This window comes from Budorcas taxicolor, chromosome 6 (genome assembly GCF_023091745.1).
Source record: "Budorcas taxicolor isolate Tak-1 chromosome 6, Takin1.1, whole genome shotgun sequence".
NCBI classification, from domain to species: Eukaryota; Metazoa; Chordata; class Mammalia; order Artiodactyla; family Bovidae; genus Budorcas; species Budorcas taxicolor.
This window is the reverse complement of record NC_068915.1, coordinates 67,505,616-67,793,973: the sequence shown is the minus strand read 5'-3', so window position 1 is coordinate 67,793,973 and position 288,358 is coordinate 67,505,616. Positions and strand designations below refer to the sequence as shown.

General features: G+C 38.0%; 3 protein-coding genes and 2 non-coding genes across 5 annotated transcripts; 2 read left to right on the top strand and 3 right to left on the bottom strand.

Moving 5' to 3' along the window:
• The first annotated feature begins 187 nt into the window (after positions 1-187).
• LOC128050111 (small nucleolar RNA SNORA15) lies at positions 188-327 on the top strand. The gene has a single exon (XR_008199623.1). It is a non-coding gene; the product is annotated as a small nucleolar RNA SNORA15 (small nucleolar RNA).
• A 3,728-nt stretch (positions 328-4,055) lies between these two features.
• LOC128050139 (U6 spliceosomal RNA) lies at positions 4,056-4,159 on the bottom strand. The gene has a single exon (XR_008199648.1). It is a non-coding gene; the product is annotated as a U6 spliceosomal RNA (small nuclear RNA).
• Positions 4,160-63,740: 59,581 nt separating this feature from the next.
• Positions 63,741-249,257, top strand: FRYL (FRY like transcription coactivator). The gene is made up of 63 exons (XM_052641734.1): positions 63,741-63,942; positions 110,671-110,870; positions 121,224-121,277; positions 124,312-124,451; positions 125,732-125,828; positions 139,147-139,226; positions 139,610-139,690; positions 143,497-143,665; positions 143,958-144,050; positions 147,468-147,566; positions 148,999-149,100; positions 152,183-152,227; positions 154,962-155,065; positions 155,258-155,366; positions 158,357-158,443; positions 160,224-160,395; positions 160,912-161,044; positions 166,485-166,592; positions 169,519-169,756; positions 170,608-170,793; positions 171,061-171,147; positions 173,138-173,406; positions 175,622-175,817; positions 176,567-176,691; positions 178,615-178,672; positions 180,954-181,045; positions 183,127-183,299; positions 184,427-184,587; positions 185,136-185,246; positions 186,342-186,496; positions 186,795-186,894; positions 188,042-188,210; positions 192,157-192,416; positions 192,788-192,928; positions 196,306-196,474; positions 198,415-198,499; positions 199,005-199,117; positions 200,098-200,248; positions 200,913-201,016; positions 202,558-202,743; positions 204,006-204,210; positions 205,702-205,823; positions 206,843-207,033; positions 208,388-208,482; positions 209,628-210,235; positions 210,544-210,641; positions 214,465-214,635; positions 216,750-216,890; positions 218,264-218,461; positions 220,919-221,080; positions 221,196-221,270; positions 221,591-221,767; positions 225,363-225,566; positions 228,165-228,332; positions 234,391-234,641; positions 237,302-237,509; positions 239,223-239,372; positions 240,103-240,201; positions 243,271-243,339; positions 245,995-246,012; positions 246,805-246,915; positions 247,921-248,111; positions 248,430-249,257. Exons 1-63 carry the CDS (start codon positions 63,741-63,743, stop codon positions 248,686-248,688), a joined length of 9,375 nt encoding a protein of 3,124 aa, XP_052497694.1. The 3' UTR covers positions 248,689-249,257.
• A 4,423-nt stretch (positions 249,258-253,680) lies between these two features.
• On the bottom strand, positions 253,681-257,503 carry ZAR1 (zygote arrest 1). The gene is made up of 4 exons (XM_052642311.1): positions 256,664-257,503; positions 255,101-255,193; positions 254,943-255,017; positions 253,681-253,824 (listed from the first exon to the last, which is right to left on the bottom strand). The coding sequence occupies exons 1-4, from the start codon at positions 257,501-257,503 to the stop codon at positions 253,681-253,683; spliced, it is 1,152 nt and encodes a 383-aa protein (XP_052498271.1).
• Positions 257,504-258,921: 1,418 nt separating this feature from the next.
• SLC10A4 (solute carrier family 10 member 4) lies at positions 258,922-264,203 on the bottom strand. Its single transcript, XM_052642285.1, has 3 exons — positions 263,581-264,203; positions 262,638-262,848; positions 258,922-259,431 (listed from the first exon to the last, which is right to left on the bottom strand). Exons 1-3 carry the CDS (start codon positions 264,201-264,203, stop codon positions 258,922-258,924), a joined length of 1,344 nt encoding a protein of 447 aa, XP_052498245.1.
• Between the last annotated feature and the right edge of the window lie 24,155 nt (positions 264,204-288,358).

Below are 288,358 nucleotides of genomic sequence, written 5' to 3'. Positions count from 1 at the left end.
TTTTAATTAATGTGTATTCTTATATAAATCTGTCCCTGCAATGTTCATAAATCCTAGGAGTAGAGAGGGTGCTCTCATGATGCTCCAAGTTTAGAAATATTTTCCTTAAGAGGAAATTTATCTAAATCCTTATTCTACCTAAACCTGGAGAGCATTTTGTCTCCCCCTATAAAAATCACAAGATTAGGCATGGCTGAATACTGTGTTCTTTTTGTCAGTAGTTTACACAGCCAGACACCATGCAAAAGTAAAGTTTTCCCTTTAAAATGGTATGATGGTATGCTAAGTTTTTTCATAGCATGCTGTTGTTAAAAAGGGGATACAAATGAACTAAAAGCTTGCAGGATTTGCCATGCGCTCCTTAAATCACTCTTGTTTGAGATGTTGCTTGTATCGCTTTCAAATGCAGTATTAAACTTGTTGTGGATACATGGGAAAAAAAAATCACAAGATTCATTTTGAAAGGAAAAAAAACACTCATTTTGGTGACGCTTTTAAAAAATATTCATTTAATCATTTGGTGACTCTACAAGTCAATAATTTATTTCTTGAGTTCTGCATACTGGACTTAAATAAAGGACAGTGCTTTGAAAGAAGTTGAAAGTACTTGGTTAAGTTCTAGTCATTGCAGAATGTAGTATGATGTTTACCTTACTGGCTTAGAAGGTATTGTGCAACTTGTCATTTGTTTGATCAGAGATAAATAAACTTGCTGTGTAATTTCCTTATGATGAACTTGTATTGCCCTGCTAGAGACCTTGTAGGCACTTAGTAAGTGTTTATTGGTTGCTTGATCACTATAATCATAGATGTTTTCATCAGCTTCCAGTCCTTATTTTCCAGCTTGTTAATAGTAATAGTAGCCACATTTATTGAGCACTTAATAAGTAATGTGATAAGTACTTTATATGTACTATCTTTTAAAGTAAAAGGATGTAATTTATTTTTGAAAATTTTCCGTCATTCTCCTTTGATTGTACTTTTACAGACTTCTGGTCATTTTTTTTAAAAGAGTATTTTGAATGACCATTTTTGATCAAACCTAAGCCTGGTAGGCTTGCAGTCCATGGGGTCACAAAGAGACACGACTGAGCGACTTGACTTTCACTTTTCACTTTCATGCATTAGAGAAGGAAATGGCAACCCACTCCAGTGTTCTTGCCTGGAGAATCCCAGGGACGGGGGAGCCTGGTGGGCTGCCGTCTGTGGGGTCGCACAGAGTCGGACACGACTGAAGCGACTTAGCAACAGCAGCAGCAGCAAGACACTTTGATGCCACTGCGTTCTTGATCTTTCTAGGAAATGTCAACGTGAAGTTTTACCAAGTAAATCTTGCTGTTGGGTGACAGCAGTTGTGAGATACATTGTTTTTTAAAGAACATCTGGGAATCGAAGACAGGATACTAGTTTGTTCATTTACTGCAGTGCAGCTTTGTTTTTCAGGTTGTAAAACATTCACAGGTATGCCTTGTTGCCTGCATGAATTTCAACATAATATTTCAACTTCTCAGGATTCCTTGTTGTGTTTTGTCCTTGTTTTGGTATGTCTTTATTTCATGGTAACATTAGATGTGATGTAATTTTAATTTAGTTCAGTAATAAAGAATGCTGGAAAGATAATATAAATGTGATTTTCAATTTTCTTCTCCATTAGAAAAAGTTAAGATGGATAATGCTGTCTGTAATACTGCTTAAAAAAAAATACTGCTTTGGTGGTTCCATTCATGTGTCTTGGGTGTCATTGAACTCTTAATGATGTATTTGTAGAATCTCCAGTCATTAATCTCCTCAGTCAGCAATATACAGACCACCATATTTTGTTCGTTGGTGGAGCCATTCCTTCCTAAATCATGTCTGGCTTGGGTAGATTTGCTTATTATTTTACTGTTAACTGTATCTTTTTGTTTGCTCTCATTACACCCACCTGCAGTAGTTAACACATCTTTCTAATTTGGTATTTTCCATGCAATAGGAAAATAGAAACCATAGCTACTTGTTGAATGGTAGATAAAAATGATAGACGGTTCTGGGTAAGAAACCAAAGAATGTCCTGTACATGGAGCTTTAGTGGTAGGACCTTGTTGTGTTTTTACTGCTTAGAAGACCGTTGGCTTCTTTCCTGGTTTTGGCCTCTGTTTCAGGTAGGTGGTATTTCTCCATAGCAGAAGGTGGTGTAACAGGGTGGTATAATCACCTTGTAGATGTTTAACTTCCCCTGAATAGTGAATGTCTTAAAATTACATCTTATTAAGTCTAATTCAAGTAGACGGAGAATAATTATGTGGATGGAAAGTAATTCTCTTCTGGATGTCTTGATAGTCTACTTCTTGTGAGATACCAACCTGCAAACTTGTGTACAAGGACACCTTTATGCATTGGTGTATTATTTGCTGCAATTCAGAACCTAATATAATTCCATGGGCAGGAATTAGAGGCTTTAAAGAACTGTGAGATTGCATGTAAAATAGTCACATGTACCTGTTATCTATATATATTTCAACAGGATGCTTTGGTAATCTGTTTTCTTTGAGCTAAAATTATCTTTGTACATACACTTTTCTGTGTTTGTGTCGATGATGACTTAGACTATGTCTTTATTTAATATTCCTGGCGATACTGAATCCATAGTAATAGTTTCAAGAAAAACTGGTTAGAGTTTTAGTCATACATTTCTTTATGGTTGTTTCACTTCTTCCTGTTGTAGAACTCATGGAGTCGTAGTGGTTTTAGAGCTGGACTGTCCTTGGGAATGATCTAATACAACTTCTATATTTCACAAATGAGGATGAGATTGTTACTTGTTTATATGGTTACAAATTGAGTTCTTTTTGATTCTCAAACCCATGTTTTTCCTGTTCTTACATATGCTTGCCCAAGTAAAAAAAATGTAATAGACAGTCATAGATTATTATAACTTCTGTAACAGAAGTCTGTGAAACTTTTATGTCTTATTCCAGCAGTGTAAAAAATGGTATGTGCATTCCCAGTATGTGTAAGTCTGTTATAAACTATATACTGTAATATTATGTACATAGTAAGACATTACCAAAAACAATGATAAAAATGAAAAAAATTTAGAACAATTTAAAATATATTATTTCCATATTTTTTGATTCTACCTAAAATATTAGTAATTTTAAAAATAAGGATGCTTGAATGTCATCACTTTAAAAATTTTATTTTGAAGTAATTATAAATTCACATCAAGTTGCAAAAATAATACAAAGACTCCTGTGTAACCTTCATTCAGTGTCCCTCAGTTGTAATATCTTATATTACACAACATATTTATAACAACATTAAACCAGGAAACTGACCCTAGTACAATACTGTTAAGTAGTCGTATTCAGATTTCATGGTTTTCAGTGCGCTCACTCATGAGTATGTGTGTACAGTTCTGTGCACTTTGATAACATTTCAAGTCTAGATTTAACCACCACCTCAATCAAGGTACAGTACTGTTCCATCACTGCCCAGAAACTCCATCATGTAGCTCAAGGTCTCCTCTTTCCCAACCCTCTGCATCCCTATTTATTGGCAGCGGGTAATTTGTTCTCCATCTCTGTAATTGTGTCATTTTGAGAGTGTTAAAATAGAATTGTACTATACGTATCTTTTTGAGATGAACTTTTTTTTCACCCAGCCCAGTGCCCTAGAGAACCATCCAAGCTGTCCTGTGTATCAGTATGTCATTTCTTTTTAGCACTGAGTAGGCCAGTGAATGGGTGTGTCACAGTACACAGTTTAACTCTTCACCTGTTGAAGAGCATGAGTTACTTCTAGCTTCTGGCTGTGATGAATAAAGCTACTGTGCACATTTGTATACAGGTTTTCTGTGTGAAACTAAGTTTTCATTTCTCTGGTGTACGTGCCCAAGAGTATAATTGCTTGGTTGCGTTTAAGTGTGTATTTAGTTTTACAAGAAACAGCAGGACTGTTTTCCAGAGTGGCTGTATATTCCCAATAGTAGTGTACAAAGATCCAGTTTCTCTATATGTTTGCCAGAATTTGATTATTTTCAGTTTTTATTTTATTTTTTTCATTATTATTATTTTTTAAATATGGAACGCTTCAGGAATTTGCGTGTCATCCTTGCACAGGGGCCATGCTGATCTCTGTATCGTTCCAATTTTAGTATATGTGCTGCCAAAGTGAGCACTTCATTGTTAAATGTTTGCTCATTCTAATAGTTGGGCAGTGATACCTCATTGTAGTTTTGGTTTGCCTTTCCCTCATGGGCAAATTGTTTCCCGAATGAGCAGATTGGGTGGTTTGTTTTTCACTGTTGAGTTTTGAGAGTTCTTTATATATTCGAGATGTAAGTCTTTTGCTAGATATGTGATTGGCACAGATTTTCTTCCCATCCACAGATGTCTCATCATCCTCTTAACAAGGATTTTATTTTTAAAGAGGCAAGAAACATTTAAATTTTCAGGTAGTGCATTTATTTGTTGTTTTCTCTTCTATGATTGTACTTTTGGTGTCGTATGTGAACTCGTCACTTAGTCCTAAGTCTCAAAGACTTTTTTCCCCTGTGTTTTCTTCTTAAAGTTTTATAGTTTACATTTTACAAGATTATCACATTTTAACCTTATAGTTTTTTTAATAAAGTACTGGTATTGGTAACAGACAATTGTCAGCTCTATTTTCTTATTGCTTATTTGTATTTTGCTATATTAATACTATGTTTAATCTGCCTTTCTTTACAAAACATTTAAAAATTCATCTGTGAATGATAGCATAATTCTACTGAGATCTGCAGGTATTCTTGCTTGGGGCCATGCACTCTGCAGCACATTGTGATCTGATGAGAGTAAACAGGTGAGAACATCCCAGACAACCCCTCCAGGATGTGAAACTGCCATCTCTCCCTGAGGGGATGTCTACCTACTGCAGGAATTCTAGAAAAACATCTACTTCTGCTTCCTTGACTGTGATAAAGCCTTTGACTATGTCAATCATAGCAAACTGTGGAGAATTCTTAAAGAGATGGGAATACCAGGCCACCTTACCAGTGTCCTGAGAAACTTGTATGCAGGTCAAGAAGCAACAGTTAGAACTGGACATGGGACGATGAACTGGTTCCAGATTGGGAAAGGAATACTCCAAGGCTGTAATTGTCACCCTGCTTATTATTTAACTTATATGCCGAGTACATCATGTGAAATGCCAGGCTGGATGAAGCACAAGCTGGAATCAAGATTGCTGGGAGAAATATCAATAACCTCAGATATACAGATGACACCACCCTTATGGCAGAAAGTGAAGAAGAACTAAAGAGCCTCTTGATGAAGGTGAAAGAGGAGAGTGAAAGAGCTGACTTAAAACTCAGCATTCAAAAAATGAAGATCGTGGCATCTGGTCCCATCACTTCATGGCAAATAGATGGGGAAACAATGGAAACAGTGACAGACTATTTTCTTGGGTTCCAAAATCATTGCGGACGGTGACTGCAGCCATGAAATTAAAAGATGCTTACTCCTTGGAAGACAAGCTATGATAAATCTAGACAGCATATTAAAAAGCAGAGACGTTACTTTGCTGACAAAGGTCCATATAGGCAAAGCTGTGGTTTTACCATTTGTCATATATGGATGTGAGAGTTGGACCATAAAGAAGGCTGAGCACTGAAGAAGTGATGCTTTCCAACTGTGGTGTTGGAGGAGACTCTTGAGAGTCCCTTGGATATCAAGGAGATCAAACCAGTCAAACCTAAAAGAAATCAACCCTGAATATTCTTTGGAAGGACTGATGCTGAAGCTGAAGCTCCAATACTTTGACCACCTGATGCGAAGAACTGACTTAGTGGAACAGACCCTGATGCTGGGAAAGGTAGAAGGCCAGAGGAGAAGTGGACGACAGAAGATGAGATGGTTGTATGGTATCACTGACTTGATGGACATGAGTTTAAGCAACGTCTCGGAGATGGTGAAGGACAGGGAAGCCTGGCGTGCTGCAGTCCGGGGGGCTGCAAAGAGTCAGACATGACTGAGCAACTGAACAACAAATGTTTGTCTCAACGTCACAAACAGAAGCCTTTCTGGATATTTTAAGCTGAAGAGATTTCATACAATGTATTAGGTGCTTGCAGAATTGTTGAAGTACCTAACAGCAGGTTTTAGGGGATCAGTCCAGAGGTAACCCACCAGGGCAGCTCAGAGGCCATGCTGGGAGCTGTGCTGGAATCCATACCTGGAGCCACCTCTTCCACAGCTGTATTAATATGTGCCTCTGGACACTCTGGAAACTGCCGGACAGACCCCGAGCTGCAACCCAGGGTTAGGAGGTCAGACCCAAATACCTCTGCTGCTGGTGCTCCTGCTGTCCTGCTTCTCATTACCCAGGAAACTGGGGGACGGATGCTGGAATGATGCTGTGAAGCAGTCTCATATTTCTACAATTGTGCTTGCTTCCCAAACAACTAAGAAGCTCCCTTTCTAATTGCCCATAGGCAGGTGGGAGGTCGAGTGAGGCAGATCTGTCAAATCCAGCATAGTAAAGGCCCTAAGCAGCGTGACGCAAGACCAGGAGAGGGTAGTGTTGTCAGTCTCACACACTGAATATTATTAAATTTCAAATTTAAGATCACACATGTAATGTATCTTCTGCATGCATGCTAAATCGCTTCAGTCATGTGTGACTCTTCGCGACCCCATGGACCGTAGCCTGCCAGGCTCCTCTGTCCATGGGATTCTCCAGGCAAGAATACTGGAGTGGGTTGCCATGCCCTTCTCCAGGGGATCTTCCTGACCTGGGGATCGAACTTGTGTGTCCTGTATCTCCTGCACTGCAGGCGGATTCTTTGCTCACTGAGCCATTTGGGAAGGTGGCTCATTATATCTTCTAGTATTTTCTTTTCATCTAATCGGCTTGAGAATCTATCTCAGGGTTGTACTTACTCCACTTTGCATGACTAAGTAGCAGGAAAATAGTAGGTCTGGTGTGATATTTTTTCCCCAAATACTTACATTGATCTTATTTCCCAAGTTTTGAAACCATGCCTTCCCTTATTTATAAATATGTACAAGTATAAAGTGTTACTGTTTCGGGAAACACTCATTAAATTCAGTTAGTATTCTCTTTACTGTCTGGACCTAAACTTTCTCTCTTACACCCAGCTCTTCCTGAAGAATTCTGCAAAAGAGGTGGGTTTTCTCCTAGAACTGTACTTTGGTGTCAGAGGCAGTACCTCCTGCAGCCATCACTATTTTGGTATCTGTTGAAATAATTATGAAGTTTGGTTTGTTTTACTGCATACTTTGAATTTTGTTTCTGGGTGTAACAAATTTTGGCATAAAACCAAAAATTGAGACCTGCAGATCTCTTTCCAAAGACTGATTTTATATGGTCTGTAATGGCAGTACGTTTAAAATGCAAAAAAAAAAGTTATATGAAAAGTTTTGAATATGTGCTCATGTGCATTTTTCTAGTGAGAAATCTGTAGGTTCTTCAGATTCTCAAAACAGAGGGCATGACCCAGGAAAGATTAAAAACAGCTGCTCTAGAGGTATAAGTTCAATCAAGATATTTGCCAATCATTTAACGCCAAGGTTTCTGCTGTCAATCACGTATCGCTTCCCTAATCCCCATCATGTATCTGTAGCCTTTTTTCAGTACATGAAAAGAAAATTATTTTTACCCAGGTGTTCAGGGAAGGCCTAAGGAGCATCCTTAAGAGTTCATTATTAGATGAACAGGGACACCTGGAAGTCAGTTATATCACCCCAGTAACCTTTTTTTTTTTAAACTGTTGATAATATGTAGTTCAATATATTACACCTTGGGGGAATTTATCTGAATGGTTGAAACAGTCATACATGTTCAACCCTAGAGCCTAAAATTGTACTAATTGGGAAAGACTCTATGACCTTAAACTCTGTAATCCATTTAAAATAGGTACGAGATGATTCAGTGACACATAACTTGTTCGATTTTCACATCCAATGTGTCACCTTTTCACATAGTTTTAGCCTTGTTTCTTATGACCTTTTCTCATATGCTGAAACCTAAATGGAATGTAGCATGGTTTGTAGAGGTTTAAAAACTGTCTCTTTAAACAAAATCGTGCACAGAGATCTCTAGTATAGAGTAAGGAATGGAGAGATAATTTTGCAATTTTAGTTGATGTGGTGGTGGTCAGTCGCTCAGTCGTGTCCTACTCTTTGCAACCCCATGGGCCGGGCTCCTCTGTCCTCCTGTGTCTCCCAGAGTTTGCTCAGATTCATATCCATTGAGTCAGTGATGCTATCTGGTTGATGTAGGGGTCAAGAAAAGCCTTACTTTTTGTACATTTCCTTTTATATCCCTCTCCTTCTCCAGCATGCACAAATGGAGTTGTGAGGGTTTTAGAAACAGGTGGACCTAATGTAATCACAGGACTTGAAAAGAAGCAGGAGTCAGTGCAGCCAGAACCAGAGAGATGGCATCATGAGAAGGAAGAAACCCAGGCACTGCTGGCTTTGGAGACAGAAGAGGGCTGTGAGCCAAGGGAACTGGGCAGCTTCCGTAAACCAGGAAAGGCAAGAAAGTGGACTTTTCTTAGAGCTTCTGGACAGGACCACAGCTCTGTTGACACTTTCGTTTTAGCCCCGTGAGACCTGTTTTGACTTCTGAAACTGTAAGACATGTATTTGTTACCACTAAATTTTTGGTAATTTGTGACTGCAACAATAGGAAACTGATACAGTGCTTACCTGATACATTTGAGAAGTTAAGTAAAGGCAACCTGCTGAATTTTATCCTTGTCTACCTCAGCATTTCTTTCTCTGTACCTAGTTTGCCCCTTTCAGAAGGGGAAGAACCAGAGGACCCTAAGATGTCTTCAGGTTTATCTGATAATTTTATTTTAATTCTTTATAGGTTTATAATATATGTGATATAAATTAATAAAAGAATCGGAGTGCTTACCTTTTTTATGTTGGTTGTGATGAAGTTAGAAAAGAATGCTGCAGAACCCTATTGTAGATAATAATTATCAAACTGTTAACAGCAATAACTACCAAGCATCAGATGATTGAGTGACAAAGTGAGTGGTGGGAATAGTGGGTATCATGAAAGGGCAAAGTAGCAGCTATTTTAGACTAGAATAATCTCGGAAGGCTTTGTAAAAGAGATTTTCGAGCTAGGAGTATGCTCTTAGAGGAACTGGGGAAATTGGTTTCAATAAGATAATCTGTTATTAGAAAACACAAAACTTATCAAATTGAACTGTTTAATTATTTTATTAATTTTGTGAACATATGGGAGAAATATTTTTTTTCCTGTTGAACTTTTTATGGTTGAGAGGAAACTCTTGTAGAATTTTAAAAACTTATAAAGTACAGTAAATTGACAACATATTTGTCTTGATGATGTGGAGTATAACAGGAAACGTTTTTATTCCCTATGTTGTTTCGAGTGATCCATACTGCCTTAAGTGACACATACTGCTTTTCCATTGTATTTTATTTTTTAAATTTCAAAATATGATTGGAAACCTAGTATGATCTTATCTGAGTTCATTGTGTTATAAGCACTAAAAACACTGACCATGATTACATTTTTGAAGGATGGTGTTACGTGGGCTCACTAAAGACAGTTATGTTAGACTAATCTTACTTTCTAGATAGGCTTATTAGACTGTGGGTCAAGAGACTGAATCCACTATAACTGGATTTTAGCCAAAGTATTTTATAAGATGTCTCTCTGTTGACAAGGCTGTGAGCTGAATGGCCTTACAATTAGGTGGAAGTGTGATTGGCTAAGTAGCAGCTCTAAAAATTAATAATGAATTGATGACAGCTGGAGAAAAATGTCTAGTTGACATGTTGAAAGTCACTGTCCATATTTTTGTAATGATGTGAATGAAAATGTTTCTACCATGTTTATCAAATTTTTGGTTGAAATGAACTTTTTAGGGTAAACTTTTGGGAAAATATTTCTGACTGAAGTGGTAGGTCAAGGTTAAAAAGAAAGCTTAATGGGTATTGATGTGAAGTCCTGTATATGAGTTCAGAAAATAGCTGCATAATTATAGGGGTGAGGGAGGATGTGGCTGAGTACAAACAACTTAGGTATTTTAACTACTGTAATAAACTCAGTACGGATATAAAATGTAATGCAACTATAAGAGCGACTTCATAGGAGCACCATCTGGACTACTGGGGGAGGTGGTTCAAAGAGGAAAGGTGTTAGTCTTACTTTATTCTGTATTGTCGAGACTATACCTGGAGTATTGTGTTGAGTTCTGGATGTGACATTTGAAAATGAGTCAGAAAACAGAAAATAACAAGTTTTGACGAGGACGTGAAGAAATTGAGACACTTGTAGATTGTTGGTAGAAGTTGAGGATGGTACAGCTATTGTGGAAAACAGTTTGACCTCAAACAGTTAAACCAAAAATTGTGATATGACCCAGATGTTCCATTTCTGTGAATATACCCAAAAGAGTTGATGACAAATAAACACTTGTACATAAATGTTCACAGCGGTGCTTACAAAGCAGTTTATCTAAAAGGTAGAAACAACCTGAATGTAATCAACTGATGAACTGATAGCCAAAATGTGGCATATACATACGCTGGAATATTATTCAGCCATAGAAATGAAGTACTGAGAAATGTTTTAAAGTGCAGGAACTCAAACATTATGATTGGAGAATGAGCTAGACACAGATGATGACATTGCATTTAAGTCAGTTAATATGAAATATCTGGGGCAGGTAAATCCTTAGACATAAATCATGTAGTGGTTGCCAGGGGCATGGGGAGTGGGGAATGACTGCTTGGAAAATGTTTTGGAACTAGATAAGAGGAGGTGTTGATTGAAAAACACTGTGAATATAGTAAATGCCATTGACTTATACATTTTAAAGTGATTGTGAAAGTGTTAGTTGCTTAGTCGTGTCTGACTCTTTGCGACCCCATAGACTGAGCCCGCCAGATTCCTCTGTCCATGGGAATTCCCAGGAAGGAATAATGGAGTGGGTTGCCATTTCCTTCTTCAGGGGATCTTCCCAACTCAGGGACTGAACCCAGGTCTCCAGCATTGCAGGCAGATTCTTTACTGTCTGAGCCACCAGGAAAGCCCCTTAAAATGGTTAATTTTATTTTACATGGATTTTAGCTTAATTTTAAAAAGTGTCAGTACATATGGATAGTATTGAGTGTCCAGAAATAAGCCCTATGATCAGTTGATTTTTTTCATTTTTTTATTTGACTGAAGTACCAAGACAATACAATAGGAAAAGAAGAGCTTATTCAGCTGTATTGAGGCATTGGAGATACCCATGCAAAATGGATTTGAATCCCTTCCTCACACTATAGACAGAAATGAACTAAAAACGGATCGTAGATCTAAATGTAACAGCTACACTTAAAACACTCTTAGAATAAAATAGGGATAAATCTTAGTGACCTTGGGTTAGGCAAAGCCTTCTGAGATATGACACCACCACAAGCAACAAAAGATGAAATAGGTAAATTTTACTTCATCAAAATTAAAAACATCTGTGGCTCAAAGGATACCATCAAGAAAGTGAAAAGACAACCCACAAAATGGGAGAAAGTATTTGTATCTAGGATATATAAGAACATTTACAACTTAACAATAAAAAGATAAATGTCCTAATGAAAAATGATGAATAAATTAATGAATTTTATAGTATGTGAATTATCTCACTTAAAAACTTAAAAAAACGAATCAAGTGGAATATGTTTAGCGGTTTCTAGTCTTATGGGAATGGGAATCAAAATTGAAATCCTACGTTTCCACCGCTTTTCCTTTTGCCCTTTCCCATTCCATCTCCCAGCTTCCATCAGCTCTGTCTTTTATCCTGAAAGGTTGTAAACATTCTACATTCCATTCTGTAACCTTAATGAAATCTTTGGTCCTTTGTGTTTATGTTGGTGATTTTTTTTTGTGTGTGTGTGATATATCTTTCAATCATCATGCAAATATTGACTGCAGAATGGAGTAGTGAGTTTATGGTTACATTTCTTTCTCTGCATGTGTATCATGATCCCATGCCAATAAAAGGATGATATTCCTAGTAAAGAAAAAAGACGAATGGATTCTCTCCTCCTGTAATCTATCAGTTGTTCAAAATCATGTCATAAGTGTATATTTTCACACTTGAACCATTACTTCCTTAAATAGCTTTTTTATTTTTCCTGGTGTGTCATCTTGATTGTTTTTGGCAACGTTTTACAGAATATCTACCCACAGGTGACATACCTGTTGGTTCTGACCTTTCTCTTATTCCCAGTGGCTGCTGTAGCTCCCAGGCCTCTTTTTTTTTTTCACTTACTAAAAAGCAGGAGGAAGGGAATAGGATGGGTGCTGCTTCTTTTGAATCTTCCCCCCTTTAAAATATATTTTTGAAAATTTTGGAACATCAAATTGTGAAAATAGTAATACGAATTGTCTTTCACCCAAGTCTATCAGTTATAAACATTTTGCTATACTTGCTTTTCCCCCTCTTTATTTTTGTCTCTGTATATCTAGATCCATCTATTTTGGTGAATCTTTTGAGAGAAAGTTGCAGAGGTCGTGATTCTTTACTCTTAAACACTTCATCACACATCACATAAGAAAAGATGTGACCACGGAACAGTGATTAAATTAAGGAAATGTAGTTGTCACAGGTTGAGATCTCTGGGAAGCAGATGCTGAGCCAGAATTGGGATTGTACCAAAGTAGAAGGAAGCAGGATTGGGCAGGTGGCGCTGTCAGATTGTGATGACACCCTGTCTGCCAGTACAAGAAGCTGATTTGGAGTTAAGACTGTCCATCAAGAGAGTTTTATGCTAGGCAGAAGGTGCTTGGCTTGTACTTAAAACTTGTACAACTATACTTGTACTTGCCTTTCCCACTTATGGGTTAGGAGTCCTCCAGAGAGTAGTGAGACCCTCTCTTAAAGGCTGAAGCAAACTCTGATGAAGCCTACAGCTTAACCACACTCCCCATGCCTGGTAGTGAGTTGTGGATGTGAGTGGTAAATTTCCGTGTCTACCACAAACCAGTACTATTATCTAATATACGGAACATGTTCAAATTTACCAGTTGCCTAATAATGCTTTTTAAGGCAAAATCTTCCCTCCCACCCATCAGATCTCTTTTTACCTTGGAGGAAAGTCTTTCAAGCTTTCCTTGAAGGAAGCTCCCCAGATGACTTTCCTGTAAGTCTCATTGGCTTAAACTGAGTTGCTCTTTCACCTCAGTTGCTCAACCCAATTGCTGACAAAGGAGAATGCGATTTCCAGGGCTAGTTGAGACCTGTAGTGATTTATCCCATAGATCTGGGGGAGGGCCTGCCTGCCTTCTCTAATTCTGTGTTTCTCACCTGATACCTTAAGGAAGGAAAAAAAAAAAGGAAAAAGTTAATTTCATTTAGCAAGGAGAAAGGGAGCAAAAGCTGTAGATAGACAGCATTCTGTTGGAATTTTGGTTGCATATCTTTCTTTTTTTCTGTTGAGAAAAGAAACACATGCATTCCTATCATGAAGCCAGCTTTTTAGCTATTCTGTCTTTTGAGGAGAATCCATCCGCTTCTTCCCTTCATGGAACTCACTAATTTTCTGTCTTAATAGGATGAATTATTGTCTAGTCCTGCTGCATAGCTGCCATTCTGGGGTGTCTTTTTCATTCCACTCTTGGATCATTTCCACTGTTTCTTGTGTTCTCACATCCACTTTATTGGTTTCCATTCTTGTTTGCTGAAGAACACCCTCAAGTAATGTTCTTACATGTCTGAAAATGTTTTTATTCTGCCTTCTTACTTGCCTGATCTTTTGGGTGTAAAAGTCTAGGTCAAAATTACTTACTTCTGGGAGTTTTCAAGACATTGCTCTGTCTTCTACAACTGAGAATTTGATTTTAGGTCAAATTCTTAGTTTTGTTTTTTTCCTCAGATCATTTAGAATAATTTTTTTTGGTTATGAAGTTTCACAGAATTTGTCTAGATGTCCTTTTCATGAAACCAAGAGTAGGTCATTTCTTCTATTCATTCATTGTATACCTGTATTTAATTTCTGATCTTCTTTTATTCTGAGTGTTGTTAACATCAGTGTGGATGGTCCATTTAAAGCCCTTGACAATACCTTTGACAAACACTGCACTCACTAGTTGTTCTCTTTCTTAAGACCAGTTTTGTTCAGGTATTTGTTGTTCACAGGCTTCATGGATTCCTCCCCAACCCAAAGGAGGCAGCTGGTAAATGTTGCTCAGGCAGTATTGTTAGTATCATTCTCCTGGCCAGTGATTGGTTTAAGCACGGTGACAAATAAAAGAAGTGCTTCGGGAGTCTGGTTTCCTTCGGTTTATGAAGGCACGCCCCTTCTTTTGGATGTGGTCATGTGAGCTCATGATACATGTGGCCATTTTGTCATTGGGAAGAAAGCATGATGATGGATGATGACCCCAACTCAAAATTAACTTGTCTAAAATTGAACTCCTGATTTCCAGTTCTCTCCCCTAGTTTTTCACTTTATCTTTCCAGTTGCTCAGGCCAAAAAATCTTGCCCTTACCCATACCTTTATTGTATGCACATAGAATATGCACAGCCTGTATCCTGTTCATTAGTTGATGCTGTAAACTTCCCCTTCGGATTGTATTTGCAATCTCACTACTTTTTCCTATTGACACCACTGCCATCCTGGTCCAAGTCACTGCCATTTCTTGCCTGGGTTATCACAACAGAGTAGTGGCATTTTCTTAGGGTTCAGCTAGATAGATGTATGGGTTGCCACAGGCCACATTGGACTTCAGGTTTGCTTAAGAGGATATGGGACAGGAAGCACAGCTTCCCAGCAGAGAAGAATCAGATAGTCTCTGGTAGGGGTCCCTGTAGCAGTCCACAGAGAGAACAGCCAGCTCCGTTCTTTGCGCCTCTCCTCTCTTCCAAGGGGAGCTTAGGTATGAGTAATGAGACTCACATGGTATGTAACTAACTTTACTTAGGAGCCCCATGTTCCACAAGAGCCATTATCTTATATAACAACCCATGAGCATAGCTTCCAGGATCCCTACAAGGTGCGTGCCTAATTATAGGAGCCACTGAACTAAGAAAAGCCAGCATTACAGCCACTCACCAGGTATTTATTGTTTCTTGTTTGTCTCAATCCCAAACAATTTACTGATGGTCATTTTTACCGTAAGTGATGTTGCCTAGTAACACAGCTGGCATTCTGCCTGTATGGTTTCCGGGGGAACAGAGCTAGAATATGAACTGAATTCAAGAGCAATTTCTCATGCTCAAAGAGAAGGGTTTTGCGAACACTTCGGTCACAGATAGTCCCATACTGAGAGTTCTCCTGCGTCAGTGCTTCTCCCCTGTCGTCTGTTCTCAGCCAGAGTGATCCTTTCAAATGTATGACAGTCATGTTCCTCTTCTGCAAACCCTGCAGTGGCTGCCCAGAGCAAGTTGCCCACAGGCCCTGCCTGAGATGGTCCCCCGTTATCTCGGATCTCCTGCCTGAGTTGGTTCCTCACGACCTCTCTGATCCTGTTTTCCCATGACTCCTTTCCTTAGTCATCTGCTCTAATCATCCTTGTTCTTGGTCTGATGTTCCAGGCATGTTCTCATCTTAGGGCCTTTGTGACCGATCTTCCCATGACTGAACATGCTTACCCCTGATAGCTACCTGGTTGAGTCTTCAATTTTTTTTTTAATGAGATGTATTCTGACTATTTAAAAATTGTAACCCCTGCTACCTCTGGCACTTGTTGTTCTATAATTCTTTACTTTTCCCTTTTTTTTTTCTCCCATAGCTTCTCATCTTTTTATGCCTCATAATTTGCTTATTTCTATTGTTTATTGTCTCCTCTTGTTAGCATGTAAGCCATAAGAAGGGCAGGATTCTTCTCTTTTGTTCATTGATGTGTCTCAGCTGCCTCTCATGGTGCCTGACACATAGTTGATGCTTAGCAGGTTTAAGTAACACACGATCACAAAGGGCTTATTGTACACTGAGCATCTAATATATATTCATTCAGTCTTCATGAAACCCTCTTGAAATAGGTAGTTTTATTATCCTTTTAAAAGTAAGAGTAGAAACAGAGGTTGAGAGACTTGCTTCATGTTGCATAGCTCATAAGTGAATCCTAGCAAGCTCACTCTGGGGCCTGTGTTCTTAGCTATATGCAGTTAAGCATCTTTCTGCAATTTTTTTTTTTTTACTTGATTTTATGTTATTTTTTTTTGGTAAATTCCCCTTTATTGAGTTAGAAGATACGGACATTTTAATGTCTTGACACATGTAGCCCAGTTATTTTCCAGGATTCCATCTACCACATGTGAATATATCTTTTTTAAAAATAATGATTATTGGAGTAATTTAATTGACTTCCTTTTGTGCTCTTTCATCTAATAATGAGCTCTTATGGTGTTCCCTAGTGCTTCCCTCAATACTTGGGTGACAAATTATTTTCTTTTTATATCCTTGGAAAGGGGAACTGATACAGGATGGAGGTCAGAGAGGGTTTCACGGTTAACCGTGTAGAAGCCTCAGTTAAATAGTTAAATAGTAGGTGAATGTCTTGATTTAACTGTTACCTAAAAGCTTGCCATTTTTAATCTTTTTTTTTTCAGATTTTTATTTATTTTTTTAAATATAAATTTATTTATTTTAATTGGAGGCTAATTTACAATATTGTATTGGTTTTGCCATACATCGACATGAATCTGCCATGGGTGTACACGTGTTCCCCATCCTAAACCCCCTTCCCACCTCCCTCCCCATACCATCCCTCTTATTTAAGTGATAGTTCCCTTTGAGAATCTAATGAAAACTATGAACATCTCACTTGAAAAATGCCTATAAGCACATATTTTATAATTTTTATACAACTTATTGCATTGTAAATTGATTTATATCACAGATCATGTAAAACCAGTTTCTGAAAATGTCTCGTTTTTCTTTTTGTGTAAAATTATTTTGTAAGATCCAAATATTTGATAAAACATTGAATTTTCTTTTCAAAAAGTTAATTTTAATAGGGAGACTGGTTTCTTGTAAGTCAGAATTGTGGGGCATTGCCTTTAATATAGCAATGCATGTGTTATTTAAACATTTCTAAACAAATTTTGTTTTAATGGCAACTAAAGCTGAAAACCTGATTTTTAAGATTTGTAGAAATAATTGAAATTAGAGTCAGATCACAAAAGGCAAGGTTTATTTTTTAAACTAAAAACCATTTTAATAGAGTTTATTTTTTATAAAGACTTTCTTTTCAGAGAGCAGTTTTAGGTTCACAAGCAAATTAGGAGGAAAGCACAGAGATTTCCCATATAATCCTTCTTCCATTCATGCTTAGCCTCTGCTGTTAACAACATCCCCCATCAGGGTGGTGTATTTCTTAACATTTGATGAACCTCCATTGAACATCAGTATCACCCAGAGTCCATCGTTTACATTATAGCTAACTTCTGGTGTTGTATAGATAGATGTGTACTAATATATATCCACCATTATAGTATCATACAGAATATTTTTCCTGCCCTAAAATCCTCTGTGCTCTGCCTGTTTGTCCCCTGACTCCCTCCCAGGCAACCACTGATCTTTCTACTGTCACCATACTTTTGCCTTTTCCAGAATGTCAGTATGTAGCTTTTGCAGATTATGCATTTAAGATTCCTCCATGTCCTCCTGTGACTTGATAGCTCATTTCTTTTTAGTGCTGAATAATATTCCATTGTTTGGATGTTGCAGAGTTTATCCATTCACCTACTGGAGGGAATCTTGATTGGCAATTATGAATAAAGCTGTTGTAAACATCCATATGCAGGTTTTGCATGGACATGGTTTCAACTTGGGTGAATACCAAAGAGCACAGTTGCTGAGTTGCAAGAGTATGTTCAGTTTTGTAAGAAACTGTCAAACTTTTCCAAAGTGACTATACCATTTTACATTTTACCAGCAGTATATCAGAATTCCTGTTGTTCCACATCCTCTATAGCATTTGGTATTATCATTATTTTGAAAGTAGCCATTCTAATAGACATGCAGTGGTATCTCATTGTTTAAGTTTTCATTTCCCTGATGAAATATTCTGTGACATATCTTTTTCTATGCTTATTTGCTATCTAAATATCTTTTTTGCTGAGATGTCTGTTAAGGTTCTTAGCCCATTTTTATGTGTCATTTTTGCATTGAATTTTAAGAGTTCTTTGTTTTTGTTTTTTTCCCCAGCAGCCCTTTATTAGGTGTGTATTTGGCAAATATTTTCTCTCAGTCAGTAGTTATTTTCTTATTCTCTTGATAGTGTCTTTTGCAGAGCAGAAGTTTTTAATGTTAATAATGTCCAGCTTATCAATATCCTCACCATTTCTTTCATTGATTGTGCTTCTGGTGTCATATCTAAAACATTATTGCCAAACCCAAGGTCACTAAGGTTTTCTACTAATGTTATCTATGAAGTATTTTATAGTTTTGCATTTTACATTTAGGTCTGTTATACATTTTAAGTTAATTTTTGTAAGGGGCCTGGTACTTTCTATGTTGGAATGTTATTATTGATTCAGTTTCTTTAATAAAAATAGGCCTAGTCAAATTGTCTATTTCTTCTTGTGAGAATTTTTGCAGATTGTGTCTTTCAAAGAATTGTTCCATTTCACTTAGGTTATCAGATTTGTGGACATAGAGTTGTTCATAGTATTTATTCATTCTTTCACATGTTCACAGGATCTGTAGTGATGTCCATTTTCATTTCTGTTATTAGCAATTTGTATCTGTTTTTTTTTTTTTTTTCTTAGTTAGCCTGGCTAGAGATTTGTCAGTTTTACTAATTTTTTTTCAAAGAATCAGCTTGTGGTTTTATTAGTTTTTTTCTGCTAATTTTGTTTTTAATTTCATTGATTTCTGCTCTAATTTATTATTATTTTTCTTCTCTTGGCACTTAGTTGCTCTTTCTACTTTTTAGAAATGGAAACTTCATTTATTGATTTTAGGATTTCTTTTTCTAATATATGCATTCAATGTTATTAGTATAAATTCCTTTCTATGGATTTTTTTGCTCTTTTCCACAAATTTTGGTAATTGTATTTTCATTTTCATTTAGTCAAAATATTAAAAAATTTTTTTGAGATTTCTTCTTTGATTTGTGTTATTTAGCAGTGTGTTGTTTTATCTCCATGTGATTTGAGATTTTTCTTATTATCTTTGTCATTGATTTCTAGCTTAATTTCACTGCATTCTGAGAGTAGATGTTATGTGATTTCTTTTTAAATTTGTTGGTGAATATTATCTGCGAGCCTGAGAAGAATATGCATCGTGCAGTTGTTGAAGTAGTCTGCAGAGGTTGGTTATAACCAGTTGATTGACAGTGTTGTTGAGTTCTATGTCCTTATTGATTTTCTGACTGCTGTGCCTTTTTATTTCTGACAGAGGGGTATTGAAGTCTCCAGCTATAATAGTGGGTTCATCTATTTCTCCTTGTAGTTCTATCAGTTTTTGCTTCGGGTAGATACACATTGAAGATTGTTATGTCTTTGTGGAGAACTAACCCCTTGATCATTCTGTAATCCCATATATGGGCTTCCCAGGTGGCTCAGTGGTAAAGAGTCTGCCTGCCAATGCAGGAGCTGCAGGAGCTGTGGGTTTAATCCCTGGATTGAGAAGATCCCCCTGGAAGAGGAAATAGCAACCCACTCCAGTATTCTTGCTGGAATAATCTCGTGGACAGAGGAGCCTGGCAGACTACAGTCAGGGGGTCGCAAAGAGTCCTGACTGTATGCATGCATGCACAGTCCCTTCTATATTCCGCATAACTTTCTTTGCTTTTAAGTCTGCTCTGTACGGAATTAGAGTAGCTAATCTGTCTTTTATTAGGGCTTCCCTGGTGGCTCAGACAGTAAAGAATCTGTCTCTAGGTTTGATCCATCGGTTGGGAAGATACCCTGGAGAAGAGAATGGCTACCCACTCCAGTATTCCTGCCTAGAGAATTCCATGGACAGAAGAGCCTGGTGAGCTACAATCCTAAAGAGTTAGGTACAAAAGAGTGAAGTTCACAAAGAATTGGATACAACTGAACAACTAACACACAGTCTGTCTTTTACTAGTTTTAGCAGGGTATATCTTGCTCCATCCGTTTACTTTTAATCTGAGTCTTTATATTTAAAGTGGGTTTCTGGTAGATAATATAGTTGGGTCTTGGTTTTCAGCCCACTTTAATAATGTCTTTTAATCAAGTCATTTAGACCACTGATATTCAGAGTGATTGTTGATACAATTGGATTAATTTCTTTCATATTTGTTTTCTATTTATTGCCCTTGTTCTTTTTTCTTTTCTTTTCCTTTCAGTCTTTTTCTGCCTTTTATGGTTTTGAGTATTTCATCTAATTCTCTTTTCTCACCTTTGTTAGCATATCAATTATACTTCTTTTAAAACTGTTTTTAGTCATTTCTCTATAGTTTCCAGTATATATTTATAACTAATCCAAATCTACTTTCAAATAACACTATATGCTTCATGAGTAGAGAATAACTTATAGTAAAATAATTCTAATTCTTCCCTTTCTTCCCTATATCAGTGCTGTCCTTCATGTCACTTCTAGGCATACATAATTGAATCCATTGTTGCTGTTATTATTTTCAGCAAATTGTTGTCTATTAGATGAGTTACGACTAAAAATAGTAAAAGTTTATATTTTACATTCTTATTCTTTCTTTGATGTTCTTCCTTGTTTAGGGTAGCTCTGAGTTTATGACCTATATCATTTTCCTTCCCTCTAAGGAACTTCTTTTAATATTTTTTGGAAGGCAACAGATTTTCTCAACTTTTGTTTGAGAAAGTCTTTATTCTCTTTCTCTTTTGCAGGGTGACTTTGAGAATTCTAGGTCTGTTTGTTTTTCTGTCAACATTTGAAATATATCATTCCACTCTCTTCTTGCTTGCATGATTTCTCAAAAGGAGGTGGTTTTAATTCTTTGTTCCTCTGAAGGTAATGATTACTTTTTCCTCTGGCTTCTTTCAGGATTTTTAAAATTTATCTTTGATTTTGGACATGATATATCCTGGGTGTGGTAGGTTTGGGTTTTTTTTTTCCTTTTGTATTTTTCTGCTTGGTGTTTTCTGACCTTCCTGGACCTGTGGTTTTGGTATCTGATATTAATTTGGGGAAATTCTCAGTCGTTATTGTTTCAAATATTTCTTCTTTTTCTTTCTCTCTTTCTTTTCCTGTTCTTATTACATGTATGTTAGATCCTTTGTAGTTGTCGCACAGTTCTTGAATATTCTGTTTTGTTTTATTCAGTGTTTTTTTTTTTTCTTTGCTTTTCAGTATTCTGTTTCTTTGCAGGTTTCTGTGATATATCCTCAAGCTCACATAAGTTTTTCCTTAGTGCATCAGTGGTTCTCTTTATTTCCATCACAATTTCAGTTACAATGTTTTTGATCACTAATGCTTCTTTTTGATTCTTAGAATCTCCATCTCTCTACTTATATTGTGCACCTTTTCTTGCCTGTTTTCTACTTTATCCACTAGAGCTATTAGCATATTAATTAGTCGTTTTGAATTCCCAGTCTGGAAACTCCAACATCCTGCTGTATATGAATTTGGTTATGATGCTTACTTTGTCTTTTCATTTTATTTTCCTTTTAGTATGCCTTGTAATATTTTCTTGGCACGGGCTTACGGTACTGAGCACACAAACACAGAATCAGGTGGGGCTCTTGGAGATAAACTCACACAAGTATGGGGTTCCCCCCTAGTACTGGTCCCCTTGGAGTTTTTAACGCTCATAGTTGTCCATGCAGAGCCTCTCAATTTGTCAATTACAGTTCAGGTTTTCTTACCCTGGCATTAGCTCCCATGGAAGCATCTGTTCATGAGTTTTGTTCTCAAAGGTACTTAAGAGCTTTTACTTAAAGTAAAAGAGACTGACTTAAATAGGCCTTCTTCAGTAATGTGGTGTTGAGATGTGGAAGGAGGGGAGGTGTGTCAAGACCCCATGATTAGATTGCAGCCTTTTAGTCAACCTATTCCTCCAGACTGTGAACTTCACAAGTGCTTCTCAGTTTTTTCTCCCACCTTAGGTGGTGGTGCAGGATGGCCAGAGGGAGCTGGAGTTGGGTATTTCCCTTCTCCTAGGTCAGTTAGGTTCTAGGAAAAGGCAATGGCACCCCACTCCAGTACTCTAGCCTGGAAAATCCCATGGGTGGAGGAGCCTGGTAGGCTGCAGTCCATGGGGTCGCTAAGAGTCAGACATGACTGAGCGACTTCACTTTTACTTTTCACTTTCATGCATTGGAGAAGGAAATGGCAACCCACTCCAGTGTTCTTGCCTGGAGAATCCCAGGAATGGGGGAGCCTGGTGGGCTGCCGTCTATGGGGTCACACAGAGTTGGACACGACTGAAGTGACTTAGCAGTAGCAGTAATAGTTTCTTAGTTTCTCCTGAGGGCAAACTCTGTCAAGGAGAACATAATACTTTGGAGTATTTCAAAATATTTTCCCCTTCTCCCTGCCAGAAACCTGAGGAGATTTTTCTTTGATATTCACTATTAGAACCAGGGGGCTTTCCAGGTGACTCAGTGGTAAAGAATCCGCCTGCCAAGGCAGGAGGCACAAGAGACTGAGGTTTGATCCCTGGGTTGGGAAGATCCCCTGGAGGAGGAAATGGCAACCTATTCAGTATTCTTGTCTGGGGGAAATCCCATGGACAGAGGAGTCTGGAGGGCTACAGCCCATGGGGTCACAAAGAGTCGGACAGGACTGAGCACACAAACACAGAATCAGGTGGGGCTCTTGGAGATGAACTCACACAAACATGGGGTTCCCCCTAGTACTGGTCCCCTTGGAGTTTTTAACGCTCATAGTTGTCCAAGCTGAGCCTCTCAATATGTCAGTTACAGTTCAGGCTTTCTTACCCTGGCGTTGGCTCCCGTGGAAGCGTCTGCTCATGGGTTTTGTTCTCAAAAGTTGTGATTCTCTGCATCTGCCTACATCCAAGTTTGGGACTAGTGGTTATGAATCTAAGAAGAGTTGTTGCTTTTTCAGTTTGTTAATCTTTTTACTTTTTTAAAAAGATAGAGTGGTATCTTTCATGCCAGAATGAAAACTGGAAGTCTCTCCTTACTTTTTCTATTACTTTAGTTTCCTTTCCTGGATACAACCAGTATTATCAGTTTCTTATGCATCCTTTCAGAGATAGCCTACTATTAAAATTTTTTAAGTTAAGATGAAATTATTTTGGAGAGATATTTTACTAAAATCCTCTGTTTCTGTGGATGGTTATAAACTCTCTCTCATTATGCTGTCATGTGTGTATGTTTTTCTGTCTCTGAAATATTTTCCCTTGTCTGATTTTCTGGATTTGCTGAATTTTAATTAATTTTATTAGAATTTAAAAATAATCAAGTAAAGTTAGCCTATGCTGCAGTGAAAACAATCCTCAAATTATTTGTGCCAAAAATGCAAGAATTTCTCATTCAAGTCCATGCATTTTGGGCAAGTATCTTCTCTCTACAGGTTTAGCATTGTACTTTCATATCAGTTCAGTTCAGTTCAGTCGCGTTCAACTCTTTGTGACCCAGTGGACTGCAGCACGCCAGGCCTCCCTGTCACCAACTCCCGGAGTTCACTCACACTCATGTCCATCAAGTCGGTGATGCCATCCAGCCATCTCATCCTCTGTCGTCCCCTTCTCCTCCTGCCCCCAATCCCTCCCAGCATCAGAGTCTTTTCCAATGAGTCAACCCTTCGCATGAGGTGGCCAAAGTACTGGAGTTTCAGCTTCAACATCATTCCTTCCAAAGAACACCCAGAACTGATCTCCTTTAGAATGGACTGGTTGGATCTCCTTGCAGTCCAAGTGATTCTCAAGAGTCTTCTCCAACACCACAGTAGCTGCCTCTATAATTACAGAGACAATGGGAAAGAGAGGTTTGGAACCTAGCGTCAACAGTTAAATACTTCCATTGGAAGTTTATTTATCAATTCTACTCACATTTCATTGGCCAACATAAATCACATGACTATGCCTGACTTCAAGAGGGAGAAGGAAAGCCTAGAAGGAAAGGGGAAGTGGGTATTGTTAATATCCCTTGTATCTTTGTTGTTCTTATGGAATGTTTTTTTTTTATTTTTTGAGAGGAGTCTCCTCAAGTCCCTAACCCTGATTGTAGATATACCTTTGTGGAATGTCTGCTGGACTGCCACTCCATGCCCCCAAAACAGTGAATATCTTAGAAAATCAAATGGCTTCACTTCTTACCCCTTTGTTTAGAATTCTGCCAAGATCATTATCTTTGTCAGAACATTTTGATCAGTTCTGTATCTGCCAATTCTCTTCTTCAGACTGGTGATTGTTCTGTGTACACCCTATTCTGTGTTGATAAATAGTACAGGCTCACAGCCTGGCATGAGATTCTATTCTGTCTTCTTCTCTTAAAGGATAGTCAGAGTCTGTTGAAGGTTGCAGTTAGTATCTAGCCCCATGAATTTGATGGCGGGACAGACTGAGCATTGGCCTCTGGTGTGTACCTCAGTGGAGCAGACTTGGAAGCTAGCTCTGAGGATACAGCCCATCAATGACACATTGCTTCTCCTTTCCCATTTTTCTTACTTTAAAATATCTTTGTGGAAGCTCAGAATTTCAGGGGTGGGGGCAATACTCCTTTTTAATTTCCAGTCTCTTGCTGAAGTTTTCCTTTTTATGTTGACTAAATTATCTTAGAGATTAGTGGAACAGGGGTCTAGTCAAATATGTATTCCTAGGTTATCCTTTAAGTATTGTTCCTCCTTTTAAACTGACTGTTTGGATGCAGGTTGATTCAGGTATTTAACAAGAAGAAAAGAAATAGTTTAAAACTTGTTATTTTCTGGAGACATTAGGTTCCATCTGAAAATGTCTATAAGGTAGGGTATGCAAATATATTGAATTTATGTGCTGAAGACGAGAAAGTTCATTTCTTTTCTTCTCTCATTCTATGCTTCCCTTATCTCCTCTAAAGGTTGTAAAAGAGAACCTTATAAAGTGGTTAATATTCACTTTGTTCAATAAAATGTTTGAAAGTCTATATATTGGTTCTTGTTTTGTTTTTTTTTTTAGTGCATATCATGTATTTGCCATCATTTATTTAATAAATTTTTATTGTATACCTGTGAGCTAGGAGATGATGAGACTGGGGATTACAAATGATAGCCTCTGCCCTCCTGAAACTTCCTTTTTAGTCGGGTAGGCAAACATTAAACAGATATTAGATGATAGGCTCTATAATGAGAAATTAAGTCTGTTTAGAGTGTGATGAGTGTTGGTTGGGCTTCCCCAGTGGTTCAGCAGGTAAAGAACCCACCTGCAATACAGCAGACACAGGAGACTCAGGTTCAGTCCCTCGGTTGGGAAGATCCCTTGGAGGAGGAAATGACAACCTGCTCCAGTATTCTTACCTGGGAAATCCCATGGACAGAGGAGCCTGACGGGCTACAGTGCAAAGAGTCTCAAAGAGTCAGACACAATCGAGCAACTAAGCACACATGCACAGGTGTGGGTTATTTCAGATAGGGTGATGGGGATGGCCTCTCTACAGGAGGTGGCATTTGCAGTCTTCTGAAGACGGGCAAGAACAAGGCATACTCAAAGGAAGGCACTTTCCCAGCGGAGGGATTAGCAAGTACACAGGCCCTGATGTGGGAGTAAGCTTCTTGAATTTGAGGAATAGCAGCAGAGCTGGTGTAGCTAGCATAGAGGAAAGGAAACTTTAGGGAGACCACCGATATTTTCTACGGTTGATGGAAAACAAGTGGAGAATTTTTGAGCACAAGTGGAGTGAATAAATTTATAGTCTAAAAAGATTACTTTGGGCGCTCCTTGGTGGTTTAGTGTTTAGGATTAGATGCTTTCACTGCTTGGTTCAGGCTCAATCCCTGGTTGGGGAACTGAGATCCTGCAAGCTCTATGGTGTGATGTGGCAAAAAAAAAAAAAAAAAATCACTCTAGTGACTATGTGGAGAATTAAGGGGTGAGCAGATTCATGGGTACCAGTTAAGAGGCTCCTTTAATTGTTTGGGCCAGAAATGATGATGGCTGTGACTAGGTGGTTGCAGTGGGTGGGAAAGAAAGAAGTGGTCAGATTTAAAACATCCAGCATTTTGAAAGTAGGATTGACACAACTTGTTGATGGATTAGATGTGAGGGTATGAGGTAAAGAAAAGAATAAAAGTGACTGCCAGATTTCTGGGCTGAGCAGCTAGAAGAATGATGGCGTTGTTTACTGAGGTGCAGAACAGGGAGTAGGCAGAGGTTTAGGATACTGTGTTAAGAGTTGTCTTTGATACCCCATTAGATGAACAGACAGGTCTTTGAATTTGCAAGGTTAGAGCTCAATAGAGAGAGATCTGGGCTAGAGATACCATCTATATGCTGACAAGTTCCAGGTTTGAATTTAAGGCCTTTAGCCTGGATAAGATCTAGAGGTAAATGTCAGTGGAGAAAAGGGGATAGTAGTGGCCCTGGGCTCTCTAACATTTTGAGTTAGGAAACAGGCAGAGGAGGAGCAACTCCTGAGGAAAAAGAGAGAACCAGGAAGTGTGGCATCTTGCCATCCAAGTGAAGAAGGTTTTCAACAATGAGGGAGAGAAATGCTGCTGGCGAGTCAGTCATGATGAGTCCTGATTGTTGACCTTTGGATTTCATGAGGGGTAGAGGTCATCAGTGACACTGGCAACAGTCCTGTGCATAGAAGAGGGGAGGGAATGGAATTGTGAGATGCTGAAATACTGACTAGAGAGTGTTGTCTGGAAGATGTTAATTATAAATGGGAGCAGATTAACAGGGCCATACTGACAGAGAAAGTTTTGTGGTCCAGGAGGGCTACCCCCTTTTATTCTCTTTAAGGTGAGTGATCCTTATGGTATGTTTGATACTGATGGGCATGATCCCTAAGGAATGGAGAGAAAAGATGTGAGATTTTTGTCACCTTACGTTGATATTCTCCACTTAAAAAAGCAATCCACAGCTGGTTGGGGTTGGATTAGAAGTTTTCTCGACTCACCCTCTTCAGGGAACCTTTGTAATTTTCCTTTGCTTTCCTCTTTTTTGGCTTGCTTAGTCTTATTGTGTATCTTGATAGATTTCTATCTTTTGCATTTCTGGTAAATGGTGATTATTAGGAAGTGGAACCAATTGTGTATTTAAAAATATGTGAAAGACATTTACCAGAGAACATGTTTGCCAAGGCCCATTGTTTACCACAAAAAGGAAACCACTGACTTCTTGTTACATCAGTGAAGATAAAATTATTTTGTGAATACAGTACTTCTTTTGTAAGTAGCATTTTTCAAACTGTGATGAAAAGAAATTTGTTTTTTGAAAACAGAAAACTAATGGGAAATGTAAACTTTTGTTGCAAGTGGGAATTTATTTAGTGAGAGCCCTTAACATTTTTTTATTTCTCTGAAGAACGTTTAAAATTCTTCTTGTTGTGAAGATATTTTCATTTAGATTATGAAAAAATGCAGTTTATGACATTTAGAAATTAGGCATCTAGTTCTTAATTTCTTGAAATGTAATGAAAAATTTTAACCAATTTTAAGGGAGAAAATGTAGCAGTACAGGGTGGTGGGAATATTTTTCACTCTGAAACAGAAAAAGGAAATCTATAATGTAATGTAAATATGGTTAATATTATAGTGACGATATATTCAAGGGTAACTAGACCATCCATCACAACCTAGTGTCTCTCCTATTATAAATTCTTGCTTGGTAAAAAAAAGTCCTCGGGTGAAGTTTGATTTAAAAAAAAAACAAAATTTATAGAAGATGAGGATGTTATAATAGCAGATCTGGGCTTACTGGAGACCAGCCTTCTTGGACCCTTGGATTTTTTACTTGGAATTTTATTCCCTACTTCTGTCTTCCAATAACCCCCACCTCCCATACCTATTCAAAAAAAAAACAAACCCTATATCTTTGGCAATAATAAAGTCTCCCAGCTTCTGAGTATCTAAGAAATGTACCTATGGACAAGCATCTCAGAAAACCTAGAGATTATAAAATGTTCAGATTCTAAGCAGCATTGTATTATAGATATAACTTTGTTGCATAAATGTGATTCTTATTTTTTGCCTACATATAAGTTGTGCATAAGGAAATAAATGTATGTTTGTATGTCAGATAGTGATAAATGCGATGATAAAATGGAAATAGGGCAGTGACATGGGAGGTCCTCTGAATCACCTTTTTGTCATTTACCTACCAACTGAGAGTAGTAATAACCTTTCTGTTTAGAGGTGCGTGGATTTCATTGTGTGTGAGGAAATAAATGTATGTACGTATGTTTGTATGTCAGATAGTGATAAATGCAATGATAAAATAAAATGGAAATAGGGCAGTGACATGGGAGGTCCTCTGAATCACCTTTTTATCATTTACCTACCAACTGAGAATAATAATAACCTTTCTGTTCAGAGTTGCGTGGATTTCATTGTGTGTAACGTGCACCTAGTTTGATACCTGGTATCATACCAGATTGTTAAGTACATGTTATTCTACTTTCCCTTTCTTTCTATAATTTGAGTCAGGCAAATCTGCAGTCTAGTGCCATATAATACAGAGTATGGTAAAACTATGAGTTTAAACTAGAATATTTGTTTAAACCATGTCCTTTATGTGGTTTTGAAGTTCTTGTTGAAAAAGTAAATGATAACACAAATGAACCTCAAAGAGGCCTCATGTTTAGTGAAATAAGTCAGTGACAAAAGGATAAATACTGTATGATTCCACTTAAATAAGATAACCTAGAGTAGTCACTTTCCTGCATTGGAGAAGGAAATGGCAACCCACTCCAGTGTTCTTGCCTGGAGAATCCCAGGGACGGGGGAGCCTGGTGGGCTGCTGTCTATGGGGTCGCACAGAGTCGGACACGACTGAAGCGACTTAGCAGCAGCAGCAGCAGCAGCAGCAGAGTAGTCAAAACAGAGTAGTAGTATTAGAACCAGTAGAATGCTTGTTGCCAGGGCCTGGGAAGAGGGAGCGGAAGAGGAGTTATTGTCTAGTAAATACAGAGTTTCAGTTTTGAAAGATAAAAAGATTTCTGGAGATGGATGGTGGTGGTCTTTGTACAACAGTGTGAACGTACTTGGTACCACAGAGCTGTATGCTTAAAGTGGTTAAGATGGTAAATTATATATTATATGTACCTTACTTTTTAAAAAAGTAAATGATGAAACTATGTTGATAAGGCTTGCCCTCACCACCCATTTTTGGTTAAATGTTAAATTTTATTAGTTAAATTTTTTTCTTTCCATTTTATTTAGATATAATTGACGTGCAACAGTGATTAAGGTGTCCAGCAACATGACATATATATGGTGAAGTGATTATAAATCAAGTTGTTCTTGACTAAATCATGAAATAGTGGGTTGCTGTTCATACATGATAAATCTGTGTGAGATTCCTAGAAACTGGAAAGTTTTGATTATCAGAAATTTTCATCATCTTAACTTCCAGAGGTATCAGATCTTAAACTGTTGCTTTGAGAGCAAAGTTTATAGTATGGTGGGATAAGACTTCTTTGTTTTACATGTCAATTAAAAAATATGTATTGAGCCCTCATTATGTTGAATGGATAACAGCAACAACATTTTGTGCTATATGTTGGCTATTTTTCTAAATTTACACGTAGTAACACTTATAATACTTCTAACGTTTATAATCCTTATAAAAAGTCCTTGAAGCTCTTATGGTTGAGAAACCCAAGCCTGTGATTTAAAAAGTGATTTTCTACTTTAAAAATGACTTTAAAAGAATTTAATGCATAGAAGCAAAGGGAGGGCATTCTAGATGGAAGGAAGATCTGGGCGTAGGAAGGAATGGCGTTTGTTTGCACAGAGCAGAGTGCTAGAGAACATTAGGGAGATGAGCTAGCAGTTTGCTCTCTTCCATTAGGACCTCGACTGTGAGGCTAAGGGATTTCTGGACTTTATTCTGTAAGCATTGGGAGTACCACTGAATTACCGAGTCAGGGAGCTTTGTGATCAGAGTCATACAATTTGAAAGATATACTCGGGAGCAGTATCTGAGGTGCATCAGAAGAGTGAGAGAGGGGAGGTGAGAAGCCTTGTGGAGTCCTTTTGACAGAAGGGTATTTTAGAATTGCAGTGGTTGGGGTCAGAGGGTAAATGGCTGACTTGATGAGCTGAGACTTGAAGAAGTAGAGGCCCAAATTGTAGTAAGAGGAAATAAAGAGAAGCCTGTGGTGCATGAATGTAAGATTTTTTTTTTTTTTTCCCCTTAATGGTCATCTGAATATACAGGTCAGATATAGGTTTGGCTTCAAAAAGGGAGGGTTCAGAGGGCCCAAGAGCCCAGGAAGAGGGATTTTTAGCAGCCTTGAACTGAATTTGATAAGTTTACATTGGGCATCTTCTTTCAGTTTGAGAGATGAAGTTATCTGTAGACAGTACAGGACTGTGGTGGTCCTGAGACTTGAAGGATAGAAAAGTTTCAGCCTTTCTAAGAGACAACTCAGGAGGGTCAAACATCAGTCTTTAGAGTGTGAGATAGAATACTAGTAATAATAGTGTACTTCTGTTAGTCTTTTATACAAATAAATTACATGCAATAGAGTCTCTTTTATACAATATTGATTGTATAATCAACTAGTAGTTGGGATCGTGTTACATAGGGATGAAGAATCATAGGGAAGATATATGCCTTAAATGTTTTATAGTTAAGTGTATAAATGCTCAGATATCATCAGTCTTTTGATTTAGAGCTGAGGCCTTCTCTTTAGGATATTTTAAAAGTGACTTGCCTTTTTCAAATTCTTCAGCTGAAGTTTCAGAGACAAAGCATTTTCTTTTTGCACTCATATTTTTGATATAATATTTAACTAAGATATATAACTATAGTAAATACAATTAGCAAAGGTGAATTTTGGACAAATATAAGATAACTTACTCTTGGTAGGCATGCACTTAAGTCGCTGGGAGAAAAATGAGGTGCTGTACCAAAGAGGACTCCTCATTCCTCACAAAAGGAAATGGAAACTTGGGAGTTATGGTTTATCAGTGGTTTTAGGACTGATGAGAATCTGGTTTTATCTTGAATCTAATGCTTTTCCTGTTCTGTAGTGTTGCAAGTTGATAAGGAATAATATGTGAAATATTGTTGAGTGGTGAAGAAGTGATAGACTGTGTATATTTTTTTAATATAATAGCTTTATTGAGATATAATTCACATACCATGCAAGTCACCAGTTTATAGTGTACAATTTGAGGTTTTTGTGTATTGACAGAATTGTGCAGCCACAACCACAATTGATTTTAGAATATATTCATCATCCCCTAAAAGAAATCCTGTACCCATTACCTCCCCATCTCCTCACTGTCCAGAGTCAACCACAAATCTGTCTTTTCTCTATATATTGATAGATTTGTCTGTTCATATAAGTGGAATAATGTAATGTTTAACCTTTCGTGACTTGCTTCTTTCACTTAGCCTAATTGTTTCAGATTCATCTATGTTGTAGCATGTACCAGTATTTTTTATGGCACACTCCACTGGATGGATACACCACATTTTATTTATCCATTTATCAGTTGATGACATTTGTATTGTTTCTGCCTTTTGACTGTAATACAAATAATGCTATTATGACAGTTTCTGTAGTATAGGGTTATCACAGATAATGCTGTTGTGAACATTTGTACACATATTTTTGCATGGATTTATGTTTTAATTTCTCTTGCTGTACACCTGGGAGTGGAATGGTTAACACATATTTTATTTTTATTTTTGAGGAACTGCCAGACTGTTTTCCAAAGTGGCTGTACTATTTTATATTCCTACCAGCAGTGTGTGAGGAGGGTTCTAGCCATACACTTGCCAACACTTATTATCTTTGTTTTGATTATGGCCTTCTTAGTTGTTATATATATGTTTTAAAATGATTATATTTTTCTAACTATAAATGCCCTTTGAAGATATTTTGGAAAATACAGAAAAGCATAAAAGGTAAAAACATCATTTATTTTAAATCACTATTTAGAAATAATATTAAGTTATTTATCTCTGTTTCAATATAATTTTTTAAAAATGGATAAAATTATATATAATTTTGAGTCCTGCTCTTTTTTTTAATTGTTAACATCATTCTGCCCCCCTTTTTTTGAAATTGTATTTTAATTTTATCCTGTCAAAGAATGTCTATTCTGTTCTCTCTGGCTTCTGTGTTCTTATTTCTTATTACTTTTTAAAATTTTACAATTATTTCAGAGGAGCCAGACATGGAGTAGGGATAAATATTTGCAGTTAATCTAACATGTTTAACTAGAAATTACTTCTAGGTTAACTGTAGCATACTGTTCCATCTGCTGAGTAAACCATAATTTAGCCAACTATTTCTCTATTTCAGGCGTTTATATTCCTTAGAATTTTTCTTTATAAAAAATGTAAAATTTCTTTTAAAATAATGTAAAAATTTTTTCTTTATAAATAGTGTACAAAAATTTGTATATAAAATTTTCTCTGCATTTTGCATTCGTGGGAATGCAGTTACTGGGTCAACAGCTATGAACGTATTAAAGAGTCTTGTTACGTATTGAAAAATTTAGTTTTCAGAATGGTTGTCAAATTTACATTTCCTGGTGGCTCAGACGGTAAAAGCGTCTGCCTACAATGCCTACCATGTGAGAGACCCGGGTTCGATCCCTGGGTCAGGAAGATCTCCTGGAGAAGGAAATGGCACCCCACTGCAGTACTCTTGCCTGGAAAATCCCATGGATGGTGGAACCGTGTAGGCTATAGTCCATGGGGTCACAAAGAGTCGGACACGACTGAGTGACTTCACTTCGCTTCACTTCACTTCTAGCAAATGTATACTTATTCCTTTCTTAGTGTACCTTCACTAGCAACGAGTAAATGGGTGACAGTGAATCTTAAGGTATCTTGGGTTTGTTCACCGATACATGTATTGCTGGTCGATAGTAGGCACTGAATATATGTGGAATTACTCCCAGTAGGAAAGAGAAGAGTTTCTCTGAAAGAAAAGGAAATAATTTGCCATTCACCATTCCAGGGCTTCCCTGGTGGCTCAGTGGTAAAGAAGCTGCCTACAGTGCACAAGCCACAGGAGATAGATGCAGGTTCAATCCCTGGGTTGGTAAGATTCCCTGGAGAAGGAAATGGCAACCCACTCTAGTATTCTTGCATGGAGAATTCCATGGACAGAGGAGGTTGGCAAGCTACAGTCCATGGGGTTGCAAAGAATCAGACACTGCTGAAGCTACTTAGCACGCACTTAGCATACACACACATTCCAGGAGAGTAGCCTTGTTATACTGATCATATAACAGCTTGTGTTTTAATAAAAAAGGAATGAAGGAGTAAAAATTAAGCTTATTTGAGGAACTTGTTTTAAATTTTATTTTGTTTAACATTTACATGTTTTGGAAGCCAGAGTGACACTTTGAAATCTTAGCTTCTATCCCTCTTTCCTTACTGTCCTTTATTGGTAACCAATCCCCTTGACTCTCCCGCCCCCTGCCTCTTTTTTTAGGCAATTTCTTATGGATCTTTACAGTACTTTTTAGTAAAATTTAACCAATAAATATAGATTTTTTTTTTCTCTTTTTCCCTCTCCTTGTTAAGAACACAGACTATAACAACATATATGTACATACTCTGATGATGTTTCCATGGAAATACACAGAGTGCTTCCTTAATCATTTTAATACATCATATTCCTTATAGCGGATGCATCATAGATGATTTTAATCCTCTTAGGTTGTTTTCAGTGTTTCATTTTTATAGATTACCCCACAATAATCTTGCTGTACACTATATTTTGTGAGTGTGTAATTGTATCTGTAGGAAAATGTACCAGAAAGAGGATTGTTGGGTCAAAGAATAAGTGCATTCTTGATACTGTAGATGTTGATACTTCCACTAGCAATAGAGAATGCTTATTTCTTGGAGTGCCTTAGGGTAACCTTTGAAAAGGTCTATAGGGTCATTGCCCCAAAATGTATGTATACTCAAGTACTGTGGAAGGACTGTTATGATGATGACCCTTGTATCAAGAAACAGGTAATTTTTCATAGATGGTGAAGAAATTCATGTTGTACTTGAAAAAAATGTTACCAGTGATGAAAGATTTAACTTAGAACCTATAAATGACAAATACTCCTTTCTTGTTTTTTCTCTCCAGACAGATTCTTTCCCTATATAGTTGAGATTTTTTAGTAAGTAAGTTCTTGGTTAAATTCTCAAGTTTTAAAAACTAAGTTCAGTAATGATATATGTTATATGAAACCTGCCAAGCGTTACAACTATTGTTTTAAACATGGCTGTTATTAGTAACTAATAACTTACCGTGTTTCTTTTCTCTCTTTTTTTTCTTTGTCATTCAGCCTTTAACATTCCACATTCTGCATTGTACATGGTGAATCACTACTGTTTTGCACCAGTGTGCCCACTTGTGTGCCTATAAAGTACAAGCTCCAGATTGAAAAAGCTTCTAGATGGATCCTTTCCATGTTTGGTGTTTTTTCTACAAACTCTATGCCTCAGCAACCCTTTCTAAGTGGTAAGTGGTATGTATGTATTGTGCTTTTAAAAAGGAATAATAGGGATATATAAAACAGCTTTCATTTGAATTACCTTCCCCTTTTTGTGCCATATTCTCTTTTTACACATGGGTAAGCACCTATTCTTTTGTGTATTTGTGGTAATTTTCAAAATCATATCTAAGAACAATAATACCTCATTTTTGGAGACTTCATAATATTTTTCCATATTATAATCTGGGTATAATATAATATGCAATATTTATGAAGAATACAAAAATATGTAAACACCTTTTTGTGTGTGCACTTTTATATGCTCTGTATTATCTATTGCTGTTTTATAATTTCATTTTCATTTTGAATGAGGTACAAGTGGTAGTTACTGATGTCATAAGATCATAGTTTATTTCATAATTAGAGATTTTTACTACAAGTGTTTTTTAAATAATGATCTAAATTTATATTTACTGCTATAGGTGATTACCATTTTTAGTGTTTATTACAATAAGTGAGCTTGCAAAACTGGGTTTACTAAAACTGGTTTTATTTGGGAAGAAAATTATTTTATGGAATGATAAAAATGTTAGAAGTAAAAAAGCTGTGAAAATAAAAGAGTAATTTCACTCCCAAACTAGAACTTGCATGGTAAGTGAATTGTGTTAGTATTTTATGATTTGTTATTGGTTCTGTTTTCATTTTGCTAGAGCCATGGATTCCAACTTTACGTCCATACTCTATATTCTCTTATGATAAGGCTGAGGTAGTTCTTCCTATTGCTATCTTTTCCTACCTACTTAGGTATTTTGAGTCCACTGGGTCAAGAACATCCTCTTCCTAACAACTGTAAATTATGTGCACATTTATGGAATTGATAAGAGAAGTATGTAATGCCAGCTCTTCTTTTTATAGCATGGCACTGGGTGTCCCTTTCTGTATTTTTAACCTTTTTTTTTGCAAGCATAGGTGCTGGTTAGCCAATATGTTTTTTGAACATCTCTGAGATTTATTTAAAACACATGTTTTGGGGTGGGGTGCAGAGGAGTAAAATTGAGCAAAACAAGTTGCTGACATGGGAAACCATTAAAATCATTGATGCAAAATATTGAAGACTCATTTTGAGTGTCAGTCAACAAGAGTTACCAAATTTTTATTTATAAATAAAATATATATGATGACAGTTAGCACTGTAAAGAGGTAAGTCTCCAAATAGAAACCATGTAGTTAGATGAGGAGGTCGAATGAAGAATGAGGTACTCTTTAGCTCTAATTCTAATAATTAATTGCATAGTGTTCTTAAGTGCAAGTAAATTAGTCTTTGTAGCCCTTGGTTTCCTCATCTATGAAAGGAGTGAATTAACTAATTTTATAAGGTTTTTTTTTGGTGCTTTCATACACACAACACTTTATGTCTGTAATGAACAAGTTGATAGATATTTGTTTTTTTAGGATACCTTTTCTTTCCCAACCTATCTGATAGAGATATTTTTAGACTACTTTCTTTGAATTGTGGGGTTAGAAAAAGGTCCCACTCTCAATTAGTCATTGTCTTTGGATTGTGATATCTTTTTTTTATTCTTTTTCTTCACATTCTTATCCTTCTGTCATCCTGACTGTTAGAATTCTTCACTTAACTCATTTGTTCCCTTTCTGTCTCTTGTATCTTATTAGTGACTCTCATCATGTTTCCTTGACCTGTTTAGTATCCATTGTTTCCACCTTCGTATTTTCCAGAATCACTGCATCTTATACCAGTGATTCTAATCCTGGGACCCTTTTAAAAAATACAGATTCCTTCTAAAAATGAGCTTGGGAGAAGGGTGAGCTTGGGAGGTAGCTGAAACCTACTAGAAACCAGTATTACTAGCTCACCAGGACCGGAGTCCCAAGGTCTCATAGCCTATCACTTCTTGCTTTAGATCACATCATCACTTAGTTGTACTTCTGAGGCCTCGGAGTCTCCTCTCATGATCATAACACTCTGTCTGTTCTTTTTCTTTATTATGACTTGTTTCTTGGCATTTTCTTGCTTTTCTAATCAAAACCCAATCCTCGTGATCGTATTCACAGCAGCATCTTATGTTCTGTTGCCTTTTTAACATTCTGGAGACCCTGTCCAAACCACAAACTTAAGTTAATTTGCCAAGTATATATTTCCTAGTTCTAGCTGCCTCGTGCAGTTGGAAAAGGTCACATAACTAAGTTTGGATCTAGCAGGCAGTCATTTACTGTATCTCTAAACTAGTTCCTTCCAAGCTTGGCTTTTTACCCTTCTTTAGAAGACCCCACACCTTGTCACAGTCAAGTTGCCTTTTGGGGGTAACCTAGCATACTTCTTGACCTGTTCTTTTTTACTTCAGAATTTTTCAGTGCCTAAAGAGGAAGTATTATATCTTATTATAATTTTTATTATAGAAAATTTAAGACATATAAAAGTTAACAGACTAGTGTAATGAATCCCCTTGTATTCATTACTCAGGTTCAGTAATTATCATATCATGGCCAAATTGTCTGTCTCTCACCAACTTCCCTCCCATTCCTATACTGTTGTAAAGAAAATCCTAGGCATCATAAAATTTATTGGTATTTTTACCATTGATACCGTTATACCGTGATTAACTTTAAAAAAGCAATTCCAGTATAGCCAAATATCCAGTTAATGTTAATTGTAATTCTCACACATTTTATTTATTTATTTATTGGCTGGACCTCATGAAATGCAGGATCTTAGTTCCCTGTGCAGGGATGGAATTTGTGCCCCCTGCAGTTGAACTGTGGAGTCCTGGCCCCTGGATTGCCAGGGAAGTCCCCTCACACATTTTAAAAACAGTTGACTGGATAGGCTCAGGGTCTAGTTAAGCCCTTTCCCCATTGCAGTTGGTTGATTTTTCTCTTAAGGTTTCATCCTCCCCTCCCTTTTTGTCTTTAAAATTTATTTGTTGAATAAATTGGTCTTTGTCTCGTAGATGTGGATATTCCTGATTACATTCCTGTGCCGTGATTAAGCATACTCATCTGACCTTTATATTTCATGTTAATTGGTAGTTGGATCTAGAGAATGCTTAGATTCCAGTTCAGATTCTTTCAGCAAGGCTTTGTCTTTGGGCACGTCTTTTTCTGCTGTTTAGTTGCCATTTGTACTCCATGCTATAGATCAGATCTTACGTTTTCTGTAAGGAGGCAGATAGTGTGTATTTTAGGCTTTATGGCCCATCTGGTCTCCTCTGCTGCTATTACTAAATTCTGCTGTTGTAATGAGAAAGCTGCAATTGACAAAATGTAAATGAATGGGCATGACTGTATTCCAGTAAAACTATATTTACAAAAATAGGTGATGGGCTTCCTGCTTGAGATCTATTAAATCCTTAAGATTTGCAAAATGGTGATTGTAACTTTACTGTTCATTTATTAGGTGAAATGGTCTATAAAGAGAAGCTATTCCATGTGTACTATTTGTTATGTGGTGGTTATTGTTGTTCAGTTGCTCCGTTGTGTCTGACTCTTAGCAACCCCATGGACTGTAGCCTGGCAGGATTCCCTGTCCTTCACTGAATCCTGGAGTTTGCTCCAACTCATGTCTATTGAGTGATGCCAGTGAATTAATGCTATATAGTAGTACAGTTTGTATGGGAAAGGTTGGACAAAAGCTTGACAGTTTCCCTTAGCTTACCTATTTCAAAATAGTGCCTTGGTTATATTTGCTTTCTCCAGCAGTGACTGATTAGGGTCTCCCCTTCACCTCTAGATTCTTTATAGACTCTTTAAACATATTGGAGTTTTAAAAAATTCACTATGGTAATTACCATTGTTAATGCTTAAATTACTAAATCTTTGGCCGGTGGGACTCTTAAAGTTGCTTACTGAGTTATTTTGACACGGCTAGTCATTTTTGATAGCTTCTTGATTATCTAGTCTAACTCATCATGGCCATTTCATCCCCACACCTGGTGTCAGCAATGTCTCCAAAGAGTCCTGATTCCTTTATTGGGGAATAGAATATCAAGACCGCAGTTTGGGCTCTAGGGGTTCTCATTGCTAGTGGATTGACCATTGTTTCTAGGCCTTTTCAGTACTCAGAACTAGGGAAATTTTTTTTTTTTTAGGACAGAGTACCTCATGATTTCATACTGATATTTCCAATTCAGTTTCAATACTATCAGATTTTATGTTAATCTTTTTTATTTTATACCTGTATTTTTCAGCTGAGAATTCTAGTTCTCAGTAATACTAAGAATAATATCTTATTAAAATATTTCATAGTTACTCATTTACAATACCCTCATTATACATGTAACAGTCTCAGAGTAGCAGTACAGGCATTTTGTCTTGTCAGGTTTCTTTTCTCATCTCTGTGAGATTTCAGTTCAGTTCAGTCACTCACTCATGTCCGACTCTTTGTGACCCCATGAATTGCAGCACGCCAGGCCTCCATGTCCATCACCAATTCCCAGAGTTCACTCAAACTCATGTCCATCAAGTCGGTGATGCCATCCAGCCATCTCATCCTCTGTCGTCCCCTTCTCCTCCTGCCCCCAATCCCTCCCAGCATCAGAGTCTTTTCCAATGAGTCAACTCTTCGCATGAGGTGGCCCAAGTATTGGAGTTTCAGCTTCAGCATCATTCCTTCCAAAGAACACCCAGGACTTATCTTCTTCAGAATGGACTGGTTGGATCTCCTTGCAGTCCAAGGGACTCTTAAGAGTCTTCTCCAACACCACAGTTCAAAAGCATCAGTTCTTCACTGCTCAGCTTTCTTCACAGTCCAACTCTCGCATCCACACATGATCACTGGAAAACCCATAGCCTTGACTAAATGGACCTTTGTTGGCAAAGTAATGTCTCTGCTTTTTAATATGCTGTCTAGGTTGGTCATAACTTTCCTTGCAAGGAGTAAGCGTCTTTTAATTTCATGGCTGCAGTCACCATCTGCAATGATTTTGGAGTCCCCCAAAATAAAGTCTGACACTGTTTCCACTGTTTCCTCATCTGTTTCCCATGAAGTGATGGGACCAGATGCCATGATCTTCATTTTCTGAATGTTGAGCTTTAAGCCAACTTTTTCACTCTCCTCTTTCACTTTCATCAAGAGGCTTTTTAGTTCCTCTTCACTTTCTACCATAAGGGTGGTGTCATCTGCATATCTGAGGTTATTGATATTTCTCCCGGCAATCTTGATTCCAGCTTGTGCTTCTTCCAGCCCAGCGTTTCTCATGATGTACTCTGCGTATAAGTTAAATAAGCAGGGTGACAATATACCACCTTGATGTACTCCTTTGCCTATTAGGAACCAGTCTGTTGTTCCATGTCCAGTTCTAACTGTTGCTTCCTGACCTGCATATGTGAGATTTAGCCATGTTGTTGTATGAAATAGTTTTGTTGTTTGTTTGTTTTTTCCATTTCTGTATAGTAAATATTCTGTTGTGTGAAATGCCATGACTTATGTATGCATTTTCTAGTTGGTAGATATTTGAGTTGCTTCTAGTTAGGAGCTGTTAGGAATCAAGTTGCCATGAGCACTCTTGTATGCAGCTTTTGGTTGGCATATGTACTTTCTTCTCTTGGCTATAGTCCAGCAGTGGAATTTGCAGTTCATTTTTGGACTTAGGGCTCATATCCCCAGGAATGTTTACTCAGTGGCCTGTGTGTGTTAGTTATCTATTGCTGTGTAACAAATCACCCCAAAAGTTAGTGGCATAACACAGCAAATGTTATTATCTCACAGTTGCTATGAGTCAGTTTTTGTGGGGTACTGTTTAACTGGGTACCTCTAGCTTAAGGTCTCTCGTATAGCTATAGTCAGGGTGTTAGCTGCGGTGCATATATCCCTGGGCGCGGTTGGAGGAGCCACAAAGGAGCCTTCTGGAGGTGCTTCAAGCACACTTAGGTCATCATTGGTAGGTCTCAGGTCCTTTCTGGCTGTTGGCTGGAGGCCAGTTCCTGTGCCTCTCCACGGGGCCGCTAACATCATGGCAGTTAGTTGTGAGTTCAGAGCAAGGGAGGAAAGAGTATTCTTTTTAGTGGCCTTTTTAGTAATCTGTTCTTTGAGTGACAACCCAACATGTATGCTGCATTCTTTTGCTTATTTTTTAAATTGTTGTGGTAAAATATACATAACATAAAATGTCAGTTTTAATCATTTTTAAGTGTATAGTTATGCCACCAACAGAGTATACATCTAAGTTATTTTAAATATTTTGATATTTAGTAACTTCTAAAATGTAATTTGGTTTTATAATCATATATAATAGTTTTATGCCTCCAAAGTCATCCCCATAAAACAAGGCTTATTGAAAGGAGTCTAACTTCTGTCTCTGTTTTCTCTACCCTTTTCCCTTTTTTCTCTTTCTAAGTAGTTATATGCTAAAAACCTAAGTTTATTCTTCCATTCTGCTTTTTAAAAAATATTCCTCTTTAGACAAATGATAATATATGCCTTGCTTTTTTCACTTAATATATTCTGGAGATCACTCATTAGTAATAAATTATTCCTTTTTATAGCTACATAATATCTCATTGCATGAATAAAAAAGACATAGCTTATTTAACCAATTTTCAGTTGATGGGCATCTGAGTTGTTTCTAATTTTTTGCAAATAGCACTGCAGTTGGTAACTTTATTATCCATATATATATCATTTTATGTTTTTGCCACTGTATATTTGGGACAGATTCCTGGATGTCGAATTGCAGGGTCAAAGGGAAAATGAGTACACAGTTTTATAGATATTGACAGATTTATCCTCATAAGAAACAAATCTCTTTGTTGTACCCATCAGTAAAGTACGAGAGTGCCTCTTCGTGTATGTATGTGTGTGTGTATATATATATATACACCCTTATGAATAGAATATATTGTCAGAATTTTTTTTGTCCTAATGGAATCTCATAGTGTTAATTTTCATCTCTCATTATGAGTCAGACTGAATATCTTTTTTATAATTTATAGTTTTATATTTACACATTTCAGAACCATTTACATTAACTGTGGATTCTTTTAGAAATAACATAGCATGTGTATCTTGGACACCTTAGGCCGAGTATCTTTTTTATATGGGTGAGAAGCATTTGCATTTCTTTTTTTTGTTAACTGCCCATTTCTTTAGCTCTTTTTCTATAGGTTTGTTGGTGTTTTCTATTTTACAAGCTTTTTACATCTTAGGAATATCCACATTTTATCCATTTGTTTCTTCTTCCTACCAGTTATATAGAGATATTCTCTATTCTGCTTTTCTGTATTCTGCCTTTAGCTTGCTTTGTTTTGCTTCTCATCCTTTTCTATTAATGTTACATTTTTTTCTTCTGGCTAAACAATTATTCAGTATTTAGTGACTCTACTTCTGCAGCTCAAACCTATTCCATGATTTCTTCAAATTCAGCGTACCTCAGATAGAGTTTGATTTTATCCACAAACCTGAAGTTCCCTTTGTCAGGTAATGGCATTACTGTTTTCCTACTTGGGAACTTGAAGTAATCTTCTGTGATTTACTTATTGTTAATTCAGCAAGTATTTGTTGAGTACCCACCAAGTGCCAGGTACTGGACTAGTCATTAAGTAATTACAGTCCTAGCTTTCAGGGAACAGTCTGATATGGGAATAGCTAGTAAACACAAACCCAAGTCTAAACAGGTAGTATGTATTTCAAGAGAGAAGTTAAGGGTGGGACACATGATTAGATTGGAGAGTTTAGGAATAGTCTTTTGGAGACAGTGACTCTTTTTAAAAAAGATTTATTTATTTCATTTTTTGGCTTTGGTGGGTCTTTGTTGCTGTATGCGGGCTTTCTCTAGTTGTGATGAGTAGGGGCTGCTCTCTAGTTTCAGTGTGAGGGCTTCTCATTGTGGTGGCTTCTCTTGTTTCAGACTCTAGGCATATGGGCTTTAGTAGTTGCAGTGTGGGCTCAGTGTTGTGACTTGCAGGCTTTAGACTCTGGCTTTAGTAATTGTGGTACACCAGCTCTGCTGCTCTGCGGCATGTGGGATCTTCCCAGACCAGGGATCGAACCGGTGTCCCCTGCATTGCAAGGCAGAATCTTAACCCCTGGGCCAGCAGGGGAACCTGAGGAAGTGACTTTTAAACTGGGAGTTGAAGGCTTGTTAGGCTTCACCTGGTGAAAAAAATTGGAGTTCCAGGTATAGGGAACAGCATGTGGAATGATCCTGAGGCACAAGAGAAGTTGAACTACATTTTAGGAAATGAAATGGCCCATTTGGCTGGCATATAGGCAGAAGAGATAGAGAGCTATGAGATGTGATCTGATTTACTTTGTAAAATGAGGTTCAGGGGTGCATGCAGAGGTTGGTTAGGAGCCCGGTTAGGAGACTGTGGTGGTAACTGAGAAGTAGTGGTATCCTGTTCATTCTTCTGTGAAATTCTTTCAGTTCTATACCTTTAGTGTTTTACTCATTCTGCCCTAGTTCAAAAAGTCGTCTCTTGGCTGGTCTGATAGGTTTTTATACAAATTGGTTCCGCTCTGTTTTAGTTTCTGTTCACCATCCAGTCTGCTTCAAAAGTGAAGAAATCACAAGTCTGTTCATATCACTTCCTTTCTTGAAAACTCATGGTGGCTTCCTGGGATTGTTAATTTTATGTGTCTACTTGACAGAGCTGAAGGATGCCCAGAGAGCTGGTTAAACATTATTTCTGGGTGTATCTGTGAGCGTGTTTCCAGAGGAGATTAGCGTTTAAATCACCAGTGTGGGTGGGTGTCATCCAATCATTGAGGATCCAGATAGAATGAAAAGGCAGTGGAAGGGTGAATTTGTTCTGTCTCCTTGGGGCTTCCATCTTCTCCTGTCCTCAGACGTTTGAGTTCTTGGGCTTTGGATTCTGGGACTTATACCAGCAGCACATCATCCTCTGGCTTTCCAGGTGGCTCAGTGGTAAAGAATCCACCTGCCAATGTAGGAGACGCAGGAAACGTGGGTTCAATCCTGGGTCGGGAAGATCCTCTGAAGGAGGAAGTGGCAACCCACTCCAGTATTCTTGCCTGGAAAATCCTGCAGACAAAGGAGCCTGGCAGGCTACACAGTCCACGGAGTATCAAAAAATCAGGCATGACTGAGCATGCTGCAGGCACATCACCTTCACCCCCCAACCCCAAACCCTTCTGGCCTCAGACTGAGAATTTTACCATTAGCTCCTCTGTGTCTCAGGCCTTCAGACTCATACTGAATTTTATCACTGGTTTTCCTGGGTCTCCAGCTTGCAAATGGCAGATCATGGGACTTCTCAGCTACCGTAACTGTGTGTGTGTATGTTAGTCGCTCAGTTGTGTCCAACTCTTTGTGACACCATGAACTGTAGCCCACCAGGCTCCTCTGTCCATGGAATTCTCCAGGCAAGAATGCTGGAATGGGTTGCCATTCCTTTCTCCAAGGCATCTTCCTGATCCAGGGATCAAACCCAGGTCTTTTTGCTTTCTAAGCAGATTCTTTGCCATCTGAGCCACCAGGAAATCCAATTATAATAAATATCCTCATATATATATATTTTTTTATCCCATTGGTTTTGTTTCTGTGTAGTCTGTGAAACCTAACACATTCCCTCTTTGCAGACGAATGAAAGCCCACCTGAAATTGAAGCCTTTATCATTTTCTGTAAGCTTTAAGTTCTGCTCCTTTGAGACTACTTCTCTTTAGGAGATCAAGACTGGTATTTTTCTACCTCTTCTTTTTAACTCATCTTCATCCTTGTCATGATATCTCTGCCTCTTGAACCCTACTCCCCCCCCCCACCTTTTTTTTTCTTTCTCCTAAAGTCTCCATTTATATCCCCTAATCCTTCTTAAATCCTCTCAGTCAGGTTGGCTTTTAACTTTTGTTAATATGCTAGTTCTAAGATTTATCATAGCCTGTGTAAATATGAGAATTATTTTTGTATTTATTTGGAGTGCAACAAGTTGTGTATATTTCATTTTTGTAACTGATAAGAACTCAATAGATATTTGTTGAACTGTAGGAGATTAGGGAGCTTTCCATGTGCTAGATCCCTAACTGAAATCTCTTATAAAAGAGGTAAGTCTCAAGTACAAGTTTATAAATATCTTGTATTGAACCTTCAGGGAGTGACCTCATTTAGAAATAGTAAGATCTGACTTTGCTTTTGAAACAATCTTTACAATTCAGTGAATACTGGGTAATCCTTAAACTCTTTATGCTAGTTTGGCAAAAGATGTTTATATGATAATATCAGAGAATTCTTATGATTTACTAGGGTGTTTAGAACACAAATAGACAATTTCCATGACAGTGAGGAGTAGCCAATAAACTTCTGACTGTGTAGCATATCTGAATGTACCTCTGCTTTTACTGAGGAATCTTTCTGACTAATTGTCCATGGGGCCAACTTCTTTTTCTTTAATTAATTAATTTTTTAATGAAGCTTTTTATTTTGTATTGGAGTATAGCTGATTAACAATGTTGTGATAGTTTCAGGTGGATAGCAGTGGGACTCAGCCATACATGTACATGTATCCATTCTCCCCCAGACTCCATGAGGCCAACTTCTGAACAGGTGTCTTGCTAGGTTAAATATAGTGGTCTTGCATGTTGACTGGGTTTCCATGATGGCTCAGCTGGTATAGAATCGGCCTGCAATGTGAGAGACCTGGGTTTGATCCCTGGGTTGGTAAGATCCCTTGGAGAAGGAATTCTGGCCTAGAGAATTCCATGGACTGTGTAGTCCACGGGGTCGCAAAGAGTCGGACACGACTGAGTGACTTTAACTTTCACTTTTGTTTGTTGACTAAGTTTAATACACTTGATTCTCATATGTGATTTTGTTTATACTGGGGCCAGCCAGCATGTTTCTTTTGTGAGGAGAAGGGTACTATCATTATGTATTCCATCTTTTAAAATTATAACAAATTTTCTTTTCTTCCTCTCTTATTCTCTCCCTCTCCTTCCCCCTCTCCCTTTCTTTCTGCAAATGAGGCTAAGTTACTTTGTGTGAGTTAATATAGCTTAGTATTGTGTAACTGTGCTACATACATTGTGTTGCCTTCTCATACGAGGTCATTTCTCTGAACTTACAATGGAAATGTGGTTTATACAGGTTTGTCTTACATGTGACTTTTTGGATATAAATCTACCTTTTAAGTCTCTTTGGATCACCTCTTGAATTAAGTGACTATTTTTGTCTTCTAATATATATTGGTACAATGAAAGGGATAGATTATAATTTTGCTTTCATACTAAATGAAATTTAATTTTGCCATTGGGTATGCAATAGATACTAAACCTTCTAAAGCTATTTTTAAATTAAATTTCCTAAAGTCACATTTCAGATTTTTTGTGTTTCAGTAGTGTTAACTAATGGGAAGTATTTTGGTATTATTTTAAGTATTTAAGTATTATTTTAAGGTAAAAATATCTTAATGGAAATTTTAAATGAGCTTGCTTAAGATGAAACTAGGACATTAAGTCTTAGTTTCTGGAATTTGAGTTTTAAAAAATCACCATGAAATATCAACTATGGTAGGTGATTATAGGTAAGAATCGAATTATCATTTGGTACTGTGATCTTCAAGTTTAGAATGATGAAAGATTTTACTTTTAAAACTAAATACCTATAAAACAAAAAACATTTCGTGTAGCTCATGGTTTGACAGGTTTATGAAAGGCTTGAAAGAGAAAATTGTCATAGATAAAGTACCCCATTATCCATAGGATTTATGTAACTAAGTAAATGAAAGTGAAAAAACCTGGTGAGGTGGGATAAATGACTCAGTTCCTCACTTTGCACTCTCCATATCTTATTTCGTCTCATTTTAAATTTTGCATGAAGATACAGCTTCAAATATAATCGTAACATTAATTCAGAGGCTGATATATTAAAGGATAAGCTTTTATTTTGTAATACTCCATTTTTACCATATTGGAACTTTCTAGAACACTCTCCTTCTAGGACAGTTTAGGAGTGGTCGTGTTGTTGCTCAGTTGTGGCCTACTCTTTGCAACCCCTTGGACTGCAGCACGCCAGGCTTCCCTGTCCTTCACATCTCCCAGATCTTGCTCAAACTCATGTCTGTTGAGTCAGTGATGCCATCCAACCATCTCATCCTCTCTCGTTCCCTTCTCCTCCTGCCTTCAATCTTTCCCAGCATAAGGGTCTTTTCTAACTGTGTGAGAGACCTGGGTTTGATCCCTGGGTTGGTAAGATCCCCTGGAGAAGGAAACAGCTACCTACTCCAGTATTCTGGCCTAGAGAGTCTAGTGAGTCTTTTCATCAGGTGGCGAAAGTATTGGAGCTTCAGCTTCAGCATCAGTCCTTCCAATTAATATTTAGGACTGATTCCCTTTAGGATTGACTGGTTTGATCTCCTTGCAGTCCAAGGGACTCTCAAGAGTCTTCTCCAACACCACAGTTCTAAAGCATCAATTCTTCAGCGTTAAGCTTTCCTTATAGTCCAACTCTCACATCGATACATGAATACTGGAAAAACCAAAGCCTTGACTAGACTGACCTTTGTCGGCAAGGTAATGTCTCTGCTTTTTAAATACGTTGTTTAGGTTTGTCGTGCTTTCCTTCCGAGGAGCAAGTGTCTTTTAATTTCATGGCTGCAGTCACAACCTGCAGTAATTTTGATGCCCAAGAAAATAGGCTGTCAGTGTTTCTGTTGTTTGCTCATCTATTTGCCATGAAGTGATGGGACTGGAGGCCATGATCTAAGGTTTCTGAATGTTGAGTTTTAAGCCAGCTTTTTCACCCTCCTCTTTAGGTCTTTAGTTCTTCTTTGCTTTTGCCATCAGGGTGGTGTTATCTGCATATCTGAGGTTATTGATATTTTTCCCAGCAGTCTTGATTCCAGCTTGTGCTTCATCTAGCCCAGCATTTCTCATGATGTACTCTGCATATAAGTTAAATAAGCAGGGTGACAATATACAGCCTTGATGTACTCCTTTCCCAATTTGGAACCAGTCCGTTGTTCCATGTCAGGTTTATAGAGCTGGGTAAGTCACACCACACAACTAGTTTCTTAAGGTTTATGTCCTATTCATTGTTTGTGTCCTTCACTGTCTAGCTTGATAATATAGTTGGGCTCAGTGAAGGTCATAGAACTATGTCCGTTTTCATTTATTATACTATACCTGGCGTTAGGTTTCTAGAAAGGCTAATGCGTTTTCTTTTTGTCTTTTTACTTTTATTCTGATAGATTTTCCAGTTAGCATTTATATCTAGCTTAGTATGATTGGAACATGTATTATTGTTCTTAACAATAAGAGCATAACCTGAATTGGGAAGTTGGTCCAGAATCAAGATTCAAAAAGTGTAATTCCAGTGACCTCGAATCCACTAAAGTGAGCTAGAAACTAAAAATTCTTGCAAGGTAGAGCAAGAATAAAGGAAAAGGGGCATGCAGGGACTCAGCAGGAAAAGGATGATTTAAGTGGAGTGGAGGGAAGTTAAACCACAGACAGAGCAACTGATACTTGCATGCTTCGTCAGGTTTCCCCTATAATGTAAAAATTGTGGGCAGAGCATTTTACAGCTTATTTGAATTATCACTGTTTGCTGCTGCTGCTAAGTCACTTCAGTCATGTCCAACTCTGTGTGACCCCATAGACGGCAGCCCACCATTCTCCTCTGTCCCTGGGATTCTCCAGGCAAGAACACTGGAGTGGGTTGCCATTTCCTTCTCCATATCACTGTTTAAACTGTGATAATTAAAAGTTATCATTAAAAGTTAACTATCAAAGTTAAACATCTTTGGGAAAACATATTTTAGGTTAAAGATTATTTTGAGAATTCTGGCTGAGACAGAGAAATGTCACTTTCCTTTAGAAGATTATTCTTGGACCTTTCATTTAGTAGGGAGACATTAGCAGTAGAGGATTGAGTTTCATCTTAAATGAGCATCCCTATGACTTGGTAGCCATAATATGATTTCTTCCTTCCTCCCTATTTTTTACTTCTGATAAGGCAAATTTATTCTTTCTTCATGAAATAGTCAAGGTAAATTATGTGTTAATTATGCTTAATTATCCTTTTTTGAGAGACCTCTTGCTTTTGTTCTAATGTTCAGAATCAGTATAAAAATACTGAAATCATAATTGCATTTTAATTTGAGAACTTTATCTTGAATAACTCCATATAAGAACTTATTCTTTTAAAATATAAAAGCATCCAGATGTGCAGTTTTTCTCATTTTACCTACTAGTTGTCAGTTTCCACAGCTGCATAGTTGAACATTTATAGAAAATATGGGTTTGTTTGGGTTAAAACAAAGTAATGTATTATGTTCAGCACCTAATCCATATTTTTCATACATAGGCAGCTCTTAGTGATTAGTGATTGTTATTGATTGCAATTTCTAGGGCCCCATTTCTTAGGGTGCAGTGAATTAATTCTGAATTCTACCCTCCCATGTTTGTAATTTGTTTAGACTGACTTAATCACTGTGGAGAATAAAGCATATTGGTGGGGTGGAGCTTTTTTTGTGTGTGTGAGTCCTTTTTAGAGTTACTGGATGTACTGGAATGTGAAGGATTAAACTCTGTGGCATGTTCTATATGGTCATTCATAGTGACCAAACTGATTTGGAATGTTGTTTTGTTGCTAACTTTGAAATGTGTTATTTTCTGAACAGAGAATGTTGATCTGAATAAATTGCTTATTATCCTTTATAAATATCTAGAATGAGATGAATTGTCAATCAGTGTAAATCTTATCTGACTCAGTACTTTCTTTCATAAACACAGGGAGGAGGCAATCCCAGGGTAACCTTTCGGGAATAAAAGACAGGCATTGCTGTGCAATTCAGAGGGTTATGTGGTAGCACCAGCTTTGGAGCCTGTCACAGTAGGAAGTCATGTTTCAGAGACCTACAGCAAAAAGTCATATTTATTAATCATGTTTATTAAGCTTTAATATGTCACTTAACTGGCTCTTCTGTCAACAGCTAGCCAGTTCCTCAGAGAGAGGCGAAAAGCTGTTCTTGTAGATTGTAGCTCCAGTTACTCCCTGGCAATGGAGGCTGTGAGGACCACCTCCTTGGCAAAGTCTTTCCTGTCCCGTCCTCCACTTAAATTGATGATTGACTCCCTTGTACCCAACTGTTGCTTGAACATATTTAAGTAACTTGTCTCAAAGCATCTAAAAAGGGTTGCCCCATGTATCTCTCCTCCAGCTGGCCTGTAAGCTCCTGGTTGGTTGCTGTTGCATCTGTGTTAGTGTCACTTAGAGCAGATTCTGGGAACTCAGGGTGGATCCTCGGTCTGTGTTAAGTGTCCATCACACTGTGGCTTGTGGAAAGTCCTCAACATTAACTGGTCCAGTTATATTTGTTATAACTTTTATTAGTTATATTTGTTCCAGGTGCTCTCTAGTTCTTCAGTGAAAAACCTCTACAGAGGCTCATTCTACCCTGAATCCTATACTCCAATTCTTATTTCTTTCTCTGCTGCCAATGCAAATTATCTCCATTTCCTTTATTTCTTTCAAGGAGCAATTCAAGTTTTTTTTTTCCATGAAGGTTTTTAAAGGTATGTTTAATTTTAGTAGTAAATTCAGAAATCCAAGAAAAAAGTGAGAAGTGTTAACTAGAACTGCAAACTTAGAATTGGCCTGTTAAAATACATTACACTTTTAAGTAACAAAAACATATTTGTAAATATTTTCCTCTTAAAAATTAGAAGTTATGTTAATTTTGGTAAAATTCTAAATTTTTTTCAAATTTAATTTAGAACCTTGGAGAAATGGGAATTTGGAGAAATGGGAATTTGGACTAAAGCTTATGGAAAGAAATCAAGAGATGTGTTAAATTTTCAGGTTGTCATGAAAAAGGTGTCTTATTGCATCATATGTCATTTGATAACAATTTAAAAGGGATAAAGTTTGATCTTATTGTCCTTATTTGTGAAAGGATTTATTGGGCTTTAAAATTGGAAGTCATACATAGACTCCTTTTTCATCTTTCACCCACTTAAAATAAACCATCATAGTTTATTGAAAGTTAATGTGTATAGGAAAAATCCACAATGTCATTGACTTTTTTTTTTTTTTTGAGAAAACTGTTCCTTCTTAGACTAAAGCAGAGGAAACTGTTTGAGCCTAGAACTGTTAGACTTTAGAATGCCGAAAATCGTGGTTGAGTTATAAAAGCTCTACATTTTCGAGTACTCTGTTGTTATTTTTCTTCTATACTGAGGCCATTGCTTAATTCTTTGTTCATTAATAGTATTGTTAAGGATGAAGGGAAAAAAACATATTATTGAAACTAAAAGTTAGTAATTTGATTTGATTCTGAGTTTTAGAGTAATTTTATGGTGAATTGTTTTTAATACCTTTATGAACGAAATAGCATGAATGTTAATAGTAGTTTTGTGACATGTTATTATCAATTACACACACATACACTGCTACATGATAAGTATATATATTTTAACAATTTTTTGCTTATGAGTTTGTAAATAATATACAATAGCATTGATTTTACATTTAATAGAATGTGGAAAACATACATTTTAAGGACAGAAACTTTTACGCTTATGCTTATGTTGCATATTATTGGTTGAACTTAATCTTTATTTAGTACTTGGTTATTTTTATGAAAGCTGGCTTGCTATGTGCTGTGGGAGATATAAAATGAATTTCTTGCTCTTTAGGGACTCATAATCTTGGTGCTAACTCTCAGAAGCACAGGATTTTAGAACATGAAGAGATTTGAGAGATTCTCCTCTCTTGGGTGGGGGTGCCAGTTGTGTGTGTTTAAGTAGTAATCCTTTGATTCTTGTCCACTTCAGTGTTCCCCATTCTCCCAGACAAGTACTAATGCTATTTTCCATACAGGGTTGAGAGGAATTCTTCTGCTCTGTTTGGTAAGCAGGAGGACCTCGTTACAGGCCATTTTTGGTTTGCTTTGTTTGCAGGCCAGTTTCTTAGTTCAGTATTTAAAACTATGAAGTCAAGATTATCATTTTAGTGGGTAGTAACTGGGTGGGAGGCTATTAAAAGTGTATTGCAAATGTATCACATGTATCATGTGGGTATATTTATATTGACATGTTATATAAAATGTATTAAAAGTTCATTTATGCAAAATTCTTTTTTTTAAACTGCAGTGAAAGAGTTTAGAAAACATGTGTCTAGTCTCTGTTTCTTCCTTGCTTTAAACTTAGGGAACAGCCATTGATCCTTTTATCACTGGTGCTACTGCTGCTAAGTCGCTTCAGTCGTGTCCGACTCTGTGCGACCCCATAGACAGCAGCCCACGAGGGTCCTCTGTCTCTGGGATTCTCCAGGCAAGAATGCTGGAGTGTGTTGCCATTTCTTTCTCCTTTTATCGCTAGATATATTACTTAATTCTTTTTGCTATGCTCTTTTGTTATCATGTTCAGTTCAGTTCAGTTGCTCAGTTGTGTCTGACTCTTTGCGACCACGTGAATCGCAGCACGCCAGGCCTCCCTGACCATCACCATCTCCCGGAGTTCACTCAGACTCACGTCCATCGAGTCCGTGATGCCATCCAGCCATCTCATCCTCGGTCGTCCCCTTCTCCTCCTGCCCCCAATCCCTCCCAGCCTTAGAGTTGTTATCATGACCTGACTCTAAGATAAAGTGTTTTCTATATAGTTAGAAATATACACAGGTGACATTTTCCCACAGTACTAAAGATGTGCAGTGAGGTAGTATTTTCATTATACTTGCATGCCTCTGCGTAGAAATAAACACTTTGGTGGATCTGTTAAGCTGCAAGTATTGTTTATGATGTGCCTAGCTTGGTACCAAGATGTGATTTAAGCACCAAGAGAATTTGGATTATTTAATACTAGTACATAATAAAACTACTTATCAAATATTCATGTGGGCACATACAGAGGCATAATTGTATTCTTGTAATGCACAATATAAATACTAATATTGTCTTGGAGAATCAGCATGGTATGCTGAAGCCATGGTTTGGGAAAAGGCATTGTAGTATGTTTTTATCTGTGGGAATTACTGGCAAGTGTAATTGAGAGATTCTAAATACTGTAGTTGTTTACTTCACTTTTGAATTTGGCTTAAATATTTTTGGTCTTATATTTTTATAATGATTGAATTATGGTAGAAGTTTATAATTGTTTTGTAGATTTTAATTTATTTCTTAAAGATTTATTTTAAAAACAATTTCCCCTTGAAGATATTTAATATTTAAATATTTATATAAATAGAAATTTTATATAAACATTTATAGATATTTATACATTTATATAAATATTGTATTTAATATTTGAATATAATGATAAAATTTTAAACAGAGAGATTAGTGGAATGAATGTTCATATACCCATTCTTCAGCTTCAACATTGATTAGCTCTTTGTTAATTCTATCCATTCCGTTTCCCCAGTTCCCACTTACTTTGATGCAGTTCCTCTGTCATACATATCATCTGTAAATATTTTAGGATGTGTTTCTGAAAGACAAAGACTTCTTTTTCTAGTCATAAAAAGTAGATTCTTAAGAATCTTTTTGAGGAATGTACTGAAGTTATGAACACTCAAATTGTGTTTGGGATGTTAGAGTGATATAAAGGAAAAGTGAACTTCTTTAAATAGAATAAATGGAAAAAGAGAAACACTTGAAAAGCAATTGTACCAAAACACAGCAGAAAAGTTACAATGAAAAAGCCAGTTAATATCTTTGAAGTACCCATGGAGAAAGGAGAGAAATTGGCAGCTTTGAACACTTAGTATGTGTCTACATTCTATAGAGGTCAGTAGGAAGTAAGGCCAAGTGTATTTCATACCATTTGAGATAGAAATTCTGATTTTAGACTCTTTCTTGAGGGAAAAATCAAAGATGTGTACAGAGACTGCCAATCAGGATATTCATTGCAGTTTTATTTATAGAGTGAAGAACTGAACCTTATGTTCAATACCAGTGGAATGATGAAATGCACATACTATATTTATAAAATTTTAACAGTATTTTGTAACCAGTAGAAACAGTAAAACTTAACACCAATTGTATAAAATGTTGAATGCATGTTGAAAGATATGAAAAAAATTTACCCAGATATTTACATGAATTAATACTGGCCATCTCTTGGTATTAGAATTATGAGTAACTGAATTTCTTCATTTCTTTTTTTAGAAGTATTACAGATTTTATCTATCAGCATATGGGATATGAGTTAATAAATAATAATAATAACATCTGAGTACTTATGTCAAGCACCATTTAAGCACTTTTCATCCAAAAGTGAATTCTCATGATAGCCCTGAGAGGTTTTTATTATCTTTATTTTATAAATAAGGACATGGGCATAGAGACATTGACTGCCTTGACAATTTGAGTCTATCATTGTAAGTTTATTCTTCATTTCTAAATGTAGTTTTATCTCTAGTAATTGCAAAGGTACTATAAAGACTTTTGTTTTTCTACTTATTACTTAAAAATATATAGTGAATATTATGGCATGTTAGTAAATGATTTGTAATTGATGGTTAACATTTCATCTAGTGACTATACCATGATTTGGTGTTTATTTTTTCATTGTCTGTTTTTGTCCTGCCCCTCCCCTGCAGTATTCTGCTCATAGGAATAATAGTACAATGATACCTTTGTGAATAAATCTGTCTGCATTTCTGATCATCTTCCTAGAAAAGGCTTTAGAAGTAGAATTATTGGGTCAAAGAGCATAGACATTTTAAAGGCTTTTGATCCAGTTTATGAGGCTGCAGATAACAGATGATCATTCTTCCTTAAATTTAGAGAAATTATTTTGGTGCTATAAATTTCGCAGAAATGGGTCAGCTAAACATCAGTGGGAGTTTGTGCTTTCATAGTTGCTCTTATAAAAGCAAGACCTCTCTTAAGTTTACAGACTATAAACAGAGAAAAAGAGAAAAGACACACTTTGGAGATGAAATTGTGGTCATTTACTTGCTCTGTGATCTTGCCTAGCTACTTCTTCATTTTTCTGAATAACTTAAAATTTGGATTAGCCTTGAGACCTCTTTACTATCAGTTGTTTCATATAACATATAAAATATATACACCGTATTTTCATAGTTTTCTTTAATGTTTGGTATTTTAGGACCTTAGGATCATAATTAGGTAATTTCCAATGTATAATTCTAAAAAATTATAGGTATAAAAAGCATAAGACATTGCTTAGAGACAGTAATAACCTTAGTTTTAGATGTTGTATTTTTAAGTAAAAAGCTTTTTACTAGTGGATCACTCTCTTCTTGTGAAAAGCAAGAATAAAAATTTGGGGGTCATTGATGATTTCTGTTAAGGTTAAAGTTTTATTGTGGTTTCTCTTGAGCATGTATATCTTCTTGCAAGCACTGTGGGTGACTTCTGTGGAGACTTCAGCTGAAGAGTTGAGCAGGGGGAGTGGGAATTTTAACTCAAGAAGGTCCAGAGAATAAATAATGAAATCAGAAAGTTTATCTATGAAGTTATTGAAGAGGGTAGGATCAGTTTTCTCCTGGAAAAACTAAAATTGATAAAGGATACTATCAGTAGTCTAGAAATTTGTCTGAGGTACAAATAGAATAAATAGAACACATTCTATTGAAATTTGAAGGCTTTAAGTATTTTAATGAGTAAGAAAAAGCACAGTTGGTTCTCTATCTGTATATCTTCCACATCTACAGATTCAACCAACCTTGGATTAAAATTATTCAGAAAAAAGTTCCAGAAAGTTCCAAAAGATAGAACTTGAGTTTACTGTTCACCACAGAATTAGCATTTTATTTATAATTATTTACATAACATTTATGTTGTATTAGGTATTGTATAATATAGAGAGGGTTTAAAGCATATAGGAGGATTTGCATGGGTTATTTATACATACTATACACTTTTATATAAAAGACTTGAGCATCTGATGCTTTTGGTTTCCACAAGGAGTCCTGGAACCATTATCTCCTGTATATAGAAGGATGACTGTATTACTTCTTAATACTATGAATAGTAAAATTATGACACTATCCACTATAAATGGCAGACAGAAAGTAAGCATTAGGAGGGTTTTTATCAGGAATTTTTAATCCATAATTAGTAATTGGATTACAGAGGTTCATAACCCTGCAAGATTCGCTGTGTTTACATTTTGGAAGGAGAGGCCTCCAACACTTTTTTCAGATTCTCAAAGGAAGGACTACAAAAAATTCAAGCTCATACTGGAAGGTAAGCCCTGTGAGCCTAGGGATTTTTGTCTCTTCTGTTCACTCTTCTGTCCCTGATTCTTGGCATATAGTTCTGCTCAATATTTGTTAAAGGTATGATTTTTATAAATTCATGTGTGGCATACATAGTTACAGCAATGGATTTTTTAGAAATTAGGGATGGGAGAAAATTCCAGATTTAGTGACATAATGTCTTACTGGGCTGTTTCTACATTTGTCCAAAAATTTTCTTCTTATTTAAGTCTAAATGAGTAGGTAGGGCACTTATACGGAGAAGGCGATGGCACCCCACTCTAATACTCTTGCCTGGAAAACCCCATGGGCGGAGGAGCCTAATAGGCTGCAGTCCGTGGGGTCGCGAAGAGTCGGACACGACTGAGTGACTTCACTTTCACTTTTCACTTTCATGCATTGGAGAAGGAAATGGCAACCCACTCCAGTGTTCTTGCCTGGAAAATCCCAGGGACGGGGGAGCCTGGTGGGCTGCCGTCTTTGGGGTCACACAGAGTCGGACACGACTGAAGTGACTTAGCAGCAGCAGCAGCAGGGCACTTATATGATAGTTTTGTGATCTAGTTCTTTTTTTTTTTTCCTGTGCCAACAGAAATGCTGTTGAATGGGTTAGAAATACTATAGAAATGTAATGCTGTAGAAATGTAAAAGGAAAATTATTCTAAACAATGCATGTTCATTCATCAGTTTACTAGAAAATGTACTTTGGGGCTGTGTCCGTATGATTCAGTGAATGAAACTGTTACAGAAACCTTCCCTTTGAATTTGTGAATGGAAAATTTTCCTAATTGTTTTCATTAAGACAAGTAGTATGATAACTGTTATTTTCGCTAAAAATGTAAAATCAACAAAATATAGAAAAATTTACCTGCAGAGAACATTGCTTTATCAGCAAGAGATTTAGATTTTTGCAGTGAGCCCAATTATTCTAGCTCAGTGCCATTATACAGCATTTTTAGCAGGTGATATTGTATAATCCATGCTTGCATTAGTCAGCATCGTAAGTTTCCGTACTTCTTAAAAGTTGAATGACAGAAGATTAAAATGCAGGTTTGTTTTAGATATTGTAAAAATTAAAACATTTATGAAGTAAGAGAAAAAATGAATTTCTAAAAATTAGTGTAGTGGAGTCAGTGTTGATTTATGAATCATTAATTTTCTTTCTTAATTAAAGGGATGACTATAAATTCTTTATTTTAATAACTTTTGTCAGTCAGACAAAGAGGATAATTTGAGTAATTATTTGCTGCCTACACTTGAGTCTTTGTGCATAGATTTTTCACATCTTCCATAATCTTTGGCAGATTAAAAAAATATTTCATTTTCCATTTTCCATACTTATTTTGCCATTATAGATAGGAGCTATGATTATTCTAATTTATTTGAAAATCATTGCATCATTTTGGTCTTTTGCATCATTTAAAGAGGTCTTTCAATATTCCCAGAATAATTTTAATAGAAAGACTGAAGTTTTCTGTTATAGATTTAATATCTTACATTGTGGTTTCTTTCTTTAGTTGAAATATGATTGAATCTTTAGGTCACCACACTTTCCAGTATTCAAGTGTAAGTACAAAATATATATTAAAGTGAAATTTAGGATTTCAAGTTGGAATCTATGAAGTAATTTAGCTTAGTCTTTTGACTCAGTGGTATAACCCTTTCTATAGCATTTCTAACAATCTTTACCTAAAAACTCAGCAGGAACTCCATTTCTTTATGAAGCAGGTTTTAAATGAATTATATAATAATTAAGTTATTCTTTTTATTATATTGAGCTCAAATCTACCTTGTGCTTGGAACCATAGCTTCTTGTTCTCCTTTTCAGATTATGAAGTATTCCAAGCCTGTAAATATTGAGAGTACTTACATTGAACATCACTGAAACTCATTTTTTCTTAATTTCTGCTCTATTTGTTCAAGATTATAATTTTATGTATCAATGTATATCAGAGATTTTTATGTCAGAAGTTTTACTACAGTTAGGGTACATTAGATTTGTGGCATTTCTTTCCTTCATTATTCTTGTAATCCTTTTCAGAAAGGAAATGAGGTTAATATGTTACCTGAGCACCTATTCAACTTTCTCTTTTACTTTCTAGACTAAAGTGAAACAGAGTTGTCCCTGAAGGACCTCATTTGATCTGAGAATCCTTCCAAGCAGAGCTGGGCCACTGTTCTCTTTATTACACATGGAAGGTTCTAGATCATTAGTCTTATTGCTGATTTAAAGCCTTGAATCTTTAAAGCTTGTGCTATTTGACTAATTTACAGTCTTCTTTTCAGTGTTGTCAAATGCCATCTGACCTCCTTAAGTCACTCTTGAGCTTATTCTTTTAAAATAAGAAAAAACAGGATCGGTCATGTGCGTACCACAACCGCAGTTACCTGACCTCTCTGACCTTGACCATCTCAAAAGTAGTAGTATAGAAGCAGTAATAAAATCTATTCTTTTCAGGGCTTCCCCAGTGGTCCAGAGGTTAAGACTCTGCCTTCCAGTGCAGGGGCTGTGGTTTCATTCCCTGGTCGGGAAACTAAGGACACATGTGCTGTGGAATGTGAACCCCCCCAAAAAAACTACTCTTCTTATAGATAAACTATTCTCCAAATTAATCAAGTGAAATGAAAATAAAAGTTCCATTTTAGGTAGTCTATATGGAGAGAAGATAAAAGTACAATTGACCTGCCCCCCCCCAAAAAAAAAACCCATCACCACGAACAAAAAAACCCCAAACTACCCCTGAACAAAACAAAACTAGTATAAATTTCATTAAATACAGACTAGTACATGACTGCTCTGCTCACTGTAGGCAGGAAATGATATGCTGTTTGTCACATAAGTTTTATTTGCTTTGAGGGAGAAATGATTCCATGAAACTAAGATAAAGTATCAAAAGTTATGGTGGGATTGTAGATAACCATGTTGTTAGTAGATGCAGAAATATTTGGTGGGGCAGTTAAAAATTCGTAAGTCTGAATGATAATTGATTATAAACAAGTACATCTATATTAAATTAGTAGTTTCGTATTTACCAGTTTGGGGCTTCAGAGATTTGGTTTTAGTCATGATTTAGCTGATTATGCTTGTGAATAAATGAAATATTTTTATATTTTTCTAACTTGGCTAAAGGAATTTCAGATTAAGAACTTTTAAGTACACAATTAATATTTTACGAAGTAGTTCTTTCTTTTGGGCTGGGAATTAAATTCATTAAACAAGAAAATAGTAAGAAACAGGATGTGATTTAAAATGAGGTTGATTTGTGGTTCAATGACAAATTAAAAATGTGACCTATTGAAAAATGCACAACCTTTCATGGTACTAAAAACATGAAATGTATTTGATTGCATGTGAGGCCTTATATGCAGTTAAAGGATAACTCCTTTTGGTCATTGGTTTCATTCTTAGTAGTCATCAAATTATTACATATAAGGTATAATAGTTCATAATCCAGGACCTTCTCAGAGTTATTATAGTTGGACTTTGAAAAATGTGCACCATAAACACTGTCTGCAGATGGAATAATATTAGGCCTAGTGGATATATGAACTGTTTTGCAAATCTGATTATTTTGGTGAATAAAATGAAAATGGATTTAATTTATTATTGAACAGTTAGGGTATTGATGTATTAGTTCAATTTTTGTCTAGTAAAAGCTTTGTTTGTCGCTGCAAAGAGAAGAATGGAAGGGGAAAAAAAAACAACTGTAAATTAAAAGGGATTTAGGAGAAACAGTAACAATTGCCTGTATGGATTTTGTTTAGCTTTGAATTAGACACTTATGAGACAGTTGGAGAAATATGAGCACTGATTGGTAGTTGATGTAATAAAGAAATTATTGTGAATTAATTGTAGATATTACAATGATACTGCCTTATGTTTATAAAGCAAATCTTTGTCTTAGAAAGAGACATACAGAATGGTCTACAGATAAAGTGGTATAATGCCTGGAATTTGCTTCAGAATGCCCCAGAGTGGTGGGATAGAGGTTGAGGGGTGGGTGAAGATGTAAATGCAATAGGATTGGCCATGAGTTGATAAGGGTGGGTTCATCATAATAATCTCAACAATTTTGTATTAGTTTGAAAATTGTCATAATAAAAACTTAGAAAAAACATAACACTAATTGAAAGAGGATAACTGTAGCACCTAGTGACCCTGCAATATAATATATTCATAAGTAAGGGTGGATGTGAGTCACACACAGATGTACTTATTATAAACATGTCTAATGTATCAATCTCATATTTTGTTTTTCTTCAGAGCTGAAGCCATTTATTTAATATTGGATGATTAACACCTAACTGCTTAATTCTCAAAACTGCTCAAGAGTCCCACAGCCAGGATTAGATGATCCAGCTTACCACCAAGAAGTTATTGTCTTGAATTCTACGGTAAGATTATAATGAATATTCTAAAGGCGAAATAGTGACTTACAGGTCTCAAAAGATTTTTAAATGCTGTCTTTGAGTGACTACCCCTGTTAGTTATAATTTATAACTGCTATAATTTCTTAATTCTTTAACTGTTAGAGCAAGAGTTCAAAGTTTTGATAATCAACCAAAGATCTTAGAAATAGCTTTATGGCATTTCGCCATCATAGATTCAGCTGGTAATGGATATTGCAGGCCCATGCTTTATACCTCGCTGTTACGTCTCAGGGACGGTCCTCCAAAAGCTGACACTGAAAAGGAGTTTGACTCCTAGATGTTTATTAGGAATCCACACCTGCAAAGAAAGGACGTTATTGGACAGAAGAAATTGAAGCATATTGCAGGCTCAACAAAACCTTGGCCAAGCCAAACAGGGAGTCTTGTAGTTGTGAGAGTTAAGCTCCCTGGGGATGAAGATAAATCCTTAGTGCGTTTGCATCATGCACAGGCTATTAAAGAAGCCTCTCAGCAAACATTTGTTGAAAGAAGGAAATCTGAAAAAAAATCTTGTGGTCTCTCCTATATCACCTAATCCTTGCCCTTTCTTTTTCCAACTGAAAGTGTAGTTTAGAACAGTGAGGTTAACAGTGACGTGTGTGGTTGTCTTGTGTATCATGAACAAACATGAAGATAACTTGCCCTCATAATCAGCATGTTTGTTGCATACTACTGTATTCCTGGGCTCCACAGATAAGGAAGACCTACAAAGGGACCTGAGAAAAACAACACACATAAGTTTCAATGTGCTGGCTTCCATTGTAGCTCAGTTGGTAAAGAATCAGCCTGCAGTGTAGGAGATCCTGGTTCGAGAAGAAGGGATAGACTACCCACTCCACTATTCTTGGGCTTCCCTTGTGGCTCAGCTGGTAAAGAATCCGCCTGCATTGTGGGAGACCTGAGTTCAATCCCTGGGTTGGGAAGATCCCCTGGAGAAGGAAAAGGCTACCCACTTCAGTATTCTGGCCTGGAGAATTCCACGGATGGGGTTGCAAAGAGTTGGACACGAGGGACTTGAACTAGGTTTTAAAGAACAAGAGACCATATCAGTAAAGAGGAAGCAAACAAAAGGCCAGCATGGATCTAGAGGGTATTATGTTAAGTGAAGTAAGTCGGACAGAGGAATACAAATACCATGTGATTTCACTTATATGTGGAATCTCAAAAACAAAAAAAGTAGCGCAAATAAATCAGAAATAGCTCACAGACACAGAGAACAAACAGGGGCTTGCCAAAGGGGAGGGCATGGGGATATGGGTGAGATAGGGTGAGGGAGATCAAGAGGTACAAATTTTTAGTTATAAAATAAGTTATGGAGATGTAATGTATAGCATAGGAATATAGCCAGTAATATTGTAGTAATGCTGTGTGTGTGACAGGTGGTAACTAGATTTACCATGGTGATCATTTCATAATTATCCATATAAAAATCTCGAATCACTATCTTGTACACCTGAAACTAATATAATATTATAAGCCAGTTGTCCTTCGGTTTAAAAAATATGAATGAGGTAAGATGGAAAAACAAAAATAAAAATCTGGGAAGATATAGGGATAACTTCTAGGTTATTATTAAAGGACATGGATTATGGTTCTAACCAGTTTGTTTTTGCATTTTGTTGGCAATAGGATGATCATATATGAATTTTTATCCTTCTGTGCTCCAGGGTTAAGAGAGAATCTACTTCTGAGAAGGATTTTTTTAAAGTCAGTGTTTCTTTCTAGTTGGTATAGTCTTGCTTTAGGGCAAGAAACTTGAGTCCTTTACTTGGCTTCCTTGTTTTTTTTTTTTTCCTCCTTTTTACTGTAGAATTCCATGAGACAGGATTTGCATGAATAAATCCTCTAAATTTCCTCTGAACCTTAATAATATATTAATGCTTTATGTATAGAGGATTTTTACTTAATATCTTTTAAATGAATGAAATAGAGAATAATTGACTTCATTATTAATGTTAAGGATTAAAAATTCATCTATTCAGATAGATGGTGGCTCAGATAGTAAAGAATCTGCCTGCAATGCTGGAGACTTGGGTTTGATCCCTGGATTGGGTAGATCCGCTGGAGGAGGGCATGGCAACCCACTCCAGTATTCTTGCCTGGAGAATCCCCATGGACAGAGGAGCCTGGTGGGTTATACTCCATGGGGTCACAAAGAGTCGGACATAACTGAGCGACTAAGCACATCACAATTCAGACCAGAAATTTACTTGTTTGTATATTATAGCAATTTCCTTGATATCTATGTAGACAACTTTATGCTTCATCTTTTAATATATGTAGATCATTCTCTTCCTACTGAGTGCTGGAAGAAAAAGATTGTTTCACTAAATGAATCAGGTTTTTTTTTTTTCTCTTAAGTGTGTATCCTTCAAAGTTATCAGTTTGACTGCTTAGGGAAGTTTATGTCTTATCTGTTCATTTTGTTTGTTTTCATTTCTTTTTTGGTCACTTAGTAACCCCACCAGAGGGCAGGCAAAGAAAGGGAGAAAAGAAGATATTAAAGTGCACAAAGTCTTATTTAGTACCTTCCACTGGCACATTTTATCATGCTTCTGGATTACAATAAGGCAGTAGGATCAGTTACTTTTGCTATTTTAAAATATTTAATAGGATGCTTAGTTATTTGGAAATAAATTATGTAAGGTTGATTACTGGGTTTATTGAATTAAATATTTATACTTTAAACTGTTCAATTTTATTTTCTTAGATTCATATATTTTAAATTATCAATTTTTTTTAGTAATTCATCCCAAGATTTCCTTTGCTACTTTAGATAACTTATGATTTTAAGATTATAACTTATGATTGATTATAATGAACAAGTTTTTTGGTGTGTGTTTAAAAGTACATTGGTACAGATTGGTAAAGAATCTGTCTGCAGTGCAGGAGACCTTGGTTTCATTACTGGGTCAGGAAGATTCCCTGGAGAAGGAAATGGCAACCCACTTCAGTGTTCTTGCCTGGAGAATTCCCATGGACAGAGGAGCCTGGAAGGCTACAGTCCATGGGGCTATAAGAGTCAGACATGACTTGGTGACTAAACCACCACCACCACAGATATATTAGAAAAGATAAACTTTTAAATGAAACAACCACCAGAAAGTAAAGCAGAACCACAGCAGCAGAAAATAAAATAAAAATAAAAGTACATTGGGATGTTCATAATACAGTATAGTTTTAAATTACTCCTTTTCACCTTCTATAAAACTTGATCCTCCTTGCAGTCTGCTAGTGAATTTCCGGAATGATAAGAATTATCTTTTGAGTTCAAGTTACTGTTTCACATTTCAGCTGTTAAGTGTGTTTAAAAGTAAGACACACCTCAGACCAAAGTAAATTTGTCCTAACATTATCACAGTGTAGGTTTTCAAAGTCTAAACGTTAAACTAGATGGATGCTAAGCATTTTATAGTCTCAGTATTGCTGTTACCACCCATTGTACATGTACTTGTATATGTATATATGAAGTGCAGTTTCACAGTTGGTAGCTGTTTGACTTCTTATCAGTATGAACAGCAAATGTCCTAAAAATCAGCTTCAAAACAGCTGGTAGTTGACCCACCTAAGTTCATATGACGTTTCTTTGCTCTTTGACACAAAGAGTGGACCTAACCTTCTCATCGAGGAAGTTGGTACAAATACTTGTCTGTGTACTTGTGGGTCCAGTAATGTAGAAAAACCTTAATATGGAATTTTTGAAAAGAGTTGTTCCTCCTGTTGTTTCGGGAGATATGGTTTTGGGCCCTGTAGAGAGTTTTCAGGAAAGTTCTCCAAGATTACTGAAATTGAAACGTCTCGGTTTGCTTTCATCAGAGAAGACAGAAGATCAGGAAGGTGGAACCCATTTCTGTCACAGTCATTATGACAAACACCAACATCAACAACTAGGTAAAGTAAAGATGTGTTTTCAATCCTTTAATAAAAAGTATTTTAGAAAAGTAAAATTATTTTTACAAGTATGTATTCTAGTGAGCATAAATCTTTATTTGAAAATTAAGTTTAAATATTAAAAAAATTTTTAATAGAGTAAATGTACAGTTGGCATAAATGTTTTTAGTATCCAAAATTTTGCTTAGGATTTAGATGGAGAAATTGATTGCTTCAAGTTGAGATGGAGAAATATTGATTGCTAAGCCATTAATGAAGTTAACAGTTTAGTGATTGTGGAAAATATTTTGATTATGCTTATTGACAAAAATGTTATTGTTACAACCTATAGGATATTTAAGTGAAAAAGAAGATACTGAGTTTTATCTATCGCCACAGAAATCACTTTTTTTTAAAGTTCCATTCTTTTGTTCTAAGAGATAAAGAGTATTTGAGGTGAACTATAAAAAAAAAACAACCCACAACTTTGAATATAATTGTGATTATTTTGTGTCACAATACCTTTGTTTCATATAATTCTGCAAAGTTGAGTATAATGCATTTTAAAGTTTGAGAGCATGGTACTCGTGTTAGGAGAACAATCAGATTTGCATATAGTAGCTAGAAAATATTTTTTTAAAAAAGAAAATCTTTAGGAAGATGAAGAAAAATGCCTGCTTTAATATTTTGATTAAAACACTTTAAGATATTAAAATGTTCTTTATGATTATTGATTTTTATTATAGGGAATACTTAACTGCTCATATAAATTAACATAATATTTAGTAGAAAGAAAAGATTTTCTCTAAATTCTTTGAAAATTTCATATATATTCTTACAGCTGTTTTCCATGTATATTTAATATGTATTTATGCATTTTATTTATATAATTCAAAAATTATATTTACTATCTAAATTGTTTTGATACTCGCTTTTTCATTTAATGCATCATAAACATTTTTCTGTCTCATTTAAACTGTGCACTCCATTGTGTGATACAGTAGTTTATTCAATCAGTCCCTTATTGATGAACACTTAGAGTGACTTTAATTGTTAATTATTAGAAGTAATTAATAAATATCCATTTATTTTTTATTCATTTATTGTATTACTTTATGCCTTTGTATGATTGCTTCTTAGTATAAATTTCTGTGTGCCTTGAAAATTTTGATAGACAATGCCAAGTTACCTTTCAAAGGTATTTCAGTTTAAGCTCCCCAGGGCAGTATCCCTGTTTCTTTGTATCCTCCTTAACACTATTCCTTGTCAGTTTGAAAAACAGAGTCATATTTAGAAGAAACCATACTTTCTGTTAAAATATTATGTAGAAGAAAAGAGAAGGAACTTTCAAGAAGAAATAAATATTGATATCGAGAATGTACTGGTAGTAGAAGTTAGTTTTTTTAATACTCTTCACTCATTTGAGTGTATAAAATGGAGGTGAGACCACTTCAGTTCAGTTCAGTTCAGTTCAGTGTCAGTCGTGTCTGACTCTTTGCGACGCCATGGACTGCAGCACGCCAGTCTTCCCTGTTCATCATCAACTCCTGGAGCTTATTCAAACTCATGTCCATTGAGTTGGTGATGCCATCCAGCTACCTCATCCTCTGTCGTCCTCTTCTCCTCCCGCCTTCAATCTTTCCCAGCATCGGGGTCTTTTCAAATGAGTCAGTTCCTTGTATCAGGTGTCCAAAGTATTGGAGTTTCAGCTTTAGCATCAGTCCTTCCAATGAATATTCAGGATTGATTTCTTGTAGGATCGACTGGTTGAATCTTCTTGCAGGCCAAGAGACTCTCAAGAGTCTTCTCCAACACCGCAATTTAAAAGCATCAATTCTTTGGTGCTCAGCCTTCTTTATAGTCCATCTCTCACATGCATACATGACTACTGGAAAAACCATAGCTTTGACTAGATGGAACTTTGTTGGCAAAGTAATGTTTCTACTTTTTAATATGCTGCCTAGATTGGTCATAGCTTTCCTTCCAAGGAGTAAGTGTCTTTTAATTTCATGGCTGCAGTCACCATCTGCCATGATTTTGGAGCCCCCCAAATAAAGTGACTCTTAATTTCAATTAAAATCTGTGAATCATTCAGCAGTTAGTTTTGTGTTCAATAATGTAGATATGCATAAATAAGCAATATGAATATGTTAGTATATGCAGTTATTTATGTTATTAGAAATTTAGTCTTTAGCTTTCAATCTTGAATCATTTAATTGCTTTCTTCACTGTCAGTTCAGTTTAGTCGCTCAGTCATGTCCGACTCTTTGCAGTCCCACAGGCTGCAGTACTCCAGGCTTCCCTGTCCATCACTAGCTCTCAGAGCTTGCTCAAACTCATATATAAAGGACCTGTGTTTAAATGTAATATCCTATGCCCATTAGTTTAATACAGCTCCTTTTTTATTTTAAAAGACTATTTTACATATTTTTGGATATAATATATATGTTATAAATTATAATAATGAGATTTTATAATTTATATTAATTTGCAAAAAAGCATTCGATTTGCCAGTTAAAAGACTTTCCTTACTGTATATCTTTTTTACCAATCAGTCAAAATAAAGCAAAATTATGGAACTGAAACAACTGAAGAATCTGTTGTTTCACGTTTCAGAGGCTACAGGTCCTTTGTGGAATTGCTCTTACCTCATTTTTCTCTTCAAAAATAAATCTCAACTTTAGGAAATGATTATTAAAATTAATTTAATGGACTTTTTTGGCAATATCTGCAAAAAGATTTGGTTTCTTAAATTTCTTTTTATCAATAAAGTCCTTTTCTTAATCTCAAAATTTGATACTATGTTTTACACCAGTCTATGCACATGATTAACACCAGTCTACACATTGATTACTTGTAACTCAGCATGAATAAATTTTACCTCCTGTTTGCTGGTGGTTCTGGGATAGAGATAATGCAATAGTTTATTCAGAAGTGATGCAAAGAACTGGGTACAGTTCTTTTAAAGGGTGTTACGGTTTTGCTTATTTAATGAAAGGAGAAACCAAGAGTATGAAAAGATTTCATATCAGTAGGGCAAAGAAGAAAGTACTCTTTTAGAGAAAAACTGGTATGTAATCTCATAGCTTTGTACTTGGGTCAGTTGTTTCCAACTTTTTTCATTGTTCATTCAAAATAAAAAAGGTTATTTCTGAGGAATTTAGACTGGATTTGATCAATCATATGGATTGATAATTGTACTTTTGTGAGAGGACAAATTGAGAATAAGTTTGCAGTATATAGAAATTGACCTTGTGTCTTTTAACTCCAGAAGTATTTATAGATGTTTATGGTTTCTTTAACAAAAATATGCATATTTGCAGGGGTTGATATTTTGAAGAACATTTTCCTTTGCTTTTGATAAATTTTTTCATTTTTTAAACTTTCTCTAAACATTAACTGACCTGATGTTTTAAAAGTTGATAGAAATTCTCAAACAACCCACTGAATTTACCTAAAATCTTCTATTTCTCTGTAGAATATATTAACAATTGCTTGTAGTACACTGCACACCATTTAAATCCCCTGCCACCACTTCTGCTCCTAACAAGTTTAGTTGTGGGCTTACCGAGACTTGGGTTTTCAACCAGACTTGTTTATGCCAATTATACTTGTAACTGTGATCATGTATTTTAATTAGGTATTACATAACTCAGGAAAATCTGAGGCTGAAAAGAAAGTTATTTTGGTATAAACAAAGTTGAATCCTTTGGTCATACTCCACAGAAGTGAATTCCTCAAGAAAATTTGTTTTAAATTACACATAGGTCAAGAGAATGTTCAAGAAGGATTTTGCCCTTAGAGCCCTTTAACTTCCCACTCCACTTTGAAGAAATTGAGACTGGGTTATCATAGATGATGTACATGGACTGGAATCTAGACGAGAAAGACAATAATTGAGTTATCAGCAAATTCACCTTAAGAGACAAGGACTTGGCACTACATCAGAAAGCTAGGGAATAAACATGGATTTTATGTTTAAGTTAAAACCTTTAGTAGACCTTTTGATTTTTCCCTCCTGATTCCTACTGTAATGGAGCTTTTTGATTAAATGATTAGCTAACAGTTATAACTTACAGTAAAGAGACTCTACTTTATATGGCTGTATAATGTTGTAAATTTGTTGTAACAAAGTAAATCATTTATTTGCTAACCTATTTCCTTAATGAGGAAAAGGAATTACAATTTTCCTGTGTTCATGTTATGTAATCTATTCATAAATCCTCAAATATCTGTATACTTTTTGTGTAGAGTCCTAATTATGTAATCAAATGCTGATTTTCTGATAGATATTATTCATGCCAGTTCTACTAATATTAATATTTATCTTCAGGCATAAGAGTTGGTGGAGAGAAAATGCACTTCACTGATTCAGAATATACTACAGTGTTGACTGACCATTGAAGAAGAATGAATGTTAGGCATAGTTATGAGTCAGATCCTAAGAATCAGGCAGTGTGTTTTCACAGGCTTCTGTTGTAACAGCTGCAAAATCCTTCTATCTCCAGGGTTGGGTTATTTTTATTCAGATGGAATCAACCTTAATTTTGTTGTTGTTCATTCTGTTTATAGTCAAGAAGTGAGTGTAAATATATTATGGCTGACTTTTATAATTCACCAAGAACAGAGATAATGAGACATTGAGCAGAATTGAGTATGTATCAACATTATTTGAGCACCTTATTATTCTGGGTCTTGTTTTCTTGCTTTAATTTACCAATTACTTAAATGGTCTCATTTGTCTACCCATTTAATGCATACCTCTCTCTTTTTCCCCTCAAATAAAATATAAGTTGAGCATTGGACTTTGCTCTGTCTACTGATGTGTTTCAGGGTTTGGAATATAATAGTTGCTCAATAAATATTGGTTAAATAACCAGATGTTGGAGAAGGCAATGGCAACCCACTCTAGTTCTTTTGTCTGGAAAATCCCCTAGACGGAGGAGCCTGGTAGGCTGCAGTCCATGGGGTCGCTAAGAGTCAGACACGACTGAGCGACTTCACTTTCACTTTTCACTTTCATGCACTGGAGAAGGAAATGGCATCCCACTCCAGTGTTCTTGCCTGGAGATCCCAGGGATGGGGGAGCCTGGTGGGCTTACGTCTGTGGGGTCGCACAGAGTCGGACATGACTGAAGCGACTTAGCAGCAGCAGCAAGCAGATGTTATCTAAGTCCTCATGAAAATCCTGTAAGATATGTTGTCACACAAAATTTTAGAAGTTCAGGAAGGCTTAACCAAATTATTTGAGGTTTCTTGGCTCCCAAGTGATACAGTAATGCCACTGTCCTTTTACTCTACATCATGGCTGTGTTTGATGTTTTTGAATCTTTATGTATGAAATATTTTTTAGAACACTAGTGTATCTGTCAAGATCTATTGTTCCACTAAGGAACATGTACTTTTTTCTTTTGGTGCTTTCATTTTAATTAAGAGCGATATTTCAGTAGGAAAATACTGTAATTTTGATGTATCTGCATCTCTTTCAGATCCTTTGTTGCACTTTAATGAACAGTTGATAATTATTTTTATAACACTCTGGTTAGGTAAGCTGATTAAGTATATAGCTGTTTCACATGACTTTAATAAAAACAATTGAGGCTCACATTAAGATACCATTTTCATTTCATTACAAAGTGTTAATGACTTCATGGAATATAAACATTTAAATAGAACGCTGGTATATCTCTCTTGAGGTGTTCAGCATAGTTCCCTAGGAGGAAGAAATCAAAATGTAGCACTAGTTGTAAAATTCCAAATGCTTTTTGGTTGAGTTTTAAGGAGTTGAACAGTTTTACGAAGACCTACAAGACCTTCTAGAACCAACACCCCCAAAAGATATCCTTTTCATTATAGGGGACTGGAATGCAAAAGTAGGAAGTCAAGAAATATCTAGAATAATGGGCAAATTGGCCTTGAAGTACAGAATGAAGCAGGTCAAAGGCTAACAGAGTTTTGCCAAGAAAATGCACTGGTCTTTGGGAATACCCTCTTCCAACAACACAAGAGAAGACTCTACACATGGACATCACCAGATGGTCAACACCAAAATCAGATTGATTATATACTTTGCAGCCAAAGATGGAGAAGCCCTATACAGTCAACAAAAACAAGACTGGGAGCTGACTGTGGCTGTGATCATGAACTCCTTATTGCCAAATTCAGACTTAAATTGAAGAAAGTAGGGAAAACCACTAGACCATTCAGGTATGACCTAAATCAAATCCCTAATGAATATACAGTGAAAGTGAAAAATAGAGTCAAGGGATTAGATCTGATAGAATGCCTGAAGAACTATGGACAGAGGTTCGTGACATTGTACAAGAGACATTGATCAGAACCATCCCCAAGAAAAAGAAATGCAAAAAGGGAAAATGGTTGTCTGAGGAGGCCTTACAAATAGCTATGAAAACAGAGAAGTGAAAGGCAAAAGAGAAAAGGAACGATATACCCATTTGAATGCAGAGTTCCAAAGAATAGCAAGGAGAGATAAGAAAGCCCTCCTCAGTGATCAATGCAAAGAAACAGAGGAAAACAATAGAATGGGAAAGACTAGAGATCTCTTCAAGAAAATTAGAGATACCAAGGAAACGTCATGCAAAGATGGGCTCAATAAGGGACAGAAATGGTATGGACCTAACAGAAGCAGAAGATATTAAGAAGAGATGGCAAGAATACACAGAAGAAATGTACAAAAAAGATATTCATGACTCAGATAATCACAATGGTATGATCACTCACCTAGAGCCAGACATCCTGGAATGTGAAGTCAAGTGGGCCTTAGGAAGCATCACTATGAACAAAGCTAGTGGAGGTGATGGAATTCCAGTTGAGCTGTTTCAAATCCTGAAAGATGATGCTGTGAAAGTGCTGCACTCAATATGCTAGCAAATTTGGAAAACTCAGCAGTGGCCACAGGACTGGAAAAAGTCAGTTTTCATTTCAATCCCATAGAAAGGCAATGCTAAAGAATGCTCATACCACCACACAGTTGCACTCATCTCACACACTAACAAATTAAGGATCAAAATTCTCCAAGCCAGGCTTTAACAGTACATTAACTGAACTTCCAGGTGTTCAAGCTCATTTTAGAAAAGGCAGGGGAGCCAGAGATCAAATTGCCAACATCCATTGGATCATCAAAAAGTGAGAGAGTTCCAGGAAAACATGTACTTCTGCTTTATTGACTATGTCAAAGGCTTTGACTGTGGATTACAACAAACTCTGGAAAATTCTTAAAAGATATGTGGATTCCAGACCACCTGACCTTCCTCCTGAGAAATCTGTATGCAGGTAAAGAAGCAACAGTTAGAACTGGACATGGAACGACAGACTGGTTCCAAATAGGAAAAGGAGTACGTCAAGGCTGTGTATTGTCACCCTGCTTATTTAACTTATATGCAGAGTACATCATGAGAAACGCTGGACTGGATGAAGCACAAGCTGGAATCAAGATTGCTGGGAGAAATATCAATAACCTCAGATATACAGATGACATCACCCTTATGGCAGAAAGTGAAGAAGAACTAAGAGCCTCTTGATGGAAGTGAAAGAGGAGAGTTGAAAAAAGTTGGCTTAAAACTCAACATTCAGAAAACTTTTAAGATAATAGTATCTGGTCCCATCATTTCATGGCAAATAAATGGGGAAACAATGCAAACAATAAGAGACTTTATGTTTGGGGGCTCCAAAATCACTGCAGATGGTGACCGTAGCCATGAAATTAAAAGACACTTACTCCTTGGAAGAAAAGTTATGACCAACCTGCTGCTGCTGCTAAGTCGCTTCAGTCGTGTCTGACTCTGTGCGACCCCATAGACGGCAGCCCACCAGGCTCCCCCGTCCCTGGGATTCTCCAGGCAAGAACACTGGAGTGGGTTGCCATTTCCTTCTGCAGTGCATAAAAGTGAAAGTGAAGTCGCTCAGGCATGTCCGACTCTTTGCGACCCCGTGGACTGCAGCCTACCAGGCTCCTCCGTCCATGGGATTTTCCAGGCAAAAGTACTGGAGTGGGGTGCCATCACCTTCTCCGTATGACTAACCTAGACAGCTTATTAAAGAGCAGAGACACTACTTTGCCAACAAAGGTCCGTCTAGTCAAGGCTATGGTTTTTCCAGTGGTCATATATGGATGTGAGAGTTGGACTCTAAAGAAAGCTTAATGCTGAAGAACTGATGCTTTTGAACTGTGGTGTTGGAGAAGACTCTTGAGAGTCCCTTGGACTGCAAGGAGATCCAACTAGTCCATCCTAAAGGAAATCAGTCTGAGTGTTCATCGAAAGGACTGGTGCTGAAGTTGAAACTCCAATACTTTGGCCACCTGATGTGAAGAACTGACTCATTTGAAAAGACCCTGATACTGGGAAAGATTGAAGGTGGGAGGAGAAGGGGATGACAGAGGATGAGCTGGTTGGATGGCATCACCTCCTCAATGGACATGAGTTGGAGTAAACTCTGGGAGTTGGTGATGGACAGGGATAGATAGCCTGGTGTGCTGCAGTCCATGGGTTCACAAAGAGTCAATCATGACTGAGCAACGGAACTGACTAGTGAAGAAGTGACTAGTGAAGAATGGGGGATGCTAACTATTACCAACTGGATTTTCTTAATAAGTGACCTTTTTAGTTTTGTTTTTGTCGAACCATTGCTCTCAGTGGTTAGATTTTATGTCACTTGAATAACTTGCTTTTGTTTGATACAGCCTGTATTGGGCAGAGGAATACCGTGGCAGACCAGCTTCCTTTAAGATGGGAATGAGATGAATAAAGAGTATTCTAAGTGTTCATCAAAGACTAGATTATTAATAGGGAATTTAGAGAAAGTCTTGTGAGAAAATCGAGATGAAGTTTTTCTTTTGCCATTTCAAATGCTAATAGACCAAAAGAGATGGAGAATCCTTTGAAATTCAGATGTCACTAAAAGATTGTTGGGCGCAGTAGAGTCATGGAAGAACCTGAGCTCCAGGTCGTTTTCAGTCTGCTTTAGAATTTCTGATTTGACCCAAATGATAGCTTGTTTTCATGTGTAAGTGTCTGAAGGAGTTCACGAATTCTTTTTTATGCAAGTGGGATTTGGAAGTGCTGAGCTTTTCATTGTTGTTATTTTTCAGTATCTAAGCCATGTACAACTCTTCGCGACCCTGTGGACTGCAGCACGCCAGGCTTCCCTGTCCACCATTTCCCTGAGCTTGCTCAAACTCATGTCCATTGAGTGAGTGATTCATTCCAAACAATTCATCTTCTGTCCCCCACTTCTCCTCCTGACCTCAACCTTCCCCAGCGTCAGGCTCTTGTCCTGAAATCAAGTAGGACTGCTTCCTTAAGTGGGCCTTTGGTTACTTTTCAGGCAGTACTTACGGAAGGTTGTAGGAGAAATCTTGTGGGTGGTTACTTTCAAGCCTTCTCTATGAGAATTCTTATGATAGAGAAGTGATATTGGAAAGACCTCCAAGTGTGAGAGGAGAGAGGCAGTGAAGTCTTGAGAACAGAGTCGAGTGGGGGCTTTGATCTAACCTGAGCTGAGCTCCGCTGGTGACTGGCTATGTGTCCTTGAACAGGCTACTTAATCTCTCTAGGCCAGTTGACTTCACCTGTCAATTTGAATGATATTTTCTATGTAGCATTGTTTTTAAGATTACCAAAAATGGCAATGAAATTGATACACAGTTCCATACATGGTGGCTACTATTGTTTACAAAGAATTTTGGATTTTTGACTTGGAGGTAGATGAATCAGTTTAGCTAGAATTTATCTTTGGAGCATTCCATCATAGAAAGCATTCTAGGAATTTGGACCTATGTCTTTCATTGTGCATAATTCTGAACCATTTTAGCATGTGATTTATAGCTTCATGACAGATCATGGGAGCTTGGGTTGCAACACCTTCTCCTGTGCTTTCCTTCTTTGTCTATAATGTGCACTCTTCCAAATAGCTACGGCCAAATGGTCTTGTGATTCAGATATGAAGGTTTTTAGAAGTTGGTATAACAGTATTACTTCAGTAGTTTCTCTTGGCTGGTTTTAAAGTTCACCTAAGACTTCTTAAGAAGGGTCATTTTGAACTGTCTCCTCAAATTACATGGATGTATATTTTTGAAAATCGGGGCAGTTAAATGTGGCTAGAATTAGGGGCAGTGTCTTTACTTCTTTGGCTTTTAGAAAGACTTTTAGAAGTCCGCCTGTAATGTCCTTTTAGAAAGGACTTGCAAGAAAATTAACTGAAGTGGAGATGTACCTGTTTCCGTTTTTAAGAGGCCTGGAATGATTTCTTCTCTATCCCACTTACTCTGTTGTTTTCCTAATCACAGAACTGATGTTGATGTAGTATAAACACTGGTATGGTGATACTGGTTATTCAAACACTACAATTTCTACTATCAGTTGATATTCAGCTATGGCTACATCCCTTCCCCAAGTGTTCCTGCAGTCTCAGCCCTCTTGCCCTACCCCAGGACCCTCTTAGCCTTTCCCTTCTCCAGGGGATCTTCCAAACCCAGGGATTGAACCCAGGTCTCCTACATTGCAGACAGATTCTTTACCAGCTGAACCACAAGGGAAGCCCAAGAATACTGGAGTGGGTAGCCTATCCCTTCTCCCAAGGATCTTCCCGACTTAGGAATTGAACTGGGATCTCCTGCATTGCAGGTGGATTCTTTACCAACTGAGCTGTAAGGGAAGACCTTGACCACCTTAGGTTTCATAAACTAATCAGTGAGTCCTCGCCACACCAGGGTCCCTGGACCCACCTCCACTCTGAGGCTGGGCTGGTTACATTGTTCAGTTACCATACTTTCCTGGTGGCTATTTTGATCATCACTTCTGCTTATTCTCAGTTAGAGAAACAAAAGGCAGGAAATAGCGTGTCTAAGATAAAATAGTTGAAACAAAAGGGGCTAAGAAAAATATAAACAAATATTAGAAATAATGCATAAAAAGATGAAAAATTGATAAAAAATAATATCCATATTGGAAGATTCTGAAAAAAGAATATAGAGGTTAAAACATGCACAGCAGAGCAGGTTAAGATGACTAAAGCTGAATGTAAATTTAAAATGTAACTAAAAGAATTATACTAGAAAGGTTAGACAAAAATAAAGTGTGCTATAAAGGGAATTCAGGAAGCAACATCCAGTCCAAGGGTTAACTCCACCCACCTGTAAGTTGTGGCCTTTGGGTTGAGGCAACAATCCGTAGTTATAAGCTTCTAATCATGCTTACTTCCTGCAGCTGGAACTCGGTAGGGGGAATAGAAGTCTCTGTGTGGTTGTTTTTGGGGTTAGTTTCTGTCAGCCCTAACCTCAGTTAATTATTTTCTGTCTTTGTCCACTAGCTTCTGTTATTCCATTCAATATAAAAGTGTTGCTTCTTTTTCTAGGTAGTTAATTCTTTGAGAACTAAGTTGTTCTTATCTATGTGGGTAGCCCCAGAGCTTAGCCCCTTGGCAGGCACTTAGTAAGCACTTATTAAATGTTGGTTGAAAGTTAAGAGTCTTCTGTCCTTTGATTCTTGTCCTTTATGTGCCAGAACAAGTTTTCACTTGTTATGGAGAGCTGCTGTCAGTTGCCATATTTAGCTCACTGACTTTTTCCTTCAAAACCATCTAGCACATTGCTCAGTGGGCAGTGGTTCCTGAGGCAAAACCAGCCTTCCATTAGTTTGAAAAGGAAAAAAGGTGGGGAAAAAAACACCTTCAAATCAAAGCAAAAAGTGATCTAGAATAGAGATTGGCAAGCTTTTTCTGGGAAGAGCCAGGTAGTAAATATTTTAGGATCTGGGGGCCATAAGTCTCTGTCATAACTGTTTAGCTTTGACTCTGTAGAGCAAAAGAAGCCTGGATGGTGAAAGAATGTGTGTGGCTGTGTTTCAGAACAAGCGATGCACCAGATTTGGTCTAGGGACCTAAGTGTTCCGGCCCTGGCTAGAATATGGAAAAGCATGTTGCTAACATCAGAGAGCTACATACAGGTGATTTACCTGGGAAGTAGAGAACGGACCGCTTGAAGAAGGGCTCCACTGTTATACTTACTTTCTGTAACTCTTGGAATAGTGTGTTATCCACAGTAGGTATTCATTAAATATTCATTAATTTGATTTGGATCCAATTATATCATTTATCCTCCCTGGGCTTCAGTTGTCTCATCTAAGATTTGAGGGACTATGTTTCATGATCTCTAAAAATTCTTCAGTTAAAAAAAGAAAATCTGTGATTCTCTATTTGTGGAAGGCCAGATGGTTCATTCTTTAAAGATAACAATTGTTGGCTTAACAGATTTCCCGTATGCCCTTAATACCCTGATGTGGAGTTTTAAAATAGTTGCTTTTTATCAATCATCTTGTTTTATGGACCTTTCTATAATGGAACTCATTGTCTACTAGGCTATACCTGTACTTTCCAACCACCTTTAGCACCCCATCCTGCTACACATGTGGATAGAATATGTACCTCGTCTTACTTTAGCCATAAGGTTTTTTAAACCTAGTCATTTTTAAAATAGAATAAATTAACTCTAAAGGTAATCCATTGCATATTTCTTTTTTTAGAATACAAGGATTCTTTAAAGACAGATGGGGATCAAGATGGGGATCAGTCCGCCTTTGAGAATTGTTTTACCAAACGCCATATCAGCAAAGTGAACATTCTATCATTGATTTATTCAAACTGTTAAGTAATAATATAAAATAATTTTAGATATTATAGGTGTAAATTACTGGCACATTAACTGAATTTTAAAGTCTACTTTTATTTAAACTTTTGATGCTTCCCACATGGTGCTAGGGGTAAAGAATCTGCCTGCCAGTGCAGGAGATGCAAGAAACATGGGTTCAGTCCCTAGGTCAGGCAGATCCCTGGGGTAGGAAATGGCAACTCACTCCACTATTTGTGCCGAGAAAATTCCATGGGCAGAGGAGCCTGGCAGGCTACAGTCCATGGGACCGCAAAGGGTTGGACATGACTGAGCACACACACACATACATTTTTGACAGAATTTCTGTTTCTAAAGAGTGATTGTTTAAGGTTAGGTAAGCCATCCAATGATCTCTTATACTGTTCTCAAGAAGTATAAACTGGCATATATTTCTAGAAACTTTAAAAAAACTCTAAAAAGCTCTTTATAAGGAATGCAGAAAATTTATTATATCTTAGGGCTCTGAATTTTCTTAATCTCTATTTTTAAATAAATATGTGCTATTATTTTAAAATAAGAGATGTGCTAAAAATGATATAAGCAAGATAATTTTATATCAGTATATCTTATATTAATATATCTTAAAATTAGCTCTTCTTAAGCTTTACTGTGCTTAAGAATGACCTAGGGAATCTTATAAAGAAGTGGGTTCTGATTTATAAGGTTTAGAATGAGGTTTTAGAGAATATTAATGTTACGAAGGTAGGTTCTTCCAAATTAGTTTTTAATACAGTATAATACATTGTGATTAAGATTGATCATTCATAAACATTTCCTGGGTTTCAGACTTGCCCATTTAATTACTGTGAACAGTCTCTTCATCTTTCTAAAATTGCTGGTACTCTACTTCCTAAGTGTAATTTTTGTCTTTACATTTGGTTGTCTCTGCAGTTTGGTACTTCCTTTCCTTTCGTATTCTTTATTACAGCCTTGCCAACTCACCTTTTGTTTTAAAAGTAAGAATGGTATTAAAAAGTGGCTCTGACAATAAACATTTCTAGTTCATTGAAAACTTATTGTGCTACTGACAATGTAAGAAAAATTCAGAAAGATAATGTTGGCAGGAAGTCATGAGCCTTTGCTTTGTGATGGTGCTTCATGGAGAAAGTGACCATTGGTCTCCATTGACCTTGGCCAGTTAATGGTTTACATCTCTGTTCTGACATGTTGTTATTAGCTAGTGCCCATTTTCACATTCAAAAAAGTTCTTCTTTGGGCAATACATTTTAAGTTCATCTTCAATTATGGTCCATAGAATTTTACCTATTTTTCCCATTCAGTTCAGTTCAGTCGTTCAGTCGTGTCCGACTCTTTGCAACCCCATGAATCGCAGCACGCCAGGCCTCCCTGTCCATCACCAACTGCTGGAGTTCACTCAGACTCATGTCCATCGAGTTGGTGATGCCATCCAGCCATCTCATCCTCTGTCGTCCCCTTCTCCTCCTGCCCCCAATCCCTCCCAGCATCAGAGTCTTTTCCAATGAGTCAACTCGTCGCATGAGGTAGCCAAAGTATTGGAGTTTCAGCTTCAGCATCAGTCCTTCTGATGAACACCCAGGACTGATCTCCTTTAGGATGGACTGGTTGGATCTCCTTGCAGTCCAAGGGACTCTTAAGAGTCTTCTCCAACACCACAGTTCAAAAGCATCAATTCTTTGGTGCTCAGCTTTCTTCACAGTCCAACTCTCACATCCGTACATGACCACTGGAAAAACCATGGCCTTAACTAGACGGACTTTTGTTGGCAAAGTAATGTCTCTGCTCTTTAATAAGCTGTCTAAGTGGGTCATAACATTCCTTCCAAGGAGTCAGCATCTTTTAATTTCATGGCTGCGATCGCCATCTGCAGTGATTTTCCGAGTAGGATTGACCAGTTTTAATGCATATACTCTTTTTTCTTCTCAGTACATCTGTATATCCTGTACTGACAATGAAAGTATCTTAGTAGTAAGAATTCTGGTTTCTTTGGGGGCAATGAATATACATTGTGCATGTTGTAAAAAATATAAATCCAATAACTAACCTTTTGACTAGAAACTTTCTATCTGGATTTTTTCACCTGTATTTTCCAAAAGCAATTTCAGGTGATTACATTTAATTTCTAGTGTCTAGAGTTCTTAAGGAACTCAGGAATCAGTTTTAAATATATTCAGAAATAGATTTTTGTTTTAATTCAAGAAATAATAATGTCTTAGCACTGGGCCAAATGATAGCAAATTGGTATGGTTTTTGAGGGCAGAGAAGAAAGTATGATTACAGGGTCTGGACTACTTCATTTTAGGCAAAGGAAGCAATTTTTTTGTTTTACGTGTGAAATACATAAAAAGAATTCAAAGCTAGGAATAAATTGGGCTATTAATCAATACCCTGTGTCAGGAAGGTAACAGTAATTATACCTTATGGCATTCTTGAATAATGTATTGCTGTATAGGTAACCACTCTCCAAGTTATTGACGTTAGTTAAAAGGCTTCTTTATTGCTTTTATGGTGCTAACTTGTGAATACACTAATGTATTGATCTAATCTGTGACATTGTCTGAAGCTTATTTTTATTAGAGACTCTGTTATATGACCACTAATTCAGAAACTTGATTTATACTTCTAAAATAAGTAGTTTACTTGGTCACGACCTGAATCCTTTCTCTCCAGAAATCTAGATGGAATTCTGGTCGTTGTATTTCAGGGGAAGAGTCCCATCATTACTCTTTTGTTTATTTTATTTTTAAATTATTGTCTCTTGCTTGTTTTTATTTTTCTTGGTTTCAGCTGAATTTGTTACTTTGTGGTTAGTATTGGCTAGCATGTACTTGGAGGTAGTGAACTCTGCTTACCCCCTTCATAAATGGAGAAGCTGGGGAACTTGTGAGAGTGGCTGTGTACTTCTGTCTTTGTTCTTCTCTTGCTTCTAGCCCTGATGCCTCTTTTAGACTTGAGATTTATGTTGCCCAAACTCTCCTTGCTACCCCTTGCAAACTACCCCTTGCCAGCCCATGTTTAGTACCACTGTCCACCCAGTCACCTAAGTGTAAGGGTCACTTTTTTTTTTTTTTTTTTTTTTTACTATTTTAGCTTTGCCTCTTTTTTTTTTTTCTGTATGCTAACAATCACCAGATCCATCAAGAAATACCTATTCAGAAAAAATGAAATCTGTCTTCCTAGTCCCATTTTTATTTCCTTTTTCTGAATTATTCTAAGTATGTATGTGCTCGTTTGGGTCTAATTCTTTGTGGCCCCATGGATTAGCCTGCCAGGCTTCTGTGTCCATGGAATTTTCCAGGCAAGAATACTAGAGTGGGTTGCCATTTCCTTCTCCAGGGGATCTTTCCCACCCAGGGATCAAACTTGCATCTCTTGTGTCTCCTGCATTGGCAGGCAGATTCTTTACCACTAGCACCACGTGGGAAGGCACTAAGTATGTATACTAGTTATCTTTTTATAGTCCTTACCCCTTACCTAAGCGATATAGATAGCCCATCAGCTTTCACTGTGTTCTCCTTAAGTCCATTCTCCCCTTCAGTAATCAGGTTGGTCTGTCTGACCTTGTTCTTGATTAGAGAGCTCTTCTATGGCATCCAGTTATAGACCTCAGTATTTTGTGGGGAGCCTATTCGTATTTCAGGGATTCTTTGAGAATCTCCTCAGGCAAATGGCTAGGGCTCTGATGCTCTAACCCTGGTCAGCCAGAGTTACTTTGATTTCAGTCTGATTTCCTTTTGGGGATTAAGCATAAAATTCATTCTTCAGAAGAAGGTCCACTGCTGAACAGATTTCATATTTGATATTGTTTCCTGTGAGTGGCCATCCCTGGTCACTCTATCTTAGCTAGGCCTTCTCTGATTTTTTTTTCTCTGTCACTACACCTGCTTTATTACCATCACAGCACTTACTCACAACTGGTTATTTTGTATCTGGATGTATGTATGTAGTGACATGGACTTCCCTGGTGGCCCAGATGGTAAAGAATCCAGTCCTGCAATGTGGGAGACCTGGGTTTGATCCCTGGGTTGGGAAGATCCGCTGGAGGAGGGCATGGCAACGCACTCCAGTATTCTTGCCTGGAGAGTCCCATGGACAGAGGAGGCTGGCCGGCTACAATCCACTGAGTCCCAGAGTCCGAGACAACTGAGTGACTAAGCACACAGCAAGTCGGGACAGGCACCCACACATACCACATACTCTTTATCACCACCATTGGATCCCAGCCTTCCCAAGGGCGCAAGCTTTGTTTTATTCACTAAATTATCCTTTTTGTACCTGGCATGATGCTTTCACACAGTGGTTAGACCATTTAGACCATTTATATTTAATTAGGGACATGGTTGGATTTAAATCTATCTTGCGGTTGTTTCCTGTTTGTCCCATCTGTCTTCCCCTCCTCCTTTGCTTTTTAGTACTCTAATTTATTCTACTATTGGCTTATTATTTAAAAATTTTAAAATAAAATTAGGGGTTTTAAATCTGAGGTTTAAAAAATGAATTTTACCTCATTGTAGTCTACTTTCAAATGATAGCACATTTTATGTAGACTGTAGGATCTTGAAACTTTATACTTGTTTCTCCCCTTCATCCTTTGTACTATTGTAGTCAAATGTTTTATTTTTACACACAGTATAAACCTGATTTTGTTGTAGATGGTTAACCACTTTTGCTTGAAGCAGTCCATTAACATAAAGAAAATTTAAAACAAGAAGCAAAAGTTCTTCTCCTTCCTGCTAGTGTACCATTTCTGACACTTTCCATCACTTGTTTTCGATGGTATTGTTTAGGTTATACAGGTTTTCATCCGGTATAATTTCTTCTTCTGCCTAAAGAACTTTCATTAACATTTTTTTGTACGTAGATCTACCGGTGACAAGTTCTTTCAGTTTTTGTCTGTCTCAGAGAAGTTTTTGCTTGATCTTTGCAAGATATTTTCACCAGATAATAGAATTATAGGTCATCAGTTTTAAGCTTTTCAGTGATAGCATGCATTCCAACTTCTGCTTTGTATAGTTTCAGATGAAACGTCCTCATTTTTATCTTTGTTCCACTGTATGTAGTTTATCATTTTCTTCAACAGCTCTTGAGATTTTTCTCTTTTGTCGTTGGTTTCCAGCAGTTAGCTTATGATGTGGTTGGCATAATACAACATGTATTAGATGATCTGATATTGCTCCAAAGGTCGCTGAGGCTTTGTGCATTTCCTCCCCCTTGTTTTATCATTTAGACTTCACTTTGTAGAGTTAATATTTCCATTTCGGCATACTTACTGATCTTTTCTTCCATAGACTCTGATCTTCTCCTGGTACCAGCCATTAAATGTATTTTTTAGATATTGTTTGTTTTATCTGTGTTCTAGTTGAATCTTTTTTTTTCCCCTTTATCTTTCTTTTTCTTCTCCTAGAAAAGATGCTCATTATAGACTCAGATTACAGGATTTTTATTGGGGCTGCTGACATGGCACATACCCCGTTTTGGACTTGCTGAAGGAAAGCAGTTGTTCAGCATAAACTATATTGTTTGTACCAAAAATTTGGGCATAATTGAGCTGCTCTTTTCAGTTCTGGGAATGGTCGCTGCTGCTGCTAAGTCGCTTCAGTTGTGTCCGACTCTGTGCAACCCCATAGACGACAGCCCACCAGGCTCCCCCCGTCCCTGGGATTCTCCAGGCAAGAACACTGGAGTGGGTTGCCATTTCCTTCTCCAATGCATGAAAGTGAAAAGTGAGAGTGAAGTCGCTCAGTCGTGTCGGACTGCTAACGACCGCATGGACTGCAGCCTACCAGGCTCCTCCGTCCATGGGATTTTTCCAGGCAAGAGTACTGGAGTGGGGTGCCATTGCCTTCTCCTGGGAATGATGGGCCCCTCTTAAAATTTAAGTTCGTTGATGCTAGCCAGGGGCCAATCAAAGCAGACCTTTCAAAGAACATCAGTCAAGCCTGGTAAGTTAACACTTCTGTATGTACAATATGAGATTTGTCTCTTCTCCTTTATTTACTTAATCATTTATTTATACAAGTATAGCCTCAATGCATATTTATTTTATACTTTGGGTTATATTCCATACTACATTGTTTATTTTGTTGCTCCAAGTGTTAGCTTTGACTGTTGGCAGCTCTATCACTTGGGTCCCATTTCCCTTTGACATACCCACATTATTTTGTGTTTTGAGCCCCTTTCCCACTTCCTGGCCTTACAAGATGTTCCAGGCTTATCTTGTGTGTTCTATGCTCTAGCCCTCGAATCAGTCATTTCTCCAAGGAAATGAATTTTTTAAATGTTAAATCCAATTCATGGTAGACAATTTGAGAAATATAGAAAGTAGAATCAAGTGTACTAAAAAGTAAATGTTAACTACTGTTATAGATAATTATTGTTAATTTTTTGTTGTATTATAAACCAAAATAGGAAGTGATTTCTACAGCCTTTTCGTTTTTTCTTTTTTACATTTCATGTGTGATGTTAATACCTGGTAGACCCAAGAGCATCTTTCCTTCCATACCAAAAATTTTTCAGTCTCTTTTCTAAACTCCAGAAATGATGAGGACTTTCCAAAGAGGCTAAAATCTGTGGGGACTGTGAAAGGCTCTAGGAGTGATAGGATATTTGACATTTTTTGTAGAAAAACTTGTTAAGTTTCTATTTTTTCCATACTATGATTATTTGGATACCGGTTTAATAATTGCTGAGATATTTTAAAAGGTGTTAATATAAGGCATAATCCATTATATTTGTACTGTTCATAAGAATTGTTAATAATTGAAGACTTTTATTTCCTTTTAGGTTCGTAGAACATTAAATTTTCTTGGATTGTATTGTATGATATAGTCAGTTAAGTCCAAACTTCATTTTTTATTAAAGAACATTTTGTTTGGATACTATATCTAAATGGGAATATTTTTGTAGGATTTACTGAGAATTTTTCCTGGTATACACACTTGGTTTATTAGGATATACTGTTATCTGCCTTCTACTTAGAAATGTAAAGCAAGTAACCAATTCCATGAATCCTTAAAATGCCAGTGAAAAGGACATAGAATCAAATGGAAATTGATTAAAAGAAAGAACATCTACTTTCTGATTCCTTGGGGGCAAAAAGACTGGCACAGCCTGCTTCTGTTCCCTGTGCTTTATAGTATCTGGCCCATGCCAAGAGGACCTCAGCAAAGGCTGATAATATTGAAATTGTGAATTTTTAAAAAATGTTCTAAATCTTAAAAACGTTCTTTAATATTACAGTCTAAAGTGTGGAGAGGTTTGTTGAAGGAAATGATCCAAAATAAATTTTTCTGCTTTTCCAAGAATATGCCATCAAGAAATGATTTGTGCAGCTATCTTTTTATGGTGATTAGACTAAAAAATATGTATGAATGATACAACTTGGAGAATTCTGAATTTATGGAATGAATAAAATGGAAGACTGACATTTTAACTAGTCTTTTGTCAAGCTTGCAATAAACTCTAGGGTATGTGATTAATTGATAGGTTAAGCTCAGCTGTTACAGAATCCGCCTGCAATGCAGGTGACCCCTGTTTGATTCCTGGTTGGGATACGCTGGATAAAAGGATAGGCTACCCACTGCAGTATTCTTAGGCTTCCCTTGTGGCTCAGCTGGTAAAGAATCCGCCTACAACGCGGGAGACCTGGGTTCGATCCCTGGGATGGGAAGATCCCCTGGAGAATTCCAGTATTCTGGCCTGGAGAATTCCATGGACGGTACAGTCCATGGGGTCTCAAAGAGTTGACATGACTGAGTGATTTTCATTTCACTTTTTTAAGCTTGCAATAAGCTCTAGGCTATGTGATTGATTGATAGGTTGAGGATAGAGAAATCACTTGAAGATGATAGGACTATTATTATTTGTGTAATATAAAAGTTTGGTTAGTAATTGAGGGATTGAGAAGCATTTGGAATGTAGTACGACTCTGGCCCAGTCTCCTGGAAGAATTGTTGAATGTATACATAGTTTTCAGGGATATGGGTGATGAACATTTGGCAAGGGTTTAGAAAGGAAATACTTAGTCCATTAATGTTTGTTAAAGTTGTGAGTAATAGCTGGAATAATAATGCTACTTATTTTGTTTTTTGCATTTCAGCATAATGGTAAGAACCCAGGCTCTGCTCACATGAGGTTGTTGAATTACTCTCCATATGAATGGAAAGTGTCCTTTTCATTCACCTTCTGTTACCAGGAAGACCTGGTGTAAATGGAACTTCTGAAATAGGCCCCAAAATTGATTCTTATGTAGTCCTGTCTCAAAGAAGCTGTGGGTTTGCTTCGGCTGTATGCACCTAGTAATTGATTAGATATAAGAGAAACTTTAGGTTCTGATTTATTCTTTTAGATCCGTGTATGTGAAACTTAAGCAGAAGAAAATCCCCTTTTTTTAAGACTGTGAAAAAAATCACCTATTATTTAACCCCTAGCCCCTGAAAAAATTATCTTATTTGGACATTCTATGTGGCAGTTATAGTTTATAAAAGTTTATAGTTTACAAAGGTTTACTAAGAATAAGCTCTGATTACTTTGGTGGAACAAATAATATAAAGTAGGTTTTAAGTTTTGTGTAAGACTAACAGGCTTAGCTCAGTAGTGGTAGAAAAACTGTGATAAAATATCTGTGTGTATGCCTTCTGACTTGTCTGCTTGCTGAAATGCTTCAGTTTTGTGTCTTGACATTTGCTGGTGTAGTTTGTTTGGGTCTAGATCAGCTTATTCCCTGACTCTATTAACAGCCATTTGATGAAAAGAGGATTGTATTGTCAAATCACTTTGAGGAATATTTGATTAAAGGGAAAAATTGAACCAGTTTGTATGTAACCGAGAGCCTTTTGTTGGTTGACATACACTGTTAATGTTCAAGAATGGATGTTGTGGGCAGTGTTTTTGGACTATGGAGTACCCTTTGTTCATGCAGCTCCTTGAGGCACTTGTGTTCCATTAGGCCAGGAGAAACCTTGTTCTTCCCTGATCCTGAGATGTGTTTGATCAAGAAGATGTGCTGAAAAAACAGTATTGTGGTATTGGAGTTCTGTGTGGTTATCCTTTGTAGCCTTGGTTCGAATTTCGATTTTAGATCTGTTTAGGGGTAGGAATGGCTGCAGACTTATTCCAGAGTTCCTGGACTACTCTGAAGAAATAAGCTTTAAATGATGCTCTCAGTAATACTATTACCAGTGAATGTGTCTTAATGAGTATGACTATCTTTTCTCCTTAATGTATTATGCATAGAAGAATATTCTTTTAGCTTTTAATACAGTGCCTAGCCTTTTGGCTATGAATTAATCTATTCAGTTATGACTTTGATCATGGAATTTACTTATTCCTTGTGGTATTTAAAGGATACAGAAGTATATAGATGGATCAGTACAAATGTATTGCCACAGATGGAAAAATACCACCTTCCTCCCCTCCTCCCAATACTGATCTTCAGAGTAATGGTAAATTGTGAGGTCAAGACATTTTTCTTCTGATATTAACATCAAATATTATTTGTCAGATTTGATTTTAGAATATTTCTACTATTTTGAAGAACAGTCAGACTTTAAATAGTGTTAGCTTTCCATTTAAAAATAGCTTCTATAGAATAAAGTTTTTAAAACGTGTGTTTTATTTGGCCAGAGGATTTCTCACTATTTACTGGTATTTGGACTATAAGAGTTTGAGGGGAATTATGTCCTGTGTTAAGAATAGAAGACCCTATGTTTTAAAATAATCCCATTATTCTAATAGAGTTCTCTCTTGAATAAGTTGCCTGTAGCAGAGGAAACTTTGTCCTGAGCTGAGCAGTTTTAGAGGCTGATGGAAGCTCATCCACGGTGTTCATTACATCATCCTTTCATTCCATTAGCCAGCGTTGTCTCTGGCAGGTTAAGTGAGGCAGTGGACTCTGCATCATCATAAGCCCGCTGAGAAAGTCACTGCTTACTGCCTGGGTGTGTAGAGGGGTGGAGAGAACTGACTATGAAAATCACCTAGAGAAACTGATTGGAGTGGAATAAACACCTCCGATGCTTTTTTGGCAGCAGAGAGGGTCAGCTGTTATAGGAAGAGACTTAAAGATCTTAGTGTTGGATCCAAATTCGTTTCTGACTTCTGAGGCTCTGAGCTAGAAAAGTTGGCACCCAAGGGCAGAGCGCTACCCTTGTCTGTTTACTAGCAGTAGTGACTACACTGAAAGCAGCCAGAGACACAGCTCATCAAAACTGATAACGGGGACAATAAACAGAGCTGGTGATTTCGGCCACGTGTGTATCTCCAGCAGGAAAGGTGAGGGTGTCCTTCAGGGCACTTGTGATAAACTTATAAGCCTTTATTCAGCTGAACAGTTCATCTGCATTCAGCAGCATTTCCACTATAGTTGTGCGTCACTGCGAGACTGCATGGTAATGAAGCTGAGGCTCTGTGGGCCAAAACTCTGCTGCCTGTGAAAGCAGAAGGGACAGCGGCTCAGAGAGAGATCAACAAATCCATTGCTGCTGCTACCGCTGCTGCTGCAGCCAGTTGGGACACAATGTTGAGTCTACAGGATTCTGTGTTTTTTGAAATTAGCATAAAGTCCTTGTTAAAGTCCTGGAGCAGCAGCTGTAAGTATATTTGCCTAAACAGAAATGCTTGAGGTATGATCATTGCCATTTCTTGCATGCTAATTCTTTAGCCCCATCCAAATTGAATGAAAGCTGTTGAAGATAACATGAAGAATCAGTAAGACAGCTAGAGCAACCTAGGTACGCACATGCTGGCAGCTATAAAATGAGTAAATATTCTCTGACCAGTCTGGGCTTTTCTTATTAATTTGTGTCCTTCTGGCAAAGTTTCTCTCTATTGGTCAAAAATGGGGAATAAAGATGACAAATAGACTCTGATCTCTGTCTGCAGGGTTATCGGATACCAGTACTATTCCACAGCTATGTTTGCACGAAATGTTGATTAGAAACAGCATCAGCTATCTAAAAGCATCAGACAATGTAATGTAATGACTGCAACTTTCCCGTAGTCCTATAACTGAAGTTACATTGAGTAATTTTCACGTGTAGTCAATTTAAGGATAAAGATTATTCAGGATGATATACTTTTGTATTCAAAGTTTAGAAAAATCATTAAAACCAATATCACTGAGCTCTTATTTTATTCACTCCTTTCCTAATATATGGACTTGGCAAATACTGATTTTGTTCAGTCTCCAGTAAATTCCAGTGGTACTTTTCTCTGAAGATCTCAAAGCACTTATGAAAATTCTTTATTATCATAGTCTGTTTTTCTTTTCTTTCTTTTTTCTGTGAAAAGTATCTTAATAAAATGATACCAGATTAATGAAGTAATAAGCAAGCAGAAATTCTGCTGTAATATCTGTTTTGCCCAAAGAAAACTGAAGGATAGGAAAAACTGTGACTTTTCCAAGGTCATATGGTGGCAAAGAACTGGAATTAGAACCCAGTTGTTCTTACTCCCAACTGTGCTGTCCGTTTCTGAGGAAACTAATGAATAAAATATGAGAGACTAAATTTAATTTTTTTCTGGCTAACTCTCTAACCAAAATATTTGATATAGTTTTGTTTTGTAGTCAAATAATATAAAAGAGCAAATGTTGATATGGGGGACCTCTTAAAATAGAACTTTATAGACTATAATTTGAGCTTTGTATTATGCCAAATATACTACATTTACAATCTCTTATTTCTCTTTTATTTTTGATATGTAAGTAATGCTTCCATATGGAGATATTATTGTGCCAGATGGCAGAAAATTATCTTTATATGAGGAAAGCTTCTAAGTGAATATACATAGTTAAAATATTGGAGAATTATAATTACTAATTTAAATTAAATAATTTACTACTTAAAAGGATACTATAGAATACATTTTTACTAAAATAAACTAGACTCTGGTTGTTAATTTTTTTTCCTCTTTCCCTCTCCTTCTCCCTTCTTCCCCCGTCCTTACCATGTACTTTTTTAAAAATAGTAAGACAGTTTTATAGTGAGAATGAAGCTATAAATGGGTTCTTATAGAGAAACAGTGTATATTAGATTATACACAGCAGCTTGTCCTGTAAAAACTTAGTTTGTTTAGATGCTTGTGAACTATGTGGTTATTTTGTTTTGTGACCATTTAAACATTTCTACATGTCATTACATGAACCATGTAACAATCCGCAGCCAAATCTCATGCAGTCATATTCCTTGAATCCAAGAGTGAAACCAAAACAGATGTTTGTAAAACCTTTGCTGTTCTCTGTTAGTAAAAAAATGATTCGGTTTGTGGGCATCCCGTTGCCCTTGGGCATTCATGGTACAAACCTCTTGAAGATGTTTTTTAATAGTTTTAAAGCAGTAGATAACTACTGAAAAGAAGTGACAACTCACTGTTCAATAAGGCCCTAACCATGTCTACCCTAGTCCTGGAAAGTGGGAGAATATTTTTATTTCACCAGCATCTGTGGATATCTTTTTTTAAAAACTTTTAATCTTCATTTAGCCCTACTGTATTTAAAGAGAGAGAGAGAAGATAGTCTTAAGACCCTAGAAAAGGACAGTGATTATCTATCTCTTCCTAGTATCTGTTCATAATATGACTTCCCTCATGGCTCAGATGGTAAAGAATCGACCTGCAATGTGGGAGACCCAGGTTCAGTCCCTGGGTTGGGAAGATCTCCTGGAGAAGGGGCTACCCATTCCAGTATTCTTGCCTGGAGAATCCCCATGGACAGAGGAGCTGGCGGGCTACAGTCCATGAAGTCTCAGAGTCAGACACAACTGAGCAACTAAACACAAGCACACACAAGCACAACACTTGAATCAGCCAACGTTTGTTGAGTACATACTGCTCTGTAACCTTGTGATACTTGATTATAACGGACTTCTATTGATAGTTTACTCAGAGACAGAAAATATACATGACAAGTTCACAGTAAGGAAGTTAAATGAAAAGTGTTACATATGCATTATGACTTAACCAAATATCTGGTACACACTATAGACACAGGGAACCCTAGGGTGGAAGGAATCATATTGAACCACAGAGGGCAGAGAAGACTTAGCAGCAAAGGCATTTATTGGAATTCAGTTTTGAATAATAAGATGCTCCCCATGGTGGTAGGCAGTACAGCCACCCACAGTCTCCCCAAACCAGAAGCCAGGTTTCTGACTCAGCCCTTTGAGTCACTCACCAAGACTTGTCTTCTGAATTCTACCTTCTGAAGTGTCCTTAGTCTCTCCTGCCTCTGTTGCCACCACCACTTAGAGGTGCTTTAGTTCAGGCCTCTGCCTTATCACCTGGAGTATGGCCATAGCTTCTTTTTCATCCTTTCTGCATCTTCCCCATTGCTGCCCGGGGCCCCTTCTAAATGTCTGCATCGTGAGCCTCTCCCCACCTTACTGCGTAGTCTTCCTGTCCCCTGTGTGGTGGAGCCTGTCGTCATCTAGCCCTGCTCATCTTGCTGGTCTCCTCTCTTGCCATACTCACCCGGTTCCTGGAGCATGCTGTGCCTGTTTGCAGCTGCGTTTGCCTCGAATGCACCTCCTACCCCCTCACCCCTTTGTCTGCGTCACAGTGAATTCTTACTCCTGTTTGAAGACCTACCCTTTCTTGAGTCAGCCAGATACTAAGTGCTTTGTCTGTCCTGTTCTTCACTTTAATATCACTGTTATCACTACACTAACCACACCGTTCATGTCTTCCTCTGCTACTTGAGGATAAGTTCCCGAAGGGCATAGGTTGGTTGTGGTTTTGTTTTTCTTTGTAGACTTAATGCTTAGTTAACTTCTGATAAATGTGTAGGCAATTAAGATAAAGCTTAGAGCTGCACACATTTTTATTGGAATGGATTAATAATAGGAAAAAAGGTAGGAGGAAAAATATATGAGCCCTCTTAGATTATGTGATTATTATTATACTAGTGATGTCTCTCAGGGGAACAGTTTCTGAAGTAGGGATGCATAGAAGGATCCCTCAGTGATTAAAAAAGATAATAATGTTTGACTAATTCTGTTCAGTAAATTCCTTGGGAAGAGCTGAGAAAAACTAGCTTTATTAATAGCTTTTAGGGAGAAGAAAGAAATGGAAAGTAATTTTTCCATTAAATAAGTTATATATATTTCAAATATTGCCCCATCCTCCAAAGAAAAAAGGAAAGAGAAAGATCTGATTTTTGTTATTGAAAATAACTTAATAGCAGTATATATTATAATTCTTTATCATTAAATATAATAATGTTTCCTGTAGGTGCATTTGCCATGATTTGTATTAATGATCGATGCCACATTTTATGTTATTTGCTAGAGGCCCTCTGGTTTCGAGGCCTGCTTAGCTGGCAGAATGTTGATGCAGTGCTGCTGAAGTTTGATTATAGTTGAGCTTATTTCTTTCAGTAACAACAATGAAGTGACATTCATATGGCCTAAATTCAGGATTTTGTCTTTGTGCCAACAGTTTTAGGCATTACTTCTTTTAAAAACTGAATCAGGAACATTCTGTTAAACCAACAGTGTAGTGAGGATGTTATCATTTTAAAGATTAGCTTAGCTCTCTTAAATTGATAAGACAAGGCAAGAATTAGTACTAAGATCTATTTAGTTATATATCTGAAGTGCAAGGTAACAGATACAGTTATTATCAATATACTACCTCTTGTAAATATATTAATTTTATAGAATTTACATTCATAATTTTGTGACAGTGTTTCAAAGAATTCAGTTTTTATCACAGACATAGAAGAAATAAATGGACTTATTTAACCACAGTTTTGTAAATTAAAATGTGCGTAAGATAAAATACGTTAAAAAATGAGATTTGCATAATTTACTTGGATTTTTACACAGTGTAAAAATTCATAAGTAGTGTTTTTAATGTCCAGATGTTTTTCTTGAATTGTAAAAATAGTAAAAATCAAAATCCTAAAAGCACAATTATGCATTCATCTAATTTCAGTTAAAACCTGTGTTATTTTCTCAAAACAATATGCACCATTTACTGAAGTACTTATGGGTCTGGTATGTGTTAAGTGCATAGTATAATTGTGTAAATGCGTGTGTGTATACAATAACATACACATACTTTAAATCTCTTTAATCCTTAAAATCTGAGAAAAACTGTTATTATTGCCTTTTTTTTTAAATAGCAGCTTTATTGTGATATAATTCACATACCATAAAATTCATCCTTTCAAAGTATACAATTCCGTAGTATTTAGTGTATTTATAACAATCACTACTTTCTAACTGTTGAACATTTTTATCACCTCAAAAGGAAACCACATATTCATAACTTCTGGTAAAGTCTTCTGACTTCTGTTTATATAGATTTGCCTCTTCTGGACCTTTCACATACATGGAATCATGCTACAGATGTTCTTTTGTGGCTTCTTTCACTTACCATATTTCTAAGGTTCATCCTTGGAAATATTATGACCATCCAAGGAAAGTTATGACCAACCTAGATAGCATATTCAAAAGCAGAGACATTACTTTGCCAACAAAGGTCCGTCTAGTCAAGGCTGTGGTTTTTCCAGGGGTCATGTATGGATGTGAGGGTTGGACTGTGAAGAAAGCTGAGCGCCAAAGAATTGATGCCTTTGAACTGTGGTGTTGGAGTCCTTGGGCTGCAAGGAGATCCAACCAGTCCATCCTAAAGGAGATCAGTCCTGGGTGTTCATCGGAAGGACTGATGCTGAAGCTGAAACTCCAATACTTTGGCAGCCTCATGCAAAGAGTTGGCTCACTGTAAAAGACCCTGATGCTGGGAGGGATTGAGGGCAGGAGGAAAAGGGGACAACAGAGGATGAGATGGCTGGATGGCATCACCAACTCGATGAACATGAGTTTGGGTGAACTCTGGGAGTTGGTGATGGACAGAGAGGCCTGGCCTGCTGCGATTCATGGGGTCGCAAAGAGTCGGACACGACTGAGACTGAACTGAACTGAACTGAAGGTTCATCCATTTGTAAGATATATTGGTACTTGATTATTTTCATGGCTGAATAATATCCCATTGTATGAATAGACCGTATTTTATTTGTCCATTCATCTGTTAAAAACTGATGCTTTTATAAAAGAGTAGATAGGGGCCCAGACAAGTTAAAGTGCACTAAGAATACTTCCCCTACAAAAAAACAAACACACATGCACACACACCCAGATGTTTTAATCCAACTAACTTCTTCTAATCCTTCATATTTCAATTTTAAAGTTTCCCTGAGACTTTTTCCCAAATGGCACTAGTGGTAAAGAATCTGCTTGCCAATACAGGAGACGCAAGAGATGCAGGCTCAACCCCTGGGTCAAACAGATCTTCTGGAGGAGGACATGGCAACCAACTCCAGTGTTCTTGCCTGGGGAATCCCATGGTCAAAGGAGTCTGGTGGGCTACAATCCATGGTGTTGCAAATTTGGACACGACTGAGCAACTCAGCATACACACACAGTGAGACTTGAGTGAAATGTGAAGGAAGAAATAGTTGACAGTTTCGGGGGGCAGTAGCTGGGTAGAAGGAATATGATGTGCTGGGAGTAGGAGGAAACACACTAGTTTGACTGGAGCTGAGGGATTGGGGAGAATGATGGGAATGAGCTAGAAAGGTTGTCAGACGCCAGACCACATATCCTAAAGACTTTCTCATATATTTTGATCTTAAACCTAAAACAAAGGGGGAGCCATTGATGGACTTTGTGACAGTGATTCAGGTGATTTCATCAGAGATCCATTTTTCATAGGTTGGGGACAAAAAAGGGGGTGAGAGAGGGTTGCAGCATGTATAGGAAGCTACGTTAGGTTACTACTGCAGTAGATCAGACATGAGAGGAAGGTGGAATAAATAAATGTTATTTCCTTAGTAAGCATGTATGTAATGCCTCCCACATGGGTGGGTCTGTGGGTACTGTTATAAATGCTTTACAAAAGATTAGCTCACTGGTGGCTCAGATGGTAAAGCATCTGTCTACAATGTGAGCGACCTGGGTTCGATCCCTGGCTTGGGAAGATTCCCTGGAGAAGGAAGTGGCAACCCACTCCAGTACTCTTGCTTTGAAAATCCCATGCACGGAGGAGCTTGGTGCAGACTACTATCCATGGGGTCGCAAAGAGTCGGGCACGACTGAGCGACTTCACTTTCTTAATCACGGATATGGGAACTATTTAAGACTAAGAACAATAGGTCTTGGGTTAAATATGAAAGGTCAAGGAAGTTTTTAACTATGGTTTTATAAAATGAATTTGGTAGCGTAATTTATGTTCTCATTGCTTCACAGATATATTCACTGGTCAAAGAGAACATAAATCACCTAGTTAGCAAAGGCATTCAAAAATTGAAGAATCTATTAATATCCATTAACATGCAATATAGTAACAGTATAACATAATAACAAATAAGAGATTTACATTAGATGCGTTCAGTGGATCTTTGTTTAAAATAGGCTTCACTGGTGTTTATAGCAGCTTTAGTCATAATGGCTGAAAATTAGAAGCAACCAAGATGTCCTTGAGTAGATAAATGAATAAATAAACTGTGGTACATCCAGACTATGAAACATTATCCAGTGCTAAAATGAAATGAGCTATCAAACCATGAAAAGACATGGAGGAAACATAATTGCATATTACTAAGTGAAAGAAGCCAGTCTGAAAAGGCTACATGCTGTATGACATTCCAGAAGAGGCCAAAATTGTGGGGACAGTAAAAAGATGAGTGATTGCTGGGGATTGGGGAGAGGGAGGAATGAGTAGGTGGTGCACAGACGATTTTTAGGGAAAATAAACTACTCTGTATGATACTGTAATGATGGGTGTTGTTGTGATTCAGTCTCCCAGTCATGTCTGACTTTTTGCGACCATATGTACTACAGCTTGCCAGGCTTCCCTGTCCTTCACCATCTCCTGAAGTTTGCCCAAGTTCATGTCCATTGCATTAGTGATGCCATCCAACCATCTCATCCTCTGACATCCTCTTCTACCCCTCAATCTTTCCCAGCATCAGGGACATTTCTAGTAAGTGGGCTGTTCGCATCATATGACCATAATACTAGAACTTCAGCATCAGTCCTTTCAGCTAGTATTCAGGGTTGCTCTTCCTTAAGATTGACTGTTTTGATCTCCTTGCTGTCCAAGGGACTCTTTGGAGTCTTCTCCAGCACCACAGTTCAAAGGCATCAGTTCTTTGGCGCTCTGCTTTCTTTATGGTCCAACTCTCACAACCGTATGTGACCACTGGGAAGACCATAGCTTTGACTATACAGCCCTTTGTTGGCAGAGTAATGTCTCTGCTTTTCAACACACTGACTAGGTTTGTCATCGCTTTCCTGTCAAGAAGCAATTGTCTTCTGATTTCATGGCTGGAGTCACCATCCGCAGTGATTTCAGAGCCCAAGAAGAGGAAATCTGTTAGTACCTCCACTGTTTCCCGTTCTATTTGCCATGAAGTAATGGGGTCAGCATTGGAGAAAGAAATGGCAACCCACTCCAGTGTTCTTGCCTGGAGAATCCCAGGGACGATGGAGGAGCCTGGTGGGCTGCCATCTATGGGGTCGCACAGAGTCGGACACGACTGAAGCGACTTAGCAGCAGCAGCAACAGTGGGGTCAGATGCCATGATCTTAGTTTTTTTAATATTTAGTTTTAAGCCAGCTCTTTCACCCTCCTCCTAAAGAAGCTCTTAAGTTTCTCTTCGCTTTCTGCCATTAGAGTGGTATCATCCGCACATCTGAGGTTGTTGATGTTTCTCCTGCTTATCTTGATTCCAACTTGTAACTCCTCCAGCCCAGCATTTCTCATGATGTGCTTAGCATTTACAAAACAGGGTGACAGCAGACAGCCCTGTTGTGCTCCTTTCTCAATCTTGAACCAGTCAATTGTTCCATACGGGGTACGTTTGTTCAAACCTATGGAATGTACAACACAAAGAGTGAACCCTAATGTAGACTCCGGGTGATAACGATGTAGTCTCATGAACTGCAGCAAGTGTACTAAAGGATGTAGATTATGGGGGAAGGATGCATGTGTGGGAGCAGGAAGTATATGGGTTGTCTCTGTACCTTCCTCTCAATTTAGCTGTGAGCCTAAAAACTGCTCTTTAAAAAATTGTTCTAAAAAAAAAAGATGAAAATTCACATAAAGTTTTGAACCATTCGTATTGTAGGGAGATTGTGGAAGAAAAGAAAATGATGATTCCAGTAAAATGGCTTTAGTAATAGTCTTGAAAGTAAGGTTAGTGGTGCATTTTTTTGCGGAGTACAGAGGCCCTGCATTGCGGTGTTTGATATATAAGGACTTGTGTGTGTGTGTTCTCAGTCTCTTTCAGTTCAGTTCAGTCGCTCCGTCGTGTCCGACTCTTTGCGACCCCATGAATCGCAGCACGCCAGGCCTCCCTGTCCATCACCAACTCATGGAGTTCACTCAGACTCACGTCCATCGAGTCCGTAATGCCATCCAGCCATCGCATCCTCTGTCGTCCCCTTCTCCTCCTGCCCCCAATCCCTCCCAGCATCAGAGTCTTTTCCAATGAGTCAACTCTTCGCATGGGGTGGCCCAAGTACTGGAGTTTCAGCTTTAGCATCATTCCTTCCAAAGAAATCCCAGGGCTGATCTCCTTGTTGTGTCCAATTCTTTGTGACCCCATGGACTGAAGCCTGCCAGGCTCCTATGTCCATGGGATTTTCCCGGCAAGAATACTGAACCCCAACCCAGGGATCGAACCCATGTCTCTTGCAGTCTCCTGCATTGTAGGCGAATTCTTTACCTCTGAGTTACCAGCAAAGCTCATATAAGGGCCCTTGTGTTGTTTAAAGTGTTACTTGCTCAATTGTGTCCGACTCTTTGCTACCCCATGGACTGTAGCCCACCAGACCCTCTGTCCTGGGATTTTCCAGGCAAGAGTACTGGAGTGGGGTTGCCATTCCTTTCTCCAGGGGATCTTTCCAACCCAGGGATCGAACTCAGGTTTCCTACATTACAGGCAGATTCTTTACTGTCTGAGCTACCACGGTCTCTGTATATAAAGGCCTCTGCTCAGTCGCTCAGTCATGTCTGACTGTTATCCCATGGACTGCAGCCTGCCAGGCTCCTCCATCCATGGTATTTTCCAGGAAAGAATACTGGAGTGGGTTGCCATTTCCTTCTCTAATATAAAGGCCTAGTCTGGTTCAAATATGGGCTTCCTACGAGGTGCTGGTGTTAAAGAACCTACCTCCCAGTGCAAGAGACATAACAGATGTGGGTTCAGTACCTGGATGGGGAGGATCCCCTGGAGGAGGGCATGGCAATCCACTCTGGTATTGTTGCCTGCAGAATCCCATGGACAGAGGAGCCTGGTGGGCTACAGTCCATAGGATCTTAAAGAGTCGGACACAACGGAAGCAACTTAGAAGGCAGGCACACACACATGGTTCAAATATAAAGTAGTCCCTTTGGCTGCTATATGAAGTTGATATTTCATCAGCTAAGAGGCAGGGATGACTGTGAAGGAAGACTTTTAAGGAGTTTACGTAGACTATTATTAGGACCTGAACTTAATTCAGTTATGCAAAAAGTTCAGCTATGCAGAAAAAGGAAGTGGGGATTACTTTTAGTAGTCATGGTATTTGATGGCTAGACTAGATATGAAATATAGGGCACAGGGAGAAATCAGTGATAACTCTTTAGGTTTAGATCACTGAAACTTAATTCTTTGAAATCACAGATAATGAAAGGCAAGGATGGATTGGCCACCGAGATATGTGGTTTAGGTCATGGACAGTGAGTAAAGTGAAGAGACTGAAAGCCTGAGAGAAAAATCAGTTTAAGATTTCTAGTATGAATTGAGAGAACTGTAGATAACTTTTTAAAATTAGATTTTTTATTTGTCCTATGAATGATCCTTTCCTCTGCTCCCTAGAGCTCTGCCCCTGACATGCATTCGTCTAACTCTGATGGATGTTGTTTGTGATATTATATAAGTTTCCTTGTTTATGGTGTTTTTGAAACTTTTTATCATCAAAATTAGTTTTAAATAAAATCATTGTGTAGAACCAATGTTCTGCTTTGGAAGAATAGTGAAAGGCAGTGGTTTTCACCCTGGCTACTTCCTCGATGGTTCAGCTGGTAAAGAATCTGCCTGCAATGTAGGAGACGCAGGTTTGATCCCTGGGTCAGGAAGATTCCCTGGAGGAGCGCATGGCAACCTACTCCAGTATTCTTGCCTGGAGAATCCCCATGGACAGAGGAACTTGGTGGGTTACAGTCCATGGAGTCGCAAAGAGTTGGACATGACTGAGCAACTAAGCGCAGCAAAAGAGTCACGCTGGGGAGTTTTCAGAAACATACAGATGCCTGGATCTCCCTCCAGAGAGTTTGATTCTGATTTAAGGAATTGCCAGAGAAGGCCAGCAAAGACTGCCATCAGGTCAGGAAATCCTGTCTTTGCCAGAATGCTGAGAGTGGATGTGAAATCTTTCTCAAGGGGCAGAATTGTTATAAACAGTCTTCTGACAGAGACAAGCTCTTACATGTGCCAATTTACTAATTTACAATGAGAAATATGCCAAGTGAAAGAACGTTAATGCTGGAGCTGGCAGACCGACCGTTCTTTGCTCTGCTTGTGGGGTAGGTCATACAAAGTTAAACTGTAATCAGGAAGTTGCATGGAGAGCCTAAAGATCAAAGGAATTTATTATCTGCCCAGGCTCTGCTATAGGGGCCAGAACACTCATCCTTTGTCCACCCTACTTGACTGTTGAACAGGACTTTTCCATCAGCAATGTGTTGTGTTAATTTCCTTGTACCTTTTCAGCTATACATCCAATTATTCTTTTTAATATTTGCCCCAAATTTAATGTTTGTGTATAAAGTGAAAGCTCACTGCAAGTTTAATTTTCATTTTCTGGCCAGTACAAAGTCTGAATATTTTTTTCATATGTTTGTTGTCTTTTTAGACTGGTTCTTATGAGAGTTATCTAATTACATCTTTTGCCATTCTTTTCTCTGTTGCCTTGTCTTTCTGTTGTAAATTTGTAAGAAGTCTTTGAATATTTTATACTTTCTGTCATCTACATTCTACTCCCCCCAACTTTTGTCCTTTCTTGTTTATGGTATCATTTCCTTATAAATATTTTAAAATTTTCTTTGGTCAAAGGCATTCTTTTTAAATAATTTGGGCCTTCTATCTTCACTAAATTCTCCTCTTTCCTGGATTATGCATGTTGACTTTGAATTTTTTTTCTAAGACTTTAAAACATTTTTACTTCATATCCATCTGGAATTTGGTCTTTGAATATATTATATTTATTTTTCTGCAGACAAGTAGGAAGATATTCCAAAATTATTACTAAATAAATCACCTCTTTTACTTTTGCTATGTTCAATTCTTTTTCTGAAATTTTGGCGAGGTTCTCCAATCTTTTATATTAATCTGGATTATGTACATTTAATATTCACTGAGTTAATTACTTTTACATAACATTCTGATATAATTATTTATATGTAGACAGATATATTTTACCTATTTTACTAAGTTTTTTAAAATTTAGTTATATTTGATGTACAATATTACACAAGTTACAGGTGTACAATATAGTGATTCACAATTTTTAAAGGTTGACTCTATTTATAGTTATACTATATTGGGTATCAGAGAAGGCAATGGCACCCCACTCCAGTACTCTTGCCTGGAGAATCCCAGGGACGGGGGAGCCTGGTGGGCTGCCATCTATGGGGTCGCACAGAGTCAGACACGACTGCAGTGACTTAGCAGCATATTGGGTATATTCCCTGTGTTGTACAGTGTATCCTTGTAATTTATTTATACAAAACAGTTTTTCCTTCTTAATCCCCTGCCACTGTATTATTCCTCTTCTCTTCCCTGCCCTGTTGAAAATCACTAGTTCTCTATATCTATGAATCTGCTGCTTTTTCATTAGTTAGTTAGTTGTATTTTAGATACCACATATAAGTTATATTATTCAGTATTTGTCTTCCTCTGTCTGGCTTGCTTCACTTAGCACTATGTCCTCCAGATCCATCCATGTCATTACAAATGTAAAATTTCATTCTTTTTTAAGATTAAATAGTATTCCACATACACGGACATACATATATGCCACGTCTTCTTTATCCATGCACCTGTTGATGGACACTTAGAGGGCACCTGCCGTGCCCTCTTCCTGGCCATCTTCCCAACCCAGGGATTGAAACTGCACTGCATCTCATTATGGAGAAGGAAATGGCAGCCCACTCCAGTATTGCCTGGAGAATCCTGTGGACAGAGAAGTTGCACAGAGGTGGACACGACTGAAGTGACTTAGCATGCATGCATGCATTGGAGAAGGAAATGGCAGCCCACTCCAGTATTCTTACCTGGAGAATCCCAGGGACAGAGGAGCCTGGTGGGCTGCCGTCTGTGGGGTTGCACAGAGTCAGACACGACTGAAGCGACTTAGCAGCAGCAGCAGCAGCATGTCTCCTGCATTAGCAGTCAGGTTCTTTACCGCTAGCGCCACCGAGGAAGCCCTCCTCCTAGTATTCAGTTGCTCAGCTGTGTCCAACTCTTTGTGACCCCATGGAATGCAGCATGCCAGGCTTCCCTGTCCTTCACCATCTAGTATACTCTAAGATAATTTTATCTAATACAACTTAAATAAAATTGTACTGAAATCTTAATTCAAATTGTACGAATATATTTTCTGGGAATTGACACTTAAAAGAATAAATGCTTTTATCTGTAAATTTGTCCTTACCTTTGTTCAGGTCTTCTTTTTATGTTCTTTAAGAAGTTCTTGTCGTTTCCTCTGTGTAAGTCCTATGCTTCTTTATTAAATTTATACCTATGTATTTTATATTTGTAAGTTTTTATCCATTTTCATTTCTACATGATAATTGCTAGTTAATAAATTTCATATCTTCTTTCTCAATATTTATAATAATGATTTCATTTTATTATGTTATTGCATTTACTTATTATCCTGTAAACTTTAGAACAGTAGCGAATGGTAAGGCAAGAATCAGCATCTTTGTTTAGTTTCTGTTTTAATTGAAATAGATTTGGTGGTTTGAAATCTACAGTGATATTTGCTGCTGGTGTATGGTAAATATTTTGTTCCTTTTGTCTCTGCTGGATACCAGTAAATTTCTTTGTCAGCTAATAAAGTGTGTGGGCCGTACAGCTATATGACTGTTTTAAAGTGTAATCCCAAGAGTGATGGAAGGAAATGCAGGCTCCGTGAGCCTTTCTTAGTTAGCAACCAATTAAAATACTAAGAGAAAGTCTGTTTTTTCTTGATCTCTTTACATCTTATCAGCCTCAAGGGTATAAAGAACTCAGCCCAACTGTTTAGATTCTGCTCGCTTTTTTGTAAGTCGAAGAAAAACAGGTACAAAACCATATGTAGTTATTTACCTCTCCCAGGCCCTGGGTCTAGGTATGTTTACTGGATGAAACAACTGGGTATGTTTACTGTAGGATTCTGGTATTCATATACATTAGGTTAGCAGAAAGTTTGCTTGGGTTTTTCCATGAGCTGGAAAATATTGGCCAACCCAATATTTTTACTTTACGGCTGTGCTGTGGTAGTGCCCAAGCTTACGTCTGGCCAGAGGAGAGTTTGCCACTGTGGGTTTTTCATTGGCAGTAAAAATTTTTATGGGCAGAAGAACGGAGAACAAAAATGAAAACAACTTTTTTTGTTGCTTCTGATACCATACCCACAGTTGAGCTAAAAACTCATTCATTTTTGGAGGGGGAGCAAAGCTTAGAGAGCTTCAATATTTTGACCAAGGTTATAATGACACTCAGTAGCCAAATCAAGTCTAGGGCTCTCATCTTCTGACTCTTAGATCCATACATATTTTTAAAATACTATGTTATTACTAGATTTATAGAATAGTTTCCTAGCCAAGATTCTGATTGTTCAAAAATAACCACAGGGAGTTTCTGGCTGAGTAATGGATTATTTAGATGATCGGTCATTTTTCTTCATCTTTATAGTAAACAATATTTCTGTGGTAGATTTAAAGTTAAAAAAAAAAAAAAAGTTGGAAATGTGCCAAAGATGTCATAGGAACTTCTATGTTTAGAAATTGTTTTTGATGGGAATAGTTTAGCCTAGGATAAATAAACATTTTATGAACAGCTGTCCAAAGAACAAGCCAAAGTCTTATTTTTCCTCTCCATTGAAATTCATCCAGAAGCAAAATCTTTGGATTGAGTGATGAGGAAAATAATTTCATTTACACAGAATAGACTAAGTATTTAGAAACAGAAGAATTGGAGAGTTTCTCTTATGAAGCAAAATAGACATTTTTCTTTGGATTCATGAAAGAAGACAAATTGGTAAGGGTATGCCAGGTTCTAGATAAGAAGTTAATTAAGGTGTCAGTTGTCTTCTAATTATTTTGTGAAGGTTTGTATAAACTTGGAAGTATAAGTAAATGACAGTAAATGAGCAATTCCTGAAGATAATGAGTAAACCAGGAGTATTTGTTTCCAACAGATAATAAAACCTATTATAAAGCTACAATAATGAAAAGAATGGTACTGATACAAAACTGATTGTTGATGAGCAAAATGGAAAGCATATTTGAGTATGAATTTAGTTTATGATTATGAAAATTAGGGACAAAATTTTAGTAAAGATACTGAGAAGAACCAATTAAATGTTAAGGGAAAACTTTAAAATCTTTATTGTGTAACACCTCAAATAAATTCCAGTTGGACAGATTTAAATGGAGTAAATGAGACTAAAAGAGAGTTAAAAGTAAATAGTGGTAAATATATGTCTGATCAAAATGGGAATACTTTTTCTTTTTTAGCCTATTTTATGTAAATGAATTTGAAGATGCAACAATATTTGACTTGGGATAGTTATTCTAAGCAAATAGTACATTAATAATACAGACTTTTAAGGAGGAAAAATGGATATATCAAAATCTGGCAGTTTTAGAGGACATAAAACCACTGATCTGAAAGTTCTTAAACTGAGGACTGAAGTTCACATTCCATCCACATGGAACAATCGACTTTAATTAGAAGGCAGTTTCCTTGTTGTATGTGAACAATAACTTGATGTGATGTTTTGGGTCTAGTTCCTTCCAGGAATTTTACCAGCTGGTTGATAAATTATTGATGGCTTGAAATCATCCATAAATGGGAGTGATTAAACAATGGAAATTAGCAAATGCTACAAATCAGGACTTTTTTTTTTTTTAAGAGGGCCATTTACCAGCTTATCACTTGAAATAAGATTTGGTTTGTTAGCATAAAATAAGATACTATGCAAAATGTCTTCATAAATATTAAATAATGTCTCCAAAATCATCAGCGAATGGTGTCTGGGTGAGGTTCTTTCATTTATGAAGGAATTTTGAGGTATACGTTCCTTGCCTTTGGCTAAGTTGATTTCCCTTGTGGCCCCGATGGTAAAGAATCTGCCTGCAGTGTAGGAGACTGAGGTTCGATCCCTGGGTTGGGAAGATCCCCTGGAGAAGGAAATGGCAACCCACTCCAGTATTCTTGCCTGGAGAATTCCATGGGCAGAGGAGCCTGACGGCTTACAGTTCATGGGGTCACAAAGAGTTGGACACGACTGAGTGACTAACACTTTCAACTTTCCTTGCCTTATGTAGCAAATTGTGTTTGTGCCCTGAAGCCATCATATGATATTTTCATAATTTATCTCTTAACATGTTCAACATGCACATTATTTATATTTTCTTTTTTCCTCTTCAGAAATAATTGCTTTCAAATGTACAGTTTTGCTTTGGATAATTGGTAGAAAGATACACGAATCCAACTGGTCTCCCCAAAAGTTGAATTTTTCATTTATTCCCTAATACTGATTCTGCTACCTTTGTCTCTATGTTCAGTTTGTCTACCATGTAACCTGATTTGTGTTTTTGATGTTTTAGTTTAATTGACTTAAAAACTGTTTTGCTCCTTTTTTCCTCTTAGCCCAATCCAAATACATTTTTGTTTTAAGCTTTGGCTTGGGCTGTTGTTTATTGTGGCTCTTCCCAGGCACCTTTGGTTCTAGCTGACAGGAATAGAATAGGCCTTTCTTTCTTTTCTGAAAAATTAATAGACTTTTTTATAAAGAGCAGTTTCAAGTTTATAGAAATTTGAGCAGAAAGTACAGAGAGTTCCCATGTACCTCTTTCTCCTGCCCTCCCTGCTCTGCCCATTTTCCCTCCTATTGACACTTTACATTAATGTGATACATTTGTTAAAATTGATGGACCTACAGGGACACATCATAATCACCCAAAGCCCATAGTTAACAGCTTCAGTCTTGGTGTTTTGCTTTATATGGGCCTTGACAATGTATAATGACATGTGTCCAGCATTGCAGTATCATATAGACTAGTACCATGCCCCTAAAAATCCTCTGTGTTCCACCTATTTATCCTGCCCTCCCTCCAACCCCTGGCAGTCACTCATCTAAGCTGTCTCCATAGTCTTGCCTTTTCTAGAATGTCAAATAGTTTAAATCATACAATTGGAATATAGCCTTTTCAGATTGGCCTCTTTCACTTAGTAACATGTATTTAAGTTTCCTCCACATCTTTTCATGGCTATGTAATTCATTTCATTTTAGCACTAAACAATATTCCATTGTCTAGATGTACCACAGTTTGCTTATTCATTCAGCTACTGAAGGACATCTTGGTTGCTTCCAAGTTTTGACAGTTACGAATAAAGCAACTACAACCATCTGCATGCAGGTTTTTGTGTATGTATGTTTTCAACTCCTTTGGATAAATACAAAAGAGCACAGTTGCTGTGTTCTCTGATAAGAATATAATTTTGTGAGAATCCTTCAAACTGTCTTCTCTTTTACATTCTCACCAGTGATGACAAAGAGTTCCTATTGTCCCACAGGCTCACCACCATTTGTTGTTGTCACTGTTGTGGATTTTGATCACTAGGATAGGTGTGTAGTGCTGTTGGCTGAAAAAAGAAAAAAAGTGCAGCCTAAAAACTGAGAATTGTGTTTTATTTGGCAGACTTGCTGAGGACTTAGGCCTGGGAGGCAGATTCTCAGATAGCTTTGAAGGACTGCTTCTAAGAGGTAAAGGAGGAGTCAGGATATATATTAGAGTTTTTACAACAAAAAGCCAGGTAATCAGAACATCAAAAGTTTGCTGTTAGTTAAAGAAGAGCAGACATCTGAAGTTAATGAACTTAGCAGTTTTCTATGTATGGAAAGATGGAAGCGTCTGGGCTTATTGAAATCATTCCTTTGATATGTACCTTAATTACCTAGGGCCAGTATGCTGTTTTTCTCCATCCTGACTCTCCTCAGAGTGCACACGTGAGGGTGTCTGCAGTGGCTGATGGCTTCATAACTACAACTTCCTTTGTTTACTGATGAGCAGGTGACATTTTTCATCCAGAGTGGTACCTCATCGTTGTCTTAATTTGCATTACTCTGAAGATGTATGGTGTGGAGCATCTTTTCATATGCTTACTTGTCATCTGTATGTCTTCTTTGGTGTGCAGTCTGTTCAGATGTTTTGTCTGTTTTAAAACTGGATAGTTTATCTTCTTATTGCATTTTAAGAATTGTATATTTTGGATGCCAAATACATGTTTTGCAAAGGTTTTCTCCCAGTCTGTGTATTTTCGTTCTGTTAACAATATCTTTTGCAGAGGTGAAGTTATCTAATAAAGCTTCAGTTTATCAATTTTTCTTTCATGGGTCTTGCTTTTAGTGTTGGATCTGTAAAGTCATCACCAAACCCAAGAACCGTTAGATTTTCTGCTTATAGTCTGGGAATTTTATTGTTTTGCATTTCACATTTAGATCTGTGATCCATTTTGAGTTAGTTTTTGTGAAAGATGTAGCTTCTGTGTCTAGATCTATTTATTTTTGTAGTATGCAAATGTCTGGTTATTCCAATACCTTTTGTTGAAAATTCTCCGTTTTCCACTGATTGCGTTTGCTCTTTTGTCAGAGATTAGTTTCAGTTGACTCTGTTTATGTGAGTCTATCCTGGGCTCTCTTTCTGTCCCACTGATGTCGTCATGTATTTTTCATTAGTAGCACACTGTCTTGTTCACTGTAGCATGAAAGTAAGTCTTAAAGTTGAGTAGTGTCAGTCCTCCGACTTTGTTCTTCTTCAGTATTGTGTTGGCTATTCTGAGATATTTGCCTCTTCATGTAAATTTCAGTCAGTTTGTTGATAGCCACAAAATATCTTGCTGGGAGAGGCTTGCTTTTTAAACTAAGAGTTTGGCTTTTGTCTTTTAAAATAGATATTTTTGACTTTTGGTCTTGTTCAAAGGCCATTTACCTTATACCTTTTCCTTCTTAGGTCATCATCGACATGTTTATTATTAACAATATAAGTAAATAATTATTATAATAAGAAATTGTGTGGTATTTTGTTACTTTTCTGTATTATATAAATCTCTACATAAATATGTATGTATAAGATTATGACCAAAGAGTAGTAATTTTTATATCTAAAGACCTGGCCTTGGGCGTGAGGGTGCTGCATGCAGTTTTCATGGACTCCACTGGGGTCTTTTAAAACTACATCTACTCACCCCTACTCATCTTTTTTAGGGCAGCTCAATCACTGAGAGTCACTGAATTTAGACAGAGTTATTGTATAGAGTCGGGGAAGGCAATGGCACCCCACTCCAGTACTCTTGCCTGGAGAATCCCAGGGACAGAGGAGCCTGGTAGGCTGCAGTCCATGGGGTCACGAAGAGTCGGACATGCCTGAGCAACTTCACTTTCACTTTTCACTTTCCTGCATTGGAAAAGGAAATGGCAACCCACTCCAGTGTTCTTGCCTGGAGAATCCCAGGGACAGGGAACCCTTGGTGGGCTGCTGTCTGTGGGGTCGCACAGAGTCGGACACAACTGAAGTGACTTAGCAGCAGCAGCATTGTACAGAGTGTTGCATGTAAGAATATAACGGAGGCAGAAAACAACAAGAACCACTGCTATAAAGTAATGAAATCAAACATGATTCAACTTAGGGTTTTTGTGTCTCTTCTCACATGTCTGTTCTCCTTCATTGAATTTAAATTTATCCTATAAGGGAATAGGAGACTCATGAGCATGAAGAAGGTAAATTTTTTTTTTTTTTGTAATGAAACATGCTAAGTACAATGTTATACAGAGCTCACTGTCTAAAAATACCAAACTTCCCTGGTGGTCCGGTAGGTTGAAAATCTTCCTGCCAATTCAGGGGACATGGGTTCGATCCTTGTCCTGTGGAAGATTCCACATTCCTTGGAGCAACTAAGCCCATATACCGCAGCTACTGAAGCCTGAGCTCCTAGAGCCCCTGCTCTGCAATGAAAAGCCACTGCAATGAGAAGCCCTTGCATTGCAACTAGAGAAAGCCTGCACACAGCAACAAAGACCCAGCACAAACATACAAAAAAATAAATACTTTTTGAAGTGCCATATTTACATTTTATTTGCACCTTATCTATGAGAATGGAGAAGGAAAAGGCTACCCTTTCCAGTATTCTGGCCTGGAGAATTCCATGGACTGTATATCCATGGAGTCGCAGAGTCAGACACAACTGAGCGACTTTCACACATGTCTATGAGAAAGAGTACACAGGCTAGCTTTTAATTTTTATATCTTATCTTATTTTATATGTTAATCACTCAGGTCTTGCTTTATTCTTTTTATTATCAGAGTTTAATAGATTTATATTCCAAGAATGTTTAATATGACATTGGGTTTTTACAACTTATAATTCAATGCCTGAATTGTGTTAAGAATTACACTCTTAACAGTTACGTCATTATTCTCTAGTTCAGTTCAGTTCAGTTCTGTCGCTCAATTGTGCCCGACTCTTTGCGACCCCATGAATAGCAGCACGCCAGGCCTCCCTGTCCATCACCAACTCCTGGAGTTCACTCAGACTCACGTCCATCGAGTCCGTGATGCCATCCAGCCATCTCATCCTCTGTCGTCCCCTTCTGCTCCTGCTCCTAATCCCTCCCAGCATCAGAGTCTTTTCCAATGAGTCAACTCTTTGCATGAGGTGGCCAAAGTACTGGAGCTTCAGCTTCAGCATCATTCCTTCTCTAGTAGACATATGTAAAATTTTCAAAAAACTTTAATAGCATGTAGAGAAATAGTACTATTTAGCTTCATAAAATATTTGACTCAAGCAGTCTGGTGACATCAGGTTAATCTAGTTATGTAGTAACTAACCTTCTTAACCCTGCCTAGAGTGACTATCCCTTTTTCTTAACTATTAGCAGAATATGAGAAAAATTCACATATCTTAGCCAAGCTGAACATTGTAGTGAAATACACAATTGGGGGAAACCATTTTGGTACATAAAAAAAGTTATCTAATTTTTATTTATTTTAAAAATATCAGTGAATTTAAATATTGTTTTCATGGTTATTGGCTTGTTTTATCTTTTGTAGCTTGTTTCTTCATCTTTTTTGTCCAGGTTTCAGTTCGGGTGTGGGTCTTTTTCTAACTGATTTCACTTTGAGGTAAAACTGATTAACTCTTAAACACTAAAAATTAGATTTTTCTTTCAAGTTGAAGTATTTTGATGTTAGAATGTAATGCAGATATTTGGAAGATAGACCTTTATTTGGAAGATAAATACAAGTTTCCCTAAAACTTCTGGTTGTATTGGCAAACATCTTGAAAATGCAATTATGATACCTAGGGATATTTATTTATGGTTAACTTATGTTTATGCTTTTTAGGAAGTAGAAGACAGTAATGATGAGTTATTTGAGTGATCATTTTAATTAAAGTTTTTCTTTTTGAGAAGACTTTAAAAGTTAAAATCCATTAAAGTTATACCTCATCAAAGTCTACAGTTCAAGTGCCAAGATCTATTATAGACTTCTTATTTAAAACATTTATTATAAAGTTAAAGCCAAAGAAACTTTGTAACTCGCATATGACCTTATGAATCTTAATTACAGGAAAAGATATATTTTGCATCTACTACCATAAGTCAAAAATTTTTAAATGTTTTATCCTCATTTTTATTCCTAAAATGTAAATTAAAATTCTAGAAACTGAGTAGCCTTTTTGACTATTTTATGATTCTCTACAGCTATCCAACATAATGTGGATATAAAATATAAAATATTCTTAATGATCCAAAATAAAATGTTTAAATTTAAGATCTTCTTTCCCCATGGTGACATTTGTTAATACATTCTCTCCTTTATAATATGCAGTGTTGGATCGTGAAACAGAGTAAACACGTCATTGTTTAAAATAAATAGCATACACTGTGTTCAAAGGACTGTGAATTTTATTTTGAACTCTTTTATATGATTTTAGTTCTAGAATACAATATATATTTTAATTTTATGTGATACAAAGATGTTTATTTTATATGCAATATTAACTGTTTAGAATAGTCTTTATTATTATTTTGAAAATATAAGCATCATGCATGACTAATTTGTAATCTTACCATTGGAGGACAATATTCTGTACTATGCAAAAATAAGTAACTGTAGATAATGGATAGGACATGAAAGTAAGCCATTCTTTGGCATTTATAAGTTCAGTCTTTCAAAAATATTTATTTTTTAAATTTGCAAATGATTTTTTTCTGAAGTGACTGCCCTCACCTGATTTTATATTACTTTCTAGAATTTTCTTTTGGAGTTACCACGGTCACTTCAGATATCTTGACATATGTTATGTTTGGTAGAGTAGGTTTTTTTGTTTTTTTAGTTGACAGAACAATTCCTTATGAGTTGGGAATGTATTTCTTTAGATTAAATTTATTGTCCTATGGTTATGTAACACACACATGAACAGAAAGTGTTTGAAAAATTGTGTTCTGCTTCCTATTTCAAGGAGGGAGTAATTTCTAGGACAGTGTATTGAAAGCGCAGTCTCTGGAGATCAGGTCAAGGTAGAGAAGTACATTTCTTACAGGTTTCTCCATGGATATTCTAGGCCAAAGGGGTTGTCACAAGCTGAAGTTAGAGAATGGGAAGGTCTGTTTGATGCAGCAGGTAGGAAGATCAAGGCAACTGGAGAAACTAGATAAAAGCCAGGTAGGCTGCCCAGGCATCAAGAAAACAGAACAGCTGCTCTTCTTAATGTCACGCTTGGTTCGAGGTACTGTTTGCCAGGCACAATGTCATCTTGATCTCTCTTTTGAATGATTCAAAGAAAAGTCCTATGAGTCATCGTTAATTGCTTGCCCTCCTGTCAGTAGCAAGTCCACTAACATCTGACAGACCCTTCTCTTCTGTGCCATCATCATCCTCTTAGCCCAAGCTGTGATCATCTCACCTGGATTTTTTGTAGTGGCTCCCCCGATTCTACATTTGCCTTCATCTAATTCATTCTCCAGAGGAGCCAGGAATCTTTTAAAGAGAAGCCAGATCCTCTTCCTCTCCAAGTCATCACTTTGCACTGAATTTTAATTGCATTTAGAGTAATATCCATTTTCCTTATAGAGCTCTAAAACTTTGGTCTCTGACTAATGCTTCTAACTTCATCTCACATTGCCTTCCACCCCTGCTCCATCCCTTGAGCTTCAGCCATACTCGTCCTTTTTTTGTTTTTCAAACATTTAACTCAACTTTGTACTTTCTGTTCCTGGTGCTTTGCCTTGCTTCTTCTTTTTCAAAATTTAGATGTGAGTTCAAATATAGTTCACTTTTTCAAGTGTGTTTCCAGAGCATTCTCTCCAAAATAGTGTATTTTAACTTAACACAATTTGCATTTTATTTATTCACACATATTTCCTTCGTTGCATACAACTTTGTTTAGAATTCATTCATTCATCCACTACATATGTGTTGTATCCCCAGTATGTACCAGGCATTGTTCTAAGCACTTGGGATTCATCAGTGAACAAAAAAGACAAAAGAGAGTCTCTGAACATATAGAATTCACAACAGCAAGGTGAGGAGAAAAATAGCACATAATAAATAGTACATAATAAACATGATATATAATGAAGTTACAGTTATGTTGGGCAGTATGTTAGAAGGCAACAAGTGTAATATAAAAAATAGAGTCTGGTAATACAGATTGGGAGATCTGGTTGGGGTTTAGGGGCAGGATGCATATTAAACCAGGTGGTTATGGTTGGCCTAATTGAGTTGATTATTAAAGTAGAGTTCTTTTGTTTCTTTTCTTTTAGCTTCAGCACCAGTCAGCAAAGTGAATAAGTACTGCACTTCTTCCAACTCTCATTCCACTTTGGGGAAAAAGAATATCATCATGTCAAGCATTACAGTTGACCCAGATGTCAAGCCTGGTGAATATGTCATCAAGAGCCTCTTTGCAGAATTTGCTGTTCAAGCTGAAAAGAAAATTGAAGTTGTAATGGCTGAACCCTTGGTGAGTAGAGCTGACCTATAAATCTGAAATATTTTCTTGCCTTAACCATTATATTATAGATTTTCCAAAGAAAATAACATAGTTGAAAAATATTAAAGGAAGCCAATCTGAAAGGGTATATACTGTATAATTCCAGCTATATGACATTCTGGAAAAGACAAAGCTATGGAGACAGTAAAAGATCAGTGGTTGCCAGAGGTTGGGCAGGGGTAGAGGTGGGATGAATAGGCAGACACAGGATTTTTAGGGTAGTGAATATGTCCTGTATGATACTATAATGGTGATACACATCGTCATAGGGTTATCCAGACCCACCTGTTCTGAGCCATAGTGCAGTCTATAGAGTTTGCATCATTAGGGTGTGTCAGTTATGAATACGCCCCTCTAGTGCACAGTTGATAATGGTAGGGGCTATGCATGTGTGGGCACAGGGGAATACAGTACATCTGTTCTTCTGCTCAGTTTCACTGTGAACCTAAAACTACTCTAAAAAATAATGTCTTTAAGAAAAATTAAGGGATAGGTGATAATAAGTGTTCATCTAAAAAGCTGTAATGACTCTAGAATACACTTAGATGAGTTACTGCAGGTAACAAAAGAACAAAAATGATTTCACCAAGGGGAATTATTGAGACAGATAAAACATAAGAGAAAATGAAAGAAAATCTAAAATATTCGGTGAGTTGGTGATATGACAATAGCCAAACTTAGAACAAGTAAACAGCTTTGAATTTACAGTACATGAGGATACTTAAAAGCATGAGGAGCTCTACTTATGGTGAGGAAGAAGGAAGGAAAGAAAACAAGAACAAGGGTTTGGGTTGGATTCTAAAGAATTGTGATGACTGTTTAATGATAGATATACAGTGGTTGGACAACAAGGAGAATAGATGAAAGGCAGAGACTATTTAGCTGTTGTATAAATCCAGGCTGAAATGAAAAGAGTCTTGAATTAGGGCATTAGCAGTGGAAAAAAGTGAGATAAATAACGAAAGCAGAATCAGTAGAATTCGATGCACAATTAAAATGGAATAGGTGTTTTGAGTGAACATGAAGGGTTAAAGATTTTTTGAAGTGTTCGAAAAGATGGTAGTATGTTTACTTTGGTAAAGAAAACAAGAGTTTTATTGGGATAGTAAGGATGATTAAGATGTTTGTATATGTTAAGCTTGAACTACTAGCAATCTAGACCATGTGGAATTATTTGGCAGCTGGAAATTCTTTTGGGGAATTTGCAGGAAACATAGATTTTGTCATCATCCACATGAGGGTGATGATTGAAGCCAATACGGGAAAGAAACTATAGAATGGCATTACTATTGTCAAATAATAGACGCAGAGTACAGTGAACACTGGGGAACAGGTTATTGGACTTGGAAATTAAATAGCCTGAGAACCATTTCTGCAGGGTGAAGTAACTTTAGAAAGTAACTCTTGGGATTTGAAGGGAACGGATATGTGACGAATCAAGAGCATGTTGGTAGATTACAAGTTGGGTGGTGATAATGAAGATGGAGGTAGAGGATGTAACAGCTGAAATGTATTTATTCCTTACGTAACTGAATTAGAGAGAGATGTTCACCACTGTTTTGAGACCCAGAGGGTCTGTTACTTGTCTGAGGCCCAAAGCCAATAAGCAGCAGAGCAAAGAGTTAGGCTTAACGCAACCTGCTGTCCTTTGTCAGAAGGAAGGAAGAAAGGAAGGGAAGAGAATAAAGATGACTTAAGAAAGGAGGGAAGAAGAAGGAAATACATGTTCTTAATTTTCTTAGTTAAGTAGGACTTACTGCTCATACTGTGATGGTCTGTGGGTGGGGTGCCTGGAAGCATCGAGTTTCTTTCTGATCTTTAAATAGAGGACACTACTCTGAGGAAAGCGTCTGTGAAATCATGTATTTGAGGTTTAAGAAATAATAGTACATAAAAGATCACTAACTAAAATGTATATTTCAGAACTGTACATCTCATCATTAATATATTCAGTTTAGTCGTTCCATGATTGCTTTCTGCGTTCAGTTCAGTTCAGTCACTCAGTCGCATCCGACTCTTTGCGACCTCATTAATCACAGCACGCCTGGCCTCCCTGTCCATCAATATTTATGCCAATGTATATATATATATACATGTATATAATATAAAATTCTGTTTTAAAAATTAGGATTATGAGAGTTTATAGATATGAAATAGAGCTTATAAGGTTCAATTAGAAAGGTACTTACTCTATAAAATGTTATTTTCTTCATCCATGGTCTGAATTACACGTTAGATTGCTTTACTGGCCTACTTAAATAGCATACAGTCAGAAAGGAAACCACTTTTGAAAGATACATTAAAAAAAGGCTTATGGAGCATGATGATTATAGTTGATAATACTATATTGTTTAACTGAAAGTTGCTATGTACACCCGTGGCAGACTCATGCCAATGTATGGCAAAACCAATACAGTATTGTAAAGTAAAAAATAAATAAATAATAAAGAGCAAAAAAATAAAAAAAAGTTGAATTTGTGTTCTCACTTAAAAAAGAAAGAAAGAAAAAGTGAATATGTGAGGTGATGGATGTTTTAATTAACTTGATAGTGGGAATCCTTTCAGAGTATATATGTATTTATCACTTTGTATACTTGAAATATATTATACCTTTATTTACTCATATATCTCAATACAAACTTATAGAAAAGTAGAGATTATAGTATAGTGACCCCTCTAGACCCATCACTTGGCTTCACCAGTTTGCAGCATACACAGCACATTTTAAAAGCTCTTTTCCTATTTTATAAAATGTTTTATAAAAAGCATGATGTAGTATGGTCCTGACAGCTCTAAAATGTCTTATATTTTTGAAGGAATTTCAGTTTTGAAATATAAAAGTCTCGAGAGTAACATAATTAAAAGAGTGTGAGTGAAATTGCCTACTTTGAACGAGTCTATAACACGGCAGTTTTATATCTTGCTCTTTCCTTTCTCTACCAATGTAGTATTACTGACCTAACTCAGGGTCAGATTCTGTCGTGTTAGACCATTGCATTAGCCTTCTAGCCAATCAAGCAGTAGTCCGTCACCTTTCCATTTTCCTTGTTCTCACCAAACTGTCCCTCATCTACAACCCAAATAGCAGTATTATCACCCTCTTGCTTTAGAATTCTTGCTTCCTTTTCATTCCCATGTATTAAATTCAAGTTCTTGGGGGAGTCATTTCAGCCTCTTGAAAGCTTTGTTATAGTTTGTATAATGTTTCTTGATTCTCCTATCCTGATGTATGCTGTTACAGAAGTATTGGCTTAAAAGTATCCTCTGTATATTCTGTTGTTCTGATGTGTTTGTTTTTATTTTTCTCTTGATCTAAAATGCTTTTAACTCCTCTGTTTTTAAACCTCTACTCATCCTTGCAGCTTCCCACATGTTCCTTCTAACATAGTGATCCTTCCTTAAGCTAAATGAATCTGTGTTTTACCATAGTAATTTTGTTCGCACTCCTAGATTCTGACATTGTCATATTATGGTTTATTGTTTACATATTTATCTTTACTGATGTAAGCTACTTGATACCAGGTCTCTCTCTCCTCTTGTACCTGCAGCACTGTCCTTGGTGGTAGGCTCTTAGTAAAAGTTTGTCATATAAATTGAACTTATTCTTGAGAACACTGCTGTGGCCTGCACCCTTATTTTCCTTCTCACAAAGCATAGTATCATTGTGTTAGACAGAGCTTCTAATATTTCTTTCAGAATAGACTGATGCTGACTGTATTTTATTCGTTCACTTAACAGTTCATTTCAGAAACACCCACTATGTAATTTAAAGTGAGATTATTGAGTTATAGTGAGTAGTGCTCAGGATTCCATTAAAAATTAGGTGTTTCTACCCCATCATCACACTTAAGAGAGAAGAGACATTCCTTCCTTCTCCTTCTGACACCCCAGGAAAATACACAAATGTTGTAGACTGTGGCTGCTCAGGACAAACACTGGCTGAGAAAATCCCCATCATATTTTATAGATTTTACCACCGACACTCCTATGTGTGCGTGCTAAGTTGCTTCAGTTATGTCCAACTCTGTGCAACCCCATGGACTGTAGCCCGCCAGGCTCCTCTGTACATGGAATTCTCTAGGCAAGAATACTGGAGTGGCTTGCCATTTCCTCCTCCAGGGAATCTTCCCAACCCAGGGACTGAACCTGTGTCTCTTATATCTCCTGCACTGGCAGGCCGGTTCTTTACCATTTGTACCACCACATCCTGTGTACCAGCATAATTTCTTCCTGTCTAAATCAGATCTCTGCCAGCTCTGTTTCATTTATGTCCAAGTCTAAGTAGATGGTGTATCATCTACCCAGCATCACAATTAGATAAATGAAAATACATTTAATCTAACATTGTCACAGTGTTTTTATTACAGCCTCAGATACGTTTATTATGATCTCATTTGTTTTGAAATGTATTTTGTATCCTTTCCAGTAGTAAACTGCTGTTCAAGATGACTCTCTCAAGTTCTCGAATGAAACTCTCATTCTATTTTAAAGAAAATAGTATCAACAAATTGTTACATACAAGGAGCCTAACATGTCTCATTGTCAGATGGACAGTAGGTTACATGGAAAGTTAGAAGCACCCACGTGAAAGAATTCTGTTAAAAGAATTTAATCAACCACTAAAATGAGAGAACTGGCCTTTTCATTCTCATATTAGAACTCATAATAAAAGGAAATTAAGGAAGCTGAAAGATTCAAAGGTTAGCTGAGCTTGACTTCAGCCATGATTTCATTTTTATCTTGGAAGATTCAAAAAGGAAGGGCAACCACTGATTAAAATTTCAGCTTGTAAGCTATATAATCCAATACCTTAGGTTTCTTTATTCCTAAAAAGAGGTAGATCAATCCTGGATAATTGATCCAAGCACATTTGTGCTTATTTGTCACTGTTATTAGATTGCCAGTGACCTATAAAGAAGATAGGGAAAAGGGCTTTAACCAATCACCTGCTAATATAGACTGTATGTATTTAGTTTAGGACCGGCATTTTTACGACTGTGCACTATCCACTGTTTTTTGATAGTATTAAATATCTTTGTATTTTAAAGAGTTTCTGGTCTTGCATTTTTCTGTTACCTTCCCCCCTTCTCCTCACATGTTTAATGTTACATGGTATATATTATTTATTATGATTGAGGCATTGAACAGCTGATTGGAAGCCCCACCTTCATGGAGGGGCCTTTTTGACTGTGGTCTTTAGTGTGTAGTTATCTGAACCATCAATGTCAGCTCTTTAGCTGGGAGCTAGTCAGAATCTCCTGAGAGGGGTGCTTCAGTAGCCCAAATGAGAAGGTTTAGGCTTGGCTACTAACATTCAGGGGATATAGAGGCAGAAGATAACTGTGTTTTTTTTTTAAATATTTAGCATATACTTTTTCACTTAAGCTCCCTGTCTTCAGGATGATACCCTGTCTTCAAGTGTAGAATCTCCCAGCTGACATCTCTGTTTTGCTCTTTGCTAAGAAGGGCAATTCCTCTATGTGCAGGGTGGAGAGACGGCCAACTTGCTAAGTAAGAGTGGGTGAAGGGAGTGACAGGTAGGGTTTAAACTTTTCCTAAACATTCCACCAACCTCTTTTTTTTTTTAGTTTTTTAGTTTTCTCTTTTTAATAAAAAACCTATAAAACAGATCAATACAGTACCAGCCCTCTTATTTTTTTAATTTTTTTGGCTGCTCTGAGTCTCCATTGTGGCACACAGGCTTTTTCTCTAGTTGTGGCACATGGGTTTAGCTGCCCCGTGACATGTGGGATCTCAGATCCTCTACCAGGGATTGAACCTGTGTCCCTGCATTGCAAGATGGATTCTTAACCACTGGACCACCAGGGAAATCCCTCAACATTCTTATTTTAACTTCCCCTTCATCCACACTTTCATAGTACTGAAGTCCTCCAATTCCTGAGCCTTTGGGGAGTTCCAAGGTACTGACTGGATTATCTTTTCCTCACTTTGCATGGCAAGCTCAGTCCCTTCCCTCTGATTGTGACTCAAATGTCATCTTCTCAGTGGTCATTAGGAAGTCCCCACCTCCATTGCAGCTTCCTATCCTAAAGTCTAAGATAATGTGTATTTTCTTTGCTCTGTCATTGGACTTTTTAATCTACAATGATAGGGATTGTTTAGTAGGACAGAAGGCCATGTTTAGTTGCAGATTATTGAAATATTTCAGTATCACTGTTACACTGTCAAAATTTTTTCAGTAAGCCCTCTTGCTTTTCCTGGAAGCTACATGTTGCTGCTGGTACTCTGCACACAAATACTAGTTAAAGGGTCAAATTAGAGTATAAGGGATTGTGAACTTTAGATTCATTATTAATATATTCTATTATTTTAAAATAATGACATTATAAAAAGTGAAAATAGTTTTAAAGGTTATGTAATAGCAATAGTGATCCTTTCATTTTTTATCAAGGTAATCACTGTCTATAGTTTTCGTTTACTATTTTTCATGTCTGTTATTTATCAATCTCTGTAGCACTTTCCACCTGTAAAAAGGAAAAAATAAAACACAGCCATGAGATTTTATATACATATATTTTTTCTGTACCTATTTTTATTCAAAAAAATCAGAGATTGTTCTATTGTCAGCCCATATGTATTTGTCTCATTCTTTCTAACAGTTGAATACTACTTCACTTAGAGAAAGTACTAGAAATTTTCTTCTACCACTCTCTATGGATAAGCTGTTTGGGACTTACCCCAATTTGAGGTCACTGCAAAAAAAGATAGTGTAGTGTTAGTTGCTCAGTCCTGTCCCACTCTTTGCGATCCCATGGACTGTAGCCCACCAGGCTCCTCTGTCCATGGAATTCTCCAGGCAGGAATACTGGAGTGGATTGCCATTCCCTTCTCCAGAGGATCTTCCTGACCCAGGGACTGAACCCAGGTCCCCTGTGTTGCAGGCAGCCTCTTTACTGTTTGAGCTACCAGGAAGACAGTAGCAGAAAAAGATAGTACAGTAAATATTCTTATACGTAAGTCTTTGCATTCATCTATATGTGAATATAGAGAATAATTTGGATGGCCATAGCACTCTAAACGCACCCAGATCTCATCTGATCTCAGAAGCTAAGCAGGATTGGGCCCAGTTAGTACTTGGATGGGAGAATAACTTGTATTCTTTTTAGTTGTCATGTTAATGGGCTGCAGATACTATAAGCATGTTTTTAAATAGTTTATCTTTTCAAAGTCTCATATTGAAAGTACATCTGCTTGAGCAATGATTAGGCTGTCCTCAACCATATTATAATCAAACTGAGAGGTTAATACAAAGTCCTTGATTAGTAATCTGTATTTAGTGCAGTATGCTTTATTTCAGTTCAGTCACTCAGTCGTATCTGACTCTTTGCGACCCCATGGACCGCAGCATGCCAGGCCTCCCTGTCCATCACCAACTCCTGGAGTTTACTCAAACTCATGTCCATTGAGTCAGTGATGCTATCTAACCATGTCATCCTCTGTCGTCCCCTTCTCCTCCTGCCTTCAATGTTTCCCAGCATCAGGGTCTTTTCCAACGAGTCAATGCTTCGCATCAGGTGGCCAAAGTATTGGAGTTTCAGATTCAGCATCAGTCCTTCCAATGAATATTCAGGACTGATTTCCTTTAGCATGGACTGGTTGGCTCTCCTTGCAGTCCAAGGGACTCTGAAGAATCTTCTCCAACACCACAGTTCAAAAGCATCAATTCTTTGGCACTCAGCTTTCTTTATAGTCCAACTCTCACATCCATACATGACTACTGGAAAAACCATAGCTTTGACTAGATGGACCTTTGTCAGCAAAGTAATGTCTCTGCTTTTTAATATGCTGTCTAGGTTGGTCATAACTTTTCTTCTAAGGAGCAAGTGTCTTTTAATTTCATGGCTGCAGTCACCATCTGCAGTGATTTTGGAGTCCAAGAAATTAATGTTTTTTAACTGATAGTGACATGAGTATTTCGCATTCAAACATCATTTCTGAGTTCTTATTAGGTGAAAAACAGCTAAGTCTCATTTTTGTTGTAGGGAAAACTCTGTGAGGGTATCAAATGTTCAGAAATCTTTGAGAAAGTGTGAGTTTATTGAGAAATGAAAAATGTTGAGTGTAAGAAAACAGTGTGAATGTTTCTGGAAAAGTTAAATTGCTCTCTTTTAGTCTTCTTGGTCATTACTTTATTTTATAAATACCCTATGGGGTAATGAACTATGTAGATCAGCGTTCCTCAAAATATTACTGAAAACCTTTCAATTTAGTATTACAGTGAAAGAGGGATCAAGTGAGGGGGATCAAGTAAGTCAAGTAAGTTGGGAAGAAACAGCTTATTCTCTCTTCTACACCACCCCTCGCCCAGGTTTCAAATACACAGTTCACATTAGGATAGCTCAGTAATTTTTGAACTTTTCAGATACTTACAGAAGCAGTGTTCTCTTGAACTTGCTGTGAGACTTAGAGCTAGTTAATTCGGCATACTTATTATTGGACAGTATCATTACCATGTTGCATGTTTATCATGCATGCTGCTGCTGCTAAGTCGCTTCAGTCGTGTCCGACTCTGTGCGATCCCACAGACGGCAGCCCACCAGGCTCCCCCGTCCCTGGGATTCTCCAGGCAAGAACACTGGAGTGGGTTGCCATTTCCATCTCTAATGCATGAAAGTAAAAAGTGTAAGTGAAGTTGCTAAGTCGTATCTGACTCCCAGCGACCCCATGGACTGCAGCCTACCAGGCTTCTCCATCCATGGGATTTTCCAGGCAAGAGTACTGGAGTAGGGTGCCATTGCCTTCTCCTTTATCGTGTATAGTAGTTGGTTTTAGAGAGAGAAGACTTGTCTGCAAGATAATTACCAAAGTGTGCTTAGCATTTAAGGACTCAAGTGCCAAAGATACCAAAAATCTTTTACCTATTAAGAAAGTCAAGTGGCATAAAACCAAAATTGAAAGAGACACACGTATCCCATTGTTCACTGCAGCACTGTTTACAATAACTAGAACACGGAAGCAACCTAGATGTCCATCAACGGATGAATGGATAAAGAAGTTGTGGTATATATACACAATGGAATATTACTCAGCCATAAAGAACACACTTGAGTCAGTTCTAATGAGGTGGATGAACCTAGAACCTATTATACAGAGTGAAGTGAGGTCTGAAAGAGAAAGATAAATACTGTATTCTAACAAATATATATGAAATCTAGAAAAATGGTACTGAAGAATTTATTTACAGGGCAACAGTGGAGAAACAGAGAGAACAGACTTATGGACTTGGGGAGAGGGGAGGAGGGGGTGAGATGTATGGAAAGAGTAACATGGAAACTTACATTACCATATGTAAAATAGATGGCCAATAGGAATTTGCTGTATGGCTCAGGAAACTCAAACAGGGGCTCCATATCAACCTAGAGGGGTGGGACTGGGAGGGAGTTTCAAAAGGGTGGGGATATATGTATACCTATGGCTGATTCATGTTGAGGTTTGACAGAAAACAGCAAAATTCTATAAAGCAATTATCCTTCAACAGAAATAAATTAATTAAAAAAAAGAAAGTCAAGCAACATAAAATTCAAGTATTTTACTGACTCCAATTAAATTAGTTAGAAACATGATTCTCTGATAGTTAGATTAGGAATTTTTCAGTGACAAATATGTTTATGAGTTTATTTTCATGAAGGTGAGTCATAAATGAGAGAAGGAAATTGAGACTCTTAGATAGATAGCTTCAGAATATACAAATTTCTTAATTTCAGTTTTTCTCTAAATTCTCAAATTCTAAATTTAAAACTCCAGGAGTTGGTGATGGACAGGGATGCCTGGCGTACTGCGATTCATGGGGTCGCAAAGAGTCGGACACGATTGAGCGACTGAACTGAACTGAACTGAACTGAAATTTAAAATTCTAAAAATTCTAAATTCTCTCTAAATTTCTAAATTCCAGTTGAAGAATAGCATTGGTTTTTTATGATACGTATTTCAGGTAAAAATTCAATAAGAAAGCCTAATGTAGAAAGTTTAGAAAATCATCCTAAGGAATCTCAATAAAAGAATCAGTTGTAATAGATTTGAATATAATCTGAGACACCTCTCACATTCAATAAGTTAAATAATTCTATGTGGAATAGGAAGCAAGAAAAGTAGATAGTAAGGCTGACAGAAAGGGTCACACTGTGTATGCTCTTCTAAATTAATTAAATTTTGTTTGTATTAGCACATCAGCACCTTTCCTTAAAACTATTTAATTACAAAAGAAAATTAATTACAAAGAAAGCAAAACCAACTTACAAATCTCAACTGTTTAATATATGTAAAATTTCTAATATTTTGCATATACTTGTTTTTCAATTGCAGGAGAAGCCATTATCTAGATCTCTTCAGAGGGGTGAAGATCTTCAGTTTGACCAGGTATGCCAGTATTTTTTTTTTCTTTTTTTTTTCCTGAAAAGAAAATGTTTATCCTAACAGTCTGATCCAAATATACACCCAGTATTTTATATTTTGTTTAGTGGCCCTATATATCGTTATACACTAGATTCTGTCTGGAGCTGATAGTCTGTTTTATATAAATATATACATATATTTTATACACACACACAAAGATACTTGACCAAGGACGAAACCCAGGTTACCAGCGTTGGAAGCATGGCATGCTATCCACTGGACTGCCATGGAATTCCTTGGTAGTTTGTTTTTTAACAAAACAAATAGAATGAGTTATGAGCTGTAAACTTTATTGATATCTGTTTATTAAATATTTTAAAACTTTGCTTTTCATTGGTACTCTCTCTACTGTGCCCTTTGAAAATTTTCAGAAGGTTTCCAATTATATCTCTCAATCTTTCCTTGTATACAATTTTACATATTTGACCTCTTAACATTTACTATTTACTGTTTTTCTGGTTGGGGCTTCAGAACCTTTATATTGAAGCATCTAGCCTGGTTTTCTCCCTTTCCACCCGCTTCTAAAGGCAGAGCCAGAGACAAGGACTGGGTTCTAGAAAGAGATTCTAGGGAGGAGACTTGAGAGAGTGATGCAGGGAAAAGAAGGAATTGATAGAGATCACTGCTCTGGGCGCTGGGGGTTCATTCCATTCTGAGAGCTATCGAGAATGTTGCCCATACTTGTCTGTCTGATGAATGGAGGGCTGCAGCATGTATCTGCAGCCCCCTATGCAGTAGTTGTGGGTTATCCTAGGAGGCATTGACTACACCCTGTACTCAAACTTGTAGCTGTGCTTGTGCAAAGATCAAGGGGAGTGCCTGTGTTAGAGCGCCAAAGAAGCTTAAAAAGAAAATATACAATGGCCACCCCCCCACCCCAAAATAATCCCCAAACCAGAAATCTTTATAAAGAATACTAATATCTAAAATTTAGTGGTATTTTTCTAATGTCAGTTCTTTCCTCTTGCTAATATTGAATATTTGATCAGGTGTTATTTTTATCATAATTATGTTTGCTCAATAATTATTTCATTATATACTGATTGTCTGCAAAACTCAATAACCGAGATCAGCTTTCTGTTGCCACCTAGTATTCCTGAGCTACTTTTCCCATAATTAGGTATCTAGGAAATAGGAGTTAATGCTCGTGTTAGTCTGCTTGATTAGATAGAGATGACTGGTTAGAATTGCTTGGTGGAGGCGTACCAAAATACTGTGTTTCTGGATCCTGCTCCAGTTCTGCTGACCAAGAGTGGTGCTCTGGCACCTGTATTTTACAATAGCTCCCTAGGTGATTCTGATGCACACACTTAGTAAATAGCTGCTGGTCTAAGAGGAAGCTATAAATAAGAAGGCTTTGTTATGGTAATAATAAGATCACTTCATACAGCCCTTTTCAAATCTTAATGCCATTACAGAAGATACTAAGTACTAGTTATTATTAATGTATTACTAATATTTTAAAGATAATCTAAAGTATTTTAGATTATTCACATCTTGAATCTATTTAACTAATGATGAATGAATGATCAGAATTTGAAACTTATTAAGCCATATTTTAAGGAAATTTTCATTTCTTTTCTTATGTAAATGATTAATAAAACTAAATTATCATGCCCAATAGCTTGATTCTTTTTTTACAGTAAAAGCTATTTGTGAAATAAACTGCTTTTATATATTTACAGTAGCAGATGATGTTTTATTGTTCCTTCTCTAAATATTAAGAGATTTCCTTTGATTGATAGTATTCATTGTTAATGAAATATAAAATTTCAAAATGCTTAAATAAAATTAAAATCTTGTTTTTATTTTAATTTTCTAGATTAGAAACTATTCACCTGTCAGGTTATGATAATTTATAAATCATAAATGCGTGATTAAAGGAAGACAGATTATAAAAAGAGAGAATGCACAAGCAACCTGTTTCATTCTTTGTTACATGAAAAATATAAAATATTAGAAAAAATAAATGTTTAATTCCTAGAGGTAGCCGTTTATCTTCATTAACTGACACTTCCTACAGTTGTGGAACTGAGTGAGATGTTGAGTATCCCTGCAGCCTGCAGTTTTTTTAGTTAAGTCAAACAAAGGGAAGCATGTTTCACGGTACGCTAATTTTAAAATACTAATTTTATGAACAATGGATTGAATCAGATACAAAGTTTCTTATGAAGAGAGTATGTTTTTTCTCTGGATCCTCAAGATGAAGAGTGACCTTAGGGATGACTAATGGTAGCTGGTATACCTCTTACCACCACTACAGGCAAGCTGGGTTCATTCATGAAATGAATCTGATAAAGCTAACCTACAGTTCAGATAGTTTAAGGGATGCCTCAAATTGAGTGGCAGGCATCCGGCCCACTCCATTTATTTTTATGTTGTCCATTTATATATTTTGAGCTTGAAAAGCATGTATATAACACATTTCTAATATGTTTATTTGTGAGTATCACAAATTGTGTAATTATAATTCTCTGTTCCGTGTCATAGCAGCACAGAGGCAAGTGGAGCTTTTCCCATAGTTCTAACTGATATGGTCTTCTCTGCATCTCTTTATCCCTTCTAGTGGTAACATTTTAGAACATTTCATTCACATGAGTAGAGAGGAACTGGCCAGGAAAAGGAAGTAGGTGTGATTGTTTCATGTTGGGTGTAACAGTTCACCCAGAGGTGTCGTGAATATAATCAGGAATGTTACTGACAGTCATGTTTTCACACGAGTAGCATATGGAGGCAGGTAAAGGGTGGAAAGCCACTTAACTAAACTGCAAGGATTTGGGTAAATTTTGATAGTCAGTGAAATGTAACTCACTATACTTTATTACTTGGCTAGACTCCCAGCCCTATTTTTATTTTGAAACACATTTATTGCTCTTGAATTACTATGTTTCGTGTTAATTTATTCCAGAAATATTGCTCATTTCTAAGTGATTGCAAGTAGAGTTAGAAGTGTGGCACTTTGATGTATTTTATCTTTGGCAACATCTTGTGTTTTCAGTTGATAAGCTCTATGAGCTCAGTAGCAGAGCACTGTCTCCCTTCCTTACTCCGCACCTTGTTTGACTGGTACAAACGCCAGAACGGAACTGAAGATGAATCGTATGAATATAGGCCTCGGTCTAGCACAAAATCTAAGGGGTAAGTGGCACATTTTTTTTTACTTTTCTGTCTGGGCTTGAAGCACTTCCAATGAAGAGGCTATAGTGTTATCAGCTGATGATTGTTATTGTTTGGTTACTTTTGTTGAACAGGTAACAGAGGGAAAAGATGCTCACACTTAAACTGTGAATCAAGTGAAGGTAGCAGTTAAAGTAGGTGCTGCCCTACAGGAGTCACTGCTGGAGCTAGTCTTGCCAAAATGTGTTTCCAGAAAGCCATCTCTGTGGTGCAGAGAGGAGCTTTACCAGTCATCGACAAAGTTAAAAAACATTCAAAGAAAGTCTTGTTCATATGGTTTGTGAAGGGAAACAATTGTGGTATTGGAAGACTGCTCAAACCTTATGTTCTAACACTTGAGACTCTTCTTGGAGTTAAATCCTTGAACTTGTCTTTTCTTTTCTTCAAATTTCCCAGGGAGATCATGGATTTAAGTAAAACATGTTTGTTTTCAGATGATGGCCCGTGGTTGAGAATTGGACTTCAGCAGATGCCACTTGTGATTTTCCAACTTAGATTTGTGAAAAAATGACCTGGCACTGTATTTTCATATTTTTCTTCCTCTTATTATTTTATTTTTTTATTTATTTTAAAATATGGTTTTATTTACTAAAAATTTTCCATTTGTATGTTTAATTTTTATTTTTTTTAAATTATGAACATATGATAACACACTTACAGGAGACTTGGAAAATACAGAACAAGGTTACATATCGTTCCATTATATATTAAAATAATTTTTTGAAGTAGATAAGATTTTTAGTTGGAGTTTCAATATCAAACTCTAAAAATTAACAGAATGAATATACAGAGAAGTAGAAGGATATCGTAGGCCTGAAAAGCTCTGTGAACCTATTCAACATAATTAAGATTTATACAATTTTCACACAACAGTAGGGTATAAATTGTATTCATTTTTTCGGCTGTGCCACTTGGCATGTGGGATCCTAGTTCCCTGACCAGGAATTGAACCCATCCCCCCTGCATGGGAAGCACAGAGTCCTGACCACTGAACCACCAGAAAGTCCCTCTCATTCTTTTAGATTAGGTTTAATTTCTGACAGATGTAGTAGTGAGATTTGCATGTAAGTTCTTAATGTACAAAATGAGAACACAAGAAATGCAATATATATGTTGGGTGATTACAAAAACTTAACGCTTGCCATGAAACACCATATGTACTAGGAATTCAGTAAATAACATGAAATACTAACCAAGAGCTCTTTTCATAATGTAGTCCTAATTTGAGATTCTTGTTTCAGGGATGAACAGCAACGTGAAAGAGACTATCTTCTTGAAAGGAGAGACTTAGCAGTAGATTTCATTTTTTGTCTAGTTTTAGTTGAAGTTCTAAAGCAGGTAAGCTCTTTTGTTTCTGCAAAGTCTGTATTTCTTATTTTACACTGATTTGCTTTCATGTTTCAGTTACCTAATTTAGGATGTTATATCTAAAATTCTCACAGAAACACAATTCCTGTAATTTAATTTTATGCCTTTCAATTGCCTGAGGATTGCATGTCCTGTACCTGTCTCTCCCTATTCTTTCTACCTTCATTTGCCATCTAAGACTTGAAATCATGTTAGTAAAATGGAGCTGAATAGAAACTGTGTTAAATATGGGTTTTAGCTGTCACTATAGTCTGCCTGTCATTTACCTACTTCAATTCCTTTTTACCTCCACTTTTAAAGAAATTCTCTTCCTAGCCCTCAAGCCTGCATTTCAGCATGTAATAATTGTGCAGTGATTGTTGAGCAGTGGGGGTGATCTGAACTGTCAAGTGCAAATGATTTTCAGGATAATGAATTATTTATGTTTGTTCATTCAGCGGGCTTCCCTGATAGCTCAGTTGGTAAAGAATGTGCCTGCAAAGCAGGAGACCCCGGTTCAATTCCTGGGTCGAGAAGATCTGCTGGAGAAGGGATAGGCTACCCACTCCAGTACTCTTGGGCTTCCCTGGTGGCTCAGCTGGTAAAGAGTCCGCCTGAAATGCGAGAGACCTAGATTTGATCCCTGGGTTGGGAAGATCCCCTGGAGAAGGGAAAGGCTCCCCACTCCAGTACTCTGGCCTGGAAAATTCCATGGACTACAGTCCATGGGGTTGTAAAGAATTGGACATGACTTTCTCTTTCACTTTCATTCATTCAATAAGTGTTAGAATGTCTACTCTTGGGTGGTATTGTTCTAGGTACTGCATTCCTGAGCTCACCATCTCAGTGACATAGATAGTGAAGATATAAATATGTAATTTAGTGTCAGCTATCATGTTATACATATTTTTACTATTCACGATCAGTACAAGTATATGTATAAGTGCCTGTACTGATGTGAAAGTATGTTTTCCATAGTTTGTATTCTTTAAAAACTTGTACAGCGTTCAAAGATGATCCATGTATTTCCAGCCATGCATGCTGTAATGTTTTGGGAAAAGAAAAAATCAGGTCACCTAAAAGAAAAAGAAATCATATTTTGCATATGACATGTTTGGACAGGGAGTTTTGTTTTTGTTGTATAAAATGGAATAGAATACCTAATATGACATGAAAAAGCAAGTGTAAGATATAAAAAGTTAATTGATTTGATAGTCTTTTTTTTGACATAACCACTATAAAAATATTTGAATTGTGTAATCATGTGTACTTTGCCTTTGTTTTTACAATGTATGTGAAAAAATATTGAAATCTGAATATCTGAAACCCAGAGATAAAAATACATTTTTCTTATTTTTTATTTTGTTTAAAATAAACATTTAATAACTTTGAATATGTGAAATAGATAAACGCATTAATCAAAGGTAAAATCACTTTAATTTGTACCTTTCATAAAGATTTATTTAGTCAATGTGGGAAAGAAGTTTCCTCTGAAAGTTGTGCTTTCTGAAAGCCAGATTTGTTTTCTGTGATCTCTTAGTTTAGCTGGATCTTAGATCCTAGGGCTGAAGTCAGTAGAGATACAGAAGGAGCTGAGGACCAGAAGCATGATACCATGAACAGACTTGGGCTTGGCGTTCATCAAGGTTACATGCATGCTAAGTCACTTTAGTTGTGTCCGACTCTTTGTGACCCCATGGACCATAGCCTGCCAGACTCTTCTGTGCATGGGGTTCTCCAGGCAAGAATACTGGAGTGGGTTGTCATGCACTCCTCCAGGGGATCTTCCTGAGCCAGGGATTGAACCCAAATCTCTTATGTCTCCTGCATTGTGAGGCATATTTTTACCACTAGCTCCACCTGGGAAGCCCCATCAAGGTTGATCTCGTGCTGAATGTAGATCTTGTGACAAATTTAGTCATCAGTATTTGCATTTCTTAGTTACATGATAGAGGAATTTCTTCTCCCAGCCAAAGAAAGTGCAAACTCGTGCACTGACTTTCAGGCCCCTCTGTGATCCCTGACTCGTTTGTGTCTTTTCTCCCTTGTTTGCAATGACGGTCTTCCACTTAGCAACTGGCCTCTCTTCTCATCTAAAAGTTACCTATAATTGCACTGGCTTCAGAACTTCAGTGCACAGACAAGCCCTTGGAGGGTTTTCTTTCTCCCCTTACCCTTCCTTCTCAGCTGTCCTTTACCCTTCTCTGTTGTCTTTGTCTTGATCTTCCTTTTCCTCCTGTTCCTTTAAAAAATCTAATAGTCCAGATAACTCTTCTAGTAGGGAAAAAAAAATTCGAGGTCCGTAAACCTAAGAAAATCCTTTCAGGCCCATTTTTCGAGTCCTCTGCACAAAATCCTTTCATATCCATGGTTCACATGGACTCACAAAGTATAAAAAGGGGAAATACAGTGGCTCTCATAGCTCATCCGTGTTTTTGGTTCTTTTATCATACTCTTCTAACCTACACTTCCCTTTCTGCTTAACATTTCTTTTAAAAAATTTTTATTTTTTAATTGGAGTACAATTTCTTTACAGTGTTACATTATTTTCTTTTGTACAACAACATTTATACCCCTTTTCTCTTTTACCGTCATCCTCATATTTTCATTTAATTGCACTCATCAAAGAAATATATACCAAAAGCATCAGTTCAGTTCAGTCACTCAGTCACGTCCGACTCTGCGACCGCATGGACTGCAGCACACCAGGCTTCCCTGTCCATCACCACCAGCTCCCAGAGCTTGTTCAAACTCATGGCCATTGTGTCGGTGATGCCATCCAACCATCTTGTCCTCTGTGGACCCCTTCTCCTGCCTTCAATCTTTCCCAGCATCAGGGTCTTTCCCAATGAGTCAGTTCTTTGCATTGGGTGGCCAAAGGATTAGAGCTTCAGCATCTGTCCTTCCAATGAATATTCAGGACTGATTTCCTTTAGGATGGACTGGTTGGATCTCCTTGCAGTCCAAGGGACTCTCAAGAGTCTTCTCCAGCACCACAGTTCAAAAGCATCAACTCTTTGGCGCTCAGCTTTCTTTATGGTCCAGCTCTCACATCAATACATGACTACTGGAAAAGCCATAGCTTTGACTAGATGAAACTTTGTTGGCAAAGTAATGTCTCTGCTTTTTAATATGCCTTCTAGGTTTGTCACAGCTTTTCTCCCAAGGAACAAGCATCTTTTTGATGTTCATTATTCAAAATCCTATATAGGTTTTCTCTTTCCCAGTAAAATGCAAGTCTTTTTAGCTTCTTCAAAATTACTGCAACTACAGAATATGAAGTAAAAATCAATAGAACTTTCTGAACTATCATGACAAATGAACCCAATTTTTTCTGTGTCAAAATGATGTAGGGTTTAATAGATTCAGAGAGTAATCAATGGTAGTATATTTTGAATTTAATATGAATTTAATGTGACTATTACTTTTGTCCCACATGATATATATGTATTAAAATGTGATTCAGTTTTATTTTGATGAGATGGATGGGTAGTACATGTTGTTTGTGGGTTAGTGCTTGATCTCATATATTACGAATTGTTTGTTTCTTTATTAATTTGTCATATCGTTATCACACATTATTATGTGTCATAATCACATATTTAGAACTCTTCACAATACACAAAGAGCTCTGTATCCCTTATACCACCTAATCATTCTGATGAACTTTGGGAATGTTTTTTAATCCCAGCTGTGTCATTTACTTGCTTTGTAACTTGGACAAGTTATTACTCACTGATTTCTTTCCTCCTCTATAAAAGAATCATAAGAATTAAATACAATAATTAGATACGATAATATGAACATGGGAAATGTCCAATAAATGCTATCTGTTGTTTTTATCTTATAGATAAATTTCTTAGTTACAATGATTTGCTGAAGATGATAAAGCTAGTTCTCTTTTTAAATAAAACTATTCTTATTGGTAAAATCAGTGATATAAAATTAGGTGAAATGACCAGTATCTTATAAAATTAAAGTTTAAATCATAAGTTAGACAAAGGATTGAGATTATATAAATGTGATGGGAAAAAATCTGGTTAAATCAGTGTGATACATCATGGGAACAAAATTAAATCAAGATGATAAAGGACTAATTTTATTTTTTCAAGAAAGTCAGAAGAATAATTTTGGGGTCATGGCCAACTACAAATGTTAGAATGTTAGTACCAGAGGCTTTAGAATCCTTGATAAAAAGCATATTTAAACAGCACCATAGCATTTAGATGGAGAAAGCAATGGCACCCCACTCTAGCACTCTTGCCTGGAAAATCCCATGGACGGAGGAGCCTGGTAGGCAGCAGTCTATGGGGTCGAAAGAGTCGGACACGACTGAGCAACTTCACTTTCACTTTTCACTTTCATGCATTGGAGAAGGAAATGGCAACCCACTCCAGTGTTCTTGCCTGGAGAATCCCAGGGATGGGGGAGCCTGGTGGGCTGCCATCTATGGGGTCGCACAGAGTCAGACACGACTGAAGCAACTTAGCAGCAGCAGTGTAGCATTTAGAATGTTTGAGGAAATTTTTTTTTCATACTGAATTTTAGCCATACATTTCTTCGTTGAAACAGACAAGATTAGGAAACCAGTCCTGTGAGCCACTTCAAATTTTTGGCTTAGTCTTATCAATCCTTACTGTGAAGTATCAGAAGGTGGAGTAGTAGATCCTTAGGATTTTCAGATTTGACATTGACATTTTAGATGTTAGTGAGCAGCCCTGAATGTTATGATGTTATTTGTGATTTTGCTGAGTCATGAGTTTATTCAGTCTTTTTCATTGAGGACTGGTCATTTACATAATGAATGAACCTTGCTGACTCTCAGGTATATATATCTTATCTGGTTTTGTGGTTTTCCACTTTCATGATGTGCTAAAAGCATTAGATTTAGGGAATAGGTTTGGAATAAAACTTGAATATTCTTTAGATTCTACTCGATATAGCCTTCTTGAATGTTCAAGTAGAATTTGAGCTGCTTCTAGTCATGCAAATGACAAGATTTGAAAAATTCTTGATACTATAGATGAGGCTATTAATTTACTCCATGAAGTAGAGCTTTTTTCTATAAACTGAAATAGGATTCCGCCCCACCCCCCCCTTTCTGGAGATTCAGTTTGGAAATTTTTGTTGTTGTTGTTATTGTAAGTAAGGGGGAAAAGTAGAAATTTCAAGAATGTCTGAGCATTCTAATAGTGTCCATTCTTAAAATTTCTAGAGATTGTGCTTTTTTTTTCTTGTAAAAATTAAAACTGAGATAGTTTCTTCTCTCACTTCTGTTTCTCCGTCTCTTTTCTAGCTACAATGTGATAAAACTGAAAGCTTTTTTCCTCATTTGTTCCATTTATTAAGTGTATTTTCATTAATCAGAAGCTGAGCACACAGTATATTTTAGAGAAGTATGCTCCAACTTCTAAATTTCAGTCCTCTGATCTGCAAAACAGGGGTCAAATACTACCATGTAAGGTTGCTATAAGTGTCATAAATAATGTATATAAAATGCCTGGCAAATACCCAGCACACAGACACTTGGAAAGTGTTGGTAGTTCAGTATTAAGGTAGTAATAGAGATCCAACCAGTCCATTCTGAAGGAGATCAGCCCTGGGTGTTCTTTGGAAGGAATGATGCTGAAGCTGAAACTCCAGTACTTTGGCCACCTCATGCGAAGAGTTGACTCATTGGAAAAGACTCTGGTGCTGGGAGGGATTGGGGGCAGGAGGAGAAGGGGACGACAGAGGATGAGATGGCTGGATGGCATCACTGACTCGATGGATGTGAGTTTGAGTGAACTTCTGGGAGTTGGCAATGGACAGGGAGGCCTGGCGTGCTGTGATTCATGGGGTCGCAAAGAGTCGGACACGACTGAGCGACTGAATTGAACAGAACTGAGAGAGCACACAACATGGCCAAATAGTGTGCCTAGCTGTCACTGTTAGACTTCTGGCATAATTGGAGCCAGTAAAGACTATGTAAGAGAAAGCATGGGTATAAGTTAGCTTCTGTTTCATATCTCTGGCCTAGAGCACACCAGACATCCCTGTGAGGAAGTCATTATGGTAAAACCACAACACCGCACAGTGAGTGGGCACAGGAAATTTTATTCCTATCAAATGTAGTGTCGCATTATTGCAAGGTCACTGATGTGTCTGGCGCCAACCTGTATGATTAGCGCTGTGAGCTCTATAGGAAGTTCTGGGAGTCAGGCTGCTTGATCCATATACAGCCTATTCCTGAATAAAGGTTGGCGTCACCTAGTGGTAGATATCCACTTTGTTTTAACACTTGAGAGTGAAAGTGTTTCACTCTTGAGAGTGAAAGAAGATAGTGAAAAAACTGGTTTAAAACTCCCCATTCAAAAAACCTAAGATCATGGCATCCAGTCCCATCACTTCATGGCAAATAGAAAGGGAAAAGTGGAAACAGTGACAAATTTTTTTTTCTTGGACCCCGAAATCACTGCAGACAGTGACTGCAGCCATGAAATTAAAAGACACTTGCTCCTTGGAAGGAAAGCTATGACCAACCTAGACAGCATATTAAAAAGCAGAGCCATCACTTTGTTGACAAAGGTCCATATAGTCAAAGCTGTGGTTTTTCCAGTAATCATGTACGAATGTGAGAGCTGGACCATAAAGAAGGCTGATGGAGGAAGAATTGATGGTTTTGAACTGCGGTGTGAGAAGACTTGAGAGTCCCAAGGAGATCAAACCAATCAAAAAGAAATCAACCCTGGATATTCATTGGAAAGACCAAAGGTGAAACCAAAGCTCCAAAACTTCAGCCACCTGATGCGAAGAGCTGACTCATTAGAAAAGACTGACGGCAAAAGGAGAAGAGGGCGGCAGAGGATAAGATGGTTAGATAGCATCATTAACTTAATAGACATGAATCTGAGCAAACTCTAGAAGATAGTGCAGGACAGGGAAGCCTAGCAGGCTGCAGTCCATGGGGTCGCAATGAGTTGGAGATGTCTTAGTAACCGTACAACAACAACTGGGACATAGGGGACAATAGCAGTGGCTTCAGTAACCTTTTAGTTACCTTTGGGCATATTTTGTTTGGCTCAGTCTGGGGAAGATCTGGCTAGGAGAATACATCTGCCTCCCTGCTTCCTAGTGAACTCTGGATTACTGCCATTTTTCCCTACGAGACCTTGTCCTCAGTGTCTGCATCCTATGTTCTAGTTCCCTCATCTGCCCTACCTTCCTAGGAGGTAAGAATTTTGTCCTAGTCCTTTTTAGAGAAGGGTAGAAAAAGTGCAAGGACAAGAATCAATCTCCTATTGTAATGCATTCTCTCAGTTTTTTTTATCTCTGGCCTGATAATTACGGGCTCTAATCTGTTATCTGCAATTTTCACAGGTAAAAAAGTGGAAACTTCCTCCAGGTTATATAACTCGTGAATAGAAAAGCTCAGCTTTTCTTCATTAGAGTGATTAAAAAGTGTAGAAAGATATCTTTTATCACTTTAATGAAGAAAATATTTTACAATAGTATAAAATGATTTGATTATAATTTACTTATAGTAAGTTGAGCAGCTTAGTGTGAATTTAAGGGAGCATTTTGGAGTTACTGGTTTTAGTTTCTTCTTTTGTTTTGTTATTGACTGGGGGATTTTTGCAGAAGCAGACTCCTGTGGTCTGCGATTTGATTATATAAGTGAGTATTAATATGTCTCTGGTCAATAAATTGTTAATATGAGATGAATCGTGTAGCCCTAAGAAGAAGTACTCAAGGTACCACGTAAAAGATTGCCATGCCAAGATCGTAGTTAATGGCCCAGCCAATATTCCAAAATTCCTATATCAGTGAGATGTGATTATTAACCTTATGCTTCTTTAATGGTGGGATGTGTTTGCCTATAAAAGATTGGAAAGCTTCTTATAATGCAGTCAGTCATAAAATTCCTACTTAGAAGTATCCCTAATTGCAAGAGGAATTTTGGGTTTATAATTTCAGTTTACCAATGGGAGAGAAAGGTTAAGACTGTTCTGGAGGCTGAGCTCTCTGACTTTACTATGTAGAATAAATTTAGGTCCTGGTCTGTTATTATCATGGGCTAGTGGTAAAGACCCCGCCTGCCAATGCAGGTTAGATGTAACAGAGGCAGGTTCGATCCCTGGATTGGGAAGATCTCCTGGAGGAGGGCATCACAACCCACTCCAGTATTCTTGCCTGGAGAATCCCATGGACAGAGGAGCCTTATGGGCACCAGTCTGTAGGTTCGCACTCTCAGACACGATTGAAGCAACTTAGCATGCAGTCACACAGTTATTAGCATGGTATTTAAAAATCTCAGCTTCTACAAACTGACGCATAAACTTCATTTCTTTCTTGTAAGGTCAGGTTGTTTTTAAAAGGTTATCTGAGACCTTGAAAGATTTTGTTCACAGCTGGTTACTCAGCCCTTTATATGATGGATAGCATGGGGGTGTCCCTCAGAGTACATTTTCTTCTAATTGAATTTCAAGTTCAGGCTTTTAGGACAGTACCCATTTCTAGGAAATTTCAGATGAATGTTCTTTCTGATTTCTTCTGGTCAACAGTAAATACTGAGCCACTTAGCCAAGATGTAGCTGTAGCCTTTGGTTCTGGAGTCAGGGTTCACCACAAGCCTTTTAGAGCCATGTCAGCTGCTGTGCCTCCGTCTGCTTGAGACAGTGTTTGAAAAATCCTAGTACTGTGGGAAGAGATGAGAGAGTAACACTGACATATATACACTACCATGCGTGAAATAGATGGCCAGTGGGAAGCTGCTGCATAGCACAGGGAGCCCAGCTTGGTGCTTTCTGATGACTTAGAAGGGTAGGGTGTTGGTAGAGTGGGAGGGATGCCCAAGAGGGAGTGAAAGTGTTAGTCTCTCAGTTGTGTCCAAATTTTGTGACCCCATGGACTATAGCTACAAGGCTCCTTTGTGTCCATGGAATTCTCCAGGCAAGAATACTGGGGTGGGTTGTCATTCTCTTTTCCAGAGGATCTTTCTCATCCAGGGATTAAACCCAGGTCCCCTGTATTGCAGGCAGATTCTTTACCATCTGAGCCAATAGGAAGGGGATATATGTATACATATAACTGATTCACTTCATTGTACAGCAGAAACTAACACAACATTATAAAGCAATTATATTCCAATAAAAAATTTAAATTAAAAAAAAAAAACCCCAGTGCTCTACTTACTGTGGTGTGAATTTGGTCACCTTCTCCTTAAAGTGAATAAATGTAAACTAATAGTTCCTTACCAGATTTCTTGCCCATCATTGTAATTTAACTATCTTTATTCTTATCTAATGTCTGTCTTGTATCCACCACTTTTGGACTAGTTCTTGATCATTATTAAGGCTGAAATTCAGCCTCCTCCTGATGAGCACGTGGTTAATCTTTGCAAGAAATAAGTTATCTTCATTTTAAATATAAATCTCTTCTTTATCTAATCCCTGAGAAGCATTGTGTTCATCTCTGAGTAGCTATAATCCTTTTTATTATCCCCAGTCTAGTTTGTGACTTTCTTGGTTATATTTAATATCTTTATTATAATTTCATCTTACTGATGAGGTGTTTTATAAACTATATTATTAACAATTTTAAGGCTTCCCTGGTAGCTCAGCTGGTAAAATTTTAAGCAAACATAAAGAATTCCTATGTGTTTGGTTCTAATTGGACCCTGAGACGCAGACTGGATAAATTATAATCCTGGTTCAAGACACACTTTTGTTGTTGATCTCTGCATGACTACCTGTGTATTTATTTACAGTGTAAGGTAGCTTATAAGCCTACCACCTAAGACTGAGAACTCAACTATTACCTAAAATTTTAATCCTAATTATGTAAAGCTCCTATTTCACTCCCTGGCTACTTCCTTACTATCATACTGATTTTTATGTTAATTATTCCCTTAACTCTTAAAAAATGTTTTCATGTATGTCTGAATAATATATTAAATTTTTCTTGTTTTTGAACTTTCTAAAAAGTTGTATTATACTGTTTCTTTCCTCTGGGACTTACTTTTTTCATTCAATATTATGTTACTAAGATTAATCTATGAAGTATGTAGCTAAACATCCTTATTTTCTTATAATGTGTGTAACTGCTAGTATAATGGAGCTCCTCCCTCTTAGGTTTAGTAGCTGGGGCCTACAGATTAAACTGACAGAAGTAAGCTTAGCAGAAGAAAAGGTTTACTACATATACATCTCGAGGCCTTCACAGAAAAGAAGTGAAGACTCAAAGAATGGTTCAACCTGAGAACCTGTTTTAACAAAGCTCGGTACATTGTGGAGAAGTGACAAGACAGAGAAAAGAGAGTGGGCTCCTAGAGATGGTGAACCATGGGAAGGTAGACACATGGGGGAGGCCGGTGGGAAGTAAGGACTGTTCAGTAAGGCTTCTTTGTGCAGCTCCATCTCTGTGCCTATTTTTGTGTTTCTAGTGACAGTGGTTTGTCCTCTTCTTGGTTAGGGAAAAGGAAAAGAGGAGGCTGCTTTTAGGGAGAAAGGAGGAGCAGAGTCCTTTTCCCTCATCTGTTCTTTCTCTCTTGCCTTCAGCTTAAAATAATCCTTACGCCCAAGGGCCATGTTTTGTGGTGACACACTGTAGTCTTCGCTAGATTGCAGGCTATGTAAAAAATTGATCTAAAGTTTGACCAGCAATGTTTGTGAGCCCTCACTCATTTACCTTATTTCTACAATTTGGTATTGTCAGACTTAGTTGTTTTCCCATCAGGTGAGGGCAAAATGATACCTTGTGTATTTTCTTTCTTTATAGTCCAACTCTCACATCCATACATGACTACTGGAAAAACCATAGCCTTGACTAGACAGACCTTTATTGGCAAAGTAATGTCTCTGCTTTTTAATAAACTGTCTAGGTTGGTCATAACTTTTCTTCCAAGGAGCAAGAGTCTTTTAATTTCATGGCTGCAGTCACCGTTGGCAGTGATTTTGGAGCCCCCCAAAATAAAGTCTGTCACTGTTTTCATTGTTTCCCCATCTATGTGCCATGAAGTAATATGACCAAATGCCATGATCTTAGTTTTCTGAATGTTGAGTTTTAAGCCAACTTTTTCCCTCTCCTCCTTCACTTTCATCAAGAGGCTCTTTAGTTCTTCTCTTTCTGCCATAAGGGTGGTGTCATCTGCATATCTGAGGTTATTGATATTTCTCCCAGCAATCTTGATTCCAGTTTGTGCTTCATCCAGCCCTGCATTTCTCATGATGTACTCTGCATATAAGTTAAATAACCGAGGTGACAATATATAGCCTTGACATACTCCTTTCCCGATTTGGAACCAGTCTGTTGTTCCATGTCCAGTTCTAACTGTTGCTTCTTGACTTGCATACAGAATTCTCAGGAGGCAGGTCAGGTGGTCTGGTATTCCCATTTCTTTAAGAATTTTCCACAGTTTGTTGTGAAGAATTGATGCTTTTGAACTGTGGTGTTGGAAAAGACTCTTTGAGAGTCCCTTGGACTACAAGGAGATCCAACCATCCATCCAAAAGGAAATCAGTCCTGAATATTCATTGGAAAGACTGACACTGAAGCTAAAACTCCAATACTTTGCCCACGTGATGCAAAGAGCTAACTCATTTGAAAAGACCCTGATGCTGGGAAAGATTGAAGGCGAGAGGAGAAGGGGACAACGGAGGATGAGATGGTTGGATGTCATCACTGACTCAATGGACATGAGTTTGAGTAAACTCTGGGAGTTGGTGATGGACAGGGAGGCCTGGCGTGCTGCAGTCCATGGGGTCACTAAGAGTTGGATATGACTGAGCAACTGAACTGAATTGTGTATTTTCATTCTTATTACTGATGAAAGCAAGCATCTCTTCATATGTTTATTGTCTTAAGAATAACAAAAGGCAAAATCAGAAAACTGTAAAACTTCCCTGAAAGCCTTTAAAGAAGTGGGAAGATATTTCATGCAAATGTATAAGAATATAGTTATCTCCAAATGGATCTGTAACAGACAGTTTTTGTGGACCTAGAAAAGATGGCTCTAAATTGAATAGGGAAGAACAATAGCCAAGCTGTTGTGGAAGAAAAATAGGGAGGCCTTGCAGTGCCAGACATCAGAACCTGATAGTAAGCTCTTATAATTAAGACAGAATGATTTTAGTATAGATGTGAATTAATTGATGAAATAGAGGGGTCAGAAACAGACCCACACATATAAAGAACTAGAATCTCTGTAAATGATGACTTGGATAATCTTTAACTCATCAGTTCCTCCTTTTGAACTCTTTCCCATGGAACTATAAAAGTAAATAATACTAAATACATAAGATGTTTATTGTATAACATCATATATATTGAAAATCTAGAATGAAATGTTCATTAATAGGGAACTCATTAAATAAATTATAATATACACAGAGTTTTACATGGCTGCTAAATAGTGTAAGGAGTGCTCAGTACTGACAGGAAAGATGCATCATTCCATTAAGTAAAAATAAGGTGTGTGGGTGGGTGAGTGTAGGAAAAAACCTGCAAATAGATATATACCAGTAATGATTATATATGGGGGAAGGGGCAGGGATTTTACTTTCTGGTTTTAATGTTTTAATGTGTTTTCCATATTCGGAACTAACGTGTAATTTTTAAATGACTAAATGAAACAAACATTTAAATGAAAAATTTCTAATACTAGTAGAACCATAACTAATTTTAAATTGTTTGAAGTTGAAGTTCCTTTTGGATACTATTATGGTAGAATATCAGACTATGTGGAATATGGACCTGGCTCAATCAAGCTCCCTTTCCTAGCGGCGTCACAGAGAGTTACCCAGGAGTGCGTTTTTAAGTTTCTGATAGAGAATAGTACAACAATAACTGTTTTTTCATCTGCATAGTCTCTAGTTTAAGGGTCTGTGGTTATGAAGCTAACATTGTTGAATTTAGAACTTGCTGAAGTAGATGTTGAAGGCTTCTCTAGTGGCTCAGTTGTAAAGAATCCACCTGCCAATGCAGGAGACGTGGGTTCGATCCCTGAGTCAGGAGGACCCCCTGGAGGAGGGCATGGCAACCCACTCTGGTATTCTTGCCTAGAAAGTCCTATAGACAAAGGAGCCTGGTGGGCTACAGTCTACCAGGTCACACGGAGTCGGACATGACTTAGCGACTAAACAACAGCAAAGTAGGTATTCAACTAAATTCTTAGAGAAAAATAATAACCTTCTTAGAAAAGGGGAAGATTGACAGATTAGTAGTAGATTATATCAAAGTTAAAATTGGTTATTAATTTGGTTAGTTGAACTGATGAGAATACTCATAAAAGACTTATAACCTATTTGGCACACAATTTTTTTTCCCCTAGATTCCTGTTCATCCTGTGCCTGATCCCTTAGTTCATGAAGTTCTAAACTTAGCTTTTAAGCACTTTAAACATAAGGAAGGGTAAGTAAAATACTTATGGCATTGTTACTTTTATCTGCAGTCTAGACTTAGACTGTTAATTTGAATTTTCCTCAATTATTTGTTACTGGAGTTCAAAGTAGTTATGCCTTTATATTTTTTAATCCACACAAGATGCTTATGGAAAGGATTTTGTAAAAATAATTCTTAAAGCCATTGATTGGATTTTTAAGAATCAGGTTAAATTTCCTGGCAAATTAAAATGTAGAGATAGGAGGAAATTCATGTGGTTTTTATCATCCTGCAAGTGAATCTTCAGAGAAAATTTATACAACACCCTGATAAGGGATTTTCAGATTTATTAAGAAAGAGAGTTTGTAGAAAAATTCAATGAAATAATGTGTTTGTTCTTTTTGTTGCTTTAGATATTCAGGAACCAACACTGGGAATGTGCATATTATTGCAGATTTGTATGCAGAAGTGATAGGCGTTCTTGCCCAATCAAAGTAAGTTTCATAAATCACTGATCTTGATATGTTTTAGAATGCCTCATTACTGACTGACAGAATAGACACTAACTACTTTACTCTGTTATTTCTGTTTTCCATAGAATTCTGTGAAGTTGGCTTCACTTTTTATTATTTTGCTACTGTGTTTTTAGACGATTTTTAAGGGACACCCATACTTCAGTTCTACAAATTGTTTTCATTGATTTGGTATTTTCCATAAAACCTGAATTAAGGAAGTCAGAAATTGCCAAAAATTGTCAGGTCATTACCTTATTCCCTATGTTTCACAGTTCTATGAGAAGTGTTTTTCGAACTCTTGTCAAAGCTAATAATTACTTTTAGTGGTTTCTAGTTGAGTGCTTTTATCTCTGAGATAGCACTGCAGTGTCTTCCTTCTAACCATCTTAGTTTGTTTTAATACTGAACAGTGTTTTGAATAGATAGAAGACATACCAAAAAGGGACGATAAGATATACTAGAGTGCTCCATAAAAAGGGTCATTCATTAGGAGTTACATGCATTGATTATATTGAACCATAATTATCATAAACACTAAAAAAGATGCTTGTCTTTCATATCTTCTGCTTACTCTAAAGACTGTGGAAGATTTTGAATTGCCTTTGTTCCTATTGGGAAATCTATAAGGCAGAAAGGATCAGTTTAGATTTTCTTGGGTGCTATTTAAAGAGTCAGTCTTTGGCCCTGAAATCATTATATAACAATCTTTAGATTCTAAAGGAGCAAACACAATTATTGTTAGCATTTAGTAGTTCAGATTTTAATACTAAGTAATGTATTTTATTTAGTATTTACTATCTTTTAATTTGGGCTTCCCAGGTAGGGCTAGTGGTAAAGAACCTGCCTGCCAATGCAGGGGACTCAAGAGATGTGGGTTTGATCCCTGAGTCAGGAATATCCCTTGGAGGAGGACATGGCAACCCACTCCAGTATTCTTGCCTGGAGAATCCCATAAACAGAAGAACCTGGCGGGCTACAGTCCTTAAGATCACATAGAAACGAACACATCTGAAGTGACTTGGTGTTCATGCATCTTTTAATTTAGTATTTTTTTTAATCCTTTGTAATTTACAAGAGACCCTTGTATACCCAGTGCTACAGAACTTGGAATATATTGGAGTATTTGAAATGACTTAGACAATAATATATTAATATTGCATTTATATTTAATCAACAGTGAATCCCTGTCTCAGGAATATAGCTACTAAAACATGAGCAATGATATATTTCTTTTTATGGCCCTGTAGTTCATGATAGTTTGATTTTTATTTGGAGCCGATTATACAGAGTGAAGTAGGCCAGAAAGAAAAACACCAATACAGTATACTAACGCATATATATGGAATTTAGAAAGATGGTAGCGATAACCCTGTATGCGAGACAGCAAAAGAGACACAGATGTATAGAACAGTCTTTCGGACTCTGTGGGAGAGGGAGAGGGTGGGATGATTTGGGAGAATGGCATTGAAACATGTATAATATCATACATGGAACGAATCGCCAGTCCAGGTTTGATGCATGATACAGGATGCTTGGGGCTGGTGCACTGGGATGACCCAGAGGGATGGTATGGAGAGGGAGATGGGACAGGGTTCAAGATGGGGAACACGTGTACACCTGTAGTGGATTCATGTTGATGTATGCAAAACCAATACAATATTGTAAAGTAATTAGCCTCCAATTAAAATAAATTTATATAAAAAAATGAAAATGATTTGCTATCAGGAAATGCTAAATAATACATGAACAAGTTGGATCCAGAAGAACCCTACATGATAGCTAAGTTAAATCTAATATGGTAAGGATAGTAAATAAAAATATTTATAATAAAGGATAGTAAATATAAGGTAAATATATGAAAAGTTTCTCAGTCTCATTGGTCTTGGCATAGGAAATGGCAGTCCACTCCAGTGTTCTTGCCTGGAAAATTCTATGGACAGAGGAGCCTGGCAGCTGCAATCCACTGGGTCACAAACAGTCGGGCATGACTGAGCGATTGAGCACACTTGCTGGTCTAGTTGTTAGAGAAATGCCACTCGAGCAGTAATGAGATGTTTTCCACCCTCACATCCAGTGAGCATGAGAAAAGACGTGGACACATCCGCATTTGGTTGGGCTGACGGCACCACCATTTGAAAGGAAAGGTGGTGAGGTGGGAAAGGGGTGAGGAGAAAGAGAAAGGCTGGGGGTGTTTCAGAATCTTGTCTATGCATTTCCTTTGATTATAGTGACTGATAATTATTATAAGAAATTTAATGACAGAAAAAAATCTTTAGATTCTAATATGATTGCAACGAAAGGAATTTTATTCACTTTATATTTTCTTTATAAAATGTAAAAGAATACTTTCATGGAAAATGGTGTTGTATTCTCCAAGACTGAAATGGAAATAGATAAGTTATACTTCCTATCATGTGTCCATATTTCATTAAAATGTAATTAATATCTATATTTATTAATATTAATATGTAATTAGTGGCCATTGGGTAGTATGCTTTGTCATTTTAACTTTCAAGAACTAGTTTCCCCAAGTAATATTAACAGTAAACTCTTCACTTAATATAAGCAATCTGTTTATTGTATTTTTCATAATATATATTATATGTTTCATAATATATAAAGGGTAAATGAAGTATTATTGATTAACGAACTATCAGATATCTTTTTGCAATGTAAACAAAGAAAAACTTAGTAGCCTTAACAACTGGGGTCATTTGAATCCAAGATGGTGCTCAATGTTTTGAAAGCATTGTGATTCTCTAGCTTTTTCAGATTGTGAGACCAGTGTCCCCCCATGCTTCTTATTCTACAATGTAAGAAGATAATAATTTTTAGTGATAATTAGTAGTCTACAGTTGATTGGTTTATCTCATTAAACAAATGCATTGCCTCAGTCTGCCCTCCTTGTCACTCAGATTGCAGACTTCATTAAAAAGGACCCTTAAAATTTAGAGACACTCTCTGATTTACATATGGATGTTTTATGGGTGGGTTATTAGATCTTATTTTTATGATGATTATTAATAAGTGGTAGTAGTGTTGTATTGCAGAGAAGGCAATGGCACCCCACTCCAGTACTCTAGCCTGGAAAATCCCATGGACGGAGGAGCCTGGTAGGCTGCAGTCCATGGGGTCGCTAAGAGTCGGACACAACTGAACGACTTCACTTTCACTTTTCACTTTCATGCATTGGAGAAGGAAATGGCACCCCACTCCAGTGTTCTTGCCTGGAGAATCCCAGGGACGGGGGAGCCTAGTAGGCTGCAGTCCATGGGGTCACTAGGAGTCGGACATAACTGAAGCGACTTCAGTTTCACTTTTTACTTTCATGCATTGGAGAAGGAAATGGCAACCCACTCCAGTGTTCTTGCCTGGAGAATCCCAGGGATAGGGAAGCCTGGTGGGCTGCCGTATATGGGGTCGCACAGAGTCTGACATGACTGAGGCGACTTAGCAGCAGCAGCAGCAGTGTTGTATTGATGGTATTACAGCAATAAGAAATTATAATTCTAATAAGAATTTCTAATTCTAATATGGAATTCCTAATTCTTATTAGAAATTAGAATTTCTCCCTAAGGCATTTTTGATTTGAAAAACTAAATGAATAGCAAATTTAGAATAACAAATAATTTTGTTTTCATCTCTGTGTTTTTCTGGTAGTTTTGATGAGGGCAGAGAAAGGAGATGGTGTTTAGGTAAAAGACATTTTGATTTCAACCTTTAATATCATGTGAGACATGAGTATTTTTAATTCGTATCAAATTATGTATCCGTGTATTTTAAAGGTTTCAGGCTGTGAGGAAGAAGTTTGTGACAGAATTAAAAGAACTGCGGCAAAAGGAACAAAGTCCACATGTGGTACAAAGTGTCATCAGCTTAATAATGGGAATGAAGTTTTTCCGAGTGAAAATGTATCCTGTAGAAGATTTTGAAGCATCATTTCAGTTCATGCAGGTGACCTACCCTTTTCAACTGCAGTGATTGGAATTAGCCTAACAGTAGTTGCTTTTGCTTTAAATGACTTTTTTAAAAGAAACAAGATAAATATGAATTAATGATAAGAGTTAATTCCTTATTCCAAGTGTTAAATTGTCACAAGTGTGAGTTAACTTTCTTTTTAAATTTGAGCATGAATTTGAACTTAGTTTTCTGATAAAATTGCACAATGTTTACGAAATTATTGTGATATTATCATTTCTTAATCTTCTTCCTTTGTTAATCTAATATATCTTTTTCCCCTCTCAAGGAATGTGCTCAGTATTTCTTAGAAGTAAAAGATAAAGATATAAAACATGCACTTGCTGGTTTATTTGTGGAGATTCTTATCCCTGTAGCTGCTGTAAGTCCATTTTTATTTTTACATTGTATTTGAAAGTCTCTGTTCACTGAAGAGTTACCAGATGATACATTCTTACTTTCTCATAATCTCGTAGACAATAAAGTGGAAACTTTGAATGTTATGTGGGTGTAGGGAAATCTTCATTAGACAAATAGCAGAACACTGATCTGTCTTTTAATTAAAAGAACAAGCCCAGGCCCTTAAGATTTAGAGACCATTAACAGGCAGTGTTTTTGCAACCTGGAAGTAATGCTTATCTCAAGTAGCTCAGCATAACACACTGCATTTAATGGCATTTGCTCCTTACAGGGTGGCTGCCATTTTAATGCTTCTGAAGAATTTAAAAGTACTGTGACATGTATCTTAGATTTTACAGGACTGTCTCACTTTTAAATGTTCATTTGTGTAGTTGCCATAACATTCATCATACCTGTCAAAATATGTATCCTAAGTTATTTATAAAATATGATTATTATAAATATGATCATGGTAACTTCTAGGGAAACAGATTTATGAAAGCTTTTCTTGGTCTAAAGTCACTGTATTTCTCAAAATTAATTTGTAGTAACTACTAACATGTGTGTGTATTAGTCCCTCGGTCATGTCCGACTTTTTGTGACCCCATGGATTATATAGTCCGTGGAATTCTCCAGGCCAGAGTACTGGAGTGGGTAGCCTTTCACTTCTCCAGGCAATCTTCCCGACCCAGGGGTTGAACCCAAGTCTCCCACATGGCAGGCAGATTTACCATCTGAGCCACCAAGGAAGCCCACACACTAGTCACATAATGTGATATAAATAGGATTTAGGGATTTTCGGGCTTCCCTGGTGGCTCAGACGGTAAAGTGTCTGCCTGCAATGTGGGAGACGCGGGTTCATTTCCTGGGTCGGGAAGATCCCCTGCAGAAGGAAATGGCACCCCACTCCAGTACTCTTGGCCTGGAAAATTCCATGGACAGAGGAGCCTTGTAGGCTGCAGTCCATGGGGTCACAAAGAGTCAGACACAACTGAGCGACTTCACTTCACTTCACTTCAGGGATTTTAGCATACTTAGACATGCTAGAATTTTTTGCTTCCTGTGTGGCTTTTGTGTGTGTGTGGTATGTGATAATGCTATTTACTTTCAGTTCACCATGTACTGCTGTATGAATGATATTCTTTATAGTTATACATACACACTCATATTTCATTTTTAAAAACTTAATGGAGGCAAAATTGACTTAAACTACACATATTTAAATTGTACAATTGGACACATGTATGCGTCTGTAAAACCTTCACCGCAATGAAGATCGTGTACATTTCTACCATCCTCCAAAAATGTCTTCATGCTCCTTTCTAATCCCCACTACCACTCACCCCACATTTTTCTGAGGTCTAACCATGGATCTTTCTATTCCTCTACTTAGTTTTGGGTTTCCTAGAATTTTATACTAATGGAATCTGTCACTACAGACTCTTTCCTGGTTTCTTTTGCTCTGCATAATTATTTTGAGTTCCAGCTATGTTACAGAATGTATCAGCAGTTTATTCATTGTTGACTAGTATATTGTATGGATGCACAGTTCGGTTGTGTATTTACCTGTTTGGAGATATTTGTTCCTTAGAAGTGATTTGAGTTACTGCTTATCCATCCCGAATTGTCATGTGTGCTTCCCCTTTGTCTGAAAATCTGTTTTTACCAGGTATCTGAGAGTATGCTGTAGTTTTCAAGGCAGTTCATCAAGAGGAGCAGATTGTAGGAAGAAAGACTTTTGACTGTGGTCCGTTATTACTGTTGCCTAGTTCTTCTTTAATGCCATGTTTACTTTTTTAGTTTATTTACTAGGATTGCACACTAACAAAGTACCACAAACTAGGTGGCTTAAACAGCAAAAATTTATTGTCTCACAGTTATAGAGGCTAGATATCTGAGACCAAGGTGTTGGCAAGTTGATCTTTTTGAGTGCTGTGAGGAAGATCTGTTCCATGCCTCTTACCTAGCTTCTGGTAGTTTGCTGAAAATCTCTGACATTCCTTGTCTTGTAGAAGTTTCACCCTGATCTATGCTTCATCTTTACATGGTGTTCTCCTTGTGTGCATGTCTATGTCTGCATTTCCCCCGCTTTTTGAGAACACTAGTCATGTTGAAGTAGCACCCCCTTCCCCCGCCAATACACACATACTCCAATAGGACCTTATCTTGCAGCTATAACTAACTATGTCTGCAATGATTTTCTCATAAGGTCACATTATGAGGTATGTGGGGTTGGGACTTCAGTGTTTGAATTTTGGGACAATTCAGCCCATAACACCTGCCTCTGTACATGGAGCTTCTTCTGTCTGGAACATTCTTACCGCTCTAATAACCCCCAGCCTCCTTTCTTAGTTGACCTCTGCTTGTTTATTCATTATCTGTATTGAGTGCTTCCTGTGTGTCAGGGCCTCTCCTATACACAGAGTAGAACAATGGTCAGGGTAGGTAAGATTTTTTTACTCTTCTGTATCTTACATCCAGTTCAGCTAACTCACAGTCACTGAATATGTACAATATGCAGTATGCCAGATGTGTTGGTGAGTACTATGGAGAAATGTAAAGCAAGGTAGGGCCCTAAAAATGCTGCAGTGGGTAGGGGAGTTGAAATTTTAGATAGAGTGATTAGGAAAGATCAGGCTTCCCTGGTGGCTCAGCTGATAAATAATCCGCCAGCAATGTGGGAGACCTGGGTTCGATCCCTGGGTTGGGAAGATCCCCTGGAGAAAGGAATGGCCTCCCACTCCAGTATTCCGGCCTGGAGAATTCCATGGACTGTATAGTCCATGGGATCATAAAAGTTGGACACGGCTGAGCAACTTTCAGCAAAGGCCACCACCTTGAAAGGGATGATAACAGTTGACCAAAAACTGAAGGAATGCAGGAGCAAGGCATACCAGATTTGGGGGAAGACTTTCTTAGGCAGAAGGAGCCAGCACAGTCATCCAGAAGCAAGAGCATCTTTGATGTGTTCTAGGAATAACAGAGATGCTAGTGTGGCCGGATCCCAGTGCAGGGGCCAGAGCAGTGGGACATAAGGTCAGAGAGGTTACATGGGATGCTATAGTATCTTAGGCAAGGAAATGCTGGATTCAGTGTATATATTACTTCCTTATGGAGTGTTTCACTGGGGTCCGTTCTGAGTGCCCTAAGAGCACATAGAATTTTCTCTTGGAGCTTTTTTTGTACCACATAGTCATTGTCTGTTCACTTGTCTCTAGTCTCTGCTTGTTCACCCAGGGCAGGGACCTGGTTTGTCTTATTTACTTTATGGAACTTCCATTAGATACTCAGAGAATTACTAACCAATTTCAAACCTTACAAACCCTCTTTGTAATCTCTGTATAGTTTGATCTAACGTTTGTAACCATTTTCTTTGTTTTTGTATTATCTTTTTACCTAGGCTGTGAAAAACGAAGTGAATGTTCCCTGCTTGAAAAATTTTGTGGAGATGCTTTATCAGACTACTTTTGAACTGAGTTCCAGAAAGAAACATTCATTGGTATGAGAAACATTTCAAACCTTCACATATTTATTTGGAATTTTAATAATTGATTTATGAATTTAGTAGAGTTTTTTTTTAGTAGAATTTAAAGAGAATTATAAAAACTCAAATTGTAAAATATCCAAATTGTAAACACAAGGGGGAAATTTTACCTATTTTCTCCTGCTCTTTTAAAAACTGTATATTCTTAATTTTATTTGCTCTGTATTTAGTAGGTTATTCAGACGTTATTCTAGGTTTTGACAGATGCTTTAAATTTTGTATTAGAATATGTAAAGTGAAAGTGTTAGTCACTCAGTTGTGTCTGACTCTTTGGGACCCCGTGGACTATAGCCCGCCAGGTTCCTCTATCCGTGGGATATTCCAGGCAGGAATACTGGAATGGGTTGCCATTTCCTTCTCCAGGAGATCTTCCCAACCCAGGGATTGAACTTGGGTCCCCTGCATTGCAGGCAGATTCTTTACCATCTGAAACCCGTATTAGAATATAGGAAAATTTAAATATAGTGAGAAGTGAAAGTGTTAGTTTCTCAGTCGTGTTTGGCTGTTTGCAGTCCTGTGGACTGTAGCCCGCTAGGCTCCTCTGTCCATGGGATTCTCCAGGCAAGCATACTGAAGTGGGTTGCCATTCCCTCTTCCAGAGGATTTTCCCAATCTAGGGATCTAACCCAAGCCTCCCGCATTACAGGCAGATTCTTTACCGTCTGAGCTACCAGGGAAGTCCAATTTTATATTATAATAAGTTGTATTCTGAAGCATGTGATTGTCTATAAAATTACATCTTCTCTTTTCAGAAATTTAAGGTGATTTTTTTTTCCCCATTTAGCCATACACTTCAATAACTTTGAGGGATTTTTCTGTAAATTTGTATGCAGCTTGGAGAAAATGTGCAATAGTGGATGAGTACTTGACCACTTAAGATAGAGGTATAATAATAATCAACAGTGACTGTGCCAGGCACTAAGCCAAGTGCTTTCCACTGTTTATCTTACTTTATGCCTCAGAACCCTATAGGATATGTGTGATGATCATCCTCACTTTTCATGTTAGGAAAGTGAGACCCCTAGCACTTTAACGTATGAGTGACTGGAGCACACACACTCCCTAAAGTCACCTGATGAACTGAAAGCTGAAACGTTAACGTTGGTCTGTGCTCTGACCCCCAGGGCCGCTGTTCTAGTTAGAGGAGTATTGGATCTAGGGAGAAATAACAGCATATTTCTAACTTGGGGAGAGGTGATACGTCAGGAAATTGTTCTTACAGAAAAAAATGCCCTTTGTCATTTCTTTGATTATTCCCTGATTGTATTTTTTATTACAAACAGAAAAATGCTAATAGAATTTTTTATGAGAATGAATGAAATATAATTGACAAGTCCAGTGCTGCCCTTTTTATGAAAAATCTTGATTCTGTTTCTTTCTCCTTTAGGCTCTATATCCATTAATTACCTGCCTTTTATGTGTCAGTCAGAAACAGTTTTTTTTAAATAACTGGCATATTTTCCTACAGAACTGTTTGTCACATTTAAAGGTAAGACTTAATCTCATTTCTGACCTGTAAATACTGACTAGTACATTCACTCATGCATGTATATTAAACAGTATATAATAAAACTTTTAGTACTATAGTTCATTTGAATAGAGATATTTTACCATATTTCTTTTCTTATACATACTTCATTTCTTCTATAGGGAATCATGTTACAGACATGAATAAACTATTGATTAAATTTAGTTGGTCTTAATGAATGCAAAATTATATATTTTAAATGATTATTCATAATATCTTAGATTTAGCAATATTTATTAATTCCTTTAGAATTTTAGAGTATTAGTTAATCTTATAAAATTCTTCAAATTGTTATTTTGTGTTTTCTTTTGAGAAAATTCAGTAATGTTGGCTCAAGTCTGAATAAAATGAAAAAAGCCTTGATGATAAAATATCACTAAAAGCACATTTAGTGTAATTATGCCTGGTCAAATCTAGAAGGATGGTTCTGGATCTTGACAGCTCCTGAAATGTTCTGGCTTGAATCAAGGGATAATTACTTGTTATTAATAGTATTTGGCACATCTGTGTTCAGGCTGAAAAGAAAACTATGAGGTAGAAGGATCTTCCCAGGATACTCTGCTGAAGGATCTCACAGGATCTTTTCTTCTGTGGACAGGAGCACAGTTAATATCTGACACAGAATGGAAATGTTCCACATCTGAATGTCATATGAACACTGGATTTGAATACTGTTTTGATGCATAAATGAATATATTTGAATATCTGCTTACGTATTATAGAAATATGGCTGCCAAGTCACTTCAGTCGTGTCCGACTCTGTGTGACCCCATAGACGGCAGCCCACCAGGCTCCCCCGTCCCTGGGATTCTCCAGGCAAGAACACGAGTGGGTTACCATTTCCTTCTCCAATGCATGAAAGTGAAAAGTGAAAGGAAAGTAGCTCAGTCATGTCCAACTCTTAGCAACCCCATGGACTGCAGCCTACCAGGCTCCTCCATCCATGGGATTTTCCAGGCAAGAGTACTGGAGTGAGGCAGACATGGCTTTTTATTTTCTGTTATTCCTCTAAGTTAGGGTTAAAACTGAAAATCTTAAACTTTGAAGATAATGAAACCAAGGCACAGAGAGATTAACTGACTTATCTCTGATCCAACAGCTAATCATGATGTGAGAAATAGGACTGGCTCTCTTTTTCTCACTTTTAAAGATTGATTTACTGGGCAACATTATTATATATGCATTTTTTAAATGATTTTACATATCATTTTGAAAAATACTTTTATTTCTTAGTAAGATATACTAAAAATAGGTCTTCCCAGAAGTATTTTTGGCTGTTTCCCTCCATAATATACATACATTGATGTTATTCATATTTGGATGAGAATTGATATATTCTCTTCGCTTTATTTATGAAAATTCTCAGGATTAGTCAAACTGGTTAAATTCTTTATGCCATGCAACCAGAAAATAAGTTTTGTTTAATTAAGTACATTATATTGTTTCTGTCCTTATTTTGGTAATTCATACAGATTTAGGTGCTGAAAGGGAGGTGATAATTTTCTGGGTAGTATGATTCTTCAAACTTATAATAACATATTTTAAGGCACACAGTTTAAGTGTTTCTGGAAGATTGCTTTGTTTCATGACAATTCATACTTTTCTGTTGCTTGTTGGAATGTTTTATATATATACGTTTCCACCTAACATATTTGCAGTTCTTTCGCAGTACCTTAACTTTTTTTTTTTTTTTTTTGTCTTAAGGCTTTCATTTAAAATGCTGTTTTCTTTGAACCCTTACCTCCTATTAAACATTTCTGGCATATTGTCCATTTTCATTAATGGCTGTGTCAATCTGCCAGGCTAAAGGAGATAAGAGCCACTTAGCATGAATATTTGAAATATAGTTGTCTTGACCATTAACCCTTAACTTACATTAAGGCTCTATTCAGCAGAAATTTTATGACTTGGTTCCTCCTTTTTAAGTTTTATATACTGTGGCTACGCTGCATAGTTGAGGTAAGGAGTTGAGTATTCAGGGAAAAACTATGTTAGTTATCTGTTGTGACAGGTACAACTTATTTGATTTGTATATAGGGAAACCTGGCCCAAGATGAAGGTCTTCCCTAAATTATTTTGCTTTGAGATTCAAGTAATCTCTTGATCTCAAAGTAATCTTTAACACTATTTTTAGAACTACTACTTCTTAAAATAAATTTTTATTAATATTTATTATAGGCTAGATTTTCTAAGTATGGTATCTCATTTAATTTTTACTATAACTGAGGCTAATAGAGATAAGATTTGCATCTAAATCCATCTAGTTCCATAGTTTTTGTTCTTTCTGGTCTACCATGTTACCTTATAATGTACTAAAAAGAATATTGCTATACTTAAATATTTAAAAATGTGCTTTTGGCTATAATTCTGGGGTATTAAAAAGGCATTATTCTATAGATTCATAGGAATAAAAATGATACATTTTCAAGGTACTTTAAAATAGTGCACAGTTTTTAAAAAATTATCATACTAGTTTTTTAAATTGGTGACCAGAAAAATGGCCATTAATCTGTAGGTCCATAAAAGCATGAGAGAGCAACAGTTTATTTTCACTGAAAATGTTAAATCTGCTATTTTTCTCCCAAATGTGATTTGGTAGTTTCCCATGCCCCTGTATTTATGTCAGTTGAGGTCATTATGTGAAAAATGATTTTAAAGCTTCTGAAGAATAAGAAAGAGAGGAATAAGAGTAGGTGCCATATAAAAATAATTGAAATATTTTTTCTACAGTGTATGCTTCTTTTCTTTTAAAAATGGAAACTTGCCTAAAATTAAATGCTGTACTTTTAGAGGAAAAATTAGACAGTTGAAAATTTTAACTATTTTCTCTCAGCTTCAGTGTTGTAGGTGTATCCCATGATCCATGATGCCCAAATTATAGAATTGTTTTCCCTTAGTGTTTCTAGCCACTGTCTTGGAAATTTCAAATTTCTCCTAAATAGAGACCTTGGTGAAGAGCTGTCTTGTTTTGTGCTTATTTTCATCTAACATGCATGTGCTGCATCTCATGTTTATGTTTGCTGTCTCACATTGCTTTATTTAGATGCCATCTAACAACAGTATCAGAAAACAAATAGAAACTCTCCAGGTGAGTCGTGTTGATGTTACAAAGTAAAATATTGCTTTATCTCCTTAAGTGTGGCTTTTTTCCCCCCTTTACCCATTGCTGCCTTGCATGTCCAATGTATTTATTCAAACCTGCTTCTTGTGTTGTAAAAGAAGAGGCGCATACAGCAGGAACTTTCTACCAAAGGTTTATATTAATGTGGCCCCAAGAAGATGAATTTAATAGAGAGATATGATACCGAATACTGATCTTTAGCCATCCTCTTCCGTTTTAATATATTCTATTTAATTTATGTTAGCTGTTATGATACCTTTTTATATAGTTTTTTTAATAAATTATACTTTTAAAATATTTTCCAATGAAATTAAAGGGACAGTAACTCCGACTGAATATGATTTTGATACAACACTTTAAAATTTCAATCCTACTGGTTTGAGTTTAAGTAAATCTCTTTTTTTGTTTTTGTTCATAGTAGGAAAAGGTGAAGAAACACTAAAATGATTGCTGCCAAGAGCATATTTGACTGACATCAAAACTTTATTATATGTTAATAAAACTGGACTTTATTAATGTAATCTGATTATTCAAATTAGACCAGAACTGTAACTAGGGAATTATGTATCTTTGTTTAAGGATTAGATTAACTGAGGATCTCTTTATTATTCAGACATGTATAGCAGCATTTCATTGACCAAATAAACAATTATATTATTTTTAATCACTTTTTATCTTGTTTGGCATTGTTCTTTATAAAATAAATCTGCTTTATAAAACACAGTAGTCCATCTTGGAAAGTTTGAAAATCAAATTTTATTTCATGTCAGATGCCTCAGCATATAAGATATTCTAAGTTATATGAGAAGAATTTTTATGTGAATTAGACTTAGATTTTTAATATGTAATTTATTACATGTTGGTTTATAATATTCATATTTTGAAAATATAATTAACAAAGTGAAAGTATTATTAGTAATGTACCTAAAACTAAGTGAAAGTGAAGTCGCTCAGTCGTGTCCAACTCTTTGTGACCCCGTGGACTGTAGCCCACCAGGCTCCTCTCTGTCCATGGGATTCTCCAGGCAAGAATACTGGAGTGGGTTGCCATTTCCTTCTCCAGGGGATCTTCCCGACCCAAGGATCAAACCCGGGTCTTCCGCATTGCAGGCAACACTTTAACCTCTGAGCCACTAGGGAAGCCCAAAACTGAACTCTTATTTTGATATCTGAGACCTTGTATTTAAGTGCTAGAAAAGAAAGTATTTCAGAAAGCTTGGTTGTTACATTAGAAATATACATTGTGTGTAACTATATATGTTACTTTATTTATATTAGTAACAAATTAATAAAAAAACTACTTGGGAAGTATATTTAAAATTTGGAATCATGGATTTGACAGTAGAGGAAAAGACTGATTTTTAGACTCTGACAAACTGAATAGTTGATATTCCATTCTGAATTATATCAAATCTTCATATACATAGATGTGCAAAATTATAGCCATTACCTTCTGTAGGGGGGATCTTTCTGACCTAGGGATTGAACCCAGCTCTCTTGCATTGCAGGCAGATTTTATCATCTGAGCCACCAGGGAAGCCCTATACTTTTCTCCCCCTAGTTTTTGTCTTTTTAAAAAACAACTCCAGTAGTAATCTTTTTGCATTGCTTCTAATTATCGGGAGCAGATGTCTATTTTTCTGTAGTCTGAGAAAATACAAGATAGAATGGCTCAGCTACTTCATATTTAAAAAGTCCCTTTTGTCCATTGTTACATATAAAATAATTGTTTAACAATAGCAAATCCCTCAAGCCAAATTAAATAAATGCTAATTTATAGGACTAAATGCATTATAATTAACAGATGCATAAAGAATTTCTCCTAATAAAGATGATTATTAGCTAATTTTCAAATTTTACAATAAACTCTCACTACATGACTTGTCATTTGAGAACTTCACTTTTTATAATAGCTCATATGAGGAAAAGGTTTGTTGACCAAATTGTGATCGAAATGGGTGCTTTTCTCATTTTAAATAATAATGTTCTTGTTCTAAACTAAAAATTAAGGGCAAACACTTGACACATACTGAGCATTTAAGATGTGCTAGGCAGTGTTCCAAGTGCTTTTCACATAATATAATAACTTCCTTAATCTGTGAGGTAGGTACAGGGTACCTTGTACCCTAATCTGCATTTTAGAAATGAAGAAACTTTCACCAAACAATGTAACAGTCTCCAAGGATGAGGTTTGGCTAGTTATTCCTAATTTCAGAGTCTATGCTTTTAACCCACCATTCCATATTTTTTTTTAATATAATCACTCAATAATATTTTGCATTGTTTCATAAGTGCAAATATCTATAACAACATTTGGTGTTCTAAATTTTAACTGTTTATGAGCTGCAATGAATTATGGCAAAGATGAATAATCCTTTCATCATTATGTCAGTATTGTTGTGGGACCCATTTACCATCAGGTAAGTTGAACTATATACACAGAAAATACATAATTCTAGTATTTTACTCTTTTGTTTTGAGAATACAAGGAATGACTCAAGTCCCTTATTTATGGTTGCTTTTGAGCTTTCTCCACTTACCATATACTAAACATATACTTACATATTGAAACCTGTTTTGTATTGAATAAAAAAGGGAATGGAAAGGGCTTTTAATTGTTGATAGAATATAATTGATCTTAAATTTATTGCAAGTACTTTAATAAATAAGCTTATTTTTATTCTCTTTTGTTTCTAAACAGAATAAAGATCCTAAAATGTCTCGAGTTGCACTGGAATCTTTGTATAGATTGTTGTGGGTCTATGTAATTAGAATAAAATGTGAAAGCAACACTGTAACTCAAAGGTGAGTGCCTTTGTTTTAAAGCATATTTCAAATAACATCTTGGTTAAAAAAAAATAACCACACTAATGAATATTAGTTAACAAAAATACCTTGAGGAGGAATATGAATTACCTTGACAGGATGGGAAGGATATTTTGCTAATGTTTTGTTACTTTCATTCTCTCATCATGACTAAATCTTTTCTCCTTCTAGTCGTCTTATGAGCATAGTGTCAGCACTTTTCCCGAAAGGTTCACGAAGTGTGGTTCCTCGTGACACACCTCTCAATATATTTGTGAAGATTATTCAGTTCATTGCTCAGGTGAGTGACTGACTCATAATACATATATATGTGGAAGTTATAAGAGTGACTCAGACTCCTAGAATTTGTTACACCTCTAAAAGCATGGTAGTAAAACATTTATTAATACTGAATAGTGAAAAAAGTATGCTTTAAAAAGTAAAAAATAAATGAGGCTAATGATTGATTTTTGTGTGTGTGCAAAATATGTTTAAATCATTGATCTACACACTTGGAGAAGGAAAGGAAATTCCCACAAATGGAAGCACTCAATTTAGAAAGAGTTGAGGAAATCTCATAATCCTACTTTTAGTCTGTAAACTAATTAATGCCCGAGTATCTTGAAAGATAGTGGAACACTGTTTTCATAATAATATTAATCTAGGTTCTCAGGTGCAGACACTAGAATCCACTGTAGAGAGCTGAACCCAATGGGGTCTTTTTATTTTTATTTTTTGACTGCCATGTGGCATGTGGGATCCTAGTTTCCTGACCAGGGATTGAGCCTGTGCCTTATGTAATGGAAGGGCAGAGTCTTAACCACTGAACCACCAGGGAAGTCCCCAAAGGGGTCTTTTAAGGAATATAGATTGTTTACAGAATTGCTAATAGGACAGAAGAGACCGTAACACTGGACTCCCAAGGGAGCTGCTGCCTCTGCCACAGTCAAAACAGCTGCCAAATTAGGAAGCATACCCCCAAGGTGCTTCGGAATCATGCTGCTACCACGATCCCACCAGTAAAACAGATGCGTTTCTCTCTGTCCTCCTCCTCCTCTACCCCAGTTCCCTGGGTTTCAATCACATTCTGAAGCCTGTTGTTCAAAGGCATCCTGGGAAATGTCATGTTAGCTTTGGAGCCTCTGCAGTAAAGGCAGGTTTATTTGAAGAGGAGTAAATGGAGACTGAGTAAGTGCATCTACATTGTCTTTTGTGACATCAGCCCTGGAGAAGCATAGGTAGGGTTACCGTCTCAATTTAGGAAAAACACTGGGATTCCAGGATGTTCATTGAGTTCTCTTTGAACTAAAACTGTTGACAACGAAGATGACCCATAAGGTAATTATTCTTGACAGTGAAGAAGTAAAGACTATTTTAAAAAATAATACATTTCTATTTACAGAAGCACCAAATTAATGATAATTAGATAAGTATAAATGTGTCAGCAACATGAATGAAAGCAGATTGTGCTTTAGATTTGTGGTTCAGAGAACTTTTGCCATTTTATCACATCCCTTCTTCTAGGGTTGTACCCACTCCCTTGGATTAATCACTTCACACCAGCATTCCTCCAGAACTATAGAGCTCCTCTCAAACATCAGCTACTCTTAGTTGACTTTTTCTTTTTCCTTGGAGATTACCTTACTGGAGCCCAGTTTTTTCTGTCCCAGTTTGAATTTCTTGCTCTCCAGGCCTGCTGCATAACTATTATCATGAAGCTTCCTTTCATCATTATTTTGGAAATTACTTCACTTAGATCTTCAGTATGATTTTGGTAAATGAGTGTTTAAAACTTATATCCTACTGGTTTGGGTATTAAACTAATCATTTGATAATTAAATCACATATATATAATCATACACTTTTAACATTCAGTTCAGTTCAGTCGCTCAGTCATGTTCGACTCTTTGCAACCCCATGAACCACAGCACACCAGGCCTCCCTGTCCATCACCAACTGCCAGAGTCTACCCAAATCCATGTCCATTGAGTCACTGATGCCATCCAACCATCTCATCCTCCGTCGTCCCCTTCTACTCCTGCCCTCAGTCTTTCCCAGCATCAGGGTCTTTTCAAATGAGTTAGCTCTTCACATCAGGTGGCCAAAGTATTGGAGTTTCAGCTTCAACATCAGTCCTTCCAATGAACACCTAAAGGACTGATCTCCTTTAGGATTGATGGGTTGGATCTCCTTGCAGTCCAAGGGACTCCCAGAGTCTTCTCCAACACCTCAGTTCAAAAGCATCAATTCTTCAGCCCTCAGCTTTCTTTATAGTCCAACTCTCACATCCGTACATGACTACTGGAAAAACAATAGCCTTGACTAGACAGACCTTTGTTGGCAAAGTAATGTCTCTGCTTTTAATATGCTGTCTAGGTTGGTCATAACTTTCCTCCCAAGGAGCAAGCGTCTTTTAATTTCATGGCTGCAATCACCATCTGCAGTGATTTTGGAGCCCAAAAAATAAAGTCTGCCACTGTTTCCACTATTTCCCCATCTATTTGCCATGAACTGATGGGACCGGGTATCATGATCTTAGTTTTCTGAATGTTGAACTTTAAGCCAATTTTTTCACTCTCCTCTTTCACTGTCATCAAGAGGCTCTTTAGTTCTTCTTCACTTTTTGCCATAAGGGTGATGTCATCTGCATATCTGAGGTTATTGATATTTCTCCCATTAACATTAATTCATACGTATTCTCCTTTTGTCCAACTAGATTCAGGAACTTCTTCTGGTCACAGACAAGTATTCTTGACATTGTTTGTGTAATTCTTAACATGATCCGTGGTTTGGGAAGATTCCCCAGAGAAGGGAACTGCTACCCACTCCAGTATTCTGACCAGGAGAATTCCATGGACAGAGGAGCCTAGCAGGCTACAGTCCATGGAGTCACAAAGAGTTGGACATGACTGAGCTAGCATGATAACCTAACATATACTGGCAGAGCCCTGTTTTATTTAGCTTGCTTTATTTTTCCTTGTAGATATTGCACTTTTTTTTTTAATCAAATTGAAGGTTTGTGGCAACCCTGTGTTGTCAGATGATGGTTAGCAATTTTTAAGCAATCATGTATTTTTTAGTTAAGGTTGTGCATTGCTTTTTAGGTATAATACTATAGTACAGTTAATAGACTACAATATGGTATAAACATAATTTTTATATGCACTTCTAAGCCAGAAAATTTATGTGACTTGCTTTATTGCAGTCTAGATCAAACCTACAATATCTCCAAAGCATCCCTATAGCAGAAGAAATTTCTAAGATTTTATTGATTGTTTTTCTTTTTTCTAGGAACGTTTGGATTTTGCAATGAAAGAAATAATATTTGATCTTCTCAGTGTTGGAAAATCTACTAAAACTTTCACCATTAATCCAGAGGTAAGAACATTATAGTAACTTACTATCCTATATAATTAAAAAAAATTTTTTTTAGAGCCCAGTTTCTGGAATCAGAACTCTTAGGCTTAAATTCCTAGTTAAAGACAAATTAAAATAAATGTTATTTCCTACTTCTTTGGTCCTATTATTCCCTAGTAAACTCCTATTTATACTTTAGATATTAAATTTTCAGATTGTTTAAGGATGTTTTGTGAACTAATTGCTTATTGGACTCTAATGACACTGGAGAATATATAAAATTATTGTGCTGGTTCTTCTCATAATCAAATCTTAGGTATATATTTAGTAGTTTAACAAGTGAGCTGGAAAGTTATTGAAGCTTTTTACTTGTAGGATTTTTAAGATAGGTTAATAATTATTTCCAGATTTTTAAAGTGATCAAAAATGACTGATTTTTATAGATGACATGCTTAACAAAATGTCTTCTATGACTATGTGAAATGACCTTTTGATATTTAGACTAATTTCACCAGCGTTATGTCATATGTAAAGACAGGAGTAAAGCTGAAAACCTTGATCTTGGACAAAAATATATATATAAAGAAAAGTTTTATTTTATTCCTATATTCCAGTGAACTGTCTTACACACCCACTGGGATGCATATGTCCATTTAGTACTGGTGTAGGTCATGAATAGTGACAGCTTGGGCTGAGATGGTATGGTGGATAGAGAGATAATTTACTGAGAAAAGAAACACTGAGAAGATACTGAGTTTGTGGGGAAAGTGCCTTTTGGTTTGAACATGGTGAATCTGAGGCATCTTTTTGACATCCAAGTAGAAGTATCAGATTGGTCTAAGGGTTCAAGCTCAGAGAAATGAGGCTTAAAATTAGGGGTACTCTGGTACGAGTGGTAGTTGAAGACATGTAAATATCTGAAATTACTTTGGGAGAGAACACATAACGGTAAGAAAAGGCAACCTGGGAACTTGCCTTGAAGCAGCATAACGTTTAATACCCAGGTAAAGGCGGGTAAATCTGAAATGCAGGTAGATAAGATACAGCCCACAGTGGTGCAGATGTAGTCAAGGAAGGGAGTGTTTAGAAAAGAAGAACTCTTCGACTGTGTTCCATGCTGCTGAAAAGTCAGATAGAATGAAGGAAAAATGCCCACTGTTTTGAGCAGTATGCTCACTGATGAGTGAGAGGGAAGTATTAACGGGGAGGGATCATTCCATTATGCTAGTTGAGTATAGTGAACAGGAATCGGATATGTTCAGTTAAAAGGGAAATGTTGAAGGTGCAAGAACGAGAAGGAATGATTTGATAGTGTAATTTCCCGGTAATGCAAGAGCAGGTAGGATTCTATATAATAACTAGGAATATCAGCACCCCTTGATTGTAACAAGAGCAAAGGAGAGGAAGAAAAGGTGCAGATATAAGTAGATCAGTGTACTTTGTAGTGAGAAATTGAGGAAGATTGGTGGTTTTTTACTATGACGTGGAAGACAAATGATCTACTCAGAGAAGGGAACGTACAGTATCAGGGTAGTAGAGCTGAGGAAGGAATGGGAGGGTTTTGAAGTAAGCTAGAAAACAGGAGAGCCAGTTGACCTCAGAGTGAAAGAGTGGCACTTGGGAATTGGATGTTAAATTCCAGCACCTGGGCTGGTTTAAAAAATGTTGAACAGAGAATGTTGTTCGTTTTTCTTCTATCCTTCTTCCTCCCATCCCTCACTGTTACTTGATGAGATGTTTTTAGCGTGAAAAAAAGAGGAATTTTCTGACATTTTTATTTTGAAACTTTTTTTCTCTGAAGAGAATGAACATAGGCCTCAGAGTCTTCCTTGTCATAGCGGACAGTTTGCAGCAAAAAGATGGTGAACCGCCAATGCCAACGACAGGAGTTATCCTTCCCTCAGGAAACACCTTGCGTGTAAAGAAAATTTTCCTCAATAAAACCTTGACAGATGAAGAAGCAAAAGTCATAGGTTAGTGTTAACTGGAATAAATAAATAATATAGTTTAATGTTCTTTTGTGAAAGTTTATGATCAAAGCTAAAATGAATATATTTGCCTACATACATTTATTTGCCTATGAATGTATGTGTCAGGTTATTCCAGGATATAGAGTGATACAAAATGAATACATTTTCTATAATATCTGTAAATTTTCATGTTAGGAGACTTTGGATTAAATATTTTCTTTAGTTCAGTTCAGTCGCTCAGTCGTGTCCGACTCTTAATATTTTCTTACATGATACTATCCATTGCATCTTGTCCTTCTTCAGATTCAGTTGTGTGCATAATTTTTATACATTTCCTCCAATATACTGAAGCTGATCATCAGGGAGAAGAGTATGTCAAAGTCAGAATTTCTTCTGTAACATCAACAAGCTAATGCCAATTAAAAGTCAATAACCTTTTATATTTTACAGAGAATAACTAATTATTCTGTGTCTAATGTTTTACATTTTGTAACTGAGCTTTTTTTTTTCCTCCTCCAGGAATGTCAGTTTACTATCCTCAAGTGAGAAAAGCATTAGATAGCATTCTAAGACATTTGGACAAAGAAGTTGGGAGGCCCATGTGTATGACTAGTGTGCAGATGTCCAATAAGGAGCCTGAAGATATGATTACGTATGTAGTCAGTAATTTCTCTTCATTGCTATTTCAGTTTTCATAAGTATAGAGGGTTGATTCTGCTTGTTTGTTCCCTTACTTTTTCTTCTGGAGTTTGCCCCTGTTGCCATCTGCTGCAGTTTTTGATACAGCGATTCTTTCCACAGGCTCAGTTTTACCTTTTTATGTGCTGTCAAATCAATATAGATAGCAAAAGTCACCCTTGATCCATACAGTTCGTTGTCAGTGACAAGGCCTTATGGATAAATCCTAACTACCCCAGATGTGTGTGGACATGGCTGGTTTCAGTCAGTTCAGTTCAGTTGCTCAGTCATGTCCGACTTTGAGACCCCACGAACCGCAGCAGGCCAGGCTTCTCTGTCCATCACCAACTCCCGGAGTCCACCCAAACCCGTGACCATAGAGCTGATGATGCCTTCCAACCATCTCATCCTCCATCGTCCCCTTCCCCTCCTGCCCTAAATCTTTCCCAGCATCAGGGTCTTTTCCAATGAGTCAGCTCTTTGCATCAGGTAGCCAAAGTATTGGAGTTTCAGCTTCAACATCAGTCTTCCAGTGAACACCCAGGACTGATCTCCTTTAGGATGGCCTGGTTGGATCTCCTTGCAGTCCAGGGGACTCTCAAGAGTCTTCTCCAATACCACAGTTCAAAAGCATCAATTCTTCGGCACTCAGTTTTCTTTATAGTCCAACTCTTACATCCAAACATCACCACTGGAAAAACCATAGCCTTGACTAGACGGACCTTTGTTGGCAAAGTAATGACTCTGCTTTTTAATATCCTGTCTAGATTGGTCATAACTTTCTTTCCAAGGAGTAAGTGTCTTTTAATTTCATGGTTGCAATCACCATCTGCAGTGATTTTACAGCCCAGAAAAACAGTCTGCCACTGTTTTCACATCTATTTGCCATGAAGTGATGGGACTGGGTAGCATGATCTTAGTTTTCTGAATGTTGAGCTTTAAGCCAACATTTTCGCTCTCCTCTTTCACTTTCATCAAGAGGCTCTTTAGTTCTTCTTCACTTTCTGCCATAAGGGGAGTGTCATCTGCATATCTGAGGTTATTGATATTTCTCCCAGCAATCTTAATTCCAGCTTGTGCTTCCGCTAGCCCAGTGTTTCTCATGATGTACTCTGCATAGAAGTTAAATAAGCAGAGTGACAATACACAGCCTTGACGTACTTCTTTTCCTATTTGGAACCAGTCTGTTGTTCCATGTTCAGTTCTAACTGTTGTTTCATTACCTGCATACAGGATCCTCAAGAGGCAGGTCAGGTGGTCTGGTATTCCCATCTCTTTCAGAATTTTCCACAGTTTATTGTGATCCACACAGTCAAAGGCTTTGGCATAGTCAATAAAGCAGAAATAGATGTTTTTCTGGAACTCTCTTGCTTTTTCCATGATCCAGCAGATGTTGGCAATTTGATCTCTGGTTCCTCTGCCTTTTCTAAACGAACTTGAACATCTGGAAGTTCACCCTTCACATATTGCTGAAGCCTGGCTTGGAGAATTTTAAACATTACTTTACTAGTGTATGAGATGAGTGCCATTGTGTGGTAGTTTGAGCATTCTTTAGCATGGCCTTTCATTGGGATTGGAATGAAAACTGACCTTTTCCGGTCCTGTGGCCTTTGCTGAGTTTTCCAAATTTGTTGGCATATTGAGTGCAGCACTTTCACAGCATCATCTTTCAGGATTTGAAATAGTTCAACTGTAATTCCATCACCTCCACTAGCTTTGTTCATAGTGATGCTTCCTAAGGCCTACTTGACTTCACATTCCAGGATGTCTGGCTCTAGGTGAGTGATCACACCATTGTGATTATCTGGGTCATGAAGCTATTTTTTGTATAGTTCTTCTGTGTATTCTTGCCACCTCTTCTTTATATCTTCTGCTTCTGTTAGGTCCATACCATTTCTGTCCTTTATCGAACCCATCTTTGCATGAAATGTTCTCTTGGTATCTTGAATTTTCTTGAGATCTCTAGTCTTTCCCATTCTGTTGTTTTCCTCTATTTCTTTGCATTGATGGCTGAGGAAGTCTTTCTAATCTCTCCTTGCTATTCTCTGGAACTCTGCATTCAAATGGATATATCTTTCCTTTTCTCCTTTGCCTTTGGCTTCTCTTCTTTTCACAGCTATTTGTAAGGCCTCCCCAGACAGCCATTTTGCTTTTTTGCAATTCTTTTTCTTGGGGATGGTCTTGATTCCTGTCTCCCGTACAGTGTCACGAACCTCCATCCATGGTTCATCAGGCACTCTATCTATCAGATCTAGTCCCTTAAATCTATTTCTTACTTCCACTGTATAGTCATAAGGGATTTGATTTAGGTCATACCTGAATGGTCTAGTGGTTTTCTCCACTTTCTTCAATTTCAGTCTGAATTTGGCAATAAGGAGTTCATGATCTGAGCCACAGTCAGCTCCCAGTCTTGTTTTTGCTGACTGTATAGAGCTTCTCCATCTTTGGCTGCAAAGAATATAATCAGTCTGATTTCGGTGTTACCGTCTGGTGATGTCAATGTGTAAAGTCTCCTCTTGTGTTGTTGGAAGAGGGTGTTTGCTATGACCAGTGCATTCTCTTGGCAAAACTCTATCATCCTTTGCCCTGCTTCGTTCTGTACTCCAAGGCCAAATTTGCCTGTTACTCCAGGTGTTTCTTGACTTCCTGCTTTTGCATTCCAGTTCCCTGTAATGAAAAGGACATCTTTTTTGGGTGTTAGTTCTAAAAGGTCTTATAGGTCTTCATAGAACTATTCAACTTCAGCTTCTTTGGCGTTACTGGTCGGGGCATAGTCAAATAAATGCTCTTATTTCCAGAGCTTTGTTCAACAAAAATGAAAAGCTGAAAACCTCCTGGGAACTGAGGGTACAGAGGGAAATAATGTATGAGTAGTTTTTTGTATGAGAAACTGTACCTCACGTCACCCTCCACCCCACTCCCAGGACTGCTTGTCAACACAGAGTTTCCCTTTATTGTTAGGGACTTCCTTCTCAGAAAGATATATTTTATGGCAACAACTTCTTTTGCTTGCTAGAAAGTATCCATGTACTTTTTACAAGAGGACTTCTTTATGCTGTTAACATCTGCTTTGTAGGTCTTAGACCACCAAATTGGATTCTGGATCTCTCAATGAATGCATGGTTACTATATACTAGTATATGCTAACATCTCTGTGCGTGCTAAGTCACTTCATCGTGTCTGACTCTTTGTGACCCCATAGACTGTAGCCCACCAGGCTCCTCTGTTCATGGGATTTTCCAAGTAAGAATACTGGAATTCCTTCCCCAGGGGATCTTTCTGACTGAGGCATTGGACCCTCTTCTCTTTCTCTCCTGCATTAGCCTTGGCAGGCAGGATCTTTCCCACTAGCGCCACCTGGCAAGCCCCAGGAGAGTTTCTCTAATGTGAAGGGGTTCTTTTTCCCCTTGCATTACTTCCTCTGGGAAATCATCCTTTTGGCCACACTTGCCTCATTTATGCCCATGAATGTGCCCTCACTGAGTTCGTCTGACTGCATATGTTGGATCTTCAGTGACAGCAGTGTCAGCTTGCCCTCATCAGCTGTTTCTTCTGTAACTCCATTAATGTTTGATTTGAATTTCACTTCCAGTGTTCACTTCCTTTTTCCTTTGCTGTGCTTTAATTTTTGTTGGCCAGCTTACTCTTTTGATTATCCATTTTTGTCCAGTATCACCTGAGTTTTCCGCTGGAGACAGGGAATCAACACAGCTACACACTTTTGCCGTGTGCACCGAGTAACAGATGTATAGTGACCAATCATGACAGACTTAGACAAAATTGATGTGATGAAATCATTGGTTATGATACACATCTGTTATTTACATCCTGATTTGTAGGCTGAAGAGCTAATAGGGAAGCTTGGCTATACAGTTACTTTCAGTTAATATCAGGTAACAGAAAATTCAGCCGCACTGTTGGGGACTGGTATTATTTGACTAAATTATGGTAAGTAAAATCATGCATATTAGGACAAAGCTAAGAGAAGACTGACTATATATAAAATCACTAAAAACAAGTAGTAGATTCATAGCCACTATAATGAATACTGACCCCAAACTCTTAAAACATCCCAATTCTTTTCTATATAAAAATTGTGTTATTGGGCCAGCTGAAGGACAATTTGTGTCAAATAAATTAACAGCTTTCCCTTGAAATATAGAGCACAATAAAAGCCAGTATATAAAAGGTTAGATATTTAAAATAAATAAATAAAATCATTGAATAACTAGGGAAAATACAGGTGAATTAAATTCTGTCAAGCATATGGAAGAACCAGAATTTCCAAATTTCACATATTTTATTACATAAACAATATGCTTATTTTTGTGTGTGTTTGTATATTCTGAAGTAAAATAAAAAGACAAGAACAAACCATACCACCAGTGGTATATTAGAATGTCTGTTTTCTAAAACTCCTGTTAGTATATGATCTTGAAAATAAAGAAAATTTTTTGTTAATTTTATAGGCCCCCAAATAACTAATATTAGGTTATTTAATGTCTATATTATTTATTTTAATAATTATATATACATCAAATGTTAAATCAGAGATTTAACTTATTTGAATTAATAAATAATATAAATATATATGTGTGTGCTCAGCTATGTGTGACTCTTTGAAACTCCATGGACTATATAGCCTGCCAAGCTCCTCTGTCCGTGGAATTTTCCAGGCAAGAATACTGGAATGGGTTGCCGTTTCCTACTACAGAGTATCTTCCTGACGTAGGGATCAAATCCATGTCTGTTGTGTTTCCTGCATTGGCAGGCAGATTCTTTACCACTGTGCCACCAATAAATAATTTGCTTAATATTTACTATTTGAATATCTGTTTTGCTTGTTTTCTTTTTTAAAAAGTTTTTTAGTTGAAGTTTAGTTGATTTATTACAGTGTTGTGTTAGTTTCAGGAGTATAGAAGGGTGAATCAATTATATATATACATATATCCACTCTCTTTTAGATTCTTTTCACATGTAGGCTATTACAGAGTATTGAATAGAGTTCCCTGTGCTATGCAGTAGGTCCTTATTAGTTATCTATTACTAGTTATCTATTATTAGTTATTAATTACTAATTACTGACAACCTTTTTTTCTTGTTAGCTGTGTTTTTTCCTTAATTATATATAATTTTTTTGCATTTATAAACTGAGAGTTATTTACTAGAAATGTATATACTCTTTTTATTATGTTAAATACATTAAACTTTCAGAGGTGGGCTCATATTTTTTTTTTGCATTTATAAACTGAGAGTTATTTACTAGAAATGTATATACTCTTTTTATTATGTTAAATACATTAAACTTTTGGAGGTGGGCTCATATTTTCTGTAATAATTTTTCTAAGTTTGCTTTCATTGTTTGATGTATGTAAGATTCATTTTATTAAGTCCTCTTGTAATCTGTTTTTTAGAGGGGAAAGAAAACCCAAAATTGACTTGTTTAGAACTTGCATTGCTGCTATTCCAAGGCTGATTCCTGATGGTATGAGCAGAACTGACCTTATTGAACTGTTGGCAAGGTAAATGAGAATTCCTGTTTGTGAGTTTAACTTTTGTCAGTCAGTCTTTTTAGATTTCTAAAGCATCCCATTACTATTATCACTAAAAAAAAAGTAGTGATAAAGACATTTTTAATCCGTGGATAACTCTCTAAACTCCCATTTTTGTCTTTTGTTTTGTTAACACATTCTCCTTACTCATCTTTCAACTTTTAAAATTCTTCTGGGTTCCCCTATAAATCCTATTTTTAAATTCCTTGCCTTTCCATCTAGTATTTATTATTTCTTGGGATTTATAGAACATGTTCTGTTAACATATGGACATTATCAGTGTGTAATGACACTCACTAGGCAATTAATTATTGTGTTAACTCCTATAGTCCTTTCTTTAGCACCTAAGGTGATGACCAGGTCTCATTTTCACTTTTTTTCTCTTATTGGAGAGCCCATAGAGTTCAAGTTTTTATCTCTTTCCTCTCTAGGCTCTATAAAAAGAGTAATTAATATGACATCCAAACTTAAATACCAGTTTCTGGAAATAATTCTAAGTTGAAGTGATAGCCTTTTGAAAAACTGTTTTGCTGATACAGTTGGGGATTCTCTTTAAATAAGGGGTCAACAGACTTTTTTCGTAAAAGACAAGATAGTGACTGTTGTAAGATGTGTGAGTCATGTGGTCTCTGTCACAGCTGTTCATCTCTGCCATTGTAGTGAAGAAGCAGCCACCTGTTAAGGAGCCTGGCTGGATTTGGCCCTTGAGCCATAGTTTACTGGCCCCACCCTAATGGGAAACCAAGCACAAAGACTATCAATGGAGCAGTGATATCTTACCATATTCGAAGATTTTTACTGCTTGCTGAACTCTTATTACTAAGTGTTAAGTTAAACTCACAATGAATAAACAGTTAATAGACTGCTCCAGCAGCCTTTCCCACCTCCGTGGTCACAGAGCATTTCAAACACCCATCCACTACCCACCCTCCTGAGGGTTGCACTAGGAGATTGAATGGTATTGGATGAGGAGGAGAAGAAAGAGGTGACTTTGAAACTTGGCACCGTGAGATAAAGTCATCCCTTCCCACTGTATCTCTTAACTCTTGCTATAAATTAGATTGCAGAGTTAACAAAGTTCCTGTCAGCATTAGGGAGGGAAAACAAGTTTAATTATTTATAATATTATTCCTTGAGAAATCAGTAAACAAGTGTCATTCACTTCTGCTCCTACGCCTCCCACCTCAATTTAGTTCACCATTTTGTGGATGGCAGTCCATATTCCCCACCAAAGTGAAGTTGCATCCGCAAGGGGCAGCGGTGGAGGAGCCGAGTAAAGGAGCAAACATCTAGCCAGTGGTTGACAATTTGCTTTGCTATTGACTTTGCTTCTTTCCCCTGTGATACTTAATTTATTTTGGCAGAGAGAAAGATTCCCGTGTCTGCTTATTTTGTCCCTAGCTCCTATCATTTGGAATTGTGATGTCTAAATCTTATTTACTTAGAATAAAGCAAGCAAACAAACAAAGCAAAGATACACTGTAAATTTGCAGACCTGTCTGCTGTCTCCAGGAAAGGTTCAATAGTTCTCCTGCCATAAATGAATCAGGCCCCTTTCTCTGCATGGATATATCCTAAGTCACACAGAGAGGTGTAAATTCATGGATTTACGGAATGTTGAACATTTATAGCCAGCAGCATGGAGTTGGTCACTCTCCTTTCCCACAGTCTCTCCTTTGGTGCCACTATCAGAGACAGAACACTGGACTGAGACCCTTGATCTGACCCTGTGTGGTATTTCCAGTGTGCTGCTGTAACTGCTGCTACTTCATGGCTCACTTCCGGGTCTTTGTATTAAACAATTGTAATACATTTTCTCCGCAGTCTCAGTATCAGTTGAAGGTTAGCTTAGTGAAGACCAGAACTGAGTTCAGCAGGGTGGAGACTGATATCACACAGCGTTCTTCCTCTTATCATTGAGGATAACTGCATCTTTTCAGCTGCCCAAGCATGTAACTGTGGCATATTTTTAAATATCACCTACTTATCTTTATTCATTCAGGCTGTTTCTAATCCTGATACATGTGTCTTGATGGTCAATCATGTAAATAATTCTTTGTAGCCCCAAACAGAAACTCTTAGTCATATAGCATTAAATATTAGTAGTTTCATTGCTGCAGCCATCTTTTATGATTTTCTTGTTTATCAAAATCCTTTAACTAATATTACATTCCTGTCCTCATATCTTATTGATGTCTTTAAAAGGTAACTATATATAGCCTCTCCTATAATTTACTTAACATAAATTCTCTTGAAGACTTCATATGTTACTTTTTTTTTTCATCTTCTTTCTAGGCATACCCCATTATGAAGTTACAGCTTAATTGTCATTTTTATTTTCAAGAATTATTTCTGTTAAATTCATTCCATCTTGATTTGTATTTTTTTCTTCACAATCAGCCATCTTATGTTTAACTGTAAGCTCAGCAGCATGAAAGGAGCAATAGAGATAAACTGTCCTTTCCAGTGATAGCATAGGACTAAATCAATGTGAGCTAGTACTAAGGTATTATATAATTCAGCATAAATTTGACTGATTATAGAATAATATATGGCATTTTAAGGATTAAAGAATTTTTAAAATGTAATTCTGGTTCATTAGTCTGTGTTTTCTAAAGTACAACATTTGAGTTATGATCGAACTTACTATTCTGAATTATCAATCTTACTATTCTGATGCCAACTGATATTAATAGATTGACATGTGAATTTAAATAAATGAATACAGGTTAGCATAAGGACAAATACAACACAAAAAGTGAACATTGGTTCCTATTTTCTTACTCCTTAAGAAGCAATTGAGAGGATGTATTTTTTAAATTTAGTTTTGAGTTTTAGATGATAAAACTCTTTGGAAGGTTTTTGAGGTTTGCTAATGGAATTTTGTTCTTGGTAGGCTCACAATTCATATGGATGAAGAACTTCGTGCTCTGGCTTTCAATACTCTGCAGGCACTAATGCTTGATTTTCCAGATTGGCGTGAGGATGTCCTTTCAGGATTTGTTTATTTTATTGTTCGTGAAGTGACTGATGTCCATCCCACACTTCTTGATAATGCTGTAAAGATGTTGGTACAATTAATAAATCAGTGGAAACAAGCAACCCAAATGCATAACAAAAACCAGGACTCACAGGTACCAGACTCTTTCATAGTGTTCCTCTGTGCATGGTAAATGACTGGTTATGATGTTAAAACATATTGACTCCCACAAAAATTAGAAGTTTCATTAGTTTTACTTCCTTTCAAAATGTTTGTAACCCCTTAAACAGAACTTTCCTATAGTTTATGTATTAAATATAGAAATTAAATTCTTCCTTTGGTAATAATTAGTTTTCAGTGAACATACAAAGTGGAGACAATTCTAACTCACATATAGGCTGTTTCCAATATATTGAATGCTGGTATAATAAAAAATGTTGATAGCCTTTCAGTTGAGTTATTTGGTTGCTTATCAAAGGCACCAGTGGTCCCCATTTCACATATACAGTATATGTGCTTCTTAACCGAAAAGGGTGCTCAAATTATTGATTTGTGAAAATGTAGAAGCCGTAGAACCTTGGATATTAGAGCTGGATCATCTAAGCCAACCCAGCTTCTCAATGTTCAATAAGCCTGCACATCACCATCTCCTAGGTGATGCCACACTGCTGGTCCAAACTTTGAGTACAAAGGATGCCATTCAGTCCTTCATTTTCCATATAGAAATGTTGGACCAATAGTGATTAAGTGTCAACTCTAAAGCTTTTTACAAAGTAGCCAGAGAATGATAGAACTTAGGTACATTGCATATTCATGTGTTTTAGACTGTCAATTAAATGCTTTTTTCACTATATGATGTGAAATTTTTGTAAATTAAATGTTATTTAAATTTCTTGAGCTGAGGCAGACCTGTAGCAGTCATTTTTATGATTTGCTTTACTCTTTACTAATTGTTTTACTGGAATACATACTTTTTTTTTTTTAACTTGTGTTTTATTTTTCAAGCATGGTGTAGTTAATGGAGCCTCTCATCCCCCTCCTCTGGAAAGGAGCCCATATTCCAGTGTATTCCATGTGGTCGAAGGGTTTGCACTCGTCACTCTCTGTAGCAGCCGACCTGCCACTAGGAGATTAGCTGTCAGCGTCCTTAGAGAAATACGGGCTTTATTTGCACTTTTGGAAATACCTAAGGTAAATTTTAGATATTTCATTCAGCTACCTAATGAAAATACTTAAAAAGCTATCCTTTTGTCCATCTTTGTTCCATTTCTGTTTTTACCGTGCAGGTATAATTTACTTTTTAACAAGATCTTTTTGAGAGGTTCTAAGCTCACCTGCATGCCTTCTATTCCATTTGTAACAGATAGGGCTAAAGTATATTTGTAATGTTTATCTAGGTTTGGCTGCTGTTCTTAAACATTCCTAAACTTTAATAGACATGTGATGTCTTTTTTATAGGGTGATGATGAATTAGCCATAGATGTGATGGACAGGCAGAGCCCATCCATTCTTGAGAGCTTCATTCATCTCACTGGGGCTGATCAGGTAACTGTAATGATTTCATGCTATTCAGCAATGTTTTGAAACTTAAGATGTACATACATACATACATACCTGAGTTTCTGTTACAAATACCATGCATTAGAAAGTATTTGTGAATAAAAAATAATTTTTAAAAAGTGGCATACACAAAGTGGCACTACTTTATGCTATGGTTCGTACTCTTCCCCACAAAACTATAAATATTTTATCTTTGTAAAATTCCAATCTTTCCAATCTAAGAAGTTTCTATTAAATCTGAAGTTGTAATTGACTACTGTTTGCTATTGATTATGGCATATAGTATTCTTGACCTGTATATGCTGGTTAAAGGGCTATCGAAATTTTTTCTGTTGAAATTCAAAGCAAAAAATTTGCACTCTGCATCTTGCAGTAAGTGTATTTGTTTGCTTTGCCATATAAATTCAAGTGCATAGAGTAGATATGTAATATCTTATGCCTGAGTCATATGTAATTTGGGGCTTCCCTGGTGGTCAGTGGTAAAGAATCTGCCTGTCAATGCAGGAGATGTGGGTTCGATCCCTGGGTTTGGAAGTTCCCCTGGAGAAGGAAATAGCAACCCACTCCCATGTTCTTGCCTGGAAAATTCCATGGAAAGCGAAGCCTGGTGGGCTGCAGTCCATGGGGTTGCAAAAGAGTCATACACAACTTAGCAGCTAAACAACAGCAACATATGTAATTTCACTCATTAAAATGAAGAAAAACACTTCATCAACACATACATTACTAAGAAAGCTTATGCTATCTTTCTTAGTTTGGTTTGGGGGAGAAAGGTCATATATGACGTTTTCAAAACTGATAAGAATAAGTATCAAACTTTACTAATTGAAATTATTTTCTTCCTGTTTTGCAATACCTGCACAAGAGGTTTCTATGCTTTCTACGTAACTCTTGACTCTTACAACTCAAAGTTACATGTAACCAAGAGAGATAATAATAAAATTCTGTTCAATTTAAAGAATTCTGTTTTAGATTATTAACTATGACTTGGCCAACAAGGAGAGAAGTGAGTGAGTCTCTTCTAGTGCCTAAAGCAGTGCCTGATTGAGAGCAGGTCCTTTGTAAATATCTGTTGAATGATCAGGTGAATCAAGCCTCTGTTCAGTTTTTAAGACTCTATTTTTTGTTGTCTATTGAATCAAAAATAATTTGCTCTGAAGTCTTTATCTCTTAATTTTAAGAGCTTTGACTATTATTGAGCAAATATTTGAGAATGTGTAGCTCTTCTTGCCTGGAGAATCCCAGGGACAGCGGAGCCTGGTGGGCTGCCGCCTGTGGGGTCGCACAGAGTCAGACACGACTGAAGCGACTTAGCAGCAGCAGCAGCAGCTCTGGAGAGGAGCCCATTTTCCATTCTGTTCCACTTATGCAGACATAGTACACAGTGGCTCCCCTGACACCTCAGGTAGTAAAGAATCTGCCTGCAATGTGGAAGACCCAGGTTCGATCCCTGGGTCGGGAAGATCCCCTGGCAAAGGAAATGACAACCCACTCCAATACTCTTACCTGGAAAACTCCAGGGACAGAGTAGCCTGGCAGGCTACAGTCTGTGGAGTCGCACAGAGTCGGACATGACTGTGCAACTGACATTTTCACTTGTCTTGCAGTGCACATCAGCATGAAAGTTAATGGTTCATTTTTGAGTTCTCTAGTATCTTGAGTATCCTGTGAGTTGCATATTCATACAAGAATTACATAAGTGGTGATTCTTAACCTTTTTGGTTTATAGATCTTTTTGAGACTAATAAAAATTATATAATCTCTTCTAGAAAACTGCATGTGAACAAAAACCTTATATGCAATTTCAGGAATTCTGTACCTCCTTAAATGTATCTCAGACTTCATATTATCCCTGTTTAAGAATCTCTGTTGTAGAAACTACCAGTAGACCACTTTTATAGTTTAAAGCAATTTATATGGTAAAACTTACAAAAGTTGTTGAAATATGCAATAATGAATTTTTTTCTCTGCTTAGACTACTTTGCTGTACTGCCCGAGCTCAATAGATTTACAGACATTAGCAGAGTGGAATTCCTCTCCCATTAGCCACCAGTTTGATGTGATCAGTCCATCACACATATGGATATTTGCACATGTGACCCAAGGCCAAGACCCATGGATTATAAGTCTCTCCAGTTTTTTAAAGCAAGAAAACCTTCCAAAACACTGCCCTACAGCTGTGAGCTATGCTTGGATGTTTGCCTACACAAGGCTTCAGTTGTTATCCCCACAAGTTGATATAAAGTAAGTGATTTTCCTAGTGTAAATTTTACAGTGTATAGGCTGTCAGCCTTCATAACACATGAACTTGAAAAGTTCTACAAATTGGAAATCCCATAAATGACATGCCATAACGTACTGGTGTGTTAAGGAGGACAATGAAAGTTATAAAGGATATAGTCATATAATCCTTTCATTCTCTTTGTATAATTTGGTCTTACAAATTACAATTGTTCATTTACTTAATTATCACACTGCTTGGTACATACTTTGTGTTCAATGAATGAATGAATGAGGAGAGAGTCTGAAGATGAATATGGATGTGGATATAGATAAGCTTGTAGATAGAGGGTGGGAAGTGAAGGGAAATGAGTTCAGTGAGTTTCTGAGCATGATAGTTAAGGGTAACTGACAATGTGACAGAGAGTTGACCATGGCTTTATAAACTGCAGGTTAGTCTTATTCTTAAATTGCAAAGAAAATTTGTTTGAAAAAGCATATATACGTTTTTTGGTTTTGTTTTTATTGTTTGTATATATGCAATGGCACCCCACTCCAGAACTCTTGCCTGGAAAATCCCATGGACAGAGGAGCCTGGTAGGCTGCAGTCCATGGGGTCGCTAAGAGTCAGAAACAACTGAGCGACTTCACTTTCACTTTTCACTTTCATGCATTGGAGAAGGAAATGGCAGCCCACTCCAGTGTTCTTGCCTGGAAAATCCCAGGGACGGGGGAGCCTGGTGGTCTGCCGTCTCTGGGTTCGCACAGAGTCAGATACAACTGAAGCGACTTAGCAGCAGCAGCAGCATACATATATGTTAATTATATATTGATACAGATTCTCAGGTATTGTTTATTGGATGCCATTTTTTTTTAATGAAGATTGACACTTGCCACCTTGTATAATATTTATGAACTTATTTAGTCTCCTTTATTTTACCATATTTTAAATGATAAAATACCTCTCCTACCACCTAATATACACTCTCCTACCACCATTCCCTGTATCCACTTTCTGCTCTATTTTTCTTCATCAAACTTAGCACCATCTGACACTTTTATTTCTGTGTTGTATATCTCCCCTAGCACACATGATGGTGGTGATTTTTTTAAACAGGTTTTTTTTTGTTGTTCTTTTACTCCCGTCACAGTGCTCTGAACCTTTTTTAAGATATTAAGAAACTATTGATGAATCAGTGGCATGATACGTATTGTTTATCTTAGTAGATTATAAGCCTACTGAAAGTGAGGACTAAAACTTAGTATTTTTCCTGTTTTGTTTTGCTCTCAGTCGTTAATCCCAAAAGAATTTTCCGTTTTTGAGAATATTTATGGAATTGTTCCAAAATATTTTAGTGGTCTAATCTCTCAAAACAGAAATTTGATAGAAGCTTTAAAAATGTAGATATTCTTTGACTCTGCGATTCCAGTTTCAGGAATTTACCCAAGAAAATAATTAAATGTTATTATAATGAAGCATATATTCAAATGTTTAATATTGTGTATAATAGGGAAAAATTACTGTTAGCTTAAATATCCAACAGTGAAAGCGTGCCTCTATAAATCATCATAATCTCTATGATATATGGTCATCAAAAGTGAGGTCATGGAAGTATATTTATTTACATGAAGGATGTTTCAACATATATGTTAAGTATAAAGAGCAAGTACAAAACAAGTAATATTATTCAGCTTTTATAAGCTAAAAGAGATACATTTATACCTTTATTCATGTGTCTGAATTGAAGATGAGTAGAAGAATATATAGAGCTTATTTTGGCGTTGGATTAATGGTGATTTTCATTTTGTTTTCACTTTTTTTCCTCTGCGTTGAGTATATATAATAAGTTATAAAATGTGACCTGATAAAATATTAACTGTACCCACAGAAATAATAGATTATGTTAAAATGATCCTATAATGTTTTAACTTTCAATCTTGTATTTTACTCATTATATCTTATTCCACAGAGATTCAGTGGTTATGCTAACCATCTCCCCTAAATTGGTAGAAATTTACCTTTAGTTGGACTTCCCTGGTAACTGAGATGGTAAAGAATCTGCCTGCAATGCAGGAGACCCGAGTTCAATCCCTGGGCCGGGAAGATCCCCTGGAGAAGGGAATGGCCACCCACTCCAGGATTCTTGCGTGGAGAACTCCATGGACAGAGGAGCTTTCGTTTAAAAGAAACTTTTTTAAACACATGTTATTTACATCTGCCTGTTCTTCTTTTTCTCAGTAGCCCCATCAATGCTAAGAAAGTAAATACTACCACAAGCAGTGACTCATACATTGGCCTGTGGAGAAACTACCTGCTTCTTTGCTGCAGCGCAGCGACCTCCACAGCATCCTCAACATCTGCGGGTTCTGTGAGGTGTTCTCCTCCTGAGACGCTGGCGTCCACCCCTGACAGTGGCTACAGCATTGATTCTAAAGTAAGTTTTTGAGTTCTGTCATTGAATCCAAATGACAGCATAAAAGGAATGTTTTAAAATTTCTTTTTCAGGACAATAAAGTAACTTGATTGAAAAGTGTATTAGTTACAGGCACTAATACTGAAAATGGTTCAAGAAATCCCTGTTACTATTGGGTTGGCCCAAAAGTTCCTTCAGGTTTTCCATAGCAGTGTATGAAACCCGAACGAACTTTTTGGCTACCCCAATGTTTTAACGGATGCTTAGTTGGAACCAATAATATATAAAGTTTTTCTTTTAGAATTTCCCTAAATTATGTAGTAGGACAAATAACTTGATAAGAACAGTGATATGGTCTCCATGATATGAAATAAAATATTATCAGATGGTTGAAGGAAACTGACAAAACTTAATACTGGGTGTTTAAATTTAACACTGATGATTCTTTTAGAAGTAGTTTTTTGTTTTTACTTATTTTTACAGGTCAAAAGAAATAGGCTAAGGGAGGGATTCAGCCTGTATTACATGATAGTGAGTGTCTGTAAGGAATTAAGAGGCCTGCAAATCCCACTTCTGTTAACAAATTTGTAGTGAGCAAATTCACAGTGACCCTTTTAAGATGATGTACATTAGAGGTGAATTCTGAAGCACCATTCATTCTAAAATGTCATTATTCCATTGTCTGTGACCAAATATTGTTGAAATGTCATATTATTTATTTGAATGTACTATCATTAGTGGCTACTATAAATACAATATCTTTTTTTCAGATTATTGGCATCCCATCCCCTTCATCCTTGTTTAAGCACATAGTTCCAATGATGCGCTCTGAGAGCATGGAAATCACTGAATCCCTTGTTCTAGGTCTTGGCAGGACCAACCCAGGAGCATTTAGGTATTTATCTTTATATGTTTCTCTATGTAGTAAAATAGTAAATGTGGCTACTTTTTGAGAAGGCAAGGTAGCATACTTATCAGGATAGTTTCATATCGATCCTGACTTTTACCAGCTAGCTAGCCATTTAACATTTAGCAGGTCCTTTAATTTATCTGCACCTTTATTTTCTAATTTTGCTTAACATTTACCCTATTTTCTTCAAAGACTGATTATGAAAATCATATATTATACATAAACATGTCCCAGAGATTATAAGATGCCATGTAAAGGTATATTTTCCCTCCTGTCTTACATAGTGATTCTGTTGCTTAAAAACAGTTTTTCTCCTTCTTGTTCAAGAGAGTGACTATTCTTACAAGAATTATTTATGTACATATTTTATATCATTCTTGATGTTTTTAACAGTCATAAAGCAATTCTTCATTTTTGCCTGAGTTTCTTCTTTGTTATTGCTGACTATATCCTGAATTTAAAAAAATATTTATTGATTTATGGCTGTGCTGGGTCTTCCTTGCTTTGTGCAAGTTTTCTCTAGTTGCGGCGAGCATGGGCTGCCCTTCACTGCGTAGTGTCGGCTTCTAATTGCCATGGCTTCTCTTGCTGAGGAGCACAGGCTCTAGCATGTGCAGGCTTCATTGTTGCAGAACGTGGGCTCAGCAGTTGCAGCATGCAGCTTCTAGAGTGCTCACGGTTCAGTAGTTTTGGAGCATGGGCTTAGTTGCTCCACGGCACGTGGAATCTCCTCGACCAGGGATCAAACCTGTGTCTTTTGCATTGGCAGGCAGATTCTTATCTACCGTGCCACCAGGGAAGTTCTGGATCCTGAATTTTTTCTTTTGAGGTTGTCCTCTATTGATGTGGTGTAATGTTTGATGTTTTGTCTCCCAAGGTAACAGAGAATAGGTTAATAAATTATATCTGTAGGTGTGGATAGCATTCATTATAAATGAAGTGTTGGAAGATTATTTTATGCCAAGTAAATACACTGTTGTGCTAATAGAAAACAATGAGGTACAAAAATTATCTCAGTTTCACAAATCCCCATAAATAGAAACAATTCTGAAGCAGATACTTTGAATGTCTGCAGTAGTATGTCTGCAGTAGTCTCTATAGACAATGAAATTGTGGATGGATTTTATTTTCTTCTTTTTTTTTTTTGTATTTTCCCAATTTTCTACAGTGAGTACATTTATAATTTAAAATCAGGATATAAGCAAAAAAAGATGATTTTCATGAAGTTCATACCTTTTGACTGATAATTTCATTTGTAAGGACTAATCCTATTGAGATAATCAGAATTGAAGTCAAAGATTAATATACAAAGGTGTTCACTGGACATTATGTGTTTTAACAGATAAAATTTAATGAGTCAGTAATAACTGAAAATGGTTAGGAAAATTATCATATTTAACCCAATACTAGAGTATTATAAATTAATTAATGGCATGTGAAAGTGCTTATACTAGTGTTAATTAAAGATAAAAGGATAATATTTTATGTATGTTAGAGTTTCAACTATGTAAACTATATATGGGTTATAAAATGATTGAACAGGTATTTATCTCTACAAATTAGAATAAGTGGCCTATACCATTTTTTTCTATTTTTCAAATATTCTACAGAGTGTGTGTGTTATTTCACAATCAAAACAAAACAGAGACTTCTGGCGGTCCAGTGGTTAGGACTGCATGCTTTCACTGCCAGGACCCAGGTTTGATCCCTGGTCAGGGAACTATGATTCCGTAAAGCCATGTAGTATAACCAAAAAAAAAAAAAACCACAATAAAAATTGTGTTCAAAACTGTAAGATTAGGGTTAACATTTATCAGGTTATATCATATATTAATATTTACATATTTCTACAGGTCAGAGTATATGTTTGGCTATTAATTGAAAGAATGTATATTATTTTTCTTCTAGGGAACTAATAGAGGAATTACATCCCATAATTAAAGAGGCACTTGAACGAAGGCCAGAGGTAAACTGTGTAGTTTTATATCATTAAATATTTATTTGGCAAACACATAAAATTGGCTTCTATATTCTATATAGTATAACAAAATTTAGAAATTCAGAAATAAATAAGTCTAGTGCCATTTTCAACATTTTTAAAACATGGAGAAACCACTACCATCCCCACTCCCCAGGAGGTCTTACTCAGAAACCCATTCTGTAATACAGATGTTAAATTTTCTCTGCCTGAAGTTAGGGTGGTTAGAGTCTGGATCAGAGTCCACTGATCTCTGTAAACGACCAGATAGTTATTTTCATCTTTGTAGGTCATCCCATCTCTGTTGCAGCTGCTCAGTTTTGCTGCCTAGACAGCTAAATAGGTGGGTGTGGCTCTGTTACAGTTACAGGCAGCAGTGAGCTGGATCTGGCCTGAGGGGTGTATTCTGCCAACCCCAGGTCTAGAACCCCAAATCTACACGTCAGGTTCTGAGGTACATTTAGAAATCACAGTTCTTGTGGAACAGATGTTGTATAATCTATAATTACAACAATGTATTGTGCACACAAATCAAGTAATAGGTAAAGGCTTAGATGAACTACAGAGAAGAAAGCCTTTGATTCTGCCTGTGGAGTAAGAGAAAGCTTTTTAGTTGAGGTAGTGACATTTGAGGTGAATTTCTGAAGCATATTTCCCCAGTAGACAAGCAAGGGAAAAACATTCTAGGTAGAGGGAACAGCGTTTGCAAACTTTACTTTTAAAAAATTTGGACATTGCATGTTTTTCTTTGTAATTATGTTATGGGGAAAGTGATGGAATGTTAGGCTGGAAAGCAAGAAAGGAACTATCACGTGAAAGGATTAAAGCTCCTGGTTTCAGCTTTATCTAATAGACCAGTGGTCCCCATATGGCAGTAGAATCTGAGAATTAGCCAGAGAGCTTGCAAAAAATTATAGATTCCTGGGCCTAGCCTATTCAATGAGAATCCCTGGAGTAGAGCCCAGAAATCTATTTTCTTAAGCACCTTAGATGAGTCTGATGTAGAACACTGAATTAGAATGACTGCTAGCAATGATGGCAATCCTCTGAGGAATTTTAGCAAGAGAGGAAGATGACAGTAGCTACTTTGTATGGGAACCTTATGACAGCATCTGTAATTCTTCACTTCCTTTTTTTCTAATTCAGCCCTGTGGAGTAGTGATAATTCTCCATTTTGTAATTGATTAGATATTTGCTTCAAAATAATATGTCGGTTACAGTGCAAGTGGAATTGGAAATAAAATTAAGTGGCAGTATGTATACTAATCAATTTCAGGACAAAAAGTCATCATAGCAAGGGAATAGATATGCACAGTGATGTGTCTGAATGTGCACTGTATTTTGAGAGCATTAGACTCACAGTCTTTCTATGAACACAGAATGAAAGCAAGTCAACTAAACCTTTGCAGAAATCCTCAAGCACTGTTAAGAAACCATTTCATTCAGTATGAATTGCAGCAAACTTGATAAGAGCTCAGAGAAGCAGTAAATTTAATGAACTGGTTATCCACAACTGGCCTGTTTTGGAAGGCAGAAAACTGGGTTGTAAGCAAGAAAGTGAGAGACGAATTCTTAGTAGTCCGTATTACATCATGAATGAAATGATGAGTTCAAGAAGAAAGTGATATAGGAGATTAATTATAGCTTACCATTATATTGGTTCCTGTTAGAAGGAGAATCAAGTTGAGATGTTACGATGACTATTCTAGGCATTAATACTTTGGCCTTAGTAGGATAAACATATTTATTCACACCATAATGATCAAAGGAATTTCTTTCTGCTTGTATATTTGTGTGTCAGAATTAACTGATAAGTGAAAAATCATGGTATAAATGAAATCTCTGGGGTTTCTTTAGTCCCCTTTGTGATATTTTCCCTCTTTTCTGTCATATTATTGGGAGCATCTTAGGGACTCTTTATCATCCAAAGAGAGTAGTTTACTGTTTCAGTTCCTCTAAAGTTGTCATATTAGGAAACCTGACCTAAAAATAACCATAAAGTAAATATGGGCTTAATTCTGTTTCTCCCTTCATAAGTTTATTACTATATAAAATGTCATTTTATTTTCTTGTTAATTTCAAATTAATCCACACATACCTTTTTGATGTAATAGCCTGTAGACTGTCTGACATCTACCTTGCAGAAGCAAAATAACAAGCCTCCAAACTCGTAAGGCATTCCCAGTATTCCTTCTAAGTTACACCAGCAAATTTTCTGTCAACTTACTTAAAGGACTTTTAATTAGAATCTTTGTTATCTTTGGAATAGAATATGAAACGGCGCAGGCGTCGAGATATTTTACGAGTACAACTGGTACGAATATTTGAACTGCTGGCAGATGCTGGTGTCATCAGTCACAGGTAGGTATTGGATTTTGATTTTTCAAACCTGAAATTCATTAGAGAACATAATTTTTTTTTCTCTTAGGAAATATATAAAAACCGAAAAGTACCTTTGTAACAACAAAAAATCTGCACCACTATAAATATTATTTACTAAAGATGTATCTAATACATTAGCCCATGGCTAAAAAATATATTGAAGAACTACCACTCGTACAGATTGCTTCAGGCAAAGGTTGAGTGGAATGTCCTTATGATTTTAATATTTCTTGAGATCTAGTAATCTAAGCAGTAGACAGCGACCTTTTCTTTTTCCAGGGATGGGTGTCTGTTTTAACTATGTCTTACCTTATTCAAGATCTATTTTTTCTAGAGTTGTAAAAATCATGTTATTTAAAGGCTACATGAAAGTTTAGCCTTTCATGTAGGCTAAAAAACTTGGCAAATTTACTTCAGTCAACTGTTAATCTATTGTGCTTAGAGCAATTATGAAATCCAAAAACATAATTTCTATTTCCACGCTTTACAAATAAAAAACATAAAACCTAAAATTATTGTTGACCCTAAGGCCAGCACCTTGAGGAAAATTCCATCAGCTTTATGTAGGGAAATAACTGTTTCCCTAGAAACATAATGGTGTTGGCTGACCATTGAAGGAGTAAAAAGATGAATCTGACCATTTCCAGAAGAGATCCTGAGGAAAAAAATATTAATAAGCAAGTATAGTATTTATTATTACTTTACCATTTATCCTGATCATTTATTTCAGAGTGTGCCTAACACATTTCATATTTAACATCGAATGTTTTTCACAAGTGCTTTCAAAATATAGCTTTAATGAAAGAGAATCTAAACCATTGATTTACTATTATAGTAAATGGAAAGCAAATGAAAGAAAAAAGAAGCACCATTCTTTTTTTTTTCCTTTGCTACTTCACAAAAATAAAACAATGGAAGTTAGCCAAAATGAATTTGACACTTGCTGAACTTGATGCAAAAAATTAACCTAAAATACATCTGAATCTTTTTTCTTTTTTTCTTGCTTTTATTGTAATGTTAGTAATGCAGTTGCATGTTTTATTTTTGGATCTATCTTTTTTTTGTTGTTTTTTGCCCCAAGAGAAATCAAAATAAAGTGAACACTATTATGGACATTTTTTTTTTCTCTCTCTCGCTTAAGGTAAAAAAGATGAATTCTGGAATGGCCAGGAGGCAGGGATCTTCAGTTTGTTCAATCAGTTGATCCTCTGTGCCTGGCGCATAGTAGGTACTCAGTTATTCTGAGTCAGCTTACAATCTACCATGTTGGTTTCCCAGCCACTGTGAAGTGTTGACCCAGAGTTTAAAAACATTCACTTGAGGAATAAAGGAGAGTTTCATCATGAATACATTCAATGTATTTTATAGTCATAGACCGGTATTTTTTATACGCTGTACAATCACTGTGGCTCCTTACTCTGATGTTCATGGCTTTAGGATGTTTATAAAAAACTATTTGTAGCTATTGAAAGAGTATTTTTACTTTTGGAATCATAAACTTTAGAGGTATTTTCAAATAAATATAACAAGGAAAAGATAACTAAATTTCTATTGGCAAAACACTCTCAAGTACCTACCGGTCACATACTTAATAACTGATGGAACAAGACTGGAATCCAGGATTGGGGACTCTCTCACCAGTGACCTTCTTGCAGTTAGTGGACTCTAGGCCCAGAACCCTGGCCTCAAAGAGAATCTTCCTGTAGAGATTCTTGAAGAAACTTCCAAGGTCTAAAATAGAAGATTAAAAAACCAACAGTCTTACTTGAATTCTCTTAAATTTTTGCATCCCCAGTAATAGCAGTAATTTTTGCTGAGAATAGGTACCTGATGGGTATTTGATTGATTATGCTAAAGGCATATATGTAGGACAACTGTGTAAATATACACAATTAGTCTTTCTTCTTTCTACCTTCTAAACTGATCCTCCCTGTTCCCGTTGTATCTCCTTATATTTTTATTTTGAAAAGCCATAGATTTTGATGGAGAGAATAATGTTGACTTAAATTATAGTTTAACATCATGTTTTCCTTAACATGAATTTTCTTCCATATTTTCAGTGCAAGTGGTGGCCTTGATAGTGAAACACATTTCCTCAACAACACTTTATTGGAATATGTAGATTTAACTAGACAACTCCTGGAAGCAGAAAATGAAAAAGATTCTGACACACTGAAGGATATACGATGCCATTTTAGTGCCTTAGTGGCGAATATCATTCAGAATGTTCCAGGTATGATTTTTAGTTCCTCAAACCCATAAATGAATATTAAGAGACTATCATAATTTTTCTTCCCCTGAGGAATGGTAATCTAAGTTGACAAGCAACTTGTGAACATTTGAAAAATATGTCAGGGTAACTTTTGGAACTTGAGAAGTAAATGATGCTCTATAGAGGAAAAGAGCATGGTTTCCTCTACATTGTCTGAGCTGAAGCTCACTAATGTAAAGATATGATTTAATCCATTACTCAGCACTTGTCTACAACTTCTACTTTGGTTCATTATGATCCTGTTGAGTTTCTTCAACAAGGAGTGCTGCAGAGAGCTTGTAGAATAGATTTTTTGTTAAGTGGAAAGATTCCTTGGAGATCACCTAAACCAGCAGCAAAAGGCAGCAGAGTGGGTTTTGACTCCAGACCTCACGCTTTACTGCAGGTAGATCAGCTCCCTTGTTGTCTGTTATGTATCAATATGTCAAGATTCCATGTAATGATTGTTGTATAGCTGAAAACGGTATATGTAGTCCAAAGCCCTCTCTTACCGGTTAATCATGATCCAGAAGTATGTTGTCTTAATGTTTTGGCCAAGGTTAGCACGTAGCCAACAACAACCCAGGGAGAGAAGCAGGGTCCTGATGCCCAGCTCTGGAGCATTGTGACTGCCATGCACTTCTACTTGGCCAAGATGCTGTATTTCACATAACACTGCATCTCACTTAACATGATAATGTACACTGCAGCTCTGTTCCTGTGATATGCATAAATGTAAATAATTTCTGTAACTATGGAGGTTGGGAGTAGGTTAAAATGAAAACTTTTGTTTTCTTTTTATATAATATTATGTATCCAGTAACAATCGTGGTGGCTCAGATGGTAAAGAATTTGCCTGCAGTGTGGGAGACCTGGGTTCAATCCCTGGATTAGGAAGATCCCCTGGAGAAGGGAATGGCAACCCACTCCAGTATTCTTGCCTGGAGAATCCCATGGACGGAGGAGCCTGGTGGGCTACAGCCCATGGGGTTGCAAAGAGTCAGACACGACTGAGCGACTAACATCACCACCATCCAATAACAAACTGACGTGCATATTAAGGGGAGAAGACATGGAAATAATTTTTTCTGCCTGTTTTTTATTTACAGTGCACCAGAGAAGAAGTATTTTTCCTCAGCAGAGCCTTCGTCACAGTCTGTTTATGCTGTTCAGTCACTGGGCAGGTCCTTTTAGCATCATGTTTACACCCTTGGACAGATACAGTGATAGAAACATGCAAATTAACAGACATCAGTACTGTGCACTGAAGGTATTTACCTAAAAATCTGACTTCTTTTTTCTTAGGTTAAGAGTGGAGTTAAAATTTTTTTCTCTCTCAGTGCCTGGTGTTATAAAAAGGATCAGGATTTCTTCAGAGTACCTGAGAGTACTAGAATATATATTTGCCTGTTGTATTCAAATACTTATTCTGGAACTTTATTTAAGTGCATAAAATGTAATATAGAAATATTCCAGAATCTATGAAAATTGGAAGCCACATTCTTAAAGAATTGAGGATTGCCTCCAAAAAATACTTATTTTTTTTCTTACTTAAGTACTTTCTCTTGATCTTTTTTTTCCCTTCACCTCCAGTACTGTTCAAACTCCATGTCTAATGTAGTATCATGATATTTATGTACTGCTCATAGTAAATTTCTTAGTTTCAAAAGTTACTATTATGCTTTTCTTTGTAAACAAAAAAATTAAAGATATTGTGGCTATATAAGCATGAGTAAAATATCGTGCCTCTTCTCATTAAGCAACCAACATTTAACCTCTGAAATGTTTTAAATGTAATTCTAATATTATTGTTTGAAGGCTATGTCTGCTGTACTCTGTTGTGGCCCTGTTGCAGATAATGTAGGACTTTCATCAGATGGCTATTTGTACAAATGGTTGGATAACATTTTGGACTCTCTGGACAAAAAGGTAATTAAAATTCTGTAGTAAATTACCACTGCATTGCATTATTTGGGGGCTTCCCAGGTGGCACTAGGGTTAAATTATCTGCCTGTCAGTGCAGGAGATGCAAGAGATGCACGTTCCATCTCTGGGTTGGGAAGATCCCTTGGAGTAGAAGATGGCAACCCACTCCAGTATTCTTGCCTAGGAAATTTCATAGACAGAGGAGCCTGGTCGGCTACAGTTCATGTGGTCTTAAGAGAGTTGGATGTGACTGAGCACGCACGCACACACACACACACACACACACACACACTCTGCATTATTTAGAGTTATTGTATGGCTCACTGAATATGTCTTTTTGAAATAAGATAGGTTAGAATTATGGGCCCAAAACATATTATGTAAAACTAAATAGGATACCATAAACTAAGAGATTTCTAATTCTTATTTAGTTCTCATGTAAATAATTTTAATTTCCCTCTTAGAGGATTAGAATAGTAGTGTGTATTTATCTCAAAAAGGGTTTTAAATCAGTAAAAGAGTATAATTGTGGAATACTTTAAGCTCCATGGAAGAAATACGCTATTTGCTCTGTTTAATTTTTTTGATAATTCTCCAATTAATCACTTTTCCCCCCTTATTACTCATACCATACAAACACAGACTTGACAATTTAAAATAAGACTTTTGTCTTATTATTATATTATATATTAATATATATTATATATTAATATATTTATTTATTTTGTCTTATTTTGTATTGGGCTATCAAAAATAAGAATAAATTTCGACAAAAATAGCTGGGGAGGTTAATCACTCATTTTCCTGAAAGCACTTAATCACTGTTCCTATTCATCAGCCACCTCCGGGGCTCTGCTGGAAAATTGAATTGTACGACTAAGAGTCTTATATAAAAAGCAGGAGACCACATTTAATTTCTCTGTGTTGGTGGTTCTGCTGGTTGAATAAAATCAGAAAGACTTGAACTAAAGGAGACTTGAGTTTTGTGATGAAATACAATAAATATATGCACTGTATTACTTTAATTGAAATGTAAGAGGAGTAGATAAATAATATATTCCTTTCTTTGTCCTGGGCAATTTTGTGACCTTTACTTAGGTTCATCAGTTGGGCTGTGAGGCAGTTACATTACTGCTGGAGCTGAACCCGGATCAGAGCAACCTGATGTATTGGGCGGTGGATCGCTGTTACACTGGTTCCAAGAGAGTGGCAGCTGGCTGTTTCAAGGCCATAGCTAATGTTTTCCAGAACAGGTACTCTAGATTTTGCTGTCTTTCATTATTTAGCATCTCTTAAAAAACAGAATGTGTCTTTTTGAACTCAGCAATGTTAATAAACCAATATTTTCTTACCTTAAACTCGAACAAAATCTAACCAAATAGTGATAATGATTACTACTGTCATACCTATTGCCTTTAAAAAAAAAATACAGTCACCTCATAGGCTTAGCCCCTGCTTGCCTGCATCCTTCCCTTTATATCATATCATGTTTATTAACTGGTGTGAAAGCCTCTAAACATTGTTTATCTAACATGTGAAATTTGTCCCTAGGGATTATCAGTGTGACACAGTGATGCTCCTCAATCTGATACTGTTTAAAGCCGCTGATTCTTCTCGAAGTATCTATGAAGTTGCTATGCAACTTTTACAGGTTTGTAAACAAATGTTAATTAAAATATATTTTTACTCAGGATTTAATGAAGCACAGCAATCTGTTCTTACCTTGAAAGTATGCTAATGTTCATCTTTATTTTTAATAGTGATGATTCCTAATTATCATTAGAAACAGAAGACTAAGATAATATGGGTCATTTAAGTCTATAAATAATGCAAAGTTTTGAGTGTATTGTAGAGGATTGTGTGTGATAACACCCACACTCACCTGTGTGTGTGCCTCTGTGTCTCTGTGTGAGTACTTGGAAAAGTTGAGTGGTTAGGGCCTCTGTGTGCCTTCACCTGTTTCTGTTGAGCAAATAAGAATAATGTGAGTCTGGTTTGGAGAATCAAGTGAAAAGTAATTAGCTCTTTTATGATAACCTTTTGTGAGTTTTCTTTATCAGACTGAGACGAATAACTTAGAAATTTCACTTGGATATATGGTTATATCCATTGATGGTAGGATGTGGTTCTTCATTCTTAACCTTAAGAATGGGATTCAAGGAGATGCACATTTTTCCAAAGGGTTTGAAGTGGTTCTGAGGGATCATCCTAAGAATTATACCCTAGTGTCTTTATTAGTTAAGAAGAAGGTTGAGTGGTGTAGCTCTTTGCATAATATAATATTAAAAGAATTTTCTGCTTGTATTTTATATTTAATCCATGATTAAGCAAAATAGGTTTGAAGATTTTTTTTTCACATATGCATGTTTTTATATAGTCATAATTTTGAATTGGAAAAGTGGTAAATCTTCTTCAAATAATTGTATATTAAGTTGCAGGAATTATTTTCAAATTGTTACTGGCATTCAATACAAGGAATGTTAAAGTCTTGTAAAGAATTACAGAGCTTGTCAAGATGGGACTGGTCCTTTTTTTTCCTTAAGTGCTATAAAGAAAGATAAATTGATCCTTATAACCCTCTGTCCTAGTATTCATTTGGAATTACAAAGCACAAGAGTTAGAGACCTTTTGCAAACATTTCTGGGAATTAAAGATTAGCATCCAAGAAACTTTACAATGTATACAACTCTGTAGCTTTCAAACTATAATGTTTCTTGGGAGAAAATTTTATGTTTTTAATTATAGCTGAAATTTAGAGGACCCACAAAATCTTACATGGATGGATTACATTCCTGTAGATCCTGGAACCGAAGATGTTTCGCTATGCTCACAAGCTGGAGGTCCAGAGAGCGGACGGCGCTCTCAGCCAGCTGGCCCCTCTGCCGCATCTGTATTCCGTGTCTTACTATCAGCTGTCCGAAGAATTAGCAAGGGCGTATCCCGAGCTAACTCTCGCCATATTCTCAGGTATGATTGTTCAACAGGCTAGTAGTTTTTTTTTTCAGCAACCATTTTGATAAAACTACTTTTCAGTTCAGTTCAGTCACTCAGTCGTGTCCGACCCTTTGTGACCCCATGAATCACAGCACACCAGGCCTCCCTGTCCATCACCAACTCCTGGAGTTCACTCAGACTCACGTCCGTTGAGTTGGTGATGCCATCCAGCCATCTCATCCTCTGTCGTCCCCTTCTCCTCCTGCCCCCAACCCCTCCCAGCATCAGGGTCTTTTCCAATGAGTCAACTCTTTGCGTGAGGTGGCCAAAGTATTGGAGTTTCAGCTTTAGCATCATTCCTTCCAAAGAACACCCAGAGCTGATCTCCTTCAGAATGGACTGGTTGGATCTCCTTGCAGTCCAAGGGACTCTCAAGCGTCTTCTCCAACACCACAGTTCAAAAGCCTCAATTCTTTGGCGCTCAGCCTTCTTCACAGTCCAACTCTCATATCCATACATGACCACTGGAAAAACCATAGCCTTGGCTAGACGGACCTTTGTTGGCAAAAAATGTCTCTGCTTCTGAATATGCTATCAAGGTTGATCATAACTTTCCTTCCAAGGAGTAAGCGTCTTTTAATTTCATGGCTGCAGTCACCATCTGCAGTGATTTTGGAGCCCCAAAAAATAAAAGTCTTCTAGGAAGTGTAAATCTATGAAATTTGACGTTGAATTAAAACAAAACCGGTCTTTATATAAGAGAGATTTTTTTCCTTTAATATGAACTTTTTAATACTGATCTACCTTGATACTGAGATTGCTTATTAAAGATCTCTAAAGGGATTCTAAACTTGACCTCTCTTCTCCACCTCACACTAGCTAAAAAAAGAAAAGTAGGAGGGGGCTTCACAGGCAATTTGAAAATAATCCTTTAGTAGACATAAAACTTCCTGAATCTTCTAGTGTGTGGTTTATCTTGTATATTGGTCTATTTTTAATAATATAAATGGGCAGGGATAAGGGTACAGGTTTCTTTCTATAAGACCTCTCATCATAGGGGAACATACTGCACTGCCTTAAGCAGAACTATAGCTAGGAACCCACCTTGCTTCCTGGTCCAGTTTCCTTTCCTTGGGTCCAACAAACATTCCTGCCTTGAGTGTCTAAAGCATGGGCTATGTGTCAAGCAAGATGTCCTATATGTATATATATGGGTTTCCCAGGACTCAGATTTGAGATAATTAGGGAGCTCATCCAGGTTGAGCCTTTTGGTCGATGAACACACTATTGCAGATGCCTCCATAGTGCTTATAAATCCTTTAACTGAATAGTTTATTAGTTATAATACAAAAGACTCTTCTGCTCTTCATCTTCAGTAAGATCTCGTTCTAATCTTAGTGCTGCAAATGCACCAGAATTGGTATGCAGGAGATACCAGGGCTCTGAACCTTCCATTCAGGTGCAAGGCACAGAGGCCTCTGCCTTCTTGGCCCATCTTTTCCACAGTGCCTATTTTAGCAGTGGAGAGAGTTTGAGTCCCACCCCTAATTGATCTGATTGGGGGAAGAAACAACTTAAATCCTCCTAACATTCAGTGTTTAGAGCAGCACACACGTTAGGTTTGCACTGGTAAATAGCAGCAGTCATGCCTCTTCCTTCTTCCCAACTTACGCAGTCCCTTCATCCTTTTCAGGATGGACGTGGATGGTCGTCAGTGCAAAGTAGTAACCACATGCGTGCTAAGTCACTTCAGTTGTGTCTGACTCTTTGCAGCCCTACAGACTGTAGCCCACCAGGCTCCTCTGTCCATGAAATTTTCTAGGCAAGATTACTGGAGTGGGTTGCCATGTCCTTCTCCAGGGGATCTTCCCTGACTCAGGGATCGAACCTGAGTCTCCTAAGTCTCCTGCCTTGGCAGGTGGGTTCTTTACCACTAGCATTACCTGGGAAGCTAACCGCTGTCTCCACTAATTCTCCTGCTGCTAGGCTTTTCTTGGAGGTTCCTGGGCTTTTCCTGGAGGCTTTAGCACAGAAGAGAGGAGTCCTTGGTATCTCAGAGGTCATGGAATTGGTCAGGATGGCAGTGGGTGCTGCCATAGCCTTGGCTCCCATACACACTTAAAATCCCTCAGCCAGGATCTCTTCATTCAGAGCTCCAGGTCTCATATTTCATACTTGTGGTAATAATATTGACCTGTTAACAGAAGGGGTTCTTTTAGACTGTAATAATGATCCTCTATCCAAGGCAGCAAAAGAGACACAGATGTAAAGGACAGACTTTTGGACTCTGTGGGAGAAGGCGAGGGCGGGGTGATTTGAGAGAATAGCATTGAAACATGTATATTACCATATGTGAAATAGATCACCAGTGCAAGTTCAATGCTTGAAGCAGGGCAGTCAAAGCCAGTGCTCTGGGACAACCCAGAGGGATAGGGGTTCAGGATGGGGGACACGTGTGCACCCGTGGCTGATTCATGTCGATGTATGGCAAAAACCACCACAATATTGTAAAGTAATTATTCTCCAATTAAATTAATTACTTTAAAGAAGGGGTTCTTCTAAAAAGTTGGAATTGAGCATAATATGTGCAAGGCACTGGACTGAGCAGATTGTTGGCACTGTGTTGAGTTCACACAGTAACTCCATGACACAACTACTTTTGTTACATTCTTAGAGAATAATAAGGTGAGGATCAAAGGTTGATAGTTGGTCCTAGGTCAATCTGTGTACATGTGGTGGAACTGGAATTCAGACCCAGTTCTGAAGTTGTAAGTGTAAGATGTAGTGGGCAAAGGGGGACTTGAAGAAAGAGAAGGTTTTTACTTAAAGTGATTTATGGAGAGTAAACAGTATATAAAAACTCATGGGCTTTGGAATCAACCTTGTATTTGAATCCTCTGCCACTTGATCATTTTCTGAGCTTGCACACGTTACTCAAACTGTCCAGCTCACAAAGTTTATCATGAGCACTATATGAGATGAATGTAAAAGTAATAAGCACTTCACAGGAGTCTCCCCTAGATAGAACCTCAACGTGTGAGGTTTCTCATGGGCCACTCTAAATTAATCCATGTATAAAGATTGTCTTACTTTTTTTATTTGTTAAGAAGCACATAGAGTAAAATTGACCACATTAATCATTTTAACTGTACAGTTCAGTAGTGTTAGTGTATTTATATTGTTGTGAAACAGATCTCCGGCAGTTTTTCATCCTACAGAAGTGAAACTTATACCTACTAAACAGTAAACTCCCCTTTTTCTGAACTTCCCCCAGCCCCTGTTAACTACCATTGTGCTTTCCATTTCTCTGAACTTGATTATATTAGATACCTTATAAAAGTGGAAGCTTACAGTATTTGTGGTTTTATGATTAGCTATTTTCACTTAGCATAATCTCCTCAAAGGTGATCCTTTGATGTTGTAGCAAGTAACAGGATTTCCATTCTTTGTAAAGCAGCAGAGTATTCTATTATGTGTGTGTCAAAACACATTTTGTTTATCCATTTGTCTAGCAATGCACATTTGGATTGGTTCCACTTCTTGGCCATTGTAAATAGTGCTGCTGTGAACTAGGTCTTCAGGACCCTGCTTTCAGTTCGTTTGGATATATAGTCAGCAGTGAGTGGGATTTCTAACTCATGGTAGTTCTGTTTTTAATTTTTTTGAGGAGCCATTACACTATTTTCATAGCAGTTACACCATTTACAGACTCACCAATAGTGTGCAAACATTTTTCTTAACTACCAGAGATATTTTATATAAAAGTTAAGTATGTGGTGTATGTTAGCTGTTTCCGTTTCTTTATGATGTCATCAAGGTCAGATTTATTAAAAGGAGAAACAATGCTCATAATTCTTTAGTGAATAAAGCCTGGCTTGTTGTTTTTTCAGAATTAAAGAGTTACATTTAAATTCATTACAAATCAAAGGAAAGCACAGTTACATCAGTTGTTCCCTCTTTGACTTGTCCTTAACTACAGAGATAAGCCAGAGAATTCAGACAGCTCACCCTGCTGGGAGACAGGTAATGCTGCACTACCTGTTACCGTGGATGAACAACATCGAGCTGGTGGATTTGAAACCCTTGCCCACAGCAAGGCGACACGATGAGGATGAAGATGATTCCTTAAAAGACCGAGAACTGATGGTGACTAGCAGGCGCTGGTTACGAGGAGAAGGCTGGGGATCCCCGCAAGCCACTGCCATGGTTTTGAACAATCTGATGTACATGACAGCAAAGGTAACAGGTTTTGTATTTGTGGTTCCTGCACAGAATTACCAAATTAGGAGGAGTAAACAGGTTAGAAATAGACAAAGAGATTAGATAATCCAAACAAGTATGTGTTATAAGTAAGTTCCTTTCTTTAAAGAAAAAAAAAACTTCATATCAGATATAAAGTATCTTTTGGGGAGTGGAGCTAAAATCATATGTGATTAATGATATTTGTATTTAGATTTGTTGAAATGATAATTTCTCTACAATGTGGAGAAGATTAAAGCTGTCTGTCAAAGCATTATTTTCTAATAATTCACGATGTTATGAGTTTGGTATTGAATGGATGGTTGTTACTGAAGTGCTGCTGAAGTGTGTGCTATATTTCCTGTATCCAGTATGGTGATGAGCTGGCCTGGTCGGAGGTGGAGAACGTGTGGACCACACTGGCAGATGGCTGGCCGAAAAACCTGAAAATAATATTGCACTTTCTGATCAGCATTTGTGGAGTAAATAGTGAACCAAGCCTCTTGCCTTACGTATGTGTTCAAGTTCATTCACTTTCATATATGTATATGTATATGTATATGTACACTTACCCAGTGTCTTGTGATGTCAGAATCTGGGCAGCAGTAGAATAGCAGAGGCGAAGCAGGGGCCAGGAGGAGGACAATCAGGAAATAGCGCATGGATTCGCTCATTGATTCACTTAATAAATATGACCTGGCTGTACAACAGGCCAAGCACTCTTCTATGTTCTGGGCATTATAATCTGATGGATGCCACAGATTTTATTCTTTGAACCTACACCTAATTTATTTAATGACTAAATCACTAGGTTAGTGATGTACAGTCATGGTAAGGGCTAGGGAGGAAAACTGCAGAGTCCTGAGAGTGGATAACTTTGGAGCCACCACTGTCTGAGAGGATTAGAGATGATATTGGACAGAAAGTAAGATGAAAGTGGAGAGATGTTAGTAGTTTTTCCTATCAGCAGCTGACATTGGGATATTAGAGCATGATGAGAAGTGAGAGCTCAGTACCTATAGAATCATGCTCTAAAGGCTTCTGGAAGCAGGGAAAATCATAAGAGATATACAGTGAATAATGTACAGCCTTTATCTTCTGAAGAAAGAACAGTACTTAAATCTGCTCAAGAGAATAATATGGAACTATCAAACACAAAGGTTAAACTGAATATACACACATGCACACAGACGTGTGTATATGTAGATACAACTGTTGGACACAGGGTAGCATCTCCTTAAAGTATGTTCCACAGAAAACTAGCTTTACAGTGTTGCTCTAAAAGTTCTTATGGATCCTCCTTGAAATAAACCACTGAGTAGCCTTGCTTTACCCATCATCTCCTGTCCTGAAGGCATGTCACAATAATCTGCATTGAGAAGCACTTGGAGAAAGGTGGGTGTGTAGTACAAAACATGATCCCACATTAGCTATCTGACCACATGTCCTAACAGTCCCCCTCAAGCCCCCTGCCCTTGAGCCATGCTGAACCCTCTGCTGCCTGGCTCTCACTCAGGGATCTCACCCAGGGACCTTGCCATTTGCTTTCCTCTCTCCCCAAACAGTCAGTTGCTCATTTCTGCACATTCTTAAGATGTTTCCTCAAACGGCTGTTCTCACTGATACCTTTGCTGGTCATCTAGTTCAAATCTGCAAATGCCCTGCCCCCACATATACACTCTTCTTTTTCTTGCCCTGTTTCATTGGTTTTCCTAATACTGATCATTGAACTTACTGTATACTTCTTTGCCTCATTACTTTTGCCTCAGTTAGTCCAGGAGATTCTGAGCTCTTAAGAGCAGGAATCTGAGAATTCCCTGGCAATCCAGTGGTTCGAACTTGGTGCTTTCACTGCCATGGCCTGGGTTCAATCCCTGGTCAGGGAACTAAGATCCTGTAAGACGTGCACTGCAGCAAAAAGAAAAAAAAAAAGAGCAGGAATCTGTTTATTTAGTTCATTGCCTTCTTGTCAGAGCCTAGACTAGTGCCTGGCACACAGGAAGTTCCCCTTAATTGGAGGAATGAATGACTGAGTTGGGATTGGCACTAGAAACAGGCATGAAGTTGTAATTCCAAGAAGCCGAGATGAAATTCCTGGGCTTTCCTGGTAGCTCAGATGGTAAAGAATCTGCCTGCAGTGCGGGAGACCCAGGTTCAAGCCCAGGTCAGGAAGATCCCCTGGAGAAGGTCAAGACAGTCCACTCCAGTATTCCTGTCTGGAGAATTCCATGGACAGAGCAGCCTGGTGGGCTACAGCCCATGGGGTCACAAAGAGGCAGACACAACTGAGTGACTAACACTTTCACTTTTCAAGATGAAATTCAGGGAATTGCCATTTGCCAGAAATTTTAAAATAGCTGTTTTTCATGATAATAATTTCTTAATTATCACTTCTTAAGCACTACTTACAGGCCAGGCATAGTACAAGCACTTCATTTACATTACTTAATTTCTGGAAGAAATCTGTGAGTTTGGTAAGATAACTGCAGTTTTACAATGAAAAAAGTAAGTTAGCGAGAAAGAGTGACATAGCTCAAAGTCACATAGCTATTTAGGTCTGTCTCTGCAGAGCTGGAATTCCAACCCAGAGCTGTTGATGAAAAGTCCAGGAAAGCTTCCTGACAGGCCCTGCAGCTGGAGTGGGGGGTGGGGCTTGAAGACTTGACAGGATTAGAGTATCATCTCAGAGGTCCTGAGTCAGAGCAAAGACACAGAGGCAGAAATGTACCTGATGTGATTGGAGGAGACTGAACTTGAGAACAAAGAATTAGCAAGTAGAGCAGGTTGGATAGATCTAGAGCCGTGTGGGAGGCCAATTATCAGAGAACCATTATCAGATTGCTGGTGTGATGTGGTAAACCATGTTTTAAAATTTAAGGCATGTCCGGGAGTGATGTAAAACAGAGCTTCTCACACATCTGAATGCAGCGTGAATCAGCTGGGGATCTTGTTCTCATTCTCATTCTGGAGTTGGGGGTGGGGCCTGAGATTCTGTATTTCCCGAAAGGTTCAGATAATAATGCGTGTTCTATGAGGACCACGTTTTAAGTACTAAGGTTTAAATAGGGAGAAAAAAGAAAGATCGCTTACTAATTGATCGGCCTATTTCAATAATACATACTACCAAAACATACTTTTTGATCAAGTATGATTGATCAAGTGAGACCGATCAAACCAGTCAATCTTAAGGGAGATAAACCCTGATAACATGGACTGTATAGTCCATGGGGGTCACAAAGAGTTGGGCATGACTGAGTGACTTCCACTTCATTTTCCATTGAAAAAGAAACTGATTTATAAAAAGGCAGTTATCTTTTGCTTTTCTAAAAATAAATAAGGGGAGTGATGACTTTATGGACACCATTAAGCAATATATCTGCTGCTGCTGCTGCTGCTGCTGCTGCTAAGTCACTTCAGTCGTGTCCGACTCTGTGCGACCCCATAGACGGTAGCCCGCCAGGCTCCCCCGTCCCTGGGATTTTCCAGACAAGAACACTGGAGTGGATTGCCATTTCCATCTCCAATGCGTGAAAGTGAAAAGTGAAAGTGAAGTTGCTCAGTCGTGTCCAACTCTTAGCGACCCCATGGACTACAGCCCACCAGGCTCCTCCATCCATGGGATTTTCCAGGCAAGAGTACTGGAGTGGGGTGCCATTGCCTAACCAATATATCTAGGTCATCCTAATTCGATACGATATTGAGGGCTGAAGGGAAGAGTACTTATAAAGCTAATTAATGTCTAATTGCTGATCAGTGTCTATTCAGATTTAGATTGTGCTTATTCATCTACTACTTAAAGCTGAACTTACTCTGATAAAATTTGTCTCAAGACAAGTTTGTGTGATAAAAATTGTGCTTTTTCTTTTCCAAACGATTTTTTTTGTGACAGGTGAAGAAAGTTATTGTATATTTAGGTAGAGACAAAACAATGCAGTTGCTTGAAGAGCTGGTGAGTGAGCTCCAGCTGACCGAGCCTGTCAGTTCAGGGGTCACTCACATGGATAACCCCCCTTATTACCGCATCACTTCCAGCTATAAGATCCCTTCTGTCACCTCAGGTGAGAAGTCATTTAAAAGTGATTACTTTGTATAAGAAAAGAAGCTTTCCACAACTGTTCATTTTAGCAGGCGTTTGCTTTAAACGTCCTAGAGAAAACACGCAAACGTTAAGTTATAGATGTAATTAACTTGACAGAACTTTGTAAATCCTCATATGAGTAGAAAGGTTTGACAATGTAAGGATTTGTAATGTGATAAAGAGAACATTTATATACCTATTCAGAACTGGAATATATCCATTTTGTCCATTTACAACAGATGCTCTTATAAATGATATAATTAATATGTAAATATTGGAATTGCTCACTTATTGAAATAACTGTGTAATTTCATATTATAATTATTTGAGACTATATTATACATAGTATTCAATCATGTGAGTGTATTTACTTTTATGTATATCTATATTATAATATTTTGAGTTGAAACTACATCCATTGAAAATTGATATAATATCTGGACTGTTGTAGATTAAATTTATATGAAATTCTTTGTCACTCAGTTTATATTAAATACTTTTGTGATGTTAATAACATTGTATAATTAGAGATCTTTCATACTATGTTTTATAATTTACTTTTGTCATCTGGTTTCATCTTTTTGTTATACTTTCTAGGAGATTTCTAATAATGCTTTTATTGAATTTTTTATATCTGCTAAAATGTTTTTAATTCCAAAAAGAGTTTTTTAATTAAAAAATTTTTAGGAGCATCCTATTCATGTTTCACAGTTGGACTATCTTCTTCTATATTTTATAAAGCTTTCTACCTGGGAAAGTTCCCATTTTCTTTATATTGCTGTTTCTTTGTTTTGATTTGTCTTAGTAAAAGCTTTCTTCAAAAGCCTACCAATTCTAGATCTGTCTTTTCATAAACAGTGGCATATTGAAGAGTTGATTGGATGGTCTGTAGGTATATATGGAACTTGTTGATATCCTTTTTTATACAATGATTTCATCGATTTAAGTGTCCATTGGTCTTTTCTCTTGTACTAATCAGATTCCCCAGAGAAAATTCTTCCAATCCTCTGCCTAGAATAGAAGATGTAGGGCTGTGTGTATGTGTGTGTACTGATACGTATACTCCATAGGTACACACACTTACAGTCTTCCAGCCTTCTGATAGCCCAGTGGTATAAGAAGGTTGCAGGGAGATATGTCTTCTCAAGTTACTTATGTGTGTATATTTCCACTTAGTTCCCTTATTTTCAGTAAAGTACTTCCTCCTTCACCTGTGTATGGTGTGCCGTAGTCTAGAAATCCTCTGATTTATTGTCATCAGAGAAGACTTCAAGTGAGCAGAGACAGTCACCCAGTTATAAGAGGTAGAGGGGTAGCTCTTGGGGCCCAGCTACTTCTGAAATAGATTTTCAACCATTCCTGCCATTTTTAGCATCTGGTTCAACCCCTGCTTCCAGAGGTACTCTGTTGCCACTAATTCCTAAGTCTTTTGGAGGTTTTAACAGTATCAATACAGAAGTTTCTTGTTTCCTCCACTAACAGCTCTGGATTCATCTCTTTCAACCTTAATTACTTCTTGTCCATTTGTTTTCCAGCATCCCTAACTTTGTTGCTGTTGACTCCTTACTCTGTTGGTCATTAAGAGTACATTCCTTTTTAAAAATCACCTTTGTCTCATTTGGGCTTCCCTGGTGGCTCAGCTGGTAAAGAATCTGCCTGCAATGCCGAAGACCTGGGTTCGATCCCCTGGTTGGGAAGATCCCCTGGAGAAGGGAAAGGCTACCCACTCCAGTATTCTGGCCTGGAGAATTCCATGGACTTGTATAGTTCATGGGGTTGCAAAGAGTGGACACGACTGAGCAACTTTCACGTTTCCTCTCATTTTAGTGGAGTTTTGACATCTGTAGTATGCAATCTTCTGTTCTTATTGAGCTGTCCTGAGCTTTGCGCTCACTGATACTGTTTTATTTCTGATGACAGGAACTACTTCTAGTAGCAATACAATGGTTGCTCCCACGGATGGCAGTCCTGATAATAAGCCCATAAAAGAGTGTATTGAAGAGAGGTAAGTACTTCTCTGTTCTTCATTAATCTTTCAGTTTGACGTATCCTGATTATCATCAGAATAAACGATAATTGCTGCTATTGGAATGGTGTGAATATTCTAGTGAAGAAATATATCTCCATGCTGGAAATTTTTCACATTAAAGACACTTGCATGCTAGATTTTTTTAATATGCACCAATGGATGAATAGGTGGAGTATGGTGAGTCACTTTTTGTGTTGCTACATTTTTTTAACCTTTTCTAAATGGATATTTCACTCTTGCCTGTTTTATATGGAATAGGTTTCCCCAGAAAGTTATCATCACAACAGCTTAAGAAAAAATTCAGGCAGAAATAACTGACTTCAAAGCTTTTGAATTGTAATGTGGAAGTTAAAATATATCACAGTAAACTTTAGTTAGTAATTTGTGTACTGTGTTCTTTTTTAAGCATAGAAAGTGAAACATACAGTACAAATACCATTTTACCATGAACTGTGACTAACTTCAGTGGTCATTCCCACAGCTACGTGCATCTAGACATCTACAGTGGACTAAACAGTCATTTAAATCGTCAACATCACAGACTAGAATCTCGATACAGTAGCAGCTCTGGAGGATCTTATGAAGAAGAAAAAAGTAATACATTCCAAATGTGTTTTTTTTTTAATAACTGTGATTGTCAGGTGTACTGTCATTATAGTAATGTTAATAATTGTATTCTTCCAGTAAATTGTTCTTAAGAAGAGTATTTAACTGCCACTAGTGGTGTTCCAACATAATCTGAAATGTCTTGACTTTAAGAAGCAGCATCAAGTGGGGGAAATACATTTTAAAAGCACAGGTTCCCTGTAGGTTGATCAAAAGGAACATAAGAATTGGTTCTCAAGAAGCGTCATAGAAAGAATCACAGAACAGACACACACGCAACAGGCTGCTTTTTTGAACAGGTTTGATCTTTGGTGGGACTCAGGTTTTATTGAACATTCTCCCTTGCAGTTGCAAAATGAGCACTCTGTCCGAGTCTCATTTTAACACTAAGGTAGGGTGAAATGGAAGCACAAGCCTTCAGACTGCAAGGGACCCTGAAGATGATCTGGTCCAATCTCCTCATTTTGCACATGATGGAACTGAGGTCCAGAGAGGTTAAGTGACTTACCCACGTCACACAGAACTCACATGTCTTGATGGCCTTTTTTACTACACCCTGCAGCCCCACTGCAGTAGAGCAGATTTCCTGTGAAGATGAGTTTATATCGGCCCTATCTCTAGAAATTTGAACTGAGTAACTTACCAGAAGGCCCTTGATACAAGGCAGCTTTACCTATAATGTGGTCTCATAGCTTGGACATCAGTTGTGAAATCATGATGAGGTGCTCATGTAGTTTTGCTTTGATTTGAAATAAAGGAATTTGAATTGATATATCTTTTTCTCTCTCTGATTTGCTTAATCTGATAATATTGGTACCCAGGTCTACCTAGCAAACATTTGTCAAAATAGTGGGAAATTTTCTTTTTTATCACTTTCCAGTGCTATAAATAGTTGGTATCTTACTAGAGTTTGCTTATATTGGCACAAAGTAGATGGTGTAGACAATGAGATCATTTTATTTTGATAGGTGACTCAATGCCACTTTATTCTAATTGGCGACTGAAAGTGATGGAGCATAATCAAGGAGAGCCACTACCCTTCCCACCAGCTGGAGGCTGCTGGTCACCACTGGTGGATTACTTGCCTGAAACGTCATCACCTGGATTACCTCTTCACAGGTGGACCACAGCGTCATTCCTATTTCATACGAGCCAAACCGCTGCTTAATACTGTCAGCTGTCTCTATGCTATCTGACAACGCAGAACACAGCCAACCTTCTTTCCTTTGATAGTGCCACAAATTCTATCCGTGTATTTAGATTTCAAGCGATCTGACAACTCAGACTTCTCACTGTTTACAGTGAATGGTATTAAATCTAATTCTGCTGCTGCTGCTTTTCTGGGTGTCTGGCACAGTTACTTGACCTTTCTGGGACCCAGTTATTACATCTGAAAAATACTATTTTACAGTAGTAGGCACTCTTATTTTGAGTTAAGCTGATTTCCTGCTTAGCAAAAATCACAGTAGAACAGTGACTGCATTCTTTCAAAATGTATTAATGTACCAAACGTGTACCGAACACCAACTATGTGGCAAGCAGTACACCAGGTCTTGGGGTTGAAGATGAAATAGCCCTTGGCTGGGAGGAGCCCTTAGCAGATAGGCTGTTTGTAAAACTATCACTGAATGGTTTCCTCAGCTGTATTTCTTTTCTTCTTTTTTTTTTCTTGAGAAATTGTATTTTTCCATAAAATACAGTATTAAAATCTTAGAGTAATTTGCTTAAGATTTTCTCTAGGTTTGCTCTAGTGGAACATTAGTAACGCTCGTGTTTGTCATAGGTGTAACATAGCCGTGATCCTTTTGACGGATCTCATCATTGATCACAGTGTGAAGGTGGAATGGGGAAGCTACCTCCATCTTCTTCTTCATGCAATTTTTATAGGTAATAAATATTTGGTGCTGTTTCTTTCATTGTGTATTTCTGTGATCGCTGAAAGGCAATATATGGTATGTTTGTTTTTTATAGGTTGCATTTTATTCATTTATCTTTATTGAGGTGTAGTTGATTTAAAATGTGAGTTTCAAATAATGTACAAATAATGACTCAAAACTTTTATAGATTCGACACCATTTATAGTTATTATAAAATATCAGCTAGAGTCCCTGTGCTGTACAATATATCCTTGTAACTTACTTATTTTCTACACAGTAGTTTGTATCTCTTAATTCCCCACCCCTATCTTGCCACTCCTCCCCCACCATCCCTCTTTCCACTACTAACTACTAGTATGTTCTTTGTATCGGTTAGTCAGCGTCTGTTTTGCTATATTCAATAGTTTGTTTTATTTTTTAGACTTCACATATACGTGATAACACACAGTACTTGTCTTTTTCTGTCTGGCTTATTTCACTAAGCATAATACCCTCCAGGTTCGACCATGTTGCTGCAGATGGCATTATTTCATTCTTTTTTAATGGCTGTTGTAAATAATGCTGCTGTGAACACTGGGGTGCATGTATCGTTCATAGTGTTTTTGTTTTCTTTGGATGTATAGCCCCCAGGAGTGGAATTGCTGGATCGTATAGTCGATCTATTTTTATTTTTTTGAGGAACCTTCATAGTTTTCCTCAGTGGGAAAAGTGGTATGGTTTTAAGAAAGTTTCTACATATTTCTGTTCTTATTTTTGTATGTTGTTTCCATGACACTTTTTACCGGGATTCTCATGATCTAGAGGGGTGTTATTCCTAGCCTCTCTTTTAACAGACAAGTCTGTTATACCCATTCCTGTTCCTTTCATACAGTCTCTCCGCACACAAAAATACACATACTTTCCAGCAGGAAAGATTCTGTAACAAGAGTAAAATTAATTTACCTTTAGGAATGGGAACTTTCAGAGTAAATGGAAAATTCAAATGGGTACTGCTGTTTCCCAAAATAATTAGATTGTAGACAGTCTAATTATTATAGTTAAAGCTCCGCTGTGCCCTCTGTAACAAATATGTGGGGTCCATCACATCTCAGCAATACTTTTCATGCTTGTAAGATTGTTTGCCTGAAACAAGTCAAAATAGCCATCTTCTCCTAAATTTTCCTGCTATGTACACATATTATATATTACTTCCTTCCTTCAGTAAGCAAACATCTACTGGCTTTCTGTTGCGTTCCAGGCACAAAAAATGCTTGCCTTTAGAAGTTCATGTCGATCTAGTGTTAAGTAACAGAGTAATGGTTTCTAAGAGATTACTAAATTTTAGACATAAAACAAATTGGAAACTTGTCTTGACTCGCCCTAGTCCAGTAGGACCATAGGATATTGTAAAAGTGTGAACGAACTCTAGGGCAATAAAAAAAACTTGATGTAGTATGTCATCTTTCACAAAATGTTTAATTTGTGCTTTTCTTTCTAAAATATACATTTGGTAGCAAGAATACTACTCATCATTTTCCTTTCCTGATGATAATTGTCTACTACTCTTTTTAGGGTTTGACCACTGCCACCCTGAGGTGTATGAACATTGCAAACGCCTGCTTCTGCACTTGTTAATAGTAATGGGATCCAACAGTAACATCCGAACTGTTGCTTCTGTCCTTCTCAGGAACAAGGAGTTTAATGAGCCCAGGGTGCTTACCGTCAAACAAATTGCACACTTAGATTATACTTTCACAGGTATTTGCTTTAAAAGTGGTTTGAAAATAGAACCATACTCTGTTAATCTTGCATTAGAGAAGGTCAACTGAAGTTGAGATACTACTTTTTAATATAGTTTTATTATTTTTGGTACCAATGACATTACTAATTCATAAAAGAAGGAATTAAACTTGGAGTATTTGAATCTCTATTACCTTTAAGGATCTTAGTCATAAAAATGTTGAGTGGCTTAATTTGAGCACTGGTTATGAAAAAAAATGGTAAACTTGTATTAGACTCCTCCTTTCAAGAGCTGAAAAATTGATGAAGGAAGACATTTAAAATTTTTTATTCATTCAGTTATATTAATTGCATTTACAATGTTATACATCTCAAAGTCTAGTAAGTTCCAAATTATATATTTTTAAGTAGTGAGGTCCAAATTAATGAGACTTTAATGTAGAATTTATTTCACTGTTGATACAAATTTGTTTTACTTTTCAAATTGTATTTTCTTTTTTCCTAATAGCCCTAATTCATTTATTTCATTCATCAGTACCATCAGGTTTATAATAAATGACCCAGAAAATAATTGGGTTTAAAAATTGAAATAAGGCTACTTTTTTTCCTAATCATATAATGCCAGATACAGGGTTAATCCATTTTGAAGTTACTTACTGCAAGCCCTGTAGCTTACTCAAAGCCCTGTAGTTAGTGAGAAAACAATCGTTAGTAAACTTAGTTGCCTTGTTAAACTATGATTAAAAGATGAATGGAATAAAGTTTACTGCCTTTTTTAAGTTAAGCATTTCTATTCAGAATTCCATAGTTTGTATTTGTTGTTTGTTTTTAAGGCTCCTCTTGCCATTTTATAAATATGGGCGTTAGTGATAACCTTTAGAATTATTTAATAATTGCATAATATAAATATTACACACAGACTTTTAAATTGTCTTGATTTAAGTAAAGTGAAGCAGAAAGTATGGACCCCTTAATGTAAGAAATTAAAAATCAGCTAACACTGTAGAAATTATTTCCTTAACACATGTTGAGGAAATACGCCAATGTCAGGAAACTGCCAGTTCCAACTTTGTTCAGCAGATGGCAGCATAGGCTAGCATAGTTAATCCGAACCATTAAGTTTTAATAGGCTCTGAAAACAGTGTTTGCTCAAAAACTCAGTTGATGTACTCTGGTGCTTGTGAGGCTCCAGTATAATCTGTAAGGGCCCATAGCTTAATCTTTAAACATTGTGGGAGATGGTTTCACATCTGGGTATTCACACCCATGGTCTCTTTCAGCAGGTGTTAGTGATTTTATACCTGATTACCAGCCCTCCCCCATGACCGACTCAGGGCTCAGCTCAAGTTCTACCTCCTCTAGTATCAGCTTAGGAAATAACAGCGCTGCCATTTCCCATCTGCACACCACTATCCTCAACGAGGTTGACATCTCAGTAGAGCAGGATGGAAAAGTCAAAACCCTCATGGAATTCATTACCTCAAGGTAACATTTGCGGCTCTTCCCATCCCAGCCATAAACCTCTGTTAAGTCGTCGTTTCATTTGTCAGCTTCAGCGAACCCTGTTTTTGTTTTCCAAAGTGTCATTGATTTGGAAAAGACAGGTTTATCTTGTGCAAGATTCAGGAAATTTGATGCAACCAGGCTTTCTTCTTTTGCTCACACAAGATTACATGTGAGGAAGGCCTTAATCATGTCTGAATGATTAAGTGCCCAAAGAGAGTGTAGTATTATCTGAACGTATATTCTGCCTTCATTAGCTGCATTACCAGTCAATCATCAAATATTTACTTACGGTCCACTCTTGGCAAAACACTCTAAGTAAAGAAGAAACACAGTTGGGGAGGAAGGGGCTGGCATACCATAGCAAGAGCAAAATCACAGATGTGAGAAACAAGGTATAATTGTTACTCACTCAGGCTGCTGAGTAATCCAGCTTGTATGTAATGTTGAGGGGTTCCTAAACAAGAAAGCTTGGGAGAATCCAAACTGGAGAACCAGAACCAGGAAGCCCAGGCCAGAGGTTACAGATCGTTCAAGAAAGGAGACATTATTGAAAATCTTTGAGCTAGAATGGGGAGTGTGGAGGAGGGCCCAATTAAATAAATGTGTTGAGAAAGTCAGTCTCATAGAGTACTTGATGAATCAGAGGTGTCAGGAACTAGAGGCAGTGTGACCACATTTTTTTGCAGGGCACCTTGGCCTGTGCTAATAAGGGGCTGAAACCTGAATAACCAAGCTGGTAAATGGCACAGATATTTTTAAAGAAAGAACCGAAGGATATTATTCTGTCCTAAACTTGTCCTGTAGTTTTAGCTTATACATTATTTTCTTTGCCTTACAATCTAAATAATGTGTCACCTCTATAAATTTTGACCTTTAATATCTAAGCAGTAACCAGTACTCTTCTCACTTGGCAAAATTTGCCATCTTTTCCTACTGCCTCTGAGAGCATTTGACTGTAACGATGGAACATTTTGAAATTATATGTAACTTGGATCTTCCGCTACTTGCGCTACTGCTGCTGCTAAGTCGCTTCAGTCGTGTCCAACTCTGTGCGACCCCATAGACAGCACCCCACCAGGCTCCCCCGTCCCTGGGATTCTCCAGGCAAGAACACTGGAGTGGGTTGCCATTTCTTTCTCCAGTGCATGAAAGTGAAAACTAAAAGTGAAGTTGCTCAGTCGTGTCTGACTCTTCCCGACCCTGTGGACTGCAGCCTACCAGGCTCCTCCGTCCATGGGATTTTCCAGGCAAGAGTGCTGGAGTGCGGTGCCATTGCCTTCTCTGGCTACTTGCTCTAGATCATTGCAAATCCAGGTCGTCTATAAACAGTAGCAGTAGACTGTATGACATGCTGTTTGATTTACTCAACTACTATCCTTTCTAACTGCAAAAGCACATTTTAAGTGAGTGTGAGTAAAACTTACTATCAAATTAAAAACCAAGGGAATCACATCTGTTCTCTGTTTTCAGAAAAAGAGGGCCCCTTTGGAACCATGAGGATGTTTCTGCCAAGAATCCTAGCATAAAGAGTGCTGAGCAGTTGACTACATTTCTGAAACATGTGGTTTCTGTTTTTAAGCAGTCAAGCTCAGGTATCTTTTAATAAATGTCTCAGATAATATTTACTTTCAAGTAGATCTTTTACTGTGATGTCAAAACTTCTGATGATGTTCAGCAAAAAATTGACAGTTGACATGTCTAAATTCAAAAGTCATAGACAGGTTTTCTTTTTTAACTTATTAGTGGTAACAGATTTGTTTTGGTTGAAGAAAAATTACTACTTGAAAATAAGACTGCTACTTTGGGGACTTCCCAGGTGGTCCAGTGATTAAGACTTTGCCATCCAATGCTGGAGATGTGGGTTTGATCCCTGGTCAGGGAGCTAAGATTTCACATGCCTTGTGGCCAAAAAAGCAAAGCATAAAAACAGGAGCAATACTGTAACAAATTCAATAAAGACTTTAAAAGTGGTACATACCAAATAGATCTTTGAAAAAAAGAATGCCACTTTGACGTTCTTTGTTTGACATATGATAGTATAATAAAATTATAACATGATTGTTCATCATGAAACAATTATTTTGAAGGAACATATATAGAGATGACAAACTGTACTGGTTTGGGCTTCTGTGATCGAAAATTGAACACATCCTGAAAATCACAGTAAAACGTGTCTGAAATGGTGGTTCTTAGCTAGGGGGTGATTCTTGTTGGGACATTTTTCTTGCAATTAGGGGGTGGGAAGTCAGTGATTAGTTGCTACTGGTGTCAAGTTGTCAAGAGGCTGGAGATACCATTACACAACTACACAGCACAGGACAGCCCTCAAAACAGAGTTATGTTGTCAAAATGACAATAGAGGTGACGTTGAGAGACCTTATCCTCAAGGATTACTTCCCTGGAGATTATGATGAAGAGTCATCTAAAGTTCAAATAGAATTGTATGAAAAGGAGAAGCATTGACTTGGAAAATGTTAGCAAATGTTAATGCCTTGTTTGCCAGGTACTATGCTGGCACTGAATTTAATATTTGGTTCCTAGCTTCTGACCATCACCCCTATATATATCCTGAAAAGCAGGAAGCACTTACTCGTTTCCTTTGTTTTCACAGAAGGAATTCACTTGGAACATCATCTTAGTGAGGTTGCTCTGCAGACAGCACTTTCTTGTTCTTCTCGACACTATGCTGGGAGATCCTTTCAGATTTTCAGGGCCCTAAAGCAGCCTCTCTCTGCAACTACACTTTCTGATGTTCTCTCCAGACTTGTAGAAACTGTAGGGGATCCAGGAGAAGACGCACAGGTAGTTCTTTCACTTCTTTCAGCAGGTGTTGAGCAGTTCCTTATTGTCAAGGACCTGTTTCCAAATGTGAATCACGGCAGGTATGACATTCAAGTGAATGTCATAGAGAATTATGATGTCAGATGCTAAGAAGCAGAGAACTAAAAACAAAGTTAGATAATTCATCTTTGATTGAATTAGGTGGTACCTATAAAGATTGAATTAAGTGGTGCCTATAAAAACAGCTTTATGCACACACACCTGGATATTCTGTGATGACTACAAGGTAAAAGAGGAATTTAAAGTTAGATGTAAAGTAAAACACTGAAATTCATTTTTTAAGATAAATTACATGAAATACTGCAGTAGGGAACTTAACATAGGTCTGTAAAGACCCATGATGTTATTTAACGCTGTTTTAGATACTGAGGATATAGTAGTGGACACCACAGAGTTCTTAGCATGGAGCTTACATTTCACTGGGGAAACAAACCTTTTAATCCATCAATAATGTATAATACAATTTTACTTAATGGTGAATGCTATGAAAATAATAAGGTAGGGTGACAGTTTAAACAATGATAGGGGAGAGGGGTATTTTTTTGTTTTTATATAACCATCTAGAAGATGAGTTCTGAACACATGTGTAAATGAATAAGTGAGCCCTGTGATGATCTGGGACAGAGAGCAGAGGGAAATAGGATTAACAAGTGCAAAGGCCCTGAGGCAGAAGCAGTGGGCTCTTCGGAGGAAAAGCAAACAGTCCAGAGTGGCTACCGTGTATGGGATGGGGACTCCAGAGGCAGGCAGGCAGCAGGCCCAGATCACATGAGGCCTGGGGAGGTTCTGGCGAGAGGTGGGGTTTTGCTCTGAATTGATGGGAAACTACACATAGTTTTAAAAGGAGGAGGATGGGTGTGATTTGCTTTTTTAAAAATTCACACTGTGGGTGGCTTTGTGGCATCCTTAGCAAGGCAAAAGAGGTCAGTTAAGAGGCTATTTATAAGCGCCCAGGCCAAAACGGTGATAGCTGGATTAAAGGAAGCTATGGAAGTAGAGAAGTCAGATACAGGATGTATTTTTAAAGTAGTATTTTCAAGACTTGCTGATGGATTCAGTTTAGACGTGAGAGAAAGAAATAAGGATGTCTCCTAGATTTCTGGCCCCAGCAACTTTGGGTGGGTTGTGTTGCCATTATAATCAATGTATACCATTAGTTTGCTACGTTTTCATCCATCCGCAAGATCATGTTGCTCAAGAGTTTAATTATTTTGTAATATTAATGTGGAACTTGTTCTATTTTAAAATCTCGTCAGGACGTGCATTACAGTTTCATTCAGAACATAATTAATTAAAATCTGCCCCTTTTTTCTAGGGATTTGTGATTGAGCTGCTTCTCACGTTGGAATCTGCAATTGATACTTTAGCTGAAACCATGAAGCATTATGATCTTCTGTCTGCCCTTTCTCAGTAAGAATTGATAAGCCAGGCAACCAGTGGATTTGTATACAAAACTTCAGTAGCTAAATAGGCACAGTATTATATTGTTCTAATATTGGTAGTGAGAGGAATACCCCCAAATTCAGATGAATTGCCAGTGGGAAAATGAGCCTTAGACAGTGAGGATGGGTGAAAGGTCTCAGGGCTAGTAAGTGGCAATACTGTTCCTCTTTCATCTGTCCAGAGACCTTCATGCTGTGCTTCTAGGCTTCAGCCCCAGTAACAGGCTCTGTTCCCAGCACACTCAACAACCCATTGTCCCCCCCAGCAGGCCAGGCTCCTCAGGACTCACACTTGCCACCTATTGGTCCTTCTCCCTGGACCAGCCTCTCTTCAGACTCTCTCCTCTTTGTAAATCCCAAATTGATTTATCCTTCAAATCCCACCTCCATACCCCTCTCCTAGTTAAGCATTTCTAACTGCGACCAGGGGAGTGTTAAGCATTGTATCCTCTGGATTCTCACAGTATTCTCTTAATGTTTTAATAACAGCAACTAGCAGGCTGTAATTTTCATGGACTTCAGTATTCCTGGCATTTTGCATACCACTGGCACATGTAGAAAATATTCTGTAATTATTTTTTAATCAATGATAATTAGATGTGAGGGAGAAGGAGAAATCAAAATTAAGTTTTTGAGCTTGGTTCTTTTGGAAAGAGTGTGAATTGACAGAAATAGGGACATCAGGACTGTTGAGTCTGCAGATGAGACAAACGAGGCCTGGGCTTCGGATATAATGTTCACCAAATCCCAGACCTGAAAATTATCAGCCGTCACTATAGCAGCATTTTCACTTCAAACCTCATCCAACTCAGGGGAAATAATCAGTTACAGTAGAAAAGATACTGTTGTACATTTTTTATTAATAGAGAAGAAAGAACTGAAATTGGTTTCAGCAAAGTCAGATAAGCTTTTTTTTTACTATTTTAATTTTATTGGAGTAGAGTTGATTTACAGTGTTGTGTTAGTTTCAGGTATAAAGTCAGATATACTTTAAAAATGACTGTTCCTGGTAACAGTTATTGTTTTTCAGTTGTTTTAAGAGTACAGTTAATGTAGCAAAAGAAGCAGTTGTGCGTGGATTCATCTTTTTTCTCTTTTTTTTTTTCTTTCAAGAACCTCATACCACGATCCTATAATGGGAAACAAGTATGCAGCTAACAGGAAAAGCACTGGACAACTCAATCTGAGCACAAGTCCCATTAATAGTAGCAGTTATCTGGGATACAACAGTAATACAAGAAGTAACTCTTTGAGGTTAAGTTTAATTGGTGACCGGAGAGGGGACCGGCGGCGGAGTAACACACTGGATATAATGGACGGACGGATCAACCACAGCAGTAGCTTAGCGAGGACTCGAAGCCTTTCCTCCCTGCGAGAGAAGGCGGTGTACGATGTGCAGCCCCCTACTGAGCCCGCCAACTTGATGGCCACCATTTTTTGGATAGCAGCCTCTTTGTTAGAATCAGATTATGAATATGAATACCTCCTGGCTCTCAGGCTTCTCAACAAACTGCTGATCCACCTGCCTTTGGATAAATCAGAGAGTCGAGAGAAGATTGAAAACGTACAAAGCAAACTGAAGTGGAATAACTTCCCAGGCCTCCAGCAGCTCTTCCTTAAGGGTTTTACCTCAGTATCCACACAGGAAATGACAGTGCACCTCCTGAGTAAACTCATTTCTGTCTCCAAACACACGTTGGTGGATCCTTCCCAGTTGTCAGGTGATGTGAATAGAATTGCACCAACTTTTTTTTTTTTTTTTTGCTTTTTTAATGTAGTGAAATGTAAACTAATCATTTGTTTTGAAATCTACTAATTTCTGCTTTTCCACAGAGTTTTCTTAATATGTGAGGTAGCATAAATTTTTTGGTAAAAGCAAAAAAACACATTTTTTTTTTAGAAGATCAAGTACCCCAGGAAATAAAAAGAAAATGGTTTCTGTGAACCAATGTAAAAACAAAATAAAAACCTTTAATTTTTAAAGTAATGTGCAATAAAATTGGTTATTGTTTGCTTTTTTTTTTGATAGGCTTTCCTCTTAACATCCTTTGCTTATTGCCTCACTTAATCCAGCATTTTGACAGCCCAACTCAGTTTTGCAAAGAAACAGCTAGTCGAATAGCAAAGGTAAGCAAATGTTACGCTGAATGATAACACTGGAGGGAAGTTTCTCTAGAGTCTATCTTAAGGGGGGAATCTCTTCAGAATCCTTTACTGTCACTTCTTATGTGAATTTTGCATCTAAATTTTTATTTTTATGCATATATGAAGGAGTAATATAGTAGTGATGTAAATTACAATTGCTCAAATGACAGTGAATAAAATTACTTGTTTAGAGTAACTGTCCTCTGAGTCTTGAGTCTTTTTCTGCTCCGTTTCCCTACTTTATCCTCTCCCTGTCAGTTTCCAAGTCATTCATTTATTCACTACCAGATATGTACTGAGCACTGGATAAGGTGCTGAAATACAGTGATTATCAAAGTAGATAGAACCTTTAGCCCCCTGGGGCCTAGACTTCGAGGTGTGATTACCTAGAATCTGGTGACTTTGCAATGAAAGTGAAACTCTTAGCCGCTCAGTTGTGTCCAGCTCATTGTGACCATGTGGACTGTAGCCCGCCAGGCTCCTCTGTCCATGGGATTCTCCATGCAAATATTCTAGGGACACATAAACCAAAATCTGCCTCGAGGAATTCATATCTAAGCTGACTTTGAAGGTTGAATAGGAATGACCAAAATAAGATCCCTGGATGAGAAACAGAAGCAGGGCAAAGGGTAGAAATTTTCCAAGCAGGAGAAATCACATGTGCAGAGTCCCTGAGGAAGAAGAGGGCATAATATATTTTTTGATTCTGAAAGTTATTTTTGTTTGCCTTTTAACATTCTCTTCATCTTCTCTCTGCTCCCTTCATTCTTTTTTCTTTACTTTTTTGACTCTTTACTTCCCATCATGCATTTCTTAAACAAGTATGTAGCTGTTTTTAAATCGCCTCTGGACAAACTGTGTATAAAAAATTTTATAGCTCAATCAAATTGTAAAAGAAAATTATTTTTAATTTTATATACTTAGTAATTTCCTCTTAAGAACAAGAAAGAAATCACAACTACTTTGCCTTCTGTTTAAACTTAATTCCGAACTAAATTTATGTATTTATTTATTTTGTTACATTGAGTCTTGGAAAAAAGACTTTTCAAGCTGAAAATACAAGTAGTTATAAGAAGGAGTTATATGAATTTACCAGTAATACATATACAACAGGAAATTAGGTGTACTGAGGAAGTGACTCAATAGTAATATAAGTAAAATAACCTGGTTAAATCACTGGGGAAAAATCAGAGAAGTCTGCAACAGAAGGGAACAAGCACGTAAAATTCTCTGGAAGAGCTTTTTATATAAGCAGCTTTTTTCAAACCTGAGATTCAGGTAGCAGATAGCACATCAATAAATGGAAAGAGCAAGCTTCTAGAAAGCTAAACAAACACCTCTCCCTGGCCCACATCTCAATGTCGGTAAGTGCAGATTTATCTCTGGGTACCAATGGAGTGAAAAAATACTACCAACCCAGTTATCACATACATAGCTACAAGAGTAAGAACAATAGATGTGGAGAAATTCTTAACCATTTTAAAAGCATGTGTTTAAAAAGAAGAGTCATCATTATAGTTAATGGAAATACATCTTAGTTGTGAAAATGATGGTTTGCACTAAAAAACCTAACGTGTATTTGCATTAATGAGGTCTAAAAGTGATTTTAAATTTTTACTAAAATGACTTTCATTTTAATATTCTGTTAACATACCATTAGGAAAATGTAAACAAAAGGGTTTTTTTTTTCCTACATGAGGGGTAAGAAAGAAAATATAAGGAAAAAACTATCGGCTTATTTGGGGATTTTAAGAAAATGAAAAGCATAAATTCCCTGATAAGGGAAGTAGAAACATTTGAGATTGGCAGCTGAAATGTGATGAGTAATTTGCTTAGTGCTGGGGCAGGTGAGAAGCAGTGTGGCCAGAAGACCATGGAAGCCCCTTGAGCTCCAAGCCTCTGCTGTCATGACCGAGGCAAAGCACAGGAATGTCCCAACTATCTTTTGTTTTTAAGAAATCAATTATATGGCTTTCTGTGAGTCATAAACTGCTGTGAAGTCTGTTTTCTTCCTGTTGAGTGGCACACAAAGGTTCCCTCTGTGGGCTTTCAGCAACCTGCAGGATGTGGACTAAATTGATGCCTTAATCATTCTCTCACTTCAACTGTTGAGAGTGATTTTCCGTCATTATGTGCTTCCTCATTATGCAAATATCACTGCGGCTGCTGTTTGTGCCCATGGAGAGCACAGCATTTCAAAATGAGGCAATACTTGGAACAAATATTGTCCTTTTTAGCTATTCATTATGGCAAAAATAGCATGCTAAAAAAGTTTTGTTATAAAACATAACTCTTTGTGGCTCATAATTTAACCTGGTAATTCCAGAATTCCAAAATTAAGCTGGTCTTGCTTTACTATAAAATTGCACGGCCTACACTCCAAAGAATGTCTTCCTTTTCAAAAGCTAGGTTTTAAAAAATCATTCTTTCAAAAAAATATCCTTTAAGAAGATAAGAATTCTATCAGAATGTCATTCTTCAAGCTAAGATTAAAGAATTCACCTCAAACTAAAAATTTTTGCTGAAGAGTAACAGATTATGAAATTATAAAGTTATATGGTTTTATAAAATAGTGTGAAAAATTACTATATTTTGAAATACAAGTAATTATATCTTGAAATATAAGTGAAATACAAGTTATTTTGAAATATCAACCAACTTTTTCTTTTTTCTTCCTGGTGTTTCTTTTATGAGTAAAAGGCTCATGCATGAAAACAACTGCTTTGAATGATTTTATAAAATAACTTCCAAGGTACTATGTTAAGTTTCTGCAGAGTCTTGCACACCTTCATATCTTGGGCTTATCCAGTGATATTGTCTGCATGATGAATAAGCATAAAAGTCAGTTACAGTCATCTGAAAGTTGAAAATTTATATATATTTTAAAAGGTAATACTCTAGTTTTATCAAATGCTTTAGGCAGTTTGTGAAAATAAGATGGAAGAATAAGGGAGGAAAATGAAAAAAAGGGGAACTACACTTACATCACGGCTATCCTTTCATGATAGCTGAGACTAACATGGCCCTTTTCCAGTTCTTCACTGTTCAGTTATCCTTGGAGGAGGTTAAGGAACATCCTCAGCAGTGACTCAGGGAACAGACAAGGAAGGTGCATTTGGCCCATTAGATTCTCCCAAACATTTGTGGATTCAGATACTGTAATACCATATCAAGCAAACTCTAAGAAAGTCAGTGTACTTTGTACCAGCCTATAAATGACTGGCCAAGGACCTTGAGAGCTTTAGCTGAACATTGGAGATGCAGGGCTCAAGCGTTTTATCAGCCCTCCAATTAAGTCCTTTTACTGTATCACACATGTTGAGGCTTCTGCAGCTGACTGCTTTGGTGACATACCCTAAACACCTTGAGATTAAAGCACTTCTTTGGCACAGCAACTCTGAACCTCCCTGAGGATTTCCTGGTTGAGTCTGCCTATTTAGTTTCTTGTACTTTGAAACTTATATGGATTTTATAAGATAAAACTCTTTTTACAAAATGATATGTAGGATTTACAAAAATGTTTAGGTTTTTACCAAATACATTTTTCTAGAATATTGGACTGAAAAGAAAGCTGTGTACTTAACACCCATGGAAGTGCTTGACATATTAACCATCTTTCCATATTATCTAAATCATTCCCTCAAGGATGCCTTGTGCTTTCTCCTTTTCTGTTTAACTTCTGTATTGAGATAAAATGCATTAATGCTTCAACATATATATCTAAATTATTTCATTAAATGAATACATTGAATAAAATTATGTTTAATGTCGTTAAGTAAATGAAATTTTTTTGTCGTTTTTTTAGGTTTGTGCAGAAGAAAAATGCCCAACACTTGTCAACCTGGCGCACATGATGAGCCTGTACAGTACACACACGTACTCCAGAGATTGTTCGAACTGGATCAACGTAGTGTGCAGATACCTGCACGACTCCTTCTCAGATACTACGTTTAGTCTTGTGACTTATCTTGCAGAGGTAAATTTACCCCCATAAAAGGATCTTTCAACTGGTCTGTGACAGAATTTTCAAGAGTATTTATTTCTAGAGCAGCACTAATACTAATTTTCAAATTTCATTTAAGGATGAATAGAGGTAACATCTTTTTTAAGAGGAAAAAACATATAGGTAATATTGTTCAAGTACAAATGAGGTGTTTTTTTTTTCATTTTCAATGTTTACTTCTTCATTCACTGTCTTTAAGTGGTATAAACTCAAAATAATGTAAACTTCAACTTTATTTAAAGTGGAAAATGGGTTTTTGAATGTATTTCTGCATTCACTGTCTTTAAATAACACAAAACTCAAAATAATATAAACCTCACCTTTATTAAAAATGGAAAATGGGTTTTTTTTTTCCATGGTCCTGATCCTAGGAAATGGTTATCATTTTTTGTTTCTGTAAATTAGCTCTTGGCTTTGAAATTCTTTCTAGAATAATAGTATAGCATATAAAGCCATTTCTGCTGGGCAAGTATTTATTCTGGTGATATGTTTACCTCCTAATCTAAAATATGATGGGGGGCCAGTAAATAGAATTTAAAACTAGTCCTAGAACAGCATAAAAAGTTAACACAGTTGACCTTGCACAGCACTGGAATTAAGGGTGCTAACTCTCCATACAGTCAGTTTCGAGTATATCGTAGTCAGCCCTCTACATCCGCGATCCAACCAACTGTGAGTCGTGTACTGCTGTGGTACTGAAAAAAATCTGCATATAAACAGACCCACACAGTTCAAGCCTGTATTATTCAAGGGTCGACTGTATTTATTTGTTGAAGAAGTAACTCTGTGCCTAGGAAAGTAAGTTACTGAGTAGAGAATACCAGAGACCTTCAAAAGGAAGAAATTCCTAGTCACTAAAAATGTCTGTCAGCAATAAAGTGATATCTTCCTTTTTAGAAAGTTGACCTCTAGAGATTAAACCTAACACACAAAAAGACTTAAATTATTTGTAACTCAATAAGCGTTTAAGTATTGCTTACAGCACTGTATAACTTATCCAAGTCACTGATGGTGCCCATCATAAAGTGCTCAAGATGGTGTGAATTTTTAAGGTATTGGTTTTGATAGGTTTACTCCCATCACCTTTATTTCAGTGAGCTGACAGAGTGAGCTGTCTGCCTGAGAGCTCCCTGACATGAATGAATGTGCATCACTAGGTTTATCTTATACCTGTACCTTTGGGACAAGAGCCAACATAAAGCCAGACCTAAGACCTAAGCTCCTTTGGGTTTAAGTGCCTTAATCCAGCTTTCACTTTTGTGCCACCATAAAGCCAAACACTAACACTTGGAGAAGAAAATGGCAACCCACTCCAGTATTCTTGCCTGGAGAATTGCAGGGACAGAGGAGCCTGGTGGGCTACAGTTCATGCGGTTGCAAAGAGTCGGCCACAACTGAGCACATCATCACAGAGTAACACTAGCTGTCCTCAAGACTGACCTGTGGGGTTCTAAGGTCTGACACTGGCGCAGTAGAGCCTTTTGGGTACACATATGGGCAATATATTTCCAGTCTGTAAAGAGAATGCTTTGCCCCAAATGTTACTCTTATTAGTATAAGTTATCCTTGTTCTATGATTATTAATGAATCTCAGATTATCACTAACAACAGTTCTAAAATTATTTACATGTATTTAAAATTACACAGATATAATTTTAATTGTCCCACAAACCCTAATAGGAAAATGGTATCACTTTTTATTTTAAAAATCAGGGCTCAGAGAGGTTAAGAAGCTTGTCCAAGATTACATGGGTAGTCATCAGCTGATGGGAATGGCTTGGGAATAGTTAGTTATTCTTTGGTAATGGTGGTAGAGCAGTTTTTAAATAAATGATGTTCAATTAAATTAGTTAAGGGTATGAAAGTAAACACTAAGGTTAAGAAAAAACAATCTACCTAATTCTCCTTTCTGAAGCAAGGACAAGTAACAATAATAGACATTACCTTTTACCTTCATTATTCTCTGGATTTCTGATAATCTGACCATAAACTCAGGTTAACTGTATTGTGGTTTTCAACATCAGTAATGTAAATACAATGGAATTTTCTTGAACCTGACTGAAATTTATTTTTAATATTACTTTTAGCTGCTAGAAAAAGGACTGTCTAGTATGCAGCAGTCATTACTACAGATCATCTACAGTCTTTTGAGTCACATTGACCTCTCCGCTGCCCCAGTAAAGCAGTTTAATCTGGAGATCATAAAGATTATTGGCAAATATGTACAGGTGAGTAGCTACAATTCTTGTGTATAGAAAGTGATCATCTCAAAAACAGTATATAAACATAAAAAATTGGAAACACCTTAAATGTCTTAAGAACAGGGGAAGTGGTTAGTTTATAAACCATGTTTTCAGGAATATTTATGAGATGGGAAAATGTTCTCAATGTGAATGACATAAAGCAGAATCTGAATGGTAGGATTCAACAAGCAAGTACATTTAGGCATTCTTTTACATTTAGAACACTACTACCAGTATAATTTACAGGAACATCCCTGAAGAGGCTTACCCGTTTTACAGTACCCAGAGCTCCTAATCTTTTCCATAAGAAAAAAAAAATGATTTCTATTTAATTTTATTAAAGATAAACTGTTTCTATAGTGATGTGCTTAAATTGTCACAATATCATTTGGACATTTCTATTATCACTAATATTTTGTGCTTTAGATGGCTTCATATCGAGATGTTATTAAAATAAATTGGAAAACTCAGGTCTGCTAAGGATTTTTTCACTTCCTTTTTTTAGTAATATTTTACCTGGTTCAGAACTGTTAACTATGAAACAATATGTATAATAAAAAGTTCAGGTGTGATTTTAGTACCACAAGTAAGAAAAAAAGTCATTTTTTTTTTACATGATTCTTTTCAGTAGGTGGTAAAAGAGAAATGTTCTAAGTTCTTAATTAGACATTGATTCCTCTCCACCTATACATCTGTCATGTAAATCATTCCTAAATTATACTGGTAGAAATATACAAAATGAAAAGCAGAACAATAACTCAGAAACACTGCCACCATATATGAGGGGGAAGGCTCACCCTATACAGGTCAGGAATCACTGAGAGGATTGTTTTAGCGCAGCACTTATGCTTATTATTTGGGGCTTGAGTCATTAAGAAATACCTAAATTTTAAAAATATTTTAATATTTTTATGTCTAAGAAATCTTATGCATTAAAAATGGTTTATCACTGAGGCTTAAAACATTTTAAGTTTAGAGTCTTAGGGCCATGTACTTCATTCATCTAGAAAGTTCACATACATACGACCCTTTGGCTTACCCCTACTGCCAGATCACTGTATTAGACTTTCTTAATGAATAACATTTATAAAGCACTTATTGAGAACAGTGCAAAATATCCTGAGTTGTTAGCATTATTATGCATATAATATCTTATAAATCTAACAGTAGAAATAATAACTTATTTTCTATCCTTGTGTAACTCAGACCCTCAGTTAAGGACCTCAGAGTAAAAATGAATAATTGACAAGGAATTTTTATAGAAATAATATTTTTACTGTCTACAGTGTAACTGAGCTTTTGTTCTTAGTTACATATGTATTTGTAACTTTTATATGTCTATTAATTTTTGAAACCAGAGTCCTTATTGGAAGGAAGCCCTTAACATCTTAAAACTGGTGGTGTCCCGCTCAGCCAGCCTTGTCGTGCCCAACGATATCCCCAAGACCTACGGAGGAGATATGGGCTCTCCTGAGATATCCTTCACTAAAATTTTTAATAATGTCTCTAAGGAGTTGCCTGGGAAGACCTTGGATTTTCATTTTGATATATCTGAGGTAAGATGCTCAGGTATTGGTAAAGGCACTGTATTAGAAATGTTCATTTGTTCATTCTGTCATTAATCAAGCACTGATTGAGCCCATACTCAGCGGGAGATGCTGTGACAGGTGCCCTGAAAACGAGGTGGGCAGGGGGAAAAGGCGTACTCTCAGCACGCCTGGAGCCTCTTGAGGAGATAGGCAAAGAAACACAGTGCTTTGGTTGCCAAGTAAGTTCAAAGTTTTATAGGACTACATAGCATGTCCATCTAACTTAATCTGACTAAATGGGAGCGTACATGGAAGTGTGGGCAGGGGAGATTAATCCCAGAAAAAAGCAGCACATGTGAATGAAGGCTTGTAAGTGTGAGGAAGCATGGTGCTCTGGAAAATTCTATTTAGCATGGCCTACCGTGAACGTGTAGCACAGAGGATAGAGTAGTGTGATGAGAGAGAAAGCTGAAGCCATAGGGGGCAGCACAATCATGAGGATATTGCCGGACGAGATGGTTATATCTTGAAGTAGTAGTGGCTTTTCAAGGATTTTTAGCTGGAGTAGAAAATACTAGGATTTGTGTTTTAGGGAGATCAGTCTGGGAACAGACCAGCAGGAATTGTTTAAGAGGGAAGTTATCAAGTATTTTGCAGGGTAGGGGGAGTTAAGAAAGATAGCAGTTGAAAATCTACTCACATTTTAATTGAAAAGGATAATACAGATTTTTTTTTAAATTTGCAGTTTAGTCTTGGTATTTGAGGGCTTCCCTGGTGGCTCAAGATGGTAAAGAATCCGCCTGCAGTGCAGGAGACCTGGGTTCGATCCTTGGGTCAGAAGTTCCCCTGGAGAAGGGGACGGTGGCCACCCATTCCGGTATTCTTGCCTGGAGAATCCCCGCGGACAGAGGAGCCTGGAGGGCTACAGTCTGTGGGCAAAGAGTCAGACATGACTGAGCGACTAAGCACAGCACAGCACTTGGTGTTGAATTTATCTGAAGCTGGTTGATTTATGTTTTTTTAAGATATAAAGTATTTTTGTTGCTAGTGTTTAGTTAATATCACCTGAGAATTCCTAACATGGAGTACACAGCATGGGAATATTATAGAGAAACTAGCTTTGCTATTCTTCTGAGTCAGAAATTGATAATGTAACAATTATTTTGTTTGAAGAATAATATGAATCCTCAGAACATTTGATATATATCAGATACTTAATTTCAATTTATTTCATCAAAAATTCCTAAGTACCTGCTATGTGTAGGCACTGAAGATATACTAGAGGAACAGCAATGAGTCTTGCTCAGTCTAGGGACTCCCATATAGCAATTGGAGACGGGCAAAGAAACAAATCAACATCATTGAGTAAGTGTCCAAGAGTAATTACCCAGACGTGGTGGTGGCATCAGCGTGGGCCTCCTTTGAAGTGTGGAGGCAGCGTTCAAAGTGCCTCAGGGTTTGCTTGGTGCGTGTTCCATGCAGAGGAGGGGATATGTGTCAACACAAAGGTCCATAAAGGTGCCATATCTTGAGAAACAAACTCAGCTTTGATCGAGTGCAAAGTTCAGAAGCGAGTGGTAGAAGTTGAAGTTGGGAACATAAGCAGGAACCAGATCATAAAGGGACTTGGATGACATGCAGATGAGCTTAAAATTATATTCAAGTGCAAATTTGAGACACTTCACAAAGCCAGGTAAGCACCGTTTTGGATTCATCATGGAATTTTACTGAAATAAATTTTGGAAATGTCATATATTAGATTTGCAATAAGACATGATATGATAGCTTTCACTTTGCAGTTGTTACTTATCTTGAATATTTGCAAAAGCACTTTTAGACACAGACTTAACAATTACATAAAAAACCGACAAAATATTGTGTGTGTTAGTTGCTCAGTCGTGTCCGACTCTGTGCCCCCAGGGACTGTAGCCTGCAAGGCTCCTCTGTCCATGGGATTTCCCAGGCAAGAATACTGGAGTGGGTTGCCATTTCCTTCTCCAGGGGATCTTCCCAACCCAGGGATCAAACCCAGGTCTCCTGCACTGCAGGCAGACTCTATACCGTCTGAGCTACTAGGGAAGTCTGACCAAACTGTTATCCAACATTAACTCTGAGTGGTGAGATGACAGGTGATTTTGTAAAATCATTTTTGTATCTCTGAGGTTTCAAAGAGGACATATTTTATAATCATGGGGGGAAAGATGTAGACAGTGGTTTTTAAAGACAACAGATCTATTTTTAAAGTAGGAATAAGTTCTCCAACAGTCTCCTCAGAGTCTTGTTTCCGATAAAGTGAAATCTTACTATTAAAAAAAAAAGTATCATTGTTACTTTTGATTTTTGTAGAATCTGCCTTTGCTAAGTAATCTTTCTCCTTATGCTGTTTTTTTTGATTGTTTGTAAAAAAATGTCATCACAGATACACTATTAACCCACTTATGTTGAACTGTGTGAGTGAAACACTGGCAATTTATTTCTTTGTAGACACCAATTATTGGAAATAAATATGGTGATCAGCACAGTGCAGCTGGTAGGAATGGGAAGCCCAAAGTGATCGCAGTGACGAGAAGCACTTCCTCCACTTCTTCCGGTTCTAACTCTAATGCCTTGGTGCCTGTTAGTTGGAAGAGGCCACAGTTATCACAGGTACATAAAAGTTCATAGAACAGATGAATCAATTTTATGGTATGTGTGAGAACTTGAGAATTTGCCTTATTTTCATCAGTAATCTTAACGTTTGCATTTTTTTCTTCCTCTTTAGCGAAGAACAAGAGAAAAGCTAATGAATGTGCTTTCTCTCTGTGGTCCAGAGTCTGGCCTTCCAAAGAATCCATCGGTGAGTAATCATGAAAACCTGTGTAAGGGTTTTGAAAAATCTTAGAAGTGTTAGTCCATGAAGAAACAGAAATTTTTGTGTCTCCTTGTTTGTCTCTTCTTAACGGTGTTGACTAAGAATGAAAACATTGTCACTTGCCTTTGTGACACTTGGCCACTGTGCTAATTCAGTATTCACACAGTTAGACATTTGCCCAAATTAAAACTCTGAGCTCACTGACAGAAGAGGCCTGCAGTGGCTCCTAGGGCACTGATGTCCCATATTCAGAGTGACAGAGCTAATGGACGGCCTGTTCTGTTTTGTTTTTGGCTGGGCGTCAGGTTGTATTTTCTTCTAACGAGGATTTGGAAGTTGGTGACCAACAAACTAGCCTCATTTCTGCAACAGACGACATAATTCAAGAGGAAGAAGTAGCTGTGGAAGATAATAGCAGCGAACAACAGTTTGGCGTATTTAAGGATTTTGACTTTTTAGATGTTGAGTTGGAAGATGCAGAGGTAAGGATATGGGCTTTCATAATATTTATAGAATAGCTACAGCTACATGAGAATGAAGGATTTAACCACAGGATTAAATAAGGATAATCTTTCCTTTTTTGGGGCAGTGTAACGTCGAAAGGTACAAATCTAAGTTGGGAACTAAAGATGATTAGTACAGTTAGTCAATAGCAGAATAAGTCTGAAATAAAAGGAACATCTAATTTTTTCCATCTTTATCTTTCAAAATATAGAGTAAAAATGGATTTTTTTCAAAAGCATTTTTTAATTGAGGGCGTGCTTAGACTTAAGTGTTTGCATAAGCCACACAAATTAATATGCAGCAGAAGAGTAAAAGTTTCATTTAAATCTATCAGACAACTTTGAAGAGGGTGGCCCTGAAACCAGATTGATGATTAAGGTGGCTTTGGCGCTCTCAAACACTTTCCTGTGACTGAGATTCTACCCAGGACATTACCCACCACTTTCTTCTTCAGGGTGGAGCCAGCTCTCTCAAATGCCTCATTTCGTTCAATACCAAGGACTTGCTCCTTAAAACTGATTCAGTTTAGAGAAAATTGATAGCTGTGTCAGTTTAGATGCTTCCTAAGTGGAAAGTCCAACTCAAAAGGTGAATTTACTTGCTTACAGAACTGGGCTAGCCCAGAGTCAGAGCTTATTAGGCAAAGCTCAGTGGAGTTCCTGGCTGTTTCTTTGCATTCTCTAAGCTCTGCCTTTCTCTGCAAGTCGGCTTCACCTCATGTGATCTTGGTTATGTCCATACGTGGCAGTGTTCAGAGAAAGTGAGGGTCACTTCCATAAAGGCTCTCAGGAAAGTGAAGAAGTTAACTCTCCTAAGGTTTTCAGCACACTTCTTTTCACACCTCATTTGGCCCAAACTGAGACATTTGCCAATCTCTAAAAAAAATCAATGAGCAATAAGCTTGCCCATCGCCCTGGTTGTGTCAGGCTGTTCGGGACCTATTCCCATAGCTGACATTAGTCCCGTAAGCCACAAACTCCTAAATCTGAAACGTGTACATCAAACAGATCACAGAAATGTTCCTCCTAAAATTGTTATAAATGTCTGTCTTCAAGAGCTCCAAAGGCCTTACTGTCAAGTATCCACACCATGTCATGCTACACCTCTGTCCAAGGATGTTCAAGTCACTCGTATAACTCATGCGCATCCATCAGTCCCCTTTGAAGGGATGTTTCCTTTGACTCAAATAGGTGAGGTGGAGGAGTGAACTGTACAGCTTCCACCACGTTACACCATTACTTTTGATAGGAAACCAGTGTATGGAGGTCTTCCTGTATGCTTCAGCTACTACCACTCCCCTCCTCTCCCCCGCCACCCCGAGGATGTGAGGATATGACCACGGTGCCTCAGGGTCCAGCAGATGCCCTCACACTGGCTCAGGGGTGGCCACTGTTCACCACGTACGTATTCCCAGACGCAGCTGGACAGGTTCTCGGAGCCCAGGAACACATATTATTCAGTGTCATAGGGCAGTGGATTTTAGCCTTTTTTAAAAAACTATAGCCATTGCTAATACATCACATATCACATCTCAGTAGACACACCTTTAAAAGTTTAAAGAATATGCACCCTTACTCTATGTACACTAATATTTTCTATTCAATTTTTTTTTTTCCCAAAAAGAGCAGGTCATCACCCTCCAAAACTGCTGTCACTCCCACAGTTTAAAAAACATCGAAAGTTATAGGAACTAGGAAAAACCTACACAATTAAGCAAGGAAGTGTGATTGGTTCAAGGGACCTGCTGCCCTACCTCACAGGCATAAGCCAATTTTAAAGTCTTTTGCAGTTATTTGCTTTTTTCAGTTCAGAATTTAGAAGCTCTAAAGGTAGGCTGTTGACATTTTTGTAATGGTCAGGTTCTTTCTTTTTGTTGACCTTTTTTTTTTTTTTAAAGATCATTATAATTGCTTTCAAGTTTATCTAGTACTCTGAAATGTTCCTAGTAATAAATATGGCTTTTGAATAGAACCCTAGAATGAATTAAAAATGCTTTTGTCTTTTATTTAAGTCACAGTAATTTGAGGTGATATTAACTTAGGTCTCATAATTAGGCCAAATCAAATGATAAGAGATTTTCTAAAAACCTAGTCTTGCTTTGAACATGGTAACAGTAAATACTTTGCTACAAAATAAACTTAACTGCTAATGAAACTTCTAAAATCTTCCCCAGCCTTGAAAGCCAACAGCGTGTATTCATTCATTCACTAAATGCATATTGAGGGCTGTTGCCACAGCCCTGGTTTTGTTATCACTTTTGCATAGTTGATTTCCATTGTATGTTTCATTTGAAATGAGTATTCCTCTGCTTTATTTAAGAAAAAAAAGATCTGAAAACCTCTATCCTTGACAATCCCTCTTGATAAAGGAAGACACATAAGTCAGATTTTGTTAGCCAACTCACTGTAATTTGTCAGATGTCTGACGCAGGATACAGCATGCTTGGGGCTGGTGCATGGGGATGACCCACAGAGATGTTATGGGGAGGGAGGTGGGAGGGGGGTTCATGTTTGGGAACACATGTAAGAATTAAAGATTTTAAAATTTAAAATAAATAAATAAATAAATAAAATAAATAAATAAAACATATTGCAGTATAAAAAAAAAAAGAAAGAGTATAAGAATTATATCCTTATCAAAGGAGGATCAGCTTGGAATAACAGAAACGTAACTTAGATAAATCCATAAGTGGGGCAAAGCAGAAACTTGCTTATTTCCTATTGACCTTTTGAAGTTGACCTAGGTTATGTTTTGATAACTATGATCTTGATTTTAAACTCCTCTTTAGCAAAAAATTACCACTGGATTTAGCTAGAACCATGCTACAGTCTAAAATAATTGTTGAACCTGTATGTTGTCAACTGAATGTGGGTATTTTAAGTTGGTTTTGCATTGTATCCAGTATTAACTCTATGTAAATTTTAAAGATTTCCTGAAGTTTGTGTTGCCAGAGTGTATCATAGAAATGTTGTTTTAAGTGTCTGTCTCTTTTTCCACGATATATTCTGCATAAAAAAATAATGTGAATCACGTGTTGACTTCCTGCACAAAGCTTCATCCAGAGCTTGAATCAGTCTTTGGGTTTGAGAAATCACCAAGCATTTTTTCCCCACGAGTGTAGTGTATATTTACACGTGTGTCTTCGTTCTTTCTAATTCTGTGTGTTTTCCTTTTTGCTATCCAGGAGCTGCAGGTAAGTTGCAGCCTGGCGTTCTGGATTATTTATTTGTTGTCATCTGTGAATGTATTTGTCTTCTTTGTGGTCTCATTTGTGTTTGTGTATTAGAGTAGAAATGGCCTAGGTAGTTGATTTAGTTGGTCCCCACTAGATAGAAAGTCAAGAGAATCCTATTCAGTTAAAACAGGTCATCGACCACATACTTTGATCTCTTTAAATATTGTAATATTGAGTGATGTTTTAAAAGTTTCAAAAAATTGAAGGGCTGATTGAATCTCTGCTTATGACGATACACTGAGTATTTTTCATCTGGGTATATGTTCTCCTAGTGTATTACCTTCCCTATATTTATAAGCTTGTGTTTGAGTCTTAGAAATGACGCCTTGCTTTTCCAGGGTGAGAGTATGGACAACTTCAACTGGGGAGTCCGCAGGCGCTCACTGGACAGCATTGACAAAGGGGACACACCGTCCCTCCAGGAGTACCAGTGCTCCAGCAGCACCCCCAGCCTGAACCTGACAAACCAGGAGGACACAGACGAGTCCTCGGAAGAGGAAGCGGCGCTCACGGCAAGCCAGATACTCTCACGCACGCAGATGGTACACTTAGCTTTTTATACAGTGACAGCTGGTCTCCTCTTTGTCTTCACTTCCCACTTAGTAATTACCATTGCTCGATATTCTGATTTTCATTTCACTGTGGGTAAAATGCACATGCTGAAATGAAAACACAACGCTGTAGCAGCAATGGAGTGTTCCATTATTCATGATGGAACTAAACATTTGATCTGTGCACCCCTTGGGCTTTCCAGGTGGCACAGTGGTAAAAGAATCCACCTGCCAATGCAGGAGATGCAAGAGACTCGGGTTTGACCCTCAGGTCGGGAAGATCTCCTGGAGGGGGCAGTGGCAACCCACTCCAGTATTCTGGCCTGGAACATTCCATGGACAGAGGAGCCTGGTGGGCTCTAGACTATGGGGTCACAGAGTCAGACACGATTGAGCACAGACAGCACCTCTGAGCTGATGAGACCTATTTTCTGTTGCTTCTCTCCTAGTCACAGTGAGCTATGCTGGGCACTTTTCGAGGCCTTCACCCTGAATGATACATTTTGGTATCAGTGCAAACACCAGCACTGCTTAATTCTCCACCTGCTTTTCTTTCCTTGTCAGTGTGGAAAGAGAGAGCACAACTTTGCTCCCTTTGCAAGATCAAGTCAGTTATATGGAGGTTCTGACTTACATTCCAAGGGTGAGTGGCAGAGATTCACAGAGAGACAAGAAAATGAAGGCTATAAGCATGGTCTGTCTGTTCCGAATACTGAGTGAGGGGAAAGCTGAACTTGCAGTGGCAGTAGGTTGGAACTTGAAGATGGCAGAACAAGGAGAGAGCAAGGGTGTGGATTAGCCACCGTGGCCCATGTGATGAGGAATCAGCTGGGGAAGACCAGGTGCAGCCACAGCTACAGTGCTCTTATATGAGGGCCTTTTGTCACGCCCCTGTTGAGTTTGGCCCATTTGCACACACTCAGTCTGCTGGTAAAGTGCTGGTAGTGCTGTTGAATGGCCAGGCTGAGCTGGGCTTTAGACAACGCGTACAGTTGTCGGTTTGTGGCAGGCTTCTTGTCACCTGTCCTGTTTTGGCATCTCACCATCATGCCAATATGTCTTTCCCTAACTCCCTGTCACGTATCAAGTGATAAGCTGTTGCTGACAAAGTAGCAGTAGTTACCACTTGCTGAGCTTTGGAGATACACCAGGCCCTGGTCACGGTGTTTTACATGGATTAGTCACTACCTCTCCCCTCAACTATGTGAGGTAAGCGCAGTGATTGCAGCTCTGTAGACTAAGTGACTTGTCCCAGGACACACAGCCTGTAAGTGCATTTGAGCAGGGCAGTCTGGATGCCACCTAAGGCTTGCTCCTCCTCAGGACTGTGTGCATTTAAAGGAACGGTGAGTTGCTGGCAGCAGTGACTCACTGAATGGGGGTCAGACCGGAGGCTCAGAGACTAGCATCGTGCCACCAAACCACTGTGTAACTGTGGTCATTACCTATCTTTACCTATCCTTTAAAACAGGACTCCTGGCAGCACCTGCCTCAGGGGGATTTCATGGGGAAGTCAGTATAGTAAGTGCTGAACAAAGTGTAGCTTCCCTGAGAGCCTTGGGGCAGAACTGTCTCTTCATAAGGCCGACCCTAGTCCTAGCGGTATGCATGCACGCTAAGTCACTTCAGTCATGTCCGACTCTTTGCGATCACATGGACTGTCGCCCGCCTGGCTCCTCTGTCCATGGGATTCTCCAGGCAAGAATACTGGACTGGGTTGCCATGCCCTTCTCCAGGGGATCTTTCTGACCCAGGGATAGAACCTGCATCTCTTATGTCTCCTGCACTGGCAGGCATGTTCCTTACTAGCAGCACCTGGGAAGCCCTGTTATAGTGGTAGTGAAATTGAGAAAGAATTTGAAGCTACTTCCTCCTCATAGGGGGAAAAAATTAGCTTCTGCTTTTATCTACTTGAAATCATGAGCTTGATTTTTCTTATGTTAAATATTGATCCATGAAAAATGTATAGCCCTGCTTAAAAGAAGAAAAATTGTAGTGTTTTCTCTGTTCTAATTGATTACTGCTAGTTTTCAAAGAACATAAACCCACTAATGCTGGCCTGCCATTTCAGCTTCATTGTCCTAACTCTTTTTGTCTTATTGAAGTTCTGTGGTATTGATTGGTGCCTCAGTAAGTTAATGGCCAGTTCATTCTTAAGCACCTGCCTCCAGTTAACACTGCTTCTTGAGAATCCACTGAGTGCTTGGTGCCAAAGCCAAGGGAGGCAAAAAAAGCCCCTGCATTCGCGAATCCTTAGGCCAGCTGAAAACGTAAGACATTACCGTAAAAATAAGAATTTTAGATGAAGATTAACATGGTCACATAGAGCTCTTCCATTTTGGTGGTTTCTATTCAGCAAAATTTAATCCGTGTTAATGGAGACTTCATTTCTACTGATGAACTAGCTGCCTGTATTAATCGCACCAGTTCTGATACAGACTGAAATAAGGGGGAAAGGTGGTCTTAGGAAGTCAAAGAAGCTCTTTATAACTATGGCCTCAGAATATCTTATGACACAGGTTTCTTGTAGCCTTAGTGACCATCTCCAACTCCTAAACAAGTTTCCTTATTTTACTGTCTCTCCTTCAGTTAAATAACGATTCTGCTGCAGACGAAACCCTGCAGGACCATTCTGATTTACTTCTTCAGTCTCAAGATTCCACTGGCAGCCTCTCCACAGAAGAAGTTCTGCAAATCAGAGATGAGACCCCCAGTTTGGAAGCTTCTCTAGATAAGGCTAACAGCCAGCTGCCTGAGGTGGGGAGTCACGGGGGCTGGTGCATGGCCAATCTGGGCTCTTTTTAGCAATCTGTGATACCCCTTGCTTTTCTTTCAAAGGAGTTTTCATCTGATATGCTAATTATTTGATTTGTTTGCAATATTTCTAACCTGTTGGTTAAGTGATTTAGTCCAAGTGCAATAGTCAAATCTGATCACTGAAGAAAAAAAAAAAGTGATGGATTAAGGAAATGACCTACAGGTTAAAAATAACCCTAAGTGTTTTTAATGAGCATCTCCTGCTGCAGAACGTGATTAGGTTAATATACCGGCGCTTCTCCGGGGATGGGAGCATCTTCTCGGGTGCTGAAGGACCGCTTTTGTTTTTTTCTTCTCTTTTTGCTTTGTATTTGGGTTTGGTTTTTTTGTGTGTGTGTGATTGGTGCTGTAATTGGGATGAAAACCTCAGGCCAGCTGTGTTAGCGATTGGTTAAATGAAACCTTTTAGAAAGACTGTGGAACTACCAGTGTTATGTTTTTTGGAAAGGCCTGTGAGAAGTAAGCCAGATTCCAAGCTAATGACCAAAAATAAGTGAGTATTCGTTTTCTTAGTTGCCTTTTTAAGACTACTGTAGATATCTCTTTAAAAAACTGTAATTGCTATAGCTCTTTCATATGTGCTGTTGTGCCCTGGTATCAGGAAAATACTACACTTTTTTTCAGTGTCAACCAAATTAATATAGTTATCAGAGCAAGACCAGTCTAATTATTAGATCTTATTGTCTGAGTAAGGAGAAATCTCATGTTCTTATTACGCCAACAGTGTATCATACGTCTTTACAGTAAGCAGATGTATTTTGAAATGAAGGCTTTTAGGGGGTAGCTTTTTTAAATGTTCATATGACTATGGCTGAAGCTTAGATAACTCAACAAATATTCATTGAGATTTACTAGATGCTGGGCATTCCATTAGGTGCTGAAAAGATGAGTAAAGCATGACCTTGTCTTCAGAGTGTCCACTGGCTATTAAGGGAGACAGAAGGTTTTAAAAAAAAAAAGCACTGCAGGTCAGTATGAGAAACTCAGAAACAGACATGCTCAAGGCTTTGTGAAAACTCAGAGTGAGAACCAATCAGCTGTGCATTAGGGGTTACGTGGCGAAGAACAGGCTTTGTGACATTTGAGACACTGCAGGCAGAGGGACATGGCATAGAAAGACTCAGCCATGTGAAATAACATGGAATGTGCAGGCAGCAGCAGGAATCACTCTAGAGAAGGGGAGGAGCAACAGCGGCAGGAGGAAAGATGGATGGATCTAAGACACGCTGGGTTCCACTAAGGGCGGGCTTTATTTGAAATGATAGGAAGTCATAAATCTTCATTCTTTCCAAAGATGCCAGTTATGTGCCAAGCCCTGTCCCAGATACCTGGGTGGGAATACCCAGGGCACCCAAGCACTCAGTCATTTAAGCATATTTGTTTACTGGGCCCTGCCATGTGCCAGGCTCTGTCCTAGCCCTGGGCACACAGTGCTGTGACAGACAAAGGCTTCTGGTTTATGGAGCTTCATTTGAGCAGGAGAGACATAGTAAACAGGTAAAAACATAAAATATCAATGATATATCAGAAAGTGATCCCTTTTCTACCGTATTAAGAAGATCTAACGAGAATATGGACTTGGTGAGGGAGACACTTAGATAGGGTAGCATCTGGTGGAAACAAGTGATGAGAAGGAGCCAGTCATTGTAAGTGTGGAGAAAGGGAGTTCGGGGCCCAGGAAACAGGAGTGGAAAAGGCCCCCAGGTATCTGAAGAGCTAAAATGTCAGCCTGTGGGGCTGGAGTGCAGGGGACCTGAGAGAGTAGCATTGGGAGAGAAGAGCTAGAGGGGGCCAGGTGCTCACAAGGGTGATCGTAGAGGCCACACAGCGGGCAACAACTAGAAGATTATAAGCCCAAAGGGCATAATCTGATCGTGTCAATTTTTTTCAGTCTCGGCTTTTTTGTGGAAAAGTGAAAGTGTGTTCTCGTACCTGTTCCTCCTCCATGGAGCTTGCAGCCTGTCATCGGGCAAGGTTACAGTTTGACCGGTGTTTTAGTCTCTTACAGAGGTGTGGAGGGAGGGCTGGAGAAGGCGGAGATGAAGAGACACACCAGAAGCATATTAGGAGGAGATAAGGGGCCTTAAGTGACAGAGTGCGTGGACAGGAAGGTGTTTATGAAGGGAGCAGACTTCAGAACTGCACCTGAAGTAGACTGTATTCCTTTCAGTATGCGAAGGCTGTCACGTGAGCGTTAGCTACTCATTGATCATCTGAGCTGTTGTGTCCAGGATAGCTCATAGCATGTTATAAGTCAGCAGACATTCTCATTAGAAACAATGGAAAATAGCTTTTTAACAAAAGCAGTATGGTTAATGGTCCTGTGTTTTAACTATACAAATAGTTAACAAACAGGAAAATCTTTTAGTTTTGGTTACTAAAATAGCTGTATTCATAGTAAGTAAGTAAGCTACCTCCTGGAAGTCATTCATATTGATTGGAAATTCATATGTATTCCCATACATACTGGAAATTGTGTTATTTCAGATGAGTCATTCATTTATCCAACAGTATCTAATGGGCCTACTTCCAACGCACTACCAAGTTCCCAAGGACACTTTTTTTTAAATGAAGGAAAAACACTTTTTAAATTTACTATGTTTTTTCCTTTTACAATAGTGTGTTCCCTTATCACTGTAAACTTTGTAACACTGACAGAGGAGAATGGGGATATTTTTTGAAACATACTATTTCATTTAAAAATAATTCTGTTGACATAAAAATTCACCAGAAGAACAGTTGTCCACAAAACAATGATTCAGGTTTGTGTCTGTTGGATATGTTGGCCTAGTTTGTTTTTCCTGGTGTGACAAATAGTGTCACGTAACCCAAAATTGCCCCTTTAAAGAAAGTATAAAAGCACTAATAAAACCATACCCCTATTATATAAAGTTATATATGAATTACAGATACTATACATATCGCTATAAAGCAGTTTCTTAAGATGAGGAAAGCAGTTAACTTCACTGGATGAAATATTTTATGAACTAAAGAAAAAATTCCTAGAAATGTTTATTTGAATTTCTGCCCTTGAATTGTGTAATATTAGGACGCCATAATAAGCTAAAGCATTCTACCTCAAGACAGGAAACCTAGAGCTCAGGTTGCCCGCCTGTAATACGGGAGACCCAGGTTTGATCCCCAGGTTGGGAGGATCCCCTGGAGAAGGGAATGGCAACCCACTCCAATATTCTTACTTGGCTAATTCCTTCTAGAAGGGATTATATCCTTGTGTTTATCAGAAGAACCTCCACAGAGGGATTTCTTCTAGTATTTATAGTAGTTTAGATACCAATTCATGCATGCCAGAAATTATTCCTTATACAAAATGAAACTTTGAAAGTGTGTGTTTGTGTGTGTGAGGCAGAGAGACAGAGAAGGAGTCACTTTGCAATAAGGTAATGTTCAAGAAAATTTGATTCTCAGCATTTACATATAATAGTGGAATTCATTCCATTAGCCAAAAAGTTCTCTCTTCATGAAACCTAGGAGTTACTAGAGAATTTCAGCATACATTATAATTTTAGATGAAATGTGTATTTTCAAATTATTATTCAAGAACAAATAACAATAAAACACAGGTATGTACTAATGAAAAGTAATGGCATTAAACCAAGAAATTTGGTGGTGCATCATTTCAGTACGATATGTTCAAACTGATGCCCAAGGAAAAATTAATACCAATAAAAATTCTAGGTGTAGCAGTGTCTCTGGCACTATTACTCACAGTATCTTTCCAAGTAACTAATTCTTAGTTGTTTAATGGCCAAATCTTTAAGAAAAAAATTCAGATGGAAACCTTAGAGTGTATTGAATATAAACTATTGCAGCAAATAAGGAATGATTAGACCATATTATTTATAAAATACCATCCTGTGAAGACTCAGAGTTTGTATTTTCTCTGCATAACTATGTCCAGACCAGGTGTTTCCTTAGTACACTTCGTGTTTTCCTGCCGTGTTTCTGTGCCCTTAGTATCTTCTAGGTCCTTTTCTCATCTGTCTTAGCTTTGGCTGCTGTAACAAAAATACCATCACCTGGGGTGGGAGGGGCTTATCAACAATAGAAGTGCATTTCCCACAGTCTGGAGGCCAGAAACTCCAAGATCAAGGTGCCAGCCAACTGCTGTCTGGTGCAGGCTCTCTTCCTGGGAGCTCTTCTTGCTGCGTTCTGACATGATGGGAAAGAACAGAATAGCTCTTTATCCTCTTCTTTTAAGGGCCTGATCTCATTCATGAGAGTTCTACCCTCATGACCTAATCACCTCCCAAGGTCGCCACTTCTGATACCACCCCATTGGGGCTTAGGGTTTCTGCATATGAATTTTGAGGGGATTGGGGCTTAGGGTTTCTGCATATGAATTTTGAGGGGATTGGGGCTTAGGGTTTCTGCATATGAATTTTGAGGGGATTGGGGCTTAGGGTTTCTGCATATGAATTTTGAGGGGACAGAAACATTCATTGCACTATTGCTACCCATCTTTGTCATACCTTACACTTACCATACTCTACTGTATATTGTGGTTTGCATAATTAGCCCCATATTAGTTTGCACACTAATTGTAGTTAGTTATTAATTTATCCCAGAGCACTCAGCCCAGAATCCTTCATTTTATACATGAATTTACAGGTGAGTAAATTAAGACCTGGCCTTCCCCAGTGGTTCAATGGTAAAGAATCCGCCTGTAATACAGGAGATGCAAAGAGATGGGTTCAGTCCCTGGGTCGGGAAGATCCCCTGGAGGAAGAAATGGCAACCCACTCCAGTAGCCTGAAGAATCCCATGGACAGAGGGGCCTAGAGGGCCACCGTCTATGGGGTCGGAAAAGAGTCGGACACGACTGGGCGACTAAACAACAAAACTAAGGCCCAGGCTGGTCTAAGATCAGGGGCGCTGGATTTCACTTACTTTGCATAATTTGGAAGGGAAAATTCTATTTTCATCTGTGACAAAGAGGTGAGAAACTGCTGTTTGACTCAGTAGTAACCTTAGGTCTAAGTCCTGAAAGACCGTTAGTGCTTATTTTCAAACTGATTGAACCAATGTCCATGTGAATTAAAACTGGTGCTGATACGTCATGATCTACACCCTGGAAGTATTTTTCTTTTTCAGTAGTGGTAGCTCGTTTATTCAGCCAACACCTGTTGAACTTTTACTCCATGCCAGGCACATGTATCAACATTATTTCAGTAACGTTACAATGGATAGGGGAAAAAATGCCACAACCTGCTTTCCGTTATCATTTCCCTCATTGATAAGTGAGTTTATAGTTCATTTAATTCTCAAGAGTACAACAGTCTAAAATTTTCCAGCATTTTCTGAACTCTTAACTCAGTGGTGAAGATGTCTCAGTACTCAAATCTAAATAAATTATTATAATCTTATTACCTGAAAGCAAATCATACATCCCAGGTATTCAGCTCAGTTATACCAGTCAGGCTGCCCTCGTCGTTTCAGTTCAACAGCGTCCTGACTGGTCAAGACCTGTTCGTGATTCACAGGTAGCCCTGCAGAACCAATGGGTTAAGCATTTTGAATTACCTCCCCTTCTTATATCTAGAATTCACTGGAGAATAAGTTCTAGCATAATAAAAGAAATGACATTTCCATAAGAGAGAATTTATAGTAGTAATATAAAGCTCTACCTATGGAGAATTAGAATATGCGGGAGAGAAGATATTTCCCCAAAGGATATATTTCTAAGTAAACAGCTGAGTCCTATTGAAAAAAGATCTCTTTGATGTTTCTGTGTGGCAGTCAGTGATACACTTTAATTTCAAAGGGTTTTAAACTGGAAACTATTAAAAAAAAAAAAAAAGAACAATTTTATGTGATCAGAGTCCAAAAGCTCCCAAAATCAAACTGTGTAAATGAAGACTGCCTAATAAAATAAATGTAGATTGATGGCAAGACATTTATTCTGTGTTGGTAAAATTTGCTTTTTAATGTTTTAAAAGTTTGTAAAAAAAAAAAAAAAAAAAAAAACGATTTTTTTCAGGATACAAGTTCAATATTAAAGGAGGAACAGGTTCTTACCGCCTTTGAAGATGATGGGTCGTATATTATTCAAGAACAGCAGGACTCTCTCGTGTGTCAAGGGATTCTGGATCTAGAGGAGACGGACCTGCCGGAGCCTCCAGGTCCCGAGAGCTACCCCGGGTCGGTCTGTGAAGAAGACGTCACCTTAGCTCTGAAGGAACTAGACGAGCGATGCGAGGAGGAGGAAGCAGACTTCTCGGGGCTGTCTAGGTGAGAGCACAGTGTCACAGACACGGCGACGAGGTGATGCTCCTACCCTGTCCCCTCCCGAACACGACCCTCTGTTCCAGTAAACTGACTTTCATTTCTGTGTACATTTTAAAGATAAAATGAGTTCCTGCCATGGTTTTACTCTCTGTTACTGCCGTTCTCTTAAAGAGAAACAAATAGGCCATTCCCAGAGCACAGTGAGTCTACACTTAGAAGTACACCAAATACCTATTTGGGCAGAATGCCTAGTGGCCGAGTGCTGAAATCCATATTGGGCCATGGGTGGAGCCAGGTATCAAAATTATGGAAGGAACTTCTGTGATACCAAAACAAATCTGAAATATATTCCAAAAATTATAGTCTTATTACTAATAGTTATAAAGTTTGACTTATATAATGGGCAGAAGTATCATTTCTTAGTACTGTCAAATGTTAGAGTGCTCTTTTTAAATGTTTATGCATCATACATTCAAAATTACCACAAAGTATGAAGAAATCTCACACAGGACTTTTTTCTACTCACGGGCTGATGGAATTGTGAGTTGCTCAGTCATGTCTGACTCTTTGTGACCATATGGATTATAAAGTCCATGGAATTCTCCAGGCCAGAATACTGAAGTGGGTAGCCTTTCCCTTTTCCAGGGAATCTTCCCAACCCAGGGATCAAACCCAGGTCTCCCACATTACAGGCGGATTCTTTACCAGACAGAATTGAATGATCAATTATTACATAAAGTTCTTAAAGGAAATTCTGGTGGCTTATGTCACTTAAACACAAAATAGTCCTTCAGTGATGAGAATTATGATATAATCTATTATCTAATGTTTTGTTTTTATATTTTTTAATTTTATAAATATTTGTGGCTCAAAATAATGTTCTTTATAAAGGCATCTAATTTTGATGCATTATCTATCAGTGTTTCTATTTCCCTATTCAACAGTTTGAAGTTGATATAAATTTAATATTTAATGATCAAGTATATCAGAGTTTTACTCCTACAATAAAAGCTTTTTTATTTATACTTCAAGTGATTACAGTGTTTTAACATATACAGCACCTAAGGAGGTGTTTCATTCTCAGTATGTCTAGAATGCTCACCTGTATTTGAAAGTGTACACTCAGATATTAACAAGGGGTCCTGGTGACACATGTTGTTCAGGTCACTGACTTGGCTGTGACGTATGCATGCACTCATTGATCACACACAAATTCAGAGAAGTCAGGAATGATGCTCAGATATCTGGCTTTCTACAAGGCTGCAGACAGGAGAGCTGGCTTTGGCCAAGTACTAAAGATGAAACAATAAGTAGAACATCCTTAGTAAATACAGAGCTGTATCTACTCAAGGTTACAGGATACATTTTCTTAAAATCAATCACCATAGTGACATCTTAAAAATTAAACTTTCTGAGGTAGAATTTAAGTTTTCACTTCGAATGTCTGCTTCCTTTTGACCTTTTCTCCACAATCTTTTCAGATCTCTCTCTTCTATATGAATTGCTCCGTAATTTCTGAATGGTCTTGTGGAGGCCTGTAATGTGAAATATACAATTTTAAGACCTTGAGTAACACATTTCTTTATGGAGTCTGACTCCAAACACTTCTTCAAGACCCAGGGTCACACGTTTCTTTATGGGGTCCTCAACCCAAATACCATATATCCCTCCCTTTTTTTTCATTGTCTTATATTTGTGTGTATATGTTATCTGACTATGGGGATTATAGATTCCTCAAAAAAAAAAAAGGGCCAGATCGTCTATTTCTTTGAGTCAGATCTGTTACTGCCACACTGCTAGGCACATAGCATGCCTCATGGCTTTATAATACTGGGTTTGGTCCCATAGAACTGGCCTCAAATTCTGGCTCTGTCATTTCCTACTCAGCATCCTAGGCGCATCACTGAACCTCACTGAACTTTTTGTCCTTCACTGGTAAAAATCAGGATAATAATGGTACTTAACTATCATAGAGTTTCTGTGAAGATTGAATGAAAACAGCCCATGTAAGGCACCTAATATATAGGTGACACAAAAGTACGACAAAAAAAAATATCATGATTGCCAATTTGGGCCTGTTCTAATAAAAAGCCTCTGAAATTGACCATTTAAAATGAAGTCATTCTAGTCTGTATTAGTCACAGAAGTTACTGAAATTATTCCATAGCCCTGGCATATTGTAGTATCGCTCAATCACTTCAGACATGTCTGACTCTTTGCAACCCCATGGAATGCAGCCCGCCAGGCTCCCCTGTCCATGGGAGTCTTCAAGCAAGAATATTGGACTGGGTTGCTACACCCTCCTCCAGGGGATCTTCCTGACCCAGGGATTGAACCCACGTCTTCTGCATCTCCTGCATTTCAGGTGGATTCTTTACCCATTGAGCCACCTGGGAAGCCCCATTGTAGGATTAAGTTGTTTTAAGGTGGTTGTGTGAAATTAGATTTCTAAATCCAAAGATGCTAGGAAAGAACAAGATGCTAGAAAGAACAGGATGAGAATCTGCTTATTCATGCCTGCTCACAAAATTTAGGTGGTCGCCCATTTTCTGAATCAGTATGTGTACATATGTAAGAAATAATGTTAGATGACTTAAAGTATTTTAAATAATTGAGTGTATTCTTTTAAGATAATATGATGATGACTATGTATGTGTTAACAGTCAAGACGAAGAAGAACAAGATGGTTTTCCAGAAGTGCAGACATCACCTCTGCCATCACCGTTTCTCTCTGCCATCATAGCCGCTTTCCAGCCAGTAGCATATGATGACGAGGAGGAAGCCTGGCGCTGCCACGTCAATCAGATGCTGTCTGACACCGACGGGTCCTGTGCAGTGTTTACTTTTCACGTGTTTTCTAGGCTGTTTCAGGTCAGTAAGGTTGGAGACTTCTGAATTCGTGTTACGGTTATCTGATAAAGTTATGGGGTTTTATCTAAAATCAGTATCTCAAATGTTAATATTCTCACTAGTTTCCTTTAAAGTTTTTTTATTTTCCTTCGATAGTGATAATTTAAATTTACACTTTGACATTGTAGCACTGCTATGACATTATACAGTGACTAGTACAGACACTTCCCCTAAGGTAATTAGAGTAAAACTTCCAAATAACATTTGATCAAATTCTGGAATATGCTAGACACCTTCAGGGACACCAAAGAAATATAAAGGAGGGTTCCTGCCTTTAAGGAGCTTTCAGTCACTATCATAAGACAATCTGTCATAAAGTGTTCAATTCATTGGCACTTTCGTTACTGTGTGGGGACCTTAAAATTTTTAACCAAAGCTGCTTCCATCCCTGAAAGTAATATGAGCTAACACGTAAGGCACTAGGCTAAGTGTTTTACAGTAAGTAATTCTTACAACAGACCTATGTAATGTATTTTTAGCATTCTGTAGCTAGGGAAACCAAGGCTGACATTTAAGTCATTATTTTCCCAACTACCTGCCACCTTTCCACCCCACCTAAGCAAATTTTGCCCATCTTAGAAGACCCAGCTCGGTACATAATCTCACTGAAGTTTTCCCAGCCTTCCGTCTTTCTCTCCTGAAAGTTCTTCAGTGCTTATTAACTGGAGCACTTATTTACTTAATTTTGTAGTTTTGCATTGCTACTTGGTTTTCTATTTATATTCTTTTCTTTCCAGAGATACAAATTTCTCCATGCGTGAGACTGTGGCTTATACTTTGTTTTAAGTTAACCATAATGACACCTAATGGTGCTACACATATTCATGTAGGTACACATCCAAGTATTTGTATAGTAATTACATTGTTGGTATAGCATCTGATTCATTCCGTGTTCACTATGGTTTAGGCCCTGATGGTTTTATGTGAATGAATATTCTTGAGTTTTGAGAAGATAGTGCCCTTGGTGCATTTTGATGACTTCAGTTCAGGTCAGCAGGAGAGTAAACTCTCCAAGTAGATAGTTTATCTCCTTGGATATGTTTATCCAAGGAGAGTAAACTACTTTTACTGAAAGTTTCATTTGGTAGAATTTAACTTGGGAAGACCTAATTGCTCATGCACGTGAGGGCTTTATTTCCAGCAACATCTAGCATGTACTCCTCTCTTTCCTAATGAAAAAAGTCTTAGGAATGGGGAGACGAATAGCATGTGTCATTAGTTTCTTTTTTCAGGAATACTATACAATAAATCTTTGATCGTTTTTAGAAATTATCATGTTTCCTAAGTTAGTTAATTCGCTCAGTCGTGTCCGACCCTTTGCGACCCCATGGACTGTAGCCCACCAGGCTCCTCCGTCCATGGGATTCTCCAGGCAAGAATACTGGAGTGGGTTGCCATTTCCTTCTTCAGGGGATCTTCCCGACCCAGGGATCGAACCCAGGTCTCCCGCATTAGTGGCAGACACTTTAACCTCTTAGCCACCAGGGAAGAGCCATGTTTCCTAAAGAAGTGCCTAAAAATAGGATTTATAGATTGATTTTTTAGGGTTCTGTATATATCACTACAATCATAGTTTTAAAATAGAAGGTTGCTCTAATTATAAATTATGCTTTTTTACTTAAAGATTAAGAAAGGCTTTCATATGAAATACATTTTCTTATATTTTCTCCACAGTCAATTCAAAGAAAGTTTGGGGACATAACTAATGAAGCAGTCAGCTTTCTTGGTGAGAGTCTGCAGCGCATTGGTGCCAAATTTAAAAGCTCACTGGAAGTGATGATGATGTGTTCAGAATGCCCAACAGTCTTTGTGGATGCTGAAACAGTAAGTTTTTACATGAGGCTTACTTTATCATAAAAAGTAAATTGGAATGGCACCACTCAGTAAATGGTCTTTTTTAAAGGTAATTCAGAATTTTAAAGTCTAAAGGTTCATATTTTCAACTCGATTATAAATACCTAGCAAAATATAGTTCCCATGTACTAGATGCAGTGACTTGTGACTGTTTCTGATTCTGACCTCTTCCTGCCCTCACCTTTCATAGAGTCCCGGATGGGAAAGCTAAGGAATCATGCTTAGAGATGCGTACTTTTCCCTGGTTCCTGAATCAAAGCTCATAGGAGAGGGCTCGACACATTTTCACCACCCCCATCCCCCCCGCCCCACCACCACCGTGAAGAACCCAGAACTCCCTGGTCTTCTCCACTTGTCTCCAAGCACATTTGTAGATTATGTATTAAGACAGTTAAAGAATTACAGTTTAAAAAGCTTCAAGTGTATTACTGTTAAGGTATACACTGGTGGGACATGCCACTTTTGCCTGAGCCAGGTTTTGAAAGCATTAGAAGGCATGCTTATCCTTTCTGACATTCCTGAAACCACACCGCACTCCTCTGTTTCAGTGAAAGGTCAGTCCTTAGTACAGGACAATGGACAGTAGGGGACGCTGGCTTAACTTGGCTTGAAAATTCACTAACCCATAACCCCAAAGTTTTTGGTCTCAAGATGGTGATCCGAAATGGTGATCTGGATCAATGTGTTTCTGATTTGACAGCTGATGTCCTGTGATTTGCTAGAAACACTAAAGTTCAGTGTTTTGGAGCTGCAAGAACACCTGGATACTTACAATGCCAAAAAAGAAGCAGCTGAGCAGGTCAGTCCCTTTTTACAATGTAAAAAAAAAAAGTAGTTACTTGTGACACTAGACACGCTAACCTGGCAGAACAGCCGAGAGGGAAACAGGACCTCTTACTACTTGCCTCAGGGTTATGCTGAGAATGGTGGGGAACTTGGAGTTGCCTGTCCAGTTAATTCCTATCTTCAGCTTTTAGAAACTGGCCTTTTAAGGGTCTTAGAACACAATGGAAAATTAGCTTTATAAAAAGCTTCTGTCTGGAGACTGAATAGCTGCTGTCAACATTGCAAGTAGGAACATAAAAGCAGTATTTCCCTGAGCAATGCATATGACATTGTGGTCCAGAAAGCCCGCCACTTGTGAGAACTGGTGGTCTTTTTCCTGTGATGTGTATGTGTACGTGGGCGAGCGAAGGGAGAAATGAGCATGTAGTAGACTATAGATGCTGCCTGCAAACGCTTCTCTAACTCCAGTCTGGCCCTGCAAAACACAGCCAGCAGTTCTGTTCGCTGGGGGCAAATCCAGTGTGCTGTTTTCAACTGGCAGGGGCAGAAAAACTTAAAGCATCATAAGCAATCATGTCACTATTTTTTATCCTACCCCTTCCTTTGCTTCCTTTCTTCTTTTCTATCAAACAACTGTTTTTCATTATTCAGTTTTTGCCCATCTAATAGTTTTTTGGCTGGATGGCATCACCGACTCGATAGACGTGAGTTTGAGTGAACTCCGGGAGTTGGTGATGGACAGGGAGGCCTGGCGTGCTGCCTTTCATAGGGTCACAAAGAGTCGGACACGACTGAGCGACTGAACTGAATAGTTTTTTAGTTGTATCGATACATTCTTGTCTATTCCTCGAGGCTTCTAAGAATCACAAGTGAAAGCCTGGGGTATTCATCAGGACCCGCTCTCTGGGCTGGAAGCGAACAGTTTTTGTCTCCCCAGCACCATAAGACCAAAAAGCCGCTGTTTACCTTTTCAGCCTCCCAGATGCCACTGCTGGCTTTCTTAGCCTCTCCTGCACATGATAAACACAGGGACGAACGCGCCAGGGGAGAGTGCACGCCGACTGCTGGGCTGCCTCCTCTGCAGCTCCCTCTTCTCCAGGATCTTGATCCTTAGGACCTCACTACCTGTGACAGCCCTGCTTTCCCAGCCCAGTGAAACTGTAGGCCACTGCTTCAGCTTCTGAGCCCATGGACAGGAATGAGCAAATCCCCTAGAGTAACGCTGGAATCAAAGTAGGACTCTCTTGATACTTTTATTTAACTCCCTAAATATGACAGTTTGATATTTACTAATATTATCAGTTCTTTTGACTTCCTAGTTCTTTTTCAACTAGTTCTTACTCAGCTTCCACAGTCATCCTTCAAGGACAGGCCTTATATAAGCTACTCCATCACACCCAGACGCCAAACCTCTCCAGTTAATTTTTAACATTTGAGCCCTGAGTTAAAAAAAAAAAAAATCCATCATGATAGGAAGACCGATTAACCTGTGAACTGGAGGTTATTCTGTACACAGACTGTCTATTGTGTTTTGAATACACTGACTGGGAAGGTGTAGACCGGTACTTTTCAGACCAGTGTGCAGCCACAGCACAACAGGGTTGGGGCTTGTCTTGTAACAGAATACAAACCAGAATTATGTTGAATAGTGCCCCCCCCCATGCCATATCATAGGCATACAGTGTAAAAATATATATTCAGTAAGAATAAGCAATTTAAAATTTTTTTCATCAGCATACTGGACACATTGGGCTAGACTTGTGATGGTGATGATGGACCATATAGGGACTCTTAACATTTTGTGTGAGCGGACATTCATGTACAAATTTCATGACAGATGTCAGCTGATAGAGAGAAATCTGCTGACTGGCTTTTGACAGTGGCTGCCGGCAGCTGTATCTCACTATGGAAGCTTAACATGTTTTTCTTCTGACCTACTGTCAAGCACAAAGCCTAAGGGCCCAGCCAGGCTGAGGGGCTGGGATAAAAGGGACAGAAGGTCAAAGAGACTGTTTTGAAACAACCGAGACACCTAATTTTCATTCTTTGCATGTAGACCATTAAGCTACAACGGAGAATTTCAAATGTCTAATAATGAAATATTTTCAAAGAATAAACAATGTAGCTCGTGGTTTTTCTCAAAGTCCTAATGAAAAATGTCCTAGTTTCATATATATAATTTCAAATATAATTCGTATTATATATTTCATAATATTATATATTATATTGTAATTTTATCATGTTTAGTCTGTCACGTAAGAAAGAGCCAGGAAGGCAAAAGAATTGATTATTAATATCAAACTGTTAAAACCTAACTGCTTAGCTTGAAGGCTCTTAGCTTTCACTTCAGCTTAGAAATTCTGAGTCCAGTGTTTTTCCCCACTAAACCACAGTACTGTTATTTTCTTTTTATCTGGCCAAGGAAAAGTTACCTTAAATAAATATCCATCCTTAGGACTAGCCCCTGGATAAGGAAAATCACATTTGGCTTCTGCAACCAGTATCTCTTTGGAGATAACACATTTATTCATACATTGCTGTCCAAAAAGGAAGGAAAAAAAACAAGATTTTAAATGGATTTTAGTTTCTGCTTCACTAATTAAAAGTGACACACGTCTTCTGAGAATTACACTTCTGATAAACAAACAGTCCTGGTTAATTCTAAGTTGCCTTTATTAAACTGACAAGAGGGGAAAGCCCACTTTTCATTTCTCCATCTTACATTAGACACAGGTCAAGTATAGGCTGTGAAGATTTCCAGTAAAATCTACAAAAATGAGTATTCTTTACTGAAATGGAGCACCACAAGTCCCTGGAATAGAAGACAGCTGATTGTGTTTCCATTAATAAACTGTCCCCAGTGTGTACACGTTGCCACGTAGACAGCATCCTCTGCTTGGGTTTGTTGCATACAAATGATTCTGCTTAAGTGGAGATCAAAGTCTGTGTCTACAACCAATCCTAGAAATTCAAGTTCACTTTTTAAGATTTTTGTTCTGTATGTGCAGGCTGTTACAGTACCAGTTTCATTGTGTACTATGCAATTACTGTATTAAAATTTTACTGTTACTTATTTCTTCAGTGGTTAGACAATTGTAAGAGGACATTTGGTGCCAAAGAAGACATGTATAGGATAAACACAGATGCACAAGTAAGTTTCTTATTCTTAGTTTTGCTATATTTCCTATCAGGTAAAATAATGTATATGCGCAAATGTCCTTATTTGCTATTCCTAAAAATAAAGAATATTCGTAACATTTTTCATTTTTGTTATCAGAACAGTCTTTGTCAATGTTAGGTTCAGTGGAATGTTGGCTTAGTAATGAAAAACTCACTTTAATAAAAATGAACGACCAGCTTGTGATTGAAACTTAATAACATTCAATAGATAAGCTTGATGAATATCTGGATAGTCCAGGTTGACTTTTAGTTGAGTCTGCCTCTTTAAAAATTTTTTCATTCTGCATTAGTATTCTACAGATAAATTGGTCAAGAAAGCAAACTGGAGTAATACGTTCATGTTAGTCCTTCCAAAGATGAAATTCTGGTTGGATAAGTTATGGTTTTTGCTAGTAAAATTCAGTGAAAAAAACAGTAATATAGAGAAGAGTGCACATATATAACACATATATTAAATGAGGATAAAATTAAGACCTACCAATTATTTTAACTTTATAAGGGGAACATGCATTAATCAATTAATAGCCTCTGCATTTGACATCAGAATTCTAATCTTTTACAATGTCAGACTGTCATAAAAGTTACTGTAGTACTGTAATAAAAATTTGAAGTTTTAAAAAAATGAAACGTTGAGAAAATAGCAGTATGCGCTCACTAAATGTTAACTGTTTGCCAGGCATTGTGCTGAGCATTTCATATTCATTATCTCTACCCATACAATTTCATCTAGTAGATGCTATAATTATCCCCATTATGAGATAAGGATAAATAATAAGCAATCAATAAATATTTTTAAACAAATAAGGAGAAAATATATATGCAAATTAAAATCGAGGCTCAAAGAAGCTAATTTATCTAAAATCAGTAAGTAAATAGGATTAAGATTCAAACCTAGAAAGGCTGACTCCAAATCCTGGTCTGTCATAAAGAAATTGTTATGTCATCTGTGTGAAAAAAGAAACAGGGCAAGATAAGGGATTAATCTCAGACTAGAATTTGATCCTTTGGTTCTATCTTTGCCACTATGGCTTAAACAAGGAACAGACTGCTTTTCTCATATATAAATTAGATGGTTAGACTAAGTATTTCTTGTATCCCTTCTACCTGATGACAAGGAGTTCCATCTCAGAAGTCTATGTCAATTAAAATAGCTTGAGGTTCTCTACTGAGTAAAAAGTGAAAACTCTTTACATTTAAGCCTTCCATTTATATCTTAGCTCTCCTTTCACATTCAGCTCCTTGAAAGGAGAGGTCTCTTTTTATGCAACATTATGTACTGTCTGTTCCTATATACCAGTATAGCCATTTGCCTAATAAGCACTCAATAAATATTAAAGATAAATGAAATAATTGTGTATATGCAAATTTCAACATACTAAAAAGCAATATTTTTAAAGGTACAATGTTAACATTTTGTGTGATCTAGTAATTCCAAACTAAGAAATTAATTATGTTATTTCCTATAATTGTGATCATTATAAACTTTATCAGTGATATCTTTTCCATTATATCCTAAAGTGGATGCTATGGATATATGTGTATGCAGTCAGTTTTATGTTAATAGAAATAAAAATATACTTAAAATTCATAGTTTCCATGCAAAACTATATGAAGTAAAACCTCAGAAATTTAGATATGCTAATGTTTGACATTGGATTGTGCTCAACTAACATTCACAGAATGACCATCCACGTAATTTATGGTAAGTAGTTCAGAGCTAAAGTTCACCTATGCTTAGCAAATCCCTTCTAAATTGATAGCAATAAATGTTATATAAACAGTGCTTCAGAGGAAACTATTTAGAAAAGCAGATTTCAAAAGGGACTTCTGAATATTTCAAAAGCAATATTTACATATGATGATTGCTGTTTTAATTAGAAGTAATTCTCCTTTAATGAGACCAGGTCTGAGTTGCTGTAGATATTTTCATGTAATAATTTTTAAATATTCCATAAGCTGGATGTTTGATTCAAACCTACTTGGGTTAAATTTCTGAGGTTTAGTAAACTTCATTTGAAATGTAATTTAAAACACACAACTGCTCTCAATATTTTACCTTCTGATTCAGTGCTAATTATAGTAACTTATGATTTAAGTAGACAGCAAAGGGTAACAAAGCCAGAACGAGCCGAGCTGTGTCAGAGGTAATATTCTCATGGGCAGATAGTTATTATATAAAATTATATGCCAGTTCTCTTCTGAGAAGTAGGAGTAACTCATTTCTTATTGTAATTGGAAGTTTTCCACTTTCCTAACAGAAATTTGTTACATTTAGCTTTTTTTAAGGCTATAAAAACCCAGATAGATGACCACTTTCAGTAGCCAACTTCCCAACATCCCACTAGTTTGATTTTATTCTTTGTAGCTTTTGCACAAGAAATAAACTTTAGCCTAAATGTGATTTAGCTGTTATTTGGCAAAGAGTGAAAAACACCCTGGATTGTTACAGAAATGTCTAAAAAACTTTATTCTGGAAATGGCATCATAAATTTTTCTTTGGGGTGTAATTAAATGTTCTTCAGTTTGCCTGGGACATCTGTGACCCTAGTTAAAATGATTTCTTACACTAATTCTTGGTCTTTTTCTTCCTTTGTATTTTTTGTGACCCGATCACCTTCTTGCTTAGCAAATGGAAATTCTAGCAGTAAGTGACCTGTCTTAATTTATAGACTACTTATCCATGTCAGACAAACTGGTTTCATTTGCCATTTGTGACCTAGCAATGTTTTATCATGGACTGCTTTAAGAGTAGTGTGTGCTTTAGTTCTGCATAGCCCTAATCCATGAAATGTTTTAGTCCTACAAAGATAATGAGGTTTTATAATTAATATGTACAACCAGCAGTTGCCTTTTTACACATCTCTAATGAATCTCCTTTTAAATTTCTTAATAATCCAAGTGCATTTAATTTGTCTTATTTCAGTGAGATTATAAAATTGTTTTTCTTTTTTAGAAAAAGGAATTAATTTAAAAAGCAAGCTATTCTTACTTTTTAGATGAGGTTATCCAGTTTTACTTTTTGCTTTATCAAGCACTTGTTGATAAATGCAATGAGATGTATATCTCAATGTAGCAAGCGTATATGAATTTGTAAATTATTATTATGAAGTTAAAGTTTTAAGTTCTAGTGAATCCTTTTTAAAGATTCTATTTATTGCCTGCTAAAAAATTCTATTTGTCTAATGTGAAAATGTATCACACTAAAAATGAACTATGTAACCAATAATCTTAAAATTTTTATTTTAATCCCAGTCTTCAGAGCATCTTTCATCTGTGTTTCATCAACTTCATACCATATTAACTTGCTTACTGCAGAAAGATAAATCTCAGAACAATTTAAAATAATTATTTACTTTTAAATTTTTATTGGAACTTTGTTGTCTCATCAAATATGGAAAATAACACTTAAATTTAACGTGGTGTTATTTATTTCTAGGAACTGGAGCTCTGTCGAAGGTTATACAAACTGCATTTTCAACTGCTGCTTCTGTTCCAAGCCTACTGTAAACTTATCAACCAAGTCAACACAATAAAAAATGAAGCAGAGGTAAATATTCAGTTGTACTAGGCATTAGTAACTGATCGTACAAAATTAAAATACGTTCATACTTATTTCCTTGTAGGAGCGCTGAGGTCGAAAGTCACTTATGGAGAGACTGGCTAGTGGATCTTTCCCCTAGTTAAGTATCAGGTTTTGAAATGATGTGCTATTTTAGGGCCAGTCAGTAAATCTAAAAGCAGATATCCAACGATCTTAAAAGGTTTGAGACGTTAAAGTTCGCAATAGCAGCAATAGATCATCTGTAATCAAAAATCAAGTGAAGCACGTCAATACAATAAAGACAAAATTGTATTATGAAACCCCCTAACATCTTGTCCATGTAGTATTTCTATAGTTCTAGTAACTCACACAAAAATAAACCCGTCAAGAACACTGCAAGTATTAGAAATCATAGCATGAACAGATTCAAAGGTAGGGGCTTTAGAATCTTTCCCTCTTGCCAACCACTGGTACCAGAACTATCACCAAGGAAATCACTGCATTTTCTAAACTTACTTAAAAAAAAACATACATACCGGTTTATATAAAATACCTTGGAGAAATAGCCCTTTAAAATATAAAGACATCTCATTACTGTCAATTTTTTTTCATGATCCTCCCAGAATTCCAGGCCTTATATTACAAAACAATAATATAAATGTATTTTTACTATCCAAGATGAAGTATGTATAACATGTTATCACATGTTAAAATATAGACCTATATAAACAACCTATTGTTTTACTTATTACAAGGTATTGATAGCATTTATTACATTTAAGATAACCTATTGTTTTATCAAGAGTATCTAAAGACTACTGTTTGGCAGCTGAAATTATTCCAGCTGAATAGAGAACTTGAAATATTAACTGTCCTAAGTTTAACAACTGAAAATAATCTTGAAGAGAAAATATTACCATCATCAGATGTAATTTCACAGCTAAGTAAGTACTCAGTATTGTTACTGAATGTACAAATTTGATCCCTTTAAGGTATATTTATTTCTTTTAGGTCTTCAACATGTCAGAGGAACTTGCCCAGTTGGAAAGTATCCTCAAAGAAGCTGAGTCTGCCTCAGAAAACGAAGAAATTGACATTTCCAAAGCTGCACAAACTACTATAGAAACTGCCATTCATTCTTTAATTGAAACTTTGAAAAATAAGGAATTTATATCAGCTGTAGCACAAGTCAAAGCTTTCAGGTAAAATGTGAAGGGATTTATAGGAGATGCCTTTATACCTAACTGGAAATTTATGATGGAGTTTGGGTTTTCAACTTGATGTCTCAATCTTTGTGAAAGGAAAACATGACCTTATTTTGTACACTTACCAAGGCAATGACACCAATTCTAGACTTTGTTCATTCTCTGTGCTACTTTCAGTAATATTTGTTAAAATGTTAAAACAGATCCTCAGTGATTCATAAGGAAATTACTTTTTTTGTAAGTATTAACCTAAAAGTACTTAATCTGGAATGATTGCTGTGACTCTCAGGACTTACAAATACTGTGTGCTTTCAGATCTCTCTGGCCCAATGACATCTTTGGCAGCTGTGAAGACGCCCCTGTCCAGACGCTATTACACATCTATTTCCACCACCAGACGCTGGGCCAGACGGGAAGCTTTGCAGTCATAGGCTCTGACCTGGACATGTCAGAAGCCAACTACAAACTGATGGAACTTAACCTAGAAATAAGAGAGTCTCTACGCACGGTGCAATCATACCAACTCCTCGCACAGGCCAAACCAATTGGAAATTTGGTGAGCACTGGATTTTGAGAAACTTCAGGCATTCAGGAAAAGACTGAACTGAAGATGATTAAGAATATTAACAAGCACCTTTTATGGACCCTTGCAGTTCACTGACGACTTTTTCTGGCAGCATCCACAACCCCAGTGTAACTAATGTCAGGCTTTCTCAAGGTAAAAAAGAATGTCAGAAACACATCTGAAGGGGAAAAAACTAATCATCTTAACAGCTGCCAATACCTCCCACAATAAGCGTATAAAGAAAGAATTTTTTAAATGACTTTACCTACGTGAAAAGAAAAGGGCTAAAAGTGATGCATACAAATACAGTACTTTCTGGAGAAAGAAAAGAACTCTAAGAATGTCTGCAATAATGGCCTCTAATACTGAGACATTGGAAAGCAGGTAAAATGAGGCTGAAATCGAGGCTGGTTCATTTTAGCTGAAGACCTGCAGAGCTGCTTGGGTTTCTAGCAGTCACAAGCATAATCGACAACTGATGCTTAGTCATCTACATGAAGAACATTCATTCGGATAGATAGACACAGAAAGACTTATTTGCAAAAACCATTGATTTTTTTTTCCCCAATATGTGGGATAAGGGCGTGGGTGTTTTGTTCTTTTGGTCTGTATAAGGAATTGTGTGTGTGTGTGAGCTGAGATGTGTGCATATGTGATAGTCATATTTTCAAGGTATGGGTGTTTGGTGATAACGTCTCAGAGCATGCCTAAAAGAGCACTGCAAGATTATTTTTGAAAAAATTTATTTTATTAGATCTAACTCTTCATAGTGTGTAAATGTTAGGACATTTTAATAATATTTTAAAACTGGGCTTTCCCAGTATTTCGAAAAGAAATAATATATCTGTTAACGTTATTGGAATGCTGCTCAGTTCTCTGATCAGTGCTTATGTTACAATTGTTGATAACTAACCAAAGTAGATGCCTGCGGAGACTTTAAAATGTACAATAAAGATGTATGCTGCCCGTCAGCGCTTCTCATTAGAAAAGTTAACTTATTTTACTCCATAATTATTATAGAAACTGTATAGATTAAAACTGGTATTTTCTTGTACATTTGTGCAATGCACTGTTATACAAGAAGAGGTGTACAAAGCTAAAGAAACTGTGGTCATTGATGGTAGAATATGTGACTTGCAGGCACTGAAAGTCTGCAGAATTCAAGAAGAGAGATGCACACGCATTTGTGTATGTTTATGCAGGACATACATGTTTCACCCTTAAGGAACCCGGGGCTACGGGGGAAGATGAAAGGAAACCTGAAGACTGACTTAACCAAAACATGCAATACACTTATTCACTGTCCAAGTTTGCAGCATAACATGGACTGGATTTCTGTCCTTTTTTTAAAATAGCATTTTGTAAAAGAAATGAATGTAGTCCCACAAATTCCTCTGATTTGAAAGGAACACCTTGTATTTTTTATATGCATCTCTTATCCACTGTGACTTTTCTTTTAAACTGGGCTCTGGGATTCCAGAGTTTAGAATGTAGAAATGAAATGCTTAGCTTTGCCTTTTCTTGGCGGTGCGGACCCTGCCAGAAATGTAATTATGCTCAAGTGCATTAACTGAGGGCACCGCGCACGCCATTGGACTGCTGACTAGAGTTATGTTACCTATAAAATTCTGTAACTGGTCACAGCACATTCATAATCACTGTATTTTTTGACCCTGATAAAAATAATTATTTTGATGGTGTTCTGGTACTGTAAATGGTGTCCTTTAAATTATTTAATGACTTCTGGGTGTGGGGCAGGAAGAGAGCAGTGGTGTCTGGAGACACACCACACTTTACATCCTATCTCACCATCCTCTATTTTTCTCACCCTCCTTATATCCTTTTTGTTAAAATAAAAAGCATTGTAGCTGTTGGTCTGTGTTGTATTTTAAGAAAGGATGAATGATTATAGTGTGCCTCATTAAGGAACTTTTCAAATGTTGCCTTGACTATTTCTAAAAAAAAAAAAAAAAAAAAATTGTCCTTCAAAAGGGGAGAACACATTTAGTTCAACTGACTAATTACCCAAACCTTCCATACATTTGAAATTTCCTTTTCCTATTCATATGTAACTAAGTCTATTAATAATGTAATAAAGATGAATACACCTACAGAAAGCAAGATGCAGACACAAAATCATTAGGATTTCCCTCTGCAAATCAGATTTTCTTAAAACCTATACTTGAATGCTCCTTGTCCTCTGGATCCAAAGTGTACATTCAAAAAAAAAACAAAACAAAGTGTACATTCATTAACAAAATATATCAAATGCTTAATTTATTAAACACTTTTAGTTTCAATCAGAGCCCAGTTTTTGTTCATTTACAACCTTTTTCTTTTGCCTGCTAAATTTATCATTTTTAAGTAGTAAGTCTGTACAATAACATGAGATACTGTGGTTTCTCCAAAGGTTTACATGATTTAGAACATATTTTTACTTTTAGTAATGTGAAATGGGGAGGGTGTGATGCCCCCCGCCCCCACAACAGTCCATCCTAAATTCAGGAAACAGTTACATAGTCTCGGGACACTCACCAGAGCCAGAGCGAGCATCCCTCCTTTTGGTCTCCAAGAACTGCTTATCCACCAGCATAATCTATACAACAGAGAAGAATCGACGTCAATATAGTTGTACTTTATGACATTTTTAAATTTTCAAAATTTCAAAACTGTCACTTTAGCAAATGTAAGAAATATGAACAAAACTAGAATCACTTCCCTTGATACCCAGAGAGAATTGCATTCTGGGGTATTTCCTTCTAGCCTCTCAGTCTCTCACTCAGAAAAATCATATAAATCTCTAATTATACATAGTTTGATAGTGCTTCACTGCCAGAATGTTCTGACCATAACTCTCATCACGAGTTCTTACACCACTTTGTTCAGTTTCTCAATAGCCACTAAGTAAAACATACTCTGATCCTGGCTTTGCTCAACTGTAAAATAGGGTTAACTGCGCTGTTGGGAAAATTAATGGCAATGTTAAGCCTAAAGAATGATTAATAGCCATATTAATAACCACTGAATTTGTCCTAGGGCTCGTTGTAGAGCTCATTTCTATTGTTCCTCATTTGTTCATCAGATGCTTAGAGTCAATATGTACCTCTTGCATGCCATGTAAGTCAGATTGGTTTCCTATCCCTGTACCTGCCAGTGACCTCACGATGAGTTAACAGCATTAACACAAAACTCATCACCTTCACCCACACCCTATGGTCCTTGTCCTGTATTTCTCTTTGGCCCCACCGCCATTTGATCTTTGCAAGACTCCTTACGGGTTTACAAGCACACATGGTATTGCCAGAGTGATTATTTTTTTTTAAAGGTGAATCTGTCACTAAGCTTTAAAGCCTCCACCACAGCTTTAAAACCTTTCAGTGGATCCTCACTGATGACATGTGAGGACCGGCTGCCCCAGCCTGGGTACACCAGTGATGCCAGCCTTCACACCCACCCCTGTGTATTCTGCCACTGGGGCCTCCTGGCTTTCTCTACCACTGGGCCTTTGCACGTTAGCCTAGTCTGGAAAAGTTCTTTCCCTCTTCGCCTAATTCAGCTCATCCAAACTTTAGCTCAGCTGTAGTATCATTTTTTCAAGCAAGGCTTCTCTTCCCTCCCCAAGTCAGATCCCTTTTGTTTTCTACTAGGTGCTAAGTGGCTCTTACATAGAGCACAGCAGAAGTTTTGTGCAGAAATTAATGGGCATACACCCACCACATTGGAAGCGTTATCAGGGCAAAGGCCACAGCCATGTTTCTCCGTGGGAACTGCAGGGCTGACTCAATTGTTTCCACACTTCAATTACATAAGCAACATCTGGGGTGCTTATTAAACACTTCATCTCCAGGTAGTGATTCAGTAGGAACAGAAGCCTAAGAATCTGCATTTTTACACACACCAGGCCATGGGGTTAGAGGCCTTCCCCCCACTATAAAAGATTCTAGAGACTTCAATTTTAGTTTCTTTTACTCCCCGTATTTGTCTACGTACAAACATCCAAGATGTTTAACAGACTTACTATATACATGGTTGCTCTAAGGTAGTAAGGGTTAACTAAAGTGGGATGGTTAAAAATTTGGAAGGCATAATTAGCACCTGGTTCCAATTATGTTGTTTCTGTAACCAGGAAACCAATAGCTCTCAACTCTGATTTCATTAGAATCCCTCCTGTCATACCCCACCCCCACCAATGCTCCAAGGTCTCGGTGTTTTCTTGGTAATCTGGTAGAAAGCTCTTAGGCACAGTCAGGATAGTGTTAAATGATGCCGAACACTTTGCACCCACAGAACTGCAAGTCTACAATGACAAAGGCTAAAGCTGCCTCTAACTTCATCTTTAAATACATTTAGGAGACTTTAATGTTCCATTACCAGTTGAAGTTCATTTGAAGTTATTTAACATCTAAAAACTGCCCTCAGCTCCCCCCACCCGTTTCAGTCCACATCTGTTCTGTATCTGTGATGCTGTCAGCAAGTCAGGTTCTCACAGCCTTTGTCCCTCAGCACCTACTACACTGAGAGAATCAGGAGGACGTCCACTCCCGGTTCTGACTCTGGGTCCCCTCAAACATCAAGGCCTAGCTCTGCCTTTGCCTCCTACAGAAGAATGCTCATTTTAATAGATGGCTTTTGTTCAATTAATTTCTTATAGGCATCAGACCTACAAGCAATAAACATCCCATCAGTGAGTCCCTTCATACTGTCAAGTAGTGACTAGCCTAACTCAGACCCTGGCTGCTCCATAAGCAATGGACAAATATTAACGTAACAGGCACAGACTGTTAAAGACAGGCTCTCCTATGCATTTTATGCAGTGTATCAACTGTTTTGCAATGCTTTTATTTGACAGTTTTGCCAAACAGCCTTTCACGAAGTATTTCGAGGGAGCAGCAGAAAAGGAGGAGGGACATGAGGGGGAAAAAGCTCAGCTCACTTGTCTGTGCCACCAGCACACATTCAGCGGGACCACGGTTTTGGGGGGGTGGTTTTCCCCCCATTCACTTAAATGATATATTTGAAACTGAAAGTGCTGTCACAGGATAGGCGTTTGCCTTTGCATCTCCCACACAAATCTTGACGGTGGGGCCTTTTGGGGTCCACATGGCGAAGTTTCACTGGGCAGGAGCATCTAGTCTGTTTACAATTCTGAAAAAAATCAAAGTGAGACATGCATACAGAAGATAAACCCTTGGTGATATCCTGGAACTTCAAAGTTGTTTCTCTAGTCCATTCAAATACTAACTGAATGCACACTAAGCAAGGTTCTGTCTGCAAGGACAGGAATGGGAGGAACTGAGCGCTTCTGTCATGCACTCCTGCTCCCATTTTGCATAGGATTCAATTCTGAATTGTGAAGCTTCTTCTGAAGACGTTTAAGAGGATATCTTTTCCTACCCTTGAAGCCAGGGTGGAGAGAGGAGTCTGACAACAAAAGTGAAGGTGTGAGGCCAGGAGCTAGTAGCAGGCCTGTGACCCGTGGCTGACCTTGGCCCTCTCCCTGCTGCAAAGGACCTCAAGCTGAGGCAGAAGGCAGAACAACAGCTGCTGGGCCAAGAGCAGAGCTGTTAGTAAGTTCGATTTCCTTGTCAGATTCCTCTCTACTTTAGAATTTGCTCTACTCTGAGTCAAGAGCACTGATTAGTCTCAACTGGCAAGTCAAGGTCCACTAGCGGTGTGGTTTAACAGCCTAGTTCCTTCTTCCCTCTTTGATTATCACAGCCTGTTAGTTATCACAAGGCAGTGCTCAGTTAACAAGCAACCTGTTACCACTTAACCTGATAAAGCCATGCAACTTAGGTTTATTTAAAAACAAATTCCTTTCTGAACTAAGGCAAAGCAGAAAACTTTGAAAAACTCGCATTCTTACTAAATACTTCTAACTTGGGTACATGCTTCATGAAATGTACTTGCATAAAATTGTCAGCCTGTACTACCTCATGTTAAAAGGTATTCTGTTCTTTAAATTTACTCTCTCCTGAACTGGACTGAGTGTCAGGTAAAGCAAACATTCTTCTACATTGCAAGTGAGAAAACAGTCTCCAGAGATGTTCACACGACAAGAGCAGGTTTACAAGAGCAGGAGGAAACGAACATTGAGACCTGGCTTCCCAGTTGAGTATTATTTCTACAACCCCTTCCAGAAAGGAATCAAAACCTCAGGTCACTGGGAATCTAGGCTCTCTTAGGAAATATATTTAAGAAACTACTCCCAAACCTTCTCATCACTATCTAGTTCGCGCATAAAATGCAAATGTTCAATTTACTTGGCAGGTGATATCCTCCACTCGGTAAGGGTTATAAGACTTCTGGCATGTTCGGCAAAACTGTTTGTAGTAAACCTGATGGGACAAAGGGAAAACTTAAAGTCCAAACCCTCCTGAACCTTTTGTCAGGATGACGCTGGTGACAGGGCATTGCTTACCTTGTTAGTGCCTTGTACACACCACACATAGGCACTTTCCCAGCGGATGTTGCAGTCCTTGCAGTGATAGTAGCCATACTTCTGCTCCAAGAACTGAGCGAAAGAAGAGCAGAGTTTAACCAACTTGCCATCTGAATCAGCCTTCATCTCAAGCAGCCTGGAAAGGATCCGATACTTAAACTGGCACTCTGCTTCAGATCATGGAGGAAAGTAGAATCAGGTTCAAGTTGGCCTCCACAAGGTAACAATTAGGAAAGCTAATAGCTTAATCAAGTATGGAATAGAAAAGCATGGGCCCACAGAAGTTTGTTTTCCACATTCACTTGATTCAAACAGCAGTTTACTAAGCAGGTGTTTTCCTGCAGACAGGCAAGGGGAAGCCAAACATACAGGGTTCCTGAATCTTGGGATTCTAGAGGGAGGGTTTTTCTTTCTGTAAAATTTAAGGTCTGATCTTAGCACACACATATGAAGTAGTCAAAAGGAAGAAATAAGACTGCACCCTAAAATAATCTTGGGTGAACACCTTGAAAAGCTCTTTATGTTGCTAATTAAGTTTCTACCAAATGGTGCTGAGAGTTGAAAATATGGATAAGCCATTAATTCATATACAATATGAACAAAAGTAGTATTACCTTATTCTTTAAGTTATTCTCAGTAAGAAACAAGTTACAAACAGGTTTTTCAAGTTAGGTCTTTAGGATTGGAAGGAACTTTGGAAGACTCAGCATTTTCAGAGGTGAGCAAGCTAAAGTCCAGGAAGGTTAAACGTTGAGTATCAACACAGTTTGGAGCGGTCATAACGTGTACAAATCTGTTTCACTCTATTTGCTTCCGGGACTCCCACTAGATAGCCCTGAGGGCCTGGAGGAGACATCAGAAGGACTCCTCCAGGCCTCTTACTACTTCTCATGTCTTTCTCCTCCGCTGGGTTACAACCCCTCAGTGCGTTCCAGCTCTTTAGCGTTCAGGCAACTACCACATGGCCCTCCATGCCTGCAGCTCTTGGGCAGCAATGCGCGCACGGCAGCGCGCACGCTCCAGCAGGACCATCAGATTTCCGAATAGGGGTGCGTCTTAAATGCAAGGTAAAATCCTGACCAGCACCCCAGTAGTCAATGGTTACAGTTTCTAACACACTGAATTCAAAACTGAGAGTGGGATCCACGGAATCGACTCTCCTGGCCAATAAGTTCACCTTCTCATGTTCTGAGACCCATCCTGGATCATCCAAGTGTACATACAATGTATTTGCTGTATACAGCCGACTACACTCTGGCGGTCAGCAAATACTCTCGGGAATAAGAATGTTAAGAGCTTTTCTACAGCCACCCCTGTGCAGCTGGAGTTCTACGATAATAGCAACACACACACTACACTCGATTTAATGCTGACGGAGATAGACTTCAGCAGCCACCGAAAGGCACCCAAGCGTGCCGGCGCGTAAAGGGAACGCGCGCCTCCACATGTCGAGAGTAGCCGAGGGCGGGCACCTGGATGGGGATGGGAGCCCACACAACTTCGGGGATCCCCTGCCAGTTCCCAGGCCAACTCGGGTCTCACCTGGAAGCGCAGGCGCTCTTTGCCCAACTGGGGGCTCCGGGGCGACGATCTCTCGCCAGCGGTGCCCGGGACCTTGGCAACGGGCGGGGGCTGCTCGCGGCTCGCCGGTACTGCGGCCTGGACCTCGTCCTCCTCAGGCTGCAGCCGCTGGGACACCTTGCTCGCCGACCCGTCTCCCGCCTCGGGGCCTCGGAGCCTCGCAGGTGGCGGCTCTCGCTCAGTCTCCGGCTCCCCGGGCCTCTGCTGGCCCGCCGCGGCCTCAGCCCCCTCCAGGAGGGTGGCTAGGCAGCGGGAGGTCACGGGCGAGTACACGGCCAAGGTGCGCAGGAAACGCACGCGCCGCGGGGCGCGGCTCGGCGGGCTGGCCTGCTCCCGGCCCTGGCGGGCGCGCTGCGGGGAGGCCGGGCAGCTGCCGCCCGCGTCCGCCGCGCCCTCGGGATCCGGACTCGGACCGAACTCGCGGGCCCTGCGCCCCAGCGTCCGCCGCCCCAGCGAGCACTGCACCGATACGTCGCGGCACGGGTTCACCTGCACCGCCGCCTCCCGAGTGCTGACCCGGCGGGGGCCCACCTGCGACAGCAGGGCCATGAGCTGCGCGCGGTGGTAGCTGTGGACGTACTCGGCGGCCGCCAGCTGCCCGTGGCCCGGGAACGACGACGAGGCCGCGCCGTCAGAGGAGGAGGAAACGGGAGGGTAGCCCCCGCCCCGGGGTCGCCAGCCACCCTCGTCCGCCCCGCTTTTTCCCTTAGCGGCGGCGGCCGGGTAGAGGCACCGGTACGAGTAGAGGGCGCACGCCGGGTACAGGTAACCATCCAGGACGACGTCCCCCAGGGCAGCCATCAGCGTACCCCTGCCGCCTGCCCGCCGGCCCCGGCGCCCTAAATAGAAGACCTCCCAGGGGCAGCAGGACGCGGGCCCCACCCCCGCGGCCAGCGCTGCGCTGGGGCAGCGCCCCACCCCCACCCACCACACCCCCGCACCCTTCCCGCCACCCACTGGTGTCCTAGCTTCCTCGCCGAAGGGTTCCCTTCCCGACCTTGGTGTGGGAATATTCCACACCCGGAGGTCGGCACGAATATCCTTAAGATGATCTGCAAAGAAAGCTTTCTTTGCGATGCAAAACTGATCTGGAAGTGAGCTTGCCCCAGGTGAAGAGATACCCGCAGAACCATCCCCCGGATTAACCGAGCCAGGTGGTCGCCATTCCTCGGTTATTGTCTGCGCCGCCTCCGAAGTTGAGGCTAGGCTGGGTGCCTCTGGCTAGTGAGCAAAAATACGAAGGTTTGGGGAGACTTCTTGGGGTCTGATAACCTACGATCTCAGATTATATGTTATTTAATCATCTCAGAGTTGCTGTGAGAAATCTACGCATTGAACCCTTTCGGTAAGTGCATAGGGAAAGCACTCTAGGGCATCGTATCTAGGCTAATTGTTTTCTCCCTTGGAGAACTTACTCCCTCCCCGCCTCCCCGCCTCCTCCGTCCCCCGCCCATCTCAAATGGTGACCAGGAGGTGCTGTTAAGTACTCTTCTCTGGGGAGCATAGTCGGTCCACAGATTTTTTTGGCCAAATAAACTTTGCAAAGGAAAACTAATTTAGACTGTGTTTACATAAACGCTGAAGATGGAACCAGTCCCCAGTTGAAAAGCAAATGCCTTGTTCACTAGAAAGATGTTGGCTGTTCATTACAAATAGATATCAGATCAAGTAATCAAATACATTAATGTAATTTTTCCCTGATTTGAAACAGGTTGGACAATGAGATATTATATTTCATTGTTTAATTGACCTGTTTGGGGATTTGTCTGAATACAGGTCAAATTTTAAGTGTCAAGTATTTATAAACTGAGCAAGCACACTTTAACAACAATTACATTCAACTCAATTATGCTTTACAAATATAGCATGTTTTTACTCATTCATATAAGATAGTGCATCAAAATTCTACATTTCCAAGACCCTGTTTAACATATTTGAAACAGTCATAGAAATCGGTAATGGTGAAAACCAAAAAGCACACTTGTTCAGGCCATCAACCTAGCAGTCCCAGGTGCAAGTTACATTACAACACTGATTTGTAATTTATGTAAATACTTGGTTGATATACCAATGCAACCTTATGGTGGGTAGATCAAAATTGTTACATGTATAATGATTTGAACCAGCTGTTGTTCTCTATGTAAACCATAGACACTACCACAGGCCATAAATATGAAGTAGTATTTCAGCAAGATAAACTCTCCTGTGTATCTCCATGTTTAGAGCGAAGTCTGAGTGGTTTCCATCATAATTAAATTATCTGCTTTCACTGTGCCATAGGACGTGTCTGCCATTTCCTCTTCTTTCAGTTTCTTATAAGAAATATCTGTATCTTCATCTTCTAGAGGATCTTGCTTGTGCAGTACTCCGCTTCCATACATTTTATATATTAAAACAAAAATCCCTGCTTCCGCAGACTGGAAAAGGGCATAAAGCAAGGGAAACATGTACATACTTCCTATGTTTTGTGGTGGAAATGCCAGTTTCAGGATGGCGGTACAGAGCTGCACATTTTGGCTCCCTGTTTCCAGGCTCACCGTCCTCTTGCAGTTGGGCGGAAGATGGAAGAGAGTAGCTAAGCCGTAGCCTGAGGCATAGCCTGCCAAAGGCATAAAAATCGCTACCACATAAACAGCTGCTGGAATACTGGCCAACAGTTCGGGTCCTAGCATAGTGCCGGTCAATATGAAAAGGACCACCAGCGTCATTAGCAGAGACCAGAGGGAAATCTAGTAAAAGAAAATAGAGAAGCCATCAAAAATAATTTTTGGAACTTCCCTGGCAGTCCAGTGGTTAAGACTCCACACTCCCAAAGCAGGGGGCATGGGTTCAGTCCCTGGTGGGGAAACTAAGGTTGTGCAATGCCAGCAGGGTATGCCCTAAAGACAACAATGATAAGATAGCTGCAGAGGAATTCAAACAAGGGGACCCTGGACTCTTGGAAGAGGAGAGCCATCTAGTCTGATTTCCTACACAGAATGCAAAGTTTTTGACATTATTTTTGAGAATGGGTAGATCACCTCAGGAGGCATCCAGGCCACGTCAGATAGCTCTGTTTGGTGACCTGTCCTTAAGTCTAGTGACAATGTGCCTTCTATAACTGCTAGCCCCTGTCTTGGATAGGCACTCAGGAGCAACACAGACCAGACAGACTACTCATCCTAAAAACAGCCTACAAATGTTTAAAAAACAGTTATGAGGGGAAGGTTATTACTCTTCTCTGGGGGCAGATTGTCCCAGGTTTTCAGCCTCCATCCCATAACTGTTTTGGAGTCCCAATTTGTTTTGAGTGCTCAGTCCTGTCTGACTCTTTGCAGCCCCATGGATTGTAGCTCACTAGGCTCCTCTATCCGTGGGATTTTCCCAACAGGAATACTGTGTGTAGGTTGCCCTTTCCTCCTCCAAGGGATCCTCTGGACCCAGGGATCGAACCCGCATCTCTTGCATCTCCTGCATTGGCAGGCAGATTCTTTACCACTAGCACTACCTAGGAAGCCCAACCGTTCTGAACATTTCTTTAATTTGTGAATGTGCCTCTTAAAAACAGGGTGGTTAGAACTGAGCCCAGTATAACAGGTATAGTCTGGTGAATGGAGTAGACAGATGGATATTACTTCCCCTGAACAGGACTCCATGTTTTCCATAAGAAATTAGTTCTGGTTTTACACAGAAGATAAAAGACTATTAATTTATGCAACTGAGTGTCCAATATTTTTAACTTTCAAAATACTTTATATCTCAGAGAACTGTTAGTAATACCCAACAATTACCAACTCAGATTAGGTTTGAGAAAAGAAAAAACGTAAACGTAAGATGTGAGGAATTCTTTGTAGTTCTGCAACTCCCTTCTTTTTATCTGTTGATGAGAAACCTCCCACCTGTCTCTAATGATTCTTAGGAATTATTATATATAATAGAAAGATTTTCAATACAAAACAATTGACTATAAAACAGTATGTCATCTTGATGTCTGACTGATACATTTCACTCATGAAAGACAGGCTTGTAAATAGTAAGATGGAAACCTAGAAATTCTTCTTGTTCTTCAGACTGGCAGTTTGTTTGTTTTCAGTGGGGCAGAGGGTTGGGTGGGTGTTTGTGAGGAAGACAACAGTTCCAGAGCCATTTAAGTGTTGCTTCTGGCTTCATAGATATATGTGGGAAGATAATCCTTTGGAGTCTGTGGGATTGGCATATACTCTTTAAAAAATCATTCAAAATTTATCTGGGCTGGTCAAAAATCTATCCTAAAAAGGGTACTGAAATAAGATTATAAGATACCCATGCTACAAATGAACCAATCAAAACTTTTCTTATATTAAGTTTCAAAGTGTGTCTACATCAAAAGCTTTGACACAAAATCTGATTCTTCATTGTGAAAATAGTGGCTCTGAATCATTCCCTTTGAACCATTTTAAATCATTTAAATCATTTGACATTGAATACTCATTTTAAAGTGTTTGCAAAAGTATAAAAATATTATGAAGCAGATCTTATGAGTGTGCTAGTTAAGAAATAAGTCCAGCTTTAACTTTAAGTTACACAGTCTTATTGGATTGTCTGCTATTTAAATATATTTATCTATTTTTAGCATGGAAATAGGGTGTTTGATTGACTTTCTCTTAGAATTTCTAAGGTTTTATAGTAAATTCATCACATTAATACTATTAGCTTAATGATCAAACTTAGTTCTTAATGCTCTCAAAATGATCTATAGTATAATATGTTTAACATTAAAATATTTATGTTTACATGTACATATATATTTATTGAGCTTCCCTGGTGGCTCAGACAGTAAAGAGTCCACCTGCAATTATTACATTCAAAGAATATATGTTTATTACAGAGCATATTTTTTTTTACTCAAGGTTGAATATATGTACTGAAAAGAGCCCTCTATTTTTCATATTAAAGTTAGCCCCTCTGTATAATCAGATTATTTTAATAAATAAGTAAAACACAAAAGATTATGTCATCTTAAATCTACATAGTTTAAACATTAGGGTGAGACTTTTTCTCTTTGTTTTCTAAAGGAATTTGCATATACATTTTATAGTAATTAGTTATGTACTTTATTTAACGTCTTAAAATGAGAATCCTGTTCATGGTTTACTCTTATTTACTACTGTTTTTGAGTTTTCAAAGAAAGTTTAATTTACAAATATTTAAATCTTTTTCCTCCAATCAATTATTTCAAAATCTCTACTGCTACAAAAAGCATCACTTTTTAAAAATAAAGCAATGTTGAAAATACAGCACAAAATAATAGAAATCTCATCCTTTCACTAGCTTTAGAAATCATATGATATATTGCAATGGGGAAGGAAAAAGAAACACAAATTTAGTAATGGTAATATATTCTGCATTATTTACCCAGGACCTAATTTTATTTTGTGTATTCTATTATATTCCACAATGTGATTTTTGAATTACCTTTGGTCTTATTAGTGTAAAGTTACTTTTAGAAAACTAATAAAACATTTTAAAGGAATCTGCTAGAGTTTTTCAGAATTAGAGTTCCACTTTTAAAGAACAGAGTAATGCATTTCTAAAATACTGCACAAATCCAATTAAAATCATTTTATTTCACCTGCTTTGGTTTTTAGTAATACATGACTTCTGAGTGAAAAACATGTTGCCGTTTAATTGCCCTGTCATCTTTTTTATTCATGATCTGTTTCCACCTATGGGTACTGATAGTTATGCTGTTTTTAATAAACCTTGGTATATTAATTAAAGCTGTTATTTTTGAAGTTCCAAAAGATGGGATGGAAGTTATCTTCCCGGCATAATTTTTTAAGTTTATCCATGCAAGGGCTGCCCAGTCCTTTTCTTCCTCATCCTTCTTTTCCAAACTTCTCACCATTTCGGCCATGGGTCGGAGACCAAGGGCCCTCTACGAACGTAAAGGAGGCAAAGGGAAGAGTGGCCTTACCTTCACAATGTAGTCAGCCACCCGGCTGTATCTGTAGCGAATGAAGACGCCTAAACCAATGGGGATGAGAGTGCTGCAGAGGGTCAGGATCACTGTCCCTATGGGTAGTAACTGCACCAGGGGAGTGTCGATCCAAGGCCGGCTGTAGATCCACAGGCACAGAGGCATCAAGACCAGGGCCAGGAGAGTGGAGGAGACGGTCATGATGATGCTGCAGGAAAGGGAACGGGCAGAAGTTGGAACAGCTTTGAGCCAAAGAGCCTTGCTTGCACACTGGATAAAGGAGAAGGAGGGAGACTGCAAGCCCCCCAGTTTGAAGTCAGGGGTGAACCTGCTTCATCTCAGGGAAGCACCAAGAGAGCTGCGTGTCTAAGCCCAGCTGAACTAGGAACTTCAGGTAAGAGATAGAATCTCAGGACTGTGGCTCTCTTTCTGCAGCCTACTGCACTGGTTACCCTCTGGATGATTGTGAGGGGAAGGAATATTTTTGTTATCTTTTCTAATCCTCCAAAGCACCCTGAAGGACATGGGAAAGCTGCCGGATACTACTTGTTGCACTGACCTCAATCACAACCGTATATATGAGATTACTTCCTTTATTGGAGCCAACAGCCCTATTTTGCTTTTACATTTCGCGCGAGTCCTGGCTTCAGACTTCCCAGTCCCCTTTGTCTTCTGGGGCCCAGACCTGCACTGACCGTGCAACAGTCAGGGAGGGTGGGGGAGAGAGCTGTGGATGAGACCCCCAGACCTCAGAGAACCTCTGTTCCCATCTAGATCTTCTCCCCTCCAACCCTACCTCTTCTGCCTGTATATCACCCTCATCTCCAGTTTCTCTGCAGCTCTTCCGCACCTCATGCTAACCGCCTCTACTTCCTCCCTCCTTGGTCTTGAACCCGTGGCTGTAAACGCGGTTGACGCCGATTAGATAGCCGCTCCGTACCTGAGGTTCATGTCGCCGTCCACGAGCAGGGACATGAGGTTGGAGAGATTCCCCCCGGGACAGCAGCCACAGAGGAGCACCGCCACGGCGGCCGAGCCGTCCAGGGAGAAGGCGAGCGCCAGCAAGAAGGCCAGCAGCGGCAGGAAGCCGAACTGGCAGAGCGCGGCCAGCAGCGCGCCCACCGGCCGGCGGACGTGAGCCCCGAAATGGTTCCCGTCCACCGTGCAGCCCAGGCCCAGCATGGTGATGCACAGGGCGGCGCCCACCAACACGTTCAGCCCGTGGTTCAGCGGCGTGTCCCAGAACGGGGGCTCGTGGGCCGCCTCGGGCCGAGCGAACAGGGTCGGGCTTGGGCCACCCGCCCCGCCCGCGAAGCTGCCGGCCGTCGGCGCCGGGGTCGGAGTGGGGCCGGGGCTGAAACTGACTCCGGGCCCGGGTGCCACACTGAGCACGGGGCCGGGGCCGGCGCTGGAGGCCGGTGTGAGGGGTGCGTCCTGGCCGGGACTCAGGCTGCTGGCGGTGGGCGACAAGGTGTAATTGTCCGGGAGCAGCGTGGACTGGCCGAAGAGCAGGGTGGCGTTGTCGGTGCCGAAGAGCAGGGTGGCGTTGCCGGTGCTGTCCATGGCTCTGTCGGGGGAGGCAGCGGGTCTGGCTCTTGCCTGCCCTGCGGACTTCCCTTCCCTCCCGCCGCGCGGGCCTCCCTGCTCCTTCGATCGCCACCGCCGTCCGTCTGTCTGTCCGCCCGTCCGCAGCTGCCAAACGGGACTCAATTGCAAGACTCTGCTGCGCGCGGCTGACGTCTGGGGCGACCGGTTGGTCCTCTGCTGTGGTAGGGCGGAGTGGGCGGCGGGGGGTGGCGGGGGTTGGGGGGAGGTTGGCCGGCGCCCGCTGGCTGGCACTTAAGAAAGCGCAGCCCCCGAGGGTGAACCCAATCGCCGGGCCCCCCGCGCCCGCAGGCCCCGCCTTCGCCGGCCGAGTCCCTCCTTTTAATCACCAGTAAGTGGTTCTGTAAGAGTGTAGCCAGGGGCGGAACAAAGACCTGACAAAGGACAACAAGAAGAAAAAAACCGTGCCTGGCTGCTGATCAAGTTCTCTGATGGGCTCTGACTCTTTCATAATGAAATCTGGACATCCAGACACATGAGAGCGAGAGAAAGCTGGTCTATGCACGCACATACATCGTATAGACTGTTCAAAAAGCCTGCAACACCGAGTGTTGCGAGGGATGCTTGACTTCATAGGAATGGCTCTCTGGTAGCAAGACACAATACTTGTGTTCTGACAACGTAGAAAGTAATAAAATATATTGGTGGGGTTTGAGTCAGGTCTTGTGCAAGTGCGTATGAATTATTTCATTTTATTTTCTCTCAGCAGAGCCTTGGGAGAGATCCTGTTAGCTCGATTTTTCCACACCAGGAATCCGAGGCACAGGGAAATCTCAGCCTCATCAGCTAAATCCACAAGCACCTGACTCAGTGTTCATCGGGATATGGTGTTAAAACACTGCAGGGGAAGAGCTCTGCTAAGAAAAGTCTCCGTGAAAAATGTGTGTTTGAGAATTTTTGGCAGATGGGGAAAGGGTACTTCAGTGGTCATAGATTTATGAAGTGATTTGAGTATAGCCCAGGCTTTAGGATTAAAGAACTTAAAAGAAATAAAGTGGTGAGTTTCCCTGCTTCAGACAGGTTTATCCAGAAAACAAATCAAATGCAGAGTTCTTGGGAGTGTTGACTTAACAACTTTATGTGAGTCCCTGGGTGCATCTGCAAAGGAAAGGGACCTCCCTGCATATCAAGAAGCCATGGAGAAGGCAGCTGGCTGACTGAAGTGACTATAACCTGATAGCCAGTTGAGCTGTGAAAGCCAATAGCAGGGATTTCTAGGCTGAAGTCTTAGTTCAGGTTCAGTCTGTATGGAACCAAGATCCTAGAGTGAATTCTTCCTCCTGGAAACTTGTCTCTATCCCATTTTCTACATCAGAGGAGACTGGGTGACTTCCATTTCCCAGTGGTGCACTGAGTTCTTATGTTTATATTTCAGTTCAGTTCAGTCGCTCAGTTGTGTCCAAATCTTTGCAGTGCCATGGACTGCAGCACACCAGGCTTCCCTGTCCTTCACCATCTCCAGGAGCTTGCTCAAACTCATGTCCATCAAGTTGGTGATGCCATCTAACCATCTCATCCTCTGCCATCCCCTTCTCCACCTGCCTTCAATCTTTCCCAACGTTAAGGTCTTTTTCAATGAGTCAGCTCTTCGCATCATGTGGCCAAAGTATTGGAGCTTCAGCATCAGTCCTTCCAATGAACATTCAGCACTGATTTCCTTCAGAATTGACTGTTTCGATTTCCTTGCATCAATTCTTCGGCACTCATCTTTCTTTATGGTCCAACTTTCACATCCATACATGACTACTGGAAAAACCATAGTTTTGACTAGATGGACCTTTGTTGGCAAAGTAATATCTCTGCTTTTTCATATGCTGTCTAGGTTGGTCATAGCTTTTCTTCCGAGGAGCAATCATCTTTTAATCTTATGGCTGCAGTCACCATCTGCAGTGATTTTGGAGGCCAAGAAAATAAAGTTTGTCACTGTTTGCATTGTTTCCCCATCTACTTGCCATGAAGTAATGAGATCAGATGCCATGATCTTAGTATTTTTTGAATTTTAGTATTTTAAATTTAGAATTTTAGTATTTTGAATTTAGAATTTAAGTATTTTTTAAATCAGCTTTTTCACTCTCCTCTTTCACTTTCATCAAGAGACTCTTTAGTTTCTCTTTGCTTTCTGTCATAAGGGTGGTGTCATCTGCATATCTACTGCTGCTGCTGCTGCTAAGTCACTTCATTAGTGTCCAAATCTGTGTGACCCCATAGACGGCTCACCAGGCTCCTCCATCCATGGGATTTTCCAGGTGAGAGTACTGGAGTGGGTTGCCATTGCCTTCTCCGTCTGCATATCTGAGGTTATTGCTATTTCTCCTGGCAATCCTAATTCCAGTTTGTGCTTCATCCAGCTTGGCATTTCCCATGATGTACTCTGCATAGAAGTTAAATAAGCAGGGTGACAATATACAGCCTTGATGTACTCCTTTCCGACTTTGGAACCAGCCTGTTGTTCCATGTCTGGTTCTAACTATTGCTTCTTGAACTGCATACAGATTTCTCAGGAGGGAGGTAAGGAGGTCTAGTAGTCCCATCTCCTTAAGAATTTTCCACAGTTTGTTGTGATCCACACAATCAAAGGCTTTGGCATAGTCAATAAAGCAGAAATAGATGGTTTTTTGGAACTCTCTTGCTTTTTTGATGATCCAATTGATGTTGGCAATTTGATCTCTTGTTCCTCTGCTTTTTCTAAATCCAGCTTGAACATCTGGAAATTCTCTGTTCATGTGCTGCTGAAGCCTGGCTTGGAAAATTTGGGGCATTACTTTGCTAATGTGTGAGATGAGTGCAATTGTGCTGTAGTTTGAGCATTCTTTGGCATTGCCTTTCTTTGGGATTGGAATGAAAACTGACCTTTTCCAGTCCTGTGGCCACTGCTGAGTTTTCCAAAATTGCTGGTATTGAGTGCAGCAAAGGTCCATCTAGTCAAGGTTATGGTTTTTCCAGTGGTCATGTATGGATGTGAGAGTTGGACTATAAAGAAAGCTGAGTGCCGAAGAATTGATGCTTTTGAACTGTGGTGTTAGAGAAGACTCTTGAGAGACCCTTGGACTGCAAGGAGTTCCAACCAGTCCATACTAAAGATCAGTCCTGGGTGTTCATTGGAAGGACTGATATTGAAGCTGAAACTCCAATACTTTGGCCACCTGATGCGAAGAGCTGACTCATTAGAAAAGACCCTGATGCTGGGAAAGATTGGGGGCAGGAGGAGAAGGGGACGACAGAGGATGAGATGGTTGGATGGCATCACTGACTCAATGGACATGGGTTTGGGTGGACTCCAGGAGTTGGTGATGGACAGGGAGGCTTGGCGTGTTGCGGTTCATGGGGTCGCAAAGAGTCGGACATGACTGAGCAACTGAACTGAACTGAACTCAGTACAGCACTTTCACAGCATCATCTTTTAGGATTTGAAATAGCTCAGCTGGAATTCCATCACCTCCACTACCTTTGTTCATAGTGATGCTTCCTAAAACCTACTTGACCTCGCACTCCAGGATGTCTGGCTCTAGGTGAGTGATCACACCATGGTGGTTATCTAGGTCATTAAGATCTTTTTTGTATAGTTCTTCTGAGTGTTCTTCCCACCTCTTAATATTTTCTGTTGTTAGGTCCATACTGTTCCTGTCCTTAATTGTGCATCTTTGCATGAAATATTCCCTTGAGGTCTCTAATTTTCTTGAAGCGATCTCTAGCCTTTCCCATTCTATTGTTTTCCTCTATTTCTTTGCATTGATCACTTAGGAAGGTTTTCTTATCTCTCCTTGCTATTCTTTGGAACTCTGCATCCAAATGGATATATCTTTCCTTTCTCTTTTGCCTTTTGAAAATATAAATATGTTTATATTTTCTCTTCCTCAAATCTGGTGAAAATGGAAGAGATTATGACAAATATGGGGCTTCCCAGGTGGCGCTAGTGGTAAAAATCCTACCTGCCAATGCCAGAGACATAAGAGAGGCAGGTTTGATCTCTGGGTGGGGAAGATCCTTTGGAAGAGGCAACCCACTCCTCCACTTCAATAATCTTGCCTGGAGAGTCCCATGGACAGAGGAGCTGGGCAGGCTGCTATCCATAGAGTCACGAAGAGCCGGACACAAGTGAAGTGACTTAGCACGTGCGCACACACACACATAAAAAATATGATTAAGTTCATGGCATATTACACTCTTTATCACAAATAATTTATTTCTTCTCCATTAGACCATAAATCCACAAGAGCAGTGCTTCTGCAAGCATTTAGGAAAATAATATACCCCCAAACTGTCCCCAGACAGTAAACCTAAAAAAAACAATGCCATAACATTTGAAGAGCTTTGAAGGAAGTAGAATGTGACCAAAAACATTCCGTTTTCATTTTGGCTTATGTGCAAATAAACAAACAAACAAAAAAATGCCACCCAAATACTTCAGTTAAGTGAATAGGAGACATGTGAACAAACAGACAAGATAAGGAGGAGGCACTGTGGAACCTTTACATTCTTGAAACCACAGGAAAAGATAAGCCAAGAACACAAATGGCAGAGGGTGAGCTGAAGCCTGACTCTGCAGACACCACTCCAATTTGTGCTAATGGTATTAAAATCCACAATCAAATTAAATAAGCAGTAACTAGAGGCAGGCCAACCCATCCAACTAACTCCTCTTGGGAACTGGGGAGGGGTATGGGAGAGAATTTTTGCAGTGGGTGAAGAGTGAAAAGCAGAAGAGATGGGCTTGGGTTATAAATCAGCAGGAGGATCATGCTCAACCTGCAGCCTCGAGGATTTCTTGGGGCATGCACACCTGTCGTCTCTCCTGCTCGTGTGGTTGTTGTAAAGAAAGCATATGCTCTTGCCTCCCCTCTTCCTTCTGATCTTTTTCACTATTTAGGAAAAACCCTAGGATTAGGAAAAGAGAGCTCGCTCTCCAGGTGCAGTGATAATGGCAGGCTGCTGCGGGTCACTGAACATCCTCTATTGCCCTACCTTTTACTCTTACTGCTGCCAAAGAGAGTCTGGCCCACCCAAAAGGGAGAAAATACATAGATGGGAAAGATGACACCATAGGTGGAAAATGCCAGCTGGGGGAAAAGAAATTTAGAGCCTTCTTGCACACCATACACCAAAATTAATTCCACATGGATTAAAGAGTTAACATTAATAATAACGGAACAAAATTTCTGGAGAAAAATATTAGCTAGTATTTATCTCGTCTTTGGATAGGGAAAATGTTCCTAAGCAAAAAAGTAACAGAAAAAATCATAATGGGAAACTCAACAGCTAGGATGCCATAAAAATTTTAAACTTTGTTATAGTCAAAAAAGCATTGAAAAATTAAAAGCAAATTACAAAATAAGAAAAAAATATTTGCAACTTTTATAAAACCAAGAGCTAATATTAATTTTATAAAACGGTTTTATAAATTAACAAGAACAAACAATACAATAGGAAAAAAAGCACAAATGCTATGAATAGATATACAAGATCATACAATGAAAAGACCAAAGAAATTAAACTGAACCAATTAGATGCCGTTATCCTCAATGGTGAAAAATTGAAAGCATTTCCCCTAAAGTCAGGAACAAGACAAGGGTGCCCACTTTCACCACTACTATTCAACATAGTTCTGGAAGTTTTGGCCACAGCAATCAGAGAAGAAAAAGAAATAAAAGGAATCCAAGCTGGAAAGCAAGAAGTAAAACTCTCACTGTTTGCAGATGACATGATCCTCTAAACAGAAAACCCTAAAGACTCCACCAGAAAATTGCTAGAGCTAATCAATGAATATAGTAAAGTGGCAGGATATAAAATCAACACACAGAAATCCCTTGCATTCCTATACACTAATAATGAGAAAATAGAAAAAGAAATTAAGGAAACAATTCCATTCACCATTGCAACGAAAAGAATAAAATACTTAGGAATATATCTACCTAAAGAAACTAAGAACCTATATATACAAAACTATAAAACACTGGTGAAAGAAATCAAAGAGGACACTAACAGATGGAGAAATATACCGTGTTCATGGATTGGAAGAATCAATATAGTGAAAATAAGTATACTACCCAAAGCAATCTATAGATTCAATGCAATCCCTATCAAGTTACCAACAGTATTTTTCACAGAGCTAGAACAAATAATTTCACAATTAGTATGGAAATACAAAAAACCTCAAATAGCCAAAGCAATCTTGAGAAAGAAGAATGGAACTGGAGGAATCAACCTGCTTGACTTCAGGCTCTACTACAAAGCCACAGTCATCAAGACAGTATGGTACTGGCACAAAGAGAGAAATATAGATCAATGGAACAAAATAGAAAGCCCAGAGATAAATCCACATACCTATGGACACCTTATCTTCCACAAAGGAGGCAAGAATATACAATGGATTAAAGATAATCTCTTTAACAAGTGGTGCTGGGAAAACTGGTCAACCACTTGTAAAAGAATGAAACTAGAACACTTTCTAACACCATACACAAAAATAAACTCAAAATGGATTAAAGATCTAAACATAAGACCAGAAACTATAAAACTCCTAGAGGAGAACATGGGCAAAACACATAAATCACAGCAGGATCCTCTATGACCCACCTCCCAGAATATTGGAAATAAAAGCAAAAATAAACAAATGGGACCTAATTAAAATTAAAAGCTTCTGCACAACAAAGGAAACTATAAACAAGGTGAAAAGACAGCCTTCAGAATGGGAGAAAATAATAGCAAATGAAGCAACTGACAAACAACTAATCTCAAAAATATACAAGCAACTCCTGCAGCTCAATTTCAGAAAAATAAATGACCCAATCAAAAAATGGGCCAAAGAACTAAATAAACATTTCTCCAAAGAAGACATACAGATGGCTAACAAACACATGAAAAGATGCTCAACATCACTCATTATCAGAGAAATGCGAATCAAAACCACAATGAGGTACCATTTCATGCCAGTCAGAATGACTGCTATCCAAAAGTCTATAAGCAATAAATGCTGGAGAGGGTGTGGAGAAAAGGGAACTCTCTTACACTGTTGGTGGGAATGCAAACTAGTACAGCCACTATGGAGAACAGTGTGGAGATTCCTTTAAAAACTGGAAATAGAACTGCCTTATGACCCAGCAATCCCGCTGCTGGGCATACATACCGAGGAAACCAGAATTGAAAGAGACAAGTATACCCCAATGTTCATCACAGCACTGTTTATAATAGCCAGGACGTGGAAGCAACCTAGATATCCATCAGCAGATGAATGGATAAGAAAGCTGTGGTACATATACACAATACAGTATTACTCAGCCATTAAAAAGAATACATTTGAATCAGTTCTAATGAGGTGGATGAAACTGGAGCCAATTATACAGAGTGAAGTAAAGAAAAACACCAATACAGTATACTAACGCATATATATGGAATTTAGAAAGATGGCAACGATAACCCTGTATGCGAGACAGCAAAAGAGACACAGATGTATAGAACAGTCTTTTGTACTCTGTGGGAGTGGGAGAGGGTGGGATGATTTGGGAGAATGGCATTGAAACATGTATAATATCATATAAGAAACAAATCGCCAGTCTAGGTTCGATGCAGGGTGCAGGATGCTTGGGGCTGGTGCACTGGGATGACCTGGAAGGATGGTGTGAGGGGGGGTTTGGGATTGGGAACACGTGTACACTCATGGCAGATTCATGATGATGTGTGACAAAACCAATACAATATTGTAAAGTAAAATAATAATAATAATAAATAAAAGAAAAGACTGACATAAATGATATTATATTATGGTGCCAAGGATTCTATCACCTGCATACCCTCTCATCCTTCTAGTGGTGTATCCTTTCTAGAAGAAAACTTGGTGTAGATGACAGTAGCCCTAAAAATGTGCATCTGCTTTGATCTAGCAATTCTATTTGTGGGTGTTTATCCTAAGGAAACAATCAGGGATTTTTTTTAAAAAAAATGAGAGCCACTTGAGTGCTTACATACAGGACAGTCTGCTGAGCTTTTAATCATGGATCATCTCATTCAGTTTTTATAACAGGCTTTTATAACAGGTCAGAAATTTGCCAAGTCGAAAGAAAGAATTTGCCAAGTCACCTCTTAGTAGGGATAGAGTCAGGCTTTTTGAACCCAAGCTTTTGGATCCCAAAGTCAGTCCTAAACCAGATATGATGTAGTTAAACAGGAAAGTGAAAGTGTTATTTGCTCAGTCCTTTCTGACTTTTTGCAACCCCATGGACTGTAGCCCGCGAGGCTCCTCTGTCCATGGGATTTTCCAGGCAAGAATACTGGAGTGGGTTGCCATTTCCTTCTCCAGGGGATTTTCCCAACCCAGGGATCAAACCCAGGTCTCCTGCATTGCAGGAGGATTCTTTACCACCTGAGCCAATAGGAATTGCCTTTAAAAACTAAAATAGAGTTACCATATGATCCAGCAATCCCACTCCTGGGCATATATCTGGAAAGAGGAAAGCTCTAATTTGAAAATATACATGTACCTCAGTGTTTACTGCAGCACTATTTTCAATAGCCAAGACATAGAAGCAACCTAAATGTCCACTGAAAAATGAATGGGTAAAGAAGATGTGATACATATAGCATATAAACAATGGAATATCACTCAGGAATGAAATAAGGCTATTTGTAGCAACATGGATGGACCTAGAGATGATCACACTAAGTGAAGTAAGTCAGACAGAAAAAAAAAATTTCTATCACTTCTCTGTGAAATATTACAAAATGATACAAATGAATTTATTTACAAAACAGAAATATAGTCACAAACATAGAAATCAAATCCATGGTTACCAAAAGGGAAAGGGGCAGAGGAGGGATAAATTAAGAATTTGAGATTAACAGGCAGGGCTTCCTTGGTGGCTGAGCAGTAAAAAGAATTCACTTGGAATTCAGGAGATGTGGGTTCTATCCCTAGTTTGGGAAGATGCCCTGAAAAAGGAAATGGCAACCCACTCCAGTATTCTTGCCTGGAAAATCCCATGGACAGGGGAGCCTGGAGGGGTTACAGTCCATGAGGTTGCAAAATAGTCACAACTGAGTGGCTAAACAACAATAACAACAACAAGCTATTATATACAAAATAGATAAACAACAAGGACCTACTGTATAGCACAGGGAACTACGTTCAATATCTTGAAGTAACTTATAATGGAACAGAATCTAAGAAAGAAGATATATAGATATATATAACTGACTTTGTTGCATACCTGAAACACTGTAAATCAGCTATGCCTCAATTAAAGAAATTTTTAAAAATAAATAAATATGAATGTACTAAGACAAGAGACTACCATGCAGATGCCAAGAATAGTGCTTACAACCAGAGTTCCTAATCTGGAGTCCACGGATGAGTCTGAGACTCTCCTGAAATAAAGTTAGTTTTTGTACATATGGACATTTTTTTTCCTGAAATGTGAGTTCATGACTTTTCTCAGTAAGTCCAAGACCCATTTTGAGGACTATTTAAAGACAAAAGAGAAATTACGTGTTGACATAATCTTAAGTGATAAAGCTATAAACACATATTAACATACACTTATATTCTAGTAAATATATTTTATATATATGTAAACTTGGAATTTCTCCAATGTATATCTGCTGCTGCTGCTAAGTCGCTTCAGTCATGTCCGACTCTGTGTGACCCCATAGACGGCAGCCACCAGGCTCCCTGTCCCTGGGATTCTCCAGGCAAGAACACTGGAGTGGGTTGCCATTTCCTTCTCCAGTGCATGAAAGTGAAAAGTGAAAGTGAAGTCGCTCAGTCGTGTCCGACTCTTCGCGACCCCATGGACGGCAGCCCACCAGGCTCCTCTGTCCATGGGATTTTCCAGGCAAGAGTACTGGAGTGGGGTGCCATTGCCTCTCCAGTATTAAAAGGGATTTTTATTTTGTTCTTTGTGTTTTACTGTGTTTTTCAAAATTATACATATATTTTATAATCAGAAAAATAAAAAAATTTTTTAGTTTAAAATCCAGAGGAAAAATACATTCTACAAGTATCAAAGTGAAAATCATGTAATCAATCTATAGGCCATAGGTTGATACAGAAAAATAGGCCAAAGATACAATGTATAATAGACAAATTATATTCTATTAAATAGGAAGAGTTTTAAATAGGGAAAGTTTTACCCCACTAATATTTAAATAAACATGTAATATGAAACTTCAAAAAAAAAGTCCAATAGAGTATCAAAGTAACATTTAATTGTGATAATGCCATAGAAGCACACCTTTGATGGTGAGTCGGTATTTGATACAACTTCTGGGGAAAGCACTTTGATAATACAGTCCTGCTTGACATTTTTTTTAAAAAAATTTGAATTATTCCAAGTGAGGTGCCAGAAACCCTGACTCAAATTGCTTTAAGCCAAAAAGGGAGTTTAGTGACTCATGAGAATGAAAAATCCCCTGGTGTGGCTGGCTCCCAGGTTACAGTGAGGACTCGGTCTCTGTCCATTTCTCAGCTCTACTTTCCTCTACGTCATCTTTATTTTAACATTTACTTTCTCTCTAGGGGGCTTTTTTTTCCAGAAATATCCACCAGCTCAGAACCACCCATGGAAAGAGAAAGCTTACTTCCCAATGATTTTCATAAAAGTCTTGGGGTAAATTTGACCCAGGAACTGTGCCCATCCTCAAAAAAGACCTTGTAGCCACAAAGGGGAATGCTCTCCCTTGAACTTGGGGTAGTCTCATCCCCCATGAGACACATGAAACTCAGATTTGGGTCAGGGATTCCCCAGAGGAATACTGGGCGCTCTTAACAGATGGAGGAAATATGGATATTGGGCAGGCAGAAACTAGAGGGCCTCACCCTGCTGACTTAGAGAAATCATCTGAATTGCAGACAGTTTATTCAGGAAGCTAAAATAAGATTGTGGTAAGAGAAAAGAAATTTAGAAATAACCTGAATATTCAGCAATATGCAATTGATTGAGCATATTACACTTTATTCATATAATGGAACAGTATACAACTATTAAAAAGCTTAATAATCTGAAATGAAGAAAATTAATTATACAACAGAATGTAGACACAATTTGGTCCCAATTTCTTTAAAAATATTTATATATTTGCATTCAAAAGGACTGGACCAATGTATACAAAATATAGTGGATGATGGATGATTTTTGTATTCTTATATTTGCTTTATCTCTACTCTCAACCACCACCCCCTCATAGAAACTGAAATTGTCAAATAAGTAGATCAAATATATAGCTATATTGCATTTTAATCAATAAAACAGGGAAGTTTTCTAAATTCCTTGAAGCAACTTGAATTACAATAATGTTTTACCACTTTTGTTGAAAGGAAGCAGGAAAATTGTCTTCTAATAGAATCCATCAAACAGGAGAGTTGGCTGGAATTTCCCTCTCAGCTGGTTTGTATCTAAGAACAACATGGCCTGGTAATTATGCCTGATTTGTATAATCAAGCCTATTTTCCAGGATAAATGTCCATTTCTAACAGTGTTAATTATACTTCAATAACTAGCTAATGACAGATATAACCAGGGACTATCTTCTGTGCCCAAAAAGCGTTCCACACTTAAAATGCTGGTCTGCAGTAAAGGTTTCACCACTCTCCCAAAGGAGAGGTTCCAATAAACCAAAATGGCATAAAGCAAAGAAGCAATTACCTTAGGACACATCTTGCAACAGATGTACAAAATCAATCAAGATAAAGCACAGATGCTCAGACAGAGTTCACAGCTCTGGCTGCCTGATGCTGAGATGAGGAGTGTCATTACCAGGAAGGGGTTTGTTGGGTCCACTCTTACTGCTTGGAGCACTCGATGCTTCTGTAACGGTTATTGCAAAACCAACACAATTTTCACTTTTTTTTTATGAAAGTGAAAATCCTCTTTGGATTGCTTTTGGTTAGTGAAAACAAAGACTAATGTGTAGGTCTTTTGTAAAAGTAAAGTGGTGTGCAGTGAACTTTGGAAAAGGGGAGGATACCCATGTCACAATTATATAACTGGCATGAAAGCCTGAATATTTCGAGTTGGTGGGGGCTTGGATTGTTACTCCTGGTGCATGCTACTGCTGCTGCTAAGTCACTTCAGGCGTGTCCAACTCTGTGCGACCCCATAGACGGCAGCCCACCAGGCTCCCCGTCTCTGGGATTCTCCAGGCAAGAACACTGGAGTAGGTTGCCATTTCCTTCTCCAATGTATAAAAGTGAAAAGTGAAGGTGAAGTTGCTCAGTCATGTCAGACTCTTAGCGACCCCACGGACTGCAGCCTACCAGGCTCCTCCATCCATGGGATTTTCCAGGCAAGAGTACTGGAGTGGGTTGCCATTGCCTTCTCCATCTGGTGCATGCAAACATGTTAAAACCTGCTCAGGAATGTATGGGTGATCCGTTGGACTCTGCAGGCAGAGGTCCTATTTATGAAAGTCTTACTGTAGAGTGGCCAGATGTAGTAAATAAAAGTATAGGATGCCCAGTAAAATTTGAATATTGGGTAAACAATAAAGTTTTTAATATAGATGTCCCAAATATTTTATCAGGCATTGTCACCTGGAGAAAGAGGATGATTAGAAAACTGACCTGAACTGAACTGAGAAAGCTGAAATGAAGTGGTGGCTTCTGAGGGCCAGGAGCACCATGTGGCTAGGAAGCAACCCCCAAATCACAGGAAATACACTAAATGGGAAAAGGGGAGGTGATAGGCTTGGGCCAAGGGTGGTGCCTGGGGAGCGATGAAGAGGGACAGCAAGGCCCCTCCTTGTCTCCTGAGGAACATGGCCTGGTTCCAGGTGGAGAGAAGCACTGCTATTGCTGTTTCTGATTAAACATGTTCTGTAGTGAAGTCCAGTCACATAGAGTGGAAGGAAGACATTGATGTACACAAACACTATAGCAGGAAGTAATCTGGGAATGAAGGATGTGTTAATTGGACACAGAGTGGCTCTCAAGCGGGACAGAAAGCCAAGAAGGAAGCCCTAGGGAGGACCAGTGGACAGAGGTGAAGTCCAAGATGTCCATGGAGGAAGGTATTTATGTTCATCCAACTCATATGGCCAAACAGTCACTCCACTGAGCAAAACCAGTTGTTTTGCTCCCCAGAGTTCCTCCCCTTTTCTCCTGGGAGATAGACCCTCCTTTCGGGTGGGAGGATCTGGGCAGGGGCTGGGGTGTGGAAGTGGGGAGGGGGAGGGTATTGCATGTTCAACAGCTGCTGTCATAAAGTCCAAATGGAAGCCACTGCCTTCCTAAGGACCCCATTTCTGAGTTATCAGGGACTGGTTTAGGGATGGACCTCCAGACCCTTCATAACTTGGAGAAATCCTAGGCAGAGGGTAGGTTTTACTGTCAGCTTGTACGGAGAAATTCACTACGGGCAGAATTGTCCTTGAAAATCCTTTAGATACACATAACAGTATAATAATTTTTTTTCATGAAGGTCACAATGACACATCACCCCAGTATTGGAACAGAGGGCTGTTTCTTCCTCTGAGCACCAGAGGAAGTGATCAGCTTGCAATTCAGGGTCAGGTTATATGAACTGACTCTCTGGACCTTTGCTCCAGGTTATCAGGCCATGACAAGCGCTGGGACCTCAGGTACAGCAGATTGTCTTCTCTGGGCTTGGACCCACTGTACTCAGTGGCTGGCCGCGTCACTCACACACAACCATCATCTCTCTGTTATTTTCCCCTCGTCCAACTCAAAGAGTTGATTTTGTAAACAAGAAAGTGTGTATATGATGTGACCCCAGGAACCAACCTCTTACCCTAGGTGACTGGTTCAGTAAGTAGAAATTGATCCATTAGAAAAGACCCTGATGCGGGGAAAGATTGAAGACCGTAGGAGAAGGGGACAACAGAGGATGAGATGGTTGGATGGCATCACTGACTCAATGGACATGAGTCCAGGAGATAGTCAAGGACAGGGAAACCTGGTGTGCTGCAGTCCATGGGGTTGCAAAGAGTCAGACACGACTGATCGACCAAACAACAACAAGGTCAATTAAGGCCTTTTCCTGTGATGTTTTTTTAAATGAGAATCACAAGGAAAAGCCCTCTTGTTAAGAAGCTGGCAAGTTGTGAACCCAGAAACTGATACTAACCATAGCTCCATTTTGTAAAACCACCCAGCTTGGGAGAATAAAGCCAAAAATAAAAGCCTAAATAAAGCTGATGAGAGATGAAGAGAGAAAATGCAGGAAGGTTCCTGTTTGGGTTCTTTCCAACAACTCTCCTCACCTTCCTGGTTATGCGAGCCAGTTCAAGTTGCAAGTGAAGGAGTCCTTGAATAATAAAACCATTTTCACCTAGTGTGAAAGTGTGAAAAGATTGGGAATTAGTTGTTTAGTAATTTTACAGGTGGCATTTGGCTATTATTTGGTTAGTTTTGGTGTAACTCACATTGCTGGATTGCAGCCCAATCTCATGCAGCCAGGGGAAAAATGGGCTGCATTAAGTTGTTGCACAAATAAGCAGTTGTTAACACAGCGTAATCTGTCATCAAGGTATTACCAGCTTCCCATACTGGGAGGTGATCTTAACTGTTACTGAATACATTAGAGTGGCATAACTCACCTAGTTCCTGTGTGGGAAGGATCTTGGTATCTCAGTACTGGTTTGTGCAGCTTTTGCTTCCAAACCTTCTGCTACTTCGTCTGAGGCTTTGATTCCTTGTGTCCTCACATGACTTTTCCCAGCCTATCTTGCTTGCTCTGATAACATGTCAGATCTCATCCAGCAATCATCTTTGTAAAAATACCATCTCATCTGCTCGTGGATCATGTGATCCAATGCGCACTTCCTAGTCCCTACAGGAGGCATCAGTTGAGAGTTGATTTAATCCAGGTCCTCCTTTGTGTGTTATCTCAAAGTCTGTATCAGAAGGGCCATCAGCGTTCCACTCACTTCCTCAGTGATTTAACAATAGGAGTTTGCTTTACATGAGAAGATTGTTTTTTCTTTTCTTTGCTAAACTTCCATTCTTTAAGGAGTCCCATCCTTGTTCACCTATTCTCACCTATTCTTTAACTTTCTTACCACTATCAACTAAACAGAAAGGTGAGAAGTCTTGCTTTCCTGGAGTCCTAATATTTCAATGGGCTTCTGATACATAGAAGACTTTCCTGGGGACTTCACATAGCAGTCTTTGTATGGCATAAAGGCTTGTATCAGGAGGCATTTGTCATCTGATAAACTGAAAAGAAAGAAATGGTATCTACAAAGCTCTAGCAGGATATTAAACTGAGAATTATTTGATCTAAACATGAAAAGCTCCAGTGATATTTTTAAAGGTCCTCAACTGAAAGATTACCTCTTGTTAAACAGAAAACACAATAAATAGCAAAAATGAGATTTAAAACAAAAATGTTTTATTAAAATTGGACACCATTAATTAGTTTGAATTTCAGTTAAAAATACTTTTTTTTCCATCACCCCATATACAGTAGAAAAATGTTAACATTTTTGAATTTGGGGAGTATTGTTTAGAAACTTTCTTCAAAGCTGGCTCTCTTGGAATAATTTTAAGCATCCTGCCAATCACTCAAGAAGCAAATCATAAAAACAACCTCTTACTAATTTAACCTTGGTAAGTAATGATACGTGTTCATGGAATAACAATGAATACTGGTTTCATATGATCCTAAGACAAGACTGTGGTCTGTTAACAATTTTATATTTCATGTATTCTTTTCTCATTCTCAATATTGAATTAGTCTTGCATCCAATAGATCTGAGAATTATTACCAATAGATGCTGCTTTCCAGTATCTGTCATTGCGCTTTACTGCCCTACTTTGTGTAGAGTATTAGTTGGGTGAAAGTAGACAAGGTCCCTGCATCCCCCTTATCACTTCTCAAAACCATGCTGCAAGGACTTACAGGGGCTGGAGATGAGGGGATTATAAACTGGTGCTAGTATTTTTATCATACTTGTTTTGACTCTCTCCAAACTGGTCAAATAGAAATAACTTTTCAGAAAATCTGATATTTTGTAATATATATGACACATATAAGTATATATGTATGTATGACATATATTTTAATAGTATGTGTGTGTGTATATATATATATATATATATATATATATATATATGCTTCTCCTACTACTCTAGATTTAGAATTGTCTGTAATTAGTAGTGTGAGAGTTGGACTGTGAAGAAAGCTGAGCACCGAAGAATTGATGCTTTTGAACTGTGGTGTTGGAGAAGACTCTTGAGAGTCCCTTGGACTGCAAAGAGATCCAACCAGTCCATCCTAAAGGAGATCAGTCCTGGGTGTTCATTGGAAGGACTGATGCTGAAGCTGAAACTCCAATACTTGGGCCACCTGATGCGAAGAGTTGACTCACTGGAAAAGACCCTGATGCTGGGAGGGACTGGGGGCAGGAGGAGAAGGGGACAACAGAGGATAAGATGGCTGGATGGCATCACCAACTCGATGGACGTGAGTTTGGGTGAACTCCAGGAGCTGGTGATGGACAGGGAGGCCTGGTACGCTGTGATTCATGGGGTCCCAAAGAGTCGGACACGACTGAGTGACTGAACTGAACTGGTAGTTAGTAGACATGGATTCTGAAATTTTCAGAGTTCTTTTTGTAATACTGTATTTTAAAAAATATTTATTTATTTATTTTGGTTGCACCAGGTCTTAGTTGCTTCATGCAGGATCTAGTTCCCTGACCAGGGAGTCTTAGCCACTGGACCACCAGGGAAGTCCTGTAATATTGTATTATAAAGGCTCTAATTCAAAACTGAGTATTAATCTCCCAACAATTTTCAAGACAGTAGAGGGCTTCCCTGGTAGCTCAGATGGTACAGAATCTGCCTGTAATGCTGGAGACCTGGGTTTGATCCCTAGGTCAAGAAGGTCTCCTGGAGAAGGAAATGGAACCCACTCCAGTATTCTTGCCTGGAGAATTCCATGGACAGAGGAATCTGGTGGGCTACAGTCCAGGGGGTCGCAAACAGTCAGACACAACTAAGTGAGTAACACACACACAGGATGATAGAGGTAGGTAGATATGTGATCTGTTTCATATTCTCAAGGACTTTGCTGCTCCAAGTAAACAGTCAATTACAATACACGGCATATTGTAATGAATTGTATATATTCAAGTTCAAATAGAGATAGGTGGTGGTGATGAATTCTGGCTGTGGAGTCTAAGCCTGGTTAACCAACAAGTGTCTAGACTTTGATTGTGTGAAGGAAGGCAAGGACATTCCAAAGAAGAGGTTGAACAAAGTCATAAGTACATGACTTCCACTGAAGCACAGGGAGTGTACACAAGTGGCCAGGACAAGAAAAATATACAGAAAGATGGATGGGAGAAGTAAATTATGTAGGGGCTATGTGAAGTGAAAGTTGGAAAGCCATGTCCAACTCTTTGTGACCCCATGGACTGTAGCCCGTCAGGCCCCTCTGTCCACGGAATTCTTCAGGCCAGAATACTGGAGTGGGTAGCTGTTCCCTTCGCCTGGGTATCTTCCCAACCCAGGGATTGAACCTAGGTCTCTCATGTTGCAGGTGGATTCTTTACCATCTGAGCCACCAGGGAACCCCAAGAACACTCGAGTGGGTAGCCTATCCCTTCTCCAGGGTATCTTGCTGACCCAGGAATCAAACCGGAGCCTCCTGCATTGCAGGACACAGCTATGAAGGGCTTTTTGTTTGTTTGTTTGTTTTTAATTTTTTATTGTCATGTAAAGATCTTTAATTTTATTTTGTGGACAGCAGAAAGTCAGCTAGGTTTTCTATGCAGGGAAATGACATATCCAGATTCAAGACTCAGAAAGACAATTCCAGAAACTTAGGGTAAATGGACAGAAACAGGCGTAAGAAGTGAGTCAAGCTAGGAGGCTATTATGGTAATGCCAATGGAAATTAATGGCAACTTATCTGGAGAATAAGCATGGAAATTGAGAAAAGATACAATTGTGGTGCTGGAGAAAGATGACTCAAAAGCAAAATTAGGTTCTAATTTGGAAGACTGGGTGAATGGTAATAACATTAACTGAGCTACATATCATAGGCAAGGAAGCAAGTATGAGACTAGGTTTTAAATATGTTGGGTAGGAACTTCCCTGGAGGTCTCGTGGTTAAGATTCCATGCTTCCACTGCAGGGGATGCAGGTTTGAGCCTTTGTTGGGGAACTAAGATTCTGCCCCAAAATAAAATAAATAGATAAATACATTGGATGCTGGATGTTTGGATATTAGACCAGTTGGAGTCCAATATGTAAATGAGCTTTGGTTCTGAAGCCTAAGACAGAGAACTGGGAATAGATGTAAATTAGTAGTCAGATGTATAGCAATTGTTACACCTGCCTCTACTTTCTGATAATATGATTGATTCTGCAAGCTGAAAATCTTTCTTTTACGAAAAAACACTGAGAGATTCTACATAGAAGATAACATCATCCTTTTAAAGACACAGACAAGCCCATAACAGAATCCTGGAAAACCTCCATTACATCTAATGGGCATTCCAGAAGGACTTATGAAGGCTGGAGATGGAGGCAAAGAAGTAATATTTCAAAATGTAATAGTTAAAGATTTTCCAGACTTGGAAAAAATGATTCCAGGTTAAGGAAGCATAGTGAGTCCTGAGAATGGTAAACAGAAATAATTTCATACCTAGATACATCATAGTAAAAATGAAAAAAGACAAGATATCTTAGTTATATAACTTTTGGCTTTACCATCCTCATTTTTAGATAAGATTGAATTGGATAATGTCTAAAATCATTCATTTTTCAGATATCTGGATGAATGTCAGGTATTCAGTTCAGTTCAGTTCAGTTGCTCAGTCGTGTCCGACTCTTTGTGACCCCATGAATTGCAGCACGCCAGGCCTCCCTGTCCATCACCAACTCCCAGAGTTCATTCAGACTCAAGTCCATCGAGTCGGTGACACCATCCAGCCATCTCATCCTCTGTCGTCCCCTTCTCCTCCTGCCCCCAACCCCTCCCAGCATCAGAGTCTTTTCCAATGAGTCAACTCTTCGCATGAGGTGGCCAAAGTACTGGAGCTTCAGCTTTAGCATCATTCCTTCCAAAGAAATCCCAGGCCTGACCTCCTTCAGAATGGACTGGCTGGATCAGGTATTAGGGATGTAAAAACAAGGAAGACAACTTCTATAAAGACAGTGCCTTCTCTCCACCACACACTTCTATGTTCCATTTATACTCTTCTTCAGACTCTCTTGTGTGATACTTGTCACATCCTTGCTGTTCTAGGATTTAGTCAGGGGCTCTTTTTCCCTCTACACATTCTTAGATGACTTCATTCACTTGCCTTTAGCCCTGAACTGTAGAGAATGACTCTCCAATCTCTACTTCTAGTCCCAAATCCACTACAGATACTGCAAACATGGCATAAACTATAATTCATTCTCTCCACCCCAGACCCCTATTCTTGACCTCAGTTAATGGCACTGCCATCATCAGCTTCTTGCTCTTATTTATGTTTTTCTGTAGCCAGAAATACACTTACTCCTTCTCTTCATCTGGTAATAGCCAGTTCATCCTTCAAAATTCACTTCATAACTCACTTCCTCTGTGAGGCCCTAGAACTCACCTTTGGTTTCCCTGTGAGTCGAGTGTCATCTTCTTTGGTTCCTCAAGTTACTGTTATGGCCTCCCCAACCTGTAATATTTTTTTGACATCTACCTTCTCCAGTAGACACAAGTCTGTAGCAGTGGGAGCTGAGCTAGTGCGGTTTTGTGTCCTGAGCACTGCTTTGTCGTGGAGCACTGCTTTGTCGTGGTTCCTGTCTTGAAAAGAGACCCACTCTGAATATAGCTGAATGAATGGGCGATGGGTTAATGAATGGATGTGTCTTATCCATCCAACACAGGGTGAGTCAAGAGATATTGTCATCTGGTGACCACGCTCACTTCAGTTAAATTGGCTGTGATTTGCAGTCTGGTGTGAAAGCAGAAATGTGTGCAGAGCACACTGGTGGGTTTCCAGGCTGCCTGATTTCCGCAGCAGGGTGTTGCCAATCATTGTCATAAAGCCGTCGCCACAGCTCTGCTCCAAATGACCTGAAGTGAAACTGTCTGGGCTGTGGACTGGAATATTAAATGACATTGCGTTTCTGCGGCTAGCTGAGCTGCTTGAATCACAGCTGCAGCAAAAACGTTTTAACAAAATTAAAATCTCTGTGGGGGAGGGGAAGCAGAGCATAAAGAAGGTTGGGCAGAATGCAGAGATGGAGCCAGGCAGGGGAGGGAGACCATGGTATTGCCTAATTTCTATATTTAGTTATAATAGGAAAGAAGAGGTTGAGACTGAGAGGTCTGCATTTGTGATTTAAAATAATCTAAAATTTGCTCCCCATTGAATTGAAAAAAAAAAAAAAAAGGTAAGAAATTCTGGAAAATACACACACAAATCAAAAGGGGCCATGGGGCAAAGGAATAAAATCTGTCCCCTGCCAGAGCAAATTGAAACAGATCAATTACCTCTTGTCACTTCCTATTTCCAAACTAATGAATTACCGTTTAAAAAGCTTGGCTCTGTGCACTGTCGGGTTTAGTACAAAGGAGGAAATTTCTGATGTGTATCTCACGCAAATGAAAAATGATCGGGGTGATAAAGTACTGCTGCTTCTTTAGGGAATCAACATAAATAATTCCTGTTCATACAGAAAAACTAGCACTTGAAAAAGCTTTATGGTAAATTAGAGCCCTGAGGATCATGTTCTAGTTTATTTTTACTCAAATGAATATGTCTAGGTGTCACCTTGAACAAAGGAGAGAAAATATAGGGTAGCTTTCTTTGGTAGCTTTGCTCCATTTAAAAAGGAAGAAACACTCCAATGTTCATAGCGACACTATTTACAATAGCCAAGACATAGAAACAATCTAAGTGTCTGTCAACAGTTGAATGGATAAAGAAGACGTGATATATATACAATGGAATATTATTCAGTGATAAAAAGAATGAAATAATGGCATTCGCAGCAACATGGATGGATCTAGAGATCATACTAAGTGAAGTAAGTAGACAAAGACAAATATCATACGATGGCTTACATGCTGCTGCTGCTGCTGCTGCGTCGCTTCAGTCGTGTCCAACTCTGTGCGACCCCACAGACGGCAGCCCACCAGGCTCCCCCGTCCCGGGGATTCTCCAGGCAAGAACACTGGAGTGGGTTGCCATTTCCTTCTCCAATGCATGAGAGTGAAAAGTGAAAGTGAAGTCACTCAGTTGTGTCCGACCCTTAGCAACTCCATCCATCCATGCGATTTTCCAGGCAAGAGTACTGGAGTCGGGTGCCATTGCCTTCTCCTCGCTTATATGAGGAATATCATATATTCCAATATCACTTACGTGTGGAATCGAGAAAAATGATACAAATGAACTTATTTACAAATCAAGAAATATACTCATAGGCATAGAAAACAAACTTATGGTTACCAAAGGGGAAAAGAGGGGAGGGAGGGAAAAATTAGGAGCTTGGGATTAATAGAAACACACTAGTATGTATAAAATAGATAAACAACAAGGACCTACCATATAGCACAGAGAGCTACACTCAGGTATCTTATAATAAGCTATAATGGAAAAGAATTTGAGAAAAGAATATACATATATATGAATCCCTTTTGCTGTACACCTGAAACTTATACATTATAAATCATCTATGCATCAGTTTAAAAAAAAAAAAGCAGAAATAACTTGTCATCCCATTGTTTTCCAGGCCCTGAGAGTATAAAAGTGAGTTAGATGAGATTTCTGCAACTCACAGCAAATGTAAAAAGATGAGACAGGGCCCAACCCAGAGTACCAAAGACCAGCAAAGAGCACAAAGGAGGAAGAACTATTGGACCCAGGAGGGACCAGAGGCGGGCACTGAAGGTCAGGAATCCACTTTCCCCAAAGTCTTAAATCTATAGTCTGTGGGGAACTGAGCTTCTAAGCAAAGAGAGTGATATTTTTTAATAAAACTCTGGTAGTAATTTGAAGGCCAGCCTGAATCCATGACATCCTTGATGATATCATTCCACTTTTCTACATGTAACTGATACGGGGGTTTTCATCTTCAGGAAAGTGTACTGAAATGCAGGTGATTTTAAACTAAATTTATCACAAACTTTGGTACTTTAACTATTACTAAATTATTGACCACGTGCTTCATAATTGATCACGGCTGGGCAATGCTAGAGCAAGGATGGTCATGTGCGTTCTGTGGACACTTGGGGGTTCAGGGAAGGTGTCTTGGGAAGGGGGGTAGGTAAGAAGATGGAGCCTGGACCATCCCCATTACACACACACGTGTATAAAACACACTTCAACCAAAGTAGCTGCACTTTAATTACGGTAGATCTATCACCAAAATTTTGTTTTTATAAGATGTTCCACCGCTTTTTTAAAAAGTTGTTTGCAAAATGGATAGAAGACGGGAGAGACTGGAGGCAGAGAAAACAAATAGGGCATAATTGTAACAGTTTGGGTGGGAATAATAAAACTGGTTCAGGGAGTTCCCTAGTGGCTCAGGTGTTAGGATATGGTGCTTTAAGCCGAACCTTGGTTCAATCCCTGGTCGGGGGACTAAGATCCACAAGCCACATGGTGCAACCAGGGGAGAAAAATGAACAAAATTTAACCAATTGCCAAAAAAAAAAAAAAAAAAGGCTCAGTTAAATCTAGTTGAATGGATGAATTAAACCAGTATGAATCACATTCCCTAGATACATTTCCATGATATATATAATAGGAGACTATGCCTCTAATTTATATTGGCATGAGACTGGGGGCGTGTGTGCATGCTAAGTTGCTTCAGTCATCTCCTACTCTGTGCAACCCTATGAACCATACATAGCACTCCAGGCTCTTCTGTCCATGGGATTCTCCAGGCAAGAGTACTGGAGTGGTTTGCTGTACACTTCTAACCCAGAGATCAAACCTGAGTCCCTTGTGTCTCCTGTATTGGCAGGCAGGTTCTTTACCACTAGCACCACTTGGGAAGCCCTCGAGATGGGGTGAAAGTGAAAGTCACTCAGTTTTGTCTGATTCTTTGCGACCCCATGGGCTATACAGTCCATGGAATTCTCCAGGCCAGAACACTGGAGTGGGTAGCCTTTCCCTTCTCCAGAGGATCTTCCCAACCCAGAGACTGAACCCAGGTCTTACTCATTGTGAGCGGATTCTTTACCAGCTGAGCCACAGGGGAAGTCCATGAGATAGGGGTAAAAATGAATAAATAAAATAGATGAGAACCGTGCTTCTCACATTTTAATGTTTATAGACATCACCTGGAGATCTTGTTAAAAGACAGATTTTAATTCCCAGGGTCTGGGACATAAGATCCTTCATTGCCAATAAACTCCCAGGCTCCTCCAAGGACCACACTTTGAGTAGCAAGATATTAGGGAATCAACAGAGGATTCACAGTTTGATGAAAGAGCACAGGTTTTGAAATCAGAGTCCATTGAATTTACAGTCCAGGACTCACCAGTCACAAATTTCAGCTGCCCTCTGAATCTATGTCCTCCTCTAACAACTGTACTGGACTAGCGGCTGCACTGTTGTGAGGACTAAGAAAAATAATATACATAGGGGATTAGCACAATGCCTAGCTCACAGTGGACGTTCAGTAACTGGTAATTATTATCATTATTTACTAAAAGCCAATTGTATAAAACAGTGATCCACACATCTCCTTTATTAGGTCACTGGAGGTGCTAGATGAGGAAGTAAGATACACGGACCCTGCATCAAATCTGATGAAGCTGAACCTCTGAGGGAGGGCTGGCAAGCATTTTTAACAAACCCTTTGCACACCAGAGCTGAAGGCTCACTGCTGGAAGCTGTGCACATGCGTGGCTAGACTAGGTCAGACCACTTCCAAAGAACGTTTATTTAGCATCTAGAGCTTATACGATGACCTGGCTTCCCGGAGCAGGTGGGCAAAAGGCAGCACCACTAGCACCACTTGGGAAGCCCTCGAGATGGGGTGAAAGTGAAAGTCACTCAGTTGTGTCTGACTCTTTGCGACCCCATGGGCTATACAGTCCATGGAATTCTCCAGGCCAGAACACTGGAGTGGGTAGCCTTTCCCTTCTCCAGAGGATCTTCCCAACCCTGGGCCACAGAGATTATAACATTCCTAGAGCTGAAGGAGAAATCTATGCCCT

Coding starts and splice junctions, on each gene's coding strand:
- FRYL (XM_052641734.1), top strand. CDS start 63,741: ATGGAATTTTTGAAAAGAGTTGTTCCTCCTGTTGTTTCGGGAGATATG. Junction 186,497..186,794: donor GCTAATGTTTTCCAGAACAG/GTACTCTAGATT, acceptor ATTTGTCCCTAG/GGATTATCAGTGTGACACAG. Junction 221,081..221,195: donor AGAGGCCACAGTTATCACAG/GTACATAAAAGT, acceptor CTTCCTCTTTAG/CGAAGAACAAGAGAAAAGCT.
- ZAR1 (XM_052642311.1), bottom strand. CDS start 257,503: ATGGCTGCCCTGGGGGACGTCGTCCTGGATGGTTACCTGTACCCGGCG. Junction 255,194..256,663: donor AAGAGCGCCTGCGCTTCCAG/GTGAGACCCGAG, acceptor TCTTTCGCTCAG/TTCTTGGAGCAGAAGTATGG. Junction 253,825..254,942: donor TGGAGGATATCACCTGCCAA/GTAAATTGAACA, acceptor GATTTTTTTCAG/AATTGTAAACAGACTAGATG.
- SLC10A4 (XM_052642285.1), bottom strand. CDS start 264,203: ATGGACAGCACCGGCAACGCCACCCTGCTCTTCGGCACCGACAACGCC. Junction 262,849..263,580: donor GACGGCGACATGAACCTCAG/GTACGGAGCGGC, acceptor CCTTTCCTGCAG/CATCATCATGACCGTCTCCT. Junction 259,432..262,637: donor TGGCTGACTACATTGTGAAG/GTAAGGCCACTC, acceptor TTCTTTTACTAG/ATTTCCCTCTGGTCTCTGCT.